General features: G+C 36.8%; 3 protein-coding genes and 1 long non-coding RNA gene across 11 annotated transcripts; 2 read left to right on the forward strand and 2 right to left on the reverse strand.

Annotated features, from left to right (window-relative positions):
• Positions 1-6,397: 6,397 nt before the first annotated feature.
• HTR1A (5-hydroxytryptamine receptor 1A) lies at positions 6,398-11,976 on the reverse strand. Its single transcript, XM_037530157.2, has 4 exons — positions 11,952-11,976; positions 9,828-11,499; positions 9,042-9,165; positions 6,398-6,517 (listed from the first exon to the last, which is right to left on the reverse strand). The coding sequence occupies exon 2, from the start codon at positions 11,112-11,114 to the stop codon at positions 9,846-9,848; it is 1,269 nt and encodes a 422-aa protein (XP_037386054.1). The 5' UTR covers positions 11,115-11,499; positions 11,952-11,976; the 3' UTR covers positions 6,398-6,517; positions 9,042-9,165; positions 9,828-9,845.
• A 75,638-nt stretch (positions 11,977-87,614) lies between these two features.
• Positions 87,615-127,675, reverse strand: LOC119260539 (uncharacterized). 7 transcript variants are annotated; one of them, XR_005128743.2, is made up of 4 exons: positions 127,256-127,675; positions 127,007-127,149; positions 107,398-107,630; positions 101,879-102,019 (listed from the first exon to the last, which is right to left on the reverse strand). It is a non-coding gene; the product is annotated as an uncharacterized LOC119260539 (long non-coding RNA). The 7 variants fall into 7 exon arrangements; XR_005128744.2 differs by having other exon boundaries at positions 127,002-127,149; XR_008549181.1 differs by lacking the exons at positions 101,879-102,019; positions 107,398-107,630 and adding an exon at positions 87,615-87,655 and having other exon boundaries at positions 127,002-127,149.
• LOC119260538 (mitochondrial import inner membrane translocase subunit Tim9-like) lies at positions 103,652-104,531 on the forward strand. The gene has a single exon (XM_037529494.2). It carries the CDS (start codon positions 103,882-103,884, stop codon positions 104,149-104,151), a length of 270 nt encoding a protein of 89 aa, XP_037385391.1. The 5' UTR covers positions 103,652-103,881; the 3' UTR covers positions 104,152-104,531.
• An 11,596-nt stretch (positions 127,676-139,271) lies between the features above and the next one.
• RNF180 (ring finger protein 180) lies at positions 139,272-242,326 on the forward strand. 2 transcript variants are annotated; one of them, XM_037530026.2, is made up of 7 exons: positions 139,272-139,300; positions 152,727-152,861; positions 163,143-163,238; positions 164,787-165,743; positions 223,258-223,483; positions 225,981-226,106; positions 241,284-242,326. In XM_037530026.2, the coding sequence occupies exons 2-7, from the start codon at positions 152,727-152,729 to the stop codon at positions 241,481-241,483; spliced, it is 1,740 nt and encodes a 579-aa protein (XP_037385923.1). In that variant the 5' UTR covers positions 139,272-139,300; the 3' UTR covers positions 241,484-242,326. The 2 variants fall into 2 exon arrangements, with proteins under 2 accessions (XP_037385923.1, XP_037385924.1); XM_037530027.2 differs by lacking the exon at positions 139,272-139,300 and adding an exon at positions 155,618-155,705 and having other exon boundaries at positions 152,822-152,861.
• Positions 242,327-255,731: the final 13,405 nt, after the last annotated feature.

Here is a 255,731-nt window from a genome sequence, read left to right on the forward strand (position 1 = left end):
AATACAAACCACCATACACAAAAATACACTGAAAATGTATCCACTACACACCTATAAATGTAATGTAATATATCCATAAAATAGAATATTACTTGGTAACAAAAAGAAACAAAGTATGGATGAACCTTCTAAATAAACTAAACCAGTTGCAAAAGGCAATTTATATGAAATGTCCAGAATGAGAAAATTTATAAAGGCAGAAAGATTAGTTATCACTGAGGGGCCAGGGTTTATTGGGAAATAGCGAGTACCTGCTAACATGTATAGATTTTGAGATGATGATAATGTTCTAAAATGGGTTGTGGTGATAGCTGCACAATCTGAATTTACTAAATACCTTTTAATTGTATGTTTTAAATAGGTAATGTAAAGAGTGTGAATTATATCTCAATAGACCTACTTTCAAAGCAAAACTATACAGAATAACAAGATGGTAGTACTAGGTGCCATAGTTGAAAGTTAAATTCCAGGGCTTTTTTCCTGCCATGGAGAGCATGTGCCGGAGTGTTGGGAATGTAGCACTATATGAGATTCAGTAAGACCCCATGCAGAGTTTCCCATGACCTGGTTGAGCTCTATCTTGAACCAGCTGACTACTGATACTTAACAACCTAAATGAGTCTGCTGTCAGGAGATGAGAAAAATCCTAGAATTTGAGCCAACAAATCTGCAAATCTACATTTCCTATTGGAAATATATCCTGTAGCTTTCACAGTAAATAGCAAAAGATTTCCAATTAATTTTTTCTAGTGCTCACTTTTACCAAGCCTCAACCTCACACCTCTGGTTCAACCCTGTTTCAAAATCTCGATTCCAATGACACCTTATCAGTATCACCCTCACCCTGGCCCTAACAATCTATAAAAACTAGCAACACATTTTTCCTCAACATCAGCACTCATTATACATTTTACTCCAGTTTTTTTTTTCCTCCATAATACTGATCATCCTCTGATATACTACATAGGTACATGGTTTTGTTGTTATTGTTGTCTCTCTCCTTGCCTAGAATGTGGAGTTTAGATATAGAATGTATAGGTTTGAAACTGTATCATTTAGCCTTCTCAGTATGCCAAACTACCCCCCGCCCCTGCCAAATTTAATATCTAATTAGCTGATATGTTGTGCTTTGACAGTTTGGGATGAATGAAGCTAGCTGAAGTTGGGAGGTTTTTCTGGCGTCAGATGTTGAGTCATTTGAGATCTGGCTGGACTGTGAAGACCTCAGCTGGGATGACACTCCTCTGTTTCCATTGAGCTCTCTGCCTCCATCAAGTGAGCACAGGTATATTCACAAGGCAGGTGAGCAGGAGGCATATGTGAGAGCACAAGGATTCTTGAGTTCCATGGTCAGAACTGGTATCATATCATACCTGCCTCATTTTACTGGTAAAAGCAAATCCCAAAATCAATCCAAATTCAAACTACTATCAGAAAGCTTCCAGATCTTGTTAGAAGCTGGAAATCACATTACAAAATATCCCAACACAAGGAGTATAGACAGAAGTGTGACTATTCTTTAAAAAGCCTACTAAAAAGGGCCTCCCATGGTGGTGCAGTGGTTGAGTGCTGGGCTGGGAAGTTGCCCGCAGCCTCTGCAGTGCCAGTTCAATCCAGGCCACCAGAGAGGGTCCCACATGGCGCAACAGACCTCTCCTGTCGTGCCCGCTGCTCCCCTCAGCAGTGTATTTCAGTCAGTCTGCCTGTTCTGTTTCCCACTCTGGCTCTGGTGAATTCTCTCACCCTCCCGTGCTTCTGACTGTACCCAGTGCTTGTATAAATAAATAAATCTTTAAAAAAAAAAAAAAACTAAAAAAAAAGCCTACTAAAAAGTTTTCATTTGATTAGTTCACTGATGTGTGTGCTAACCACCCAGAGCAACACCTAACCCATGTGTGCTGCAGAAATATTACCTGAGTGAATGATTCACGTGCCCACAGCTCCTGAGTCAGAGGCACACCCATAAATCATGCCTCTTCTGTTGCAAATCCTTACAATGTAAAAACTACATTGTTTGTGAGTATTTGCACTTAAATTCCTGTCTCTACTGTTCTTTTAAAGTTAAAATCACCTTTATCACCTTTCACAGTTTCCTTTCTCTTTGATTCTTTTGTTCTTCAAAGTCAAACTATTTGCTTCCAGAGACCACAAAGCACACCATATTTCATGGAATAGTCTCCCTCCAAGCACTTTTGAGATTTTTCAAAACATTTTCTCCTTAATCTCCACAACTACATCTCCTTTCTCTGGCCCTCCCTTTTCCAGCCAGGTTGTTTCCTTCTTTTTTTTAAAAGATGTAACCATCTGAGACACACAGAATGACCACTTGCCAAATGCAGGAGAGAGCCTTACAACCCTGGCCCAAGGAACTTTCTGAAAGAAGCAACTGTACAGAGTGACAGACAGGTGACATGGAAAAGCCAGGGTCAGATATTGAGATGTTTGCAGACCTGACTCATTTCTTCATCTGTGCGATGGCCACATGAGCAAAGTGAGTTAAAAGATAAAAGGAATTCACTAGATAATTTAGCCTCATGGATCTAGATTTTCTAGATATATATATAGTTTATGAATCAAACAGGTATGGTTCTTGATAGTGGATTGAAGAAGAAGTGGATTACTCCGCTCTCCACTTCAAAGTCTCATGTAGTTCTTGGAACTGAGTTCTTTCCAATAAGCAACTAACATTCTCTACAAAAAAGAATTTTTTAAATCCATCAATAATTAGGGAATTGATTCAACTGTTTCTGTGTGAGGTAGCATTCCTCATATACTCACCCAAATGACAGATTGTTCAAATGCTGTAACATGTGTCATTACCTTTCCAGCAGGCCCCTGCCATCTGGGCTGGAAATTCTTTTTAGAAAAAATAAAATACTTTTATATTTACAGATAAAACTGAAAAAGCAAATATCCATGGGAAAGGAAACTCCCAACTTCCAATTTTCCATCATTTGTCCAAATCACCTTGGCTCAAATCATTTGTCCAAATCACCTTATCAGCATTTTCAATTCCCTCTCTCTTTACATCCAGACACTAAGTCCTGCCAGTTCTTTCTCTGATGTATTTTTCAGCATCTTATTTTACATTTCCTCTGCCAGCATCCTACATTTTGGTTTTTATTGCTTCACACCTGCATCGTTGAAATCATCTACAAATGACACTCTACTTTCATTATTAGTAGTGCCCTCTGACTAAAACCTTAGTTCTGGCTTTAAACCTGGTATTATAACATCTGCACAAATGACCCTGGGTACTTTTTTCTACATTTACCCACTATTATGTAAAACATACTCTTTAACTAATGTGGTCTAATAGAAACCTGAGCCCCGCAGTGTGGACTTCCGGACAAGACTGGCATTTTCCCACTGCTGCCTAAGCACCAGGAGCCAAAACATGGTGGTTTTCCCCACCCATGCCAAAAGTTGCCCTCAGTGTGCAGTCCCTTCCTCAGATGCCAACCATATTAATTAAAATGATCTAATCAGTCACTAGAATTGAAAATGGTCCAATAAGGAAGATACCAACTAGAGGGAAACTCTGAAAAATGACATAAAACAGGGCAGGAGTCATATTGGAATGTCCAGACTCCCAGATGCCCTGACACCCAGACACTGAGGCTCCCATTCTGTTCCTGACCTCTGAGGAAGAAAGAAGAGGCATACAGCAACTGACCTCCAAAGAGAGAAACTGAAGAACTTCATAGTGACTGGGTGGCTGCATATGCCTCAGATCCTGCCAGTGCCTGAAAAGAGCACCCAAGAATCAGGCCTGGTGTATCAAAGAGCTGTTTATCTGACCATGTAGCACTGCTTTTCAATGTTTTTACCTCCATTGCTGTCTGGTCCTGTGTCCAGTGCTGTCTGCTCTGACTGTTGTGGGCTGCTGTGGCGTCATCCCAGCGGCCCCACCTCTGAGAACTTCCAGTTGCGGTGAGTTAGCTGCTTGCTGGCTGCCATGAGCTCCAGGCCTGCATTGGTGGGACAGTGTGGGTCTGCTAGACTTAGATGGCCTGCTCCACCACCATCTCGGTTACATGCAGTTCTGCATTCTAATACAAGGTCAGTCCAGACCAGTCAATTAGTTACAAGGCTCCTTCCAGATTTAACAGGAGCAGGATGCTTGATCATCCTGGAAAAATGGGTATGTATCACGAGGCTTGAGTGAAAACGCCTAAGGGCAGGGGCTGACCATTGACTGATGCATGGCCCTAAAGGCTCCAGACTGATGCATGGCCCAGAAGGCTCCAGTCTCCCTCCCAGAGACTGATCAGTAGAAGCCCCTTGTTCAAAAGATTGGAACCAAGAATAGGGGTAATGTTTCTATCTCAACACCAAGTCAAAGTCATCAAGCAGACACTAGAAGACTAAATTTCCCCTCCCCAAACCCTAGACACATGTGCACATTTGCTCAGTTTCACCTCTCCTTTTTTCTTTATTCTCCTATCCTGCCTAATTGACAATTGATGCTATATTATTATTCCATCAACAAAGGCTAGGAGCTTGCTCTTTCAGCAGAATCCTGCATTGGGTAGCCAGCTCCATGACTCCCCTTGGTCAGTGTGATGTGTCAATGCAACAGGACGGCACCATCTGGAATAGGTGACCTTTTGTTCGGGACTACTGGACATTGTGGACACTATCTGGGGTGAGATAGCCAGCCACTTGTGGCCCTAGAAACTCCTTGTTTCACCTGTTTATTAAATAAACCCCATTGTTGTTCCCTGAGCCTAAGTGGTCTTGAAATTGTGTGCATGAGAACCCATAGTGACCTGCCTTCTGCTGGGCACTGTTCTTGGATGGTTATAGCACCCTCATACCCTTGTTTCATAATTGGTATTTCTAAAAGGATCTATTACCTCAAATTTAAATGGCATATTATATGAAAATTACTTGGCAAAAAACACAAACATATGCATGAATTATCCTGTCTTGTACCTACCTCTGGCCACTCTGTTGTCAGACTGCCATAGCTTAATGATTCCCTCCTTATTTACTGGCACTGCCCCTGACTTAGCTCAAAATGAGTCATAGGGTAAGCTGAGAGAACCTAGGTCAGAATAAAATAGGAAAATCCTCTCAGAGGAACAAGGAAGGCTCCAGAGATAAGGGCAACAAATTCCAAAGGGGTATAATCAAACACCTGAGGACTAGGGGCAACAGGACATTCCTGGATGAGGATGATAAAGATAAAAGACTCTAAGATAAGGGCTGGGATACAGAGACATAATTCTGAGCACAGAGACATTAAGGCAGTGAGACCACAAAGAAAGGCTTTAGAATAATTAGGGAAATAAGGTATATATTCCCTGAGGCACGACTCCACTTGGTTTCCTTGCCCCTCCCTGGCCTTATTTCCACAAGCCTGGAAGTCCCTCTTTATTTCTCTGTAATAAACTTTTTTTTCACCCATTTCTCTAAACAAATCTGCCTCTTTTCGCTTGCTTGCCTGAGCATCTGCGAAGTTCCTACTGTGGCTTTGCGAGACACCAACCCATGGTGGTCTAGTGGCTGCGACTCAGAGCTGCCCCTGCAGCCTGGGATCCATTCCTGGCTGGGAGACTAGGCCTGAAAACCTGAAATTATGGTGTCAAAAACATCCTTTCTCTTACCTAGTTACCCCACTCCCCATTCCTCTGCCTTTAGACTCTTTGCTCTCATTTTCAAGACCCTTTGGGTTGAAACAACTTATGGGAAATTTTCAACCTGCATCTTGCTCTGGGATTACCACCTCCATAATCAGCCCAGGTTGCCAGCATCCAGCAATCCACCCCAGGTCCCTATTTGATAGGGAAAAGGAATCAGATTGGTTTTGGAATAAAGAAGTCTGCCTTTTCTCCCCACTTTCTGGATCCTCTACATGGTTTTTCTACCCAAGTTTCCCTACTTACTTCCCACTCACAGTGACCTTTGTCCTCTGAATGCTTATACAGCCAAGCTGCTTTGATTTGTCCTATTTAGATACTTATATTCTATTGTATTTATTTAGCCTTAGTAATTAATTCTTGTACACCCAGGTAAGTTGAAAATCCCTTCAAGGTGACAACACATATTAATTTGTAGTCCCATATTTCAATGTTATCTGACAGACTCTGACACTTGATAGCTGCTAATTGGTTGTCCAGCTTGTTAGTTACACTGGAAGTGACTGATAACAATTCTTTCTCTTAACTGCAGTCTTGACAGAAGTTCAAGATAAAGGCCTGTAGAAAACAGAAAGCCATTGTCCCCTTGGTAGAAGAAATACCAGAACAAAGGCTAAGGAGGGAGATAGCCAGAATCCAAAATAAGATGTGCCAAATGCATCATTTTATTCAAGGTCAGGGATGCATTTATGTAACACTTTTCAAATAAGAAACTCCAAACAGTTTTGTTCTCTCAATTCCTCTGTCTTTGCTTTTCATGACTGAGAGACTATGTTTGTGCATACATTGCCTGAACTAGACTTCATGTAGCTTCAGAGTGCCTTTTTGTTCACCTTAGGGATTGATCTCAATTCGCCTTACCCTGCAACCATCTGATAACAGAACACAGTGGAATTAACAAATACAACATGTGAAGCAAGAAGTGTTAGTGATGATCTTACTAGGGGAAAACAGCATAAGAATTCATTTTTATATGGTAATAGAACTCATATACAAAATCCCACTATCAAATGAGACTCAGGCAGAAAGAAAAATGCCTCTCCAGCTTAACGGAGTGACAAACCACAAAAGAATGAGTTGTTTCATTTTGTCTAGCTGGAAATTGTGAGGAAGACAAAGGAAGAGCCTGAGCATCATCCATTGCTTTAAAAAGCAGGATGGGCCTCTGTTGCTTTTACTAGAGGTTCCATTTCACTTCTACACACCCCTTAACCCCATCCATATTAATTAGACAGATGTCTAAATCTTATCTGTAGGTGTCAGTCAGAGAAAATGCATGGTTCCATGGCAAAATGATGAGATGTGATCTTCTCTTTCCAGAGACAGGATTTAAAAAAAAAAAAAGAAATCACTCACCTAGAATGAGTTGCAGAGCTAAAAACTATATTTATTTCTTTAAGTGTCAGATCCCAGATCTATATATCAGGATCTTCTGATAACTGTATTTTTTAACTTCAATTTTAAATTTATACAAATAAATACAAGTAGACAGTGATTCTGATTACAATAAAGCTTCATGTGTGTCTGGTGTCAGTTTATTGTAGCATTACCATTATTATTAGTCCTTTATTGTCACAGGGATGATTGGAGTCCAATTTTGATGACTATATACTTTACCTTACTATAAATACTTTATTTTAAAAGAAAAAAGCATAAAGGGCTTTTTTGTGCTACTAAGCAGCTCTTTTAGCTTATTCCTCAAATTTATCTATTGTTTCGAAAATTATACTCCAATTGGATGCCCTTTCTCGTGTAAATCCTCCAAAGCAGGAAGAACAAATGTCCACAAACCATTGCTATACAGTTCTATAAAAGACAGAAATCAATGGTAGTCTTAAAATTTCAGATATAATATGTGCTAGCCAAGGCATAATTTGCAAGAGCAAATTTTGCACTTGAATTATTTTGAGTTTAAAATTTATTCTAAAAAATGTAGGAAGACAGAATTTTTTTTTCATAGAGCTCTACTTAAATTATTGTAAGAAAAAAAAATTGAAATTTCAAATGAACAATTGTTGGAGTGAAGTCTGCCTTACTTTCTCCATCAGAGTGCATTATCAGTATTACATATGCATAGACAAAACATCAGTGAATTCCCAGCGTTCTTATACTCTGTCTGTCTTAACAAACATAATGTTTACTCTCAGTTTAGGTTAGAGAAAAAGATACAAAATAGAGGCTTTTTTTTTCAATCTGACAGACAATAAGATGGCTTCAAGTGATGCAACTGTCTTTTCATCTTAAATTGAAACCCAAGTGAACTTTTCATTAGCAATTTTTGCAATATGATTAGTTCTCAAAACAGCAGATACAAACATTCGAAATGTACAGTTGAAGGAAGAGGTGTAAAAAATCGAAAATAATTGTACAATTATGAAAAAGGACACCATTTTTCATCAGAATGTTAGAGGCTAGGTCTAACAAAACCCAATATCTAGACCCTGGCCAATGGATGGGAATTTACATTCAAATGGAGCACCAAAGTAGCTTGCCTTCTGGGGTCAGAAAAGAATTATCACCGGTTTCTCAGCAAAGCGGCAATACTGAAAGAATAATTTTTGAGGGGGAGAAAGCTTTGAGTGCTCCACAAACTCAAACAGCTAGAAGCCGGCTTCCAGTGGATCTATGGTGTAAGGACAGACAGGCCAGGGTGCAAAAGTAACACTGTATGAGATTCTCAGATCTCCCCAAGGAGAGCAAGCCTAGCTAGCCCCACTATTTAAGGTGACCGACTCTGAGGTCACAGCGCTAAGTCTATCAGAACCCATTCCATTGAAAGCCCAGAATTCCTATTAGGAAACCAAGGTCCAGCTTATTCTGGGTGCTGGCCGTCCTGCAGATCATATCCTGTGTCTGTTAGGAAGTGCTCTCCAAAAAGGGCAAAGGGTGAATTAGGAAGAAAGAGTTTGCATCCTTTGTATAAAAGTGCCCAGTCGGGTTTCACCCGGAGCGCCTGCAGAAGCCTGGACCTGCTCCGAGGCGCGCTTCCTCAGCGGGGCAGAATCACGCCTCCCTTAGGGTGTTCCCACTCTTTCCGGCCCCGAGAGCTAACTTTTTCAAGCGGCGCTCCAAGGAACTAGATGGAAGGACGGATCCAGTCGGTTTTAGTCCTAGGCGCGAGCGCCCCGAGCTAGCGGCGCTGAAGACTGGTGGGGAGCCTCGGGCATCTCAGGCCGCTCGGAGTCCCCAGCGAGCACACAAAGGCCGGCGGGCGCCTCCCGCAGTAAGTAAGTGGCGATGCCAACACGTGCACATTCCAGCAACCGAAACAAACCCAAGTCCGCTCTTCCTACTGCTTGTCAGTTTCTTTGGTGAGTGCTGACTCCAAGGCAAGCACGGATAAAAATTTTCCCCATTCCCCTTTGCTCGCACCAACTGGTTAAATCTGGTACTTACAAGTCCACTCTAAGAGACAGGTTCCGGCCACTTGTCTTGAATCCAAGAGAACAAAGCATGGGGCTGTGCGCGGAAGTTATCTGCGAAGTCTACTGTGGGAGTTTGGGATTCCCTGGGGCATCACCTGCACAGGGAAAAAGCAGATCCACCTACCTTACCTGACTAGCAAATTAGTGCATCTGTCCAGGGCTTAAAGGAAGCTCGGAAAGGAAACTTAGGATAAGTCCCCTTGTTGAGCACCCCCCCCCAAACACACACACACACACACAGAGAGAGAGAGAGAGAGAGAGAGAGAGAGAGAGAGAGAGAGAGAGAGAGAAAGTGAACCTTGCTGGGGCATGGGACATTTGGGGAGGTGTTGGAGCAAAGTCCTGAACCTGAAGTCCAGGTTCTAGCAGTGGGGTGATCAGCTGGGAGCCATTACTGACCGCAAGCCCCTGGGTGTGCACAGCTTATATTTGTGTGGATTTTTTTCCTTGCACAGCTGAGACTTAAACTTCCCAGCAATGAGTTGTAGGGCAGAAGAGCGAGTAGGAATAGCTGGGACCAAAACTGATTCGAGGTCAAAGTCTGAGCCTACAGTCAGCTTACAGACCCGGGGAGTGCCTGACCTCCTTCTCTCTAGCCACAGGGGGCCTCTTTGCTTGAAAGCTCTCCTGGGGGAGGGAGGAGGAAGGCGGGAGTGTAAGTTGAGGTCGGAAGCGAAGGGCAGAGCAGCTGAGAAAATCGGAGGACACCTTGCAAGTTATCATAGATGCTGATGCCCGAGGGCTGGGGGAGGCTTACTGGCTGGCTACTCTTCCCTCACTGGCGACAGAACTTGCACTTGATGATCTTCTTAAACGCATTTTGAAAGTCCTTGTTGAAGTAGGCATAAATGACAGGGTTGAGCAGTGAATTGGAGTAGCCCAGCCAGTTAATTATGGCACCCAATAAGGTGGGCATGTGGCAGCTGCTCTCACAGAAAGGCAGGACTAGGGCCACGATGAAGAAGGGCAGCCAGCAGAGGATGAAGGTGCCCATAATGATACCCAGCGTCTTCACCGTCTTTCTCTCGCGGGCCAGGGCCATCTTGCGCTTGGCCTCTGCGTTGCGCTCATTTTTCTTCTCAAAGGAGGCGGGGGCGCAAAGGACAACACCGGCCTCGCTGGGCAGCGGCAGGTGCTCTTTGGAGTTGCCGACCCGGTGCACCTCGATCACCTCCAGGGCGGCGCCGTAGTCGCCCTGCCTCACTGCACCATTGGCACACAGAGCCCCCCCTGCCTTGTTCTCCATGCCCTGTTTCCAGTCTCTGCTACCTGGCTCACCATTTATGCTCTTCTTGGGCTGCAGAGCGGGAGACGCCCCGAGGCGGGTGTTTGCTCCCTTCTTCTCCACTTTCTTGACTGTTTTACGGATACGGAAGCGCGCGGCTCGGAAGATGCGCCCATAAAGAACCAGCATGAGCAGCAGCGGGATGTAGAAAGCGCCGAAAGTGGAGTAGATAGTGTAGCCGTGGTCCTTGCTAATGGTGCACGCGTCGGGGTCGGAGCGGTCTTCGGGAGTGCGCCAGCCCAGCATTGGCGGGATGGAGATAAGAAAGCCAATGAGCCAAGTGAGCGAGATGAGCGCAGCGGCGCGCCGGGGCGTCCTCTTGTTCACATAGTCGATGGGGTCCGTGATAGCCCAGTACCTGTCCAGGGCAATGGCGCACAGGTGCAGGATGGACGAGGTGCAGCACAGTACGTCGAGGGCGATGAACAGGTCACAGGTGACCTGTCCAAGTGTCCACTTGTTGAGCACCTGGTACAACGCTGCCATCGGCAAAACTAGCACCGACACCATGAGGTCGGTGACAGCCAGCGAGCCGATGAGATAGTTGGCTACATTCTGCAGGGAGCGCTCGAGGGCGATGGCGGCCACTACGCACGCATTGCCCAGCACCGCGCACAAGATAAGGGTGCCCAAGAGCAGAGAAGTGATCACTTGGTAGCTGAAGGTCACGTCGGAGGTCCCCGTCGCGTTGCCAAGTGTCCCGAAGGAGCCCTCGGACGTCGTGGTGTTGTTGCCCAGTCCAGGGCCGGGCACCTCCATCCCTGCGCGCCCCTGGAGGGGGAGGGGGAGGGGAGAAAGAGCGGAGCTGGGGTCCCCTCGCCCCTCCCCCGGGGTCGTCCTCCCCTCGCCTTTGGGGAGTTTCTCGCCGAGGGGATGCAGAGACTCAAGCGGGAAGTTCTTACTGCTCGGGTGAAGGCATCTCCGCGGAGCGGCTTCTAGGCGCTCCCTGGGCTCCTGTGGTCCCGTGTGCTCAGAGACTCGAGCTGGGAAACGGGCTGGCCTGAGAACAGCTCCGGGATCTCTGGGCAGCGGAGAGGTGCCTGAAACGTCTGACTCTCGCTGTCCATTTTACTTTGCTGCTGCCCAACTGGCTGCTGGAGCTGGAATCTCCCCACTAGCAATCAGTTTCTAATCCTAGAAGTATCTGGAATAGAGAAACCCCATCGTCCACGGTCACTCGGCCCCCTCCCTGCCTGTCTCCTTCCTCTCCCCCACGCCTCCTTCCTCTTCTCTTTCTCTTAATCCTCCTCCTTCTCGCCCAGTCTCCCCATTAGCCTTCTCTCTCAGTCTTGATCCCCCTCTACGCTCCCCGCTCTTTTTCCCTCCCTGCGTTGCACCGACAGCCAGTCTCCCTCCCTCCCACGCTAATTCTCCCCTCCTAACACTTCCCCAACCCCAAGTGTCTCTTTCCTCTGGTTCCCCGCCCTCCTCTCCCTCAAGCTCAGCGTCTTTGCTTTCAAGCCCCCCTTTTTTGTCGAAAGAGACTCAGAACTGACTTACACACAGCCCGTCCGCCAGTCAGACCAACATTACAACAAATAACTCCGCCTCCCACTAGCCAAACTCGAGAGGGGGGTGGGTGGAGGTTCTAACTACCTAGTGCTCCATATTGCTGTCAAATTCTTAAGTCGAGTCAGCATCACAGAGTGGCGATAGGAAAAGAGATCAGGACACACACGGAGCCTGGATAGGGAGGTGTACAGCCCCGGATCAGTCCGTAAATTGAAGTGAAGAAGACGGAGTGTGTCTTAGCTTTTTAAAAACTACCCCTGCCTTTCATCATTTCATAATCCAGCCTGACAGCCGTGGGGAGGACATTGCCTGTGATATTTATTTTAACCTTGGGGAGTTGTTAGGGGGAGAAAGGAATTTTAAAGGACTGTAAAAGGACAGGTAAGGAGCTACATCTCAAAGAGACTGAAAAAATCTGGTATTATTCTGCACACGCACACGCACACTCACACACACACACACACACACACGCCCTTCCACTACTATTACCCTTTTAATTTCAGCGAATAGCATCACCTCCCATAGTTGCGTGGTGAATAAACTTAGGGAAGGAAATGTTTCGACGATGTGTTGTAAATGAGGCGGACATTTCATACTGCCGCTTTCGGTTCTTACGGTTCTTACCCAGAGCCTAAAAACCTTTCAGAAGAATTATGTGGAATCCCTGGTCCCTGGTCGTTGAGTTTCCCCTAATCTCCGAGACTGGGTTCAGCACCTGGGACAGCTCTAGGCAATAAGGACTTATGTCGCCATCTTCTGGCTAATGCTTTAGAGGGCCATCTAGACACCCTTGTCGTGAAGAAATTAAGCAGGTATGGAGAAAATTCCTAACTTTAAGAAACTAAAAGAAAAGTAACATTTAGTTTAGTTTTTTTCCTGTTTTTTCAAAAATGTCTTTTAGCTTCCTTTTTGCATTTAATACTGTATATCAAGTCTATTTCATAATATATCATTGATATATTCATAAACAATGAGTAAAATAAAAGAAATTTAAATTTTAAACAGTGAATATGTAAACATCAGGGACACCCTTGAACAGGAGTTATGTCAGATTTAGTACATATAAATAAAGGTCAGTCAGCTATTTTGTATTCATTTATTAGATCCCAAATGGTTTAATAACTGGCAAATGTATTTTTTTCTTTTCAGAAAAGTAAAATTCTATAAATCTGGAGTTAATAGTCATGAGATCTGGCATTGGCCATTCTGCTCTAATATTCTAAAATGAATTCTTATTCCTGTTGAAAAAACGCAAATAGTTCATGTTTTCCTTAGAAATAATGTATGTAATATTTCAATCATTTCATTTCTTAAAATTTACAAGAAGGGTTTTAGGCACTCTTATGAACATTAGGCAGAAGAACAGAAATATTAAAGGATAGAGAACACTGATTATGGTTCCATAACTTTCAAGTCACTAATAGAAAATTAATCTTTTATTAAACTAGTAATACTATGATAGTATTAAAAATGGAATGAAGTTACATTTCTTCTTGTTTGCACTTTGCCAATTATTCTGTGTTTACCCTTAAAGATGAAGATATGCCAGAAGAAAATGATACAAACCAAAGATCCTGGATAAAGGATATGATTTTGTTCTTCAAGATCTCTGAAATTAGTTTAAAGAAAGCAGCTAGCCTTAAAGTGAACATTATTGATGATATCATTTGAAAACAAAACTTCCAGTCATTTCTGCTTTTATTTCTTATTTGAATTTACTACATGCAAGTATAAACTTGCCAGTTATGCATCTGAGGGTATGATACATCATCCATCAAGTGAAATTTTTCTAAAATAGCTTATGGGAGATAAAGATTTTTACCATTTTCACAGGAAATTTGATACAAGTTCAGCATTTCAATGTAGTTCTTCAGTCAGGGACATAAGATAAAAGACAATAAGCTGAAGTTTTATCAGGAACCCTGAATGTCCTATCATTATTGAAGGCTCGATAATGATTGGGATGTCTCAGTAATTGATAGAGTTATCCATACTCTCCAAATTATGGCTGATTTTTCTATTAATAAGAGAAGCTATACAGAGTTGATTTTTTCCTTAAAAGATTACAGACGGTATTTCTAAAAGTGTCTACTAAAAATGCTTTATTTTCACTAACCATACTATATTGACTTTAATTCTCCCCAATTCTTTAAATACTAAAGCAATGTGTCAATGACAGTTTTTCCAGAGCTGTACATTTCTACTGGAATTTATCAGAGGAAAAAACTTGAGAAATTTTTGTTTAGCTAATTTAGAAAATTAGTGGTCATTAACTGGTCTTTTGTAAGAAATGCAACCAAAATTCAGGAAAATAAATTCTCCTTTAAAACTGAGCACACTTTTTCAGTGTGTCTTATCTTCACCATTCACCTGCCTCTAAATAAAGCATTCCATCACTGCTATTCCTGCATAGCAGGCACTTGTTAGGGGCCCAGAAATTGGCTGGATTTATAGTAGTTAAACACAAACAAAGCACAAATCAGTCTCTGCTCCTGAGGACTGTAAGACTGACTAAGTTCATTGTACATACTAAAAAGCAGGCAGGCAGTGAAAAGAAAAGTAGGGCCTCCCCTGGTGGTGCAGCGGTTGAGCGCTGGGCTGTGACTGCCCGCAGCCTCTGCAGCACTGGTTTGATCCCTGGCCACCAGCGAGGGTCCCACATGGCATGACAGACCTCTCCTGCCGCACCTGCTGCTCCCCTCAGCAGTGTATTTCATCAGTCTACCTGTTCTGCTCCCCGCTCTGGCTCTGGTGAATTCTTTCACCCTCTTGAGCTTCTGACTGTACCCAGTGCTTGTATAAATACATACATACATACATACATACATACATACATACATACATACATACATACATAAATCTTTAAAAAAAAAGTAATGTGTTCACTAGATGTGTGACCTCAGTTAAATTAATTAACTCTCTTGTTTCCTCACCAGTAAAATGAGTGCAATAACAGGCTTGTGAAGATTAAATGATTTTAATACAATTCAGGGACTCCTAATAAACATCTGAGCAAGGTTAAAAGATAATAGTAATAGTGATGCAAATTAATAATTTTAATTCTCTCTACTGATAATTACTGAGGAGGGTGAAGAAGGAGAATTAGGTGGGTTTAGTGAAAGAGCAAAAGCTGAAAAACAAATACCTCTTATGTGAGGAGTTATGATGGAAACAATGTGAAGGTGGATGTGTTTTTTATAATACTTGGTAATCTTCCAATTCTCTATGAAATTTGCAGTATAAAAGAAGTGAAAAGGATGTAACCTTTGCATTCAGGAACTACTTGACTTAAATCAGACATTACAGAGAAGAAAAAAGAGCATGTCAACAAAAGTTGACTGAATCCATAACGAATAGAAATTTATCCTTTTTCTGGGAACTCAGTCATTTGTTCCAAAGCATAAAATAAATAAGTGAAATTTATAAATACCAATAAATTGTTAAAAGTGAAGTAAAACCAAAAGACAGCATTTTTGTTATAAGAAATTATGAGATTATAAAGAGAGGAGTTAGTAAATGTTTCCCTGAGCGCAATTTCTGTGCACTGTTTTCTTCCTGACAATCTTTTTATGGCTCTCTTTTGAAAAGATAAGAGTATAGTTGAGATGAGATAAAAAAAAATTTAGAACATTAGTTTAATATTTCCTGTTAATTTAAGTATAACTGAAAATTAAATGTAGTCTAATAATAATCTGAAACTGAATTTAATTACTGTATTTAATCTAAAAATAGTTGGAGGAAAATTCCCACATTTTGCTAAGGCAAACAACCTTTTGTTATAATACTAAAACTGTTTAATGTGTTCTTTTAATCTTGTTTTAAAACATGCTACTTATATAAAAGCAGCAATTATGATTACAAGATCTCAATCTCTAGCTGTGCCATATTGTCTATTGAAGCAGGAATAAATTAGTTGGAAATGGTGGCTCGAGGTTGCAATACTGGATTCAAATGTGAAAATCAAAAGCAAAGGGACAACGGCCTTGAAAATCCCCTGAGCAGACTAAGCCAATTTCATCACATAAAGTTTAATTTACTTCAATTTGTGAGACTAACCTAACCTGGGCATTTCTTATTTATGCCTCAGGAAATCTTAGCAAAACTTAAAACAGTTTCCCGGGGTTGATATGAAGTAATCATTGACCACTTCCCTAACATAGAAGAAGATTCTAACACGCTAACCCGTCACCGTGAGGGATAACTACTGCCTCCTCACTACCTAAGTTGCTTTGTAACAATATACTCTGAAATCTCATTTCATGCTTTGGTTTGAGCGCCCCTGGTTTGCAAATTGTCTTTGTGGTGTGTGCACAATAAACTTTTACCAATTACTTACTTCAGTGACTCATTGGTTTTTATTTCAGCTATTTATGAACTTTTGACACAAATAACTGCTATTCCATTTACAAATCTTAAATTTTTCCTTGACTTTTCCATTTTTAATATATGAGATTTATAAAAATATAAATAATCATGTAAAGAATAATACAGTAAATACCTATGTGCTCAAGAAACACGAACAACAATAAACAATAGCACGATTCTATTAACAGGTGTTTATTCTTGAAGTTGGTGTCTATGACTCCCATGAATGACTTTATGCTTTTACTCCACATGTATGTATCACTAAGCAATATGTAAATTATTTCATTCCCTATGCATTATTCTGCAACTTCCTTTTTTTTGCTCAACATTATTCCTGTGAAATTCATCTGTATTGATCCTAGTACCTCTAGCTCATTCATTTTCACTGCCATATATATTTAAATTGTATGAATAAAGCCACATTATTTATCCATCTCCTGTTTAGTGTATTTTTAATTTTCTTCCAAACTTATCGCTTTTATTAACAATGCTAGCTTGAGTGCTTAGGTATATGTCTTCACTCTACATGTAACTCAGAATAAACTAGATTCATGTTTTCAACCAAAGCTTATTTAAAATATAAATCCTGACACTGCAGGTCTGCAGTGTGGCCTAAGACTGCATCTCTGCTGAGTCCCCAGGTGATACTAATATTGTCAATTCATGGCTCATACTTCATGCCAAGGTTTTAAAGATTGAGAGGTGAAAGTATTGGTAATGATATGCCTAGATTCAACTTTACTAGATACAGTTTACTTCTCTACACTGGCTAATAAAATTTTATAACCAGTGTTGAGGGCTGAAATGTGTCACCCAAAAGGATGGAACATTCAGTGTCTGTGAACTTCTTTAGAAATAGGGTCTTGGCAGATGTAAACAAGTTAATCCCCTGGGATTAGGTAGGCCCTAACTCAATGACAGGTATCCTTATGAAGTTAGGGAAATCAGGCACATGCACAAAAGGAAAACACTATATGAAGACACATGGAGAAGAAAACCATAAAAATACAGAGACAGAAATTGGAATTCTGTTGCTACAAACCAAGTATTTCCAAGGCAATTACTAGAAACTGAGAGAAACACATGGAATGACTCCTCCCCTTGAGTCACCAGGGTTTGTGCTGTGCCAACACTTTCATTTCAGATATCTAGATTTCAGAATTTTGAGAAAATACATTTCTGTTGTATTAAGCCACTAAATTTGTAATACTTTATTATGGAAGTCTGAGAAACTAATTCAACCACTAAAAAATCTTTAAGTTCCCATTGCTTCATAAGGTTGAGTACATTTTCACATTTCTTCACTGTGAATTATTTGATCATACAATTTACTTATTTTTAAATTGGATTCTTATTTTTTAACTTACTGGTTTTTTAAAGTTCATTATCTATTACAGATGTTAATCTGTGGTCACTTGTATGACTGAAATATTTTCTAAATATCCTGAGAACTACTATCATCTAGTCTATTAATTCTCTCTTCAGTTTTAATATGCCAATGAACCATTCCTTTGAACTTTCAATTTCAACTATGTATTTTTCATTATTTCAATTATTGTTTCTTATGTTACTTACTTAACATTGGTTTATACACTGTATATGTTTTAAGGGTATTTGTTCACACTTCTACAAATGTATATTATCACAACATGTCCACAACCAAAGGCCAATAATCCTCTACCATAGTCTATTTGGTCCTCTTCCCTCTTTGCTCTCACTCCTCCCCTCTGTTTTATTTGTTTCGTTTTTCAAATGTACCTAGTTATTTTATCAGAACTTTGTTTCTTGCTTAAGTTTACTTTTTCCTCAAAGATTTATTTTTATTTATTTATGCATACAAGGACTGGAGTGTAGGCCACAGGCATGGGGTTGGGGGGGGGTGAGGGTGAGAAGATTCAGCAGAAACAGAACCAGGAGCATAACAGTGGATCTAGTAAAACACACTGCTGAGGGGAGCAGCGGATGAGACAGGAGGGGTCTGCTGCACCATGCGGGTTAGCTCCCTGGCCAGAGATGGAACTCAGGCCATCAGGGTGATAGCGCTGAAACTTAACCCCTGCACTACCAGGCAGGCCCCTCTTGTTTAAGTTTATAATTATATTACTTTGGTTAACATTTTAAGCATGCTTCGTTTATATTCTGCCTCTGTTTATTGCAAAATCGGTGTCCCTAGGTGTCTAATTCACCTTCCTGCTGAGTCTCACTCATGTTAGCTTGATTATTACTATTCTGTTTGGGGATTTTGTGTTGTGAGCTTATATTTGGCCAATTTTTATTTCTAGAAATCCTGAGAATCATGGTTGGATGAACACTTTTCAATGAACATTTGTTTTTCCTTCTGTTACATATAGCAGTTTGCTTCTAACCTGTGTGAGAACATCATCTATGGCTACATATTATCAAAAGAGTCTTTACCTCTGGGTAAGATTCCAGCTAGAGAGACATTGTTTTCACTAGGATTTGTTTTGGTTCATTAAAAAGACATTAAAACTTCAGGATTTAGATATCTTTGATCAAAAAATTCCCCAAGATATCTGTAACTTCAGTATAGGATTTCAACTCTGGTTTTTATCCCCATTATTTCAAGGCTAATATTATTTACCTTAATTTCTCAGGAGCTCAGCTCTACCTGTTGGTTTTAACTTATCTATCATTCCCTAGTATTTTGAAATTGGAAAGTGTTTAGGGATGTATAGTCTGTAAGATTTATCAGATGCAGGAGATAGAAAAACTTCTATCTTACTAGATTGATCAGGATTAAATGAGAAAATGTGTTAAAGAACTTAACAGGTTTCCTTACATCTTAAAGAATCAATAATGTTAGTAAAATAAAACTCTTAGTTTTCCAAAATATTTCTACATTGGAATTTTTATCTTTTCCGTCTCTGTAAAATACATTTGTACTCCAAAAAGAAATGTGCTTTCATCTGCATAAATAAGAAATAGAATTTTTGCTATCCACAGCCACTGCAGCATGAGTACATCCCCAGCCAGGGAGCTACCCACATGGCGCAGCAGACCTCTCCTGACTTGCCCGCTGCTCCCCTCAGCAGTGTATTTCAGTCAATCTGCCTATTCTATTTCCCACTCTGTCTCTGGTGAATCCTCTCACCCCCCACACCTCGGGTCCATACCCCAGTTCTTGTATGCATAAGTAAATAAATCTTTAAAAAAATAAAGTAAACACAAGAATATTATGCAATAAAATCTTACATGTGTTTGTAATCATTGACTTAAAATTTCTACAGAAAAGAACTTTTTAATATAAAATTAGCCCAAAATTGTTCTTAATGTTTTATTAATGGCAATTACTTATTTGAAATTATTCAAAAAAACAAAATTTTGAAAAGTTGTTTAGAGCTCATCATTAACAGTGTTCATCCATTTTTAAAAGTGAATGGTACCCATCTTCTAAAATTATTTTACTTTTAATTTCCAATTCTACCTGAAAACTAAAAACAAATAATCATTTTTTTAAACATTAGTGATACCTTTCAATAATTTTTCTTATGGATGGGAAAATATTTATCATAGGTCCATCAGTTAATGAGGAACAAATAAAATTATTCTCTAAAGATGTAAATGATCAAAACATTCCTCCTGTCACAGATGAATATGCCATAGTATATGATTATTGGTGAAGTTTTAATTTCCAGCACCATAATGTCACCCTTTTTACTATAAGAAATTAAATTGAAATTTGCCTTCAAATTATATCTTTGTTTTGGTTTATTTATGGATTTTGCAGCTTTTCCAAACTGTTTGGAAAACACAGCTGGGCTTATTAATATACTGAGGCATTCTAATTGAAGAAGATGACTGTCATCAAGCATAGTTCTGGATCTCATCCTCTAGTCTTCAAAGCCAACTGCTCTATCTTCAGTAGAAAGAATTTCAAATGCCAGTATTTGGGATCAAATATTTTGGCTTCTAGCTCATGAATTGCATAATGTAATAACAGTAGCAGCCAGTAAGTTTGCTAATTACGCCTGACACTGTACTAGGCCCCTTTCCATGCACTTCTATTTATCTTCACAATAGCCTGTGCCTGTTTAATTTTTCGCATACATAAATGGAATATAACAAAGCCTTTTTGTTTGTCAGTTTCTTAAATGTTTGAGATCAATAAGGAAATAAATTTTTTTCCAATTTGGTGAACCACATGCAGCTATCTGACCCTAGAAACAGTTGTTGCTCATTCATTCAAGATCACAACTAAGAAGTTGCTTAGCCTTAGGCGTCCAGAGAGAGATTACTATGTAGATGTCCTAGGTAGAAAGCCTAACCTTCCTGAAAACATGCCTCAAGGGCTATCTGGGTCATTCTGCATCATGTTGGTAAAAAGCAGCCACAGGTCCCCCTTACATGGCCTTGCAACTACCCACTTTATAACTTCCTCAGCAGTCCCTTTCTGGCTTTCCAGCAGCTGGTATAGCAGATATTCCAAAATGGAAAGGGACCATGAACTCTTAAACCCAAACTTGATTTATAAAAAAAGAAACCAAGAGCTTAATATCCATGTGATCTACCTGTGTAACTAGAGCACACAATGGGTACCTCATATGAACCTGACTGCAACAATTAAAAGACCCCTCGTATTATTACCCAATTTTCAGACTCAATTACTGCCCACTTCCAGTTGAGAATTCCCACAGAACTTAAAACAGACCAAAGAAGTCAGTTTGTATTCAGTAATCCGTTCATTTGTCCCATTCATTATTCCTTCCTTCCTCATTCCTCTCTTCCATTCATTTATCCAAGCACTCACTGCATGTCTACTATGTGATTCACAGACATTACGTCATCTGCTGAGACCAGAAAGATGGAAAGATAGTTGCCCTTACCTTAACTCATTCACTGAAGCATATTTTCTAGTCACAATAGGGGAAGTCTCATTAGGAATTGGGAATATCGTGGCCCAATTGCTTACTTTTTCCATTAATCTATTCTTCATTGAATACTTGCTATTTTTTTCCCTAGGTTTTTGGTAGGTTCATCATCTAATGATGAACAAGACATAATGATGAACAAGTATTCCTGCACTCAAGAACTTTATAGTGAAACCAGTTGAGACAAACTATGTACAAGTGAATAAATAATTGGAATCATTTCAGAAGCTGATAGAGCTGTGAGGAAGATAAAATTGAATAATAATATAGTGGACTCGCTGAGGTCTACTCTCTTAGGATTGGTGAGGTGAGGCTTTTTTGGACAGGTGACATTTAAGTTAAGACACTAAATAGTATAAAGGAGACTTACACTCAAAGATCTCATTAGTAATATGTTTTAAAAATACTGATCAGGGCCTCCCCTGCTGGCGCAGGCGGTAGAGCGCCATGCCGTGAAGTTGCCCGCAGCCTCAGCAGCGCCAGTTCAATCCCAGCCAGCCAGTGAGGGTCCCACATGGCGCAGCAGACCTCTCCTGTCTCACCCACTGCTCCCCTCAGCAGTGTATTTTGGTCAGTCTGCCTGTTCTGCTCCCCGCTCTGTGTCTGGTAAATCCTCTCACCCTCCTGTGCATCTGGCCTGTACCCCGGTTCTTGCATAAATAAATAAATCTTTAAAAAAATATATTGATCATCTCAGCCTTTGGGTCAGCAGGCAGTAGCCTCTAGTAGTCAATAACCTTTTCTATTTACTCCAAGGTGTTACATAAATCTAACCATTTCCTGTGTTTGCATGGTAGGAAAAGCATTGGGAAGCACTATTCTAGTTGAAGAGAAAATTCACACAGAGGAAAAGCAAATGAAATTGAGCATGGTGACATAACAAATCAGAGTAAACAAAAGTGATAGGTAATGAGGTTATAGAGAGGGCAGAAGGCAGATGAAGGTGGTATGGCTCTAAGGGTGAAAAACGGAAGGAAACAAATGCTTTGTCTATTTCCAAAGAGAAATTAGATGTATTACTATGACAAAGGATATATATAGGCTAATCAAAATGTATAAATATAAATGTTGGAAATAAGGAGAAGGGTGGGTCAGAAAAATATTTATTCTGTAGTGAGCACTAAAATTAACACTGAGTTTCCTACTAGTCTAAGTCCAAAATAAAATATCATGGACCTTGCAATTGTCTTTGCCTGCTTAAAGGAAACATGAAGATGAATTAGGAGATACAGATTTTTTTCTTGATACCCAAACTGAAAGAAATGTATTGCTAGGCAAGTAACTTTAACTTAAGTTCAGAAATATTTTCAAATAACATTTCATGAAAGTTGGATTTTATCTTAGTGAAGGATTTTAATCAGAAAATGGCTATCTGACATATATACATGCACAATCATATAGGTGTATATTGCACATATATCAATTTATCTATCTATACATATATAGATATTATTCTTATGGTTCCCTCAACCTGATATTTCATATTCATCCCCATCTTTTCCACCAAAGAAAGTCTTATCCCAATACAGAACAATGCCCCAAACCAAGCCCTTAATATCTACGTAGTACTTCTCTACCTGACTTAGAAGCTCATCTAGGTAGCTTTTAGAGTAGACAGGTACCACCCCAAACGAATTGATTCAGGAAGTCTGGGGAGGAGGGTCTGTCACTGGTGTGGTTTATACTCTTCAGGTGATTCTAGATTTTTTTTAAGATTTATTTTTTTATGCATACAAGAACTGGGGTACAGGCCAGAGGTGTGGGGCATGAGAGGACTCACCAGAGACAGAGAGGGAAACGACAGGCAGATCTACTGAAATACACCGCTGAGAGGGGCAGTGTGTGAGACAGGGAAGGTCTGCTGTGCCATGGGGGTAGCTCCCTGGCCAGGGATGGAACTGATGCTGTAGTGGCTGCGGACAACTTCCTAAGTTGCGTCTCAACCCCATGTGCCACCAGGGAGGCCCTCTTCAGGTGATTCTAATAAGTAGATAGGGCTAAGAATTGCTGAGCCAGATGATCACATCCTCCTCCTAACAGTGGACTCTAAATAGAAAGCAGGGCTTCACCTTTGCTGTCTGGGTTAGAGGGTCTCCCTCAAGAGAGGGTGGGAAAAAAACAACCAACCAACTACAACACAATGTGCCACGAACAAGGAAGTCTCTGTGGCCATCTACCATGGAAAGCAAATGAGTAATTACTTCCTTGACCTTGTATTTAATGAGAAAAACTGCAGAGCAAATCTGCTTTAGTTCTGGCTTCACTCAAAAGCCATCCAGAAATAGATTTTGCAGTGAGTCCTTTTCACCTTCTCATTGAGAAAAGAAGAGAAGAGAAAACATAGGAAGATTATAGAAAGGAAAAACTGAAAGTGGCTCTCAAACCTGAGTGTGCATAAAATCATTTGAAGAGTTTATTTAAAATACAGACCAACATACCCCTCACCTCTACCCCAGTGCCCATCTACCAATGATGACTGAGCAGTTCTGGGGTAGTTCCCAGGGGTCTTTATAATTAACAAATTCCCTGTATGATATTTGTGATCCACACGTCAATGGGAAATGGGAATTTTCAAAAAGCTGCCCCTTTTTGGTAATGTATGCACATTAAATGCACATTCCTAATTCTCATACAAACCTGTAAGGCCTTTGACTACTTTATTTTTTTTTTTTTTTGTAAGAATTTAAATTAAAGTCCATTTTCTCTGCTCATTTTTTAAATATTGTACTCTTTTTTCTTTGTTCATGGTAGATTTTTTTAAGATATTTATTTATTTATTCATTTATTCATACAAGAACTGGTTGTGGGGAGGGGTGAGTGGATTCATCAGAGACAGAGTGGGGAGGGAACAGGCGGATCCACTGAAATACACTGCTGAGGGGAGCAGCAGGCCATGGAGACAGGAGAGGTGGAGACAGGAGACAGGAGAGCAGCCGGCCGTGGAGACAGGAGAGCACCATGTGGGTTACTCCCTGGTCTGGTAGTGGCTGGTAATAGCCTCATAGTGCTGAGACTTAACCCCTGCCCCACCAGAGAGGCGCTCATGGTAGATTATTCTTTGTGGTTCTTTGCATTTTATTTCATTTTCCTTTTTTTCAATTGAGGCAACATTGGTTTATAACACTTTGTGATTTAGATAGAAGATATCCCCTTCAGGTGCGGTAACCGCATCACAACCACAGTGTTCCCCCAGAGTCCATTGAGCTCCCTTCCTCTTCCCTCTCTGGTAGTCTCTGTTCTACAGTCAGATTTCTAGGGTTACTTTTGGTTTAATTTTGCCTGTGTCTTCTTTTAATTTCTCCATATTCCACATGAGTGAAATCATCTGGTATTTGTCTTTCACATCTTTTGAGGGGAAATAGAATTAAGAAATTCTGAATTTGAAGGCAAATTTCAAAGACCACACCAGAATTGTGCCAGCTGAAATAAAAATATTGTGAAAAGAGGGCCTCTCTGGTGGCACAAGGGGTTGAGCACAGCACTATAAAGCAATCCACATCCCCTGTAGTACGTTTGATCCCCAGCCAGGGAGCAACCCACATGGCACAGCAGACCTCTCCTGACTTGCCCACTGCTCCCCTCAGCAGTGTATTTCAGTCAGTCTGCTGTTCTATTCCTGACTCTGTCTCTGGTGAATCCTCTCACTGCCCCCAACCCCTTCCCCCACACCTCTGGCCTGTACCCCAGCTCTTATATGTATAAAAATAAATAAATCTTTTAAAAATATATATTGGAGAGAAAAGCAGCTCAGGCAGCAACGGGAGACACTGGGGAGTGAGGGAGCTGGTATTAGAAAACTACTCAGATGGGAAGGCCAGACTGGTTTGGAGTAGAGAAATGTGCTGTCAACCAGAGCAAATTCTCTGTAGTGAGCAGGCTGGAAAAGAATGTTCCAGCTGCTCTCCTGGAAGTCAGATGTAATAATCCTTCCCCTTCTTAGATGCTAAATCCTCTCTTCAAGCTGTGAAAAATATACTACCTTTGGTCTGCTATTGTTGGACAAAGGCTAATTTGGTCGTACCCTGGGGCTTTAATTCTCACATGCTGAACAGAAAGAAACTGCTTCAAGTTTAGGAGTTTAGGAAATAAGAGCCTCAGGAAGTTCACTTAGAAACACACAGTGGCCTCTGTGTGACAGAGGAAGAAAAGGAGAGTAACCAGCAGCCTGGCTTCTCTGGAAAAGTCATAAATAGACTGTAGACTTTTAGCACCCATTCTCTCTATTGGAGTCAGCAAAAAGTAACAGAATACAAAGTGTAATAAACCATAGCATGCCAAAAGCATAACTATTTAGTCCTTCATTATTTCATCTGCTTATTCATCATTTATTTTCATTCCAAAAATATTTTCATTGTATTGTTTTTTATTGAGGTAACATTGTTTTAAAATACTGTGTATGGTTCCTCTATATTCCTGTTATTAAGTGAAATCATCCAATTTTTTTTCTTTTTCCTTCTGGCTTATTTCACAGAGCATACTTCCTTCTAGCCCCATCCACGTTGCTGTGAATGGCATGAGTTTATCTTTTTTGATTGATGAATAATATTCCATTGTGTATATATGTCACATCTTCTTGATCCAGTCATCTATTTTGGGGCACTTGGGTTGTTTCCAGGTTTTACCTATTGTAAATAGTGCTGCAATAAACATAGGTGTACAGGTGTTCTTTTGAATCAATATTTTTGTGTTCTTTGGGTAGATCCCTAGTAGTGGAATTGCTGGGTCATATGGTGGCTCCATTTTTAGTAGACCGAGGAACCTCCAGACAGCTTTCCATAGTGGTTGGACTTGTTTGCCCTCCCACCAGCAATGTAAGAGAGTTCCTTTTTCACCACATCCTCACCAGCATTTGTTGTTGCTTGCTTTTTTGATATGTGCCATTCTTACTGGTGTAAGGTGGTATCTCATTGTGGTTTTGATTTGCATATCCCTGATAATAAGGGATGTTGAACATTTTTTCATCAGTATAAAAAATAGTAATAATAGTACAAAGCACAACAAAGCAAAAACAGACAATTATAAATCAGAGACAACTGCAGGGGAGGAGGAGGGAGAGGTATCAGAGGGAGGGAGGGAGGAGCACAGGGGACTGTGGTGATGGTGCACAGGTGCCTTGGGGAAGGAAATTCTATGGGGACTCAACCTGAGAGGTGGGGGAAAGCAAATATTGTTTAAAAATAAATAAATAAATAAATTTTTAAAAATAAACAGTCAAAAAAAATAAATAAAACACATCATATGATCTAGCAGTATAGGTCCAAATCTCTTCAGATGTCTGTTACCACATCATGTCCATCATCAAAGCATCCTTACTTTATGTGTTTTAGCTTAGGTTTCCTTAGCTTCTGTCTTTAGAATCTGAGACAAAGAATTGAGTGTAAGGAGTGTCTTTGGGAAGTGATCCAAAGCAACAAAAGTGAAGACATGAAAAGAGAAGGAGGAAAAGGGACAGAAGAAAAGCCAATGAATGTAAGAGGCTAAATGGAGGACACCCTGTAGGGCAACAGAAGCTGGAGTGCTCCACATCGCCCTATAGTGTATTCTCCTAAAGGAAGAGAGGAAGAAGCAATTACCTAAGGTTCCAGGGGTCACAGGGTAGAAGGTTCTCCTTTGGTCATTAACTTCTACTCTTCTAAACTCCACATTTCCACAGGTTAGTGAAGACATGCCCTCTAACCCCTTCTAATGTCCAAGGTCATGGAGGAATCCAGACCTCTAACAGAGTAGAAAGCAAGGTCAGAGACCGTCAGCTGAAGTGAGACAATATTTCCACAGACTTCTCCACCCTCCCCTATAGAACCTAAATCCAGGGGAGGCTAAGAGAATATTAGTTGGAGCCTAAAGTGTCTAATACAAAATGTCAGACTTCTGAAAATCTACAAAGGTTAGAAAGTCATGCTTTCTGTTTTCTAAGACTTGTCTTGTAAGGAAGAGAAACCTAAAGAAAAACATGCCATTCAATATGAAAACTGAGAGGGAGAGAAGCTTTACAAAATGGTGTAGTCAATACTGATGGGTATTTCAGAGAAGGGGGCTTAGGGAACACATGGAAAGGGCATTTGGGGTACCTGAAGACTTGTGAAGCAATCGGTGGTATCCATTTCCCAAAAGGTAAAGTACTGTGTTGCCTGTTCTGAAGCAACTAAGAAGGCAGTGTGCAATCAATGACCATAGTGTGGAGAATACCAAAGTACCAAGTCAGATGTTTGTGGTCAATTAATACTTTGCTCTCTCCCCTGTCTGCCATGCTCTGCCTCATCATCTCTCCTGGCTGGTTTATTCAGACTTCAGTTTTTAGTTTGATTGCCACTTCTTTCTGGAAGCCTTCCTTGAACACTGGGGTCTTGTAGGTACAAACTAAATGTCCAAACAACTTCACTAATCAATCTGTTCTTAGTTGTCTAAAAAGAAAAATTCATATAAGCAATAAAACTCTTCCAGCCTTCTAACTGTGGAAAGAATGGTAATGTGGATGTCCTATACATGCTGTATAGTATTCTGGTTTTGCCATAATGAATCAGGTGCTAAAAGAGGGAGACAAATGAAATATTATATGGTATTCACAATTTCTTTCTTTCTTTCTCAAGTCTGTCAGAATTCAAAGTAGTTCTTGAGTCAAAGACATGCTCATGATTGCCCAAACATCTTCCTTTTCAGATCTGCTCTTTTGACCACATTTCTTCCTCTCAGGGAGTTGATACGCAAGATCACTTGAAAATTTTCAGGTGTAGTTTGTATTTTTCCGACTCCAATAATGCTATTTTCCCAAGGGAGCAACCTTCCAGACGTCACTACTGGTATTTTGAATCCAGCATAATCAAAGTCATTGTCTTTAACTGAACTGAAATGGCCAAAACATCAGCAATCATTTCATTTCTTTCACCATCATTTAGTTGTTACAGCTAGCTTGTCACAGCTAGGGGCAATGTCAAATTGTTCTCAAACTTCTACATTACCTTTAATGGTAACTACTCCACCTCCTTAATTCTCTTGGCTTCAAACAAAAGTTTCCATTTTGTACATAGTTATGAGAGTTTTCAGAAGTTTTCCAAGAAAAATCTTTGGAAAAGTTTCTCTGCTAACTAGAACTTAACTTCTTTTGAAGGAAAATCAGCCAGTAATTATGACAAAAGTATGTTCCACTTCAAACCTCTGCATACAGAGAGCTGACCAAAAATGACTTCTTTCCTCTCAATAGTAAAAATAACCATCAACATTCACTGAAAGCTTAATATAGGCTAAATGGTTTTCATGCATTATTTTATTTTATAAATGAGGAGATTGAGGCTTTGAGAGGTCGAAAGTGCCTTATTCACTACCATAGCTGGTATTTATTCCAGAGCCTAACCATTAACCAGATTCACGGAAATATATTGATACTAATCTCTGAATTACCTGGTACCAATGGACTGTTAATCTTACTCAATTTGTATTGAATTTGAGAAAATGTTTTTAAAATGAAAAGATAACCATTTTCAAAGAGTTCTTTAAGATTTATTTATACAAGTACTGGGTACAGTCAGAAGTGTGGGAGGGTGAAAGAATTCACCAGAGCCAGAGCAGGGAGTAGAACAGGCAGAAGGAGCAAGATACACTGCTGAGGGGAGCAGCGGGCAATGCAGGAGAGGTCTGTCGCGCCATGTGGGACCCTTGCCAGCGGCAGGGATCGAACCAGCGCTGCAGAGGCTGCAGGCAGCTTTGCAGCCCAGTGCTGAACTGCTGAACCACCAGGGGAGGCCCTTTCATAGAGTTTTTTAAATGTGATCTTAACTGTGGAATTTCACAACTGCATTTCATGGTTATTCCAGTTCCTTGTCAGCCTTGGACTTGTTCTATCAGCTTTGTAGTTTCTTCCAGCAGTGGTAGCAAGGTAAACCACTCTTCTTTTTTAACTTTGGGCTATAAATGATAAATAACTCAAACTAAAATTAAATTTAAAAAAAGAAATATTTATCATTCTTCCTAACAAGAAAAATGTCAGTAGGGTGAACTCCAGGTTCAGATTTTTAAGAGTTAAGTTTACTTCTTTAACCTTGGTTCACTTTTGGGTCCTCTATTAGTATTCTTCAGAATTGCTTCCTGCAGAAACTAGGGCAAATACTTCCTTTTTTCATACCCATCAGGAAAAAGCAAAAATAGAGAACAAATTAAAAGCAAAAATAAAACACTTCCTGAAGTAGGGATGAAAAGTTCTTATCCTTTAGCACAATGGGTCAACCTTAGTCATGTGATCATGCTGGGAGTGGGGTGGGGGAGGGAAGCGCATGTGCTCAATCAATCCATTAAAAAAAACCTCATGATGAAGTAGAACACTCATTTTTTATAAAACAAAATATTAGAATGTTATCAGGAGTACTTCCTTCGCCTGATAAAATGAATGTAGCCATAATTCATAGTAATAACCAATAGCCATTCCTACTGGTGAAACTTTAGGAGCATTCTCAATAAAGTCAATACTATGCTAAAGGCTCTGAGCAGTATAATAAAAGATGAAAAAGATATATATGACACTATAATTGAAAAGTTAAAGACAGAAGTGACATTATTTGCTCAAAAATTATCAACACAGGGCCTTCCCGGTGGCACAGCAGGTTGAGCGCTGCACTGTGAAACTATTCGCATCCTCTGCAGCATGGATTCAATTCCTGGCTGGCCAGGGAGAAACCCACATGGTGTGGCAGACCTTTCCTGTCTTGCCTGCTGCTCCCCTCAACAATGTCTTCAATCTGTCTGCCTGTTCTGCTCCCCGCTCTGTCTCTGGTAAATTCTCTTACTCTCCCGTGCATCTGACCTGCATCCCAGTGCTTGTATCAATAAATAAATCTTTAAAAAAAAATTATCAACACAAAATATGAAAGGACATCTATCAATCATTAGGAATCATAAGAGAATTCCAAGGAGTTATGGATTTATACTTAACACATGATAAAAATATATAAACCAGCAATAATTAAGATATATATTGTGAAATATTCATTAAAAAACAAAAATATAATGTACTTAGGAAGAACTTTGACAAATTATATCAAAAAATAAAGTTAGAGTGTTATGGCAAATACTAGAATAAAACTAGACATGCAAACCAATGCAATAGAAACAAGCCCATGTTTATGTGGACAGTTAATCTACAACAAGGGAGTTAAAAAATGCAATGGAGAAAGTCTCTTCAACAAATGGTGATGGGAAAGCTGGTCAGTCACATGCAGAAAAATGAACCTACACCACTTTCCCACACCATTCACAAAACTTAGCTAAAATGGGCAAAAGTCTTGGAAGTAAGATTGGAAACTATAAAATTTATAGAAGAAAACACAGGCAAAACACTCTATAACATTGGCTTGAGGGATGTGACTGGGGACTTGCCTCCACTAGCAAGGAAAACAAATGGGATACATCAAGCTAAGATACTTCTGCACAGCAAAAGAAACTAACATGAAAACAATTAGACACTCTACTGGATGGGAGAATGTATTTGCACATCAGATAGCTGACAAAGGACTAGTACCCAAGAACTACAGAGAATCCACACAACTCAACAAAAAGAAAACAAAGAACCCAATTAAAAAATGCACAAAAGAGTTTATAGACACTTCTCCTAGGAAGACATACAGATGGCCAACAGGCACATGAAAAAAAAAGCTCATCATCGCTTGTCATTAGGGAAAGGCAAATCAAAACAGTATTTCTACAGTGAAATACTAACAAAAGTGAAATACTAGCAATAACTCACTCCAGTAATAACTCATATATTAACAAACAAAACCAAAACCCAGAAGTAACAAATGTGGGCAAGGGTATAGAGAAAAAGGAATCCTCCTACATTGTTGGTAGGAATGTAGATGAGTCCAACTCCTTTGGAAAATAGTGTGGAGGTTCTGCAAAATACGAACGTAAAGAATATGTATGAAATTCAGGATAACAGTTATTTTGGAAGAAGAATAGAGAAAAATGGAATTTCAAAGGAATGAATGTAATCAAATGTTTACCACTGTTTCTTTTATTAAGCAAATAACTAAGGCAAAAGTAAGAAAAATTTAATATTTACTGGTGTTGATGGTTGGATCCTGTATATCTGTTAAGCTTAGCTTCTGCAGGTATCTGTATCTTTAATCCGTTAGAATGTTTTTGAAGTGCCAAACATTTTAAATGGGATGAGTATAAACTAAATAAATGAAGACAAAATAAAATGTCTGCATCTTTTACATTCTTTTTTTTTAAAAAGATTTATTTATTTTATACAAGCACTGGGTGCAGTCAGAAGCGCGGGAGGGTGAGAGAATTCACCAGAGCCGGAGCGGGGAACAGAACAGGCAGACTGACAAAATACACTGCTGAGGGCAGCAGCAGGAGGCAGGAGAGGTCTGTGCGCCATGTGGGACCCTCGCCCCGGAGGCCAGGGATCAAACCAGCACTACAGAGGCTGCGGGCAGCTTCACAGCCCAGTGCTCAATCACTGCGCCACCAGGGGAGGCCCAACATTCATTTTTTAACTCAACTGAATGAGTGAAGTCACTCAGTTAATATAGTTTGAACTTAATCATATGTTGGATCTACAGGCATCTCAACATATTTTCATCTGTTATATAATGCCCGATTCTTCCCCAAATCAATGAAAAAGAAAGTAGACCTTAGTTTAAGAACCTTTGCTTTATAAACTATTACTTCCAAGAGCCATTATCTCTGCTTTTGTTTAATTTACCATTAAGATTGAGTTCCATGATGTAACAGAAATATACTTGTTAATTTAAAACCCCTAGGATGTCTTCAGATTTTTTTTCATCATTGTTAAACAGGAAAATCAAAATATCAGTTTCTCAAAAATCTTCCCAAATACCCATGTCCAAAGATGCCCTTTATCCTTTGTGTTTCCCTCCCAACTTCCCTTTAGAAAGATTCTTTTCAGGAAAAGCAAAGTCAGTTCAATGAAATTTGAAGGTGCATTTTCTCACTAAGAAAAACACTATTTTGAGCTCATTGGCATTTGCAGCCAGTCACATCCCAATAAGCAGGACAGAGCAAGTCCTAGAAACAGGATTTCCCCAGGAACAATGAAGTTTATGACCCAGCAAAGTCTGCCAAAGACATAGTCCAATCCTTCTAATGGCTGCAAATACTTAACCTAATTATCTGTATCCAGCTTCTAAATATTATTTGTCAGACTATTTTATTTTGAAATAAGTCTAGCCTTACAGAAAATTATAGGACGAGTGCAAAAAAACACTGGACATTTTAACATGATATTATAATTTTTCAGAGTTATTTGGCAGTAAGTTGCAGATATAATGCCTTTTTAACCCTAAATACTTCAATGTACATTTCCTAATATAAATACATCATTTCCATAATTATAGTAAAATATTTATATTAGGAAATTAGCATGACTATAATATTATTACTTAATCTATAAGCTTTGTTGATATTTTGTCTAATACAACAATGCCCTCTGTATCAAATAACAAATATTAATTTCTGCTGCAGAGTCCAATCCAGTATCATTCCATTTAGTTACCATGCCTCTTTAATCACTTTCAGTCTGGATAATTCTTATCTCTCTTTGTTTTCTATTTTCTGGACGTTTTTTGAAGAGTGCAGGTCAATTATTTGGTACCAATTTTTTTTCAGTTTAGGTTTATCTGATGTTTCCTTGTGATTATATTAAATCCATGCATTTGGGGCAGGTATATGTATATATTAACACCTGCTTTCTCTTCGTTTTCCTCCTGCTTTTGCTCATCCCTTTATTTTCAGTGGTGTAGATGTGCCCTTTCATAAAGTGTGCAGTTAGATATTTTTTTGTGTGCAGTTATAATTTTTCTTTTAATAAAATTGTAAATGATTTTTCTTTTCTTTTAATAAATGAAATTGAACTTATCCCTACGTATTGAAATGTTTTGTCTCGATCATTTTATTTTATGGGATAAATATTATCTACATACTATTATCTTAGCATTTGCTCAGAACTCCTTGATTCTCACATATTTATTTTTTTTTATTAAATAATAAATTTTATTTTTATATTCCCCCATACAACTGCACATGCCCCATTCTGACCCCAATCCCTCCCCTCCCGGCCCCCACCCCCCAAAAAGTGTCTCTGGTTCATAGTTTTTGTTGATTTTGATTTTCACTTTCTTATAGTTATTCATTTTCCTGATCCCTTATTTAAGTTTTCTAGATTCCTGCTATGAGTGAGACCATCTGGTATTTTTCTTTTTCTTTTTGGCTTATTTCGCTGAGCATGATCCCTTCCAGCGCCATCCATGTTGCTGCAAATTGCATGTGTTTATCTTTTTTGAATGCTGAGTAATATTCCATGGTATATATGTACCACATCTTCTTGATCCAGTCATCTATTTTTGGACATTTGGGCTGTTTCCAAAGCTTAGCTATTGTAAACAGTGCTGCTATAAACATAGGGTGCAGGTGTTCTTTGGAATTGATGTTTCTGTGTCCTTTGGGTAAAGACTAGATATTTGAGAGATATCTTGCCAGGATATAAAATCATTGGATCACATATTCTCTTCTTTAGTTTCTTGAAAATGCTACTACATTGTTGTTTTTCTCTAAATCTCTTGACTTTTTATAACTTTATGTTTAGAACCATCAGGAAGTTTTGGGACTTTAGAAATCTTATTAGGACATGCCCCATATTTGATCATTCAAAGTCAATTTTTCAGAAACACAGTAGACTTTTTTACCATGTAGGTTCAAGTTTCAGTTTATTTCTGGAAAACAGTCATATTATTGCTTTGAATACTAGTTCTGTTATTTTGTTTTTCTTCTTTGGCAACATCAATTATTCACATATTGAATCTTCATTGCTAATTTTCTATTCTGATCACTTTGTGACCCTTTTGTTTCTTTTATCTCATTTTCATTCTTTTGATTATTCTAATCTCCTTCATTGACACAGTAAGTTTTTATTCAATTTATTCATCATTTAGCAGTTTGTAATTCAGTCTCTTTTATTTCTTTCCTGAATGGATGAAATAAATGCGCATTTTATTGCTTCAAATTTTGTTTCCATTCCTGTTCTTAGAAAAGTGATTCAAAACTTTCCTTTTATTCCTATTGCCAAGTGTTTACTTGAGGAAATTTATTTTGTAGTTATATGACTGTGTTCTTCTGGTTTGTAGTTGGATTTTAGAGATAATTTTTTTTTAATCAGGTGAAATATTTTTATTCCAATTCTCTATTTCCTTCTTAGTATAAATGAAGACTGCATGCATCTGTGCCTTTAGTATCAGGGATAAAAATTTGGAAGGTTTACCAGATATTTAGCTCTAGATCACCCTCTTTTTTTAGTGTAGTATAGCAAAGCAAATGACTTTTTAATGCGAGGGCAAATGGAGAAAAGTATGTCTCAGGTTTTCATTTGAATTTATCTTACAGAACTCTAAAGTTCCCCCTTTGATGATATTGTGATTTATAATAAGAAGTATATATTTGGTCTTCCTCTTCATTTCTGGCACAGGGCTACTAAAACACCTGGAATATCCTAAGTGGGAGTACAATAAAGGTGAGTTTGTTATGTTAATGAAATGAGTTTCAGAACTTACCTAAGGGCGGGGACTGGTTGCGGGAGTTGTCTGTGATGCTATTAGAAATTTGAACTTTCAGTGCTAACCCCCTTACCTTTGAGAAAGGAGGGCTGGAGGCTGGATTGATCACCAATGGCCAGTGTGTTCATCAATCATGTCTATGGTATGAAGGCTCCAAAAGCTCCAAAAGGATGGGTGTGGAGAGTTGCCTGGCTGGTGAACACGTGGGAGCTGAGGGATGTTGTGCCTGAAGAGGGCGCAGAAGCCGGGTGTCACTCCCCCCACCCTGCCTTCTGCATCTCTTCCATCTGGCTGTTAACGAGTAATGTTATTTTATAATAAATAAGCGATCTAAATGGGTAAAGCAATTTCCTGAGTTCTGTGAACCACTCTTGTAAATTAATCAAACCCACAAAGGGGGTTCGAGGAACCTCTGGTTTATAGCCAGTAAGTCAGAGCACACGTAACAATATAGGCTTGAGACTGGCAAGTGAAGTTAGGGGTGGGGGAGCGGAATTATAGGACTGAACCTCAAACTGAGCAATCTAATGCTGTCTCCAAGTGGACAGTGTCAGAAATGAGTGGAACGATAAGACATCCTTATGTCCCTGGTGTCCAGGGAATTGCATAGCTGTATGGGGGCAACAAACCACACCTCTATTGAGAGAGAGAGAGAGAGACACTCTGGTAACTAGCATATCTTTAGTGAGTCAACATTTGCCATTACAGCTTGAAAGTATAAGCTAAGTATAAAATGTCTTTATTTTTAGAACGTGACACTAACAAAATCACACTAGACAAGAAGCAAGTCTAAAAGCAAAAGGAAAACAGATTTCAGTTAGATTGGAATGGGGCTCTCAGTTTGTCCTGGCATCTCGTCATTCTCAAAGCTACTTGGCACAGAGAGCCAACCCCTAACCCGACAGCTCATTGAAGATACCTGCTGGTCACTTGGCCGGTTACATGCAGAGGCATCGCCAATAGAAATGGGAAAATAAAACTAAAAAGGAAAATCAGGACCGAGGTTAAAATCAACTTTCCAATTTATCAGAAAATTTGTTCATAGTTTAAAGGAGACTAAATGGTTAAACTACTCTCTTTAAAAAAAAAAAATATATATATATATATATATATTCAGGCCTTAAAAAAGACAAAAAGAAAAAAAACTAACACTTTCTCTCTCAGACTTATATTTACAGATGAATAATATCAACAAACTTGAACTGAACTCCAGGGCCAACTGGAAACAAAACAGGAAACACACTGAAGGAAGGGGCAACCCCTGGGCGGGAGAGGCACCTTAAAGAAGTTGAATCCTGGCCCTGGTTTGTAAACTTGTATTGTAAAGATTGCTTCTCTAATTAATTTGGATAGATCAATGGACTTATTTGGTCCTATGGCTGCTGTTAGTTGAATATGCTTACTTCTTTTGATCTTTGGCCCTTCTTCTTAAGCTATTTAGTGCTCTCTGCCTCCAAAAGGCTGTATAATTCAAGGGATGTCAAAGCCATAAAACCAGCTTACAGATTGGTGACCTTGACTCCTAACTGACAGGAATCCTAATAGTTACACTCATCTTCCTCATGGGGTTGTCTTGTCTGCCCAAACTCTTGCTGTCAAACTTTACTAAAGGAGTTTCAACATGTGCCGAATCCGGATCCCGATCTCTCTCTCTCTTTCAGGCTGAGACAGAATTTCACTCTTCATATCTGTAGAGAAGAGCTACACACATATTCAACAGGAAATTGCTACAGAAGATTGAGAGCACCATCCTTTTTCCTCTTTAAAAATAAGGAGGATGAAAGATCTCTCAGGGGGAATGAGGTAACAGAAATTTAACGTAGAGGCAATAGCCTCCCCTATCCAGTAACTCTGGAAAAATACCTGTGCACAGTCAGGACAAGGTGACCCAAACCCTACTTGTTTAAGACACCCTCTTCCAGGGTCCTGTTATGACGGAATAATCTTACAAAAGAAGCTAGTCAGAATAAGTTCAGGACCACAGCTGTAAGACCTTACACTAAACATGTACATATCAGCAGCCTCTAGATCTACAGTATGATTCTCTCTTGAGTCAGTCTGCACTCTCTTGAGTATGTACTTATTCCTTACAATAAAAACTTCACTCCTCACTCACTCACTCTGACTCCAGCCAAAGTCAGGGACCTCACACTGGGGCAGACCTTATTGCCCCCAACTCAATAGCTGATGAGAGTCATCTTGGAGTAGTGGCTATAGATTTTTTTTTTAAATAAAACAAATCTAAGTTCAGTTTTTAGCTTGGTCATTTACTAGCCATGTAATTTAGAAAAGTTAATCTAAGTTGCAACTTCTTTTCCACATGTAATGGGTGTAATAACCCTCCCCTTGCAGAGCTTAGTAAGAGAGTGAGTTTTAAGCACCTATATAGCACCTGTATGAGGGGTTCAGTGGTGCCAGTGGTGGTAGCAGGAATCATGTTAATCCACATATTAATGTTGGTAACTATTGTTTTCATTTTGATGATTATGAAGAAGCTATTTTCACATTTTTTCAATGAACTGATCACCTTTTATGGATTTGAAGACTGCTCTGATATTTCCTGTTGTTTTTTTCCCATCTTTGCCTCAGTAGAGAGGTGAAGAAAACTATGATACCTAAAATCAAACATTTCCAGGATTCTCAGAGAATAGTTTTCTTCCTTTGGATTTCTGGATGTTTACTCTAATGTTCTAAGATTGGAAGTGTCTTAAGTCAAATTCAATCTCCATTGCAAATGTATGAAAGATGCTGGAGAGGATATTTGGGTTTTCTTGCTAATGATGTTCATGTAAAAATAAAAAAAAAACCTGATATAAAATTGTATATTGTAGTTTTATTTTAGGAAGAGATCATACTCCAAATTATAATCACTGTGATTATCTTTTAAAAAAAGCTAACTTTTTTCATTTGAGAACAGTGTTAACTTCCATATTAAGTCAAAAATACAGCTGATGGCTTATGGTGGTGAAAAGGAAGCCAGTCACAACATGTTGGGTGGAGAGCAGGAGTAGGTAGAATATTCCTCAAGAGTGGTTGACAAATATGGAACAATCCACAAAAGGATAAAAGCAATTCAAGTTCGATTCTAGGGAGGTAAAAAATCATAATCAAGCAGACCAAAGTGGGAGGGTGGGTTATAGGTAGTTTTGCTCTAAGTTCTTTGCCAAAAACATTTTCTCCATATAATTAATTGGTGCTGAGGCAATTTGGCCATAAAAAAGATAAAATCATAAAAAATAAAAGTCATTATTAAGGATTCAGGATCTAATATTGGATATAAGTTCTTTAAAATGTAAAAAAAAAAATCTTCTGTATCTCAGATTTCCCTGGAAATAAAATGAATGATGGATGAATGCTTTTATTTAGCAGTATATATAATGTATAACTGGCAGTACATATCTGAACTATATTTATTTATTTATTTTTAAAGATTTATTTATCTGTGTACATAAGAACTGGGGTACAGGCCTGAGGTGTGTGTGGGGTAAGAGTATTCACCAGAGACAGAGTGGGGAACAGAACAGGCAGATCGATTGAAATATACTGCTGAGGGGAGCGGCGGGCAAGTCAGGAGAGGTCTGCTGCACATGGGTATCTCCCTGGGCGGGGATCGAACTTGTGCTGCAATGGCTGCGGATAGCTTCATAGGTTGCATCTTAACCCCTTGCACCACCAGGGAGGCCCTGAACTATATTAAAAGATTTCATCATATATCCTATTTTTCTATTTTGCTACATCTTCTAGGCCAGATTCTGTGCCAAATGCCAAAATTCTGTCTGCATCATGTTCTCCACTATCAAATAGTAAAAATATCTCACCATTTTCAAGAAATTTATACTCATGAGGAATTACATAATTACTTCTTTTTTAGCAGGGTAAGTAAGACCTTTATTCTTCTTTGCTGTTATTAGGATAGCAATTCAGAAGACAAGATTCATGAAGTCTTTGAATTGTGTTTGAGCTATCTGGATAGGGTAGAACTTTTATCCACATACAAAAAGCTGGATAGTTATCATGCAGGTCAACCGTATAAATCAGAGGTAGAAGTCCATATAGACCTATTTCGTAGCCCATTACACAAATTAGATTAGAGGTTAGCTGAGTTCTAAGTGGACTAAAAACATGCAAATCAGGTAGAAGGTTAGTTGTACAATAACTGGTTGTGTTTCAGTCCTGGGTGGTCTGTAGTGGAATGGCTTTATTTATTTCAACTTCTTCAGGGTGAATGTGGCTGAGCAGGCCTGGATATACCTGGATATTCCTGAGCCTCTAGCTACAATAACCTCCTGACTATTTTTAGTAACCATGACTCAAATAACCTTAAAATGCTCCATATTTCTTACCATCTTCAACTCTTAATATTTCATGATAAATATGGTAAAGACAGCATTAGTGAACAAGGTGTTTGTTTAAATTTGCTAAGGAATTGCTCTTGAGGGCTGTTGTGAATTATTAGCTGCTTCCTTTATATTTGCCAGAGCTCAGTAAACTTTCAGTTTTGATAGGTGGGAGAGATACTTAATGGTTTGCAAAATGATATGCTATCATTTTATAATATAGTGTGCAGCAGTTGAACCAAACTGTTAACCAATTATTCTGTAACTTTTATGGCAAAGTCTTACAGTAAATGAATTATTTGGTAAAAATGTTTGCAATGAAAATGCTATGGCTAAGAACTTACAGCAAATCTACTGGATACACATGAAATCCTCTTCAGCAATGGAAACAAAGGCAGCATCTGGGTCAGATTGTCCAAAGGATTCATGTGAAAGTAAGAAAGAAGGGAAGAACAGAAACTTAGCCTGATGCCTGGGACACAAGACTGAAAGTCATGAAACTGACAAGCAGTCCTCATTCTGCTAGCGAGAATATAGTGATGAGCTGAAATATCAGAGCCAGAAATTGACAATGTGACAGTTACTCTGTACTTTATTATTCAAGGACACTTGAGAGTATTGCACAGAGAGCTGTGAAAGCACAGAGATCTGCAGTCAGGGAGCAGCTAAAACAAGACACACCATGATTCCCTGTTCATGACTCAAAATTAGGTGGTATAACTCAAAGCTTGTTGAACACTCAACACAAATAGCCAGGATGGAGCTGACCAGGGAAAAGACTGGTATTAAGCTAAACATGATTCTCCTATGCATTGAGGTGCATCTTCTACTTTCTCATTTTGAATGTTCTATAATGATGAGAAAGAACATTATTCTATAATGATATTCTAAAATCTAGAACATTGGGCTGAATAGTTTATGTTGACTTATGTGTCTCTTTGGATGCTACTTGGCTATTCATGGTAGAAAAGAACATTTCAAACCTGCAATGTGTAATGAGGCACAGCTTTCTGTCCTCAAATATACTAAGAAGGGAAATCACCATAGCATAACTGAGGCCTACTCATACCAGTGTTGAACTATTACAAAACTATTTGGGAATTCAATCTACAATGAAAATCCTGCTTACTTTAAAAAAAACATATGGTTCCATCCCCATACCATTTTAGAAGGATATGAGATGTAAGTTGTAAAACTGGATTTTAGAAAAATGTTATAATTTTGATATTGTGAGTATTTTTTCTTTAAAACAGTTACTTTGGGAAACTTTATGCTAACTCTAGCCTGCAAAAGGCTACCTGGACTGAAGATGTCAATCATTTCCTTCCATTTCACAATCTTCTGAATAACTATGCTCTCTATAACCTGGGGAGGGCAATTTTTTTTTTTCTTTTTTTTTTTTTTTTTTTTTTTGAGGTAACATTGGTTCACAACATGGTGCATGATTTAGAGGTATAGGATCACCCTGTTTAGGTGTTTTCACTCCAAAACTATCACCAATACTCATAGTGAAAGGTGCAACTTTACTGACTCTGTGGCTTCACTTAATTCACTGATGCTTAGGACTTAAAATGCAAATCTAGCTGAAGTTAGAGATAAGGCAAGAAAAAGCAATTCCATCTCAGAATACACCTACTGGGGAACTCATCTGTGACATGAGAAGTCAAAAGAAACCTTATTAGATATGACTAAAACATAGCCACATTAATCAAAAGAAATTCTTTGGCAATTTAAAAGTTGTTATTTATTTAGATGAAACGAGTTCATATGACTTTGATTTGCATGATTTTACCACCACAGAAACCCAATAGCACAGCACAATTTTATTGTAAGTGGAAAAAAATCTATACTTTTTCTTATCTTTAAAAATAATGCAAATTTTGCATGTTTAACACATATTTATTTATTGTACTATCACATAACTCTTTCCGTATTGTCACTATTTAATTTCTTAGCTATTCTCAAAAATCTTCCAGTAAAATTAATAACATCCCCATTACTAGGAAACCTTGCTACGTGACATTTGCATAGCTGGGTTTGCCCAGAAAAATTATTTCTCACCACTGTGTACTGGCCAGAAAAATTATTTGAAATTTCTTGGCAATTGTGATTTTGTGATTTATAATAAGAAATACATATTTGGTCTTCCTCCCAGTTTCTGACACAGACCTCCTAAAACCTTTGGAATTTCAAGTGAAGAGAGCTATAAAGATGTCTTTTATGACATGAAAGAGGTGCCTTTTGGAAAGCACTGTAGGATAGGGGCTGGTTGCCAGAAAAGCCAACCATGTGATTAGCAAGTTGGAACTTTCAGTCCTATCCTCTGACTTCTGGAGAGGGAAGAGAGTTAATCAATCATGTCTCCATAAAGAGACACTTTCATTAGAACTCAGAAGGATAAGGTTTGGAGAGTGTTTCTGGCTGATAAATGAACTAGATTTGGGGAGAGTGTAGCACTTGGACAGGGCATGGAAGCTCCACTCTGTTTGCCCCTTTCTTGCTCAATGAATTTTTTCCATCTGGCTGTTTCTGTTATATCCTTTTACACTAAACTAGTGATATAGAAAATAAATAAATTTCTAAAATTCTGTAAGCCACTCTAGTGAATTAACCAAACCTCTGATTTATAGCCAATAGATCAGAAGTATAGGTAATAACCTGGATTGGTGCCTGGTGTCTGAAGTGGGGTTGGGGCTTCGTCTTTCACAACTGAAACTTAAACCTGTGGGATCTAATGCTATCTCCAGATAGACAGTGTCAGAACTGAGCTGTATTGAGTTGATTTTTCAGAGACTGTTCTCAAACTCCAGGAATGTACCGCTTGTCATAAATGCATCAGCCAAGTCGGAGACTTATGGTAAGGAGAATTTTTAATCACTTGAATCAGGTAAGGATGCAGACAGAGAGGTCCTCCCAAAGTTCTGCCTTGTCTTTCTAAACAGAGTTAGGACTTTACAAGATTACTGATATTTGGACTGGGTGGGGTTTGGAGAGGATGGAGGGTGAGATGACTGTAATCTTGGTTCAATAGGTGTAGTATAATTTCATAAACAGATGTGCCTTCTTGGGGAGCACGTGTTCAGAAAACAGCAGGCGAGAACCCCTGTTGGCTGGTAATTTATTATGTAAAGAATGTTAATGAACTTAAAGTATGTTGGGTCCTCTCTACGCATGTTGTTTTTCACCACTTTGGGCCGAATGAGTGTCTGACTCGTAATTAAACAGTGCTAAAATAACTCCAAGAATCTTTCCTAATAGCACAGATTTGCTTTTTAAGACTTCTGGGTAACAAAACCAATGAAATCATGGTTCATGATGGTCATTTTCTATCTCTGCTTATCTTAAAAGAACAGCAGGGGCGGTGGGCTTGCAATCATGGGATAAAAATATCTCTACACATTTCAAAAAAGGAAAAACAGAACTTGATTTTTCATAAGTTGACAAGAGGATTTCAGAGCAGGCCTAGAAGAGTGTGCACTGTCCTCAAGATAACATCTCCTTGCTTACTCCAAAAATATTGAGGGAAGATGAAACTCAGATGCCTGACTTGTGGTTAAAGGGAAACATCCAGGAACAAGGAGTGCTCAGAACCAAAATTCAAGTTACATCACTAGTTAGCAGAGAGCAACCAATCAGTTTCTACCAACTAGTATTGTCTACATATGTTCTTCAACCCCCTGTGCTCAGGGAGACTGATTCAAAATTCTTGCCTCCAGTCTCTTGCCAGGTGACTTCACATTCAACTCTTTCTTTTCGCAAAAGTTGATGGCATGGCTTTTTACATCTATGTCATTGGGTATTGATCTATATTTGACAGTACCCACAGGGTATCTGAGAATAAATTGAGGGATGTTTTGGGAAAACACCCCTGTATACATTGAAAATTGTTCAGAATATCCATCTCAGCAATGATGAAGGGGGTGGGGCAGGGAAAATGAGGGCCTCCCTGGTGGCGCAGGCAGTTGAGCGCAGCACTGTGAAGCTGTCCACAGCCTCTGCAATGCGGGTTCAATCCCGGCCAGCCACAGAAATACCCACATGGTGCAGCAGACCTCTGCTGACTCACCCACTACTCCCCTCAGCAGTGTATTTCAGTCAGACTGCCTGTTCAGTCAGTCTCCACACTGTCTCTGGTGAATCCTCTCACCTTCCCACACATCTGGCCTGTACCCTGGTTCTTGTATAAATAAATAAATCTTTTTTAAAAAAAGAAAATGATAGAAAGATAGTGAACAGTATCACTCACAGAAATCACAAATTTATCTTGTAAGATTGGGCCATATAGTCATTGCTTTCTGATATATTCTAGAATTAAGCTGAAACTACCTAAGCCCTAAACACAATGGTGATGGCCTGTCCTTGTCTTTTGTTTCTTTCATATTCTTTGTAGAAGGAAGGGAACAGAGTTAGTGTTGTCAATTTCAGGAAGGCCTCACTGCAATAATCAAAAAGCTCAGTGTCAGAATCAAGCCAAATCAATCAAAACTATCTTATTCTGTTATTCTTAGTGAGAAGCCTACCCTAGAAGTGAAAGCAACTGAGATAAAATCTATAATGTAAACCAAACAAACAAACAAACAAATAAATAAAAAGTTAAGCATAGACAGAGGTTCATGTCAAGATAAGAAAAACAAAAATGCTCTGCTTTCTCCAAGAACTTAACACAATATCAAAGGATGCTGCAGAGAAAGTGACAGCTCCTAGAGCTATTCTTAAAAATGTATCACTTTAGAAACAATCTGTTAATCAACTAATTCTTAGTTGAAATATTTGAATGATAGCTTTGCTATTTTCCTGCTGTCCAGTGTTGAACTTATCTGTAATGATTTTTTTTTTTAAGATTTATTTATTTATAGGGCCTCCCCGGTGGCACAGCAGTTGAGCGCTGGGTTGCAAAGCTGCCTGCAGCCTCTGCAGCACTGGTTCTATCCCCGGCTGCTCCCTGGCCACCAGAGGAGGATCCCACATGTTGCGCAGACCTCTCCTGCCGCCCGCTGCTCCACTCAGCAGTGTACCTCGGTCCTTCTGCCTGCTCTGGCTCTGGTGAATTCTCTCACCCTCCCGCGCTTCTGACTGTACTGTGTTTGTATGAATAAATAAATAAATAAATCTTTAAAAAAAAAAAAGAGAGAGAAAGTTTTATTATTTATACAAGCACTGGGTAAAGTCAGAAGTGCGGGAGGGTGAGAGAACTCACCAGAGCCAGAGCAGGGAGCAGAACAGGCAGAAGGACCGAGGTACACTGCTGAGGGGAGCAGCGGGCGGCAGGAGGGGTCTGCGCGCCATGTGGGACCCTCGCCTAGCTGCCAGGGATCGAACCGGCGCTGCAGAGGCTGCAAACCCAGTGCTCAACCGCTGTGCCACCAAGGAGGTCCTTATCTGTAATGATTTTGAATACTTATGAAACCCTAAAGCAGCATTGGCTTTCCAGAGTTTCTTTCATAGTCCTTAAAGGAGGCATGAAGAAAGCTCCCCACTACAACTTATAATGAGCAGAGTATTGGGAACAATAATAACATTCTTTGAAAAACTAAAAAAGGACACTGCATTGTTGATAGATGCAGGGTACTTTAATTCTTCTCATTGGTTAAATCATCATCTTTGAAAATATTAGTTTATCTTAGAAATCTTAGAGGTCTTATCTTAGAGGTTTATTTGGCAATTGCATAACCTTGGTCAGGTGCTAATTCCTAAGCTATTTTGGTGCATGAGAAGATAAACAACTCTGAGGAAAGGCTCAGCCCCTTTGATGCCAGAACTCTACTTAGCCTTTTCCAACACAGCTTCTTAGTGCTCCGTGCCATTGACTATCCACAATCTATCACTAATGGAACCCCAGAGAAACTCTCAGATTTGAGAAATAAGCATTTAGGATACATTCCCTATACAAGCTGAGATACTGTCCTTGAAGGACACAGAAAGTTTAAAAAATCAGTGTCCTAGTAGAGGCTCCTCTTCTCCATATCTATGAATCTTCTGTACATAATCATATCTGATATGCTTTTCAACTCTTTCAGTAAAGGAGTCTTAATCAATGATAATTATAATTCTCTAATTAGTTTCTCAATAACATTTTAATAGATGGTTATAAAAGCCTACACACACTTATTAGGAGGTAGAAATATTTTTCCAAATAAACTCAAAATGTCTTTCTTACCTTTATATATTCCCACAGGAAACTTTTAGTATTAATTGAGTCATCAAAATAAGTTTATCTGCATTTCACACTCTCTTTAAATTTAATTTCTTACCTCCATTTAGCATATATTTCTTTGCCAACCTTTTACACCTGATTAGGTTAAATCATTTGTCTCTGAATATCTAACACCTCTTGTCACTTTGCAGCACTCAGTTTTCTTTTTTTAATATTTTTGACCTATTCATGCATGACCATAGCATTCACCGATTTTTAGTCAAATTCTTAGAGTTAATTGTATTAGAAATGCCTGAAGAACATGTTTAATTTCTGCCTTTTTAACTGGAAGTTACCCTTACTCATGACCTCTACTGAGCACTGGGGCTGGGTGGAAATATTTTGCCACAAAAGTCCTCTCTGGGCCATCTCTGATTGGGTTAGGAGTGAACACCACATCGGATGGGAAACAACCCCTTGTCAGTCTATGGCAGATCAAAGTTATGAAGGACAAAACTTACACACTTGTAGAGAAAGCTAGTCTGGAGAAATAAAAATGTTACAGACATACAGACAGAAGTGAAAACTGTGGACCACGTGACCACAATAGGAGAAAGATAGTGCCTAATCACTGCCCTGGCTCCATGAAGCTTGGCTCTACTTCTGGTAGACAGGTACTTTGTGAGTTTTTTCTGTCTTTTCTTTAGTCTTTCCTCATTCTTGATTTGCAGATAATCAGAATGACTATCATCAGTACCAGGAGTATGGTACACTCAACCTGGGTACCAAGAATAGTAGTGTCAAGAATCTAGTTGTGATCACAACAGAAGATCAACTACTAAAAGGAAACAAGTATCTTAAATTAAAGAACAAAAACTGAAGCAGAGAGGAGAATTTAAGGAATCATCATAGATATAAAGGAACAAGTGTGTGAAGGCAGTACAAGCATGCAAGTAATGCCATGAAATATTAAGAAAGGTAGACCCCCCAAGCCAGAAGTTCAAGAAACACAAAAACAATCTTGCAGCAGGGACCTTTCTTTGGTGGAGACTGTGTGAAACCAGCAGAAGGCTCCCTGAGGAGCCAGAGGTAAGCTGGGAGGTTCGCCCACGCCAGGCCCCTTCTGGCCTGCAGTCCCAGCCCAGAGGGGAGTGGCACCCACCACTGAGGCAGACTGGGTGTGCAGGGGAGCGCATCCCCCACATTGCCATCTTGCAGCAGGGACCTTTCTTTTGTGGAGACTGTGTGAAACCAGTAGAAGGCTCCCTGAGGAGCCAGACGTGAGCTGGGAGGCTTGCCCAAGCTAGGCCCCTTCTGGCCTGCAGTCCCAGCCCAGAGGGGAGTGGCACCCACCGCTGGGGCAGACCGTGAGTGCAGGGGAACACGTCCCAGGCACCGGCATTTGGCAGCAGGGACCTTTCTTTGGTGGAGACTGTGTGAAACCAGCAGAAGGCTCCCAGAGGAGCCAGAGGTGAGCTGGGAAGTTCACCCAAGATGCCAGCTAGTACCAGCAACACAGTGTCCCAAGGAATACGGCAAATTAGAAAACAGGCAGTAGGGAGTAGAAAAACCACATGCAACCCGGCAACTCCTCAGGAAAAAAGCACACCACAAAAAGAAAACCACCTACCAGATTGCAAAGACAGTAACTTGGAAGAACTTTTGAGCCTTCCAGAAAGAGAATGTAAAATTGCCGTGATTAAAAAACTAACAGAAGTCATAAAGGAAAACAATGATAAGGGAAAAATAATTAATGACCAGAAGAATGAAATTGAGTCCCTAAAGAGGGAAGTAAAAGAAATGCAGGAGATCAAAGAATTAATGGAGGTGCTAAAGAACTCTGGGAAAATCAACGAAAGCGGAATAGATGAAATAGAAGAACGAATAAGTACACTTGAAGACACAGAAATAAAAAGAACTAAAACAGAAAAGGAAGGAGAAGTACGAAGGAAAAAGACTGAAGAAAGACTTTGGGAACTATCTGACTTCATGAGGAAAGGAAATATAACAATTACAGGAATCCCAGAAGGAGAGGAGAGAGATGTAGGAACACAGAAAATATTCAAGGAAATAATTGAAGAGAACTTCCCAAAAGTGAAGAAGGAGCTGAAAATTGATATACAAGAAGCAAGAAGAACACCAAACTTCCATGACGAAAGGAAAATACAGCAAGACACATAATAGTAAAGCTCCCAAGAATCCAAGACAAGGAAAAAATAATGAAACTGACAAGAGGGAAGAAACAGATAACATTCAAAGGAAAAACAATCAGATTGACATCAGACTTCTCCGAAGAAACACTACGGGCAAGGAGAGAGTGGAGGGACATAGTCAACAGACTCCAAGAAAACAGATGGCAACCAAGAATACTCTATCCTGCAAAGCTCTCCTTCCTCTATGAAGAAAGAATAAAGACCTACCCAGACAAACAGAAACTCTGGAATTTCATTACGACTAAACCCCCACTCCAAAAAATACTACAAGGAGTCCTAAAGCCAGAACCACAGAGTGACAAATAACAAAAGAAGGCAAAAAAAAAAGTTATTAAAAGAATAAATAAAATCAAAGGAAAGACAAACACAATGGCAAATACAGATGCTAACATATCAATACTAACTCTAAATGTAAATGGACTAAACTCTTCAATAAAAAGACACAGAGTCACAGGCTGGATTAAGAAACAAAACCCAACCTTTTGCTGTCTCCAGGAAACACATTTAGCTGCAAAAGATAAAAATAGACTCAAAGTTAAAGGATGGAAAACAATCCTACAAGCAAATGGACCAAAAAAGAAGGCAGGAACAGCTATACCCATATCAGATAAAACAGATTTCAAACTCAAAAAGATAAAAAAAGACCCCAACGGTCACTACATTATGATCAAGGGGAAAATATTTCAAGAAGAAATAACACTTATTAACCTATATTCACCAAACGAAGGAGCAACAAAATATATCAGACAACTATTGTCATCTCTGAAAACAGACATCAGAGAAAACACATACGTAGTAGGAGACTTCAACACACCATTATCAACAATGGATAGATCAACGAGACAAAAAATAAGTAAAGACACTAAAGCTCTAAATAAGGATCTAGAGCACTTGGGCTTAACAGACATCTATAGAACACTAAACCCAAAAAAATCTGAGTACACATTTTTCTCAAGCGCACACGGATCATTCTCCAGTATCGATCACATACTGGGACCCAAGACAAATATCAACAGATACACCAAGATTGAAATCATACCAACCATCTTTTCTGACCATGAAGGCATCAAACTAGAAATAAACCATAAAAAGAAGGCAAGGTACTCTCCTACCTCATGGAGATTGAAACCCACACTACTGGAAGCCCACTGGACTAACGAGATCAAAGAAGAAATTAAAAAATACTTTGAGTTGAATGACAATGAGGACACCAATTTCCTAAACATATGGGATGCAGCAAAAGCAATAATAAGAGGAAAATATATAGTAATAGAGACTCACATCAAGAAACAAGAAAGAACTCAAAGAAACAACCTAATCTCGAAGCTCAAAGATCTAGAAAAAGAACAACAAAAAAAACCCAAAACCAGTAGAAGAAAAGAAATAATAAAAACCAAAGCAGAAATAAATGAAATTGAAACTAAAAAAACAATCCAAAAAATCAATGAAACCAAGAGCTGGTTCTTCAAAAAAATCAATAAAATAGACAAACCCCTAGCCAGGCTCACAAAGGAAAAAAGGGAGAAAGCACAAATAAACAGGATCATAAATGAAAGAGGAGAAATCACAATGGACACAGCAGAAATCAAAAGAATAATCAGTAACTACTATGAACAGTTATATGGAAACAAGTTCAACAATCTAGAGGAGATGGACAAATTCCTACAACTCTACAATCACCCAAAGCTAGATAAAGAAGACATAGAACACCTAAACAGACCAATTACAAGAAGTGAAATTGAAATGGTAATTAAAAACCTCCCCAAAAACAAAAGACCAGGACCTAATGGATTTACAAATGAATTCTACCAAACATTCAGAGATGAATTAGTGCCTATCCTTCACAAACTCTTCCAAAAAATTGAGAAGGAAGGGATAACACCAAACATGTTCTATGAAGCCAACATTTACACTAATACCAAAATCGAACAATGACAACACAAAAAAAGGAAACTACAGGCCAATCTCCCTAATGAACCCTGATGCAAAAATCCTCAATAAAATTTTAGCTATCAGAATCAAACAATGTATCCATAAGATAATTCACCACGACCATGTAGGATTCATTCCAGAGACACAAGAATGGTTCAACATCCGAAAATCAAACAACGTTATCCAACACATCAACAAAAAGAAATATAAAAACCATATGATAATATCAATAGATGCTGAGAAAGCTTTCAACAAAGTGCAACACCCATTCATGATAAAAGCCCTTAAATTCTTGGGATACAAGGAACAAACCTCAACATCATAAAGGCCATATACGACAAGCCAACAGCCAGTATCATTCTCAATGGTGAAAAGCTGAAAACAATTCCATTAAGATCTGGAACAAGACAAGGATGTCCACTCTCACCACTGCTTTTCAATATAATACTGGAAGTCCTAGCCAGAGCAAAAAGACAAGAAAAAGACATACAAGGAATCCAAATAGGAAAAGAAGAAGTCAAACTATCACTATTTGCAGATGATATGATAATCTACATAGAGAACCCCAAAAACTCCATAGAAAAACTAATTAAATTCATCAATCAGTTCAGCAAAGTGGCAGGATACAAAATCAACACGCAAAAGTCAGTAGCCTTCCTATACACAAACAATAAATCTGAAGAAGAAGAAATGAAAAAAACCATCCCTTTTATCATCGAAACAAAAAAAATCAAACACTTGGGAATAAATCTAACAAAAGACGTAAAGGACCTATACAAAGAAAACTATAAAACACTGTTAAAAGAAATAGAAGAAGACACAAAGAAATAGAAAGACATCCCCTGCTCATGGATTGGAAGAATAAACATATTAAAATGGCCATCCTACCAAAAGAAATATACAGATTCAATGCTATTCCAATCAAAATTTCAATGTTATTCTTCAAGGAAATAGAACAATTATCAATTAAATTCATATGGAATCACCAAAATACCCAATAGCCAAAGCTCTCCTGAAAAAAAAAGAAGGGAATGGAGGCATCACACTCCCAGACTTCAAACTATACTGCAAAGCCATAATCATCAAAACTGCATGGTATTGGAACAAGAACAGACACACAGACCAATGGAATCTAATAGAAAATCCAGAAACATACCCACAGATTTATGGTCAACTAATCTTTGACAAAGGAGCAAAGAATATGCATTGGATCAAAGAAAGTTTGTTCAATAAATGGTGCTGGGAAAACTGGGTTGCTACATGCAAAAGAATGAAGCTTGACTACTACCTCACACCATACACAAAAATCAACTCAAAATGGATTAAAGAACTAGACATAAGACCTGAAACCATAAAATACATAGAAGGAAATATAGGTGAAACACTACATGGTATGCACATCAAAGACATCTTTCTGTAAAGATGCACATCACCCAAAGCAGTGATAGTGAAGGCAAAGATGAACAGCTGGGACTACATCAAATTAAAGAGCTTCTGCACAGCAAAAGATACAATAACAAAAACTAAGAGAAACCCCACCAACTGGAAGAACATTTTTGCACACAACACTAATGATAAAGGACTGATCACAAAAATCTGCAAAGAGCTGATGAGACTCAAGAACAAAGAAAATATTCCTGTCAAAAAATGGGCAGAAGAGCTAAAAAGAAACTTCTCTGAAGAGGAAATACAAATGGCCAAGAGGCATATGAAAAAATGTTCAACATCACTTGTAATCATGGAAATGCAAATCAAAACTACCATGAGATACCATCTCACACCAGTGAGAATGGCACATATTAAAAAAACTAGCAACAACAAATGTTGGCTAAGATGTGGAGAAAAAGGAACTCTCCTGCACTGCTGGTGGGAGTGCAAACGGGTCCAACCACTATGGAGAGCTGTATGGAGATTTCTTGACCTACTAAAGATAGAGCTTCCATATGATCCAGCAATTCCACTCCTAGGTATTTACCCAAAGGACACAGAAACATCAACTCCAAAGAGCACCTGCACCCCTATGTTTATAGCAGCACTGTTTACAATAGCTAAGCTTTGGAAACAACCCAAATGCCCAAAAATAGATGACTGGATCAAGAAGATGAGGTACATATACACCATGGAATATTACTCAGCATTCAAAAAAGATAAACACATGCAATTTGCAGCAACATGGATGGCGCTGGAAGGGATCATGCTCAGTGAAATAAGCCAGAAAGAAAAAGAAAAATACCGGATGGTCTCACTCATAGCAGGAATCTAGAAAACTTAAATAAGGGACCAGGAAAATGAATAACTGTAAGAAAGTAAAAATCACAATCAACAAACAACTATGAACCAGAGATACTCTATGAGGGGTAGGGGGCGGGGAGGGGAGGGATTGGGGTCAAAATAAAGGGGTTGCAATTGTATGGGGAATATAAAAACAAAATTTAAAAAAAACCACAAAAGCACTAGAAAATTTTTCCTATACAGCATGCAAGCATTAATAAAAGTTATAGAGGAGGAAGATGGTCCAGGAAGCTAAAATAACAATCATAATGATCTTAGTAATAAGGTTATATCTACCAAGTCCTGGAGAGAGAGCATCTAGAATAATAAAATCAGGTCAGGGGCCACAGGTGGGGTTAGTAGCCATACTTGAGTACAGCAGGTGGAACTGACATGGGGAGAGAGGCAGATCCTGAAATTTGAGGAAATGGTTCGATTTTCTCTCAGTGTTATACATTGGATGACTGAGATTCCAGATTTAATGAATCATTTGGTCACTGAAAATAGAATCACAGTCAGGAAAGTATAACTCAACACAAAATGAAAACTCAGAATAGAGAATTCCTTTCATGGACAGTCAGTTAACAGGTAAGGTACATCAGGAAAAACTATCGGCAGCTGTGGTCAGGAGTAAGCAGTGGAGTGGAAGCTTCTGATTGTATGTTGCACATGGAAAATATTAATTATTGATGGCTGATAACTGATCAAATTAAAGCAGGATCCTATAGCAGCATACAAAAATATAAACTGGCTCAGGGTGGAACTTTCTTAGAATTCAGAAGTAGGGCATTCCAGCAGAGTTAACATTTGGGTTATCAACTCAGCCAGCATCATGAACTTGAACCATACTCCTGAGGTTGGAAGAAGAAAAGGGGTAATGGATCTTAAAGCAGATATGAGAACCGCGTTGGTTCTGTCTGAAGGAACACACACTACTCTGCTTCCAAACAGCTGGCTCCTTACCCCAGTTCCTAAGTTTCCTTCAGATAGAGTCACTTTGATTCCCACATCAGCTCTGAGATTCATCACTCCTTCGTACTTATCCTGCATGGATCCTGCTCACAATGTTGGCTGAGATGTCCCTTAACCTTAGTTCTGACGGATCGTCCTGATTCTAACTCCTAAGATGGCGCCCTGCTCTGTCCAGACACATTTTCATCAGACAGAGGGAGGTAGGCTGTCACAAGCAATTAACATTCATCCTCCTTCTGTCAGGTTTGATCAATGAATAGGTCTGTCACAAACCTGCAAGTTAGAGCCACCAGAGGGTTCAATTTTTAGGAGGTAGAGAAGCCAGAGAAAGTAGAATACAGACAAAAGATGACAGCAAGTCATCTTACATTCCACATTAGACTGGAAGACGATGGATAGGGACCGAAGTTTGGGCAGAAATGGGGGAAGCTGACGAGACTTTTCCTGTGGATTAATAAGCATCAAGAACCACAAGTTAACTGTACTAAGTCTGAGGTAAGAGGTAACCGGACCTGCTTTCTTCAATGATTTTTATTCTCAAGAATATCCTACTTTCCAAAGTATAGAAAACACTGTAAGTTCCAGGAGTAACATTCAGTTTTTCTAGAAGTGACATTCAGTTTTGACCACCTCTTAAGAGGTTTAATGCAAATTAATTCAGTTGGATAGCAGACATGTAGTTATTTATGGTGCTTTCACAACTATGCAAATCGCCCTACTCCACTCCCAGCTGGTAAAGGGAGTTAGTCCCTCAGGGTTTTCATACTTTGTCATCTTCAATTAACATCAAATTCCTCCATGAAATGGTGCCTGTGGTCTCCGTTCCAATTCCTAACCAATGCCACAGACTACACTGTATTCAGCTATTCAGACTATAGTTATATAAACACAGAGAAAGGCTATCTACTTGGGTTTCAGGGGGAATAAGTGAGAATCTATCATTCTTCTATATTTCTTATCTTCTCTTTCATGCCCCCAAACACTCTCTTTCACTTTAGAAACATCTACCTGGAATTACTTCTGCACTTCCTCAGAGTCTGCATTGGTATTCATATGCCGTTGAATAGGACTGGTCCACAAGGGGACATTTTCTGAGTAGTGACTGAGTAGTGACAAAGCCATCTATCTTTACAGAAATACTGCATCTTAACATATCTATTATAAAAGTCACCATTTGTTAAAACTGACAACTGCTTTCATCTATAATTTCTCAATTGTCCCCCCTGAATCAGTGCCCCTTACATAATGTCTTCCATGTTTGGTTTCTCCTATTTTCAAATCCAGAGGACTCTAGATAGAACCCCAAAACCATATTGAACATAGAAGCAAGACTGATCATGCTATGATTTTTCATCTTCAAATTTCTTCTAGCTCAACTTTTGACCTACAGAGTCTTCCAGTCTGCTTGGCTATTGTAAATAGTGCTGCAATAAACATAGGAATGCATATGTCCCTTTTAACTAGTGTTTTTGCATTCCCTGGTAGATACCTAAGAGCAGAATTGCTGGAACATTTGGCAGATATATGTTAAATATGTTGAAAAGCCTCCATACACTTTTCCATAGGGAATGGATCAGTCTATATTCCCACCAAGAAAGTACAACGGTTCCTCTTTCCTTATATCTCACCAACATTTCTTGTTTCTGGTCTTTTTATATGGGTTATTTTCATGGGTATAAGATAGTATCTTATTGTGGTTTTGACTTTCATTTCCCTGATAAGTGTGGATGAGCATTTTTTCATATACTTATTGGCCATCTGTATGTCTTCTTTGAAAAATTTTCTATTTAGCTTTTTTTTTTCCTATTTAGCTCCTTTGTCCACTTTTTTATTGTTTTCTTTTGTTGAGTTGCACAACTTCTGTATATATTTGGATAGAAACCATTTATCAGATTTATAATGTTCAAATATTATATCTTCCATGGAGTAAGGTATCTTCTTGTCTTACACTTAGCTTCTTTCACTATGCAGAAACTTTTCATTTTGATGTAATCCCATTCATTTATATATTTGTTTTTTTTTAATTTTTTTAAAGATTTATTTATTCATACAAGAACTGGGGTACAGACCAGAGGTGTGGTGGAGTGAGAGGATTCACCAGAGACAGAGTGGGGAACAGAACAGGCAGATTGACTGAAATACACTGCTGAAGAGAGCAGCAGGTGAGTCAGTAGAGGTCGGCTGCACCATGTGGGTATGTCCCTGACTGGGGATCAAATTTGTGCTGTAGTGACTGTGGATAGCTTCATAGCTTGTGTCTTAACCCCTTGTGCCACCAGGGAGGACTGTTTATATATTTGTTTTTGCTTCACTTGCCATTGGAGTTAAAACCCCCAAAACATCTCTTAAGTCAATGTTTAAGAGATTTTTTGTTGGTTTTTTCTCCAAGGTATTTCATAGTTTTGGCTCTTATATCTATGTCTTTAATCCATTTTGAGTTAATTTTTGGATAGGTTGTGAGAGTGATCTAATTTCATTCTTTCCTATGTGACTGTACAGTTTTTCCAATACCATTTATTGAAAAGAATGTTCCCTCTAGTGTATATTCTTGGCTTCTTTGTCATAGATTAACTGTCCATGTATATGCAGGTTTATCTCTGTACTCTCAATTCTATTCCATTGGTCTATATCTCTGCTTTTGTTCCAGTGCCATACTGTTTGGATTTCCATAGCTTTGTAGTACTGTTTGAAGTCTGAAAGTGTTGTACCACCAATCTTCCCCTTTTTGTCAGGATTTTTTTTAGCTATTTGGAGTAAGTCTTTTGTGATCCTAAATGAATTTCAGTATTGTTTGTTCTATTTTTTTGAAATAATGATATTGCAGGTTTCCCTGGTGGCACAGGGATTAAGTCTCAGCACAATCAAGCTATCACCAGCCACTGGTGACAGTTCAACCCCTGGCCAGGGAGCTAACCCAGATGGCACAGCAGACCTCTCCTGTCTCATCTGCTGCTCCCCTCAGCAGTGTATTTCAGCAGATCTGCCTGTTCTGTTCCCCAATCTCTCTCTAGTGAATCCTTTCATGCCCCACACCTCTGGCCTACATCCCATTCCTTGTATGTATAAGTAAATAAAAATAAATAAATGTTTTTTAAAAAAGAATGACGTTGGAACCTTGAATCTATATATTGCTTTGGGTAGAGTGGCCATTTTAATAATGTTAATTCTCCCAATCTATGAAATAGCTCTCCATTCCTTTGTGTATTCTTCTATTTCTTTTAATACTATCTTATAGTTTTCATTGTGTAGGCCTTTTATCGCCTTTGTTAAGTTTACTCCTAAGTTTTTAATTCCCTTTGCTGCAGTTATTAATGGGATTATTTTCTTGATTTTTTCCTTCTAACTCATTGTTTGCATATAGAAATGCAGCTGATTTTTGTAAAATGATTTTGTTCCCTGTTTCATTTATTTTAACAATTAGTTTTTATTATGGAATTCATTTATTATTACAATTAGTTTTTTAGTGGAGGAGTTTTCATGTCATCTGCAAATAGTGATAGTTTTACTTCTTCCAATTTGGAGTCCTTTCATATCTTTCTTTCACCTCATTACTCTAGCTTTGACATCTAATACTATGTTGAATGATAGTGGCGATAGTAGACATTTTTGGCTTTTACCAGACCTTAGAGGAAACGCTTTTCACTTTTCACAATTGAGTATGATGTTGGCTGTGGATTTGTCATATATCCCCTTATTATTATTTTGAGGAATGTTTTTATCTATCCCCAGTATTTTGCGGGCTTTTATCATGAATGGATGTTGAATCTTATCAAATGCTTTCTAAGCATCCATTGACAATATCATATAATTTTTATCTTTTCTTTTGATGATATGGTGAATGAGGTTGATTGATTTTCAGATGTTGAAATATCACTGTGTCTTTGGAGTAAGTTCTACTTAGTTCTATGCATGATCCTTGTAATATATTGTTGAATTAAGTTTGCTAAGATTTTCTTGAGGATTTTTGCATCTATGTTCACCAGAGAAATTGGTCTGTAATTCTTTTTGTGCTGTTTTGACAGGATTTGGTATCAGAGTAATGTTGACCTCAAAATGTATTTGGAAACTCTTCCTCTTTTTCAATTTTTGGGAAGAGTTTGAGAAGTATAGGTAGTAGTTCATCTTCGAGGTGAAATTGCCTGAGTTTGGGATTTTATTTTGGGGGAGACTATTGGTTCCTGCTTCAGTTTTCTTGCTTGTAGTTGGTCTGGTCATGTTTTCTATTTCCTCCTGACTCAGGTTTGGAGGGTTGTAGATTACTAAGAATTTCTCATTTCATCTAGGTTCTTCAATGTGCTGGCACATAAATTGTTCATAGTAATATCTTATGACTCTCTGTATTTCTGAAATTTCTATTATAATTTCTCCTCTTTCATTTCTGAGTCTATTAGAGTTTTCTCTTTTTTCTAGGGAGTCTAACTAAAGGTTTGTCTATTTTGTTTAATTTTTTTTTCAAAGTTTCAGCTTTTGGTTATACTGATTCTTTTGACTATCTCTTTCATTTCTATTTTATTTATTTCTGCTTTAATTTTTATTATTACCTTTCTTCTATTATTTTTGGTTTTGTTTGTTCTTCTTTTTCTAATATCTTGAGGTAAGAGGCAATGTTGTTTATTTGAGCTCTTTCTTGTTTCTTCAGGCTATGTACCTGTATTGCTACATATATTCTTCTTAGTACTATTTTGGAACTGCTGATTTTATGACCAAATTTTTCTTAAAAGAGGAAATTTACCTGGATTGAACCATTTTCATCACACGTTTAAGTATGGAAAGCTAACTGATATTTACAACAATGAACTGGCATTTCTTTTGTCCTTCCTTTGCCTTTTTCCTTAACATATGAAGTGAGTTCTTCATTAAAGTGGGTTTCTCTGTTAACAAGCTTCTGGAATGAATATATTAAGGAAATACAGTTTCAAGAATTTTATTTACTAGTTACAGACAATATGTCCCAACAATCTTTCATCTGAGAAATAAGTTGCTTCATAGTTGTATGAGTTCTCTAAAATTTATATTCAATGGGTTTTACCCATGTTTTGACAAAGGTACAAGTATGGAGAGTTTAAATGAATCCCATCCAGTGATAAACTTTGATGCCTACCAACTCTAAGTCCCAATACACAAAATTCTCAAACATTCACTGATTTGGACTATTTTAATGGGTCAACTAAACAATCTGTTTCAGCTATTTCACTTCAGAGGGAGATTCTGTGACTCCTAAACTTCTTAGTCAGTTTCAATAGTTAGATAACATTTCCTAAGTCTTCCACAGCACTCTCACTTTATGGGATGGAGGATATAGGATGTTTCATATCACAAAGTTCAGGGTAAGTGAATTACCAAATTAATTCAAATTGGTTCAGATGTCAACAGAATCTTTAATACTAAAGATTGCCTAAAGCACTTGGGGGAAATTCTGAAATGTATATAATTAAATTACAAAGAGGATTTTAATGTGTGCCACAACAATCTTATTTAACAACTTCATTAAAGAAGCATAAGCAAGAATAAAAATTAAGACCATAAAATCTGTAGACAATAAGGTAAATTTAAAATCACTAAATTTAAAAAAAGAAGCATAATGAGAGAAATTCCAGAAAGGAAAATCTCAGAAGCAGGCATTTAGATTCAACAGTGTATGATATAAACTTGAGTCTAAAAGGAAGCAAGTCTGCAATACATGACAAAAATAGTAACACAGAAATTTAAACAGTCGTAACACAAGAACCAGAAATTAATTTGAAACACTGGTACCCTCATCGACTCTTGTGAGGGTTGTTGAAGAGAAAGATCCTCTCTGTCCAGTTTCAAAAAAAGAAACATTTTTTTCATAGGAATGTCATTACACACATAGGTTAATTGCATAAATCAGCTGTTGTAAATAGTACTGCAATGTTATATATACCTCCTAATTAGTACACATATTACTTATACTCAATGTTTTGTATTTTCTGGGTAGATACCTAGAAGGGAAATTAGTGGATTATATAGTAGATCTATATTTAATATTTTGAGAACCCCCCATACTGTTTTACATAAGGCCTGTACCAAATTTCATTATTTTCCCAGTACCATTTGTGATGAGATTTTTCCACCCTTCATTGTATGCTCTTGGTTTCTTTGCTTTAGAATGACTATACATATGTGTGTGGGTTTATTTCTGGACTCTCAATTCTATTCCCTTGACCTCTGTGTTTATTTGCATTCCGATACCATACTCTCTTGATTACTATATCTTTTTGGTATTGCAGGTCCCCTGAATAAAAAAGAGATGTAAATTAGGAAGGAAGAGACATAAATTTGGTGTTGAAGGGCTCAAGGAGAAGGAATAGGGACGTTTCCCATGACAAGGAGCAAATGATTTCTACTTTTACTTTGAGAATAAAGATGAGATTCTCAAATAGAAAGGCATGTTTAGGGATGAACCTTCACCTGGATGATAATCTCCAAACGACATCCTCCTGTCATTAAGAAGGGAACTGTGTTGCTTCCATTAGGAATGGGCAAAAGCTTAGGGAGTGTCTCTTCTCATATTAGGGAAAGGTAAGGGTCTCAAGAAAGAGCAAAAGCTCTCCTCAGCCTTTTGCAATTTCATTGTCCCCAGCTCAAAATACCCTCCAAACCCTTGTGTAATCTGTTTCAGGCACTTTCAGTGCATATACATGAACGAGGTTAGCTGGACCAAGAAGAGGAAGAGGAGTTGACTATATCCTGGGTCTTGTTGCTTTATCTCTTTCCATTTTTCAGTGTGACTGAAATGAGTGATGGGCTGCAAACTCAGGAGCTTCTCAGATATAATCTGAAACTGTGCACTGTATGCAGAGAGCAGCGAGAGACTGAAGAAAAATGCAGGTCACTCCAGATTTGTAGGTATCAGTTTTAATGGACAGAGGAACTTACTTATGAGACTTTGTCTTGGATAACTGTAACACAAGAGAGTTTTCCATAACTTCTCCACTGCTAAATCTCAAAAATTTATATAGAGGCAGAAAACTATCCCAAAAGGCAAAGCTATAAATTACATTCCAAGGGCACTCCAAGGTCAAAGATGGGTGATCATTTTTTTCTTGTTTGTTTCTCCCAACAATGAAAAACTTAAAGGAATGTATTTAGCCTTTCCTGATCATATTGGGATAGGGATGCGGGGGTGGATTTGAAAATCATAAAAATAAAACCGAACCTTAAGAAGGTTATTTTCAATAACATAATAAAAACATTCTTAGTCTTTTCCCAAGTTTGAAAAAAGTTATGAAGCAAACGAATTCTGAATCCTCATTTCAACAAGAAGGTAAGGGTATTAAGGATAAATATAAAAATGTCAGTAACTTGCAGACTGTTGGAAGGTCAATAGAATGCAAGAGGAAGACTGAAATTATTGTCTCTAAGCACAATAAATAACGCAGATAGACTGCAGGAGGACAGAGCTCCTAGTCTTCATCAGTTTTGTCAGTTCCCAATGAGAAATCAAACATATTATTATAGGATTTAGCATTTAATATCCTTCCAAAACATAAGCAATAACATATTAGCAGCAAGGGAGAGAAGAGGCAGACAATAAAACAATTGCAGGGAAAACAGAGTAGAGCAATTATTTAAAGCAGTGGAACAGCATTGTAGAACTGCATTTTTGACTGGGGCAGTATGAAGTCAAGCATGAAAAAGAATGAAAATGCTCCCTTTTTTTTTTTTTTTTTTCAAATGGCAGCAGACAGTTTTGGCACTGGTGCACATAATTCTTGTCAAGTAAGTGTGCTGTTTGAGATATTTGCAACAGAAATGGTCACAAAGCCCTCATTTCTATCATTTATGCCTTTTCTTTCTGCGGCCTGCATGTGAGTAAAGGCCTACATGTGAGGCTCACCACTGCTTTCACCTCAGTGTAAAATGGAGTAATATAGTGCTGTATCAAGTTTCTGATTGATTTTTGTCAAATCTCATAAACCTAAGGTAAGTTCAACTCCCACTGAAAGGGAAACAACACAAATTTTAGAACTGGCCCAAAACAGGATGACATCACTGAGGACAGGGTCATGCCACCCTTTATATATAGATGATGATTACTAAGTCTGTGGTGTGAAAAGAAGGACCCCAATGAGGCAAATCTGCCTTGCACACCAACATTTCACAGTATCTCAAATTCCTCCAGTTAGAATGACCCATTTCAATTTGTAGACTGCAGCTCCAGCACTGCCGATGAGGCAACACAGTGCAGCTCTCAGATTAGCAATATTGAGGTTACCAAATTGGAGAGTGTCACTCCAGAGATCCCCAGTGAAAGGGGACACAGATCTCGCAGGCTAATCCAGTAAGTTATTTTACCATATCTGTAAGAGTAAATTTTTTACAATCTCTGTGACTCAATTTATTTAGACAGAAAGAAGAGGCCCTTTGAGAATAACATATTTGGCAATATTTGAAACTATTTTCAAACCCAATACTATTAAAAACTAATAAGCAATTGCTTCTCTCCTTTCCTACTTTGATTTTCTCTTCTTAATTCCAATACCCTAAATCAAATTCTCTAGCTGAGAATCACCTGGAGTACTTGTTTAACACAGATTCTTGGGCCCCATTCCACAATTTCTGATGTAGTAGATCTTCAAGGGAGCCAAATAATCTGCATTTCTTGCAAATTCCCAGAAAACATTGATGCAGCTGGTCCAGAGCCCACACTTTCAGAACCACTGCTCTAAAAGATAAGAATGGATTTTCTGGGCCTTACTTCACAGTAAAATGATCATATTCCTGATGATTCCACACATCTGTATTAGTTCCTAATTTACACACAGTTACTCTAGGAAGTTCTAAGTCTACTTTGCATATCAGCAAAGTCAGGATAATGTAACAGCAGAAATGAATCTATCTCCAAGAGCCTGGATCACAGAGCTGACTGCAAGTCATCACCTGTGCTCAGTTTAAATGAATCTTCTTCTAAGCAATGATTACCCCCCAAAAGACTCAAAGATTAATTTATAATCTTCTGAATTTTCCTGTCATTCAAGCAAGAGTTTTATAATAGCCTCCAAAATTGGCTCATTAGTCATTCAGGCATTCATATTTTCCTTCCTCGAAAATTCTTTTCAACACCTACTTTATGCCAAGAATTATGACAGAAACTATGAGAAACTCAAAACCTTTATCTCAGTCTACTATGAGAAAGAGGACAAATAATTATGAAACAAAATAGATATAATAATGTTATTTAGATATTAAAATATTGAATTCATTTTCATATTTCATCTCCTGCAATCCTCAATAGATGCCTGTAAGGAATGTATTTTTCCTAGAATTTAACAAAATTAGGAATTCAGGGTTGTGAAATTCAACTAGTAGTGGTGGAGCTGAGGTGCAGCTTAGGCCTTGAGATTCCAAAGCATATGCCCTTTGTCTAGCTCAGCACTGCAGTTAAGATCATGCAGAATGTGTCCCAAAAGTATCAAAGAACTGACCAGGAGAAGGGCTTCTTTCCAGTAGTCTTAGAGCCTGAGACAGAAATCAAAGTCAGTAATTATGGGCATTGATAGGAGAAAGCTGCCTTTGCTGCAAAACAACAACAGGCTAAACAACACAGGCTAAAATGATCATGCTAAATTGATCATGTTTTTTGATCAAATATTAAATAAAGCTCTTTCTTGAAATTCTCTCTGAGTTTTGATCCATGAAATTCATCCAACTGCTTCACATAAGCTTCTTTTTTTTTTTTGCCAATTATATTATTTTCAGCATAATAGGCAGAAAGGAAACACATTTTAAATCCACTGTCATGGGAGAGTTTTACAAAAGAGCTGTACTTCCCCAAACAACAGAAAGTATGCTGAATAGTGCATCCCTCCTCCTTCTCTTCTCCTCTAATTCTTGTCCTATGAAAGAACTTATTCCATCTAGTTTTCTGCTAAGACTGCATTATCGAATTTCCTCATGAAAGAAAGTAAATATTGGCCTTCTGTGACCCCACACCACTCTTCCTCACATCAGAAGGTAAAGCCTCCTGGAATTCCTAAAAATAATGAACCTGATTCTCTTCCATATAAGTTGCCATCAGATGGTGGTTAGACTGGGGTCCTCAAAGATTTCTTCACTCACATGTTGGGAAGAGTTGAGTAGAGTCCAGAAGACAAGGGAGCTTCGTAGGTTTCACCTGCATCTTTGCTACCCCTCCTTATGGTCTCTCCAAGCTGGTGGCTTCAAGGTAGCCAGAATTCTTACATAGAAGCTCAGGGATCCTGAGACATAACAAGTTATACAAACAAACCTCACAAGTCACACTGTGAATTTTCCTCCATTCTATTATCAAGGCAGAAAAGGGAACTTTCCAAGTTGAAGGGGACTGGTTTTCTTTTAACCTTTTTCCTGGCAGGTAAAGGAACTGCCTACCCTCTCAAAAATGGAATGTTAGCATCATATTAGAAGAACTTGTGAGATTTTTCCAGCTTTGGAAAATATAATCCATATAATGATTATAATGATTATAATCCATATAATCTATATAATGATTGTGGAAGCTCTTAAAGTACTCAGTTGAAGTTAACCAGTCAAGTCACATCTGTAGATTTTAATGGAAATAGGGCCTACAATTCTTAATTACATACATGGTTACCTCCAACAACTTCATCCAAAGTGTTTACTTGGTAAGCTTCTATGCCTAGTCATGATGTGTTCCAGTGAGGAAAGAACTAAGTCATAGTTGATCCTAATCCCTCTCTAACATATTATTATGTAAACAGGTTTAAGCTCCTTGTGTTTTTACTTATTTGTGAAACAATAATCATACTAACTCCCCTTCCTAATGTCCCTTAATTTTTGAGAATAATGCATGTATTCATAAACCAAAAGAATGTGGTTTGTGAATCATAAGAGAAATCTCTTTAGAGTTCTTTAGTTCTCTCTCTCTCTCTGGCTCTCTCTCTCTCTCTCTCAAAAGAGAACTAAAATTGTAGTGGAAACTATTATCTCTGTATGTGATTCCATGTATAGAAGTTCAGAAATTCCAGCCTCAAGTAATTGAAATTACTTTCAATTCATTGAGAAAGTTCTAGGATAAATATTGGCACACCCTATGCTATTTTCTTCTTTCTTATTGGACATATTAGAATGTGTTATTTTCAAGTCATAATATTACTAATCATCTCCATTAGTGCAACTAATAGATAACATCATATAGTTTTCCTTGTGTGTGTGTGTTTTGTTTTTTGTTTTTTTTACAACTCAGCCATGGAACTATGGCAGAGAAATCTGACATGCAAATGTCATCTTGCTTTCAAAAATCACTTTTTACCTTTCACAACAATCCCTACAATATTCTTCTTGTATTTTGACCCTTTTCACTTTTGGAACAACTCCTTTTCAAAGAGCTCTTTACTTTAGGTGAATAGGAACTCATCTGGCCCCCCTCACAGACTCTGAAGCATGGCCAGATGCTCTGAGTTCTCAGATGAGTTAGGCTTTACTGATTTCATCTTTCATGCCAATTCCAATGGATCAAGTATAGCTGAATGAAGTAATCCAGAGGAGAGTCCAGGATTGGATGAAAGAGCGCCTTGATTAGTTAATATTTTCTGCCGAAGGTACAGGAGGAAAGGAAAAGTAACAAGAAATATCCATGATAGTAAAGCTAAGCACAAGCCAAGGGGGAATGGTATACAAGATTCCTAGCCTGTGAGTTAAGATGACAAAGTGAGAGAATTGCCAAGACAGTTTGTATGACAGCAAGGACATGGGTTGGGCTAAGAAGACCAAATTAGAAAACACTGCATGACCCATAAAAATATTAACATGCTTGTGAAATAAATTATTTTTTTCTGGTTAAAAAATCACTGTGTGATTATTCTTTAAAAAAATAGAAGAATGGGAAAATATAAAGAAACATTTAATTACCTACTACTCCATTATCCATTATCAACATTTACATATATTTTCCCAGTCCTTTTCTATGCATATACACATTTTTATGCCTTCATTTTAAATGATAACCAGTATATATATTTTCTTATTATGGCATTATATATTCCTTGAAATAAGAAGCTTTGAATAGTATGTCAAACTGAGATATGCAGCAAGGAAACAAGGTTCTTAGGAAAGAAATTTCTCCAACAGGGCCTCCCCTGGTGGCGCAGCGGTTAAGCACTGGGCTGCGAAGCTGCCAGGGTCCCTGGCGCACCACAGGCCAGGGTCTCACATGGTGCGCAGACCTCTCCTGCTGCCCGCTGCTCCCCTCAGCAGTGTACTTTGTTCCTTCTGCCTGCTCTGCAGCCCGCTCTGGCTCTAGTGAATTCTCTCACCCTCCCGTGCTTCTGACTGTACCCAGTGCTTGTATAAATAAATAAATAAATCTTTAAAAAAAAAAAAAAAGAAATTTCTCCAACAAACTGAACAAACTTGAAAGTAAATCCTTCTTTAGTGTCTCCAGACCAGAACTCAACCTTGATTTCAGCAGTGTTGCAGAAGAGGAAACAGTTCCCAGCTCTGATTGTCAGAAACTTCCATCTAACCCAAGTATCCTGACAATTATGAGTAAATGATTGGCCAAATCAAATATGGAACAAGGTAATATAAAGAATATAATGCAATGCAGAATTGATCTATTTTTTCCCCTAAGCTTATTTATCAAGTGACAAGTTAAGCTAAATAGGAATCCTATTTATAATATTTAAACATATTTTCCTGTTTTGCCACAACTAATTCCAAAGCAGAGCTCGAGATATTCTAGAGATTTACAATTCTCAAGTCCTGCTATGATTTTAATCACTATGATTAAATATGTATACCAACACAAGAAAGGTCTCCCTTCAGCCCCCTGTCCCCTTCAGTGCCTGGTATGTGATCTTAGGAAAAATTAGATACCCTTCCAAGCCTCAATTTTCTATGGCTAAAATGAGGAATGAAACAAAATGGTTTCTAAGTTCCAATCCAGTTATAGCCATTCATAAATCTATTCATTGAGATTGTGAACAAATGGTTCAGTTACAACGCTAAGGAGGAGGTGAGGCAGGATGAGTGGAATATAAGACTAACAAAGGACAGATCAAACATCAGAGTTTCTGACCTCAAGAAGTCTATGATGTAGTTTATAATGTGCTATAAAAGAGATGCAACACCATTCTAACAAGTCTTTCAAAGATTTCATGAGGGAATGGACAAATGAGTTGAAGAATCTCCAAAGAGAGAGGATTTTGACGGACAGAAATAGAATCTGGGAAAAACTATGTTTATTAAGCATATGCAGACCAAAGGTAAATACATACAACAAAGCAATATGGTTCCTTCCCATACCACCACTGACCTTTTCTTGGAAATCTGAATATATTTAACTATTTTATATGTTAATTTGGTTATAGATTTACTCAGGGAACAAAATTTACCAAGGCCATTTGAGAATGTCTTAATACTAAAAAAAAGAAAGAAGGAACAGAGAATGTCATGGCCTTAGACATCTTTACATCACTTTATTAATGTATTGATTTTTCCTCTTTTCCCTCTTGAGACTGTCACAGACAAGAGCTAGAGCTGCCAATAGCTCTTGGCAGACAATGACTTGAGAAAAAAGGGGGAAGGGAGATAAGGAGTTGCTAGCATTTTATATAAAGATCAGCACATGTTACTCAAAAAGGAAAAACTAAGAAATACTTACCTTTTTCTGATTTATAAGACTGTCTCTCTGGAACATCAACATGTACTATACTGTGTTATGGGTAAGAAAGGTGGAATGCCATGGGCTATCTCTGCATGTGTGACACTGAATCCAAGACAGGTTCATTTTATTTTTTTTTAAAGATTTATTTACTTATGCATTCAAGAACTGGAGTACAGGCCAGAGTTGTTGGGGGGTAGTGAGAAAATTCACCAGAGACAGAGTGGGGAACAGAACAGGCGGATTGACTGAAATACACTGCTGAGGGGAGCAGCAGGCAAGTCAGGAGAGGTCTGTTGCGCCATGTGGGTAGCTCCTTAGCCAGGGATTGAACTAGTGCTACAGTGGCTGCAGATAGCTTCATAGTGCTGTGTCTTAACCCCTTGTGCCACCAGGGAGGCTCCAAGACAGCTTCATTTTAAATAAAACTTTGTTAGATTGCTCCCTGTAGAGATACACACACACACACACACACACACACACAAGCACACAGTAGATATATGCATATACACTATTTTTACTACTTTAAATGTACTAACTCCTTTAATTCTCCTTAAATTTCTCAAGGTAATGATTATTATCACCTCCATTTTACTGATGAGAAAATTACTGCACAATAGGGTTAAATAATTTGCCCAATGTTATTACTAGTGAATGGCAGATCCCAGTTTCAAATTCATGGCTGTCAAGTTCTAGAATATGTTCTCAGTTGCTCTGCACCAAATTGCTCATTGTACTTCCCTAATAAACCAAGACAGATGTTGAGTTTCGCATCTGTTCTGCCATCTGTATATAAACAGTGTCAAGCAAACCAAGAATGAGAGAGCCTCATAATAGTTTCTTCCACTGAGATCCAGTACCCCTGGTGTAGATTATAACAGCAAGAAGACTTCAATAAAATGTGAATGGCAACTGCAGATATATAGCAGGTAAAACCTGAGCTGTATAGGTATCATATAAGTATTTCTAAACCTAAAGATGTTAGCACTAATAAAGAGATGAAGACAACTAATATAGAAATTTAAACATACACCAGGGAGATAAACTTAAGAAAAAAAATAGAAAAAGTACACTTAGTGAAAAATTTTAAAAGTCTGAGACTATTAAACATTTTTTAAATTAAATCTTTACTAAACAATGAAATAACAGGATTTGGACAGTCAGGGAGTAATAAAAATATCAAAAGTGCCTGAGAAGTGAAATGGTACTGGTTGTGAAATCTTCCAAGAATTCAATCATGAAGCAAAACTGATAAAGAAGAGATGGTATATTGGAAACTGTCAGAATTAATAAAATTTTCTGACTATAAATTATAAAACCAGAAGAGTTGGTGAAGATATTTACTAATTCTTTCAAGTCATCCATAAAAGAAAACTGATCTTGATACTCAAATACCCAGATACAAAGATTGAAATTATGTGTAAGTAATTTGTAATAAGATTTCTGATTCTATGTGAAAATTATTTCCTGTGGTAAATAAAAATCAATGTGAATACAAAGTGCATTCTCAAGGTAAATTAATTCTATTTCTATTAATAGAAGCATCACTGTAATATGTGAGAAAAAAGTAATTATGAGAGTAATAATTATGTGTATTATAATAGGCACAATGCACAAAGGACAAAAGAAATTTTATCAAGACTTTTAGGCAATTGATTGATTATAATAGTATTGTACAATTATCACTCAATCTGAAATTATAAACCTAAACCTAATGTCTACATTCTCTGTTATAGTCATGTGCTTTTCAGCTAATTAAAATGCCAAACCTCATTATAACTAGAAATCAAAGAAGACATAAATTCTGTTTACCTGGGACACTTCAAGGAGGAGGAAGACCCTGAGAAGAGTCCTTATACACAGGCAGGTTTAGAGAAGAAGATGGGTAGGAGGAGCCTTTTCAAACCAATAAGATCTGGAAATTGACCCTATAGCTTCGGGGGACAAGGAGTAATCAGTCCAGCCAACCTGAAGCTTAGCTAGAGGGAGTAACAATATCTGATACTATATGTACATACTCTCCTTCAGAAGGCTCTCATCTCATTCAGCCACCAAATTCCTCTCCCCAACACATTTGTCAGCCAGATTCCTCCCACTCTCTATAACTGTTTCCTGCCCTGATGAAATGTATGAACACATGCATCAAAATCAATTATTCTGAATTAAAAGATTGAGCTGTATCATAATCCCTGTGGGACAGGACAGCATGTAAGGAAAATTTTGCGTATGGGGTTCAGAGCCCCTGCATCAAATTTGAGAACACCTGGCATAAATTAATACTAAAATAATCAATAAGAGCACACTAAAATAATCAATACTAAATACTAAAATAATCAAGACACTAATAGAAACCAGACATAAAAACAGATCTGGAGATAGAACATGCAGAAAAGCTGCATCCAGTGCTATGTGGTCATCACAAAGAGCTGGAGAAAATCTCAAACCAAAGAGATCTATGTATGATATTAAATAATTGATACAGGAACCAGAATACCGAGAAATTGTTCAGGTTTTTCTGCAAAAAGTGACCTATATGGCTGAAGTGATCACATTTCTCTTTCCAAATAAAAAGAGGGTTGCATTCACTCTGTTCACTTGCTAAAACAGGAATATAAATGGCAACAACCAACCTCAAAAAATCATGATTTCAGTTACATAAAGATCAGTCCTATGCACAATGTGAAAATGTCAGTTAGTTCCATATTTGAGATTTTAGTCACAGCTACACAGGTTTTCAGAAAGGTGTGCCTTTCTGATCGTGGCAGGTACGTGTTTATGAAAGCCCCTCCCTTTGCAGCACTGTGCAGCAGCACACAGAGGAGAAGAGCGATGTTATGCAGAGCTCCGGTTCACTGCTGTACATGCCCAGGGGAATGTTTCGGTTCTAAAATGAATGTGAATTTCTCTGGGTATTTTTTAGACTAAAAATAGATATTTAAAAAATATGGTAATGGATGTGATTTCTTTCATCCCTAAACACTGCTGCTGACCCAGCATCAGTAGGCCATGCACTTGAGGCCAGTTCTCCAAGTGACAATGACGGATTTGCAAGCTGTCCTATCTGTGACCAATTACTTAACTGGCCAGAAACAGGACAAAATAAATCAACATAAGCAGAAATGAAATGTAAGCCTTTATTGGTACTTAGGGATCATGGCGAGACTCTACCAATTTCTTCATTCGTGACTTCACCCTTTCTTTTACCACCCCATTTGAAAGTAAGTAAAATAACATTACCCTTTGAAATTTCAGCTCCATATGAATATATAGTAGCACTGAGAAGAGAGAGGCTAAGTTAATTTTGAGATAGAATTGTAACTGTTATCTGCATAGAAAGGGGAGGTTCCATGTTCTGTACCCCACCCAATGCAGGATGGAGCCGAGCAGCAGGAGGAAGCTAGAAAGAATGGAAAGAAAGCTTGGAGAGAAAGATGGAGCAGAAGCCATGCTTGGAGAGAAAGATGTGAAGAAGCCATGCTAGCTTCTCAGCCTTGGACTTGCGCCAGTGACTTAGGGGACATGAAAGAAAGAAGACACTTGAAAGAGACAGAGACGTGCGTGAGAAACCCATGGGGAGGCTGACAATGGCAGCCTTCATTTTGACTTGTACTTTGGGTTTGCTCTTTTCCTCCCAGATTTGCCTGCCTTGTTCTTCTGGTTCCCTGCCAGAAGGTGCCTTGGACTTTTGGCAAGCTGTAGGCCTCAGAGGCTGTGCTTTGGGCCAACCCTGTTTGGCTGGGCATTTAGCCATGAGGGGATTGGGAATTTTGGCTATATAATTGGGAACTATTATTCTTTCTTTTCTTCTCTTTATCGCACACTAATTCTATTGAAGTTATTTTCTATTGATAGTCTTACACACTAAGAATATGTTTTGTCTTTATATGGTAGATGGCAGAACCCATTCAGAGTGTGCAGATTTGGGGATCCCAGAGTGTCCCTCAGTCTGCCCACAGATTGACCTCTGTGTCTGTGGGCTATGGTGGATGGAATCAAAATGTATTGTCTTGGGAATATTCTCAGCCTTCCAAACAAAAAAAAATTTAGTTTGTTGGCTCAACTTCCCCTTAGATTTCCCCACATACCCACCATCTGAGGAAGCTCTTGTCTTAGGCAAACCAATTCCAGACTTTTGGAATCACGGAAAAGGTAGAAACAGAATAGAGAGTCAGGTCTGAAAGGCAAGAGGAAGGGATTTTCACTTGCAAGGTGAGTGTTCAGGCTACCAGGCACCCTTCTTGTGGAAAATGTGGAATGGAATAAAATATTGGAAAACTTAGAAGGGAAAGAGAGGGAGAGGAAGAGAGAGAGAAAGAGAGAGAGAGAGAGAGAGAGAGAGATCTAAAGTCTGAAGATGGGGTAAAAGTCAGATGGGAAAAAGGGGGATTTCACATGAGAGTCTGGATGAGATGCAAAATACTAGAGAACTCAGCAGGAAAGAATGTTTTAAAAAGTGTATCTGAGTTTGACTGGGTTACATTTACTGTTCTGTGAGAGAAAAGAACTCAGTTTAAAATTACTTATGCTTATTAGACAGTGCATTTTTAGAGTTGACTATATATGTAGTGTCACCTGAAGCCAAGGGAAACGTTCATCTTATAGTAATTATCTTTACTTTGAAATTCAGAAAAATGGGTTAATTTTTTTATTATTATTATTATTTTAAGATTTATTTATTTATTTATGTATTTATTTATTTATACAAGCACTGGGTACAGTCAGAAGCGCAGGAGGGTGAGAGAATTCACCAGAGCCAGAGCGGGGAACAGAGCAGTCAGAAGGACCTAAGTACACTGCTGAGGGGAGCAGCAGGCGGCAGGAGAGGTCTGCGCGCCATGTGGGACCCTCCTCCAGTGGCCGGGGAGCAGCCGGGGATTGAACCGGCGCTGCAGAGGCCACAGGCAGCTTCGCAACCAAGCGCTCAACCGCTGCGCCACTGGGGAGGCCCAAAATGGGTAAATTTTACTGCCTAAGGTCAACTAAACCAAAAACTGGATTAGTTTTTTTAACTAAATCTCTAGGCATATAATTATTAGATCAGTGGTTATGCACATGTTTAAAGATTTAAAAACATATGCCAGATTTCAAAATGAATAGTTTATTAGATGCATTGCCAGTTAATATTCATATCAATAACAACCCAAAAATTTCTATATTTTATATGCATTTTTTGGGCAAAAATCAAAGTTGCATATAGAATGGATATCAAAAATTGTGTTGTATGGCATTAAGTTAAATTGAAACTTGAACTTTTTAATAAATTGTTTCAAAATATTAATTCAAACCAAACTACATCTACTACCACCTTCAAAATGAAAGCCTACAATATTTACTTAATTTCTGGGCTGTCAGGTAAAATTGTTTCATTGCTCTCCCTAGATGTAGCTTACCTAAAAACCTATTGCAAAAAGTCTATCTTTCGTGAACAAGGGTTTTTAGGGTAACAGACTTAATGAATACTTGAGGCGAAAAATCAAAGCCAACTCCAAATGACTGTAATTAGAAGACTTCAGAAGGAATTGTGTTTTCTGGGGGAAAAAAACAAAATTTTTTACTGACAGAATGACATAGTTAAACTGACTAATGTTAAAATATATAAAGTATAATCATGTCTTCTGAAGTTAGAATAGCCAGCAATCATAATTATTAATCTCTGTGTGACATAATGTTTTAAAATGAACTTTGTTTATTTTCAATGTTTTAAAATGAATTTTGTTTAAATGAAGAATGTTCACATTTTCTGTCCCATTTGAATGTCATAAGACACTTACAAGATAGATTTTTATTATTTTCACTTCATGTATGAGAAAACTAAAGCTCAAAAAATTAGTTGACTCACTTGAAAACATACATGCAGTTCAGATGAAAACATAGCCAGAAGTCAAACTGTATTTTAATTTCAAGTTCATAAATATTCTCCCACGCCACTCTGCCTCTTGTTTGATGCTTTAATCCTTACTGAACATCAATAGCAGCCAGGAAATATTCTAAACTTGTACTGGACTGGAAAAGATATGCAAAATATCATATATTATAAGCATTGGGGTGATGGGGAATGGCAGGAAGGGGAAACAGACAAGAATTAAAAATTAATTTATAATACCTCAGAGTGAGCTGTGAGAGATGAATCAGGGCTAGAGGAGAGAGAGTAATGAGAGATGGTATTTCAGATCACGTTATCAAGGACGTTTCCTCTGACGAGGTTAAGTTGTGAGCAGAGTTCTGACCAAGTGAGAACTCCAGCCATGCAAACATGAAGCCTAGGAGGACGCCAAAGGGACTTAGGGACATGCTATTATCATTAGTTGTTCCAGGTCTCTTCCTGTTAGCTTGACAATTGACTCCAGAGACAGAAAAAAATGCATTTTCTTTAACTGAGTAACACTCATATGAAAGGAGGCAGAGACGCAATAGTATATCCACCACACAGAAGCAAAGAACGAAAGCTTTTGGGATTTCCACTTTGACATGACTTTTCAATATTCATAGCTTTCTTCACAAGACAGTGTGGGGAACCATAGCTTTTCATTGCATCCTTATTAAATAGAATCTTGTATATCCACCATAGATTCAGATCAAATAAATTTCATTCACAATTTTTGAGTGTCTTTTAAAGATATTTACTAGAGATAGAGGACTTAGATTATTTTTTCTTGTGCTTAACAGTTTTTAATGAACATATTAAAAAAGGCTTTTAACAATTTTCTACCAAATGTCTCAAAAACCCTAAACATCAAGCAATGAGGTATAATATTAGTCACTTGCATCTTTAGTAGGATATATTAGAGAGGGTGATCATCTTATTATTTAGAGAAATAAAGTAAACAAAGGAATAATTTAATAGCTTAGGGGAATCTTACAGAAATAACCATTGCAGATACTAAGTAAAAGAATTGTCAAGAGATTCCAAAGCCTTAATTTTGTTATACATGTGAACTGCTGATGTAGACTCTTATAACTGCTGAAATACCCCACCATAATTACTGCTATCATTTGTTGAGTCCTCTCTGTGGGTCAGGTTAAGGCTAAGCATTTCATATGCATTGTGGCAAAGCCCTGTAGAGGTCTTGCTATATAACTATTATAATTCACATTGAACTGATGAGTAGGTTAAAGTAACCTACACAACTCCTATAACTAGTAAATGGCACAGTCATGATTTCAACTAACTGCAAAAGCCGAGGCTCTCAGTGAATCTCCTAAACAGAGTCTCTACCAGAACTCAGAGCTGTCATCCTGGCCTCTTTGGTGGCGTTACAATGTGAGGGTTAACTAAAAGCAGCATGAGATTTAATAACCACACATGCTCCATTCCCCTCAAGAAGATTCAAAATACAAAGACATCTCAAGCATTTCAAGAAATTCAGTGCACGAGAACTGGAGGGACTAATGAGATTTGCTGAACTCCTTTTAGGTAGGAGCTGTAGACCAGAGCAGATTTATTAAAAAAAAATCTACTTGACTGTAAAGTATGTGACAATAGACTGTCCTTCAGCACACCCTATGACTGTGACATACTCACACTCATCTACTGATACAGGAAGCTCCTATAGAGAAGAGAAAGCCCACACAGAGGATGAGACTTTGAATCACTTGTAGCAAAAGCTACAGAGTAGGCACAGCTGTATCAACCATTCTCAGGAGCTTGAATAGATCTCAGAGGCAGGAAGTAGCACCAGCAGACTTTCTCTGGCTGTTGAGAAACAACCTAGAGCAGGCTTGGGACAGTTCTGGCAGCTTCTACTTCCCTATCAATGCTTTGGCCTGACATTGTCTCCTCTAGGCTCTGGGGAGGTGTTCTGACAAGTTTTTAATCATCTATTAATTATTGCCTTTCCCTGAAGAGAAATATCTTTCTGACGGTTGAAAAACCTTTCTCAGCAATGAAAATGCCTTTGGCCTTTATGAGCCATCTCTATATTTCAAGACGATCTTCTGGAACGATGCTGCAGTGGAATTTTCAAGTCATTTGCCAGACTGGTATCTGTCCATCAGCCAGATGCTGCAGTTAGTACTTAATGCTGAAAGTGGGAGATAAGTGTGACCCTTGGCGACCACGGTGGGAGGGAGGGGTAGTACTCAGTGTCCCCAGTCCTGGCTGGATAATGCACATTGCAGGAGAGAAACTTCAGAGGAGAGAAGGATCTCCTGTGTATGTGTATGTGTTTGTGTTGGTGTGCCTACATCCAAACTTTTTCTTCTGTCTCACATTTTCTTTGGAGAGTGACAAGTATAATATAAAGTTTGTACAGCCAATTTCCATGTACTAGAATTGGGGTTCAGAGAGGTGTGGATGATGAATGACAATGAAGAGGAAAGGGGAGCAACAGAAACTGAAGAAAAGAAAGGAGCAGAAGGGCAGGATGTGGTCTGTTTACTGGAGATACTGAGCTTCAAAGAGGATCAGTAGAAAATGAATGTTAAAAAAACCCAACAAATGTGAGTGTGTGTGTAAGCATAGGGCTATCACAACTAAATACAATGGGTCAAATTCTAGTGGATCTTAGAACAAAAGAATCTTAAAACACATTTTGGAGACTATTAAGAAAGTTGAATTTTTGAGCATATTCCATAGTATTAGTAATCCAAAGAAAAATTTACATTAAAAATCCAACATAATTGTTTATTTAGGGAAAAAATGAAAGTGCTTTAGGAATTCAGCTTAGCTTTAATGTCTATTTTGCTCCTAGACATCACTTCTTAGAAAGGCCTGGACCTGTCTTGCCCACCCCATCCCATTTAAATCACAGCTCACCTGAACTTTCCCTGGAGATAGTATCAGGAGCTGTCACCTTGTTTGTTGGGGGGTAAGGGGAGAGCAGACTGGCAATCTGTCAAACTGAGAATGAAGGATAAAGACTAAGTGAGAAAGAGCTAATAGCCTAGATGTTCAATTAAAAAGTCATCAAGAGAGGCCCAGGGGGAGTGAAACAATGATCTGGCTGCCATCAGTACAATACCAGGAACCATGGGCTTCTGGACAAGCCACGAGTTGTATTTTCAGAGATAGCTGAGACTATAAGTAGTGTTTAATACAAGTTAAAAAAAAAATCCTTGGCTTATAGTGAAGAGAGAAAAGGAAAGGGTGATTTGTTTTAAGGAAAAAAATAAATATTGATCTAGAAACCTTTCCCTGTTCCACCCAGTGTGATCTGGCTAGGCTGACCCTGGTTGGGTGAGTAAGAAATTGGGGGACATTTGTGTGGAGAGAAAGAAAATGAGGGCAGGGTATCTGGTAAGACATGAGTTATCTGAGAATCATCATCTTTTTCTCTGTCCCTTTCCTTCCAATAGTTACTAAATGTTTTATAAAATTTGTGGGTATTGTTAGCAGGTGGATAAGAGTCCTGGCCTTCGTTTCATCCTCCATATGTACTTAGAAGTTTGCACAGTGAAAATCTCCCACCCCAAAAAAATACTATATGCAAATAGATAAAAATTCTACAATCAAGCATACTGGAGATTCTGTCACCTGGAAGTTGGAAAAACAAAACATTTTCTTTCTATAGAGTTCTATGTATAGCACTAATTACCATGGTGTTAATGTTGCACACATAAACATCATTAAAATCAGCAGGAGGGAGGTTTCTTCATAAGCCAGTGGGGAGAGATCAGCAACAAAGATTTCATTTTACACTGAGATTGGTATATTGGCAGACTTGGTCCATGCTAGAGATTTCTACCAATTGTAGAAAAGTAGGAAAGGCATATATTAGAACAAAGCTATGACCTTATCAGCCAGCAAAGGACACAGATGTCTACATGATTCTATAATTCCCCAATGACTTAAAGCAAAAGAATAATAAAATGAAAATTGCTCACATTTTCTCATACAAAGCGGTTTTAAAATGTTTGCTTTTGTTATTTGTGCTGTCATCTCTACCCTTCTATGGTTATATCAGAGCATCTTCCCAACATCTAGGTAGCTCTTATATTTCCCTTTGTAAGAGGACTTCTACTGTCAGCTGCTGAGAATATAATTTTCATTATATATAGAAAGATAAATGCTAAGGTGTGCTTCTTCAGGAAACAGGAAGGGCAGAGAACCTTTCTGCTACCTTCAGCCCTAAGACCTACCCTCACACTGACCGCCTGCAGCTACTGAGAAAACTCAGCATAATCAGTCCTGGGTAAGCCATCAAATTAAGCCTCTGTCATCCAGAAGAGAACAGATTACTAAGGGATTGAGGCACTGAAGATGGGACAAGGATCTAAAAGTGAACAAGCTGTTGTAAAGCAAGAGAAAGATGGGGCTGCTGGAGGAGGCAGAAAACCTCGAGTGTCAAGTGGACTCTTGGTGAAGTGTGAGAACAGAAAAGGGAATCCAGAACTTGCCTGGTGCTGGCTCCACTGCCTAGTACTATGCAAAAAAACTGAAAGAAAAAAAAAAGTCTCGATCTTAGCCTCAAGGCATTCTCATTGTGCAACCAAACAGCACTCTTAATAGTGACTGTACAGCAAAACAATTCAGACTGTAATGCAGGATGCAGTGGGAAAACAGTTGATGATACACCAGATATTTGTGCAAATATGTACAAGATATTTCTGTAATATTTATAGTTTATGTATTCTACTTCATTATAATAAAACAATGAGAATATAAATGGAATAAAAGAATACATTGGAAGAGGCCAGATGGTTCTAATTTCATTAGAAGAGTTTTGTTTGTTTTTGTATTTGCATTTTTTTCCAGCATTAATCATAACCTAAGATGTAATTAGGTTCTTTAATGGTCTCCCCCTCCTCAGAGTCTCATTTGAATGTACAGACTGTATTACTATACTCACATAAACTATTAAAATTTTAATTTATTCCACAAACATCTGGAAGCAGCCTAAAATAGTAGAGACAACACAGTGTATTGGCTGGGAGAATGATTATAGAACAAGACAACCTGGCTTGATTTCCAACTCTGCTACTTACATTTTACTTGGACAAGTTACTTAGTTTTTCTGTACCTTAATTTTCTCTTTTGTACAATGAAGATAATTCCTACCTTGATAGATTACATTGATAATTAAATGATTTCATATTTGTAAAGTGCTGAGATCAAGGTCCAGCTCAGCATAAATTGTACATTAGTGTGTATGTGCAGGTTGTTATGTTGACCGGTGTAACACAGAGCTGGCACACTAATGGCATCCAAAGGGTTACAAGTAATTCATTATAGAAGAGTTCATTTTCCCAGGATGATCAGTACCAGCAAAAAGTTCCTCCATGCAGGGAATGAAAGTTTATAGTATGTTAGTACAGGTTAAAATAAGTTTTGGCCTGGGGGTCTCCCTGGTGGCACAAGGGGTTAAGCACCACACTATGAAGCAATCCACAGCCTCTGCAGCACTAGTTCGATCCCTGGCACGAGTTTGATCCCCAGGCGACCAGGGAGCAACCCACATGGTGCAGCAGACCTCTCCTGACTCTCCCGCTGCTCCCTTCAGCAGAGTATTTCAGTCAGTCTGCCTGTTCTGTTCCCCACTTTGTCTCTGGTGTATCCTCTCATTCCCTACAACTCTGGCCTCTACCCCAGCTCTTGTATGAATAAATAAATAAATCTTTAAAAAAAAGTTTTGGCCCAGATTGAATCTTAAAAAAATGAAACTCAAAGTCATAAAAAGATTTATCTTATATATAAAATATAAGATATAACTTTAAGAGCAAATATATTATATCTTGGATTTTGTATGTAATTTTTTTCTGTACAGTGTATGGTATAACAACCTTCACTTCCCATTTGAATTAATTATAATGCTGTCATTAAAAAGAGCTCCTTTGTAGATAAACAGCTGGGACTACATCAAATTAAAGAGCTTCTGCACATCAAAAGAGACAATAACCAAAACAAAGAGAAACCCCACCAACTGGGAGAATATTTTTGCACACAACACTAATGATAAAGGACTGATCACAAAAATCTACAAAGAGCTGATGAGACTCAACAAAAACAAAGAAAATAATCCAGTCCAAAAATGGGCACAAGAGCTAAAAAGAAACTTCTCTGAAGAAGAAATGCAAATGGCCAACAGGCATATGAAAAAAATGTTCAACATCACTTGTAATCAGGGAAATGCAAATCAAAACTACCATGAGATACCATCTCACACCAGTGAGAACAGCACACATTAAAAAATCTAGCAACAAGAAATGTTGGCGAGGGTGTGGAGAAAAAGGAACTCTCCTGCACTGTTGGTGAGAGTGCAAACTGGTCCAACCACTATGAAGAGCTGTGTGGAGATTTCTTGAACTACTAAACACAGAGCTTCCATAGGATCCAGCAATTCCACTCCTAGGTATTTACCCAAATGACACAGATACAGTAATTCCAAAGGGCACCTGCACCCCTACGTTTATAGCAGCACTATTTACAATAGCTAAGCTTTGGAAGCAACCCAAATGCCCAAAAATAGATGACTGAATCAGGAAGATGTTGTACATATACACAATGGAATATTACTCAGCAATCAAAAAAGATAAACACATGCAGTTTGCAGCAACATGGATGGAGCTAGAAGGGATAATGCTCAGCGCAATAAGTCAGAAAGAAAAAGAAAAATACTGATGGTCTCACTCATAGCAGGAATTTAGAAAACCTAAATAAGAGACCAGGAAAAAGACTAATCAATACAAAGTAAAAATCAAAATCAACAAGCAACTATAAACCAGAGACACACTGGGGGGTCAGGGGGGGTGGGGAAAGGAAGGACTAGAGTCAAAATAAGGGGGGGGTGCAATTGTATGGGGAATATAACCAAAATGAAAATGCATACATTGTGCAAAGATGAAAAAAGACATAAGAATTATATAAAATAAAATATTTAAACAAAAAAATAGAGCTTCCTTTGTAAAAATATTAACCAACTTCATCAATTTTCCTAATGTTTCAGTAGGCAAATTATTTCCATTTGATGCTCTGGCATCATTCTTGTTGATTTTCTGTTTTTCATCTTGTCAATAATTTTGTAAGTGCTTTTAGCATTTACTTGAACCTCCTGATATCCTATATTTTTGTAGTTCTTGAAATTTCACTACAATCTTTCACATCATATTTGAATTGTGTTTTGGAATGTTTATAGCATCCAACAAACAGCACAAATGTCAAAGATATTAGGACAGTGCGTTGGTGTCACTTGTGATAAATGGAGAAAAGAGTTAGAAGAGTTACAAATGTTTAGCTAAAATAGTGACTGACTCCATGTTTATTAAAGTAGTGACTGTCTCTGTTTCTTCATACAGACTCATAACTTTACAGATTAATATTTTAATAGGCACACTTCCTATATTAATAAAGGAATAAATGTAGTAACCACATAACAGACTAAGTTTTACAGGAGTAAGCAAAAAAGAGCAATTTATTCTGTCTGGAAAAATTAAGCCTGTTTTATGAAACTTGTATCTTGAGCTAAGACTGAAAGACCGAATAGAGCTTCAACAATGACATTTGACAACAAAGACAATGACATTTTCAAATTGATAAAGGAAACAATGTTCATGGTATTTTTACGGAATAGTGAGCAATCCAGAAAAGTTAGCAAGCATGGGGAATGTGAAAGGGATGAAAATATGGATTTGGAGAAGGTGTGAGAAGTAGAAACTAATAGAAACCAATGAAGAAAATAACTAAAGTTGCAGTGTGAAGACTGAACTAGAAAGATAAAATATTAGTGCAATTAGTCATATTCAGAAGTTATTTAAATTATCCTATCATATTTGAACCATGACTTACCGAAGAATTCTGCACTTTATTTTTTCTCTTGTCTTTGCTTTTCTTTCCTTCATCTTTCTTTCTTCATTTCACCCCATCGCCATATCTCACCTTACTTCTATATATAATAACTCTGAACCTTTCAATTCAAAACATCTAATTGGTACACAGACCCAGGGAATGGTAGGATAAAGGACCAAAGGACACTAATCACCTCTGTGTTGAGACAGTGTTTTCAAGAAGGCTTTAAATGCCAAACTCTAAAATGGACACGTATTATCACTTAGTTCACTTCATCTTAATAAGCCAATGAATTAGGGATTCTTAATCTCATATTTATAGGTAAATAAACTGTAGTTTAGTTTATGAAACAGGAATTCACATTCAATTCCACATGACAGCAGTCCATACTATTTCTATCACACCGTACTAAGCAATGAAGTATGAAGGAACAAAAGGGGACCTCTGATGTTAGAATAAATGTTTGGAAAGAGATTCAGGTATTAAAAAATATCTCAATATTCAAAATCACAAATCCTTACTAGTTTTATTATTATTATTATTGTTGCTATCTATTCCTGGTGTTTGAATTTTTTTCAAGCTCCATGATTAGAGATTAGTCTGGGTCAAGTGTAATTCAACCAATTTTCCTAAGAAACTATACCCAAATTTCATATGGCATTACAGCTTGCCAATTCCTTACTTATACCAGCCTGACACTATTTTTAAGAGTTAATTAATTTCTTCAAGAAATGAATTGGATTCCCAGGGTAAAAATTTTGGAGGGATTATCAGCAGAATAAAGAGTATACATTCTATTTAAATACATTAATTCATTCATTCAATAAATATTTTAAGTATCTAAAGCAGACCTGGCACAATATTAACTATTGGGGAATGATTATAAAACATTCCTTTCTGTGCAGTGTTATGCTTTAATAGAAACACCACAGCCCTAGAAATAATAGTAATTAACTGATTAGCAGGAAGGAGTCTGGAGAAACAGTTTGCCATCCTAAAGCATTAACAGGTAGAATCGACTTCCCTCACCGCCAGCTTTCCACTTCAGAAACATCCTCCCCTAACATTCATACATGATACCTGCTTGAAAATCAACCATGTATTTTGTTTTCAAGTTAAATGAAGTAGTAGGTCAGAGAGAATCAGGTCATCTATACTCAGGATTGAATTAATTCCATTCACTTTATCAAATGCTCACTTTGTGAATGATCTCAAATATGGAACTAAGATTATGCTAGTCAATACCATAATTCTTTTTTTTTTAAATAATAAATTTTATTGTTATATTCCCCATACAATTGCAGCCCCCCCATTCTGACCCCAATCCCTCCCCTCCCGCCCCCGCCCCCCTAAAAGTGTCTCTGGTTCATAGTTTTTTGTTGATTTTGATTTTCACTTTCTTAAAGTTATTCATTTTCCTGGTCCCTTATTTAAGTTTTCTAGATTCCTGTTATGAGTGAGACCATCCGGTATTTTTCTTTTTCTTTTTGGCTTATTTCGCTGAGCATGATCCCTTCCAGCGCCATCCATGTTGCTGCAAATTGCATGTGTTTATCTTTTTTGAATGCTGAGTAATATTCCATGGTATATATGTACCACATCTTCTTGATCCAGTCATCTATTTTTGGGCATTTGGGCTGTTTCCAAAGCTTAGCTATTGTAAACAGTGCTGCTATAAACATAGGGGTGCAGGTGCTCTTTGGAAGTCAATACCATAATTCTTGAATCTCAAACAGTTATTTAACATTTCTACCGTATTAAAAAAGAGATAATTTCTATAGGTATAGCAACAACTACTATTTGCATAGTAATTCCAAGGAGGCAGGGAGAATTCTGTTGTGTAGACATGAAAGAAGGAGCAGTGAAGCAAGAACTTATAATTGTTTAAGAATTAATCTCTATTAGGAAATTTAGAGGCAACACTTAGCAAACATTAGTCTTTTTTTTTTCCATTAAGAAAAGCAAAGCAAGTTATCCTACAGTGCTAGTGGAAAGAAGTATATCTAGGCTCCTGATACCCAGGAGCATCTTTTGAAAATGACAAATTCCTTATTTGCCCTACATAATGTTTCTCTTGAAATGAAAAGAGAGGTTGAACTATAACCTTTAAGGTCCTACATAACCTGTTCTAGTCTCCTCAGTACCTCGCCCCTACTTTTGTTTCTCTTGTTTACTTAGTTTCAGTACCTTTAGTCTCACCTTCACTGTTCCTCAAATATACCAGTTCATTCTCCTGCCTCACTGTTTCACTTGCTGTTCCCTCTCCAGGATTAATACCTCCCCCCCCACCACTGCACCCTGACTACCTACCTGGCTTATTTCTCATTTTCAGCATATATTTGTACAAAAGTGACCTTGGTAATGCCATTTCTGTTCCCGTTATAGAAATTGCAACTCTCTACCAATACTTCTTAACTTTGTTTTTCTCTAGAGCACTTGATCAGTATTGAACATATTTGGCTTGTTTATAAGCCACATTCTTGCTAAAAATAGGCTCCAAAAAAGGCTTGGACTTGGCCTGTTTTGTTCACTGTTATAGCCTCAGGAGCCAGAATAGAGTTTGGCATGTAGCATGCACTCAGTAAATGTTTGCTGGATGAATGAATAAATAAATACCATGGCCAGCTACAACCAGAGAGGACACAGTGCAAGCACATCCAGCTTGATGTAAAACCATCTGGAAATGATGGTTTCCAGGATTCTGAACATTTTTTATTTTAAAAAGTACTGCTGGCTTCCGAACCATACTTAAAACATATCAGGAGGTAAATTTTTTAGCCTGAGATGTCAATATGTTCATGTTCAACTTGCTCCACTAAAAAAAAAGTCATCACAGAAAGAAACCCAGTGTGAAAACATGAATATTTGTCCAACCAGTTCAAAATAAAACTCTACTTGAAATTTTGACTGGCATGAAATACAAACCACTCAACTAGTTTAACACTCCCAAAATCCCAGTAACTTGCAGACTCTGGGGTTAATATTCTTGAGCAATGTCAGGTGTAAATGCAATGTTTAAAGTGAAGTATTAAATTTGCCATAAAGCACAAACAAAGGCAAAGGCAATGATGCCACCTCTCCCTAAAATAATCATGAGCACAGCCATACTTAGAAACATTTGATTTACATTGTTCAGAGGCAACACAACAATGAAAAGTAAAAATACATATGACTTAAGAATTGACCCAGGGCCTCCCCTGGTGGCGCAGTGGTTGAGCTCTGGGCTGCGAAGCTGCCAGCAGCCTCTGCAGCACTGGTTCGATCCCCGGCGGGCGAGGGTCCCACATGGCACAAAAGACCTCTCCTGCTGCCCAATGTGCCCCTCAGCAGTGTACTTCGGTCCTTCTGCCTGTTCTGTTCCCCACTCTGGCTCTGGTGAATTCTCTCACCCTCCCACACTTCTGACTGTACCCAGTGCTTGTATAAATAAATAAATACATCTTTAAAAAAAAAAAAAAAGGAATTGACCCATATGTCTAATAAAAAAGATCATGTCTTTCAGTATTCACTGTGGTTCATCAGTCCATTCAAATCCAATGTCTATGTTTTTTTCCATAGATAGTTTAATCATCATGGCAGGGGTTACAAGGACTTTACACCTAAGGAAGCACACACATGCATTAATAATGCAAACCATCAATTATCTTTCATCCGGGTTAGTTTAAGTAGGGCAGAATACAGTCAATTCACTAGCTGTTCCCCAAAATAACTGCTCTACTTATTGACTTCTAAAACCATTTACTGGGTACAAATTCCATTAGAAGAGACAAATCCTTTCTTTGACTATCAAGCATATAGATTCTCTGCAAGCAACTTTGAGAAAGTTAACATGTTCACTTAAATTCACAAAAGTAAGAACTAATATTAAACTCCTCAAAACATGCTATGATAGTGAAGAGAGTATAAGGAGTTCTTCATTTTCTCTTCTTAATTTAAACTTTCTTCAATGTCTGTTGTCATCATCGAAATAAAAATGCAGGTTATTTTGTAGCCAAGAAAAATGTGGAATCAACTACTGTGAACCTTATAGATGTGTGAACCTGGCTATTAGTGGAAGTTAATTGATAAAAGAAAAGAGACAGCAAAAAAGTCAAACAAGATAATGATGTAAGCACACTTAACGAGGAACAAATACAAATTTAAGGAAGTGTTTTTTAAACATTAAAGGGGAGATTTGAGAAGCTATAGATAAACTTCATGAAATTCACTCATTCTTTTTTAAAAGATTTATTTTATTTATTTAGGCATACAATAACTGGGGTCTAGGCCAGAGGTGCAGGTGGAGGGGAGGATTCACCAGAGACAGAAAGGGAACAGAACAGGCAGATGTACTGAAATACACTGCTGAGGGGCGCAGCAGGTGAGACAGGAGTGGTCAGCTGTGCTATGTGGGTAGCTCCCTGGCAGGGAATAGAACTCATGTCACAGTGGCTGGCAATAGCTTGATAGTGCTGAGACTTAACCCTTGCACCACCAGGGAGTCCCAAATTTACTATTCTTAATAGATATGATTTCTCTTTTATCCAGGTACTTTAAAACTTTTTAGTTCCTATATAGGGAGTAGATGTTATTTGAATTGATAAATTGGCCTTTTCAGACATACTTTCAACTGTGAGAGCGCTTAAGATTCCATTTTCTGAAAAGATATACAAACAAAACAGTCACATATAAGAAACACCAAATTCTTCCAAATGCCTACCACCAGTGCCCATGTCAGAGTGGAGAACTTGGTCATCTATGATATTATTAAAATGGGGCATTTTTATCAATCCTTCCTTTCACCTCTCTTTCAGTCTCTCCCTCTCTTACTGTGTCTGCCCCTAATCATTTCACTGTTCCATGTGGTTGTAGAAAAAGAACAGCATTTGAGTCTGGGTCCCAGTTTTCCCCCTGCCTCTCACCAATGCCCAAAATCATATGAAAGACAACACCTCTCCTGCCCTTCTTTGAATAGCGTGAAACTGTGCCATGGACATCCCTTCTCAGTAACCACTTTTCACATTTCATTGGCCTTAATTCCATTATAAACCTACGCCTTAGGAATAGAACTATAGGAGGAATAGGATAATCAAACATTTGACTTGAATTAATCAACATTCACTCCCCAGGGATGGAAAAAGGTCCATCCCAAATGAAAGCCCTCTTCTCAAAATAAATTATTACTGAGTTTAGGATGTACCAAGCTGTCCTCTAAGAGCTTGTAGTCTAGTAGAAGATTTAGCAAAATTTTTCTTTAAAGGGCTAGATGATAAACATTTTAAGCTGTGAGAGTCACTTGGTCTCTCACACAGCTACTCAGTTCTGTCACTACTGCTTAAAAGTAGCAATAAACAGTATGTAAACAAATGGTTGTAGCTATGTGCCAGTGACTTTATTTATAAAAAACAGATGGCATGCCAGATTTAATCCAAGGGCTGTAGTCTGTGAACTGTTGGTCTGATGGAAAGATAAGTATGTAAACTAAGATATCACACTGGCCTGCAGGTATGTTTCATTGGATAAATACAGAGTTCAAACAAAACATACATTTCCTGATCCAACACAGTCCCCAATATTCCCTATTGTCTTATACCATGCCACTTTTCATATTTTGTTATGATTGTGGGTAAAACTAAATGTTGTTTGACACAGAGCTCCAGAAAACATCCACTTGGAAGGGAGGGTAGAAGGGAAGGGAGAAGTTAGATTAATTATAGTTACATTCATACAGTGGAATACAACCTAGCAGTGAAAATGAGTGAACAAGAATTGGGTCAGTAGAAAAATAGCTGCAGAATGATTTGTACAGAAAAGTATGTGTATAACATCTTAAAATATCTAAAGCAAGTCCGTATGTTTGATTACATAAATGTATGTATGAGCATTTTAAACACCAACTTCAGGGTAGTGAGTACCTCTTGGGAGAAGGTGATTCTCCCAATACATAAGTGATTACAGTTGAAGGTATTTTTATTTTTTTTAAGCTAGGTAGTTTCTACATTAAAGATTATTCTCAATTGTTCTCAATGTTTTATTTTCAACTATACCAATTTCATTTATGAAGTTTAATGCAATTGTTACTATTTTTCCCCCTAATGATACAAAACAAAACAAGACAAAAACAAATAGACAATTATAAATCAGAGACACCCTGAAGGGGAGGAGGAGGGAGAGGGTTCAGAGGGAGGGAGGGAGGAGCATAGGGGACTGTGGTGATGGTGCACGGGTGCCTTGGTGAAGGAAAATCTATGGGGACTACACCTGGAGTGGGGGAAGCAAACATTGTTTAAAAATGAACAATGATGTAAAATATATATATATATATAATAAAATATGTTAAGAAAGAAAATAAAGTTTAATGCAAAAATTCAAAATAAAAAACCAACAAACGAGCATAGAAAATAACATACCATGAAAAAGGGTTTATCACATCCATCAATATAATTCATTACATCAACATATCACTGTATACTAAAAGAAAACCAAGCCATCCATGACCAAAGAGAGTTCATTCCCATAATGTAAGGTTGAATTAACATCAGAACATCTAGTAACATAATTCATTACATCAAAAAAGGTAGAAACACCATAATTATATATTTTAAATGCATAGGCAATATTCAAATATTAGAGAGGAATTGAAGCAAAACTATTTAAATACATTTCATGAAGAAATTACTTACTCCTTAAAAAAAGTTAAAAAAAACATTTATTTAACAAAACCAATAGTTAACATCGTACTGAAAACAAAATATTAAAATTAGAAAAAAGACAGGAATAACATCTTTGCCATGATTTCTTTGTTATAGTTTTGGATGTTCCAAGCTAAGCAATAAGACCAAAACAGAAATAATTAATTCATATAAGAAAGGAAGAGATATATGCATATTTATCAGCATATTTCATTGTAGGTACTAAGAAACACAAGTGGTTCCTATAAACACCACAGTAAATCCTTACTCATCAATTTGTTCTGCTCCTTTAAGGGAAAACAAAACAGGTCTTCCAATTGGCATGGATTATTTTTTGTTCTCATCAATATTAGACTTGCTATTCTAGAATTTTGAGATTAATTTGTTAAAGTGGTTGCTTTGGTATAAATTTAATAATTCAACAAAAATTAGTAGGTCTATTTATACTACTAACAAGCACTTTAAATTTAATACAGTGGGTGATGGGCTCAGTCTTGACCTTCTCAGACCCTATTTGTAGATGCAGAGGATAAGATTCTACATCACCAGGGCTGTTCTCTCTGTCATATCTCCTAGGATCTCACTAATGAAACAGCTGCAAATGACTAACCAAGAGATTCCTAGCTTCGCAGACAGCTCTACCACAGAGAACCTAGTGGCCAATCGCTACCACCAACCCAATCTCAAGTTGTGAGATTTGATTCTCACAATCAGACAACATATGCCCAAGTCACTTAAATTCCAAAACACAGACTTTTTGGAATTGATATCATTTTGAAGTGCTATGAAAACAAACTTTCTGAAAATAGTCAAGAAATTTAAGAAACAGAATAGTGAGGGAGATATTTGCTTTTCCAGAAATAGAAACTTAAAAGTGTTTCAACACCATTGATCTACATACTTGGAAATGGTTAAGATGGTAAGGAGTATGTTATATATAATTTTTACGACAATAAAAGAAAATATTCCAACATGATAATTTTCTATTATCGGTTGTGTCAGCCAATTATAATGAATTGATTTAGAGTTCTGGATACTTACCTGAAAGAATTCCAGAGTCAGTAATCCAAAGCTCAGGCAGTACCTCCATGACATACTGATGTTCCACGCCAACAAAAAAGATGGGAAATAAAGGGTTAATCCTGAGTTATCTGTCCCCACTTAAAGAAATCTATAAAAATTCCATCCAATAATTTCACATTGCATTTCACTGCCCTGATATTAGTCACTTGGCCACATCAATCCAAAAAAAGAGGATGGAAAATATAATTGTCTAGCAGGGTCAACTCAGGTAAAACTGGTGAGGAAGGACAAGGTGTTGGGTAGGCAGCTACGAGTCTGCCCCCGCCACTGAAATGAATATAGCATGGTATTAGCATAGCAACAGAGAAATAGATGGATAGGACAGAGTAGGAGTCCAGAAATAGATACAAATATAATGGAAATTCAAATACAATATATGAAATTTAGTGGAGAAATGTATTTTATTTAATACTTGTATATGGTGCTAACATAATTGGCCTTTCCCTCAGGAGGAAAAACAAATCTTATATGCTTACATAGCATATAAGAATAAATGATTAGGGCCTCCCTGGTGGCACAGTGTGTTGAGCGCAGCACTGTGAAGCTGTCCACAGCCTCTGCAGCGTGGGTTTGATTTCCAGCCAGCCAGGGAGATTCCCACATGGTGCGGCAGACCTCTCCTGTCTTGCCCACTGCCCCCCTCAGCAGTGTGTTTTAGTCAGTCTGCCTGTTCTGCTCCCTGCTCTGTCTCAATGAATCCTCTCACCCTCCTGCACCTCTGGCCTATACTCCAGCTCTTGTATAAAAATAAATAAATCTTTTTTAAAAAAAGAATAAGTGATTAATACATTTAAGATTTGAATGGAAGAAATAAACTAAAAGGAAATTTAGAAAATAAATAACTTTAAGGGGGGAGTGTCCCTAAGTAGGACAGGAAATTTCAGTGTACCCTTTAGTTTGTGTGAAAATGGGAAGTTTCATATGCAAAAATACCATAAACAAACTCTAAAGATAAACAGTAGACCTGAAAAAAATATCTGGAGCACATGTGAGGAATGGACAGTTAATATTCTCAAAATTCCTGCAAAAGTATTAGAAAATCACAAACAACCCCATATAAAAATAACCAAGGTTTAAAAATAGGCAGTTCATGGAAGAGGAAATTAAAGTGTCCAGTAAGCATGTGAAGATGGAGGCAGGGGTTAGAGATAAGCATCTAAAAGCAAGGAATGCCAAGGATCATTGGCCACCATCAGAAGCTAGGCAAGGACATGGAACTAATTCTCCCTCTCAGAACCCTCAGAAGGAACTAACCCTGCCAAAACCTTGATTTCAAATTTCCAGCTTCCAGAATTAAAAGAGAAAAATCTTCTGATATTTTAAGCCACACAATGTATGGTACTGAGTACAGGAAAAAACTTCAAAGACTCTTATACATGGCAGTGAAATTGTCATATTTTTCTTCTAGAACATGACCCAATCAACAATGTTGGGATGGAATAGAGAGAATAAGGCTGTAAAGAGTAATCAAGCAAGAAATGGATGATCCTGGAAGGAGAAACTTGTCATGGAGACAGAAAATACTGGGTGGCCTAGAGACAGGTTTGGAAAACAAAACTGGTTTGATAACTGATTGAATAGGGAGTATGAGACAAGCTGGAGTTGAAGGTCAGGTTTTTGGCTTGACATCAGGATGGAGCGTGAAATAGTTCAATGAGATGGAACATACAGAAGACAGTTTGGACAGGAGATAATCCATTTTGATTGTAGAGAATTTGATTTGTCTATGACACATATAAGCAAAAATGTTTATAACTCCAAAGGAAAACTGGGCAAGATATTCAGTATACATAGGTATGGTAATAAATGCTATTTTCCAGGAAAAATATATAAAGTGCTGGGATAACCGGATGAGGTCAGAAAGGCTAGCAAATACCCCTAAGGAAGGGAAGGAGACTTAGACACAAAGATGAGAGTGCCAAGTAGGTCTGAGGAAAATCAGAAGACTACTGAACCATGAAAACCAGAGATGTGTGTTCCAGAAATGAGGGAGGAGCTCACAACTTAAAATGTTTCCAAAAGGTCACATTACATAAGAATTGAATAGTGTTTGTTGGGTTAACAAGAAGGTGTTGACTAGTCACAGTGGCCAGATCAGGTTTAGTGGAACAGTGGAGAGAGAAATCAGATTGCTGAGGTAGTGTCAAAGGGAGGGGAAAACCAAGAAACAGAAAGTTGTTAGTTCAAGCGAGGTAGAGGAGAGGCAAGGTAGTAGAAAAGCTAGGTAAGTCTGCAGTTCTGTTGGTAGATTCAGTTGATGGTTACCTCTTTATATGCAGAAGCCAGTCACAGAGAATTGATAGGAAATATTCAGCTCTAAAGAGGTATATTAATTTATTATGTTGTATCGAAGCTTCAGTGTTCCCAAATGTTATTCAAAATATTAATAATTGGAGTAGAGTCAGCCAAGGTTATTTGCAAAGTATAAGGAAAAGTGAATTTTTTTTTTTTCAGGGAGTTTCAAGTTTAAGGAAAGACAGGGAGCTAACCCACATGGTGCAGCAGACCTCTCCTGTCTTGCCCACTGCTCCCCTCAGCAGTGTATTTCAGGGGATCTGCCTGCTCTGCTCCCCATTCTGTCTCTGGTGAATCCTCTCACCTCTGCGCCTCTGGCCTGTACCCCAGCTTTAGTATGCATAAATAAATCTTTTAAAAAAGAGAGAGAGAAGACAAAATGACAAAAGCAGATCAACAGTCTTTGTGCAGGGAAGATTACAAGATACTACACAGTGCAGACAATGAAACGAATGATGACTAATAGGATTCCATCCTGTATGGCATGAGCGTGTTGCCTGGAATCAAGTAGGGACAATCTACAATGATTTAAACTACTAGTTGTGAAAAAATAACATGGTGCTTCCTGCCCAGAGGCTTTTGGGGTCAATAAGTCAAAGTGCCAGCAGGTGGGGATACTATTCCAAAAGAAGATGTTGGTCAGAACACTGGTTTGTCCTCATCCCTACCACATGGAGGGAAGTATGAAAAGTTCAGCTATATGGTGTCACAGAGCCCAGAGAAAAGGTGACCATCCTCACTTTCCTGGCAGAAAAGGTTTTTTCCTTTCTTTGTTTTAAAAAAGATTTATTAATTTATGCTTACAAGAGCTGGGGTGCAGGCCAGAGGTGCAAGGGATGACAAGATTCACCAGAGATAGAGTGGGGAGCAGAACAGGCAGATGTACTGAAATACACTGCTGAGGAGAGCAGAGGGCGAGTCAGGAGCGGTCTGCTGCACCAATGGGTCACCTTCCTGGTCAGGGATCGAACTCGTGCTACAGTGGCTGTCAATAGCTTCATAGTGCTGTGTCTTAACCCTTGCACCACAGGGAGGCCCTAGGTTTTTTTCTTTCTATTTTTTTAAATCACAACACTGATTGTGTTGAACTGAATCATTATGATGTATTTTGTTTTTTCCTACCTCTTCCAAATTGTTGCAATGTGACTATACTGTTTTATGATTAATAATAAACACATGAGTGAAAAGGAGTATCTTCTAGAAATTAGCTAAAATTTAACTAAAAATTAAAATATATTTTAAGGTAAATGTGGACATGTGGTATTTCTAGTCTGTGGTATTAAAATGTCTATAGATCTATGGGATTTATAAATTGTTAAGATATTTATATATGGCAACAATGAGAAACTTTCTCTACTACTAGAACACAGAAGACACATTCACACTTAAAGCAGTTTTATGCGTAAAATTCAGTTACATGTTAAAAAAAATTTTTCTTTGATTTTTGGAAAAAAAAAAACAATAGGAACAAACTTCCTTAGGAGTTTCCTATCAGTTTGAGCTAATCTAGAGATGTTAGCAGCTAGGAATGCCTGAGGCACTCACACAATGCTCCACCTACCTGTGGCAACCTGCCACAGATACTTCCTAACCATAGCCAGTGTTGTGACTGGACTGGATCTTATTTCTGATTCAAAGACACATCTCGGGCCTCCCCAGTGGCGCAGCGGTTGAGCGCTTGGTTGCGAAGCTGCCCGCAGCCTCTGCGGCGCCGGTTCAATCCCCGGCTGCTCCCCGGCCACCGGAGGAGGGTCCCACATGGCGCGCAGACCTCTCCTGCCGCCCGCTGCTCCCCTCAGCAGTGTACTTCGGTCCTTCTGCCTGCTCTGCTCCCCGCTCTGGCTCTGGTGAATTCTCTCACCCTCCCGCGCTTCTGACTGTACCCAGTGCATGTATAAACAAAATGAACAAACAAATAAATAAAATAAAATAAAGCATGCCTCTATAAAAAAAAAAAAGACACATCTCAGCAACAACCATCAGGGAACTTTAAGAAAAAAAAGATTTTATTATTCACAGATCCTGCTATTACATGTGAGGTTGCATGTAGAGTGGGGGAGAGTGCAGACCTTTATTGGGGTAAGAGTGTGGGGTAGCTTGGATTTGGATGTTTACTTTTTATTGGCAAATTTCAAACCTAAGAGCATGAATTAGGCTGTGGGATGGGCCAGAGCAAAGCAAGATCACTCTGGAAGGCTATTATCTGGGTTATCTTGAGCTTTTTTAAAGGGAAACTTTTAGAGAAGACAGCCTGGTCTCTTACCTAGTTGTTTTTCTAGTAACTGTGTTACACAGTCAGCAATGTGTATATGTGACATGGGTATCTTTGAAATGGATGCCCTGGTAATCATATGCTTAATGTCAAGCACTTACATTATAAGTTCTTTATTTAAGAGGGATTTTTTATTTGTTTCATGATTTGTGTTTGCTTGATGACTTGTATAAAGTCTTACACAACTTTAGTGTTAGGCATAGCTGGTACTGGCCTTACAAAAGTTTGAAAGATTGATGATAAACATTGCTGTATTAATCTGTTGGCTGACTAGCAGTGTTGGTGTTTGGGAATTGGTAGAGTGATTGTTCCTAAACCCAGTCTGAGTTTGCAGGGATCCTCCAGATGAACCAATTTTGTGTAGGATTTTGAGGGAAGAATTTCTAGAAACACTTTAATTGAATGATTAAAAGGGATTTAGTACCTGAAATGATTTTATGTGTGAAAAAGCAATTTACCAGCAAAAGCATTCCAAAAGCAAGCCAAAAAAAGCAAACAAAAAAGCTAACTTTTCAAAGTGAACAAAAAATTTCAGATACAACTTTTTAAAATAAAATTACTTTTATGGATGAATTTTCTAGTATTCCCCTTCATTTGGGTGAAGCAATAAACATTCCTATTTATAAACCTGTTTTTTTTTTAATTGGATCTTTATAACCACATTGATTTCAGACCTTCTCATTGGGAGTTTTACCATGAGAAGTAATTCTCTGGAAATTATAGGAAGCTTTCATTCAGCCATTGGGATCTATTGGCAGAGGGGTGGGAGAGAGGAGGTAATTTAAAAAACTCAACCTCTTCTTTAAGAAGAGCAATTCCAAATGCTGAAAGGTAAGATTATGCGGAAGACTTTGCTAATTTTGTCTCTTAGCAAAGTTTTGATAGCGTGACGTCTTATCTAATATGGTCACTACCTTCCAAAGTTCTTTGCCCACTGTAGGATTTAGAGTTCCCAAATTCTAGGCAACAAAGGAAAGGAAAAAGGAATGTTTGTGCATCCTGAAAATTTCATCTAAAGGGGAGCACAGACCATTATCTGGGCCAGCCGATGTTCGGCTTTGCTTGATCAAACAGCAATTATGTGCAAATGGGGTAATGAGCCTACTGCCAGCCAAATGGTGGACATTTTATTACATTTAGTTTGTGAAGAAAGTGGAACTACACCAAAAGCAAGTTAGAGTTAGAATATGGATGTATTTTTGTCTATTTAGTAAATTACCTTGGTCTTTACCACTCATGTTTTCAACTTTGAAATCTTTGTGAAAGCAGGTAAGGCCCAAGAAATGATGGTTAAGTTATCTCCCTCTGTCAATGATAATGTTGAAAATCTCTTCACTCTTCAGCATTTGTCAGTGAGTGTTATCTTCCTAAGCTAGAGGGCTGAAAAATGAAATTCTTCTAAAAAAAAAATAAATTACCAGTGGTGTTCAGGATCCTCACCACTGTAAAATTTGGTTTCTGTCCCTTGAAGAAAGAAATGCTCCGGTGTTTTCACCCTACCATTTAGCAGAAACAGTGCTACTTCTGCACTGTGTGTATGAGGCAATTCCCTCTAAAGAATTCAGGCAAAAGATCATTTTTGTTTTATTTCATCAGACTTAAGCTTTGGGCTATGGATTTTAAGGGTGTCACAACAAAGCACCTTATTTTCTCTTAAATGTGCTTTAAATGTTCTATTCTGTGGAAGCTTACAATCTTTTGGGAGGAAGGAATAATCAAAGCAGTATAATTCTATACCATTTGATCAAGGGATTAATTATGTGTATTTAAAATTCTAGATAATTGAATGGAAAAGAAAACTTGCAGCCATTTAAAGTCAGCTGGCAGGGAAACCAAAGATGGGGAATTTGCAGAGTGTCAAGAGGTTTCATGAGTTGAAACAGCTGCAATGTCTTTTAAACAGCAGAATGGAATAATACGAGATATTTCATGCTATACAACATGCAATATTATATTCTAACATTCTGAAATATAATCCATAGCTTGGATATTTTTGCAGAATCACATAGTAGTGCATTAAATGAATGGAGCATTAGAAATTATGACATGAATAATTATCAGCACTATTATAGTTTACATGTTAGCTCATATAATTCCTGTAACATTTCCATAAAATGCTTACTATTGATACCTCAATTTCTTTTCTTTTTAAAATTGAAGTATAATGCACATACAGAAAAATGAGTTTGGGCAAATGCATATAAAATATAGAACAGCCCATCGCCCTTCAAAATTCCCTAGGCCCCTTCTTAGAAAGTTTCCTTCCATGGAACATCTCCAGAGACAACCATTATTCTGATTTCTATCACTGCATTAGCTGACCCTGTTCTAGAACTACATATAATCAAACTCATACAGTCTGTACTCCTTTTTTCCCTGACTTATTTTGCTAGGACTAATGTTTTCTAAATCCATCCATTTTGTAACATTCATCAATAACAAACTAATGTGTGATAACATAATTTGTTTTCCATTTTCCCATTGATGGTTGTAGGGGCACGAAGGGCATAGAGCAGGTTTTCTGTGATTCTATGCAGACGGGGTAAAGGAGGAGTCCTGGAGACCTCGGTGGGTTTTTGCAGGTCTTTATTGGGATTTACTGGGTACATGGCAGGTAGGGGTGCTGGGGGCCAGGGAGGCTGGCAGGCCTCCTAGCTCCCAGCAAGTCTTCACTCTATCTGGGCTCTCTGGCCTCTTGTGTTCTTTCAGCTTCTCTCATGGTTCTGCTTCTGCTTCTCTGTTTCTGCTGGCGTCCTGTGACGCCGCCCTTAAAAGTTCAGTCTTATCCCAGGTGAATCCCATCTACATATGCCCACACCCTATTCCAGGTGGCCACCATCAGGCATGCATTCAGGACCGCAGGGTTCTGTCATCTATCCTAATGGCTGGAGGGCAGAAAAGCTGAATACTTTTACCTTACCCTACAATGGTCATTTATGTTATTTCCAATTTTGAGCTGTTATGAATAAAGTACTGTCGGCAGCTTCCACAAATCTTTCAGCGGGCAAACAATTTCATTTCTCTTGGGCTAGGATTAGAACTATTGGACCATATATTAGGTATATATTTCCCTTAGAGAAAACTTTGCAGAAATTTCTCCAAAATGTTACATCACTTAACATTCCCACCAACAATGAATGAAAATTCCCATTCACATCCTCACCAACATTAGGTGTCACCTTATTAAATTTATACTTTCTTATGGATGTTGTAGGGTAAAGAAAATATCAGGCTTTTCTGCCCTTCCGCCATCAGGATAGATGATGGATCCTTGTCCTGAATGCATGCCTGATGGCGGGCACCTGGAATAGGGTGTGGGCATAGGTAGATGGGATTCAGCTGAGCTAAGACTGTGCTTTTTTAAGGGCGGCATCACGGGGACGCCAGCAGCAGCAGCAGCAGCAGCAGTAGTAGTAGTAGCAGCAGCAGTAGAAGCCGAAGCAGAAGCCGAGAAGCAGCAGAACGAACGCTAGAGAGCCCAGATAGAGTGAAGACTTGCTGGGGGCTGGGAGGCCTGCCAGCCTCCCAGCCAGCACCCCTGCCTGCCATATGCCTGGTGAACCCCAAATAAAAAACCTGCAAAACTACTGAGGACTCTGACTCCTCCTTTACCCAGTCTGCATGGGATCAGAAAACCTGCACTGTGCCCAGTCCTGCCCCTACAGATGTGTAATATTACCTCATTTTGTTTTATTGTTGTTGTGGTTGTTGTTTTAGTTGTTAAGTAACTTTGCAGTAGGGTTTATCTGTCAGAATGTGGGTTATTCTAGATGTTCTATAAAAGCCTAAAACCAAGTCTCTATAGGATTAAGTTGAGTCATCCATACATAAGCAACATGACAGAGTAAAACTCAGCACTCTTTAAAGTTACATGACAAATTCCAACCCTCAAATATATTCAAAATGTTTTGTACACAGTAAAAACTAGAAATAGGTAATCTATAGCCAGAGGATGAAAAATCTATAGCAATAGATCCAGAAATGACACAGTTGTTGAAATTAACTTACAACTTTAAAATATCATAAAAATATATCTGAGAATGTAAAAGAAAATGAGTATAATGAATGGATGCAGAATCTCATTAGACAAATGGAAATTATAAGAAACCAATGGACATTATTGAAAGAAAAAAATATACTATAGGAAATGAAAATTTTCCTAAACGTAGTTTTAATTGCATATTAGATACTATAGAAGTAGGATCAGAAACTTGCAGACAACTTAATTGAAATTACTCAAACTGAATGACAAAACAACACAAAACAAAAAAGACAAGAAATGAAAAGAGATTCAGTGCCTCAGTGCCTCTGATATTAAGGGAAGTCCAGGGTTTTCAGTGATGTCTCTACTTTGATGACAACCCCAGCATGTCACAGAACAATATGATACTTAGAATCTATGTTCAGCTTACAATTTCCTAATAGCTGCTTTTCTCTAAGGTCTCATGGAGTCTTTTTCTGACCTTACACATTTGAATATTTGCCACATATTCAAGGGTATCCTTATGCATATTATTGTAACTTCTTGTTTGCACAGTTTCTTCTTTTCTTATCTCCTATTCTACAAATTATACTCTTACAGCAATCCTAAACACTGTCTGTTACTTTTTCCCTACTAGACATTTGTCTTGGTTTGGATTCCATGTACAAGTACCCCAGTTTGGAAAGTGACCAAGATGGAAACCTGAGTTTTCTTTCACTCAGGGTCCAAAGAAGTGTACTGTCTGTTGTTCAATGTCCAACACAGATGCTTCATAGATTTTTCCAGAGTGTATGGTCCAATGCAGAGCCAATAATAGTGTTTGGGATTTTTTTTTCATGGACTGAATTGTCTGAAGTTAAAATGAAAGCAAGTGAGTGCAATGTGATAAGTGCTGGCTAGGTAAACGTTATTACTAGTAACAAAGAAATAGAACATGGTGTTACATAACCATGGTGATAGTAAGCTGTCTTATTTTAGTTCCTTCCCCAGCAAAAAAAAATTTCAAAAGACAATATATAGTTTCTTTGTTTTCTGACCTTATTGATTGCTTAGTCCATGAATACTATGATGAGCACTAAACATGAGCCACCTCCATAGAAAACTATGTCATAAATATTGTTAAAAGCAATAAAATGCATCAACTCAATCATACATAGCCTTGACGTCACTTATCGTGTGTACTTATCTAAGACTTAACCATAATGGAAGAAACTTTAGGTGTGTTTATGTTGTTATTTTGGTCACTCTTCATTCCTGGACCAGTATTTTAAGTTCTTGCCTAATACATGCAGTTTCAAAATTATATCACTAAATCCTTTTGTAATCAATTTCTCCACAAACTTCAAATTAGTTAGAATTCTACAACTTAAAGAGCCTCAGAGATAATTTCCAGAGCTCATAAAAATTTCTAGCTGCACTGCTCACAATAATATTTATGTTCCTTTTAGTGAAACACCACAGGTAAAATAACTTGATGTCTCCCCAGATTGGGGAATTCAGATTTTTTTATTTTGACATTGCATTTTTTAGACTCCATGAACCTAGACTTTTATTGTTAAATTTCATGTCCATTACTTACTTTATTAGTTATAAATTAACACATATTTGAAGAAGATATTATGTGTCCCAGATGCTTCCCTCAAAAACCAGAAAAATACTTACATATAGTCTTCAAAATAGGCCATAACATTACATATTATATCAGCCGTTTCTTAAGAAAAACCAAATAAGCCAACTAAACAAATAATATGAACAATGAACACATATTATTGCTAACTTAATGAGAATAGCTGTAGAAAGATTATAATAAAAGCATTTTATTGCTTTTAATAATATTTATAACATGTATGTTGGAGATAAGATATTATACTTTATTAGCTAAAAGTGAAAGGAAGCAATATATAATGCATTGAAGTTAATTGTGAAAAACCTTCGGTGACAGGCATATAACTAATAGGAAACTGACACATTTTCCAGTGCAAGGAGGTAAAGTTTTAGGTGTGACTAAACATAAGAGTCATATATCTTGAGGTGCTTGCCTCCCCTCAGCACTCTTCTCTAGGAGCTTGTAAAGGCAGGAAGGACACAGTGCAGGTCCTCCAATCCCATGCAGACTGGGTAAAGGAGGAGTCAGAGTCCCCAGTGGCTTTCTGCAGGTCTTTCATTGGGGTTCACCAGGCATATGGCAAGAAGGGGTGCTGGGGGCCGGGAGGCTGGCATGCCTCCCAGTCCCCAGCAGGTCTTCACTCTGTGGGCTCTCCAGTGATCTCTGCTTCTTCTTCTCTGCTTCTCTGCTTCTCTCTCGGCTTCTCTTTTGGCTGCTGCTGGCATCCCTGTGACACCGCCCCCACAGTCTTAGCCCAGGTGAATCCCATCTACCTATGCCCACACCCTACTCCAGGTGCCCGCCATCAGGCATGCACTCAGGACCTCAAGGATCCATCATCTATCCTGATGGCAGGAGGGCAGAAAAGCCCGACATTTTCTTTACCCTACAGAGCTATATGTTAGAAGTTGGAGAACTTTGCAGTCAGGTTTTAATCATGTGACCTCAACACGATTCATTGAACTAGGAGTATGCATTAGATTTGAAGTATCCAATCCTCTAACCAAATAGTGACCAATCATATTCTCTAATTTAAAGTTAGAGGCACAGCTAGGGGGGCGAGGGTGATACACGTAATTAAATTCAGTGTATTAATACACAGGGCTGGTCTGAGATAGTCATTTTTAGTTATCTGCATGCTGACAACGAAGTAGATAAAAGGAGATCTGTGTGAGAACTAGGAAGTGAAGCTTGCAAGTAGGAACTAGCAGAAAAAAAAACCCAAGAGTACCATTTAAAAAGTGGGCAAAGAAGCCATTGTTTCTAGTTTCCTAATTCCTGATTTCACAACTCTCTCCTTTACTTCAGTTTTTACACCCTTGAAGTTACTTGTTGAATCCTCAAAGCTAATATCCCTTCAGAGGAACTTACTTTAATAACTTTACAATAAGTATTCCCCACTAAGATGCTCAACCACCTCAATGTGATTGTCTTTTAAAAAATTAGAACAAACTGACCTAAATTGTTTTATGTTTTTTTAATTATTTTTTTATTTTTTACATCATTGTTCATTTTTAAACAATATTTGCTTCCCCCCACCCCCCTCAGGTGTAGTCCCATAGATTTTTCTTCACCAATGCACCTGTGTACCATCACCTCAGTCCCCTGTGCTCCTCCCTCCCCTCTTCCAATCCCTCTCCCTCCTCCTCCCCTGCAGGATGTCTCTGATTTATAATTGTCTGTTTTTGCTTTGTAAACTGGCCTAAATTTTTAAAGTTTCTTTGGAATTTATTATCCCCAAAAGCAAAAAGGTGGCCCACCCACCTACCTAATTGAGCTCTGCGATCCAAAATAAATGAGACAACATAATAAACCATGTAGACGAAATAAGCAGCTATCTAACATTCCTTTGCTGATTAAGAAATCAGGGCCAAGTAGCTATTGGTGCTTGAGAATCAGTAAAATCAAATCAAACTCAATAAACTTAAATGGAGCTGGAATCTGCTATTTTGTTTTTGGGTAGCACATGCTAATTAACTTTTCATTCTGTCAGACTGAGAATTGTGTTAAAAAATCAGTGATTCTGTTTTCTGTCTTTTATTCCTGTTGTGACATGTAGATAGTCTCTACTAACAGGGTTTTCTATGTTTACTCTTGTGACCTCATTAGCTTAGATATTGTCAAATGTTAATGTACCAAAACAAAATTTGAAATAATTTATTTCCTTAATGTTATATTTTCAAGCATTAACAACAGTCACTATAATTGGCTATTTGGACCAACAAGACCTCCTGTGAGAGTACCACCGCAACTGGTTCTAGAGCTAATTATATCTGTTGTTGGCACAGCATTTTAAAGTTTTCCAAGCACTCTCTCATGTGGCATCTCATTTGCCCTTAGTAGAAGAGGAATATCTTACCCCTGTTTTGTAATGAAGATGAAAGAGGGCTGCAGCAGTGCTATAGACAGTCAAAAAACAGTGCCAAGGTAGAGGACAGGTCATTGTTTGTGGGTTCTCACCCACACGTTCAATGCAAGACCACTCAGGCTCAGGGAAAATGACAATTGGGTTTACTTAACAAACAGGGAAACACAGTGTCTAAGGCCACAAGTGGCCAGCTACCTCATCCCACATAGTGTCACAGTGTTCAGAAGTCCAAACAAAAGAGCGCTTGTGAGGGTGGCGCTGTCCCATCAATGAGGGCCTGCAGTTGTGGCTCACTGGCAAGCAGCAGGCCAGGATCCAACTCACGATGACAGCTGGAGGTGTACACAGAGGGGACTGCTGATATGAAACAGAATACATGAAGTATAATTCTTTATCCAATGACCTCATTTTTAAGAACTTTTCCTAATATAAGCAACTCCCCAAAACTGCAAGTACTGAGCAGTTCTAAATGGAGAGGGAAACAAGGCAAACCTAACATGTACAACTGGGTTCATCTGCCAAGTAAAGCCAAAGCCTTAAGCTAAAGCAGTGGCTCTCAAACTTGTTCCCAACATCACCTGGGAACTTGTTAGAAATGCAAATTCAGGGCCTCTCTGGTAGCACAAGGGGTTGAGTATCAGCACTATGAAGCTATCTTCAGCCACTGCAGCAAGAGCTCGATCCTGGCCAGGAAGCTGATGCACATATGGCACAGCAGACCTCTTCTGTCTCACCTGCTGCTCCCCTCAGCAGTGTATTTCAGTCAATCTGCCTGTTCTTCTCCCCACTCTGTCTCTGGTGAATCCTCTCACCCCCTGCATCTCTACTCTGTACCCCAGTTCTTGTATGCATAAATAATCTTTTTAAAAAAGAAATGCAAATTCAGGAACTCTGGGGTAAAGGCCCACCACCCCTGGTATCACCAGCCTCCCCAATGATTCTGATGTACACTCAAGAAAGATCCACAGAGCTAAATGCATGCTCCTATAGGGACGCAACCTCAGCCTTAGCACAGGAAAGGAAGGCTCATTACATCCCTCATTCTATTCATTTACCCCCTATCATAGAAAAGTTGTAGGTAGACAAGTTGCATCCATGAACAGCCTCATGCTCTGTATACTTTCCATGAGAGGCTTAAGTGGGGGAAAGGCCTTCATAGTTGGCGCTTTTATAATTAAGATAACACAACTCTCTGCTTCTGTATGGTAAAATGCTTGAGGCTAGTGTTCTATATTCAGAGTCTATAGAACAGGAAATAATTCTGAATTTTTACCTAACAGATTTCTGTGGGAAAGTGCAGCCCAGCATGACACCTGCTGGTACAACAGACCTAACACAATGTGACAAAGAAACAGAAACGACAGCCAAATAGTTGTGCCTAAGCTCTCTGCTCAATCGCCCTAGATTTGCTAAGATTCATGGCCAGGTGCATCTGGGGAGTTCACAAAGTGCTGATTAGTTTCCTCCCTGGGAAGGCAAGGCTTCCAATCAAGTTGCAAAGCAAAAACCTAGTGATCAGGAGATAAATTCACTGAAAGGCCAGACTCAAAAAATTCATCAACACAGTGAGGAGGCCCAAAATACATTAAATACTGAGCGTCCCTACCTTCAAAGAACTTTCATTTGATTATACCTTTATACACTTAAAAATTAATTAGTAGAATGTATTTTGTTTATAATAAATAGGACAGAATCATGATACTATCTAGATATTGAATTTAATTAGTATAATGGTAATTCCTGTCCTCACAGTTGCCATTTGTTGCTATTTTGCTCCAATTCGAATCCATTGTGAAACTCCAATCCAATCCAATGTTATTGCAAACATTTTCAGATGTTTCTTCTCGATATTTACTGAAATATTAAATAGGTAATATAATATTCAAATACTGTCACACACATATTAGCAGGGTTATCCTTTGTGAGGCCCCTAAACAGTACAGTGGTTTACCCAAACACTTATGAATAATGCTTGCCCCATGCACTGTAACTTGTTGGATACTTTTCAAAAAACTGGAATGTACTAAAATGTAATTTAAAAGTTATAAAGAAGAAGAAAGATGTGTACATGTATATATGCAAGAGAGAGAGAGAGAGAGAAAGAGAGCGCATTTTAGGTTCCAGGTGTTATGTTGAATTATAGTCATGTCCATAGCTTGTGATTACACTGTTCATGTGAGGTATTGCCTATTAGGGATTATATCAGGATAGATCAAAATCCCACTGCTTCCATTTACCATTTTCAAGGCCCTGGGAAAATCATTTAACTCTGAGCTCATTTTTTTTCCTTTGTGACGTAGGAATAATAATGGTACCCACTTTTGTGAAACAGCTTAAACAGTATCTGACACCAGCAAACACGAAATAAAAATGCTAAATATTAATAAAATGCCATAACATATAATATACTATATATTTTTTTCCAAAGAGATGTATAGGCAAATTTGAAACCAATTATTTTATAGTATCTGAAGATATCCTCTTGGATGACATGGAAAAATAAGATTAAATGACAGTTCACTGAAAAGAAATCTCTAAAGAACTGAATAATACATATTTTGGATTAGTGATTTGATATCAGGGATAAGAGAAATCACTACAGCAAATTTCAGAATTCTCTGTCTGCCTTGGACTGTTCAATATATTATCAATGACCTAAATAGAGATGTAAAAACATTTCAAATTTTCAAGTTAAACTGAAAGAGTATAAATACAACTTCTATGTATAATAGAATCAATAATAGCAATTACATCTACTGAATCTAGTGTGGTGGGCAAATTATATGCATTATCAGTAACTCATGGGACAATCCTTTGAGTTTGGTATCATTAGCTCCCACAGCAGGGCATTCATGATTGCCTGCTTCCTTCCTTAATATCAAAGCCCTGAAGGAAACCACCTGTCCCTTAAGAACCTCAGTCCAGGCACTTCAGCATCCTATTTATCTAAACTAGAGACCAAGTGTTCATCTCAACCAATACCCTCGGTATCATTTGGGAACTTAGGAAACCAAGTTGCTTGGTCCCACTCAAATTTACTATATCAGAAACTCTAGTAATGGACAAAAAAACTGTGTTTTAACTAGTCCTCAGGTGATTCTGATGCAAAGCTAGTTTGAGACCATTAGTCTAGACCAATTATCCCAAATCCCTTACCAGGGACTGATTTAAATATAGTCACATGATTTAAACATAGTCTTATGACAATGAGATGTGAGGGGGACACCCAAAGGACTTTAGGGAGCATTTTTTCTTGAGAAAAAAAACTTTTGGAAAGAAAAGTCCGTCTCTTGCTTGAATTTTCATGTCTGTCTATGATACACAGAACTGTGGCAGCCATCTTTATGGCATCACTTAGCCACCAAATTTACCAAAACTAAATTTTCTTACCTCCAGACTTCTTGTTGTGGATACTTATTTCCTCTTATGGAAAAACTGTTTTAATTAGGATTTTCTTTTATCTGCAAACAAAGGCATGCTCTCTAGTCCCATCCAGCGGCTGCGGCGCCCGCCCTGACCCCAGCCCTTCACCCCTAGACTCGACTGGCAGCCTAGCCCCCCCAGCCTCGTACTGGTGTCGGATGCGAGAGCCTGTGCTGAAATAAGAAATCAGGCCTTACTGGAGACATTCAAGCAAAGGTTGGACAACTACTTTTCCAGAACAGAAAAGAAACTCATGCATCAGAAAAGGTGACTAATAAACATACCAAAAGAATATGGCTGCACAAGTACGAGAATCTGATCAGATAAAACAGTTTAGGGAATTTCTTGGAACCTACAATAAACTTACAGAAACCTGCTTTTTGGACTGTGTGAAGGACTTCACAACAAGAGAAGTAAAACCTGAAGAGACCACCTGTTCGGAACACTGCTTACAGAAATATTTAAAAATAACGCAAAGAATATCTATGAGATTTCAGGAATATCATATTCAGCAGAATGAAGCTTTGGCAGCCAAAGCAGGACTCCTTGGCCAACCACGATAGAGAAGTCCTGATCAATGGACTTTAAAGGAGAGATTGCCAACAGCTATTGCACTGGAAATGAGGATTCACCTGACAGAATCCCCTGAAAGCAGTAGCCACCATGTTAAACCATCTGTCATGACTGTCACATGGAAACCAGTGGAGAAACAAAATAGCTATGTACCAGGAATAATCAAAATAGAAGGTCTTGTTCATTGAAAATAATATGCAACATTTGTTGAGGCCTTAAGATTCAGCAGCTTGGTCACTTGATTCGAAAAATAAACCATTGTTTCTTCAATTGTGACTGTTAATTTTAAAGCAAAATATGTGTTCAATAATGTATGAGATAGAAACAAATTTTTTATTACTAAAAGTAAAATAAATGGAAATATCGCTGAGCAGTTGTTTATAAAAAAAAAAAAACAAAAACAAAGGCATGCTCTCTAATACACACACTTTTACAATAAAGAGGAAATGGAAGTTTTTGTGTTTTTTAAGATTAATTTATTTAATCAAAGAATTGGGGTATAGGCCAGATGTGCGAGAGGGTGAGAGGATTCACCAGAGACAGAGCAGGGAACAGAACAAGCAGACTGACTGAAATACACTGCTGAGGGGAGCAGCGGGTGAGACAGGAGAGGTCTGCCTCACCATGTGGGTTGCTCCCTGGCCAGCAGGGATCAAACCGGCACTGCCGAGGCTGTGGACAGCTTCACAACACTGCGCTCAACCACCTGCGCCACCAGGGAGGCCCGAAACTGAAGTTTTGAGAGACTAAATTACTTTTATATACTCAAAATTAAAAACTATTTCAATAGACCAGACATGTTGGTATGTGCCTATATAATTTGGGAAAGAGCTTGAGGTACAGGTGAAGAGGTGCAGAGATAAGATAAAAGGTAAGGTAAGAGATGGATCGCCTATGTTTGTGTAATAAAGACCTTAGAAATTAAGATGTATAAACCAACAGATGGCAGCTATAAAGGGGCTGGTGGGTAGTAAGGCAATCTAGGCCTTTTTAGTAAAAATATAGGACTTTTTCATTAAAAATATAGGCATTATCAGGGAAGGAATGTGTTCAACAATCTTCCAAAAATGTACATTCTATGCTACCTAGAGCTCAATGTTCAGTTCTGGGTACTCCAATTGACATTTGAGGACACATATAGTGTCACATAGCTCAGAGATGAAAAAGTTGAAAATAATGTCACAGACTTTCAGGTAAGAAAAGATAAGACTCACACAAGTATAACTGCATTATTCCAAACATTTTAGGGATAATAACAGAACTCCACTTGAGCTGATTTAAGCATTCTTTATACTTTTTTTCTTCAGTTATCTAAAAAATTAAGAAGTAACATTATTTGAGGTAGGACTGGCTCCAGGTGCTCTAACAATGTGGTCAGGGTGTGATTTCTCCCTGTCTCAAGGCTCTGCTTTTTGGAGTTACCTTTATTTTTGTACAGGCACTCCCCTACATGCTCCATGCTCATAAACTGGCATCTTAGCAACCCCAAAGATGGAGAGTTTCTCTTCAGTATTTTCCATAAATGTCTTGGTATAAAATTCCACTGGACCAGATTGAATCACCAGCCAAGGAATGAAATAATCTCTATGGCTAGGGGAATGGAATATGTTGAATAAGAGAGTCTTTGCTATGCATTCATCCTAGGAAGTGGAGGAAAGGAAGATTTTACTCCATGATAACCCACATCAGTGGAAAATAGGGTGAAGCTACTTTTCCACTGGAATTTTTTTTTTTTTAGATTGTATCTTGAACATTTGTTCTTCAAATGCAGAAATTAGACCGGTCAGGGAATTTACTAATTAAAGAGAGTTGTCTTCATCTAGAAAAAGTAGAACCAAAGTCAAGTTGGATGATTGTCTCAAATACAAAAGGTAACCTAAAGGGAAAGAACTGTATATAGTGGTAAAGTAAATAACAATAAAATAAATGCTCAAAGTAAAAAGAATAAAAAAATATAAATAGATCCAGCTTATTTTGTGAAGTCTTACTCAATGTAACAAGAATTGTTGTAGAGAAGTTGCTAGGACATATATTTTGAATCAATACAAGAGAGAACACTGCAATCTTTAAGTCTACCAACAAAGTATAGGCTACATCAAAATGGGATGTTGTCCCATTATGGGAAATTTCCAGGCCACGGATTAGTTGGTCACCTGTAAATTATGCAATTCAGGAGATTTGCCTGAATAGAGTAGGAAAGACCAGATGAAATCACATGCCCTTGTCAACCCTGTCTATGATATATTCTATAAAGTTCTAGCTGAAAAGCATGTTTTTGTCCCTTTAAATGACTCTCTTAAAAAGTACTGATATTTCTGAGAGTCCTCTATTTGGCTTATAAGGAGGATGGATAATGAATTTTTGACCAACTCTTCTGTTGTTATGGCAACTAAAGAAAGGGACATTACAAAAAGGATTGCTAGTGATTAGGAGTTATTAAATAGCAATTGTTGCAAATGAGAGCTGATAGCATGTAATAACAATGCCAAAAAAGCAATGTGGTTGATCCATCACTGGGAAAAGGAAAATCAGATGAGATATACAACCACAAAGTATGACAGAAATTCCAAATATAATAGCTCACCCAAACAAAAGGAAGGAAGATATAAGAACTATGAATAGGTACTGGTGCAAGATTAGAGTTAGGGGTCCAAAGAGAAGTGGCTTTGAATCAATAAACTTGGTATTTTTTCAAGTTTTGATTCTCAAATGGTATTTATTTCCAATTAGATGAAAATGTAGATGGGTTGAGTGTAACTTCTGGAGCCATTTGGGAATACAACTATGATGGCTTGGATGGTGCTGCATGAACAGAAGCTGAATACCTCCTAGCAGCCCAATCTCCCCCTCCATCTGTGGAAGGAGGAGAGTGTGGTCAGTCTGTCACCATCAAACACACATATGACCAAGGCAAAATACAGTTAAGTCTAATCAACTCACCCAATGGGTCAAAAGTTTTCTGTATGAAAGAAATAAAAATACTAATTTAACAGAAACTGAAATGAAACTTACTTCAACATAATCATTAAGCCCTCCTTTGAATAAACCTTTTTACCTCTGTTTAACTTTTCTAAAAGCGAAATAGGTAACAGGATTAGATTTGAAACTTTTCCATGACTGGGCAGAGTGATTTCTGAACTTTCAAAAGTTATATAGAAAACTGTTATCTATATATATAAACTCAGGGAAGATGACCCATCGTTCTCAACGAATTTTTAAAGGGAACTGTAACTCACCAAGAGCGCTGAGTCATCTTGTGACTTGATTAACTGCATTTTTCCTTGGACATTTATGTGCTTGATGGAGGCAGAACGACCACACTCCCCTTCTCCTTCCACAGATGGAGGGGGAGATTGGGCTGGTGGGAGGTATTCAGCTTCTGTTCATGCAGCACCATCCAAGCCATCAGAGTTGTATTTCCAAATGGCTCCCATAGTTACAACCAAATCCTATGTGAACTTCAATATTTCTGGGAAACATACCAGAAAAAGAAAAAGATAATTAAAGCTAACTGTTACTATGACTTCCAGGAGCAATCCATGATTATCACAAAAAGTCTTCACCAGACATAAACCAATTAAAGCAATCTTCCTTCTTAGATGACAGAGGAGGCTCAAACCATTACTGGACCACCATCCACCATTAGGGGCCACTTCCAACTATTTTAAAGTTTGAAAGCACAATTCCAAATGAACTCGATAAGGCACAAGAGGAAAGTAAATGTATTTTCATTATACAAATTAATAGTAACAGGGTAGGATATACCTCTGACTTAGCTATTTTTGATCAACAGGTTTATGCAACCCACAGGATTTTAGAAGAGTGGGTAGATTCATTGCAATTAGAGACAGGATTATCTATAATACTGGAAGTCAGCAACCATGAAAAAAAGCTATTACAGCATCTGCAAATTTGTAGACATTTTGCTAAGTTCTCCAAAGCTATAGTTACCTTTTTTAAAAAAAATAGGTAATTAATGTTTCTATTTAGGAAAATGGCTAGGAATGAAAATAAATCTTTGCCTCATTAAGCAAGATATTAAAAATATCACAGGAAAATATGTTGTTCCTGATGCATTCACACTGAGCACAAGTGCTTCTGACAATGAGGTGTCCATTCTACATGGCTCAGCAGCACACAGGCCTGTACATACGAGCAATCCATGAGCACAGCTATGTCCTATATGTCATGAGATTGTCTCCACCAAGACAATATTTTCCAGTGAATTACAGGATATGAATTGCTATCAGCCATGACTGAACCTAATGCCATTCTAGATATGTATGATATTTTTTCCCTAAAATCCCAACTTCTATTCCCCCACATTTAAGACTTTTTCTTCCTTGCTGCCTTTTTGTTCACTTCCTCTCTCCAACCCCTAAAGTTCTGGCTTTCTCTAGCTGCTTAGAACTCTCTGCATCCCCACAATGCCCCCAGCCAATTATTGCTGTTGCTATTTGTGGACCTTCAGCAACCATGAAAAAATACAATTACAGCATCTGCAAATTTGTAGACATTATTTTTTTGCTAAGTTCTCCAAAGCTATAGTTATCTTTTTAAAAAATTACATTAATGTTTCTATTTAGGAAACATTAGGTTAAAAATATATTAAATTGTATTAAAACCAAAGGGAGGGCAAGGCTGTGCTTTTTCTCCCTTTCCACTATGAGACCTTCTTCCCAGTCCAGATTTCCCAGGTACAATGCGAATTCTGCCTGTCTCCACTCCAGAACTCTTATGTGGTTACTCAGCTTATGTTGAACTTTGCATTCTCTCTGGACTAAATATTTCCAACTACTTTCATATTTTATTATCGTTTCTTTCTACTTTTAACAAAATATTCTAAAATGTTAAATAAGCTCGGACTGATGAATAAAAAGATTATGATAGGGTATGTTTTCATAGCCTTAAATCTATACTATTTCTGACATGTTTGATTTAGTAATAAAATACTAAAATGCCTATTATTATCCAAGGCCATCAGTCCTTTTATGCCATTATTAGTCCCACCAATTATTTCCCAACTTGTAGCTGAGTATGCTATTCAGTTTTTGTTTTTACTTTAATTTTAAACATTGGTTTTTCCTGAGGAATGCTTACTTAACTTTTTTATTTAGCTTAGAAATTTCAAGGGAGAAAAAATAGAAAGTAATGTTTTCTTGTCATATTTCTTATTGTGTCTACTTCTCTTTGTATCTCTATATTTTCTTCCCTTCTTCTATTTCCATTTTATAATCATTGTATATTTAAGAACTGGATAGTGAGAATACTAGGATAGAAAATCATATAAAGGTGAGAAATATTATTTGGCCTTCACAATTGCTATGAGGACAGGAGCAGTGGAGGGAGTCCCTGATACCCTTAAGTTAGAGGTTAGGTTTTTGCATGGTTTCTAAAGTAAATGGTAATTACTGCTGCAGTATGAGTTCTTGCCATAAGATTGATGACCAAGTATAGAATACTCTTTGTGTCCACCTTCTGTTCAGTTGTTTTGATCACTGGTTGCCTCTGTAGTGAGAGGAATGTAGGCTGAATGAATATTTGAAAATGTATTAAAACTAAGCCCAATTGAGGATTACAGGAATATTAACAAGGTTAATTTTGTCATATGCTAAAGGAAGATGTTTTGTTATATCCTTTAGAATTGCCCCGGCCAACACCTTACAATGACCACATATTAGTTGGTATTTAGCCACTCATTGATTTTTGAACATCCTCCTCTATAATTACCATAAATGTATTGCTTATTCCTTCACTTGATTTTTTTTTCTGCACTATATTTTTACTTAAAACAATCTAAGCTTCTTACCCTACAGTCTCTAAAAGAGAAATTCTTGCAGGAAAACTGTGGCTCATATTCTCATACTGAGAATTAGAAGAACTAATTAAATGAGATGCCAACTAATTATGCCAACAGTATTGACAGGTGGTATGATATCCCCTAGTAAATGCACTGAAACAGCCAAGCCAGTTAATGTTGACAATTAAGTTGCTATCACATGTTTATGCCTTATAAATTCAATCACCATTGATTGAAATTGTGCAATATCTGAGCCAAGAATAAACAGATAATTAACTTCCTCTGCTGAGCCATCTACATAATCCATTAAATACTTCCAGTGGTCAAAAACTTTTTATTTTAAAATATAAACAGAGAGAGAAATGTTTAAATAGCAGAATTCTCTTTTGGCCAATGAAAGTATTTAGTGGAATATGTAGATGACTCAGCAGAGAGAGTTAATTATCTGTTTATTCTTGGCTCAGATATTTCAATCAATGATGATTGAATTTATAGGGCATAAACATCTAACAACAATGATTTGCCAGCATTAACTGTTTTGGATGTTGCATTTCATTTTCCAGCAAACATCATCATGGATAGTTGACTAGTACCTGCCCCTCCCTCCCCAACACACAGAGAGAGAGAAAGGGAGAGAGAGAGAAAGAATACCCATTACTTGATCTTTGAAAAAAGCAACATAAAAAATAAGAATTGTCAGAATTTAGCAAATCCTTAGCTGGAATGGAAATATGGGTAATATTTATCATACTATCTTCCTGTCTTAGCCCATAAATCCGATTGCTGTAGACTATATTGTGAGTTAAAAACTAAGCAGATATTAAAAATGCTAATGCCATAACATTAAGCCACCAATTATAGAACAGCATACTTAATATTACTGACACGTGTAGACATTTGTCATATAGAGGGCCTTCATTGTATATGTATAGCCAGTCTATTAAACAATCCGAATAAGAGAGTTTTATCTTCTACTAACTACTGCTTTCAAACATGATCTGTGATAGCTACCTTCTGTGCTCCCTAAGGACATCACAAAGGTATTTTAGTGAGGACAGCTCAATTTTTAGTATTTAAAAAATCAATCAGAATCAAAACCAACTTTATACTCTTTTATTTCATGTACACCAACAAGTCCTGGAGCATAAGATAATCAGTTTCACATTCTTATAGTCATTCCTAACTCCTATAGAAAGTTTTCAAAGGACGCCTACTTAATTGTAAAACCCTCTATATTGTTTTTCCAGGGCTGTGTAACAAAATACCACACACTATGTAGCTTAAACAATATAAATTTATTTTTTTCATAGTTCTAAAGACTGAAGCTCAAGGGCCTCCCCGGTGGCACAGCAGTTGAGCTCTGGGCTGCGAAGCTGCCCGCAGCCTCTGCAGCACCAGTTCGATCCCCAGCTGCCAGCGAGGGTCCCACATGGCACGCAGACCTCTCCTGCCACATTTCGTCAGTCTGCCTGCTCTGTTCCCCGCCCTGGCTCTGGTGAATTCTCTCACCCTCCTGCGCTTCTGACTGTACCCAGTGCTTGTGTAAAAAAAAAAAAAAATAGACTGAAGCTCAAAACCAAGGTATTAGGAGTGTTGGTTTTTCCTCAGGTTTCTCTCTTTGATTTTTTATTTGTATTTATGCCTGTCTTCTCACATAGTGAGAAGTCTTCTCACATAGTGGCATTCTCACATGGCATTTCTTCTATGCACACACATACCTGGTATCTAATTCTCTCCCTATAATGACACCCATCCTATTTGTTAGGGTCTCCTCTCTATGATCTTATTTAACCTTAATTATCTCCTTAAAGACTCTGTCCCCAAATACAGTCACTTAAGGGATCAGAGTTTAAATTTTGAAAAGATAAGATACAATTCAGTCCATAACACTCTCCTTTCCCTTACTTTCAGCAAGTAAAGAGGAATCCCACAACACCCCTCATCACTAATGGAGTGGAGGTGATGAGAATCTCAACTCTTCTCTAGCTAACTCTGTAAGCCCTAGAGTCCAGTAGCTCCTCTTTGTGTCTATTTCTACTTAGGGTTTTAGTTGAAATTCGGAAAGAAAAGTCCAATCTAACATCGAGTTACTAAGTAAAATTCTCTATTTTCTTCAAGATCTTACCCTGCCGGTAAATGCACTTCCTTCCACCCCCTGGGTTGCCATAGCATTTGGTTGATGCCTCATATCTGATACATACCAAGTATCATCTGAGAAACCATTTGGCACTCAGTTTCTTGAGTGCATAAACCATATTACATATGCTATATATACTAGATATATAGATACATGGATACATACCCCTCACAAAGTGTTTGAGACAACATCCAGCATAGTGGCCACCGAAGATACATGTAATTAACTGACAGTTTGAGATAAAAGAAAAATTATGGAGCCAAAGACACAAGTTGAATCAGGAGGCAGCTTGTAGCTCACACAAAAAAAAAGGAGGTCATGTTTCTTTATTTTTGCTTTTAAAGTTCATCTCAGTAATAATCTCTGTCACTTCCAGAAGCAGTCACCATAGTGTAAAACTCACTCTCCCAGCAAGCCTCAAGGCTTTCCATGATACATGTCCAGATCAGTTGCCACAGTGACTTTCTCTCGTTGCCAACATTCCCAGCAGGAGGAGAACAGAGACAGCAGCATCAACCTCCTCTCTCCCTTGCCCTTTCCAGACACCTTACTGTTAGCAAAGACTTTACTTCCAGTCTTAGTGCCTTGATTATCCCAACTCCTTCCTTTTCTAGATCACTGCACAGCGTCAAGATGCAAACAGTTCATTTTACTAAAATTTCAGGACCTTCACCCAAATCAAATTTGAAGTTAACACTATCTCATTCTATTTTATGTGCAAGAAAAAAGAAGCTCATCTTTGATGAGTTAGACATTAAATACTAATAAGTTTAAATGGGAAAACCAAGTTTGAGGTTAATAATCTCTGGGATAACTCGCATTGCCTCAGCACAGTCAGTACATTACTGCCCAGATGATGGTGCTTTTCTTTACTGGTTCCATTTAGTTTCCAAAGCACTTTTAAACTATCTTCCCATTGATTAAAGCCCCAAATAGCAAAACTTATATAATATTACTATATGTATCTCTGTCATGTGCACCTGTTTTAAAATTGATACATCCGGGTAGTTGTCTACATTGTCCTTTAAGTTAGCATTGGGATGGAACACTGGCTTACATGAAATGTAGTACTAAGTCCACTATCTGACAGTTTCTGTGGCAGTCCTTGGGACTGATATTCTAGTCACTCACATGCACTTGAGTCACAACTTGTAGACTAGCTCTAGATATAGACTAGCCTTCCTTTGGGTCATTTTCTGAAACAGAAATTGATTGCTGAGAAGGGAAAATAAAATGATGAGAAAGTGAGCTCTCCACCCAATGACTCAGTAAAAAGTAAGACCTTGGAAGTATAAAGAACAGAGATTAAATTCACTTAATATAAAGCGGTGAAAGGAAATTAATCTCATATCCCCACTTAATTGTTCAAATACCTGAAAACAAAATAAATGCATTGCCATTTTGTTTTTTATTAATGAATTTCCATTACTGACTTAGGCAAAACAAAGGGCCCTTATAAATCGCTGAGCTGAGTGCCTAGGAAGCAAGTATGAAAATATTTCCTCCTCAATTGTTTAAAAGTCAAGCACTTTTATCCAAAACAAACAAACTGGAAAGGCACAGAAGAAGGAAGAAGTTACCACCAGTCAAAAATGGCATGTGTTTTGTTTGATTTAATGAAGGAAATTTCTCTGAAGGGTGACCTCAGAAAGGAGAATCACACAAGAGGAAAAGCTAAATTATCTTTCTGTGTTCTCTATGTGAAAAAGTCGTTGTCATAGGATGAAGTAATCATAAAGTAAGAAAATAGAAAAAGAATTATTATAGAGATTTTTGGCAGTCCATTAATAATAAACATTTATTTTTCTACACTTTGTGGCATTTATAGCATTAATCAGAGGTTAAAAATTTGTACTTAATTGCAGTTTATATTTCATTGTAGATTAGTATTCTTCATGCCTAAGAATGTCATTTTCAAACAGTTCATTTATTGAATGACATAGATTTTTATATGTTATCTTACAACTTAACAATGAAAACCTTAACCTTGAAGAGCCCCAGACAGAAGCAGTTACTACTGCTTAGTTATCTGAAAAAAAAAATATTTCTTCCAATAATAAGTAAAAGTAAAACAGCAAAGAGAAAGCAAAGGTCAAGTAATGGCGTGATTTATTCCTCTTTCTAAAAGGATGCAGTCTGAATATGAACAAGCCACTCAAATATTTAACAAAGTTTTCAGGAGGAAATAAAGATATCCCTCACTGACAGCAAGCTTTGCATTTTTATATTTTACATCAGATTTCTTCTTACATTCAATGAGTCATTACTGAGCCTTTTTAGAGACAGGACATTATGCTAATGTAGTACTATTATTTATGTAAGCTATTGTATTTTCTTTACTATATTTATCAGGGTTCCTTTGGTTGCCAGTGACAGAAACCCAATCCAAACTAATCAATATTCAAAAAAAATAAACAAAAAACCTTGGCTCACATACCTGAAAAATCATGCAACTTTAGTACAGATCCAGATGCTTAACATTGTCTGGAATCTTCTCTCTCCATTGCTTGGTTCTTCATTTCTCTTTGTTAATCTTATTCTTAAATGTTTCTACCATTGCATTTGCTAAATGGCCACAAGCAGTTGCAATCTAATGTCTATCAACTTAGAACCTTGGTGAAAAACTATGTTTTTGCAGTAATTTCAACTAAAATAACTGGTGTTCATTGCCTTGAATTAACTCAGTTTGTGTCATGTGTCTATTCTTGAACCAGTATTGTTTCTAGAGAGAACCAATACACTGATTTGTCAAGTCCATGTCTGGCCCTGAAAACAAGAAAGAATGAAGCCCCACCCAAATGACCACGAATTAAATAAGGAACCATTGGTTCCTCAATTTAACAAGGGGAGTGGGTATTCAGGAATAAAAATTATACCTATTTTACATATATATCAAAAAAACTATAGACTAAAATAAGACAAATACATGAACAGTTATTACCACTCTCTCTCTCTCTCAGTATCTATCTAACTTCAAAGACACATGCACATAGCAGTATGATGGCAATTTAAACTGATTCTTTAGGAGAATAAAATGTAGTTATTCCCAATTTCAATGGTGTAAGTGCTCCCACAATAGCCAATTTTTAGTCTAGTAAAATATGTCACTGAAAGTGAAATTGTGAAAAGATGCATCCTCACATTCAGTTCTTTTGAGCCCATATGAACTATATCAAGCATATACTGTAATAATTAAAAATAAGACAAATTGGGCCTCCCTGGTGGTGCAGGCAGTTGAGCACCTCATTGTGAAGATGTCTGCAGCCTCTGCAGCGTGAGTTCAATCCTGGCTGGCGGGGGAGAAACCCACATGGCACAGCAGACCTCTCCTGTCTCGCCTGCTTCGCCCCTCAGCAGTGTATTTTGTCAGTCTGCCTGTTTTGTTCCCCATTCTGTCTCTGGTGAAACCTCTCACCCTCCTGCACATCTGGCCTGTACCCTGGTTCTTGTATAAATAAATAAATCTTTAAAAAAAAATAAGAGAAATTGCTTCCACTTGAGGTGATCAGAGGAGGCTTAATACAGAATGTGGCATATGATCTGACCTTTAAAGGACTGATAGATTTTCAAGTTTACTTTATTAGTGGTAAGAAAAAAGTAAATAGAAGCAGATCAAAGAACCAGAGTTGGAAAAATTATACATTTCAGGAAACTAAATATAGTTTGGTTTTGAATAATCAGGTTATATCACCTTTATCACTTTATCGAGGTAGTCTTGACACAACATTTCATAAGGAAATGAGTGTTGGGCCGAAGTTTTCTATATTCTGAGGGTCCCATAGATAGAATTTAGAAGCTGTCCTAATGTTCTGTCTTCTAAAGTCATCTCATTACTTCAACCCCTCTATATCAAAGTTGATTTATGTATAAATGTAAATATAACAACTCCAGTCATTTCAATTTAAAATACTAGTCGCATTGCCTCAAGAGAAGCACAGCGAGAGAAGTAATAGAAAATAACATTTGCATAAAGGAGGAATATAGGCTTTGAATTTCAGTTCTGACATATAAAATTCTTAAGAGCATTACGCCTGTCTTTACAATAAGAAAAAGTTGAACAAACTGAAAACTAATAACTTTTCTTGGACATCCCATCCAGAGAACTGAAGTTAGTGGGCAAACCACCACCCCAAAATTTGTATTATAAAATGAATCCAGAAAGTTATAGGCAAGATGTGGTCATCTTGGACAGAAGCTGCTAGACACATAAACTGATAGGGAAGCTTAAGCGGTAATTGTAATGATTTGTTAGAAATTGAATGTGAGCTAGTATGAGAATGAAAATTCCCGGAGGTCACAGTCTTAGAGCAGACCCACACTTTCAAGGGTTTTCTGCCAAGTAAAACCAACATGTTCCACAGAAACAGTCTGTGAAAACATTCAAAATGAAATAGTCCCCAAGTGTTCTGTATGACAAAGTCCTGCTCAACGGAAAAAGACTTTACCAGAGCCTTGTCCTGGCTAGGAGGACATTTTCTACCCTCCAACTCACTGTAGCTTTCCTGTGTGAAGGAAATAATTGTGAAGGTCATAGACTTGAGACACAGAACCACTGAACATATTAGAGAATGATTTATCTACCCTACATTTACCACCACACCAATGAGACTCCTGTTTCACAACAGTGGATTATCACTCAAAAAGGGGCAAGACACAAACTCTCTCTGAGGCATATGTAGGGAAGCCCAAGGTAAAGAGGTCAGACAAAACAAGCCTGTTAGATGAATTTCAATACACTGCCACTGCAGCAGACATTAAATGCAGTTCAATTCCTAACTGCATTATCACAAATCCTCACATTAAGACCTCTGCAGGGCCTCCCCTGGTGGCGCAGCCGTTGAGCGCTGGGCTGCGAAGCTGCCCGCAGCCTCTGCAGCGCTGGTTCGATCCCCGGCCACCAGGGAGGGTCCCACATAGTGTGACAGACCTCTCCTGCCGCCCGCTGCTCCCCTCAGAAGTGTATTTCGTCAGTCTGCCTGTTCTGGCTCTGGTGAATTCTCTCACCCTCCACATTTCTGACTGTATCCAGTGCCTGTATAAATAAATAAATCTTTAGAAAAAAATAAAGACCTATGCACAGCAATTCCTATGACTCATTACTCCAAACACATATTCAGCTTTCAGCAAAAAAGTTACATGGCATGCCAAAAGGCATAGGAAAAACAAAATCAGAAAAGACAATACAACTGTTATAGCCAGATTCAGATATGACACTGATGTAGGAATGAACAGAAAGTAACTCAAACAACTATGAATAATATGTCAAAGTTTCTAATGAAAAAAGCAGTGAGCATGCAAGAACAGATGAGGCATCTAAGCAGAAATGGACACTAAGAAAAAAATCAAAAGGAAATGCTAGAAACTTAAGAAAAAAATAAAGAATGGAGAACAAAAGTGAAGAATGCCTTTGATAAAATGGTTAGTGGACTGAATGTGATCAAGGAAAGTATCAGTGAGTTTGAAGATGTGTTAAGAAGTAGTTCCTCTGGGGTGGGGTTTGATCATTGATAGTTCAAATTGTGTTGAGAGCCCAAGAGAGCACGTCTCACTACCTAGCACTTTCAGGGACCACTGCCACTTCTTATCAAAAGTAATAGTGGAACGGTGTTAGTAAAGTTAAGGTTGACACTTGCCCTAACTTTGCTATACTCTACAAGGTTCTTCATGATCCGTGCCCTTCCAACCTTTGTATGGCATGATCTCTGGGTCTTATATTATGCATTTACAATTTCATACACATGAAGTTAAGTTCCTGTATTATCTGTCTTGAAATGTATTTACATTACAAATTTTATATAATTATGAATTTTAGACACTGCCTTTGTGGAAGGAAGAACAGACTCCAGGGAGGAAATAGAGGGTGGAGGCCCATCTTGTTAATCCTGAAATCATATCTCTGCCACTACTCAAAAGGGCAACCCTGCCAGGGATTTTTATTACCCTGCTCTTCTGGCACAGGTGAGGACAGAGATCTGAGTACAGCAGTGTCAGAACGGTAAACAGTGGGGGATTGCAGGGTAAAGGGCAGGCTGAGGTTAGGGGACTAAAGAGCTATGGCGCCTGTGGTATCAGGACAACCTCATTAAATTGTTACATCCAAGGACAGGAAGAACATGGAGAGAGTTTCAGGGAGATCATTAGAGTGAATCCAGGGTCTAGGAAATCAAATTCTGTGTGAAAAGGTTACATAAATTTGGATTGTTCAGCACAGAAAAGAGATGGCAATAAAGATTTTTAACATCAAGCAATAAAAAGAAAATGGTGAGTAGACAGTCCTTTTGCAGAAAACAGAATTCAGAACATAACTTTAGAACATAATGGGGTAAATTCAGAACATCTAGTGTTTTATGTTTAAGTGTGTTATCTGAAAGAAGGTGGAAACTGAATCAAGTCTTATCAGCTACGGCTAGTTTCATCCTATTTTGAAGACCAGAAGTGATAACTATATTCCATACCTATATTCCAGCTAAGAAGATCTATCTTAGCTTGCATTCTGTTAACTATTTGCTTTCATCAAGGAATTCTGACAACTAATTTATCTATGAAATGTGAATAGAGTAAAATCTCTTTCCAAAATCATTCACTACTAGGTCACTTTGATATAGAAGTCAGTCTGTCATATACCCTATCCAAAGAGTGCTTGATTATTGACAAATCAAAGTATCATACTATAAAAGGTTCTTATCTATAAAGCAATCCCACAGTACAAAACTCAAGGACAATGCTGTTATTCAGAAATCAAGGGTAGTGGTTATCTTCCACAGCAAATATTCTACTGGTGCAAATGGGATCACTATGAAGAAGTGCACGTTAGTTCTATGAAAAGAAAATGGCTCTCACCAGATAACCCGAGGCTGCATAAAAGCATTCCACTGACTTACTGTCTTAACAAGCTCCAACTGTACTAGCTCCCTAGTGCTTCAGAGGACCATCCAGCAACTCTTGAGGGTAATTCTGGTTCTTACATTAATGTGTGTGTGCGCACTCATCTTCTAAAATTGTTGAAATTAGAGTCCACTTTAGTTAACTAAATGACTTTCATACAGAATCCAAGAATTTTTTTAATTTAAAGGTATTTTACTTTTGTTTCTTACCCAAACAAAGATGTTATTCACCTCAAATCAGTATCTGTCTCATAAATTCATCTTTTTCAAGATGCCTAGTAAGATTCTTTTATCACAAATTCTGATAAAATGGAAAACCTTATATGTTTTAGAAATCTTTGACTTATTTCAAAGAATCTATTCGACCCTTACCCTTTCACTCTAATGAGAATAATATATCAAAGGGACAGTAAAGGAGAAAGAGGATCATTAAATCAAAATATGCTGCAAAAGATATGAAGTGTGCAATATTCATAAGAACACTAAGGAACATTGACTGGTGGGAACAAAAGATGAGGGATGATATCTGAAACAACTGCAGCACAAACAATTCAGGAGAATGAATAGAATAATTGTTCTCCATTGATATCAGTGGATGTAGAGTAGAAAGGGAAGGAGCTTAACAGTAAATCTGGTTTTATTTATCATCTTCTGGAAGGTAGTTTTAAAGCGGTAATAGAACTAATCATGACTTTGAGAGCCATACAGGGGGACTAAGATACATGTAACTTTGATTTTAAAGTATCTAAATAGGAATGTTTCCCTTATTTGAGATCTCAAATATTTTATTCATTCCTAACCTCCAAGTTTGACTGCTAACCTTGACATTGTATCAAACTCCTGATAAATTTTCTTCTGAAAACCGGGTCTTCTTCAAGTATCCCTAAATAAAATGACTGAATACAGTAGTTATGCAAACCAAAATCCTTTGCATCATCCTCCTTCTCACTCACCCCTTCTACCCACCCATATTCGAAATCTCATGAATAGGGCCTCCCCTGTGGTGCAGCGGGGTGAGCGCTGGGTTGCGAAGCTGCCCACAGCCTCTGCAGCGCTGGTTGGATCCCTGGCTGCTCCCCAGCCACCGGGCGAGGGTCGCACATGGCGCAGCAGACCTCTCCTGCCGCCCGCTGCTCCCGTCAGCAGTGTATTTCATTGGTCTGCCTCTTCTGCTCCCCGCTCTGGCTCTGGTGAATTCTCTCACCCTCCCGTGCTTCTGACTGTACCCAGTGATTGTATAAATAAATAAATGAATAAATAAATCTTTAAAAACAAAAACAAAAACAAATCTCATGAATCCATCACCTTCTTTCCATTTCTGCTATCAACAATAAGAAAAGTCCTAGCTACCACGGTCTCTTCCTTGTACTAACCTAAGTGGTTATGCTACATCTGCTCTTGCTATCCTCACATGTCAGTCAAAGTGATCTTAAAATGCAATTGTATTACAGTCACTCTTTTCTTGAAGCCTAGCCATATATGCCATTTGCTCTTGGGATGAAAACAAATCTCCCATTTTTTGCCTCCAATGCTCTATATGATTTGGCCCCTTCCCCTTCCCATCTCTCCAATATTTCTTTGCACCATTTTTTCCTTTCACTCATTCTCTGCATTCCAGCCAATCTGACCCTTTCTGCACATTGTTTACACCACGCTCACTCCCCAGGACAGGATATTCAACAAGCCATTCTCTTATACCTGAAAGTTCTGTTATCCTTATTCAATTAATTAATATCTATACATTTTCATCTCTCAGTGATATCATGTGCATAGACTATTTTGAGAACATCAGAGGAGGCACAGAACATATTCTGGGAGAAAGCCAAAGAAGACTTCCTGAAAGTCTGGGGGTTCTAATCTGATTCATGAAAGAGTTGAATCAACTGAAGAAGGGGGAAAAAGTATTGCTGGCAAGGGAACAACAGGGACAGTGCAACAGAGTGATTGGTACAGTTGGACCCAAAGGTTGAGGGAGCAGCTGGAAAGAGATGAAGTGATAGAAGTACAAGAGATCACTGTACATAAGGTAGATATCCTGTGGGGGAGCATTAGATATTTTAGGATAGGGACAAAGAATAATAGATTCATTTTAAATTAAATGAGTTGCCCATTGTCACCATTTAATTAAAACACTTCAACTAAGACCTAAGTTTCCTAACACTCAGACTGTATGTCCTACTACAAGCCTAGCAACCGGAATAAGCTAGGGACTTTTTGAAACACAGATTGCTGGACCCCAACACCAGAGTTTCTGATTTGCTAGCTCTGAGACGTGCCCAGGAATTTGTATTCTGTTAAGTTTCCCAGTGGTACTGATGCTTCTGGTCCAGGGAATGCACTTAAAGTGAGATGCACAAGACCAAGTCACTCAATTAGTTAAACAAAGAGTCAGTCAAAGAAATTTGGTTCTAGAAAAAATAAGAAAGGAAACCTGAGGCACAGAAACACCAGAACGATAATGGGCAACATAAGAATCGTTTGTGTTTAGTTTAGGAGCATTTTCTTTTCTTAGTAGCAAACATAACCTTAGGCTGAAAATTAATCAATCCCCTGTGTCTCATTTCCTTACCTGTAAAATAAGGTCATTAAATCAGATGGGTTCTAACATACCCTCCAGTTCTAAATGTTTACAATCTTACAATGTACTTTCTTCTATTTTGCTAAAGTTTTTATTTAATTATTTTTCACTCCATAAATATATAGCTCACATCTAATAGGAAGAGGAGGAACAGCCCAGAGGTTCCTGGGAAGTGGGTAAGAATTAAGACAGGCATCCTTTTTATGGCCAACACCAACAAAAAAGGCTAGGCCATCACATTAAACACATATGCCTAGATGGATGGTCATAAATCAAACACCAAGATAAAATTATGTAGTTTGCTAAAATTCTCAACTTTTACACAGTTAACAACTCAAGTTTTTGAGATAGTCTTCTAAATAATTGTCTTTGAAACATCCTAATGTTATTATCTCTTTACCTAACATCCCAACTTCACCTTCTTTACCAAAAATGCCACCTTCTTAGCTAAGGTCCCCATGGTGAGACAAATTTTAAAGCACCATGAAAACAATGACCAGAGTCTATGTAATATTCATAAGTAGGTCATGTTCTTTCCACAACAACATCGAAAAAGTGTTTTAATAAGATTTTATATAATTCCAACTTTACTACTTTTGTTTGTCACACTCTTACTTAAATTGGTCCCTTAAGACCACCTGATTGTCACATTTTTATTTCCCAATGATTAGGTATTGGAATTAATGTATCCAACGTTTTCCTGTATTGACTTTCTGTCCAATTAATATCCTCTGAATAATAACTTATTCATGTTAAATTGACAGATTTTTTTTAAAGATTTATTTACTTATACAAGAACTGGGGTACAGGCCAGAGGTGTGGGAGGGTGAGAGAATTTAGAGACAGAGCGGGGAACAGAATAGGCAGAGGGACCAAAGACAGTGCTGAAGGGAGCAGTGGGCAAGGCAGGACGGTCTGCTGTGCCATGTGGATATCTCCCTGGCCAGCCGGGAATCGAACATGCGCTGCAGAGGCTGTGGACAGCTTCAGAGTGCTGCGCTCAACCCGCTGCACCACCAGGGAGGCCCTAAATTGACAGATTTTAAATAAATGATATAAATTTGTCACAGACTTAATATTGGGGGAAATAATAATGGACTGCAGATAGAGTTGAGGCGAGGCCAAAAGATGAGAAGCAGTGATTCAGTAAATACATTATACTGGGGACAAATAATGCACGTCAGGAGGAATCTAATTTTCCATCAGTGAAATAGACTCATTGATAGATCTCTTCTGTCTTTGGTGTGCTTTCTTTAATTTGACCTCTATGCTTAGCAAAAATAAATCCTTTCTATTTTTAAATGCTTTCCCTCAAAGTACTCTTGTTATTTTCCTTTTGACCCACCTTTTTTTTTTAAATCACACACTTTTGAGTGTCTCTGATGCCCAGGGTGAAAATCAAATTCTTTGTGGAGGCTCTAATAGATTAAAAGTAACAAAATCCAAGCTCAAATTAGGTTACGCAAAAATAGAATAATTTACTGAAAGGATACCAGATTAGTTCTCATAAATGACGAGATGCAGGTCCAGGGAAACTCAGATGAACTTGGTGACTGAAATCAGAGGCCTATGCAAAATCAGTTCTCTCTCCCTTAGGCAATTGTGAGAGAGAGAGAGAGAGAATGAGAGAGAGAGAGAGTGAGAGAGAGAGAGAGAGAGAGAGAGAGAGAGAGAGAACATTGACTTACAACACCATATATGATTTAGGGGTATAGGTTCACATTTCTATGATGAATGTATGTAATCACACCTCACTTAGGTTCTTTATGTAGGTTCACTCTCCCATACCAAAGGAACTTTCTGTACACTTGGAAACATAGTCACATGCTACTTGCTAACCTAATAAGCAAAAGGGTTTTTTCCCTTTATTTTTAAGTAAATTTACAGGAATAGACCCAGATTCTTCCTGGTCAGGTCACGTGCCATCACTTGTTCTAACCACTTTAGCAAAGGGTCATGGTATTATGTCGGGCCCACTCTGGATGGCATCCCACCGGTAAGCTGGTTAAGGTGTCAAAAGACAAGTGTCTTGATTGGTAGCTTCCTGCTTGTATGGAGAGAGGTATTTTTCCAAACAGACCCTGAATTCTCTACTATTGAAATATAACATTTCACCTCAAGGATATCTAGACAATCAGAACAAATCATAGCTGTGAACGATTAGTCTTACTTTATTTAGTTTGCACAGACAAAACGACAGCCTTACTCCCTAGCAAGAACATCCTATGGAAACTCCATAGCAAGCCCTTGGCAGCAGCTCCTGAAGGGACAACCTCCTCTGTGGTGGCAGCTGTGAGGAGCAGCAGTTTTCAGCAGCAACTCCTGCCAACAGCACTGACACTCTTCTCTTCCAGAATAGCTTCCAGTTACCTCGAGAGATGCATGACCTGGGGAAATGCTCCCAGTACCACATCCAGAGGAAGTTCCCAGAGAGCTGTGCTGTGCTGGCAGCATCCATGCTGCATTATTCTTTCAAGGAACTTGCTCCAAGTGCCCAGAAATGCATAGGAATACTAGTCAATGAGATGCACCTGGTGTCAAACCTCAGCTGCTTCTTCAGTAGCCTCTTACTCGCCCCGAGTCAGGAGACAGGTCAGGCCCCTTAGGGAGCACTTTCATAACACCAAATTGAACCCCAAGGGCTAAAGTGTTGAAAGGCCTCCTCCTGCAGAAAGAATGCTGTTCATATCCACGTTTCCAGTAGATTCTCTAAGAGCTTTTTTTTTTATTTGTCTCTACATAGGCAACTTGATTATATTTTTTCCTGCCCAAGATTAACATCCATGATGTATTTCTGGAAGAGCATGTTAGAAATAAACACTATTCTGCAAAAGCTAAATTGACACATCTCCGAAGTAGACAGACAGATGGTCACAGGCACAGAAAAAATGCCCACCATCACTTATCATCAGGGAAATGCATCTCAAAACTACAGTGTGATGCCATCTCACACCTGAGGCTCTATCTAAAAGACTAGAAACAAATGTTGGCAAGGGTGTGGAGAAAAAGTCACCCTCATATGCTGCTAGTGGAAATGTAAACTGGTCCAGCAGCTCCTTATGGAAAACAGAATGGAGGTTTCTCAAAATATTAAGAATAGATCTACCATAAGACAAGACAATCCCTCCCTTAGGTATTGACCCAAAGAATGCAAATCTGAAGGGGTATGTGCTCTCTGATGTTCATTGTAGCACCTTTTACAATAGACAAGTTATGGAAACAACCTCAGTGCCCAACAACAGAGAAGTGGATTAAGATGTAGTACATGTACACAGAGAAATACTAGTCAGCATCCTTATTCAGATAAGAAAGATAAACTCTTGCCATTCATAATAAAATGGATGGAATTAGAGGGGATTATGCCATATCAAATAAGACAGAAAGAAAAAGATAAATACTAGTGGTTTCACTCATACATGGAATATAGAGAAACAAAAGAAAGGGTCAGACAAAACCAAACCAAAAACAAACCCTAGAAATCTGACTGTAAAATTGAGAATACAAAGGTGAGGGTGGAGAATAGAAAGGGGAGGGGCATCAATGGGCTATGATAGAGAACTGTGGGTGTCTTGGTGGTGGAAGTGGTGGGGTAAAAAACATCTGAAGAGTTGCTATCCATTTCATTTGTATCTAGCTCTGGTCATTTCTGCCAGAAGATAAGAAGTAAAAATGAACAGAAACTTCAAGAACTAAAATACATTTAGACAGTCTGCGTATAATAGAGAAGCGATTGATGACACCATGTGGAATGCGCACTGAAGCACATACGATGGAATTGCACCAGACCATTATTTTATTCTCTTGTCAACATTAGCCCCTCTCTTGCCTTTCCTCTTGTTTCCCTCCTCTTATCCTTTTTGGAGAAGACAAGCGGAATGGTGTATCCATAGTCTTGGCTGCTTATGAATTTTATGGTCAAAGTTTTGTTCCACTGAATGACACAGAAAAGTGATCATGTTAGTCTTGCTTGGGGTAGCCAAGGACCTACTGATGAACCTGTAAGTTGGGAAGAGATCACAATGGTTTCCAATTTGTCACTATCCAACAGGATCTCAAACTAGACCTCTCCAAATAACAGCTCTTGCTTTCCTCTGTACGTTCACCCCTCCAACCATTTTTTTTCCCAAACTTCTCCATCCTAACAAATGGTGGCTCTTATTGCCTGTTTGTTCAATCATCCAGTCACCCTTTAATCTGATCTTTCATATCCCTCATTTAACATATCAGCAACTCCCTACCTTCAAAATATACTCAGAACTTCACCTTATTTCACTACCTTCATTCTATCATGATGGTACAAGTTGTAATTATTCCCTGTCTCCTGCAAACTATCCCCTCTTGTCCCTTGCCATTCCTCTAGTCTATTCATGGTATAAACCCTCAGAGTTTTGACTTATTGAACTATGTTGTTTCAGGTATCTGCTCTATTCAAAATTCCCCATCAGTTTCCAGAGTTATATAAACATACATACATATTTATATAAACCTACTTGTGTGCACATATGTGTGTTGTATGTATATATATGTATATAGCTACATACACGGCCCTGTACAATCTGTTCCCTCCTGCCCGACCACACTTAGCTCTCTGACCTATGTTCTACCACTCCCCTTCCATCACTCTTATCCCATGTTTCAGCCACACTGGTTCCCTTGAAAATCCTTAAATATGCAAAACGGCCTCCTGCCTCAGTATTTATCATTCTCTTTGCTTCTTCTCTCCTGTCCTTTAGATATCACAGCAACCTGACCTGACATTATCTAAATGTAGGTGCCACACTCCTAATCTCTCTTCCCGGATTTTTTTGCACACTACATATTTTACTCATTTATATATTTCTTGTCTGTCTTACCCTAACTCATGCACACAAGATGTTGATCTGTTTCATTCTCTCCTGAATATCCAGTGTCCAATATCTCTGGCACATAGAAGTTTCTCAGTAAATATTATTTTTTTTTTAAAGAAAGTATACAGCTTTTGTACTACACTCCAGCATTTGGTCAGACATTATTATAACACAGTTCCAGAAGACACTGAACACATATTTTTGAGCATCTTCACCAGAAGGGGGCAGCAAAGCTTCACCAGCTCAGCAAGTAGCCACCATTCTGGGTCAGCAATTTAGAGGAGACAACTGACGGAAGATTAGGCAAACCAGGCTTGCCTCGGAAGCTGGGCTGAAAAGAGACCAAAGAGCTGGCTGGCTAGGACTATGCCCTTACCAAAAAGCAAGGAGAGACACAGGAAGAGAGGAAGACAAGTCTTGTCCAGAGTGACACCCACACTGGGGATTCATAGGAAGAACAGAGTATTACAGAACTAGTTGCAGAGAATTAGGCAAATTATCTCATCACAGTGAGGCAAACCTATCAGTCATGGCCACAGAGGTACACTTCTCAAATACAAGTCTATTTATCTTTATAAAGTAGTGAAAATGTACCTAACTCTAAAGAAGACAGGTTGCTAATTGTGCAGGTCCCAACAAGTGTGATACCTCTTCTTTGAGGGTCATGTTTCTTTTAATCATTGAAATGCTCCACATACAAGTCAATTAAAAACAAAGATGGCAAGTGCTCGTGTCCAGGTTACTGCAAAAGAAAACCAGATGTTGTTGTCTTTGAATTATCAAAATAAGTTAAAATAATTCTAGCCATAAATGATCAGAAAAATTCTATTTTCTATAACCTTACATACCTAGGTTCTGTCAGGTCCTTCCGCATTGCCATTGAGGATGTTCAAGTGTGTTACATTGTAGAGGCTCTATTTGCTCTAGTACATTACAGAAAATTACCTCAAATAGGAATCTATCCTGCCAAAGAAAGCTTTTTGGGAGACCTTCACATTACCTAATTTTACAACAAATGCTTAGGAAAATGCTAGGATTGTCTTGTATCTGTTAACAGCACTTTAGGGGAACACAGAAACAGAACAATGGGAAGCAAAAGAAAGCCTCCATGGTACAGGGATTCTTACACTCCGCCAGGGGCGTCATCCGCAGCTGAAATCTCAGTGGGGAACTCGGGGCACGTGGGAAGATATGCCATCTGGGAGGCTCTGACTTAGCTCATTTCTCTATGTCCTATGCCACTAAAGAAAAAGTACATCCTCTAGATACACCCATTTTCTTTGTACCAGTCATATCACTAACCCATTATGATGCCCTGCTTGCATGCTCCCTGGTAATGAGCTGAATAGTGAGCTGTTAAAAAACAAGGGACAGTTGGAAGTGCTTACCACGTGGTAATGCTTAATAAATAAATATGGTACTTTTCCTTTCATCAGGGAAAAGCGTTAACCTTTTCTAATACTAGGAAATAACTGAAATCATTTATATTTTCAAAATTGTAACCTTTTAATACTTTGAAGCAAGATATAGACATTGCAGTGGGCACAAATTTATTTCATCTGTCTGATCGTAATCATTTCTTTTTATCCAGTTCCTATCATGTTTGGCTCTTATGGGCAAGATTTTCCATTTTATTTCTTTTAATTACATCTCCTTTTCCTCTTGACTACTCCTTGGACCCTTTCTTTCTTTCTTTCTTTTTTAAGATTTATTTATATACGGGCCTCCCCTGGTGGCGCAGGCGGTTGAGCGCTGGGTTGCGAAGCTGCCCGCAGCCTATGCAGCGCCGGTTCGATCCCCGGCCGCCAGCTAGGGTCTCACAGGGCTCGCACACAGACCTCTCCTGCAGCACCCACTGCTCCCCTGAGCAGTGTATTTCATTAGTCTGCCTGTTCTGTTTCCCGCTCTGACTCTGGTGAATTCTCTCACCCTCCCTCGCTTCTGACTGTACCCAGTGCTTGCATAAATAAATAAATAAAAAGCTTAAGATTTATTTATTTATGCATACAAGAACTGGGTACAGGCCAGAGATGGGGGGGCAGGTAAGAAGATTCACCAGAGACAGAGTGGGGAGCAGAGCAGGTGGATCTACTGAAATACACTGCTTAGGGGAGCAGCAAGTAAGACAGGAGAGATCTGCTCTGCCATGTGGGTCATCTCCCTGCCCCTAGCATCGAACTGTGCTGCAGTGGCAGCGGAGAGCTTCATAGTGTTGCGACTTAATTCCTTGTGCCACCAGGGAGGCCCTGGACCCTTTTCAGTACCCCTTGGCTTAACTATGAAAACACCATCAAAAATCAATTTGAAATCCCCAAAATCCTTTCTAGTCAGAATTGCAAAAGACTGAATACAAAGTCTGACTCCATTTAGAAATCAAAAGTAAAGCTCTAGAGTTATTTAGATTTACTGTATTTGATAAAAATCCTTCAATTGAATGATTAAAGCCAATAATAATTTAATGGGATTTTTAATGCTGAAATTTTTTTTTTAAAGATTTATTTGTTTATTTATTTATACCAGCACTGGGCACAGTCAGAAGCGCGGGAGGGTGAGAGAATCCACCAGAGCCAGAGCGGGGAGCAGAGCAGGCAGAAGGACCAAAGTACAGTGCTGAGGGGAGCAGCGGGCGGCAGGAGAGGTCTGCACGCCATGTGGGACCCTCCTCCGGTGGCCGGGGAGCAGCCGGGGATCGAACCGGCGCCGCAGAGGCTGAGGTCAGCTTCGCAACCCAGCGCTCAACCGCTGCGCCACCGGGGAGGCCCTTAATGCTGAAATTTTAAATTAAATTACTTCTTTAAATTAAAATAACCCATCACTAAATATGACTATATTTTTTTCTCAAATTTTATTTATAATCTTGAGATTTAATAAATAAGCATTAAAGATGTTAATGAAGATTATAAACTAAATGTTTGAAAACTCATTTAAGCCAGCTTAATCATTTCTAATAATCAGATAAATTTTAGTATATAACAATAGCCTGGTTCAAAAGTGATATATCAGAACTATAGGTCCCCCCCCCTCAATATCTTGCTCCCAGATAGAATATTACATTACAAATAAATCTCAGGTCAAAATTTGCCACAGCTATAAATACTAGAGGACCAGTAGGGAAAAATATTGACAAGGTGTATTTTTCATCCTTAAAAGGAAAGAAAATTCTGACAAATGCTACAATATGAATGAGACTTGAGGACATTATGCTAAATGAAATGAACCAGTCACCCAAGGCAAATACTGTATAATTTTGCTTAAATGAGTGAGTAGTCAAAATCATAGAAACAAAAACTAGAAAGGTAATTGCAAGGGGCTGAGGGAAGGGAGAACAGGAGTTATTGTTAAAGGGACAGAGTTTCAGTTTTATAAGATGAAAAGTGTTCTGGAGATCTATGGTGAGGATGATAACCAAAATTTGAATGTATTTAATACCGCTCAATGGTAAGCTTTAAAATGGTGAAGGTGGAAAAGTGTATGTTATCTGTATTTTACCAAATTTTAAAAATTAAGGAGGAAAATGGTAATTAACCTATTCATAAGCTCAATTATGTCCTTTTAGGTGCTTTTCAAGAAAGATTCTCAGGGCAGATACAGCAATATTCTAGTAGAAAGATTCTGGCAGCCTTTTGGTAAAATAGAGGCCTCCAAAAATATCTAGACACTTGACCCACCACAGTCCTTAGGTGTAGGATTAGGGTACTCTCAAGAAATTGCTAGATCCTTGTTATCTGTGCATATTAAATGTGAACTTAACTGAGCAGTTCTTTTTGCCAATTTGTATAACATAAACCCTTATCAGGGTGAAAAGAGTTCTACACTGGATACTTTGAGAAACTTCTACTGAGCTCTTTGGAGAGAACCACACCCACAAACTCATCAATGAATTCTCATTGCTTTGGAGATTAAGATTAAAATATTTACCATTATCAGTGAACATAGAAAACAAAGCATCTACGATAGCCAGTGAAATCCTGTATGATTTAACCTTTTTTAAAATCTTGCCAGTCTCATTTTACATTATATTCCCAAAGACTTTTTTTTCTAGTTTCTTGAACTGAAATTCATCATTCAGTCTCAGAGCATAGGCTCTGTGACTACAATGTGACTACAATACTTAGAATTTCCCATTTCATCCCATTGCCCATTATCTTTTCTTCATATTGATCTCAAGCAGCACTTCTTCAGTCTGAGCTCCTAGACTTAGAAAAACCCTTTAGGTGTAGTGTTCATCATACTACCTGTACCTCTTTTATGCAGCACTTATCATTTTAATTTTTTTTTATGTATCATTTCACTGTCTCCTATACTAGGCTGAAACTTCCAGAAATGCTGAAACATCTTTGTTTTATTTATCATAGAATTCCAAGTATGTGATATATAGTAGTTGCCTATTAAATATTTGTTTCATAACAAAAATGATAAAACTTAATAGAGATAAGTGTAAGCTCTGTATTTTGCTCAAAATCTGAATGAATAAGAGGAACTGGATTTCAGTTTATGATAAGTTCAATATAAATGAAGGGCAGTACTACCACGAGAAAGCTACTGTAATCTCTGACTACACTGAGGCACATGAATGTAAGGGGCAAGGAAAAACACAACTCTGCTGTCCTCTGCGCTGCCAGACTGTCCTTGGCAAGGTGCTTTTGTGCTTGCTGCTCCTGGAATGCTCAGTCCTTGTGTATCCACATGGCTTACCTTCATCTCTTTCAGATCTTTGCTCAAATATCACAGCATCAATGAGGGTCCCAATAGGAAACAATGCATTTGAAATAGGATACTTCAAGCAAACCTTATGAAGAAAAGGACTATTTTCCAAATTTTGGGTGCAAGGAAAGCATAAAAGTTGGTGGAACCCACACACCCTTCACCCCCGCCCCACCTCCCTTCCAAGGTCTCAAGGGACAAGGGAAGAGGATAGTTACAGGAACCAGAAGGGAAGAGAGTCTTGCGGAGCTAGTAGCCTTGGGGGGAACTGTAACTGTCAATTTTACAGACACCACCGAGGATCTTCACTCAGTGACAGCTCCCTCTCCCCCTTTCCTCCAGTGTCTTACTAGGGAATCCAGGAATTACCCCAAACAGGAAATCAGATGTCACTGGAAACATTGATCAAGTCTGTAGTCCAGCCTCCTAAGATGGAGAATAGGAAGGTTAAGAGAATGGACTAGATCTAGAGAGGCAGATAGAATATAACTGGCACAGTCATGTTTTCAGTGAGGTCCTTGCTTACCACTATTTTAAATCATAACAACAATTTGTTGTTGTGAAGGAAATGTCCTATTTTCCTTCAATATTTAATTTTTCTCCATAGCACATTTTACTTTTTAACCTTTTGTCCTACTTTTTTAATTTAACATACTATATTGTTTACTTATCATTTGCTGTCTTTTCCCCCTTAGAATGTAAACTCCACGGGGCAAGGGATTTTTTTTCTGTTTGGTTCACTGCTGTATCTTTCCACTATAGATATACCACTTGACATATGTGCAATAAAAAGCTCTTGCATGAATGGATGCAATAGGTCTTCAGCTCTACATTTTCAAGGAGGGGCGTCAAATATTAGAGGCGTGCACTAGGACAGTGAAGGGTCTGGCCTACATATGCCATAAATGGTTAAGGGTCTGATCTCATTTAGCCAAGGAAAGGAATGCAAAAGGACTACCTTCAAAATCATATAGGGCTAGTAGTTGGAGGCTAGTCCCATAAAATAAATTTATTCTATTAATGTTTTCAATCAGAAGATAGAATTAAGGGCAGTGAATAAAATGTTATTCAGGGCAAAGGTTTCAGATAAATATAATAAAGAACTGTTGCTTAATTAGAGTTGTATACTAACAAGACAAAGAAAATCTGCCTTATTCAGAAGTAAATTGCCCACCACACCATTGGAGATTCCTAACAGAAGTGAGTGGCTCTCTTCTAGGATATCATGGAAGCAATTGCTGAATTGGATGGAAAGTTGAACTAAATTCCCTATAGAAATGCATCAAATATATATTTTGACTGAATGCTTATATCAGAATGAATGTTTATATCTGTTTATAACAGAATGTTTATATCAGTATTTGCCCAACTTTAAGGTCAAAACTGAATATCACTGTCATAGCATAAATTCTTGTATATCAAAATGAAGCTGGAATTTTATCTTAAAATGTTTATTAAATGTTATTAAATGATAAGTTATTTTTTAAAGTGTAGCTTTATGATACGATCATTAATCATCACGTAGCAACAAAGCTAGGTGGATTTCTAGGTGGCCACTGCACTGAACATTTATGATATTAAATGCTCACCCTCACCAGTGGTTGGTGAAGATGCAAGAGATGCTTTTGCTGGACTTCCAGGATAGGATATCTCCATTACGTTATTATGATTCCCTTCTCTCTGATAATAACCAACCAAAATTTTTCCCTTTTAACTTTCTTAACATCCCCTGTTATCTTTCTCAACCCAAAGATTCTAATTTTGCTGATGGCTGTAACTTTGACGATAACCCCATACATTGAAGCCCGTGTCCTACTTGAACAAAATGCTCCCTGAAGCAGACTTAATTTAGTGGCACTTACTCTTTTTTTTTTTTCTTTCAGTTATTTGTTGCCTCACAGACTCACTTGAGATTTTCTTTTTTGAGCCTTAGCTCTAATAACATAACGAAATGGTAGTATAATTGGTTTTCAAAACAATAAATGTATATTTATTGTTAAGATATTTCTGTATTATCAGATACGCTCCTCTACTCAGCAATGTGACTGTTTGACCCGCCAAAGAATGAGAAATTAAAGATGAATTCCATCTCAAGACTGTAGACACTGATTGGAAAAGCAAGGCCAAATTTCTGTGCATCCCTAATTTTCAGTCCTAAATGAAATTCTGTTATTCAGAATTCTGTTATTCAGAATTCAGTCTGTAATTCTGTTATTTTGCAGATAAGGAAACTGAGTTCACACAGGTTCAGTGGTTTGAACAGAAGTAGCACAGGTAGTTAATGAAACAACCAGTCTTTGATCTTCCGTCATAATGCATTGATTCTGTCCCACTGTGCATATTCCTGGGAAAAACTATTAAATATATAATTAAACTGTCCAATTTCATGGCTGCAGTGTGTCTAGAACTTTCTCCCATAATTAATACCCTGTCAGAACAAATCTCAAACCATAATGTTTTTTTAATTAAGAAAAGAATTACTGATATGGACTCCTTTACTTACTGGGTAGCTACAGTAATATTAGCAAATGAAAAGAACTGACTGGGAACTCATGATCCCTTCAGTAAAGTGCAGAAATGACAGCCACTCTGAACATTAAAGGATACTGGACAGAAATACGCGAAATATTCACCAGTATGAATGATGCTACTTTGGTGAATTTGTGAATTGCATGTCCACAATGCCTAAGGTCTTCAACTTAAATGTCAGGACACACTTCAAGTTTGGCTTTTTGCAGGAAAGCAATAGGCCGCTCCAGACCTTGCTGCTGCCGGAGAATGAGCTAGAGTGAGGAGTCACAATGTGTAACGGGTTCTATTAGGTTAGATTACTGTGGGAAGACAACGCATATAAATCAGACCTGTTTTCTTTTTCTCCGCTCTCCCTCTTTCTTGTTCTCTGATAAGTGGCAATTGCTTTCACAAACCATTTCATCTAAATTTTGAAGCCAAATAACTATCTTTTGTAATGAATCGGTAACATAACATTTGAAGACAGAATTTTTGAAACCAGCAATATTGGCAACATTAAAAAAATGAAGCAGCGGTTGAGAATTCGATTGCTGTCCCACAAGACAGCAGTGTAGCTCTGGTGAATTCTCTCATGACTGTTGCATGCACATGCCTCATTAAAAAAATGAATTGGTTATGAAAGATTTCTTTGAATTATTAACTCAGAAAAGACAGCTCTTAAGATAAGGGCAGTAGACTGAAAGTGATTGGAAAGTTACTTCAATTATATGGGAAGAACTGTTTAAATGAAAATTTAGTGATAAAAATGTTTATCCTTTACAAGAAATGAATGTCATTAATTCTACCCTATGGTTTTTGTAGTAGCTTCCCAAATTGTAAAAGAGTTACTATTAAAAAACAAAATATTAAAATTATTTCTTTCTATAAGATAGTCACATATTATTCTCATTTGATAATCATGACGATGGACTAAAATTTACCATGTAAGACAAGCCATTTTTATAAGTGAGGTAACTCAGAGTTATGTGATTTGCTGAGGCTCAAGTAGCTGAAAATCATAGTCTTCTTTGATATTCTCACAATATCATGCTTTTCTTTGAAAGAAGTTTTTTCCTTTATGTATTTTAAGGGCTGGGGAATAACAATACCTAGTACAAAAAATTTCGACTTTTTAATGTTTAATATTAGTTTTAAAACTACATTAATTATTTTGGTCAATATTTATTATAAAATATATTACGCATTCTATTGTAATATATAACTATATTATATAGAATTATAATTTTAATATAACCAACATGGTATTAATTATAAACTTAGGATATTTACTGTTACTAGAATATATTAAATGGAATTTCATTTCATTTCAGTAGTAATAAAATACAAATTAGCAGTTACTGGTTAGCTGAAAATAAGAAGTAAGATTTTTTCCCAGCTTTATATGCTCACTTAGTCTTACATATCCTGAAGAGAGTTAAAACAAAAATAAGTGATCTTTTCCTGAGGTTTCTTCCCAACTCCACTTCTGTTTCCCACAAATCTCCAGGAGTGTTGCTTTCCATTCTTAATAACTTTAGCACTAGCTTCATAATTTTACTACTGCAGGAACATTCATATATGTAGGGATTACTTTGCCAGTATCTTTCTGGCCTCATTGCACCCCTGCCCAGTCTGAGTCCCTTGAATCACTGTCTCAACAGAGCTTTTATAAAACCTTCATTCCTTTGATCCTTGTCCTTTGACCATGTTCACTTTTCCAGTCCTGAGCACAATATAAATCAGCTCATGGTGCTGTCTTTGTTTTCTTCCTGGGATAGTGAACATTTTCAAGTCTCAAAGTCTACATAGAGATTTTTCAAACCTCTGATAAGCGCTAAGATTCAGTAATCTTTTATTCTGTGTTTGATTGTCTATACATTCACCAGGAAAAATGGATATATTTTACTTTTATTGATATTTCATTGGTTTACAATATTTTATATGAAATAGAAGTATAGGATCACCCACTTCAGGTGATGTTACCCCACCACACCACTACCAAGACTCCCATAGTCCTCCACCAGAGTCGATTGTGCCTCTTCCCCACTTTGTTCTATCCCTTCCCTATCTTTTGCCTGCCCTACCCTACTTCAATTATACAGTCAGACTTCTAGGGTGTGTTATTGGCTTGGTGCTATCTAACCATTTGTTTTCTTTCTCTATTTTCCACATATAAATGACAACATCCAATATTTGTCTTTCTCCTTCTAACATATTTTGTTTAGAATAAACCCCTCCAAATGGCCAGAATTTACCTTTTTTATAGCTGAGTAGTATTTCATTGCGTATATGTATGTATGTGTGTGTCGGTGTATGTATCGCATCAACCTGATCCATTCATCAATCTTTAGGCATAAAGGTTGTTTCCATAGCTCTGCTATTGCAAATAAAGCTACAATGAGCATAAAAGAGCATAGCTTCAATTACAGTTTTTGCATTCTGTGGGTAGATAACTTGGAGTGGAACTGCTCTGTCATATGGTTGATCCATTTTGATATTTTGAGAAATCTTTATACTGTCTTCCATGGGGTCTGGATCAGTCTACATTCCCAGCAGCAGTGTTTGAGGGTTTCTTAACTCCACATCCTCACCAAACTCCACATCCTCACCAATACTTGTTTCTGGTCTTTTTGATATGGGTCATTTTCACAGGTATGATGTTATATCTCCTTATGCTTTTGACTAGCATTTCCCTGATGACTAATGATGAGTGGTTTTTCATATGCCTATTATCCATCTCTATGTCATCTTTGAAGAAGTGCCTAAATAGCTCTTCTGCCCATTTTTCAACTAGATTATCAGCTTTCTATTTGTTGAGCAGTATAAGTTTTTTTGTAGATCTTGAATACAAGCCCCTTGTTGAATCTATGGTGTGGATTTTTTTCCTCCCACTCAGTTGGGTTTCATTTTGTTTCAGTGACAGTTTCTTTTTCTGTGTTGGCAAAGTTGAGAACAACTGCTCTGAAAACTCATTTTTCAAATAGCTATGTAAACATGGGATAGCAAATTCAATTTTACTTTCTCACAACAAAACATTTATAAGTATTCTATACTGAAGTTTTATCTGAAATTCAATAGTTACTGAGTGTCCTGTGTTTTATTTACTAAATTTGTCAACTGTGACTTTTTAAATGTGTCATTTCTGTGACTTCATTCTTTCACTTTATATGAAATAAGAGACTAAATTACATTTCTTAATCAGAATATCTTATGACTTTTTGTCTTTTTTCCTTTCTCAAGACTGAAATAAATTTTGTGCCACTAAAGCTATATTTATTTTTAAAAAAATCAAAAAAGCATTGCCAGTTTAGCCAAGTCTTTGTTTCTAGAAACTACCTATATTCTCCCTGGTGTTTTCCATGTGGTTCCCTTCAGCAATGGAAGGTATAATTTCTCTAACATCAGGTCCTCCCTCTGACCTAGAGGTTAAGCCTCAGTGCTATCGCCGCTACTGCCTGAGTTCAATCCAGGCCAGAGAGCTAACTCACATATGGTACAACAGACCTCTTCTGTCTCCCCTTAGCAGTATATTTCAGTAAATCTGCCTGTTCTGCTCCCCACTCTGTCTCTGGTGAATCCTCTCCTGCCCTCACCCTGGCACCTCTGGCCTACACCCCAATTCTTCTACACATAAATAAATTCCAAAAAATTTCTCTGACTTCTTCTGCCACACCTTTCTGACTCTAGTTGGAGAGAGTTTTCTGTTTCTAAAGAATCATGTCATCAGATTGGGCCTACCTGGGTAATCTAGGGTAATCTTCCTATTTGAGTCCATAACTTAAATTACATCAGTGTAATATAACATATTCACTGGTTCCAGTGATAACGTGGACATCTTTTGAGGGCTACTCTGCCTACCAAACTGTCTTTGGTATAATCTTCATTGCAATTTGAGAACTGTAAGACCCCCGTCTAGTGAAGCAGATCCTCGAATTGTTTCCCGAGAAAGGATGGTGAAAAGAATATGTAAAACTTTGCATATCTGACTTTAAAATCAGATTTTTTTAAAATATCTCGTATCTTATTAATTTCTACATTGGAAATCATTTTCCCTCAAAATTTGTCTTCTTTGGGTTATGTTTCTGTCAAAAAGTCCAATGCCATTTTATTTTCTGAATCTTCAGAAATGATCAACACTGTCTTCCCTGGAAGCTAAGATATTCTCTTTAACCAATGTGCTTTGAGATGTCACAATAACATGCTTTAACATAATTTCTAATCATTGAGAGCATGTGTCCTATTGTCTGCCTTTAATTCTGAACACTGTTTTATTATGTTTGCTTTCCTTGCTTGATTGCCTTGGTTAGAACCTGCAGTACAATATTAAATACACCAGGAAGAGTGGACATTCTTATCTTCGATGGTAGGTGAAAATGTTCTTCCTTTACTGTTTAGTATATTAGTTATGGGTTTTTCACAGATGTCCCTTATTGGGTTAAAGAAATCCCTTTAGATTCCTAGTTTGTCGAATGTTTTATAATGAAAACAAGTCATCAAATAATGTTTCTTCATCCACTGAGAAAACCCAGTGGGTTTTGAGCCTTATTTTAAGATAAAAATAAAAAGTTATTCTATTATCAAGGCATTACATTGATAAATTTTGTATATTAAACCAACCCTGCATTCCTGAGATGGATTGATGGATTTAGTTGATGGATTTAGTTTGCTAGTTTTTATTACGTATTTTTGTGTTAGCACTCACAAGTTACATTGGTGTGTATTTTTCTTTTCCTGTGATGTGCTTGGTTTTGTTATAGACCAGCTTTGCAGGTAGGAAATCACTGTATATGGACACTGTAAACAGGTGGAAAATTTTCTATCTGTCAAGGAAAGCTATATTGTCTTTTGAGTTACCCTTCTAGCTCACTGGTCAAGTAATAAAACTTGTTTTTATATTCCAAAGCTTATTTACAGCCTTTTGATCACTTCTTTTCATTGTTGTGAATCCAGTTTATGAAGCACTGTCAACAGTTACTACAAGTGGCCCCCTCCCCTCACTCCTTGAATAAACACCGGTGATTTACCTCTGGCATCAACACACCTACCAACTGAAATTTATCGAGAGTCCAGTGGCGTCCACTCACTTCAGGGGTTAATCCCTGTTGCACACAGGTGGAACCCTAGGCACAAGCAGGTAAGCAACAAAGAGTGCCATCAGCAGGGAGAGCTACAGCCAGGTAGTGCTGCTGCCTCGGGAAGAGGCTTAGGTATGAAGATGGGTCGCTGGGACGCCTGTGAATGTCAGCAGCGAATAGCGCCAGGAGGAGGAACTCCAGGAGGGGTTGGGTGCGGTAGGGGAGAAGGCACAGGCAAGTTCTGCTGCGTAGGTAAGAAGACCGGGGACAGCAACTTTCCCACGGTTCCGCCCGCGCCGCGGCGGCCGCGTGCGCCGGGTCAGAGCCGGGCGCCGCCCACACGCCTCCGGGGCCGGAACCCGCAGAGGTGGGTGCGCGGGGCCGCCGGCGACGCGGGGCGCTCGGGTGCTGAGGCCACAGCCGAGGGCTCCGGGCGGCCGGCGCCGCTCGAGCGCTTTCCGCGGGGTTTGGCTCCTGTCGCTTCCCGTCTCCCGAACTGGCACCGCCGCCGCCGGGGCCGCGCGAGTCCTCGGAGCCGGACTGCTGGCGGCGGGGCGCGCCGGGAGGGGGCGCGGAGCCGGTGGCTCCGGGACGCGGACGCAGGTGAGGGCCGGCGGCTGGACGCGGCCCGGGCGCCTGCGGGAGCCGTGTGGCCTCGGTCGGCCCGGCCGCGGCGGCTCGGGGCCCCCAGCTCGCCCCGGCGAGGACGCGCGGAGGGCAGGGCAGGGCAGGGCAGGGCAGGGCTGGGCTGGGCTGGCCCCGTCGCCTCCAGCCCGGCCTCAGGTGACACGGCGGCGGCTTAACTTTCACACCTGAGGTTCTCCCGGAGGCCCCAGGTCCCCCGCGCGCGAGTGGAATTACGCGGGGTCTGGATACCTGAGCCCTAGCGGGGAGGCTCGGGGGCGTGGTGGGGGAGGGCAGGGCGCCAGCCCCGGGCCGGGATCCGGCCGCGGGCTCCGGGGTCGCGAGTGGGGCGGCCTCCGGGTTGGGGGACTGCGTGATGTTTCATCTCACAGATGGTGGGGAGAGTCGGCACACACCCCCTGCCAAGGCCGGTTCCCTCGGCTCAGATCCACTTTCTTTTGTCTGGTGTGGGCTTCTCAGCTGTTTTTGTTGCAGCCTTGGGTCCGGAGTGCAGACTTTCTGCTAAGGCAGAAGTCCTAAGTCAGCTCTAAAATGCAGCGAGGAGGGGGTGGGAGAGGGTCCTTTGTGTGTGTGTGTGTGTGTGTGTGTGTGTGTGTGTGTGTGTGTGTGTGAGTGTGTGTGCTGGGTGGGTGGGTGGGGGGTGGTATTAGCCTTAATTCCCACTAACACGTAGATATTACCGTGTTCTTTCCGAGATAGTGCTCAATATTACTGTAGCATCACATAGTTTTAAGTGCACCGGGAGAGCATTAATTAGTTAACTTCAAAGGAACATTGTGTGGGCAGGTGACTATTAAATTGCTCCATTTTATAGACCAGCCGGCTGAGGCACCCTCAAGGAAAAATGATTATATCAAAACTAAGTAGTCAGCCCTTGTGGGAGCTGGGACTAGAACTTGTCTGAGAGTTGTCTTCGTTTAAGTCCCTCAATCTCAAACAAAATATTTGAGGTTCAAAGAGTGACAGTCTAATACTCATTAGACTTTTATTTACTCATTAATTACCAAAATCTTTCTTAAAAATAAGGTTGAGTCCTTTCAGACGCCTGGGATATACCCCTAAAAGTGATACTTATAAAAAATCACAATTATTTCAGTTCTTAAATCGGATCACTAGAGTAGTGGTAAAGAGTAAATTCTTGTGCCTTTCACCTGTTAAATCGCTGATCGCTATATAAATGTGATTATCATATATTTAGTGATTATCATAGCAGAGACCCTCCATATTTTTTTTTTTTGATGAATAAATAGTACAGAGGCCGGCTTTTAGGTATCTCTGAATATTGAGCAACAAACTTACTTTTCTTATGCAGCATAATTAAAAATTTATAGTAGTTATTTAAATAATTTCAGCGAAATTAACCGGTAATTGTGTATATTAGGTTGTTGTGCTTTCTTATCTCCCCAGAGCTGTCAACAATTTAAAAGTTCCCCTAGAGATTGCTCTTAAATGATTTTGCTAATAGATCTTTTATTGTCCCACTTTGCCTCTTTCATTTATATATTTGGCTTTTCAAAGTGACTTTTTTTTTCTTATAAAATTCAAGGAAGAGCATTGTGAAAAAAAGCTTGTTTTCTTGGTAAAATAGACTTATCCAGGACTTTTATGAGTTTGTCTGAAGATAGACACCAGTCTTTAATAAGTAACTCTCATACATCAAACAAGAATTCTTCCAGTTAAGTATGCAGTGAATCAATACTTTATTATTTTAATAGATCTCTGTAATATTTTACAACACACTACCTCTTTTAATGCCTTTTTCAAGCAACATAAAGCTAAAAATTTTTTACTAAAATTTGCTAACTACATGGCACACATTTTGGTGCATAATATGCCTGAACTTATTGATCATAGAATAAACACAATTCTCTTTCACCATGCCATCATCAAAAAATAAAAAAAAATGATAATATGTTTCCTCTGGTGAATTAATGAAGTAACGTCTGGGAAATATTTTAAATTCCATGGAAGTTGCTTTGTGACTTCAAAGGGTGACTATAGAATCTTGACCATCCCCCTCCCCCCCAAGACTCCCCACCCCACTGCTGCCATTTATGTTTTTAAGCAATGATTATTCCAGGTAGACTCTTTAGGGAGATATTGTTATTCAGTTATTTTGACTCTTTTGAACTTTCTAGTCATTTAACAAGCAACAATAAAAAATTATTTTAGAATCATTTTTTCCTCTTTATAAACACTTATTTTTTGCTTTTTTTTTTTTCTTAATTAGTAAACTATACAACTCAGTTTAAGCACCTAAGCTTGGCAGAATGACTTCTGCATGGTATTGAAACTTAAGTTCTACCTTTAAGATTTTCTCACTCTTAAGAATATTTGAAAGGTTATATTGAAGACTATGAAGGGAATTTCAAAAGTGCAGACTAAAAAACAGTTTTAAATAATAGCAACATTGTTACAATAAGTTCGCAAGTTTCCCAGAGTGTCTGCTCTGAAGGGGGTAATGCTTACTTATAGGCAGAAGTTTTATATTTTTGTGTACTTTTGCACTTACTTAAACATTTTGGAACTAATGATTTATATTGTAACCTACTAATAAGTAGAATGCAATCAGTAAATAATATATAGTTCTGGAACAGCAATAAATTGGGGGTGTTTTATATAGAGGTTTGAACTTCACATAAATGCAAGTTTACACCTTTATAAAAATTTAGAATAATACAGTTTGGCTGTACATATATACTTTGAGAGAAATATAGCTTGAGTGAAAATGATATCAACAAAATAGAAAACTGCAGTTTTCAAAAAAATCAGCAGCAAGTTTTTATGTATATATGCAACAAACTTTCCTGGGTATACGAATACCAGATATATTTATTTTTCATTATTTTGCTGTTGAAAAATTTGGAACTATATCCTCTTTATTGTGGACCATATACTATAATGTCAGAAGTCTGTTATAACTATACTAGCAATTAAGGAGGTAGTGGTCTGGTCCCCTAAACTCATAATTAAATGTAAACATATGAAATTGTTTTCTGTAGGATCAGTTAGAAAGAAGGAATTTTCTGTGCAGCCTGTAGCTTGAGAACAGAGGCAATACTGTTTCTGCAAATATGTGCCATTCTACTACATAATATGCATAATCATGAGTGTATAAAAAGGGGTGATACTCAGATGGAAAAAAAAGTTGTATTATTTAGCTTTCAAATCTGTCATCTTAACTAGTAACTTACATGGTAACTTTGAGAGAAATCAGATTTTGAGGTACAGACTGTTGAAGTGACTTGTACATTACCAGCAGACAAGCAGATGGCTCCTCCTAGAACGGCCCATTTTAAGATGAGCAAATATGATGGTAAACATTATCTCCTAGCTATCTACATCATGGTATGTCTCCCAGATAATGGGCCATACCCATCTCATCCCATCCATGAATTCCACCTTGCCTCTGGCCCTCAATTTTAATTGCTACCTTTGGGCAAAGGGTTGTTTCCTCTGCAAGGAAGGAGATGCAGGGAAGAGATGAGGATATATGTTTTATGTATAACATGATGGTTTTTGTTAGTGTAGAAACAAATAGTTCATTTTTAAGGTATAGTCACAACTTCCCCTCATCAAAATAACCCCAATGAAATAGGGATATAAAAATGCTCTCACACTAAAAGATTTTGACCCTAGTATATAAGAAAGTGTACAAAAATAGAATAAAAAAGGTCCAAAATTAAATATCCATGATATGATAGATATTAACTTAATTGACAAGGTGTTTGCTTGCTTTCTCACATTTTAGGACAATATTGAGGGAATGACTTGAGGAAATTGAGGAAACTGGAGCTGTTGCCTTTTAAAATCTTGAAAAATTTCTCCATAGCAGGCAAAACTGTTAAAGATTATTTTTTTATAAAAGAACTGCCCTCAAGTTCTGTAATCACTTTACCTAGTTATTTCACTGATAGATTGATAGCTAGAAAACTTTAGAAGCAACCAATCAATCATTAGCACAGATTTTAAAAACATCTTCAGAATATCCATCATAAAATTGCTGAGATAAGCATGAGAATTATTCTGAATTAGAATTGCTTGGCCTTTGCAAAAAAAAAAAAAATTATTTGGAATTGAAGTAGGAACACCCATTTAAGCAACATGGAATGAGCAGCCTCCAGGGTAACCTTTTGAAGATGGAGAATGAAATGAAAACTCACATAAAGCCAAAAAACAAGAGTACTCCTAAAAAACGCACACAAAATGGGGGAAGTACCCTTAATTAAGAAGCATATGGGGCCTCCCCGGTGGCGCAGCGGTTGAGCACTGGGTTGCGAAGCTTCTGCAACGCCGGTTCGATCCCCGGCTGCTCCCCAGCCACCGGAGGAGGGTCCCACATGGCGCGCAGACCTCTCCTGCCGCCCACTGCTCCCCTCAGCAGTGTACTTCGGTCCTTCTGCCTGTTCTGCTCCCAGCTCTGGCTCTGGTGAATTCTCTCACCCTCCTGCGCTTCTGACTGTACCCAGTGCATGTATAAACAAAAAAAATAAATAAATAAATAAACAAATAAAACATGCCTCTATTAAAAAAAAAAAAAAGAAGCATATGGTCCTCAATTGGGAGGAATTTCTCTTTATCAACACCTGCATATCCCCATCCTATCCTCCCTCTTGGCACAGACTGCTTGATAAATATAGGCTAAGACTTCATTCTGCCCTTTGAGTCAGTTGGCTCAGATACTTAGGTTCTCTATCAACCAGAAAATTGGTAAGGCATCCCTCTCTACCTTTCACACACTGCTCTATGAGGCAGGAACTGCTGAATTTTTCTTCACATCTGTGTTCCCAACAAATTCCAGGAAGCCACTAAGAAAAGTGTATGGGATTTGTAGTGGGTGCCACAGAGCAGGTGGAGTCCTGGGACACAACATACCTACCAGGATTGGCAATTAGTTTTTTGTTGTTGTTTTGTTTTTTTTTAATGGGTCATGTAGGTTCCTCGCCTATGGAAACATAATAAAGGATAGTACAATATGCCCCTCTGAAGCATAGAGTAGAGAAGTAGGTGGCGAAGGCCTGTTAGAGACAGTGAAACCAGATCAAATGCTTTGTGCTTCAACAAGCTCTTCTACTGTAAATCTAAGCAGGCGGGTGTGGAGGGTAGGGGGAGTGACCAGGGGTGATTTCCTTGCCTTGTCTGCTTCACACTATGGGCAGATCTCCTCATGACTGAAATGTATAGTGAGAAAAAGAAATATAGCGACCTGAAATGAAACCTCTGAAATGCTGTGGAACAAAGGAAGATGTATTATTGAAAGGAATTGTAACATAGCGTTAATTTCAAAGACTTGAAAGGTGGTAGTTGCACAAATACTGTGTTTTATATCCACAGTGCTCAATCTGTACTTCATAGGCTCTGTAAGTAGTGAAATCTTTAATCCTGTCATTGTTCTTTTCAGGATGATATTTTGAGATTTCTTTTAATTTTTTGTATGAGGGGAAAAGTACAACTGCTGCTTTCTGGAATTAGGTGATTCTTAAAATATAAATGTTAAAGAAGTTTTACAAGTTGCATCTGATTTTGCTGGGGTTTTCAGTAATCACCATTAAAAGTTTTACTGTAAATATGGATGCTGGAATTATTGAGACTCATAAATGATTGTTCACGTTGTGTGGCAGAAGTCTGGGAACATTTAAAGGCTAGCTTAGCCCTATTCAGTAGCCTCGAAGGACCTCACTGACTGGGAAGACAGAAGAAACCCCAAGTGCGGTGTGGTTGTTTTAGGATTATGTGCCACATATTCATCTTAGTACATGGTCTAACAGCATTATCCATCCTGCAGGACTATCTAGAACAGCTGGTTGTCATGGTGTTTACTGCCAGACAATAGTAAACATAAGAACAGGAGAATGGGCCTCCCTGGTGTCACAGCGGTTGAGCACTGGGTTGCAAAGCTGCCCAGAACCTCTGCAGCAAGGTTCGGTCGCAGGCTGCTCCCCAGCCACCGGAGGAGGGTCCCACATGGCGTGCAGACCTCTCCTGCCGCCCGCTATTCCCCTCAGCAGTGTACTTCGGTCCTTCTGCCTGCTCTGCTCCCCGCTCTGGCTCTGGTGAGTTCTCTCACCCTCCTGAGCTTCTGACTGTACCCAGTGCTTATATAAATAAATAAATCAATCTTAAAAAAAAAAAAAAAAACCACAGGAGAATAAATGACAACAAACTATGTATGTCATGTTGTGGCGTCCATACCTCCAAAGAAAGGAGGGCAAGCACACAGTGGCAAAGCAAATGTTGAAAGTAAAAATCTACCAATATCCATATGTTAAGATAGGCATGTGTGCACAGTTTATGTGAACTCTTAAGTTATTGTGCCCTGTTTTATTTTAGAATGGCTTAACGAATAGTACTTCTGATATCACCCAAAAATAGATCCAGAATGAGTATAGATCTTGCAACCTGGAACCTAGTTACTGCTTCCATGCTTTACTTGTCTACTTTTCTTAGTCAGTTAAGATAGGAGCATATAGGCAAGGCAGCCAATGACTTTTGTTCCTCTTCTATTCTATTAAGTGACTTAAAAATCACTTTCTCCACATCTCAACTTAGGACTATCTGAAAGTGCTTCAGTGTACTCATTCCTCTTGTCCTTAGACACCTGAAATGTCTAAGGACAAATTCTCAAAAACATGAGAATGTTCTCCTTACAAAATGGTGGAAATAGTTTGGGAACTTCTCATAGGCCTCAGTTTTGTCATCTGTAACATGGAATTAACAATCCCTACCTCACAGGAGTGTCCTGATAATTAAAGGAACTAATGCTACTTAATAAGTACTGTACTGATAAAAAGTAGCTAGTATTTAAAATAATACCAACCCTTTGACTTCATGTTTACATGTAGAGATTTTAGTTTAAAAATAGGAAATATACCATGTTTTGGACCATTATTAATTTTCAAAAAGAATTACTTTCTGATGGATAATTTCATATAAAGGATTATACATAAATTAAATAGATGCAGTAACATATAGACACCCAACCATCTTTGTTATTATGAAATTAAACTGTTTTACAGCAGTCTCTAAAAAGTCAATCTTTATAATAGCTTTATGAGGCTAGTGAGACTGGATTTATTTGGTGGTGTTGCTAAATTTATCCTGGTGATGCTTATTACCAGTATCCTTGCTTTAAGCAGAGTAAGGAAAGACTTTTTGATCTATGCTTGCTTGCTTGCTTATTCCCTTATTCATTTGACTAACACAGTGCTAGCTCCACAGCAGATTAAACTGCCAAGGAGTTTGCACTCAGCAAGGAAAAGAGACACGGAACAAGTAAGTAAATGTGTGATAAATGTTCTGAAGGAGAACAACAAAGGCCTTGGGTGGGAAATAGGTTAAAGATGACACTCTTTTCTCCCCCGGGAAGGAGCATTTAAGCTGAGACTTGAAGGAGATGGTGTTGCTCCCTAGAGACTAGAGGCAAACTTTCCAGAGATGCAGGGAGAAGAACAGGAGAAAGAGGCCAGAGAAACTTAAAGAACCCTGGACTGCTGGGCTGTGTAGCAGACTAGAACTGAATGTAAGCAGCAGCCAGCTCAGTAGAGCACTGGGAAGTTCCTGAAGGAAGAAGGAAAATAACAATTTGTGTTTCATTTTCCACAAGGACTCTACCTTCAATGTGGAGAGTAAAATGGTTCATATTTTCAGAAAATAAAACCTTGGTGACTAGAACAAGAATTTTGGGCATTTTTTATGTTGTCACATTGAAGATAAATATTATTTTATAAGAACATTCAAATGTCTAAAGCACTTTTCCCTACTAACAACACTTATTATCCACTCTCATCCTTCTCCCTCACACATCCCCTTCAGCTTAGATGTCTCACTTCATTTATTAATGTCTGGTAGCTTTTTTTTAAGAATTTTACTTTGTGGAATCATCTGCTCTGTCCATTATTTGTCTTTGTCATTCTGATTTGCTTTACAGTAACTACAGTAGTTCTTTTGAACTGCTGCCATTTTGTTGTAAATTGCAACATTTCATCTTTCCTTATGGCTCAAGAGTATTCTATAGTGTGGCTAGACCACATCTTATTGATCCAGTATTCTATCAATGGGCTTTTGGGCTGCTTCCATGTTGGAGCTTTTGTAAATAGTGCTGCAATAAACATTATAGACCATATAGGTTTCATTTTGTTTGTTTTTGCTTTGATTTAGGTTCTTTGGGTAGATGGCCAGGAGTAGGATTACTGGATCATATGGTATTTTCATTTTTATTTTTCAAAGGTGAATCCAGATCCCTTTCCAAAATGTCCACACCAGTTTACATTCCCATCAACAGGGTAGTAAGTTTCCTCTTTTTACATCTTCTCTAGCAGTTGTTAGGGTTTTGTTGTTTTGTTTCTAATATGTGCCATTCAGATCAGCCCATTTTCTCAGTAATTTACTATATTAATATTTTTCCTTAATAATACAAAGCAATAGTAAGTAAAATTTGAAGCAAAACTTGATTCCCTTAGCAGAATCAAGGCAGTGGAACAAACTATACTAGTAGTCATTTTATTTCTCACCGCCGTATATATGCAATTTAAAAACTACTTATTGAAACAGTAAATATTATTGACTTTGTTAAATGTTAAGTGAAATATATATCTTTGAAATATTCTTTCTGGGAAAAATAAATGAGAAGAATGCATAAAATACACTGAAGGCCAATGACAATCTTGAGGAAAAGTCCTTGTTCAGTTATTTTAGTTGAAAACTCAACTATCTACCCTTCCATGGCGCACCATTTTTACTTGAATAATTGATAAACTATGGTCATACAGGCATGGATTTCTGGAAGTATTTGTTGCAAGTGGCAGGATTTGGCCTTTAAACAAAAAATTATGTTGGAAAACTTGTATCTACTACTAGGAGTTTTCTGGCCAAAAATTAAACTTTTTTGCTGACTAACAAATACTAGTTTTTGGAATTTTTTTTTAATTTTAACAGTTTGTTTTTTTAATATTTTTTTTTATTTTTATATTCCCCATACAATTGTGACCCCCTTATTGACCCCAATCCCTCCCCTCCCCGCCCCCCACCCCCCATAGAGTGTTTCTGGTTCATAGTTGTTTGTTGATTTTGATTTTTACTTTCTTATAGTTATTCTTTTTCCTGGTCCCTTATTTAAGTTTTCTAGATTCCTGTTAGGAGTGAGACCATCCGGTATTTTTCTTTTTCTTTCTGGAATATTATTTAAAGAAATGTTTCCATTTTGGGGAAATATGCACAACTCAGTCAACCATTATTTTCTAAATACCCAGTATATTGTGGAAGTACCAGAAAGCCACAGGTATATCAAGATAGGTAGTGACATACAGCAAGAGGATTTATGAGCAGGTAATCAAGAGAAAATCAAGCAGATATAGGTAGCTAGCTTGGCTCAAGTCAGAAGGGATAGGTGATCAGAAGGTTACTGTGACAAGGAATATGACATAGGTCTGAAGAATTAGGTTCCAAGGGGAATACTCCATCTTTAGAAAACATATGTAGCTGGATCTGATCAGACAGAAGTGGAGTAACAGAAAAGGAACAGGATCTGATCAGACAGAAGTGGAGTAACAGAAAAGGAACAGGATCTGGGAAAAAAGCGAAAGACTACTATTCCTGGATTTTTAGGGCTTATCAACCTGTAAGTTCCACTGCAGTCATATGAACACTAATGTCAGGATTCTGTCATTTGTTAGCATCTGTTGACTCAGACATCAGCCCCCTGGTAAAGTCCCTTCAAGTATTTTTGAGCATTTTGACACATCCGTAGTTACTCAGCAAGTTCATTTCTATATTATGTCGTGCTGTTTGACAGGATCAGCCTGTCTGTGCTTCTCTGCTTGCTTTAGTAGTTCTCTAGATGCTGACCACAAGTCCTCAGAGTAGTAAAGCCATATGATATATACTAACCAAAATTGTTTAAACCCTAATGTTTTACAGAGCTGAGTTCAGAAAACAGTTTCCAGTTGTTTACTTATATTGCTCTTCTCTTCTAAAACCCATGTAATGTCTAGGATTGTGAGTATGAGATGGATGTGAGTTAGTTGCCAACAAGATAGTATATTCATATCTGTTCAAAGATTAATATTTAGTTAATATGTTTGTTTTCCATGGTTGACTCTTTATTTTAATAAATTTCCTTCATAGAAGCCTCCTCAGCTTTCCTATAAATATAGCACTGTTGGGTAACCTCTGGTTCTCAAGTTCAGTATGTAAACACAGGCTTATTTTTTCCCATGGATTCCTTATGTCCCTTTACAAAAGGGCTTGTATTTGGTTTTGGAATTGGAATCGGAATACTTTGAATTGGAAAAAACCTTTTTGTAAGCTGAGATCTCTACCAGATCTTGTTCATTTGATCTTAACAGATATTTGTTGAAGGTCTTTTTTGATTATAAAAATAGAGAACTGAATATAGTGCTTTTTTAAAACTCACAGTTAAATTTTAAGACACATACAGATAGTGTAATACTACATGACTAGTGCTATTATATAGGTGTGTGCAAATTGATATGGCAACACAGAAAAGAGTAATAGTATTTTTCTGGGGCATGCCTGTAAATGGAAACTTTAAACTCAACCTCAAAGGATGAAAGGATAGCTTTAAATGAAGTCAGGGGCAGGGGAAAGAGAAAATGACATCACAGGAAGAAAGAATAGTAAATTTGAAAGTGGGAAAGCAGAAAATAGGTATTTATAGGGAATCACCTACTATGCTTGTTTAATATGCATATTCCTACCTTAGAAACATTGAATTAGAATCTCTGGGGGATTTGGACCTACATTTAAATAAACTTTCCAGGTGATTTTTATATCATAGCTTTGAGAATATGACTTTGAGCTGGGATCTCAATGATGAGAGGACATCCAGCCATGCAAAGATCTGGGGTTTGGAGGTCTAGACAAGTGCTATCCAATAGGACTATTATGTAATTCATATATGTAATTTAAAAATTCTAGTAGCCACACTAAAGACTGAGTGAAGTTAATTTTTACAAAATATGTTAACAGTATATTAAAATTACTACTTCAGAATGAAAGTAATTTAAAATATATTAATAACATTAATATAAAAACTTACCATTCTTATATTTATACTAAGTATCCATAATCCAATGTGTATTTTGCACTTACTACATATGTCAGGGTCAGATTTGCCACATTTCAAGTGCTCAGTAACACATCTAATCAGGAGCTATTACATAGAGTAGCACAGATCTAGACAGGGAATAGTACAAAGGCCCTGGAAGAGATTCATGCAGAGTTGTACATTTGACATCTGTAAATTGAAAATATTGGTCTAGAGCTTTGGAATAAGATCAAAACCAGATACACAGGTTTAAAAATCATTGCTACAGGAGAGTTGTCACACAATAATTTTCAGTGACGATTTATTAGAATCACTTATCAGACTTTTGGTAACTAATGATATATGACTTGCACCACCAGGAGAGCTTGGGAAAATCTTGGTGGCATTGGGGGGTGGAGAGGAGTGTGTGCCTATCAGGCTGTGGGAGAACAGATAAGGAGTTTTTGAATAGTTGATTCTGATAATGTCCTTCACTGCAGTCTCCACTCCTGCCTGACAACCTCTGGTGGTTAAAAGGGAAATGATGATAAAAGATGCTAAGAAACACATTGGAAAGGTGAAAGGAGTGCCGTAGAAGTTAAGTAATAGAGGCGGGGGGGGGAGGAGGACCTGTTAAGCAAGAGGAGGCAGGACATTTGCAAGTTTAAGGTTATTTATGATCATTTAGGACAAATAGAGTGGTTTATTGGCTAAGATGCTTCTGAAGATGAGTCCATGAAATACAACTGCTGCCTAGCGACCTGAAGGTAAAAGCTAGATTGACTACAAGAGGGCTTGCTGGGTTCTCCCCACCAGAGTTCTTGTGTGTGTGTGTGTGTGTGTGTGTGTGTGTGTGTGGTGGTCTATTTTTTCCCTGATTTTTTTTTAATTTTATATATTTTTATATCATTTTTCATTTTTGTACAATGTATGCATTTTCATCTTGGTTATAGTCCCTGTAAAATTCCTGCCACCCTGTTCTGATCCTACTCTCTTCTCCCCCCTTGTAGTGTGTCTCTGGTTTATAGTTGCCTGTTGATTTTGATTTTTACTTTATTATAATTAGTCTTTTTCCAAAAAAGAAAACAAAAAATACCGGATGGTCTGATTCATAGCAGGAATTTAGCAAACTGCCAGAGTTCTTTAAATCCTTCCTTTATATTTGGTTAGGATACATCTACATTCCCCCTCCTACAGACCATTCAGCTGTTGCAATTTAGTCACTTGTTTATACACATACATTTCTGTCCTCACCCTCCCCACCTATAGGATCACTTGGGAAACTTTTATTTTAATAAAATTTATTTTTTTAAATACCCATATCTGATTCCATCCCCATCTCAGAATAAGTCGAAATTTCTGGAAATAGGACACAGGCATCACTGTTTCTTGAAGCTTGCCAAACAATTCTAATTAGCTGGGGTAGAAAAGTATTGCTTTATAACATAGTGTGTACCTCTGTGACAAAAACAAGTTTTACTCATCTTTGTAACTCCAGAGTTTGACTCATTGTGTAGCATATGGTTGGTTACCTCTCAGAAAATGTTTGTTAAATGTATGAAAATGGAATAACTAACAAATGAGGAAATATGGCCAAGGAAGTAGATGGTCCTTGTGGATGACCAAAAATATTAACATACCTTTCTTATAATGAACAGTCATCAAGCAAATTAAGTGTACCTATTTTGGAATCCTTACTCATGTTAAAACTATTACTCCAAATAGGTCCAATTGAAAGTATTAACATAAAATCTGAGGTATAAAAATTGACTATGAAATTGGTAGGGCTATTCTCAAAGTATTAATGTTTGACTACCAGACAACAAGATGTAGCATAGATAACTGTTCCACTGTACAATATACAAGAGGAATTATTTTATTTAGAATAAAAGATTTTCCTATCAGTTTAAAGTTTTCACAGAATTCACTAAAACTCAGTAACTCCTGCTATATTTAAAACAATGTCATGACTATTCAGAATATCCTATTTACAAGAACATTTATAGCTCACTTTGTCACTCTGTTAAAGCCATTGCAGTAACTTATTTGACTCTTGAATAGTTGTCTCTTGCTACTTTTTAGTGAGAGATAGATGGAAAGAAATAGACATAAAGTGTTCTCCAAAAAATAGCATGTTGGTTGTTACTAACATAATGTCACCATCCTAGTTAAATGGCATTTTCAATACTAGCGATAGTTTATAGAGTGCCTCTAACCTAAGATCTGGTAACTAGTGATTACCTCAATAAGTGATAATTCTATTTCTTCTGCTTCCAAAATAGCTAATACTTTGCAAAGGGTTTACTTTAATATTCTAAAAATGCATTAATTTTCCCACAGATGCAAAGAAGTGAAGAATTAATAACTAAAAATGATAATCAAGAAGAAACAAGTATTCTTCGTTGTTGGAAATGTAGAAAATGTGTAGCAAGTTCTGGTTGTTTCATGAAATGTCTTGGGAATGAAGTGCTTACAGTGAGTATTGCCAACTACAATCATTTTCCTAGTAAAGAATGCTTTGTGCACACCCACACTTATGCCAATATGACCTTCCACACCCGATCTACTTATACATTATTTCACAAGACCCATTGAAAACACTTCAGAGTGGTTTCCATTTGGAAATGTTTTTATTTCAAAAGCCACTCCCACTTCCACAGTCACAGTTAGTGTTACTGTTAGCTGCTAACAATAACATAATCTTAAAAGTTTTAAGTTCAATATTCTAGACCTAAGCTGTAGATTACAGTCATGTTTTTTAAGCTCCGCCATAATGGGCATTAATCATCACCAATTAGATTCAAGATCCTATTAAGAAATGAAAAGCCTGTAATATATTTATTTTTAAAGTATTCATATGGGCCTAGGAAGAGAAAGTTCCTGTATAATTTAGAAGTCACTATAGGAAAACCTGAGTAATATTTTAAAATATTTAATTGGTCATCCTAGTAAAAATAAATGTTCTTAAAAAATAAAACCAAGGGCCTCCCTGGTGGCGCAGCGGTTGAGCGCTGGGTTGCAAGGCTGCCCACAGCCTCTGTAGCGCCGGTTCGATCCCCGGCCGCTGGGGAGGGTCCCACATGGCACGCAGACCTCTCCTGCCGCCCACTGCTCCCCTCAGCAGTGTATTTCGTCGGCCTGCCTGTTCTGTTCCCCACTCTGGCTCTGGTGAATTCTCTTACCCTCCCGCGCTTCTGACTGTACCCAGGGCTTGTATAAATAAATAAATAAAATCTTTTAAAAATAAATAATAAACCCAAAATCCCTCAGCTTCTCTATGAGCAGCATGAAAGAGGCAGTTAGAATTAGTTGCAAACTAGATAGTAATCCATGGACTTCACAGGGAATTCTCATTTAACAGAGAATAACTGAATCTCCTGTCGTTGTGTTCTTCCCTTCTTTGAGAGATACTCAGTTGTTTTGTTTTGTTTTGTTTTTTCGGTTGTTTGCTAATTTTGTTTTGTGCATCATCTACTTTTTTTTTTGAAAGATCCATCCATTTATACATACAAGAACTGGGGTACAGGCCAGAATTTTGGGGGGTGAGAGGATTCACCAGAGATAGAGTGGGGAACAGAACAGGCAGATCAACTGAAACACACTGCTGAGGGGAGCAGCGGGCAAGCCAGGAGAGGTCTGCTACACCATGTGGGTCACCTCCCTGGCCGGGGATTGAACTTGCGCTATAGTAAGCTGCGGTAAGCTGCAGTAAGCTTCATAGGTTGCATCTCAACTCCTTGCACCACCAGGGAGGCCCCATGCATCATCTACTTTCAATCCTGATTGTTTCCCCCCATTCTAACAAAGTAGCCAACTTGAACTGATAATAGTGGATAACTCTGGTTGCATACTTGTCACTACATGCCAAATACTTTTTAAAAAGTGACAGAATATTTTAATTGGAAAAATCATTCTCTGGGCCTCCCAGGTGTCTCAGCGGTTGCGCGCTGGGTTGTGAAGCTGCCCGCAGCCTCTGCAGCACTGGTTCGATACCCGGCTGCTCCCTGGCCACTGGAGGAGGGTCCCACATGGTGCGCAGACCTCTCCTGCCGCCCCCTGCTCCCCTCAGCAGTGTACTTCAGTCCTTCTGCCTGCTCTGCTCCCCGCTCTGGCTCTGGTGAATTCTCTCCCTCCCGTGCTTCTGACTGTACCCAGTGCTTGTATAAATCAATCAATCAATCAATCTTGTATAAATAAATCTTTAAAAAAAAATCATTCTCTGCCATAAACACTTTATTAGGTGTAATTTATACAGAATAAAAATATTATGTATATTGTTGATAAATTTTTTCAGCTCTGCCATGAATCAGCTCTGCTATTTCCATTACTTCTGAAAGTTGCCTTCCCCTTTTCCAGGCAATTCTATGTCTCACAAGACATCTACTGTACTGATGATGTCTGTCACCATAGACTAGTTTTGCCTATTCTTGGCCTTCATTCAAATGGTATCAAATAACATATACTCTTTTGTGGCTGACTTATTTTGCTTAATGTAATATTTTAGGGATTATTTTTTTTAAAAGATTCATTTATTTATACAAGCACTGGGTACAATCAGAAGTGCGAGAGGGTGAGAGAATTCACCAGAGCTAGAGCGGGGAACAGAACAGGCAGACCTAGAAGTGCACTGCTTAGGGGAGCAGCGGGCGGCAGGAGAGGTCTGCGTACCATGTGGAACCCTCGCCGGTGGCCGGGGATCGAACTGGCGCTGCAGAGGCTGCAGGCAGCTTTGCAACCCAGCGTTCAACCACTGTGCCACCGGGGAGGCCCTAGGGATTAATTTATGATTTGTACCTATTAGTGGTTTGCTCCCTTTTTTACTGGGTGATATGTCATTTATAAATTTACTACAACTTGTTTTTTTTCTGCTGATGGACATTTGAGTCTCCAGTTTAGGGTTATGAATAAAACTACTATTGATAATCTTGTAAAGGACTTTGTGTGTTTTGTTGTTGTTGTTGGTATATACATAGGAATGAATTTTGGGTGACACAGTTTTTTCCAAAATGAATACCTATAATAGCAATGATGAGAATTCATTTTCTTTACACCTTTGCCAACACATGATATTTTCAGATTTGGTATTTCAGTCATTTTTATATATAGATATATATATATAGACATATAGTGGTATATCACTATAATTTTAATTTGCATTTCCTTAGTGACTAATGATAAGTGCCTTTTTATATGCCTATTAATTAAGCATTGTTTTAAATTATTCCTTACAGCAACTTTTTGAGCAAGATAATATATCGTCTTCATTTTACAGAAGATTAAATAATTCGACTCAGAGAATACTTCTATGTCCTATATCCTGTAAGCACTGAGGCCTGTGAGTCAGGGCTCTTAATTGCCACACTTTTTGTGCCTTTACTTCTTCCTTAAAATATAATGCAATTTTACACCATTCTAGTAGAGTGACTGATTCTTTTATTTACCTGGAGAACTCCCAGTCATTAATTCGTTAAACAAATATTTACTGAGCAAGAATATTTAAACATTAGTATAGGATACATTAAGATGACCTGTGGAAGAGAGTGATACATAATCGAAAAAGCATTCTGATCCTCTAGACGTTTTAAACTCTAGTTGAAAATAGACCAACCAGTGTAGCCTGATTTAATAAGTACTATACAGAGGAATGCAAACAAACTACTGCTTGGACTTGTCACAGAAGACCTCCCAGGAGAGGTAACATAGTTTATATATAGAGATAGATAGTTATCTATGATGTGTGTATGTATTTATATATATATATCCATTTACAACTTTTATAGTTTGTAAACCAGGAAGTTCACCCATTATTAAAACAATAATTTGAGGATTTTCAGTAAATTTTTGAATTGTACAACTACCACTATAACATAGTTTTAAAAACTTTCCATTACCCCAAAAGTTTCCTCATGCCCATTTGTATGTATATACATAATTAAAAATACTGAAATTATACCATAAAATAAAAATGTTTACCTTACTATAATATGTATGGTATACATATACATTGCACATACTAAATATTTATAATTATATAAAAATTATGTATTAAAATATATATATAATTAAGACATACATATTTAAAACTTACTAACTACCATGCTAAGGAATAATTCAATATCATTGTTAAATCCAGAGGGAAGAATGAGTATATAATCAGAGAGGGATGTTGAGAAGACTTTAAGTATTGGTAATATATTTATGAAGCTGAGTAGTGAATATATTGGTATTTGCTTCTATTTAAGTCTTTCTTGAAACTATACAAACATGTTTTACACTTTACAAATGTATACATTTCATAAAAAGAGTAGAGATGAACATAAAAGGATCTGTTTTGGTTAAAGGAAACTGCAAAACAAAGTATTTAGTCTAAAAGTAATTTTGTTAGCTACCATGCCACTACTAAAATTATCACCTGCCAGGTTACCTAGATTTATTATCTATCTATACAATTTAAAATGAGTATCTATGAAATGGTTGTTTTTGAAAACATTTGCTCTCTTTAAATGAAACCACACTATCGGTAGATACTTATCTGGAAATTTTCTGGAAATTCAATATCACCATGTTTAGTATAGGTCCAGTTTATTTTCTCTTTTGTATAGTGTTCCAGTGTATTCATATATCACAATTTATAATTCATTCTACCATTGATAGACACTTGAGTTATACAGAGTTGTTTTGTTCATACAGACAGCGCTGCTATGAGCTTTCTTGTACCGATCTTGGCATATGGGGGCAGGACTCTGTTACTACAAGTGTGTATATGCATGTTCAGCCTTACTAGATGATGCTAAGCTGCTTTCCAAGGACAGTTCCAAGAGCAATGGTTGAGCATTGCTGTGATTTCACATCTTCACCAATGTTTAATATCTTCTCATTCTAAGTCCATTTGTACTTTCTGTGAACTGTTTTCTTTCTTGCCTGTTTTTCTATAAAGTGGTTTTGTTTTGAATTTTGAAAGTTCTTTATGTATTCGAAATACTAATCCTTTATTGGTTATTGTACTGCTAATATCTTTTGCCAGTTTACATACTACCAGTGGTAACTTTTTATGAGCAAAAGTTGATAATATGATGCAGATGAATTCATTAACCACTTCCTCTATGTTTTATACATTTTGTGTAAGAAATCTTTCTATACCCTAATAGGAAGATCTTTTTCTTTCCTTCTTCTGAAAACCAAAGTTGACACAGGCAAGTTTATTGTGGGTCCCTCTGAGCAACAGGTTTATTTCTCATTCACTCTTATACTGAGATTGTAACCATGTTTATGTAGTGGGTTCCCCCTCAGGAGCTCTCCCAGTGAGCAAATTCTGGACTTTGTCTTTTGTTTTCCATACCCCATGCAGACATAAAATAGCCCTAAAAACGACATAGAGGATCAAGAAACTGGGAAACAGTATGTATAGCTGTTGGCTCCAGATCCATACTTCTGTAGCCCTCACTAAAGCCAGGAAATAGAATCCTCACTCTGCCTTTCAACCCCCATAATACTAGGAACTAAGCTCTGAAATCAGTGTAATTTCTACTGCAGAATATCCAAGTACCTCCCAAACCAAGTTTACCAGAAGAAACAGTGCAGCAAAGTAACAAGAAAAACCCTAGAAATAAATCAAACAAACAAAATAATAGAAAGGTCCTTCATGTATGAAGTCTGACTGTGAGGGTGATTAGTTTCCAGTTTTACTTTTATAGTTCATTTTTATACAGTTTTGGACATGTCAAGTTTATGGGACAGTAGAGATTTCTAGAATGTGACTGGTTGTATTGATAAGGGTCTCTGAACAGAGGTCTGGACTAAAAGCATGGATTTGGGAATCACAGGCATATATGTGGTGAGTGAAGATGTTAGAATAAATGAGATAACCATGTAGAGTGTGAATGGAGTGAGAAAGAGGAGGACCTGGGAACATTGAAAGAGAAGACAGAAGAGTTCACAAAGAAAAAAAAAAAAAGACTAGTGAGAAAAACAGGACTGAAAAATCAGGATAGTGTTATGAAAGTCAAGAGATGGACATCTTCCAGGAGGAATTGGTTAATAATTTGAATGCTGTAAGGAGATGAAAAAGACCAGAGTCTTCAATGTGCAGGTTGGGCACTGCACAGCTTTAGAGGATGCTAGTCTTTGAAAGATGCCAGATTGATGCAAAGTTGGCATTCAAGCTATATGACCATATTAATAGATCCTGAAAGTTAAAAGTGCATTTTGTTTTAGTGAAGAGATCATTGGTCAATATTCACTATCTTTATGAGAGTACTAGGTGAAGTTACGAGATTCCAGTGAATTGAGGAAAATGGGAACTGAGGTATAATCTACACTATAAAGTATTATAATTAGTTGGTATGTCTCTTTTTTTCTGTCTTTATAGTACAACCACCCATACAGTTGTGGCCGTGAGTGTTGAATTGATTATTGCATTATATACCTCCTCCTTCACCTTTTTTGTTTAGAAATTTTGCTCATTTTCTCTGAGGCTTTATTATCTTGGTGTGGTCTCTTCTGTCAATGAAATAAATCATTTTTTCATCTTTTTACACTTAATATTTTTAATTTTCTCTTTTCTAAGTGTTGGCACAGATTTCTTCCATATTGAATCTTACCACATGATATGGACTGAATTCTGGGCCACCACAAATTCATATGTGAAGTCCTAACCACCAATGTGACTATAGTGCAGATAGATCTTTAAGGAGGTATTTACCATTAATTGAGGTTGTGGGACAAAATATTCATGTAATATGTAACTGATAAGGGCTACATGCATGCCTCTGTTCATTTCACTGCTATTTCCTATAGCCAAGTTATGGAGACAACCTAATTGCCCAGTGACACTTGAGTGGATAAAGAAGATGTGGTATATAAACAAAATGGAATGCCACTCAGCTATTTTTTAAAAAGGTGAAATCTTGCTATATGCCTTTTGGAACTGCAGAGGATTATGCTAAGAGAGAGATAAATACAAATAGATTTCATTCACATGTGAAATATATGAATATAACTCATATGTAAAATATAAAAAACAAAACAAAGAAATAGAAAAAAATGCATTGGAATTCAGCTTCAGAATTGAGACTATGAGGGGAGGGTTGGGAGAAGGGATCTCTGTGGACTATGGTTGAGAAATATGGGTGTGTCAGTGATGAGCATTTTGTGGAAATCCACATCTGAAGAAGTATGTACATAGATGTCTAAATCATATACCATGTTGTAAACCAACCTCATCTCAATTAAAAATAGTACAACTTTAAAAAATGAGATTTATCTCTTTTTCCTACCTTGTGGAAACAGCATAGATATCATCTGCAAGCTAAGAATAAAGCTCTTCCTCATTTCTGAACATATGGGCACTCTGATCTCAGATTTCTAACCTCCAGAATAATAAGGAATAAATGCCTATTGCTTAGGCTACCCAGTTTATGGTATTTTGTTATTGCAGTTCAAGCAGACAGATACAACAACAGGTCCTATAGTAGGTACTGACAATTCAAAGAAAAGCTGAGAAGAGTTTTCCTATCTTTGTAAAGCTTTTAGGTCAGCTCAGCTGTCAATCATGTAAATATTAAATTACTAGCGGTATGATTGACAAAAGGAAAAAGTAGAGAAACCAAAATAGGCTTGGACTTAGTTGTAAGGGAAAGGATTTTCTGAGGAAATGACTTGCATGGAGATATAGTGGATGAATAAGTGAGGGCAGTACAGGAGAGAACATTCCAAGTTTTGGGAACAGCATATTCAAAGGACCTGTGTTGGAGAGAATATGATGTCTCTATGGAACTAGAAGATTTCAAATGATTGGAGTTCAGATTCAATAGGAACTTTGGCAAGATTTGAGACTAGAAAGATAGGTATTGATTAGATAATTTATGGTTTTATAAGCCAATTTAAGGACCTTGATCATTCTCCTAAGGCCTGGGAGTGACACTGACCATTGAATTTTAAAAAGATCATTTTTGCTATTGCGTGAAGAGTGAATCAGAAGATAGCAACAGTAGATGCATAGGATTGACCTTAAGTGAAGCTTTCAATTTTTTCTCATTCTGACTTTTTGAGAAAAAAAGAGTTATTATCCTTGAGGTACCCTTCAAAATACAAAAAGCCAGGCAGTCTAATATTATTTGATTCCTTTACATCTCTAAAACTTTAAATATTTAATTAGTAATGTTACTCTAAATGACATTTTTTGTTAGCTGATATCTTTACCTGTAGTGTTTACAGTTGCAGTAAATGATATAGTTGACTCATTTTTAATGAATTAGCTAAGTGAATTTTATTGTTAACATTGGAAATTCCAAGTGTTAGACATCTTGCAAAGTGTTACATAAATACTAAATTGTTTATGTCAATTTTTTACATTTAATATGTTCAACTTAATTAAAAATCTTAAAGATAATTAAGTGATAAATAAGATAATGCATAAAATTTGTAATTTTAAATTAAAAGATCCCACCAACTAAATGGCACAGCAACTGGAAACATTTCCTACTCTTAAAATAATGCATTAGCTCCCCCTGCTGCTGGAACAGATTATTTCATTTACAAATTATTTTAGTATTTTACTGACAGCATTAAGTAAAATAGTCTCTTAATTACTTTCTCCCCCTTCCTTTCCATATTGTGATAAATCTGACACTTGAAAAAATATGACCAGTAATATATTTTTTTAAATTCTAATAAAAGGTTTTCAAATTCTCAGTTCAGTTCAATCCCAAGTAGAATGTTAACACTATTTTAAAGTCTTTAAATTTCTCAAGTTGCTTCCTATTTAATCACTCATCTTAAATTAGATTCACTGAAACTTTTTATTACAGATATTTGTGTGCTCTTATAAAATTAAATTACGGTAGACTTATAAACTTAATTTCATAGTTTATATCAAATATCAGTAAAATTACATGAACTTAAATATCATATATTTTCTAAGATTGTAAATACAGGTGAAGTGGTTGGCAGTCTCATTTATAATTAAGGACTCTTTGTTTCACTTTGTCTTCATTTGACATATCTCAGTTTTCACACAAAGAAAAAGAATACTCTTCACTCTTAAGCCAGCATTTTATGCTTTTCCCACCAGTATCAATCCTGTAATTGATTTTCCCTCTTTCAGTGGGTATTAAAATATGCTTTAACACTACACCCAAGATGATAAAGCATACATTGTATAAAAATGAAGAATGATGTAAAAATATATAAAATTAAAAAAATAAAATATGCTTTAACTTTTAACTATTTAGAGAAAAATGTCTACTTGCTTTATATTTACAGATGTCAAATGAAAGAGATCAGGTTGGGCATTGCATATCAGAATTAGCTGTGGAGTTTCAACATATAAGTTAATATCTTTTTTGGTTAATTAAATTCCTCCTGTTTTTTGTTTGGTTTGTAAGCCTCAGGAAGAATAGCAGTTTGGCACCTTAAAACAAAACATGCTCAGGTAAAGATGAACAACAATTTCAAACAATATGTATCAGAGATTTATTTCATTAGTACAAATTATAACACTCTATTTGTATTTTGTACTATTTCAATGAAAATAGGGATTGGCTCTCCATGGTTCATCTTCTAGTCTTGCTGGTATTGATTTCCATTTTTATTAGGCTTTTTCAGACACCCTGAAAATTGCCTGATATTTCTCTGCTCCAAGTATTCTTGTTTGGAAACAGGGATCTTTTTGCTTTTCATTTCTACCACTTTGGCATGGGCTATTCTTTGTGGTGTTATCTGTTACAAACTTAGATACAGGATACTGTTGTTTCTCTCATTAATCTCTCAGAGGTTTGAATAAATTTCTGGTCCACTGAAATCTCCCCTCCTGTACTTTCTAGTTGAGCTATTGATTTTTTTTAAAAAAAAAAATATTTTTTATAGGTTTTGTGGTTTGAAAGGGTGCACAGATTCACTATATATGCTCACTTTGCCACCTTAAAATCAATAATTCCTTTCTCTCTGAATTTTACCTGTGTCATTTTATCAGAATCTACAGTCAAATAAACCTCTGTCTGTTTGCCTGACACTCTTATGAGAACTGATTTACTAGGGAGCAGTAATATGATCACTAATATCTCCTCTTCTGTTCCTAACTTTTCTTCCATTACATAATATATTCATACTGCCATGCACTTGCCTCGCCCTCTCTCATAGGTAATTTCAAGGCACACATCTCCACCCTGGCCTGCCATGCTTTTTTTTTTTTTTTTTTTGACATGTTGGGAGAACATACTGTCTCTACTATATATCACATTTATTTCTACAGTTCTACCTCAGTTATGAGCTGAAATGTCTTTTTGAAATTTTTGTTGATCTTAATTCTTAAACAGCTGACATTTAAGCAGGGCTTTTTTTTTTTCTATCGACACAATTGCTCCTCTCCCCTCCCCTCTTGTACTTTCCTTGCATATCTTGCTAGAGAATATAGCTCCTTTATTCTGTCACTAGAAGAATGCGGACAGAGTCAGAGATTGAAGGCTGTGGAAAGTTGTCCTGAATGGCACTATTTTTTTCTCAACAGAAAAAAAGTATAGGGCGTTGGATTTGTCTATTCAATAATTACAGCTAAATTTTAGTGAAATGGGAGTTTTCTTCTTAAAATCACAGATAGTTATTCCCTGAAAAAAGAACATATTTTTTGTGAATTTGTTTTGGAGGGTGAGTGAGATGAGCTATGATTGCATTTACATTTTTGTGTTTTACTCAAATGTGAAATTCATAAAACAAATCCTGAGCTGGTCATGAATAATATTTTTTATTTTGATAAAACAGGATAGACATGATGCAACTGATGAACAAAATATGTGTCATGTGTGGCACTTGAATGTAGACGCCCTTCCAGAATGGATAAATTGCCTGATACAAAACGTAAGTCCCCTAGTTTTATAATGAAATTAGGAATATGATATCTTCAGAATATTATGTCCTTGTGTTAGAACTATTTCTGAGTTGCATTATTTCAGGAGATATGGAAGGGTGTGTAACCCTTGATTACACTTATTAGTGTCTTCATTATGACTGGAGCACTCTAACTTTTTTACCTCAGATTTTGCACTGGTATTTATCCTTCCTCAATTATTCTTCGCACAATTAATCACTTGTTCCCTCATTTCCATAGATTTTCACTTTCAGTGAGACACTGCTGGGCCAGTCTATCTGCTGCCCTTCCCTTCTGCTATCACTCTTCATGTGTGCTTTCTCCCTTCTCTGCTTTATATACCTGTTTGTATTTGCACACAAATAATGAGAATATTATATAGTATATATAAATGTAATACTTGTAAATATGCATAAGTGTATATATATGGCATACCTCGTTATGTAGACACTTATCCACACACACTTAATGGATTACTTATTTTGTTAATTGCCTTGCTTCCCTACTAGAATATAAATGCCATGAAGTTAGGGGTTTTTATGTTTTGTCATTGCTGAATCCCTAGCACCAAGAACAATATTGAATAAGTGAAATATCCTATATATATCATTCATGTATACACATATATAAAATAAATTTGATAATAAATGACTTATTGCACAGTCCAAATCAAAATGCCCCACTTGTAAGGTTTCTTAATGAAATATTATAAAAGCAAGACGCACATGTCTTAGAAAGGTATAAGAAATATGATTTTTTTAGAAAAATATAGTTGCTTTAATCTACTGACTAGCTTACATTTTTGTTAAAAAAATACATTTGATAGATATGCCTTGCATCTGTTCTTTCATTGTATGATTTCTTGGGAAAATGCCAGTGTACTGCTATGTAAGTCCTGAACTTCACAAAATGTTTTAAGGCACTGCAGATGTTCTACTATCTCCACTGAAAAGATAATTTTAAACCAGTTCACTATTAATTTCCAATTGTGTATAGAAAATGCACTATCTGATGATGCAACTAATATCTGCTGCTTGTATGTAAAAAAAGGCAGGAAGAGCTTTATTCTTTGGTTGGATAAAGTTCTGTCCCACAGTGCTTGGTATGCAAGAAGTGTATCAAAACAGACACTTTTCTGTGAGATTTTACTTGCAAATTAAGCTCTGTAGACTGATCTGCTTCCTGGTTCCATAGTGCATTTTTCCTTTCATTAGTTCACACTGTATCCATATTCAACCTATTGTTTAATAGGCTCTTTTAGAATTCTTAGGAGTATTGTTTAGGTGGGCATAATGTGCAATATGTTATCATTCTAGAACTTCATAACTGCTTATCTATATTTATTAGAAGACTTGTTTCTATTTGCTGTTTTTTTCTACTAGTGAAAAACAGAAAGCTAGCTTTTTCTATGGCATAGAAAACTTTCCTGTGATCAGATTTAAAAAAACACACACACACAAAAAAAAAAAAAAAACCCTCATTCTTTTTGATTACTTTACAATGAAAGTATTGCCTTCATTTTCGTTTATTACCTGTAGGCCCAGTGGACAGTTGGAAAACTGAATTGCCCTTTCTGTGGGGCCCGTTTAGGGGGCTTTAATTTTGTCAGCACTCCAGAATGTTCCTGTGGCCAGCTTGCAGCTGTACATCTCTCCAAGAGCCGTACCGATTATCAGCTAACACGGACAGGCCAACAAATGAAACCATCTCTGAAGTACTTGTCACATCCTAGAGTTCAGGGTTCTGACAAGGAAACTCTGCTGACAGGTGGCAATTCCAAAAGCAGAAACCACGGACTTTTAAACATGGCCCAAAATAATAATGGCCCTGGAAGATTAACAGAAGCACTCTGCCTGGAGGTACGATCAACGTATTTTGAGATGAAGAAGGAAAAACTGCTGTTCAAAGCTTCAGATCCAAAATACCAGCTTTTTGTTCCCCAGCTTGTGACTGGCAAATGCACTCCAAGAGCTTTTCATAGAAAATCACATAGTTTGGATTTGAACATCAGTGAGAAACTGACTTTATTACCCACTTTATATGAAATACATAGTAAGACCACTGCCTATCCCAGGCTAAATGAAACACAGCCTATTGACCTTTCAGCCTTGCCTTTAGAAGCTAGTAAAAATAGCTGTTCCTTTCAGATTTCATCAAGTTTTGATCCTAATATGCTGCTGCAAAGATTTTCAGTGGCTCCCTGTGAGACTCAGACACAAAGAGGAGGAGAATTTCAGTGTGGTCTAGAAGCTTCTGCAGTGTACTCTGACCATACTAGTTCTAACAACCTGACTTTCCTGATGGACCTACCCTCAACTGGCAGGAGCATGCTGGAGGCCTCGGACCAGGAAGAGCACCTGTCCCCCTTGGACTTTCTGCACCCAGGCAGTTTTTCATTGGGTGCCATTAATCAGAGGCTCAGTAAGAGAGACAGGAGCAAACTGAAAAATTTGAGAAGGAAACAGCGAAGGCATGAAAGATGGCTGCAGAAGCAGGTAATTTTTTAGAGTTTACTAAAAAACTTTTATTATAAATGTTGAGGTCTGGGAGAGGAATTAGCTTTTGAATACTTGTGTAAAGAAAACTTAGTCTTAATAATTTTTGAAATGACATTTCTTTCTAGGTGGACTTAATAATCATGTAGCTCTGTTAGAATGTATATGTCTAACCCTTTTTCTGTGCTAACACATGTGTAGGCCTTTTTAAAGTTTTTCCCAATTCTACGAATATCATAAAGGAACATTAATCTCTGATTACTGAAACTAGATCATCATATGCATTTTTAGTTAGGATTGTTTGCAGTGATTGTATTTCACTAAGCAAATACAATCAAGTAACAAATTCATTCACTTTCACATTACATTTAGGTTAAATATTTTCAAAGTGCCTTATTAATTTATGTGCCTATATGATCCAGATATGGCTAAATTTTGAAAATGATCTAAAGGATAATTGGCCTCATGGTAACTTTGTAGGAGAGTGTGATTCTTCATGGTAGAAACTGCTCCTCTACCCATAATGATATGTTCAAGGATGCAGTGTGTGAAAGAACTGGGGAAAACCAATTAAAGCCAATAGATGAGGTATTCATGAAAAGTTGGAAACTCGAGGACTAGTAATTTCTATATAATACTATTTCACAAACTGCCTGTATCATTTATTTGTTCATAATAGATAATAATCTTTATTAATCAGTGGACTGTAAACTAATAGTATCCACAGAGCTAACATACAGAATGCTATAACTTTATATTATTTTAAAAAATTAAGTAAATTCATTATTGCTTAGATCCTAATCACAGACTGCATAAAATAAAATTACTACATTACTTTACATCTTGTAGTTAGTGTAATAATTATAGGTAACTGTCTATATTTTTGAATGGTTGCTGAAAAGAGCATCCAATTTGGTTTATTTATAAGTATTGAAGTACTGTGGCTTCAAACTCTATAATGTAGAATATAACAAATGCATATATTTATGCATCATCATAGTATATACTTTAATTTAGTGAATCTATAAAATTCAAAAATGTTATAGAAAATCTTACTTGAATTTAGATAAATTGGGGATGATCATATGTTAAGTGAATATTCCCTAACAACTGGGAATTTAAAAGAAGAATGAAGTTATATTTGCTCTGTACTGTAAACACATGCAAATAGCATCTTTGCAGTTTCAAAAATGTGTTTCATTCTTGGATTGGGTATTTCTGAAAACCTGAGGTATATGATTATTCATTTCCCAACATAGAAACACTTTTTTACAGAGTCTAGAACAGAGCAAGACCAAAGTTAATGTCTATTTTTTATGAAATTACTTTTATTCATTAACACCAAGTGATTTAACCAATCTGCTTAGCTAATTGATCAAGCCAGGAGATAAATTCCAGAAAGAGTTAATGCCTAAGATGAATGGCTTTGCTATTCAGCTTACTCCATTTTTAATAAAAATTAGTTAATTCTATAAACATTGATCAAATATCTGTTTGAGATACCATGCCTCTGGGAAATTATGACTTTGGGTAAAAATGACTTCAATACAGTTCCTATTCTTTTTTAAAATGAGAAAGATAAGCATGCAAAATATAAAGAAAATTTACCTATTAATAATGTCTAGGTTTAAAATAATTGGTTGGGAAATCTGTATTTCTAATTTTCATTTGGCATTTTTGATGATTTTTTATGAAAGCTAAATAGCTTTCTATGATAGTGCCATGATAGAAAATGTTAATGATACTGAAAAATTAAATTTTTGAAGCTTATAGATATTGAGATTGATATTGAAGTAGAAAATACATCCAGTTTTCAGTATTTTTGTTTAGCAGTTGTTGAATGAGCATCTATTTTGGGAAAAGACAATGTTGAGCTAAATTCAGTCAAAAAAACACCCCCTTTTTATTTAGCAAAAAAAAACCCCTTTTTATTTTGTAATTATCATGCAACAAAAATGATTTATTCTTGGTACACAATTCAGTAGTCTAAATATGTTTATAGATTCATGTAACCACCATCACAATGAGGATATAAAACAGTTCCATCATACTAAAAGCCTTCTTGTGCCTTTGTAATTGTGCCATGATTGTATTTTTATAATCATACCCTCATACCAACTCTGATCCCCTGAAAACTAATAATCTGTTCTCCATTCCTTCTGTCTTTTTGATAATGCTATAAAATAATGTTATAAAACTGGAATCATGTTATAAAATATGTATCTTTTGACACTGACATTTTTTACTCAGCATAATTACCTGTGAAATTTATTACAGTTGTTGCACATATTATTGTTCAGTGGTATTCCATTATATGAATGAACTAGTTTATGCATTTTTCTGTTGAAAGACAGGTGAGTTTGTTCCAGGTTTTGGCAATTATGACTAGAGCTGTATAAACATTTATGTTCAGGTTTTTGTGTGAATCCAAGTTTTCATTTCTTTAGGGTAAGTAGCTAGGAGTGGGACTGCTGAATCATATGGATAGTGAATATTTACCTTTATAAAAACTGTAAATTGTTTTCCAAAATAACTGTTATCATTTTCTTTTTAATCCAAGCAGCAGTAAGTGAAAGCTCCATTTGCTGTGCATCCTTGCATAACCTGGTAGTCTCAATATTTTTTATTTTGTCAGGTACTAGTTATGTGGTAGTATCACAATTATAATTTTAATTTGCATTTTTCTTTTTTTTTTATTTTTTGGTGAACTTTTATTGCTTGATAATTTCCCCTATTTTTTTTTTTTTTAGTTTCTGTATCATTTATTTCTTGCTGATGTCATTCCTCTGTGTTTTTGTTTTTTTTTTTTTAAATAATAAATTTTATTTTTATATTCCCCATACAATTGCAGCCCCCCCATTCTGACCCCAATCCCTCCCCTCCCACCCCCGCCCCCCAAAAAGTGTCTCTGGTTCATAGTTTTTTGTTGATTTTGATTTTCACTTTCTTATAGTTATTCATTTTCCTGGTCCCTTATTTAAGTTTTCTAGATTCTTACTATGAGTGAGACCATCCGGTATTTTTCTTTTTCTTTTTGGCTTATTTCGCTGAGCATGATCCCTTCCAGCACCATCCATGTTGCTGCAAATTGCATGTGTTTATCTTTTTTGAATGCTGAGTAATATTCCATGGTATATATGTACCACATCTTCTTGATCCAGTCATCTATTTTTGGGCATTTGGGCTGTTTCCAAAGCTTAGCTATTGTAAACAGTGCTGCTATAAACATAGGAGTGCAGGTGCTCTTTGGAATTGATGTTTCTGTGTCCTTTGGGTAAATACCTAGGAGTGGAATTGCTGGATCATATGGAAGCTCTATGTTTAGTTAATTTGCATTTTTCTAACACCATTTCTCTAATGATGCCGAACATTTTTCATGTGCTTATTTTTGCCTTTTACAGATATTCTTTAATGAGGTATGTATCAAAATATTTTCGTCATTTTTTTAAATTGGGTTGTGTTCCTCATGTTGAGTTTTGAGAGTTCTTCATGTATTTGGATATGTCCTTTTTGGGTTTGTGATTTGTAAAGATTTTCTCCCAGTCTGTAGCTTGTCTTTATTCTCTGAATATTTTCCCCTATTGAGCAGACATGTTTAATTTTGATGAAGTCCAATTTCTCAAATTTTTTTTGTGGATTATACTTTTCGTGTCATAACTTAGAACTCTTCCTAACCCTAGATTATGAAACTTCATCCTATGGTTTCTTCTAAATGTTTTATAATTTTTAGTTTTACATTGAAAATGATGATTCATTATGAGTTTTTTAAAAATAAGATTGAGGAGATGGAGATGCATCATTTTGCACAGCAATGCTTGGTTGTTCCAGCATCATTTGTTGAAAATACTTTCTCCACTGAAGCAAATGCTTTTGCAACTTTTTCAATAATCAGTTACTGTGTATGACAGGGTGTATTTCTGTACTCTCTATCCTCTATCAATAGCCACTTTTCCTTGGTTATTGTAGCTTTATAATAAGTCATAAAGTAGGGTTTCATGATTCCTTCAATTTGTATTGTAGTTCCTTTACTTTCCACGTAAAATTTAGAATCAGCCTGTTCATATTTTTATACAATTTTTTATGCATGCAAGAACTGGGGTACAGGCCACAGATGCGGGGCGGGGAGTGTTGAGAGGATTCACCAGAGACAGAGTGGGGAAGAGAACAGGCAGACTGACTGAAATACACTGCTGAGAGGAGCAGCTGGTGAGACAGGAGAGGTCTGCTTCGCGTGTGGGTTGCAAGGGATCACAGGGGATCACACTCCTATTGCAGAGGCTGCAGATTGCTTCATAGTGTGGTGCTTAACCCCTTGCACCACCAGAGAGGTCCAGCCTGTTCATATTTTTAAAAAATTCTGTTGGCATTTCATCACATTAAATCTAAAGATCAACTTGGAAAGACTAATGTACTTTCTATGATATTTTTTAATCCATGAATATTGTATGTCTCTCCTTTTTTATGCAGATCCTCTTTGATTTCTTTTATCAGTGTTTTTCAGCTTTCAGCAATCAGAACCTATGCATGTTTTGTTATACCTAAATGTTTACTTTTTGTTGTTATTATTTATTTAAAAAATTTGGTTTACAATTATAAATTGCTGTTATACAAAATATGATTGATTTTTGTTTTGACTTTGTCTTGTGATGTTAGGAATAAGGTCTTTCATATCTTTTGTCAGATTTATCATTAAGTATTTATATTTTTATACTCTTGGTAGATAGTATTGTTTTATTAGATTTCAGTTTCCAATGGTTCATTGATAATATATAGAAATACAATTGAGTTTTGCTTGTATATCCTATAAGCTTTCTAAGCTCACCTATGAGGAATAGTAATATTTTTGTAGATTCCATTGCATTTTCTATTTGGATGATCATGCTATGTGCAAATAGACAACCTTACTTTTTCCAATCTGGATTTATTTTTCTTTTTTGCACTATTGAACTAGTTAGTACATCCAGTAAAATGTTGAGTAGAAGTGTTAAGAACAGACAGCCATGTCTTTTTCTTGTTAGGAGGAAAACATTCAGTTTTTCACCATTAAGTATATGTTAGTTGTAGGTGAATGGCCTTTATCAGGATGAGGTTTCCTATTATTCCTAGTTTGCTGAAAGTTTTATTATGAAAGGATGTTGAATTTTTTGTCACATGCTGTTTCTGTATCAGTTGGTCTGACTGTATGTTTTCAATGTCGATATTGATTATAATTACTGAGCTAGTTTTTCATTCCCATTGTAAATACCATTTTATTACGCTGTACTTTTCTTTCTATATATTGCTAAATACTAGTTGTCAATGTTTTTAAGGGTTTATTATTTTTTGCCTCTGCACATAAAGGATATTGGTCTGAAGGTTTTCTATTTTTATAATGTGTCTTGTTTTGGTATCAAGGTAGTTGGTCTTATAAAATGAGTTAGGCAATGTTCTTTACATTCTTGAAAATACTATAGAAAATAATTTTTTCACTTATTTTTTAATATTTTATTTTATATAATTCTTACATCATTTTTAATTTTTTGCACAATGTATGCATTTTCATTTTGGTTATATTCCCCATACAATTGCACCCCCCCCCTTATTTTGACCCTAATCCTTCCTCTCCCCTGCCTCCCCCCCGATAGTGTGTCTCTGGTTTATAGTTGCTTGTTGATTTTGATTTTTACTTTGTATTAATTAGTCTTTTTCCTGGTCCCTTATTTAGGTTTTCTAAATTCCTGCTATGAGTGAGACCCTCCAGTATTTTTCTTTTTCTCTCTGACTTATTTCGCTGAGCATGATCCCTTCTAGCTCCACCCATGTTGCTGAAAACTGCACATGTTTATCTTTTTTGATTGCTGAGTAATATTCCATTGTATATATGTACCACATCTTCTTTATCCAATCATCTATATTTGGATTGTTTTCATAGCTTAGCTATTGTAAATAGTGCTGCTATAAACATAAGGATGCAGGTGCCCTTTGGAGTTAATGTTTCTGTGTCATTTGGGTAAATACCTAGGAGTGGAATTGCTGGATCATATGGAAGCTCTATCTTTAGTAGGTCAAGAAATCGCCACACAGCTCTCCACAGTGGTTGGACCAGTTTGCACTCCCACTAACAATGCAGGAGAGTTCCTTTTACTCCACAATCTCACCAACATTTGTTGTTGCTTGTTTTTTTAATATGTGCCATTCTCACTGGTGTAAGATGGTATCTCATTGTAGTTTTGATTTGCATTTCCCTGATTACAAGTGATGTTGAACATTTTTTCATATGCCTGTTGGCTATTTACATTTCCTCTTTGGAGAAGTTTCTTTTTAGCTCTTCTGCCCATTTTTTGACTGAATTATTTTCTTTGTTTTTGTTGAGTCTCATCAGCTCTTTGTTGATTTTTGTGATCAGTCCTATATCATTAGTATTGGGTGCAAACATTTTCTCCCAGTCGGTGGGGTTTCTCTTTGTTTTGGTTATTGTCTATTTTGCTGTGCAGAAGCTCTTTAATTTGATGTAGTCCCAGCAGTTTATCTTTGCCTTAGTGAAGGCACTGCTTTGGGTGATGTGTCTGTAAAGATATCTTTGAGGCGCATGTCATGTAGTGTTTCGCCTATATTTCCTTCTATATATTTTGTGGTTTCAGGCCTTATGTCTAATTCTTTAATCCATTTTGAGTTAGTTTTTGTGCATGGTGAGAGGTAGTAGTCAAGCTTCGTTCTTTTGCATGTAGCAACCCAGTTTTCCCAGCACCATTTATTGAACAAACTTTCTTTGCTCCAGTGCATATTCTTTGCTCCTTTGTCAAAGATCAGTTGACCATAAATCTGTGGGTTTATTTCTGGATTTTCTATTTGGTTTCATTGATCGGTGTGTCTGTTCTGGTTCCAATACCGTGCAGTCTTAATGATTATGGCTTTGTAGTATAGTTTGAAGTCTGGGACTGTGATGCCTCCATTCCCTTCTTTTTTTTTCAGGAGAGCTTTGGCTATTCAGCATTTTTGGTGATTCCATATGAATTTCATCAATAATTGTTCTATTTTTTTGAAGAATGTCATTGAAATTTTTATTGGAATAGCACTGAATCTGTAAATTGCTTTTGGTAGGATGGCCATTTTGATAATGTTAATTCTTCCAACCCATGAGCAGGGGATGTGTTTCCATTTCTTTGTGTCTTCTTCTATTTAACAGTGTTTTATAGTTTTCTTTGTATAGGTCCTTTACCTCTTTTGTTAGGTTTATTCCCAAGTATTTGATTTTTTGTTTCAATAATAAAAGGGGTGGTTTTTTTGATTTCTTCTTCTTCAAATTTATTGTTTGTGTATAGGAAGGCTACTGATTTTTGCATGTGGATTTTGTATCCTGCCACTTTTGATTAATTTTGTATCCTGCCACTGATTGATTAATTAGTTTTTCTGTGGAGTTTTTGGGGTTCTCTATGTATATTATCATATCATCTGTGAATAGTGATATTTTTCACTATTTCGTTCCCTATTTGGATTCCTTGTATGTCTTTCTCTTGTCTTATTGCTCTAGCTAGGACTTCCAGTATTAGATTGAAAAGCAGTGGTGAGAGTAGACATCCTTGTCTTGTTCCAAATCTTAATGGAAATGCTTTCAGCTTTTCACCAGTGAGAATGATATTGGCTGTGGGCTCGTCATATAGGGCCTTTATGATGTTGAGGTATGTTCCTTGTATCCCGAGAGTTTCAAGGGCCTTTATCATAAATGAGTGTTGTGCTTTGTTGAAAGCTTTCTCAGCATCTATTGATATTATTGTATGGTTTTTATATTTCTTTTTGTTGATGTGTTAGATACCATTGATTGATTTTCGGATGTTGAACCATTCTTGTGTCCCTAGAATAAATCCTACTTGGTCGTGGTGAATTATCTTATGGATACATTGTTGGATTCTGATAGCTAAAATTTTATTGACGATTTTTGCATCAGTGTTCATTAGAGAGATTGGCCTGTAGTTTTCTTTTTGTGTGTTGTCCTTGTTCGGTTTTGGTATTAGTGTAATATTGGCTTCATAGAATGTGATGGTATAATCCCTTCCTTCTCAATTTTTTGAAAGAGGTTGTGAAGGATAGGCACTAATTCGTTTCTGAATGTTTGGTAGAATTCATTTGTAAATCCATCAGGTCATGGGCTTTTGTTTTTGGGGAGGTTTTTGATTATCATTTCAATTTTGCTGCTTGTAATTGGTCTGTTTAGCTATTCTATTTCTTCTTTAGCTTTGGGTTATTGTAGAGCTGTAGGAATTTGTCTATCTCTTCTAGATTGTCGAACTTGTTTGCATATGACTGTTCATAGTAGTTTCTGATTATTCTTTTGATTTCTCCTCTTTCATTTGTGATCCTATTTATTTGTGCTTTCTCCCTTTTCCTTTGTGAGCCTGGCTAGGGGTTTGTCTATTTTATTTATTTTTTCGAAGAACCAGCTCTTGGTTTCATTGATCTTTTGGATTCTTTTTTTAGTTTTGATTTCATTTATTTCTGCTTTGATTTTTATTATTTCTTTTCTTCTTCTGGTTTTGGGGGTTTTTTGTTGTTCTTTTTCTAGTTCTTTGAGCTTTGAGATTAGATTGTTTCTTTGAATTCTTTCTTGTTTCTTGATGTGAGCCTCTATTACTATATATTTTCCTCTTATTACTGCTTTTGCTGCATCCCATATGTTTAGGAAATTGGTGTCCTTGTTGTCATTCAACTCAAAGTATTTTTTAATTTCTTCTTTGATCTCCTCGTTAGTCCAGTGGTCTTCCAGTAGTGTGGGTTTCAATCTCCATGAGGTAGGAGAGTTCCTTGCCTTCTTTTTATGGTTTATTTCTAGTTTGATGCCTTCATGGTCAGAGAAGATGGTTGGTATGATTTCATTCTTGGTGTACCTGTTGATGTTTGTCTTGTGTCCCAGTATGTGATCGATCCTGGAGAATGATCCATGTGCACTTGAGAAAAATGTGTACTCAGATTTTTTGGGTTTAGTGTTCTGTAGATGTCTGTTAAGCCCATGAGCTCTAGATCCTTATTTAGAGCTTTGGTGTCCTTACTTATTTTTTGTCTCATTGATCTATCCATTGTTGATAGTGGTGTGTTGAAGTCTCCAACAACATATGTGTTTTCTCTGATGTCTGTTTTCAGAGATGATAATAGCTGTCTGATATATTTTGGTGCTTCTTCATTTGGTGAGTATATGTTAATGAGTGTTATTTCTTCTTGAAGTATTGTCCCCTTGATCATAATGTAGTGACCGTTGGGGTCTCTTTTTACCTTTTTGAGTTTGAAATGTTTTATCTCATGTAAGTATAGCTGTTCCTGCCTCTTTTTTTGGTCCATTTGCTTGTAGGATTGTTTTCCACCCTTTCACTTTGAGTCTGTTTTTATCTTTTGTAGTTAAATGTGTTTCCTGGAGACAGCAAAAGTTTGGGTTTGGTTTCTTAATCCAGACTGAGACTCTGTGTCTTTTTATTGAAGAGTTTAGTCCATTTACATTTAGAGTTAATATTGATATGTTAGTGTCTGTATTTGCCATTGTGTTTTTCTTTCCTCTGATTTTATTTATTTATTCTTTTAATAAATTTTCTTTTTTTGGCCTTGTTTTGTTGTTATTCATCCCTCTGTTGGTTCTGGCCAGAAGTCCAGTGAGGCAGTGGTACTTTGAGTATGTTAATGGTCACTATCACAGAATATCTCCTCCTTTTGTGTTTGTTTAATTCCAAAGGTGTGTTTTGAAGTCCCCCAGACTTCTCTGGAGGTGAGGTGGCTGGATTGCACTATGGGCTCCAAATCGCTGGATCCCCCTCTGGGCTCCATATCCCTGCCCAGTGGGACCAGGCTTGTGGGGGCCTTCAGCTCACCTCTGACTGCGCAAGGAGTCTGCTTCTGGTTTCAAGCAGTCTTTATTGAAGAAAGGTCCCTATTCTAAAATGGCGAGTCGGAGACACACTTTACTGCACGTGCGGTCTCTACTTAATTATTTTGTAATAAAAGTTTTTGCTCCTGAAGATTTCCTTTTTGGAAGGTTTTTAACTATGAATTCAGTTTCTTTAATAACTATAGGGAAATTCATGTTACCAGTTTCATATTGGCCTTGTGTGGTGGTGGCCTAAGTGTGGTGGCTTATAATTTTCAATGAATTACCTATAGAAGGTTCTTGAATAATGTCATTATAATGACATATAATTCATTATAATGTTTATGAGAAAAAAATCCCAGCTAATGCTGAATAAAAAATGACATTATTCAAGGACCTGCATTTCATTGTATGTCTTTCACTTAAAGTAGACTTCAAGAATCTATTAATTACCTTAAGTGAGGACTTAACTGTATTCCTTTATTATTCTTTTAAAGCCTTTTAAATCTTCAGTGATAGTCCCTTTTTAATCTTGACAATGGCAATTTGTGTCTTCTCTACTTTATATATATATATATAGAGAGAGAGAGAGAGAGGTTTACTAATTTTATTCATCTTTTTAAAGAACCAGCATTTGGTTTTGATTATTTTCTCTATTTTCAATTTTCAAAATTACTATTTTCTGCTCTTAGCTTTATTATTTACTTTCTTCTACTTGCTTTGAATTTATTTTGCTTTCAAAGTTTTTATGATAGAAATATATTGATTGGAAATCTTTCTTTTTCCTCATGTAAGCAATTAATGCTATAAATTTCCCTTTAATTTACTGCATTAGCTACATCCTATGACTTTTGTGTTTTATTCTTAATTTAATTCACTTCAAACTGTTTTGTAATTTTCTTTTTTTTTTTTAAGATTTATTTATTTATTTATACAAGCACTGGGTACAGTCAGAAGCACAGGAGGGTAAGAGAATTCACCAGAGCCAGAGCAGGGAGCAGAACAGGCAGACAGACGAAGTACACTGCTGAGCAGGGGAGCAGCAAGTGGCAGGAGAGGTCTACACACCATGTGGGACCCTCGCCCAGAGGCTGGGGATCGAACCTGCGCTGCAAAGGCTGCGGGTAGCTTCGCAACCCAGTGCTCAACCGCTGCGCCACCAGGGAGGCCCTGTTTTGTAATTTTCTTTGAGATTTCCTTTGGACCAGTTTGTCTGAGTGGTTAGTATAATCAAAAAAAAAAGGCTAAAAAATCAGCATTTTAGAAAAGTTAATAAAAAACTTCACTTAAAGTAGACTTTAAGAACCTATTAGCTATGAAATGTTTCCTTCTTTGGACTGAGAGAGGATAAAGCTGCCATTAATATAGTTGCATAGTACTTTTAAATAATTCAATTTTAAAATTAAAGTATTTCTGTGTTTGCATTTCTTACCTTAGGTCAATGTGATATAAATTAAGGAAAGTGTCTCTTTAAAGCCCTTGGAAAACTATTTTGAAAAGACCTTAAATTTCTGTGGTGGATTGTATACAAGAATACAAAATAACTGACCAAATATCATGGTTTGTATTAAATCACTGAACCATCTATTATATCACATTTTTCTCAGTAAATTAAGTGAGTTGCAACTACTTGTATTTTTGAAAAAGTGTGATTTAGGCACTGGGGAGAATACAGAGCAATTCACTGAAGACCTGCTAATATAGGTTTATCTAGGAAAGATAAATACTTTCTTCAAAGGCAGTAAGTTTAATGTTCATGGATTTGTGTATAGGGATCATTTTGAGGAGTATATTTAATCTCTCGTCACTTCATTCATCATCTTCAAATTACACCTAAATTATATTCCAGAAACATATTTGGTTGTCTTTCTAAAGAGGACTTTTTTATGCTTCTGATTTTTATAGTTATCTGCATTTTGAACAGTTATTCCCCATTCATTCTCTTCCTCAAGCAGAAAATTAATATTTTATTGAAGTGAAAAGCCTCAGTAATGAAAATATGACAATTTTAATTAGATGACACAGATTTTGGTGGTTTTAATAAATGGAAAAACATAGCCATGAAATGGCCTTTAGGAAAGGCAATAAATTGGAAAGAACATCATGCATGACCTTTAGTCATGTATGAGACAGATCAATGTTTATTTCTCACTCTACTTTGTTTCAAATTATTATTTAAGTTAAAGCTAGTCATTGTCTTCATTTTATTAATAAAAAATTATTTGGGGCTTTCTCAAGGAGGTTCTTCCTTGACGGGACTTCCAGGAAATCACCATTTAGTAAGATACATAACTAAATATCTTGCTGACTTCCTACCATTTTAATTTCAAAATGTAGATAAATGAATAGGTATGGAGCAAAATTGCACAGAATTATGTAATTTTATGTTACCTTAAATACTTATATTAGTATAAATTTTCAAAAGATTAGCACAAAACTGTACATAATAGGTGATCAAGAATTTTTTTTAATTAAAAAAATACAATTCAGATTGAGTATGTATTATAGAAAAAGATTTAGAGTAGTTTTAGATTTATAGAAAAGTTGTGAATTCAGTAGCGATTCCATATGCCTCATCCCCAGTGTCCTCTATGATTATTATTTTACATTAGAATGGTATATCTGTCACAATAAACCAACATGTAAACATTAACTAAAATTAATATTTTACTCAAATCTCCTTAGTTTTTATCTAATGTTCTTTTTTTGTTTCAAGTTCCCATTCAGGTGAGCACATTACATTTAGTTGTACTTATTCTCATTAGGCATCTCTTGGCTTTGACAGTTTCTTGGACTTTCCCTATTTTTGATACTCTTCAGTTTTGAGGAATATTAGTTGATATTGTGTAGAATGTCCTTCAGTTGAGGTGGTCTGACATTTTTCTCATGATTAAACCTGAGTTATTGGTTGTGTCAAGATCAGCCCACATTCAGTGGTTTGCTTACAGGACTCACAGAACTCAGCCTATATAATCATACTCACAACTGTTTTATCACATTGTAAAAATCAAACAAACAGCAAAGGGAAAAGGTACACAGAGTGAAATCTAGAAGAAACCAGGTGCCACCTTCCAAGAATCCTCTCCAAGAATTCATTGAATAATGAATTTAATTCCCCCAGTAATGCATTGTGACTATACATGTGAAATGTTGTGTACCAGGAAATCTCATTATTGACTCAGTGCCCAGAGTCGTTATTGTGGGCTGGTCACATAGACACCATCTGCCTGGCACAGACCCAAATTCCAGAGTCTAGAGGGAAAGCAGGTGTTCAGTATAAATCATAGTGTTTGTGCAAATATTTTACACACAGTGAGACACCCTTACCAATTAGGATGGTGAAACCTTTCAGAAATTCAAGTTCTGAGATGCCAGTCAACAGCCAACCTTGTATGTGCAGACAGACCTGCTATATTAATTCTTTTTTGTACTTGGATTTTTGAGAGGAAGACCACAAAGGTAAAATGCTATTCTCATCACATTATATGTTCATATCAAAAATATATACCAGCCTGATGTCAACTCAGTGTTTTGAAAGTTTTGGAGCAGAGGGAAACATGTCATGGTCATATATCCTATATGTGTTGGTTTTCTGTTGCCACTGCCATAAATTACCACAAAAATGGTAGCTTAAACCAATGCACAGTTTTTCATCTTATATTTCTGGAGTTCATTGTCTGAGGATGGATGTTATGAGGCTAAAATCAAGCTATTAGCAGGGCTGCATTTCTTCTGCAGATACTAGAGTAGAATCTATTCCTTGTTTTTTCTAGTTTCCAAGATCTGTCCACATTCTTTGGCTTGTGGCCTCTTCAGAATGACATGACTCCAATTTGGTTTCCTTTGTCACCCCTGTTTAAGGGCCCCTGTCTTTACATGGGCCCACCTAGGCAATCCAAAGTAATCTTCCCATTTAAGATCCTTAACTTAATCATAATTGCAAAGTCTCTTTTGGCATGTAAAGTAACCTAATCATAAACTCCAGGGATTAGGACAGAAACATCTTTAGAGAGCCATTATTCTATCACTTCTTACTACATGCTGAATATTTTTCTGAGTTCTTCATTTATTCCTGAACCACTTTATGAGATAATTTATATTATCATATTTTTATGGATGAAAAATCTGAGTAGTTAAATAACTTCCCTATGTTCACAAATCTAGAATGTGGCAAATCAAGGTTCCAAAGTTTATGTTCAGCTTTTTAAAAATCCTCACACATTTTATTCTTTCATGAATCACAAAACATTTTAGTATTGCTTATCTTTCTTCTTCATTCATCCTTTTCCTCATTTAAGTAATTCTCATTAGGTAGCTCACTCCTTGTTAGCAATTATCCTAAATATTGTGTGTATAACAATGAGTGAAATAATGATTTCTCCCCTAAGTAACCTTTGAGTAAATGGATGAGACACATGTGCACATAATCATTTTCTTATGCATTTTAAGAAATGCCATAGCATAGTGAATTTTTAATTCTGATCAATAGTTTACTCAATCCAGGATTGCTTGAGCCAAGACCTTGAGTGGCAACCGAGACCCAAGAGTAGTAAAAAGTAAGCTTGATTGGGAGAGGGAAGGAAGATTGTACAGAAGTGGTTACCTATGAGGCTAATTATGAGGGGGAGGAAGAATGTAATCTGGGGTGCTACATGGGGGGCTCCAAGTCTGTTAGATATAGTTTACTTATTAAGATGGGTGGTACTTCACAGTTGTTATCTTCTGTTTTATTCTATTTTGTATGTCTCCAATATTTAATAATATATTAAAGAATCAGTTATAAATCATACTACTCTGATGCTATGCCCTTTTTATTATTTTTGATATCAAATCTTAAATCATTTACCTTTGTTCTCTTTGTGGCAAAGCTAGAGCATCTAACAGATAATATAGACCAGCATTCTTTCACTTAAGAGGCTCAGTCCTCAATAATGCTTTTCTAATACTGCACAGGAATAAAAATTGAATACTTAATAATACAATAGAAAAAATTTTCACAAAAAATAATTAAATATCTGTGCTGCACTGGAATATGCTACTCAACTCTAAAATCCTATGCTTTTAAGACCCTCTCTGGAGTGCTAGCAATAGCTTGTAAAGGTAATGTGGATTATCTTGTTTTCCAACACCAGAGGGCACCAAATTTCCTCTTGCAGCTAAACGATCAAAATCATTTCTTTGCATCAAAGAATTTCATATTCAGGGGTAGAATATGGAGTGGTATATTTTTAGTCTTTTGACAGATAAGTAGAATCATTGTGATTTGTGAAAAGGAATTTACAGAATAGTAAGGCATTAAATTGTTGACAGATAAGAATCTGTCAGTGCTTTTACAAAGCTACTTTTCAGGGCTAATTATTTTTTGTTTGTTAGAGGAGATAAAAGAGCTACTCTGGGATAATGCTTGAGAGATTGCCTTGAAGCAGTTATGCACACTCCATCTATTCTGGTTTTAAGTTTCAGGTGACATGTGCAATTTTCTGGAAGTAAGCATGTCCCCAAAAGTCAGAAAAAAAAAAATCAGTGGCAAATGTTGCGTGCTCTGTGTAGAGTGGGATGCTGCCAGAGGAAAGAAAAATGACATAAGCCAGTAGATCACAGTGAACACTCCATACCTCAATATTTAACAGAATTTTTTAACTTGCATTTGATAAACCATCCCTCCTCCTTTGTTGCATAAAAGTGTTTGGGATGATTTGATGTTGTATTAGTTTCCTTTCACTGCTATAACAAACTGCCATAAAATCATGTGTTTAAAAAGCACAAATTCATTAGTGTTTCTGGGAATCAAAGTCTGAAATAGTTCCAGTGGGCTAAAATCCAGTTGTTGTTAGGGCTTCATTTATTTCTGGAGGCTCTAGAGGAAATCTGTTTTCTTACCTTTTGTAGTTTGACTAATAATTTGGGGAATGGTAATAGTTGAGATCTGTTAAAGAGTCCCTGCTTTCTCAAAAAAGGAATAACTGAATTCTGCTCTACAAGTCAGCAGTCTGTGCCACCCCTAACTTTCATGCAGGTGGCAGCATCCAACCTAGCCTGGATGATTGTGTTTACTATGCGTGTTAAACCCAGAGAGGAAAGTAAAGAAAATGGATGTCTCACCTCATGCAAAATAGTAAAAAGCCTTTCTTTTTAAGATTTATTTATTTATGCATACAAGAGCTGGAGTACGAGCCAGAGGTATGGGGGGCGAGAGGATTCACCAGAGACAGAGTGGGGAACAGAACACGCAGATTGACCGAAGTACACTGCTGAGGGGAGCAGCAGGTGAGCCAGGAGAGGTCCGCTGTGCCATATGGTAGCTCCCTGGCTAGCCAGGGATCAAACTCGTGCTGCAGAGGCTGGGAACCATTTCATAGTGTGGTGCTTAACCCCTTGCACCACCAGGGAGGCCCAGCAAAAAGCCTTTGTAGTCACTATCAGTATGTGTGAATCAAAGAGTGGTGCTTATTTTAGCACACATACATAGTATGACTAGGCCAGAGTCTGGTAAGACTGTAGGAAAGAACTCAATGATAGATTTATAGGTCATGAAAAGGAGACCTTTGGCAATGGTAATAAATGACAGCAAGTTTGCATTTTAAGAGAGATTACACTTCTGGGCACATTGTGGAGAGTCAGACAAGGTGTCTAGAAACCAGAGATCAGAAAGTGAAATATCAGTCTAGTGAGGACTTTCATAATATGATTAGGAATTGAGAAAAACATTAATGATATGATAGAGGAACTAAATCAAGGTAGAATTTAAGAAATTCTTAAATGTCTAAATGTCCTACCAAAAACATTTCAAACCTGAATTATCCAAAAGTACACTAACAATATACTGGGATGTGAAAATTGATTATCCTTAGCAGTCCATCCTATAGCATATTACCAGGAAAATTATCTCAAACACAGGTTATTATAATTTTTTCTGAGTTTGATATTAATATGTTTGTATTTTCTGATTCGTTACTAGAGAAATTGAGGCATGTGAAATTATAATTTGGAGTGAGGAGATCTGGGGAAGGAATTGTGAAAACAGCTAAAATAAGATGAAACTATGGGTAAAGTAAGTGCACAAAATTTACATAGCCAGTACAAAGAAGGAAATGACTAGATAAAGATCATAGTGCCTACATAGTAAAAATTAGTTGCTTGGGAAACTAATATTTTTGGTAGTACTGAGAAGCAATCTTATTTAAGCCTCTCAAAAAAAATGGCAAACCATGTTCTCAGTAGCTTTCCTTGTAGTAAAAAAAAAAAAAAAATTGGAGAACTGCTTTTATATTGTACATTAATCATAGCCTCATGCAGTTCTGTAAGGAATCAGTGTCATCAAGGCAGATAACTATCATCCATTCCTTTCAGGAAGTGTTTGAGTACCTATGTTACATCGGGCTGTGTGCTAAACACTAGGAATATAAGAGAACAAATTACGTATGTCTTCTGCCCTCACTGGAGTTCATAGTCTATTAGTGAAGATATTAAACAAGTACATACAGTGTTTGTACTGGTATAAAGAGGCATAGGGTACCTGCGTATACTTGGCAGTGAAGTATAGAGGTCACCAATGTAGCCCTTGAGGAAATGATGTTTTACTGAAGCATGTGGTGTTAATCAGTGGAGGAAAAAAAGAATGTTTCAAGCATAGAATTGCAGGGAGTTCAAAACTATATTCTCTTGCTGGTGTTCTAGTCACCAATTAAGGACAAAAAATATATAGTAAAAATGAGATACCATAGTAAAGTAAGTAAAGTTAAAATAAGTAAGATCTTGAGAGTTGAGAGTGAATTCAAATTGGAAAAACTTCTATGGCAGAACTTGCACTGAGTTTTTTATAGTTACTAAGCCATTTAAGTGGATCGGCCTTGGGTCAGATTAACTCAATAGTATTGATGATAGATGCAATAAAAATTAAAATGGCTAGAGGGCTGCTTTACCCTTGAAAGAGTTTATGGTTCAATAATTCATTTTCAACAGATCAAGGCTAGACTTATGGCAATGCAGCCAAGTTTTCCTAACAACTTAATTAGCCAAAAACTATATTAATTTACTTGAATATTTAAACTTTACTTACTTTATCTCTCTGTGGTTCCATATACTTGTTACCTTCCAAGTATGGTAAATCTTTCAGGCCACAATTTATATCTTTCAGATATTAAAGGATGACCTCTAGTTTTTAGGAGTCAGATAAGATAATGGTGATAAGCATGGGCTCTGTTCCTAGACTGGAGGTCTTAATCCTAGTCTTAGTATCTATTATTTAAGTAATTTTAAATACATTTAAAATCTGTCAGTTTCTTTGCTAAAATGAGCTAATAATTCCCCCTACCACATATAATGTCTGTGAGGATTTCATGAGCTAATAAAGTATTTACATGATGATATGGTATCCACAAGAAACCATTTAATCATTAAAAAAAAAGAAAACCGGCCAATTCTTATATTCACTTACTATAAGCCAAGTTCTGTTTTAAGTACCTTATGACTATTAGTGCATATAATTTTTTGGAACCATCCTAGAAAGTTTTTACTCATTCCCTCTTTACAGATCAGGAAACTGATTTACATATAAAGAGGTTTAAATATCTAATGCAAAGTCTGAATTTGGGGGGTATGACTCTAAAACCAATATATTTTTTATATCTTTATTAAGCAAAATTATCCTTGTTTTTAAATGCCAAAAATAGAACATTCAAATAAGGAAAAGACCTCTGAAAATTTTTCATTATCTACTCCTGTGTATGCATATATTCAAGTATAATAATTTTGCCAATACTATTTTCTAGCCTTCTTTTTCTTAATAATAGTATTCTGTAAACATTTTCTATAACATTAACTACACATCTATATCAGTATTTTACTGGCTACGTCATACTTCCTTTTCTGGATATGTCATAATTTATTTAACTTTCTCCTTCTTTAGTCATTTTGTCAGTGTATACTTTTTGGCTGATACAATCTATTCTTTTCATATATTTCCATTTCCTCAGGATAAATTTCTAGAAATTACTATTGGTGGGCACATTATCATTTAACTTTATACTGCTTGTTCCTATGCATTCGCTACACTGTCATTATTCCCCCAAAGACTACAGGCCCTTTAGCTGGACTCTCAAGCTTTCAGCCAGGAGACTGACATCTCAGTAAGAGACCCTGGCTTTCTTAATATTCAAATAAGTCTTTTTTTTCTAGTGTCAATTATCAGTTGACAATTTTTTAATTTTGAAGATAAACTTTTTAATAGTGATTTGTGCTTTCTGGGTGTTTTATTTGATTTTGGTTTTGAAGAACTTAATATTGCTTCTCCTACTAAATAGACCTATATTTTTAAAGAAAGCACTGACCCTTATAATATAGGTCTCCCAACAGTATCTCAGGTATTAGGGCTTTTATAAATAGTATAGTTTAGGACATGCTTCTCAAATAGGATCCATGGACAGGTACCATCAGCATCACCTGAGAACTTGTTAGAATTACACCATTCTGAGTCCTTCTCTATCCACTGAATCACAATCAGCATTTTAATAAATCCCCTAGGTAGTTCATGTGCTCTTTAGTGTTTGACAATCATTACTTTAGGCTATTTTGTTCCCAGCTCTCATTGTCATTTAGAAACAGCTCACTTTCCTCCTGGTAGTGATTGTTTTGCTTATATTGCATTTTTCTGTCTGCTAGTAAATACTACAATTTATTTGGGAAAGCTTGCTATTTTGTATGTGTCTGGCTCAAGACAAGAATGGAATATATTTTATAAGGCAACTGTCTTTTAAAGTATTGTTCCTCAGTTGAGTTAGAAGCCATTGTATTGATTGTGGCATTTTAAAGCAAGCTGAATTATTAATTTGACTTCATTTGGCAAATAGAAACATTTTAAAATCAGAGCTCTTAAGAAACATGGTTCGCTCTCTCATGGAGCTATTATCTTTCTCATAAAGGTATACTAGAACTAATGAATATTTTATATTGTATCTGCCTAGATATAAGTAACTATTATCTTAAAATACAAGCATTACCTTCATCTGAAAATGCTTATTTTGAAAATTGTTTCAAGGGTAGCAAATCTGCATTTAAAATGAGTAACATGAGAGAAGTTATACTTCAGATTACAATTCTTTGCTGAACATAACAGATTATATATATTTTTATACATTTATTACATCATTTGTATGGGGACTATAACCAACATGAAAATGCATGCATTGTACAGATTATATTTTGAGATATTACCTTTTCAAATCTTAGATAAAAAACTAAACTACTACTTATCCACCAATTTATATGGGTATCCCTCACTACTTAAGCTCAGGAACCAAACAGATTTGAACACACCTTGGGAAATACACATTTTCTGTGTATTCTTGCTCCTTGTTATTTGAACTCAGGAACCAAATAAATTCAAATAGTAAATTACACTTGTGTCCTTCTTCCATGCTAAACAGCTGTGCAATAAATACACATAAGGCTATAATATATAGTAGCATTTCACTAGTTATCTCTTACACAAAATGTTAATTTGTGTTTCCATGGTATATTATAGATGGAAATTAAGTCTTCTTTTTGGAGACTTGAAATGCCTATCAGTATGATCTAGGGTCTGTGTAAATCCCCTATGAAAAAAAATCAATTACAACTTGCTTAAACCAGCATTTCTAGTACAACTATATGACAAGGACCAGTAGGCCATATGCCAAAATGTTGAGGATCACACATTGTATATATAATAGAGCTTATGAGAGCTTTAACCATATGAGTCTTAGATACCTCATCTGTAAACTGGATTTTAGAGTTAAACAAGCTTCCAAGTATCAGAGTACCTGATACAATGCAAACTTGGTAACAAGGCTACTTCAAATGCCTACACAATAATTACTCACTAAACTTGGGATTTACTATAATGTTCTGCCCTGAGATTCTGTCTTCTCTCTGATGACATCACTGATAATTTGCCCCCTCATTCAGTCTGCTTTAACCAGATTGGTCTCCTCAGTGTCTCTTGAGAATACCAATCACTTATTGTTCCTTCTCCATGGAAAACTGTATCTTTAGGTAGCCACATGAATCTCTGACTTCATTCACATTGCTATACGACTGTCACTTCCTTTTATTGACAAGTCTAAATGACTTGCTTACTACCCCTCACATACATTCTCTATCCTTACACTGTTGATTTTTTTCCATGGCACTTATTAGTACCTACCATATATTTGTTTTATTGTTTCTCTATCCCCCCTAGACTTTAAGTTCCACAAGAATAGGTCTTTCGAGTTCGTATTTACTACTGTACATATACAAATTCAGTAAGAATAAATGGCAAACATTTTATTAAAATATAGAAATTCCATTATTATTTGGGCCTTTCACAGTTGTATTTTAACATTAAATATATAACTTTGAAGCTATAATAAATACAATTGGGGCAGATATTGTTAGTTCACTAATTTAGCACTTATTTCTAGTCTCTACCTTCCCTGCTTTACAATGGAGGACATCCCCACACACACACATAAAAAGCCACAAAACAACCCTAAAAACTAACTGCCAGTCTCCTTAATAGCTAGGACAGACTGTGTAGCATAATTTGGGTCAATGAATAGCAGAAATCTCCCAGGACCTTCTAGAAAAGTTTTTTTTTTTTTTTTTCCTGTGTGCAAAAAGGTCAGATGTGATTAGTTCAGATACCTATTCTTGTTTTAAACAAGAACAAAATGCCTAAAGCTATGGAAACCACCTCACAGTCTATGGCCTCAGACTTATTAGTACATGAGAAAATAAAACTCTTTGTTTATGCCACATATAATAAGTTACTATGTCTATTCTATTTGAAAACTTTATTAACACATAAAAATCTGTGTGAGGGGCCTCCCCGGTGGCGCAGCGGTTGAGCGCTGGGTTGCGAAGCTGCCCGCGGCCTCTTCAGCGCTGGTTCGATCCCCGGCTGCTCCCCGGCCACCGGAGGAGGGTCCCACATAGCGCGCAGACCTCTCCTGCCGCCCGCTGCTCCCCTCAGCAGTGTCCTTCGGTCCTTCTGCCTGCTCTGCTCCCCACTCTGGCTCTGGTGAATTCTCTCACCCTCCCATGCTTCTGACTGTATCCAGTGCTTGTATAAATAAATAAATCTTTTAAAAAAAAAATCTGTGTGAGGATGATAAGCTCAGTGTTTGGCACATAGTAAATGATTCTTATATTGCAACAACTGTTACTATTTCATGCCTTTGAATATTAAGAAGTGAGAAATGGTCATATTCTAAATACTTTTAACCACCCAAACAACCCTAGTGGATTTGATGATGTTAATTTTCAGTATAGGCTGCATTATAAATATAAGAGTGTCCAAAAAAAGTTTGTTTTTTAGACCTGTAGTTAAGTAACTATATAATTGAGAAAGTTCAAAAGTCTCACTGTAGTGTATAATCTTATGAAATATTAATTCAGGCCCCCTTCTTACATGTGACCCTCCTTGCTATTCCTCCACCATTTGTTCTCATCATTCAGTTGGAACACATGCATTGTCCACAAATAGTGGACAAACTTTTCAGGCAAAAGAAGTCAGTGAAGTAGATATTCTGGGATTTTTTATTTGCTTGCTTATTTGTTGTTAATAATAATGGTGTTTTTAATTTTCTGCAAAATCAATAGTCTAGAAAGCAACAGATTTTTATTTGTAAGAACTAAGCTTTTTGACAGAAGAAAAGTTTTAAGAAAGCCCAAAGACAGAGTCCTGAAAAGAGTAAAACATGAACTTTATGACATAAAAAAATTGATGAAAAAAAAAAAGGAAGGATGACTGACATAGAAATTGATTTTCTGGCAATTGTAGTTAAAAAACCAATTTTTACTAGGGGAAGGAGACCTTCATCCATCTTTTTTGCATCCTGCAAAGGTTTGGGAAAAGAAACCAAGTGAAAACCAAGAAAAAAATCAGGGCTCATGGAGATAACTAGTTTTAAAGAAAAGCTATCTAATTTCAGTTGCAGGTGTTAAGCTGGTTGTACATGTATATGGGTGTGAGGACATCTACCCAGAGTTTAGTTGTCCTGAGCATGGAGAAAAGGGACATATCTGAAGGGAGAATAGTGAACCTATAACTTGAGGACATATCTGAAGGGAGAATAGTGAACCTATGATCCATGAGGAAATACAACATTAAAATAATATCTATGGGAGGGGGGAGAGATAAAGAAAAAAACAGAGACCTTAAAGAAATAATAGAGGAAAACTTCCCAAACTTAGAAAAGGAACTAAATATACAAGTCCACGAAGTTCAAAGTATACCAGACTAAACAAAATGAGACCTGCACCAAGACACAGAGTAATGACTTCCAAGTGTTCAAGACAAAAGAGAGAATATTGAAGCTAACTAGGAGAAAGAAGCACATAACACATAAAGGAAACTTGATCAGGCTAACAGTGGAATTCTCTGAAGAAACATGGTGGGCAACGACAGAATGAAATGATTTGATCAAAATACATAAAGATAAGAAAATTTCCAGCCAAGAATACTCTATTTTGCAAGGTCCCCCTTCAGCAATGAGGGAGAAATATATGCCTTCTCAAACAAAGAGAAGCTTAAGGAGTTTGCAAACACTAGTCACCCACTCCAGAAATGTTCAGAGGAGCTCATATCTAAACTAAAAAGAAGAACACACACAAAAAAATTAACAAAGAGATAGGACAACAAAATTAAGGACAAAGCAAGAACAGACTTTCATATATCAATAATTACTGTAAATGTAAATGGAATAAATGGAACTTACCAATTAAAAGGCAGAGAGTGCATAGTTGGATTAGGAAACAATTAAACCTTCTGCTGTCTCCAGGAAACACATGTGAGTTCCAAAGATAAACATAGAATAAAGGGTTGGAAAACAGTACCCCAAGTAAATGATACCCAAAGAGAGGGACAGTCATATTCATATCAGAGAAAATAGATTTCCAGCTATAAAATGAAACAAGAGACAGGGATAGACACTATATAATGATTATGAGAACATTAAGAAGACATAACAATCGTCAGTGAATACTCATGAAATAAAAGCGCATCAAAATATATAAGGCAATTACTGTCATATCTGAAAGCAGACATTGGGCTATTGTGACAGGGGACTTCAATATCCTGCTTTCACTAATGAACAGATGGACCACACAGAAAATAAATGAGGACACAATAACCTCAAACAAAGAATTATACCACATAGGCTTATTAGACACTTATAGGTCACTGGACCCCAAGAAAGGTGAATACACATTTTTCTTAAGTCCAGGTGTGACATTCTCCAGGATTGACCACACATTGGATTACAAGATAAGTATTGACAAACTCAGGAAGACTGAAATCATACCAAGCATTTTCTCTGACTAAAAAGGTACCAAACCAGAAATCAACCACAGAAAGTGAGCAGGAAAAACCTTTAATACATGGAGACTGAACAATACACTATTGAATGGCTATTGGGTTAATGAAGAAACAGAAAATACAAATGACAGTGAGGACACAGCATTCAAGAAAAAGCAGTACTAAGCAAAAGTAGTACTAAGAAGGAATATATACAGCAGTATAGTCCACATCAAGAAACAAGAAAGAGCTCGAATATTGATAATTAACCTTATCTCTTACCTCAAGGAATTAGAAAAAAGAACAAATAAAACTAAAAGCCTTTAGAAGAAATAAATGAAATAGAAGTTAAAAAAACAGTCCAAAAGATTAATGAAACCAAAAGCTGGTTCTATTTAAAGTAAATGAAAGACAAACCTCTACCTAGGCTCACAAAAAAAATAAAGGGGAAAATTCAAATAAATAGAAAAAAAAAGAGAATTTACAACAGCCATTGCCAAAATTCAGAGAATAATAAGAAATGACTATGACATTATATGCTATTAAGTTCAGTAACCTAAAAGAAAAGGACAAATTCTTAGAATTATACAATTATACAATTATTATATCATATGCTTTTCTTATAACTTTTTTAGTTTATTTCTATATTTCATGTATTTAAAATACTTTATTTTTAAAAGAAACTGTTCATAGAAATTACAAGTTTGTCAAGAAATCTATGGCACCCAAAAAAAGGGGGAGACTGAATAGGGAAAAAATTGAAAACCAGAACAGAGCAGTGACAAAAAAAGGAAATTGAAACAGTAGTAAAACTTTATTGCCTTGGGCCTCCCCCATGGCGCAGCGGTTGAGTGCTAGGTTGCGAGGCTGCCCACAGCCTCTGCAGCACCAGTTTGATTTCCGGCCACCGGGTGAGGGTCCCACATAGCCCGCAGACCTCTCCTGCCGCCCGCTGCTCTCCTCAGCAGTGTGTTTCGTTGGTCTGCCTGTTCTGTTCCCAGCTCCAGCTCTGGTGAATTCTCTCACCCTCCTGCGCTTCTGACTGTACCCAGTGCTTGTATAAATGTATAAATAAATAAATAAATCTTTAAAAAAAAACTTTATTGCCTTATAATGACACATTTCCTTGAGTTTTCAAGGTGCCATGTCTTTATTTTTCTATCTGCCCATTTTAATATTTTAGATTTCCCTCTTTTTTAAGTATTTGTAGCAGTAACTTAGAGATTTGCAGTAATTCTACTTTTCCAGAAGGTATTTTTTGCTATAGGGTATTTTTTAAGCACTTCCCTCTTTCTGTGATTTTAAATGTTTGGCCTTTCCAAGTTTCTGTATTTACAAAAACTTGATCTTGGGGCTGCTAAGTCAGAGGGACCTGAAAGAGCCCAATTTGCTGATGTAAGTGTGAGGTGAGGGGCTAACTGATATTTGTGGTACCGCCAATCCTTCCCTGCAGTTCGAGACCCATGTCTGCACTCTGCATACTTCTCCCTTTAGTTCAAAAATTATAAAATTGTACATATTTTATACCTTTTTATATAAAATGTGTGCTTTTACCCCTTCTCCCCCTTTTTTTTGGGTGCCATAGACTTCTTGACAAACTTGTAAATTCTGTGGACCATTTCTTTTAAAAATAAAGTATTGTAAATATATGAAATACAGAAATAAACTTAAAACGTTATAATAAGAAAAGTATATGATATAATAATACATGTACTACTTTATTACAGCATTAAAAGGGATCTAGCAATGGGTCTAACTGCTATTATAAAGTCATCCCAGTATAAATGATATTTGGAAGTTACCTGCAATAACCGTAATGTCATACAAAACTGTCTTTGATTTCTGTTGGTAATAATCATAGGTATCAATACTGCTGAGATTTGCCTCCTGTAATTATCATTGAAGGAAATGATAAATTTCAAATAGAAGTTAGAAAATACAGATATGTAGTTTATTTCCCCATTCTAGTTCCTGAACCTTCCCTATATTCTATCCATGGATTGAAGTTTAAGAAATCTTAATTACAGATACTATTAACCATAAATTTATTGATGGTCCTTATTGATTTCCCTGTGTATTAATTTAGGTTCACAAGGTGATGAAATGAATTCAAACGATACTTTTACTTTTCACTAGAATTATTTTTAAACAGTCCCTTATCTTATTTTGATTTTATTGGTCAATTAACAAAGCATCTGAGTGTTATTTATAGGTTAAACTCTAACTATAGTACTAATTTTCAGAGTTTATCCTCTTCCAACCACATTATCAATTCAAAAGCAATGAAATATTTGCATTCAAATTTTTGCTGCTTTTTTAAGTGTAATTATATCCCACTCCCTCCACTCTTCTATTATAAATTTCCAAATGTCTTAGGAAAAGAAAGTTTGTGTGGAGGAGACAAAAATCTCTCTGTATATCCCCTGCTGATATTTTAACATCAACATTTCTTATACTACCACCTAAGTGAATTTTTAACTTTTCAAATCAAAATGAATCTTATCCATGAAGCAGAACAGCATACCAAATTAAGGCTGAAATTTTCAACTTTTGGGAACCATCAGATTAATTCCAAAAGAACCAATATATTCTTATTTCTTTCCTAAGAAAAAATTAATATCTGCTCTTGCCCATTTCTCTATAATGTAGGAGCCAAAAACCTGGTCCAGACCCATATCTTCTGTTTGGATTGAAGCAACAGCCTTGAGGAAGGTGTCCTGCCTTCAGTTCCTGTTAACTTCTGTTGGTTTTATGTAGAACTGGGAGATCTTCCTTAAACATTCCTCTTTATTACAAGAACCATTCCCTGAAATATATACTGATTCACAACACAGCATCAATATCCTCTGTCAGGGAACTGCCAATCCACATTTAACTATTATTATTTCCTCTAATGTCTCTGCTATCTGTTACATATCTGCATTTAGATTTCTAATTCTCATGTCCATAGCCTTGCTCAAACCATTCTTACCTCACATGTGCCTTTCTTCAGTAGTTGCTATCTTTCATTTCCTTTAAGCAATGATTTCAAACAACCCATCTAATGACACATTTTTAAATTAACTCCATCCTACTCTAGTCACTTTTTGGACATGACTTTACTATTTTTGTGCTGTCTTCATTTATATATTTCCCCCATTGGAAATTATCACACCTCTCTGTCATAATTTTTAAGAGGAAATGCGTGGCGGTTTTGTTCTCCCTAAAATTTCCCCTGTGATGGGTTGTCATTGCCAGCAGCAGCCCACATGTGGCAAACTTAAGGTACCTCATTTGTGTTTCCTTGTGTCCCCAAGAGCACTATAGTGTCTTTTTAGTATTCCTGCATGCCCAGGTAAAAGCTTGAAAATTATTTGTTTGTTCCTTTCTAAGCAGATATGAAAACGATGTTCAAAAGATCTTACCAAAGGCTCCCTGATGTATTTCCCTGAGATAAGTTGCTCTTCTAGCAAACCACTATTTGTCTAAACTGGGAAAGTAGGGGGGTCATTAGAGGAAATCACATGCCTTTGGAAATTGTGGTTAACACCACAGTTGTTTACCTCTTTATTTTTTAATTGCAAATTTATTTTTGAAATAAAGCTGATTTTCAAATGGAGTACATATAGTTTTGGCATATATGTAAATCAGTGACCTACTTTTTCAACTTTAGTTTGAGACTTAATTTTCAGTTATTTGTGGACTTTCACTGTAAGAAACTATAAGCATTTGCTGTCTGTGGATCAGGTAAACCTTACCCACTATGATTATATGATAAGAGTTTCCTCCTCTCTCCCTTCTCCTTCCTAACGCAGCCACAAAAGTAAGACTTCTTTGGTGCCTTTTAAAAAGAAACTAGTATATTGTGGGCCTCCCCGGTAGCACAGCGGTTGAGCGCTGGGTTGTGAAGCTGCCCTCAGGCTCTGCAGCACCGGTTCAATCCCCAGCTGCTCCCCTGCCACTGGAGGAGGGTCCCGCATGGCGCGCAGACCTCTCCTGCCGCCCGCTGCTCCCCTCAGCAGTGTACTTCGGTCCTTCTGCCTGCTCTGCTCCCCGCTCTGGTGAATTCTCTCACCCTCCTGCGCTTCTGGCTGTACCCAGTGCTTGTATAAATAAATAAATCTTTAAAAAAAAAAAAAAGATTTTTTACCCAAAAAATAAATAAATAAATAAAAAGAAACTAGTATATTTCATAGACAGACATGAGATGTTGTCATTTGAATAAATGGGTAGACCACTGTCTTAGACTTGTCTGTATTTATCACATTTTAGTAGGTAGTCTTGTTGATAACTAGCCCTGTCTATCTGAGAAGTTAAATAGGGGGCCAAGTTTTAGACCAAACCAGTGTAAATGTATATCCTTCCTCTTCAATTTGACAAATCTGGACAAGGAAAGGGGGACTTAATTAAGTGAATGTACTTTCATTTCCCTGCACACTCATCTAAACAGTAAACAAATAATTGCAAAATATTCTTACCTTTCTCCCCTAGGAATTCAAAGTCAGATTCTGGATTATATTTGCAAAATATACCCATAACCTTAAAAAAGGGCATTCATTTAATATACTCTGGTGTCAGCGTCTTTATTGGGCACTTTATATATATGATCTCATTTAATTCTGAGAACAAATCTATGAGGTAAGTAGTATCATTCCCATGTGCAAAGAAGTAAACTGAAACTCAGGTTAAATAATTTGTCTAAGATCACAAAATACTGAGAAAATTGGGAATTTAATGTCTTTCTGAGGCATACACTTTAAGTATTTAAAAATTTATTTATCTTGGGCCTCCCCAGTGGCACAGCGGGTTGAGTGCTGCACTGTGAAGCTGTCTGCAGCCTCTGCAGCGCAGATTCAATTCCAGACTGGCCAGGGAGATTTCCATGTGGCATGGCAGACCTCTCCTGCCTCGCCCACCCACAGCTCCCCTCAGCAGTGTCTTCAGTCGTCTGCCTGTTCTGCTCCCCACTCTCTCTGGTGAATTCTCTCATCCTCCCGCACCTCTGACCTGTACGCCAGTTCTTGTATAAATAAATAAATCTTAAAAAAAATTATTTATCTTAACTGTAATTAAATGTTTAGCTCTTTAATTTGCTTCTCCCAACTAGATTTTGAAATACTGAGAAAAGGATATAATTTAGAAATCTTCGCTCATATTAAAATTACCAACTGGTAAATTCAGCTAATATTGATAAACATAATAGTAAAAGGTATGAGCACAAAATAACTGACATATTCTATTCATACTATGCCATTGACATATTAGCTAGTGGTCTTATAAATACTTTGAATATATTTTTATAAATATATTTATAAAATTTATATTTAAAATATAAATATTTTAATAATTAAATATAAATATTTTATATATAAATTATAAAATATAAATATTTTATATAATATAGATATTTAAATATAATTCATGGTCTTTGGTCTCTAATTGAGTGGAAAGATACGGAACAAGATTAGACAATAATATACTTTATTTGAAGGAGTTAGATATTTCATATGCTTGGTCTTCTATACCAATGTATTAATCTGAAATAAAGTATAAATAGATGAATTAGGGATGTAGAAATTAAACAAAAAAACTTCTACTGCATATGAACCAGATTAAATCACTCATTAAAAAAATCATGAAGTGTAATGTGTATGAATACATGTTATTGGTGTTTGCCACCATTTTAACTATGCTGAATTCTCCTTTTAATGTTGAACATTTGATAAAACATGTATGTTGTTTTGATGTTAATTACAATTAATACATATCACTTTCAATTTATATTTTGTTTGTGACCAAAGTATAAAAATTAATTACTCCATTGTACTAGTTACTGCTGCTATTCATGAATTTAATAAACATTTAAGTGTTTACTGGGTGCAAGGTCTTGTGCTAAGAAACATAACATAGTAGTGGAAAGTGACATACATGATCCTTGCTGTTGTGGGTGTTAAAATTTTGTGGAGACATATAAATAAATTAAATATTACATTGTGATAAATTCAGGGAAGAAGAGATTCAAAATGCTACAATAGTAATATAATGCTGAGCTAAGAATTACATTCAACAAATTTATATTTAGGGAGTATGTGCCAGGATTTTCCCTTGCTTTTTAAAAATTAGCCAATGGGAATAAATCACAAAGAATTTTTAGAATATTAAAAGGTACTTTATGTAACCCTACAGAAAAAAAAAAGTATATGGGGATTTAATAACTTCTGAAATTAATGACATTGAAGTCTGAGATTTGATCATATCTTCCATTGATTACAGCATTTAAAATATACTGTGCACTAAAACAGAGTTTCTTAACCTTATCACTGTTGACATTTTGTACTGGAAGATTTTGTAATGGAAGCTGCCTATGCATTATAGGATGTCAGCAGCATTCCTGGCCTCAACATACTAAATGCAGTAGTTGCACAGGGACTTAGTAGCCCTCTTACACCCCCAGGCATCTAGTCCTAACAATAAGGAATGTTGCAGACATTGCCCAAGGTCTCATTGGGGCATAATCACTCTTGTTACCACTTCTATATAATATTTGGCATCTTTTATGAAGGGTAAAATATAGAGGTTTATAAAATGTTTACAGTGGGAAAATATACTGTGATCTTACTGATATTTTTATAAGACATGCGTACGCACATCAAAAACAAAATTCAAATAGCATAAAATATTAACAATGGTTATCTTGGTTATCAAAATAAAGTGTGATTTGGGGTTTTATTTTCTTTGTATGTTTCCTGCATTTATTGCCTTTTTAATCAGAACCATGTACTCTCATAATATAAGCCAGTTAACTGGAAGCTTCAATGTCTTAATCAGCTCAGATTGCTCTAACAAAAATGCAGCATACAAGTGTATTAAACAAATATTTATTTCTTACATTTCTGGAAACTGGTAGATTTATTGTGTGGTAAGGACCTACCTCCTAGTTCATATGTGTCATGTATCCTTATGTTGTAAGAGGCAAGGGAGCCCTCTAGGGTCTCCTTTATAGAAGCACTAATCCCAATTATGAAGACGCCACTCTTACATTTCAAACAACTCTGAAAGACCACACCTTTGAATGCCATCAAATTGAGAGTTAGAATTTCAAGATATAAATGTGGGAGGAAGAAAAACAAACATATAGGTCATAACATACAATAATACATGCAGATGTCCATGATATTGGGATAAAGCATGTGCCTAATAGTTTGTTGTGTAACTATCAGTGCAAGGAACATAATACCCCCTAAACTTGAAGCACTATTTTGGAGAACTGGATTGTTCTACTTTCTGCCTGTAATAGTTACTTATCAAAAAGACTTGCTTATTCCCAGAATGGAGGTTTAAAAACTAGGACAGCACACACTGGATACAATAGAGTGAATAAATGTGACTTCCCTTAGTAACATGTTGCTGACTAGCCTACAGAAAGGTAATGTGTCTCAAGATTTTTCCTGTTCTTCTTAGAGGTTTTTTTGTTTTTAAAAAATAGGTATTAGTTGGCAATTTGTTCTTCTCAGGGTATTCTTTTGTTGCTGTTTTATTTCTCATTGTGACACAAATGAAGATTTCACACACATACTCAGGATCATCACTAGGTTTATACATAACTTCTAACTCCCCACCTATAACCCTTCTTCCTTTTACCCCCAGTCAAGAAAGAAAATTAGAATGCAAATAGTTTTAGAGTATAGGGATAATATAATAGCTTCAGTATAAGAATTGAAAAACTAAATTATTTGCAAACATCAGTAATTTATTAAATACATTCGTTATTCCATTCAAGTATTGAGTGGCTACTGCATGGCAAGGACTATATTAGGCACAGACTTAAAGTCTAGTGGGAATGGCATACATTAAGTAAACCCTGTAACAAGTATGTCAAATCCAAACTGTAATAAATTCTCTGAAGAAGTACATCTTGTTATGAGAGCATCTAAGTAGGGGACCTATTTCAGGTTAAGGAGACAGAGAATATGTTCCTGAAAGTGTCTTTTTTCGCCAAGGACTAATCAGTGAGTAGGAGTTAACTATGTTAAGTTATGAGAAATCAACATTCCAAATAAACCAACCACATGCTCCAAGATTTTATGATAAAGGAGGATAGTATATTTAAGGAAGTGAAAAAAATAACTCAGAGGGCAATAGTGCAGGTGGTAGATGTGAAGTTGGTGAGATTGGAGTGGGGTAGAAGGGACAATAGTATAAATATTGGTTCTTTAGTCTAAGACCAATAGGACGGAACTGTAATTTTTAAACCATGGAGTAGCATGATAAGAGAGGGCAGTTTGAAAAAATTATTTTGGCAATCTGTACAAAAGTTGATAGATGTGAAAAGAATGTAATGATCTATTAGTAATTCATTGAAGCAATCCAGGCAAAGAGAGAGTAGTAGTTAAGATAGAAAATACAGGAATGGATTCAAGAGAAATTTGAGTACTAGAATAAACAGGATTTACTGACAAATTGGGAAGAAATATCAAGCTCTATTTCTAGCTTGAGGAACAAGATCAATTCAGTAAGCTGAAGAAAATTAGAAGTGCCTTAGTTATGAAGAGAAGACTGTGAGTTCAGTTTGTTACATAATGAATTGAAGTGTCTTTAGGATTGCACAATGGAAATACTAAGTAGATACTTAAACATATAGTTTTAGAGCTCTAAAGAGAGATAAAGGGTTTGAGCTCTAATATTTGTATAAAGGTATTATCAGAAACTATAGGGTTATTGCCTAGGGAAATTGTACAGCTTGAGAAGAAACAAGAAGGCACTCTAGAGCTAAACATTAAGGAGCTCTATAAAACTCCTTATAAACATAAAGCTCTAACTTTATGCAAGTAAAGATAAATATTCACTTGATGAATGAACAAAAAAAAGAAAGAACATTATGTCATAAAATCAAGAGAAGTGACCTATATTTCAAGACAACATTGTCAAATGCAGCCATGAAGTCAAGCAAGATGAAAACTGAAAAGTATCTATTGGGTCTAGTGACAGCTGGAAATGGATTGAAGAAACTTTGCAGAAGTGAAAAAATTTAGTGAGCAAGTAGAAACAATCCTTTTGAGAAGTTTGTGCCAAGAAGGGGAGGGAGGGAAGATGGTAGTTGGAACAATGCAAAAAACTAAGGGAATTTTTTTTTTTAAACGTGAGACATCAGAGAAAGAGAAGTTGTATCCAGGAATATGAAAGTAATGGCCAATGGAAAAGGTTTTAGAAGAGTAGAATACAGTTAATTATTAGAGAAATGTGTAGAGTCTTACTTGAAAGATTTTTAGAGATGCCTTGATTTTAGTTCTGTACTAGATGGTTTCTAAAATTCCTTATAGCCCTATTCCATGCTTGAAAGGACTCAAGGAAGACTTTATCTAAGGTAAGCTGAGAATCCTAAATATTAAATGATCTGTATGTTTTCTAATTTACTAATTCTTCATTAGTCTTTTTCATATTTACAGTCTTTATTTGGGTTCTTTTTAAAAATTTTGTCTTTGTTTTTATTATAATTTGCATTAATATCCTGTTCTTATCTGATTGATTAAAAGCCTCTTTTAAAATCTCATTAAACACACTTTAAAGTTTCTTTTATATTTCTCAATTATACATAGTCATTCAAAAGTGAATTTTCATTCATACAATTACTTAATACATTTTAATTGGAGGTTTGTTTTCTTGTATATTGTGTAAGTTTTGACTGTGAGTTATCTTTAGTGGGAGTTGTTCCCTATGAATCTAATGCCCTAAATTGTAGTAGAAAGCCCCTAGGGCCATTTTTGTGTTTGACTTTGCTATGGTAATATAGCTTTGACTAATGCAAAATTTATCATAATGTTATTTTTCATTATGTTTTCCAAGCGTCTTGGGAAGTGCTCATTCAGACCTCATGCCCACAGTTAGTGCATATTTGGATTGCTGGTTTCCTTCTACTGACTCTTTGTCCAGAGTACCTCACTTCTATATCATGTTCCTTAGAACAGACCTTTTTAGCTCGCTGCTGTACATATTGCCTAGAGCTTTGACGCCCACTTATTTCTTCAACATATATATTAGTTTCTGAACATTTTATCAAGCATTTTAATTTACATGCATATCTCATTTTATTGCACTTTGCTTTATTACTCTTCACAAAAAGACTTCCAGTTGTTTATTTAAATATATGTGTGTGTATTTGTGTGTATATATATATATATATATATATACAAATATATTTAAATTATATTTATTGAGGGACCATTGGGTTGCAACATTACATGTTTTGGAATGTAGGTATATAGGGTCACATTTCTATATATGTATGTTATGATACCACAGCCACCACTAAAGCCTCAATAATCTTCTGCCGTGGTCCATTGGGCCCCATCCTTCCTTTTCTTCCATCTGCATCCTCCCCTTGTGGTAACCTCAGTGCTGTATTCCGATTTCAATGACTTGGGCATTTTTTTAACTATTTCTTTATTTTGATATTTTTATATTCCATATATAGATGAAAAAATTCTGTATTTGTCTTTCTCCTTCAGACATTTTTCCTTTAGCATAATCCCCTCTTTCTCTACCCATGTTGGGAAAGACAAGAGTTCATCTTTTCAATAGACTTCTCAGTGGAATTCCATTGTGTGTATATATACCATATCTTCTTTATTCACTCATCTTCACTGAGCAGTTAAGATGGTTCTACAGTTTGGCTATTGGAAATAGTGCTGCAGTGAACAAGGAGTGTGTATTTCTCTTCTAATTAGTGTTTTTGTGTTTTCAGATAGAAATCTAGTAGATGAGGGAGGGGCGGAGCAACATGGCGGCGAGGAGACGCTGCGAGTAAGATCTCCCATTAAAAAAAGTTAATAGGGAGGAAAAGCGGCAGGTCCCAGTGAGAACTGGGACACGGAAGATAAACGGGTGACGCCAGCAAACTGCCCGAAGAAGAAAGTGGCCATAAAAGAGGACTAGAGGGGAGGAAAGCGCAGAACCCTGCTTCCCTCCCCCGCCCACAGAGGCAGCACTCTCCGACCCGCAGAGAGGAGGAAAACAACAAACCAAAACGGCCCACAAGAACAAACGACGCAGCAAGCGGGACTGTGAGTGGAAAGGAACTATTGCAGCCACCACACCCCGTGAACGGGAGCTGAGGCGAACCCTGCAGGATCCGCCGCGGTGGTGAGCGAACGGCTCCGGGCGCCATTAGAGAAGAACAAAGACCCCGGGAGACACGCACACAGCCCGGGCTGCCGGGTGGGGGGAGGCGAAAAACAGCCCCCCAAGGACAATAGGAGAGATCTCTGGCACCACCTAGCGACCAGGAAAAAAAAGTCACTAACACCCCATAAAACAGGAAATTTCTTAAGACTGCTTGAAAAGGGCAGAAGGCTTCTGGAGGACCCAGTGGCCAGCCAGGAAGTTATTCCACGCCAGGCCCTTCCGACCAGCAGTCTGAGCCCACAGAGGGAGCAGGCACCCACGTCCGGGAAAGACCGGGGGCGCAGAAGAGTGTGCCTGAAACCGGAGGCGCAGGGACTACATCCCGCTTCGCTATTTGAGAACAGGGACATTTCTTCAGTAAAAACTGCCTAAAACCAGCAGAAAGCTCCCCCAGAAGACAGAGATGGCTCCTGGAAGAGCCAGAGGGGAGCGGAGAAGTTCACCCAAGATGTCAGTCAGTCCGAGCAACACAGTGTCCCAACGCATACGACAAATTAGAAAACAGACAGTAGGGAGTAGAAGAACCACACGCAACCTAACAACTCCTCAGGAAAGAAGCACACCACAAAAAGAAAACCACTCCCCAGATTGCAACGACAGCAACTTGGAAGAACTTCTGAGCCTTCCAGAAAGAGAATTTAAAATTGCCATGATTAAAAAAGTGATAGATCAGAAGAAGGAAATTGAGTCCCTAAAGAGGGAAAACAATGGTCAGAAGAATGAAATTGAGTCCCTAAAGAGGGAAGTAAAAGAAATGCAGGAGATCAAAGAGTTAATGGAGGAACTAAAGAACTCCGGGAAAAGCAAGGAAAGCAGAATAGATGAAATGGAAGAACGAATAAGTTCTCTTGGAGACACAGAAATAAAAAGAACCAAAACAGAAAAGGAAAGAGAAGTACGAAGGAAAAAGAATGAAGAAAGACTTCGGAACTATCTGACTCCATGAGGAAAGGAAATATAAGAGTTATAGGAATTCCAGAAGGAGAGGAGAGAGATGTAGGAACAGAGAAAATATTCCAGGAGATAATTGAAGAGAACTTCCCAAATGCGAAGAAGGAGCTGAAAATTGATATACAAGAAGCAAGAAGAACACCAAACTTCCACGACGAAAGGAAAAACACAGCAAGACACATAATAGTAAAGCTCCCAAGAATCCAGGACAAGGAAAAAATAATGAAGCTGACAAGAGGGAAGAAACAGATAACATTCAAAGGAAAACCAATCAGGCTGACATCAGACTTCTCTGAAGAAACACTACGGGCAAGGAGAGAGTGGAGGGACATAGTCAACAGACTCCAAGAAAACAGATGCCAACCAAGAATACTCTATCCCGCAAAGCTCTCTTTCCTCCATGAAGAAAGAATATGGACCTTCCCAGACAAAGAGAAACTCTGGAATTTCATTACGAATAAACCCCCACTCCAAAAAATACTACAAGGAATCCTAAAGCCAGAACCTCAGAGGGACGAATAACAACGAAAGAAGACCAAAAAAAAAAAAAAAGTTATTAAAAGAATAAATAAAATCAAAGGAAAGACAAACATAATGGCAAATACAGATGCTAACATATCAATATTAACTCTAAATGTAAATGGACTAAACTCTTCAATAAAAAGACACAGAGTTGCAGCCTGGATTAAGAAACAAAACCCAACCTTTTGCTGTCTCCAGGAAACACATTTAGCTACAAAAGATAAAAATAGGCTCAAAGTCAAAGGATGGAAAACAATCCTACAAGCAAATGGGTCAAAAAGAAAGCAGGAACAGCTATACTTATATCAGATAAAACAGACTTCAAACTCAAAAAAATAAAAAGAGACCCCAATGGTCACTACATTATGATTAAGGGGACAATACTTCAAGAAGAAATAACACTCATTAACATATACTCACCAAACGAAAGAGCACCAAAATATATCAGACAACTGTTGTCCTCTCTGAAAACAGACATCAGAGAAAACACATACGTAGTGGGAGACTTCAACACACCACTATCAACAATGGATAGATCAACAAGACAAAAAATAAGTAAAGAAACTAAAGCTCTAAATAAGGACCTAGAGCACTTGGGCTTAACAGACATCTATAGAACACTAAACCCAAAAAAAACGGAGTACACATTTTTCTCAAGCACACACGGATCATTCTCCAGGATCGATCACATACTGGGGCACAAGACAAACATCAACAGATACACCAAGATTGAAATCATACCAACCATCTTTTCTGACCATGAAGGCATCAAACTAGAAATAAATCATAAAAAGAAGGCAAGGAACTATCCTACCTCATGGAGATTAAAAGCCACACTACTGGAAGACCACTGGACTAACGAGGAGATCAAAGAAGAAATTAAAAAATTCTTTGAATTGAATGACAAGGAGGACACCAATATCCTAAATGTATGGGATGCAGCAAAAGCAGTAATAAGAGGAAAATATATAGCAATAGAAGCTCACATCAAAAAACAAGAAAGAACTCAAAGAAACAACCTAATCTTGAAGCTCAAAGATCTAGAAAAGAACAACAAAAAACCCAAAACCAGTAGAAGAAAAGAAATAATAAAAACCAAAGCAGAAATAAATGAAATTGAAACTAAAAAACAATCCAAAAGATCAATGAAACCAAGAGCTGGTTCTTTGAAAAAAATCAATAAAATAGACAAACCCCTAGCCAGGCTCACAAAGGAAAAAAGGGAGAAAGCAAAATACACAGGATCATCAATGAAAGAGGAGAAATCACAACGGACACAGCAGAAATCAAAAGAATAATCAGTAACTACTATGAACAGTTATATGGAAACAAGTTCAACAATCTAGAGGAGATGGACAAATTCCTACAACTCTACAATCACCCAAAGCTAGTTAAAGAAGAAATAGAACACCTAAACAGACCAATTACAAGCAGTGAAATTGAAATGGTAATCAAAAACCTCCCCAAAAACAAAAGCCCAGGACCTGATGGATTTACAAATGAATTCTACCAAACATTCAGAGACGAATTAGTGCCTATCCTTCACAAACTCTTCCAAAAAATTGAGAAGGAAGGGACAATACCAAACACGTTCTATGAAGCCAATATTACACTAATACCAAAACCGAATAAGGACAACACAAAAAAGGAAAACTATAGGCCAATCTCCCTAATGAACACTGATGCAAAAATCCTCAATAAAATTTTAGCTATCAGAATCCAACAATGTATCCATAAGATAATTCACCACGACCAAGTAGGATTCATTCCAGGGGCACAAGGATGGTTTAACATCCGAAAATCAATCAACGTTATCCAACACATCAACAAAAAGAAATATAAAAACCATATGATAATATCAATAGATGCTGAGAAAGCTTTCGACAAAGTGCAACACCCATTCATGATAAAAGCCCTTGAAATTCTTGGGATACAAGGAACATACCTCAACATCATAAAGGCCATCTATGACAAGCCAACAGCCAGTATCATTCTCAATGGTGAAAAGCTGAAAGCAATTCCATTAAGATCTGGAACAAGACAAGGATGTCCACTCTCACCACTGCTTTTCAATATAATACTGGAAGTCCTAGCCAGGGCAATAAGACAAGAGAAAGACATCCAAGGAATCCAAATAGGAAAAGAAGAAGTCAAACTATCACTATTTGCAGATGATATGATAATATACATAGAGAACCCCAAAATCTCCACAGAAATACTAATTCAACTCATCAATCAATTCAGTAAAGTGGCAGGATACAAAATCAACACGCAAAAGTCAGTAGCCTTCCTATACACAAACAATAAATCTGAAGAAGAAGAAATCAAAAAAACCACCCCTTTTATTATCGAAACAAAAAAAATCAAATATTTGGGAATAAATCTAACAAAAGAGGTAAAGGACCTATACAAAGAAAACTAAAAACACTGTTAAAAGAAATAGAAGAAGACACAAAGAAATGGAAAGACATCCCCTGCTCATGGATTGGAAGAATAAACATTATTAAAATGGCCATCCTACCAAAAGCAATATACAGATTCAATGCTATTCCAATCAAAATCTCAATGGCATTCTTCAAAGAAATAGAACAATTATTGATGAAATTCATATGGAATCACCAAAAACCCCGAATAGCCAAAGCTCTACTGAAAAAAAAAGAAGGGAATGGAGGCATCACACTCCCAGACTTCAAACTATACTACAAAGCCATAATCATCAAAACTGCATGGTATTGGAACAAGAACAGACATACAGACCAATGGAATTGAATAGAAAATCCAGAAATAAACCCACAGATTTATGGTCAACTAATCTTTGACAAAGGAGCAAAGACTATGCATTGGAGCAAAGAAAGTTTGTTCAATAAATGGTGCTGGGAAAACTGGGTCGCTACATGCAAAAGAATGAAGCTTGACCACTACCTCACACCATACACAAAAATCAACTCAAAATGGATTAAAGAACTAGACATAAGACCTGAAACCATAAAATACATAGAAGGAAATATAGGCGAAACACTACGGGATTTGCACATCAAAGACATCTTTACAGACACATCACCCAAAGCAGTGATAGTGAAGACAAAGATAAACAGCTGGGACTACATCAAATTAAAGAGCTTCTGCACAGCAAAAGAGACAATAACAAAAACAAAGAGAACCCCACCAACTGGGAGAACATTTTTGCACCCAACACTAATGATAAAGGACTGATCACAAAAATCTGCAAAGAGCTGATGAGACTCAGCAACAACAAAGAAAATAATCCAGTCAAAAAATGGGCAGAAGAGCTAAAAAGAAACTTCTCTGAAGAGGAAATGCAAATGGCCAACAGACACATGAAAAAATGTTCAACATCACTTGTAATCAGGGAAATGCAAATCAAAACCACCATGAGATACCATCTCACACCAGTGAGAATGGCACATATTAAAAAAACTAGCAACAACAAATGTTGGCGAGGATGTGGAGAAAAAGGAACTCTTCTGCACTGTTGGTGGGAGTGCAAACTGGTCCAACCACTGTGGAGAGCTGTGTGGAGATTTCTGGACCTACTAAACATAGAGCTTCCATATGATCCAGCAATTCCACTCCTAGGTATTTACCCAAAGGACACAGAAACTTCAATTCCAAAGAGCACCTGCACCCCTATGTTTATAGCAGCACTGTTTACAATAGCTAAGCTTTGGAAACAACCCAAATGCCCAAAAGTAGATGACTGGATCAAGAAGATGTGGTACATATATACCATGGAATATTACTCAGCATTCAAAAAAGATAAACACATGCAATTTGCAGCAACATGGATGGCGCTGGAAGGGATCATGCTCAGCGAAATAAGCCAAAAAGAAAAAGAAAAATACCGGATGGTCTCACTCATAGCAGGAATCTAGAAAACTTAAATAAGGGACCAGGAAAATGAATATAAGAAAGTGAAAATCAAAATCAACAAAAAACTATGAACCAGAGACACTTTTAGGGGGGTGGGGGGCGGGAGGGGAAGGATTGGGGTCAGAATGGGGCGTTTGCAATTGTATGGGGGAATATAAAAATAAAATTTAATATTAAAAAAAAAAAAGAAATCTAGTAGATGAGGCTTGCAGGATCATATGGTAAATCTGTTTTTACTATTTCCTACGTCTCCATACTGTTTTACATTGAAGCTGGACTAGTCTACATTCCCACCAACAGTACATGAGGGTTCCTTTTTCTCCACATCCTTGGAAACACTTGTTTTTGTTGTTTGTTTGTTTGTTTGATATGGGCCATTCTCACATATATTGTTCTGATTACATTCCCTGGTGATAAGTGATGATATTTTTTAATGTGTCTTTCAGCCATCTGTATGTCCTCTATGGAGAAGTGTCTATTTAGATATTCTTCCATTTTTTTTTTTGATTGGGTTATCTTGTTCTTTTTGAATTGTGTAAATTCTTTGTAGACTTTGTATACTAGCCCCTTGTTGGATGTATGGTGTGCAAATAATTTCTCCAGGGATTCATTTTCTTTTTTTTTTTTTAATAAGGCAACCTATATTCTTTTTTTTTTTTTAAGATTTATTTATTTATTTATACAAGCACTGGGTACAGTCAGAAGCATGGGAGGGTGAGAGAATTCACCAGAGCCAGAGCAGGGAACAGAACAGGCAGACCAACGAAACACACTGCTGAGGGGAGCAGCAGGCGGCAGGAGAGGTCTGCATGCCATGTGGGACCCTCGCCTGGTGGCTGGGGATCGAACCGGCGCTACAGAGGCTGCGGGCAGCCTCGCAGCCCAGCGCTCAACCGCTGCGCCACTGGGGAGGCCCGGGAATCATTTTCTTTTAATAATGTTTTAGTTTGCTATGCAGAAGTTTCTTAATTTGATGTATTCCCCATTTGTTTATTTTTGCTTTTGTTTCACTTGCCATTGGAATCATGTCCCTCAAAGACATCAGTGAGGCCAGTGGCACACAGTGTTTTGCTTGTTTTCTTTCACGTGTTTTAGAATTTCAGATTCTACATCTAATTCATTTTGAGTTAATTTATTGTGTATGGTATCAGACAGTAGCCTAATTTCACTATTTCACATGTAGTTGTTCAATTTTCCCAGTAAATTTGTTGAAGATACTTTCCTTTTCTCCATTTTATTGTCTTGGTTTCTCTGTCATAAATTAACTGTTCATATAAGTAAATGTTTTGTTTTGTTTTGTTTTTCTAGGCTCCTAGTTCTGTTCCATTGGTCTGTGTGACTATTTTTATTCCAATATACTTTTGTGGTTACTTTTGCTTTGTACTATAAAGTCTTTTTTTTTTTTTTTTTTTTTGCTTTTGGTCATAGTTTCTTGGGACGGGGCCTCCCTGGTGTGCAGGGGTTAAAGTCTCAATGCTATGAAGTTATCACCAGCCACTGCAGTATGAGTTCTATCCCCAGCCAGGGAGCTGACCCACGTGATGCAGCAGACTTCTGTCTTGCCCGCTGCTCCCTTCAGCAGTGTATTTCAGTAGATCTGCCTGTTCTGCTCCCCACTTTGCCTATGGTGAATCTTCTCACCCCCTGCACCTCTGGCCTACACCCCAGTCCTTGTATGCATAAATAAAAATAAATCTTAAAAAAATAGTTGCTTGGGCTATTCCAGGTCTTCTGTGTTTCCATATAAATGTCAGTGTACTGCACACGCTATTTCCTAGAAGAAAGGTATTGGAATTTTGATAGGGATTGCAGTGAATCTGTAGGTTGCATTGGGTAAGATGGCCTTTTTAACAATGTTAATTCTTTCAGGTCATGAGTATAGAATATCTTTCCATGTCCTTATTTCTTCTTTCATTTCTTTTAACAATGTCTTACAATTTTTGTTGTACAGGTTAATTCAGTTTCCCCTCCTTTGTTAATTCAATTTCCAGATACTTAATTCTTTTTGACACAATTGTAAATGAGTTTGCATTCTTGATTTCTTTCTGTTTTAGTTTTTTGTTTGCACATAGGAATGCAACAGATTTTTATATATTGAGGTTATAGTCTGCTGATTGTTTCTAATACTCGTTTTAGAGGATTATTTAGGGTTTTCTATATATTAGGTTGTCTGCAAATAGTGATACTTTTTCTTCTTCTTTTCTAATTTGGATTTTTTTATTCTTTCCTCTTCCCTAATAGCTCTAGCTAGGACTTCCAGTACTATGTTGAATAATAGTAATAACAGTGAGTAGCCATGTCTTGTGTCTCAGAGGAAAAACTCAATGGTTAAAATATATTTTTATGACTAATATGGAAGCTAGCATATGTTAGAAATCCAAAGCTGTCAGATTTGGAATATGTACTTATGTAAATCTGAAGTCATATTTGAGGCTAGAAATATAGATTTTTATGACACAACAATGACATTTATGAAAATTTACATTTCCTTAAGAATCAGGAATGAAAAGAATTCTGGACATATATGTCTGTATATTTACAGTAACTTCCATCTGCTGTTTCTTAATCACTGCTATTTTTTGATAACCTTAATATCTAAATTTTCAATGATATAACATGTATTTTGTAGCAGATATATGAAAAATGCAATAGAAGAAGATTTAGAGGTAGGCCTATTCAAGTTATATGAAGAGATTAAATGATATAATGAAAAAGCACAAGAGGGAAGACTTTTTTCTAGGAATAAATCATAGTCCATAAAGTTAGATTTTTAGGAACTATAATCATTATTTTTAATTAAAGTTATTTGAACATTAAAAGCATATGATGGATATTTATTGAATGAGTGATTGAGTTTAGTTTCTATTTTTTTACCCTCATTCTATTGAAGGCTATAATCCAAGACTTAATCAGTACAGGACCTTCTCCCCTCCTTTCTCCTTAGGTCTGTGTTCTAAGCTTCTAGGGCCTGCCAGGTATCAGCATATTGGCAGATGGGGTAGATATTTGGCCTGGTTGATACCTCCTGATCAGTTTTACCTGGCTACTTTTTTACTTGTACTGACGGAAAGATCTTTACTGTCTATTCAGTGCCAAATCAGTGTAGTCCTCTGCTTCTCTTTTACCATGCCAAGCATGAGAGAATTCTGAGATGTTACGTTCTCCTTAGATTATATTCTGGGGACTGATGGTTATGGGCTTCTCTGCTGTCAAAACCCCTAATCTGATGAGATTTTTTCTGTCCTGTCCATCATTCTCCCAGAGGTTTTACGCTGAGGTAAAATATGTTGTACTCTCTTAGAAGTCCGCTACAGCCTTTCCCCAAACCCAAAGAATTTTCATCTACTATGTATTAAGTATAAGGAAAGAGGGCTAAGAAGAGCAGGAAAGAGGTCTTCCAAATCTATCATTTATGTAGATTTTGAAAATCTACAGCCCAAACTTTAATGATTTAATGTTTATATTATCTGCTTATTGCTTTGTCATTTATTCCTTGAGACAGTAAAATATGTGCTCCTGTCTGAATGGTGATGAAGAGTCATGGTAATCAGAATACAAAACAAAACACACAATGGTTACTATGTAAATTTTTTTTTGCTACAAAGAAACAAAGAAAATAAAGGGAAAAGGCTGGAAAAGATGCCTGGGAAGTTTATTAAATGAGAAGAAAGATGACTACAAGATCTCTTTATCTCTAAAGTAATATGTGACATGCGGTGGCTTAGGAGTATCTAGATTTAGTGGTTCTGAAACTGACTGTCAGGGGTAAGGACTGTCACTGGAGGCAGAAAAATGACTTTTGTTATAGAAGTGTTCTCTTTCAGTGATATCCCAATGGGACTTCTCACTTGTCTAGTAGTTAGAAACTAAGATCTTTTTTTAAATCTTTAAAAAAAAATAGGGGAATACAATTAAAATAAAACTGAATTCAAGGCATATGATATTTTAAGGCTTTTGGGGAAAAAAATAAAGTGATTGATAGTAATGTCAATGTAGCCTACTCCATTCAAATGAAAATTAGCTCCTGCTGGTTTTGCTTTCCAGATGTTTTGAATTCCCAGGGCAACCACTCTGATTAGGGCCCTTGAACCTTGGTGCATGACCTAATTACTACTTTTCTCTGCCACTTACCACTCATAGTCTTTAAAATATCTTTTTTCTTCTCTTTTTAAAGGATTAGTTCATAGGTTTTACTTGTTTGATCTGTTCACCACAGCATCCCCAGTAAATATGTACTCTGACTATGTACTGAATTGTGCCCCCTCCCAATTCAAATGTTGATTGTGTCCTTGTCCACAATGTGATTATACTTGGACATAGGGTTTTTAAGAGGTAATTAATTAACTGAGGTCTAAGGTAAAGTCCTACCTAATCTGATAGGATTGTTGGCCTGATAAGACAGACATCTCTCTGTACATACAGAGGAAAGGTCATGTGAGCACATAGCCAGAAGGTAACTGTCTGCAAGTCAGGAAGAGAGCTCTTAACAGAATCCAAACATACTGGCATCCTGATCTTGTCACCCCCAGATCTGTGAGAAATAAATTTCTTCTGGCTAAGTCAACCACCTGAAATCATGTTTAAGTTAGTCATAAATATTTGTTGATTGTATTGGAAATTAGCAGTATTATATTACTTTCAGAAAATGGTGAGATTTCTCAAGCTAGCAGAATGACTTTTCTAACCATTCAGTCTCTATCACACCTACATAGTTCTGCCATTGCCCAGCCCAAAACAACCATATGCAGTACACAAGTACATACAAACATGACTGCATTCTAATGGAATAGTATTTTCAACAACAGGCAGTTTACCCGTTCCTGGCTAATAGCAACTAACCCATCTTAGCTCCCCATGAAATATTCCTACTCCTTATTGTAAAAACTGGCATTCGTTTAGAGTGATAGGTACCTCCTCTATTATTTCTCCATCTTGTCCCCTTGCCTCAAATCTCCTTTCTACTTCTCTCCTTAATTCCAACTTCTTTTCTTCCTGCCAAGCCCATTAATTAAGATTTAAGAAAATATTAAGTAATCAAGAAAAAAAAGTCTGTATTCACAGTGGTCTTATAATAAAGAGGGGCATATTTAGACAGTCAATATAGATATTGTGAAAGATATAAAAAGGGATAGTGGGTGTATAATGGAGGAGGTAAACATTTTGCAAAATGTAGAATAGTAAAAGAGTGATCAGGCCTCAAAGATGAAATAAGTTAGAACACTAAGAAATGAGACTGGGGAGACTGCAAGATCAAGAAGAGGGAAGACAAGAAAGAAAGAAAAGAAATTAAATCTGAAATAGAGAAAGCAGATATGAGATCATCCTATTTCTACAAAATATGTTATCTAGGTTTTTAAATAGAGGGATCAACATCTACTAGCTTACAGAGATACTCATGATATGCTGGTAAGTAAAAAAAAAAGTCAGCATGCACTTATGTATACATATGCTTTTATATTTTGTGTAAATCAAGAGAAGATATGAAAGGATTCATTGTACTGCCTCTGAGATTGTTATATATGGAAGATCCAGAGTGGGGTAGAGATGGTATATTGTGATTTTAGTTGTAAATAACAGAAACATGACTGATAAGAACTTGAGTTGGTATTACTTTTTCATGTAGAAAGTCTAGAGATACTTTCTGTAATCAAGAATGAAGGCTCTGTCTCCACTTTCCTTCTGTTCTCATGCATATTGCCTCATGTAGCAAAATGACAAAGATCAAAATATCATCATGTTCAAGAAAGGAAAAGGGATGTTAACTATTTCTTCCCCTTTCAAATTGGAAACGCAAAACTTACCAGACACTTTTAGCATACATTTCCTCATATCTCATTGGCTAAAGTTGAGCTAACTAGAGACATTAGAAAGCCTCAGTATTTCTGGGTTTACAACAGAGAATGCTTGTTAAAAAAGAGGAGTTGCTTAGAAAAGTGTTGCTTATCCAACCTATAGTGTCTGCACAGTTTTCTTTGCTTTTATAAGTTACTGTATTGTATTGTTTCATTTGTTACTGTTACTCTATATTTAGAAAATAAAGCTCCAAATTCAAACTTGGCCATCAGCCAACCAGCTGGGCTTTTAGCAGAAAAGGGTCATATTTCTGCCCTTCAGTGTGTCATGTGAAGAAACACACAAAAAAGATGCTGAATTTTTAACATAGTGACCTCCTCCACTAGTTAGTAATCATGGTTTGGTCAGTTACCTGTAAACTAATTTGCCTGATTTTTAAGTCCTTTATCTGAGGTTGGATGGAGGTTTCTCTGGACTGAAAAAAGAGCATGAAAATTTCCTCCCTTCTGAGAGACACAAGCAGAAATGTATTCCATATTCTATTCAAAAAGAGCTATCAGGTAGCAGTGTACAGCATGAACTCAGAGATCTTGAAAGAGGAAACTCTTAAGTTCAGACAAGAAATAATGAAGAATGAACTGAGGCAGTAATAATGATAAGAAAAAAAGATGTAAACTAGAATAAGCAAGTGGAGTGTATATGAACTTATTGATAGTGAGATGTAAAAAGTAAAGAAAAAATGTAAACAATTGCTAAATTTCTTTCTTGAACAAATAATGATTCACATGTGGTAAGTCACTAAGATTTTGAATAAGGTGCAGATTTAAGGGAAAAGTTAACTTATCTCTGAATATGGCATGCTTTTCTATGCCTGAGTTAAAAATCCACAGAGAAAGAGTATCTACTAAACTAAAAGATATCCATAGATTAATGGATTCTTTTAGGGTTTAGCAGAGTGATCTGGGTTAAAAAAATAGAGATTATTGAGTAATCAGCATAACAAGTAATGGCAAAAACATTGGAACTAAAGGTAAAATTGCTCAAGGAGTACATGTACTGTTAGAAAAGAAAATATGGAACTACAGGATGCCAGCATTTAAATAGGTGGCTAAAGGAAGAAAGGCCAGAAGTATGAAACTGGCTTAGAAATTAAAAGAAACTCCATTCAAGTAGCATTCTTGAAAAGGACAATTTTAAGAGAAGAACCTTGCCGACAATGTTAAATACCACAGAACTGTCAAATACAATGATTACTAAAAATAGTCTACTGGATGTGGCAATTGGGTCATGGATGACTTTTGGCTACAGCAGATTTATTTTTAATTGTGAATAGTGGAAAAGAACAGACAGAAATAATCTTTTCTTTCTAGGAACTTTATTCTGAAAGGAAGGAGAGACATGATTGTAGATAGATGTAAATGTATCATACAAGAAGTTGTTTTCCATTGGCTTTTAATAGAAGAGATCTGTACATGTGTATCTCCTTCAGGGAGAACATGTTGAGAGAGAGGGTAATCATTCATTTTGTTTAAAAAAATGAAAGACATGTTCATACATAGGAAAAAAACTAGGAAGATGTATATTTAAATATTACTAGTGACTATCTGGTTAATGTGTGAATTTTTCACTGGGTTCTTCTATTTTCAGCTTCTCACCTTAAATACAGCTTGATTTTTAGTGACAAATAATCTATCCTTTACTGGGAAGCCTTAGTGTGTTATATTCACCTTCCTCCTATGGCTGTCATTAGTATTATATTTTTTTATCCTTGGCTTTTAATAACAACAGTAATGTGTTTTGGTGTGGGTCTTTTTGCACTTAGAAATTTGGGTGTTCTATCGGCTTTCCTGATAGTTCTGTCCTAAGGTGTGCGAAATTCTCAGCTATTTTTTTCTTTAAGTTCTGAGTTTCTTTTTCTTCTGCGATACCCAATAACCTCTCTTATAGTGGAGGTCTGATGATCTCATAGAGTTTCTTCATTCTTCCTAATTCTTCTTGCTCTTTCCTCTTCCAACTGAGTTATTACAGGAATTTTATCTTCAATTTCACTGATTCTCCCTTTTACAAAACTGGGCCTACTTATTATACTTTCCATGGAATTTTTCATTTAATTCATTGAGGTTGTTTATTTGCAGCATTTCTATTTTAGAATGTTTTTATATGACTTCAGTCTGCTTGAACAACTCCTTCTGCTGCTCTGTTTGCTTTTTTTATTGCTGTTTCATTCTTTGTTCAGTTTATATGCTAAATCTCGTTTGTCTTCATAATAATTATTTTAAATTTACTGTCCATTAGACTTCCCATGTCTCTGTCATTAAGAGTGCATTCTGAAGATTTATGCTTCTCATTTATTCTGCACAGGGCATTTACTGTTTTATCGGTAGGTGGTGCTGTGATTCTAGTGTTGGAGTTCTGTTTTGTTTTTTAGGACCACAATTGTGTTGGTGAGATGGGTCATTCATGCATTGTCTTGGTTGGAGTGGGGAAGGAGAGGTAGAGGCAGCCCGACCCCAAATCCCATGCCATATTCTGTCTCTTTCTGATTCTGTTCTCAATTTGTGCTCAATTTGAGCACAAAAATTGTGCTGTTCCAGGCCTAGCCACAGATATCTGCAGCCAGTGACAACTAGCTCCAAGTATTGACTTCCCTGGGTCTACATGGAGCAAGGGGAGGACAGTAAGCCTTTTATGTCCAGTGCTGCTGAAATTGCTGAGTTTTAGTGTTGCTCAAACTTGGCAGAAAATGTGGCTTTTCCATTCCTCTGAAAAAGGAGCTCATGGGGTCCTAGTGATGTGTTTCCCCAAAGCTTTGAAATTTCCCCAGTAATTCCATACCACAGCCAGACAACCTGCTAGGCAGAGATACCGGGCATATTTTATAGCTCGCATATGCTAAGTCTTGTTGTATGGGAGATAAACTTCCCTGCTTCTTCTAGGGGGACGGGGAGGGACCTCCACTTGCCATAGTAGTCTGTGAAAATTCACAAAAATTTTAAAGTCCAATCACAGCTTCCAGCTTTGGGAGGGGATGCTGTGTTTTCCCCACTTCTGTGTAGGATTCTAAAAACTTTGTCACTAAAGTATTGGAATTGCCCCTGAGTTCCATGCTGCAGCAGATAAGGTACCTTCCTGGGTGGGTGGTAGCACAGTTTTTCTGGCTGGCAAAGACTGAGACTTGGTACAAACTTCCTTGCTTCTCCTGGAACTGGAAGAGGATCTCAGCCCGCCATACTACTCTGTGAGAATTCACAGGGATTCAGTGTCTGAACATGGCCTCTAGCTTGGGGGTGAGGATCCTTCCCTGCAGTAGTTCTAGAGGCCTGTACCCTAAGTAATTCAGATCCTTCACCCATTTCTTCACTCCAGCCCTACCAGTGGCAGCAGCATTGCCTGAACTCCAGCAGTAACTTTGTATTCTGCACTGCTCTTTGTTGTCTCCCCCACCCTCCCCAGACTCTGCTAAAGGGTTTTAAGCCACTCAGCTTTAAAAATGCAAGTGCATGGGAAATCAGATATACCCAGGTGATAAGTTGAAGTTGATGCAAGGTGTATGAGATATTCAGTTGTTCTCTGTATATCCTTAAGGGTACATTTTCCTGACATAGCTTACTCTATCCTGTTTTCTGGGCATGTCCTGACATTCATATTAGTTTGAAATGGCAGAAAGTTACAAGCCTGAAACTCCTTTCACACAGCTTCTGCTTTTTCTTTATTTCCCACAAGAATATTTTTTGGAGTTAATCATTTTGATTATCTATTACATTTTAGGAACCTTACCATTATGCAAATCAGGAAGTAGGTGTAGTTGACTTTTATAGTACGTTCTAGAAATCACATGAAAATTTAATTTTATATATTAATAAATTATTGGGGTATGATATTCCCACTAAAAATTAAATTATCAAACTATTGAGTACATGGAGATAAAGCCTGTACCAAACTGTTGGCCTCATATTGTCTCTGTTCTAAATATACTATCCTTTAATAATGGAAGCTCATGCTGTTTTGATTGTGGGGAACAAGAATTTACGGAGTGAAACTAAAGGAAATAAAGAACAAACAAACCTGGGTTAGGGTGTTCTTGTCCTTAGAATGGATAGACAAAAAATTAAATGGTGTATGTGTATGTGTGTGGCCTGCTATCAAAATCCTTAATAACATGCTATACTGATATAATGATTTTAGGGCACCAAACCTTTTCACATTTTACATATGATGGTATGATAACAATGGGTATACAAAGAAGTAGATTAGGGGAAAATCTGTTATTTAAATACAGGAAGGATGAATCTCAAAAATATCACGTGATTTGCCCATTGTTTTGAAAGAGTTGCATGTGGGCTATAGAGAATGGTAAGGATATCTGCTTTCATTTAGATAATGTCTTCTGAGAAGGACGAAGTAATATTTTAGGTGAGGCCTAATGGAATGAGAAAAGTGACAGCTGTTTATAAAGATAAGGGAAAATATTTGAGGCAAAGGAAATAGCAAGCGTAAAGTTATGTGGAATAGTTAAAAAGAGAAAAGGCAAGTATGCTAAATAGCAGAAAGTATAACTTGTTGAAGCAAACTATAATTTAATCTACATTTGGAGACAGATTTTTTTTGTATACCACATGAGAAAAAATATATAGTTTTCAAATCCTGCTTTCCTTGATACTTGTATTTTCATCAGATTGTTCTGGGAAATACAATTTTCTTAACAGAGGAAAAGGAACCAAGAAAGAAGTAAGTGCTAACCTATAATGCTTATGCTTAAGATAGCATGTATTATTTCCACTTATATTCTATTGGCCAGAATAAGTCACATGACCAACCTGAGGAAGATGAAACAGCAAAGTATATGTTTTCTTAAAAGAGGGAATCTAAACAAATAATTGGATATAGCAATATAATTTACAAAGATATAATCTATATATATGATACTCTTAGCCAAAAATATTTTTCTCTCTTACACATGCAAAATAATTACCCACTCCATAAAATGGTAAGTGATAAATCCTTTCCTAGACTCAAATGCAAAATTTTGTAATAATTTTGTATCAAGTCTGGATCTAACCCTTCTGAGCCTTCTCTCAATCCTATGAATGCTAGAATTTCTGAATTCTGTTATTCTCCTTTCATTGATGTTTATGAACCTAAAAATAGCTATTTTGAAAAAGTGTTATGCTGATTATGATATCACAGTGGAAATGCAGATTCAATAGAAAATCAGGAATTTTGAGAAAGTATAGGTTCTAATTTTTAAATACAAGATAATTTTTCTAAAAGTACTATAGAAACTATAAAAATATGAATTTAAATATTATTTTTGAGTGAAAAGAAAAATAGAGTAACAAGTATAGCAGTAAAGACATTTTTGAAAGGGAGATATGCTTACTGCAGATAAGAAGAAAACAGAAAGATCATGTCATCTATATGTAAGAAGGAAACTTGTATAACATTACATATAATGAGGATACCAAAGAAAGAAAGGAACAGAATATTTGAAACAATAATGACTGAGAATTTCCCCCAAATTAATGTAATATACCAAACCACAGATCCTGAAGCTCAGAGAAATTCAGATACTTATCTAGTTCTAGTCAATTTTGTGTACCTCTAACTGCATCAAAGTTCTTCCCTTAACTACAATTTTCACAAATTTTTTACCCCATATCACTGTGCTGTGCCTTTCCCTCTCAAATTAGACTTTCTGAAACAAAGGTTAGGTAATAAACCAAAAACCTGAAACAAAGTTTTGTTGTAAGAGATGAGTCTTAATGGACCTTCATCTTTTAAAGTCTTTATGACTTTGGATTTTCTTAATATTTGAGACTGCAAATTTGTTGCTTTTCTCTATTCTTTATCTCCTTCTGTTAATCCATTAATAAAAGCATAAAGTATTAGATTGAACTGTATAATATCATCATTACTGTGAGACTAAAATGTCAGATATCAGCAATTTCATATGATTTAAACTAATAAAAATCCTATTACCAACCACTTCCCCCAGAGCAATATACTCATAAGCACATAGTCTGCCCTTCATATTATTTCAGATGACAGTTTACCAAATGTTTAGTCACTGCATAATCTGATTCTCCATCTTTCAGTTTCTGATTACCAGTTAGTTTCCTCACTCTCTGCAAACAAGTGCCTCATATTTTAGATTTTGTTTGGACAGCATAATACTCTGAGTTGACAACTTATCTATTGGGAACACTAGCTCCCATCACTGACAAACATCATATCAGAGTGATTTTATGTAATTGTACTCATGTAAATTTCTACTCAGCACATAGTTCTTTTCTCAGTAATAATCCAGGGATCCAGATTCATATTTCTATCATCTTCTATCGTAACTCATTTGCATCAATCTGGATGGTAAAAGCAGGTAGGATCGATCACCAGTGAGACGTTTATCATGGGGCTAAGCCTTGAATCACCCTATTTTACATAGAATTTAGTCAGATCAGTCAGTCACTTCTTGCCATACCTAATTGACAGGAAGCCTGGATATGTGGTCTGGCTGTGGAACAGCAAGAATAAGAAATGGGCTTATTAAACAATTGTAAGTGAGCAAATGAATTTCAATGGGCTTTAATAACATTTTAATTTAAAAATATCAAGAAGTAGATATAACATATACTTTAATCTGAACACTGCTAAATATTAGCCTGACTCTTGAGGATAGGAAACATTCTTTCTGTCCTTAAGTTATGATCATTGCAGATCAAACTAAATACTAACCAATTGCAAAAGGTAACTGGGATAAGATACTCTAAGCTAGCATTGGTGACACAGAGACACGAATATGATGGTAGGTTACAGAAGTAAATATTGGGAAATTCACACTCAAGCTTTTTCATTGTATGGCTCCAGACTTCAGTTGAGGCCCCACTAATTCTGTTTTTCCTATGGTTTGCGTCTTTGTAGTTAGCAAATACTAACTTACATTTTAAATCTTAGGGTATTAGTTCAGATTTTTAGTAAAGCAAGAACATAAGCTAGGGAAAATAGATGTTTTTGAAACATTCAGAGACATGACTCTATAACTGTATTTATGCCTAGCAAAGTGATTGATGTAAAACACAATTAAGATGTAATAATTTTTAATATATCCATAATTGCCTATTAATGATATGTTTTGATAAGTTGAATATTTGTATTAAGTGACCCACTATGAACCACCAGCTTTAAAATAATTACAAGGTTAAAAATAGAACTAAAACCTTACCCCATATCACTGCAAATTTGAGACTGCAAATTTGTTGCTTTTCTCTATTCTTTATCTCCTTCTGTTAATCCATTAATAAAAGCATAAAGTATTAAATTGAACTGCATAATAACATCATTACTGTGGGACTAAAATGTCAGATATCAGCAATTTCATATGATTTAAACTAATAAAATCCTATTACCAACCACTTCCCCCAGAAGGTCCTTACCCTTTCCTTGGTGCTTTAGAGGCCACTCCAGGGTCTTATAGATCTTGTTTAATTATTTTAATTGTATTTATCATCTAATAGAACTATAAATATAATGCTGACAGGTCTACTGATGTTATGATATATCTAGGAATAACTATTTTGGTTTTTGTTACCTGGGTTCATATTCTAGAGCTACCATTTACTATCTATGTAAATTCAATTAATTTATTTAATCTTTACTTTTTAATGTATACCTTTAATCTATGCTTCAATTATTTAGAAGTAATAATATGCTGAACCCATGGGTATATTAGGTAGTATTAGGTAGGGTGTCTGTGTGTGTGTGTGTGTGTGTGTGTGTGCATTAACTAAGTGTGTTAGAACCAAGATTTTTTTCCCCAGCCACCATCCTTTATATCCCATGTCCTTTTCCTCCCCAACCCTCTTAACCTCAGAGCCCTCACTACATTTATTGATGTCCACTGGTTTTTTAAAGTTTCATGTTATCTTACTGTCCACCATGTAAATGTCCAGTATTTGTTTTTATCATTCTGACTTGTTTTGTAACACATAAGTCTCTCAAATTCCCAGCATTTCATCCTTTCTTATCTAAATATAAGAAGACATTAAGTTGGTGGCAAGAAAGAAGTCATGGTTACTTAGGAAATGCTGCTGAGAGACTTGGGAAGATTATTCAAGAAAGCATGCTAGAATTGATTGATAGTGACTTACCAAGCATTTTCAGCAAGTATTTAGAGAAAGTCAAGTTAGACTGAATAGAAATATACTCAGGCAATGAGGAAATGTACACGCAATGAGGAAATATACAGGCAGTGAGGAAAAAGAAATCACATGTAACAGGATCAAGTCTCTTAAGAGAATAAAGGATGTAGCATGAGCTGGAGAGGTCTGGTTTTTTTTTTTTTTTTACATGTTTACTTTTGTATGAGAGATACTAGAGCTGTATTATTTATGCTCAACCTTATATTATTATGTATCTTATATATTCAATCTTATATTATTAAGATTGAACTAGTTGAGAAAGGTAGTGAAGTAGTAACTTGGAGATAAAATAGTGGCTTAAATATGTAAACTATCAAGATAATTTTTGAAAATTTTTAATAAATGAATGGCTAAACCAGGTTTATATATTTCAAAACTTAAGCAAAGATTTCTCACTCTTCCTAAATTTATCTGTAGGCTCAATGCAGTTCCAATAAAAATTCCAACTTTTTAAAAAGAACTTGACAAGGTTATTCCAAATTTAATATGGTCCTAGACAAGGACAAGAATAGTCCAGATACTCTTGAAGAATCACAAAAAGATGAAAAGATTTTATCAGATATTGAGGCTTATTATAAAGCTACAATAAGAGACTGCGATAATGGCATAGGAATAGACAGTAAGCTAATAGAAGCCTTAAAAACCAACCCATGCTTATGTGGTCTCTAAGTAAATAGCAAAATGGCATTTCAGAGAGAGGAGGAAAGTTCTTGCAATAAATGAACTGTACTAGTTAATAACTACATAAATATAAAAATAAAATTAACACCTAATGCATATCATATATTTAAAATCTATTATGAAATGCTAAATAATACTATCTTGATGACCATGGGAAAGGATAAGAGTTCTAAAATAAGATAAAAATTCTAAAATAAGATTGTTATTGTAAAGGAAAATTTTTCTTTAAAATTAAGAACTTCGGGCCTCCCCTGGTGGCGCAGCAGTTGAGCTCTGGGCTATGAAGCTGCCCACAGCCTCTGCAGTGCTGATTTGATCCCCGGCCACCGGGGAGGGTCCCACATGGTGCAACAGACCTCTCCTGCCATGCCCGCTGCTCCCCTTAGCAGTGTATTTCGTCAGTCTGCCTGTTCTGTTCCCTGCTCTGGCTCTGGTGAATTCTCTCACCCTTCCGCACTTCTGACTGTACCCAGTGCTTGTATAAATAAATAAATAAATCTTTAAATAAAATAAAATTAAGAACTTCATTCCATCATAGGATACCATGAAAAGAATGAAGAGACATACCAAAGAAAGGAAAAAAATATTTGCAACATATCTAACCAGTAACCACAAATAATTAAACTAAGCAAAATTGCCTACAAGTCTATAAGAAAGTCAGACAACTCAATTAAAAATAAATATGCTAAATACTCAAATAAAAGAAAATTACCAACAAGTGGCAGAAAAGCTGGCAGAAGAGAAGCAAAGTCATCTAGATAAATTAACTATTAGTTTAGGGCCTCCCTGGTGGCGCAGCGGTTGAGCGCTGGGTTGCGAAGCTGCCCGCGGGCGCCGCAGGTTCCATCCCTGGCTGCTCCCCGGCCACCAGAGGAGGGTCCCACATGGTGCGCAGACCTCTCCTGCCGCACGCTGCTCCCCTCAGCAGTGTACTTTGTCATTCTGCGTGTTCTGTTCCCCACTCTGTCTCTGGTAAATTCTCACCCTCCCAAGCTTCTAACTGTACCCAGTGCATGTATAAACAAACAAATAAACAAATAAATAAATAAAACATGCCTCTATAAAAAAAAATCTTTAAAAAAAAATTAAATATTAGTTTATACAATAGAAAGGTTTTTCTGCATTCTTAATTTCTGTATGCTTCACTTACACTTTTACATTTCATGTAACATAAAAATTGCCTGCAGTCAAAGGTCCACTCAAGTAATTAATCATTAATTTCCATTTTTTCACAAACATCAATGTGAGGAAAAGAGAAAAGATTAAACTGTGTAGGTTCCCATTGTGATTCAGTGGACTGAGTCTAGACTTAGTTTAAGGAAATGTTTCTTAGGCTCCAGCAAAAACTAGAGGACCTGGAAAATAGGATAGGCAGAACAGGATGGCAGGAGCAGGGAGGAAGATGGCCTAAACTGGTATTTATCATGTGCTAAGCTCTGTGTTAAATGCTTTAAGTGGTTTTACTTTATTTAATCCTAACAGCCTCCTGTAGGAGACAGATGTGAGGTTAATAGGAATTGGGCTACCAGATCTTATGCTGCTAACCTCTGATCTGCCTCTTTCCTAAAAACCTTTTAAGTAGCTTCCTTCTTAATTATTCCATTGGGGTGGAGGGTGATTATTATATTTTCTATCTGCAAGACTGATCTCAGAATTAGTGCAGTGTCTTTGACTTGTCTACCTCGTAACATACTTTAGATTTTGACCTTTTCTTGGCCTTGAGGTTCATAAAGTTTAGAAAAGAGAGTATTCCCTTGTATTGTAGGAGCATGAAATATGATATATTCTTGCCCTCCTTTTCATCATGTGTCAATGTCCATATAGGGCTGCATAACCTTGTTACTATCCACTTATGCTGTGTTGGCAATGGGATACATGTGAAATGTGTAATCCTGAAACTGTATACATCTAACACCTAACTAGTGCTTGTTAAATATAGGTATACTTAATGTATTTAGGTATATTTAGCATTAAATAAAAATACTGAAACGAATAAATTAAGACTTCTGGGTGTTTCATATATGTTTTCAGTTTCTTCTTATTCTGTAAAGTAGAATTTCTATATTATATTTCTAATAAACATTTTCATTGTTTTTAATAAAATAAAATCAGTCTCTCATTCTTAAGGAATCGAGTCTCATTGACTAAGAAAAAATTGTTCTTGCTTATGTTTTGCAGAGTTTGAATACTGAGATGAGTACAGATGATGACAATGAATATGCAGAGGAAAAGGAAAGCTATATCTGTGCAGTCTGCCTAGATGTTTATTTCAACCCCTACATGTGTTATCCTTGCCACCATATCTTCTGTGAGCCCTGCTTACGGACTCTAGCCAAAGACAATCCTGCAAACACTCCATGCCCACTGTGTCGGACAATTATTTCTAGAGTCTTTTTCCAAAAAGGTAACTGTTCTCGTTCATTAACATGATTGCCTGATTATTCTGAATACCTTTATGGTTTGATGAAGCCCCATTTGTTTGTTCTTGCTTTTGTTTCTCTTGCTGAGTTGAATCCCAAAGGGCATCACTGAAGCCAGTGTCATGTCATACTTGTGAGAATAGCCCATATCAAAAAGACTAAAAACAAGTGTTGGTGAGGACATTGAAAAAAAGGAACCCTTATAAACTGTTGGTGGGAATGTAGATTGGTCCAGTCACTGTGAAAAATGGAATGGAGGTTTCTCAAAATATTAAAAATATATCTACTATATAACCTGGCAATAGTCCTCCTAGATATCTAAATGCAATTGCAAAACACTATTCTAAAGGATATATGCACTCCTATTGCAGCACTATTTACAATTGAGTGAATTAAAAATATTTGATATATATACACAAAGGACTACTATTGAGCTCCCTTTTAACAAATACCCACTGATGCAATCTAATCTTTTCTATGCACTAGAATTCAGTAACACTTCCAAATAAGTTTTCAATATAAAAGAGGGTAGAGCAATGGCTACAGTATACTTTCTGGAAGAGGACAATGTGGAAGAAGAGGAGAAAGATAAAGAGAGAGGAATCAGAATTCTTAAGTTATAAACTCTTCACTTTGGTTTATATTCTCTCCCACGATGAAATCATCATTTACTCAGTGTCCTGTTTATCTCATTTACTAGGGCATTTACAGAGCTGCAAGTCAATTTGCCAAGAGTTCATTGTTAACTCAATACCATTCATCTCACATAATTTTTAATTTCTCAGAAAATACCCTGAATTACAGTCATTGTTACTTAAGTCCTACAAGAATTACTTCTGTTGATGAATGATTTTTCTTAAAGATTTATTTGTTTGTTTGTTTGTTTGTTTGTTTGTTTGTTTGTTTATACAAGCACTGGGTACAGTCAGAAGCACAGGAGGATGAGAGAATTCACCAGAGCCAGAGCAGGGAGCAGAACAGGCAGAAGGACCCAAGTACACTGCTGAGGGGAGCAGTGGGCACGGCAGGAGAGGTCTGCACGCCATGTGGGACCCTCGCCGGTGGCGGGGGATCTAAACGGCGCTGCCACCAGGGAGGCCCTGTTGATGAATGATTTATAAGCCCTTAGATAACGCCTCCATTCTCTTCACCCATATGAATGGCACTGAGGAGTTTTTAACTAGGTGATGGTGCTGTTCACACACAGTGGGCAAAGTAGACTTGAATAAATAGCTGTGCGTTGCTACAGAAAATACAATGAAACTATCCAACCTCAAATTATTTGACCATTGAACACATGAGGATAAAAATTCACTAGCCATAACCACCCCAACATACACAACGAGTATACAGACTATGAAAACACTTTTTCATCAGTGTGTGCTTGAATAACTGGTTCTTGGATATGGAATGGGAAAAGTAGTTAAAGGGAATTGCAGGTTTAATACATAAACTCACTTGCCTATAGTAGTCTATTTTTTATTTTGTTTCTTTTTTGTTTACATGTAAACTTTGTGACAATCTGTTTTCCTTGTGAATTACTTAAGTAAGAATTAATCCAAGATAGTAATTAAGAGAAATAGAAAATTTAGGTTTAAGCAGAAGCACGAAGCCTGAAATAGGAAACTGAGGAAATGCTACAGGTAATAATTACGGGATGAAAGTAAAAGGGAACACTGATGGATGCTTAATATACTTCTCAGATTAGTAACCAACTCTGCACTGTTCCCTCTAAGAAGAATTTCTCCATTAAACAACTCAGATCATGCCCTACTTTCCATGGCTTATATAGACACCATACAGACACCATACATATGTATTAAAGAGACTGATGATAGTCTATATATAGATTATATATGTTATACACTATAGAGAGAGACTTCATACATAGTCTTTTTTTCTTTCTCTTTCTCATTAGCAAGCATTTTAAGAGACTGAAAATTTAGTTTTACATTTTAAAAGTTTTACATTTTAAAGCTTCTTCAAATCATAGCATTAGACTCAGTAAATGCTCTACTTATCACATATAGAATTAAAAAGGTTATGAAGTAAACATGTCTAAAGTGTGTTTTTCCTTTTCATTATCACTCCTGAACCCTGACCACACTCTGACTTTCCTGTTACTATGCTTATACATAATTCCTCTTTTTTTGCCTATATGCTTTTTTCATCTTTTAATCCTCAGTCTTCTTGAGGGCAAGGATTATGGCTTTTTCATCACTGTGTCCTCCATATCTGGTATCGTGTCTGTCATAGAAGCTATTCAGTAGATGTCTGTTCTATGTGTATGTACATCAAGTTACTTCAAATGTGAATATGAGGGAATTATGTTTGCTTGAGTTAAAAAAACGATTGAATCTCCTTTTGTCGTCAGCCTTAAAGAGATCTGAATTTATTCTCAGAACACTGTGATAATCATTTTTCATTTTCTTACCATTTTATTCAATTGAATACATTAAAATACTATTTTCTTTTCTTTAGAACTTAACAATGCCACAAAAACATTCTTTGCTAAAGAATATTTGAAAATAAAACAAAGCTTTCAGAAATCCAACTCTGCAAAATGGCCTCTACCAAGCTGCAGAAAAGCATTCCATCTTTTTGGAGGTAAGGCAACAAATGCAAAAAAGAATAAAAAAGAAGTCTGGTAACTTTCACCAAAGTCTCTCCTTAAAGCTCTTTTCTCTGTGTCTTAAAAATGGAAATAGATTTCTGTATTGATCAATTTTAAGTAAGGATTTTACTAAGTATCCTTGTTGAAAACTTCAGGTATGCATATGAAAAAAAATGAGACCGGGGCCTCCCTGGTGGCACAAGGGGTTTAGACGCCGCGATATAAAGCTATCCGCAGGCACTGCAGCACAAGTTTGATCCCTGTCCAGGGAGGAATCCACATGGTGCAGCAGACCTCTTCTGTCTTGCCTGCTGTTCCCCTTAGCAGTACATTTCAGTCAATCCTCCTGTTTGGTTCTCTACTCTGTCTCTGGTGAATCCCCTCACCCCCTGCACCTCTGGCCTGTACCCCAGTTCTTGTATGCAAAAATAAATAAATATTTTTAAAAAGAGAGAAAGAAATGAGACTATGATAAAAGCAAATTTGAGAGAAACGCATGATTAAGTTTACTTTGTTTTGCTTTTTGTAATTTTTAATATGTAGATAATTCAATTCATCTCAAAAGTAACAGATTTGATTTAAAAAACACTGGTATTTATAAAGATTCTAATACAATATCATAACTAAGTTAATATTTTACAGTTGTACAACAAGTTTAGGGCAAGTAGAAAGTGGAAGAACCTTGGTATAGAGAGTATCGCATATGTCTAATAAAATAGGAAAACCAGTTTTTGGGTCTAAGGTTGAACCTGTTATCTGACTGCAGGGACATCATGGAAAAAACTTCTGTTTCTCTTTTCTGAATTGTAAAATGGGAACAGTTGTATCTATGAATGTCATTGTTATGAGGATCAAATGAGCTAATGTGAAGTCACATTTTAAATAACTAATTGTGCTAATAGATATAAAGAATTATCAAAGTATGGAAAGTCAAGGTTATCTCTAATAACTTTTTCACCTTTGAGAGTTTGTTACTGTATAATGATTATCTTACAATATAAATATAAAATGTAATTTAGAATATATATACTAAATGTCATTTTAAATCTTTTTAAAGACGATAGTCTATCAGAACATGAACTACTGTGCAGTTTTAGTATTTACTCCTTATGTTATTATGAGCTTTGGTTGTAAAGGTTCAGATATGAGATCTTCAGGGATTACTGATCTCCCAGGAACAGAAAAAACACCTACATAAGATGACCAGTAAGATCAATACAGCAAAACCCATTATCCATAGATTTGGCATAGAAACATTTAAATTTTATTTATGTCACAAAATATAGTATGAAATCAAAATAAGAATACCTTAAAGGATTTCATGTCAAAGAAGAGAAAATTTATAATATGAATTATATGCTTTAAAATGTTCCTTTGTATCCTATCTTCTTCTCTACACCCAACTTTTTAAAAGAATGAAGCACCTTTCTGCTAACCCTGCAATTTCCTTTGTCTTTTTATATTCTCTCTCACTGAAGCTATAATTTAAACAGTTATTTCTATGTGATTTCCTTATTTGTCCTCCCCATAGAAGTTCCACAGATCTTAACTTTTTATAAGTATTTATGGAGGAGGTTCAAAGTAGTTTTATTATACAATCTAACTTAAGAAATGTATTACTATAAGGAGCTTAACAGTGCTGAGCTGTCAGGCTCAGCCAAAATGGAAAGAGTTAAGTCTTTAGTCTCTTGGTGAAGTGGTAGAAGCAAGAGTCTAAAACCAAAGGAACTGTTGGCTTCCCCTATTCCATTTTTCCTCATGCACCAGCACAGCTGTGGCTGTCTCTTACTGCTGAGGGAGCTCCAGATAAGAATCTGGCAATTCAGTGGTCCCTGGAGCATGTATGTTTGGGGAGAAAAGGGTGGGTGGAGACTAGGAATGGGAAGAGTTAGGAGTGGAAAAGTACTAGATATTAATTCAGAGTGGGGTCTCCCCTTTGTGCATGCAGTAGAGGTCTTGGTAAAGGCACCGATACAAGCCCTCAAAGCCTCAAATAAAGGACCTGGAACTACAGGTGCTGGGACTAGGAATGCAAATATACAAAAGAACTTCACTGTCCACAGGGACGGAGACCTTGGCCGCAACTCCTTTAGGGACTGTAATGTACTGACTATACATCAAGTTGGGTGTGAGGAGGGCAGCTCTCCCCTCAAGGCTTACAAGTAAGACTTATGTAATTGTCTATGATTAGGCCTGAAAAGTCATTCAGGATTTTAATCACAAACCAGATTTATTAATAACCAATATTATTAAGTACAGAAGCATCTTCTGTACTTCTTTTTGTTTACTTCTTGCTTCCATGAGGTTTGTATTTTTCATATCTTTATACTAGCTACTTATATATACTAAATGTTATTTAATCTTGCTTGTTTTGAACTTTTGCAGCAGTAACTGTTCTTCTGCATGTATATGTGTCCTTCTGCAGTTGCTTTGTCATTCTGTGTTTTTTCTTGAGTTCATTCATTTCAAGAAATGTAACCACATTCATTTTTATTTCTATACTATTGTACATTATGTGAATATGGCACAATTTATCCTATGCAAACAACTGAGTTGCTGCTTTTGTTATTATAAACAATGCTGTTGTAAATGTTCTTTTCATATCTCCTGGAGCTTAAGAATTCCTATAGGATAAGTGTCAGTGGAAAACTAGTGGGTCATAGGAAAAGCACATCTTTACCTTGATAACCTAAGCCAGATCATTTCCTTAAATGACTGTACTGATTAACCCCAGCATGTCATCACATTTGATATTTTCTGTCCTTTATATTTTTCCAGTCTAATAGGTATAAAATCATATTCCCTTAGAGTTTAATTTCCCTCACTCGAATTACTAACTTTACATATTGGCCATCGCATTTCTTCTTCAATGAAATGACTGCTTATAAGTTTTGTTCATTTTCCTATTTGGTTGTATTATTCTTGTTTATTTTTGAGAGTCTTAAAGTGTTTTCTGGTGACTGCTTTTTCTGTTGACTATGTGAATGGCATCTATCCTCTCCTAGTTATGGTGTTTCTCTTTATGATATCTTAAGTTCTGGCTGTTCATTTTCTTCATCATCTTTCCATCTATATGCCTTCAGAAATTTTTCTCTAATCCAGGGGCACACAGATATTTTCCTGTGCATTTTTCAATAGTTGTAAAGATTTCTGGGATTGATTCATGTTATTGTTTCCTATATTTTGGAAGGGGGGTGGTGGTTTTGGTGTGTTGTTTTGCTGTGTTGTAAGTAGGGATCCAATTACTTTGGGATTATTTCCTATTTAATTATTATTTTTTATTGAAAATAATTAGTTATTTCCCAAATGCTCCATAGTACTCATCTGGTATATTTTAAATTTTTATGTATGTGAGTCTATTTCTGAGAACTTTATTTGGTTCTATTGGTTTATTTGCTTATTCTTTTGTCAATTCCATACTGTGTTAATTACTACAGCTTTATACTAAATCTTGATACCCTCTTCCTTCAAACTTGTTTTAATGCAAGAGTGTCTTAGCTAAAAGCAAATTTTGGCTCTTTGCTCTTCCATGTAAATTTTAGCATTCTGCTGTGAAATTTTATGAAAAATGCCATGGGCTTGAGGAAGGGAGGTCCTACTCAATGTATGAGTCAGTTTGGAGACACCTGACACCTTACTCTGATAACATTCTCTATCTACAAACTGGTTTTTCTTTGATTTAGGTTTTCTAAATTTTTAGTATCTTATGATAAAGTTTTATAATTTTCTTTACAAATATATTATACATATTTTGGTTAGATTTATTCCTTTGTATTTGCTAAGTTTTTGTCCTCTTCTCAAATGCAGAGTTTTGCCAGTCCTACTTTCTGATTTATGGCATATCATCATTAGTAATTCAAACAGTCATTTTCTTTTTCCCCATATCCTACTTTCTATTATATTGGATTTATTTTATGTGTATCTCTTTTTTTTGGTATCCTTATATAATGTGTACTGTTGTTTTCTGCATTTTTTAATTTATGAAAATGATGTTTTATATTGTATTCTATTTTTTATTTCTTTCACCTAGCACTATACTTTTAGATTCATCTAGTTGATATATGTACCTCCACTCTTTGGTTCTCCTTAAAGCTTATTACAGTATGCATCTACCACCTTCCATCTGTACACAGACTAGAATACAGAATACCTTTAAATCTCTAAGTTAATTCTTAACTTTAATTAGTACTACTACTACTTGTACTACTTGTAGTAGTACTAATGAGTATCCTAGTTGCACCTAGTTGCACAGCGTGTAGACTCAGGAGCAGAACATCTAGGTCACAGAATATCAATATACTTAGCTTCACTAAATAATGCCAGCAGTTCTTGCAAATGGCCAGTATACATACTTATCAATAGTGCTTGAAAGTTGGAAAAACATACAACAATGGGAGAAGACCCAGTGTTGACAAAGAATAGGAATTAGGAACCCTTGTTATATCATGCCTGTATATCTGATGTCTAATAATTTGATATCACTTCAAATACTTTTTAGCCTTTAGAATACCAATTTTGTGACTGTTTTCTTCATTATTTTAAGAGGTTTCTATTTTCTAGGTTATCAGTTTTCCAGACTTTCTTACGTTTTCTAGATATTAACCCCTTAAGCCTTACAAATTTTTATTCCATTTTATCATCTGAATATTAAATTTTCCCATGGTATCCCTCATTGAAAGAAATTCTTAACTTTCACGTAATTAAATCTTTTTAAATTTTATTTGTGTTTTGAAGTTTTGTTTAAGAAATTCTTCCCCAACCCCAGGTCAGAAAGGTTTCCTTAGCTTCCATTATGCTAACTTTACAGTTTTACTTTTCTCATTGAGAGATTTAATCCAGAGTCTATCTCTTATGTTATAGAAAGTTATCTTTCTTCAAATAGCCCACTTTTTTGAAATTTATTTTAAATGATGCTTGGTCTTTTAAAGTATTTCCTAACTATTGTTGCACAGAAATGTTACTGGTTGAGATTTTGACCTGATACTTAGCAGCCTTCCTAAATGATCTTACTAAGTCCATTTATAGGGATTGGGGAGCATTCAGTGAAGACAATTATATCTGTATTATCTTCAAATAAGTACAACATATCTTTCTATCTAATATGTATGTTTTTTTTCCCTTGCTGTACTTCCTGAGTTAGGATATCTATTTGATGTTGAAGAGCAAAAGTGCAGCATCCCTGATTTTAAAAGGAATATTTGTAATATTTGCATTGAATAGAATGTGTTTTTGGTAGATACCCTTCATCAGGCTTTAAGGATTCCATTTGTTCCCAGTTTGCTGACATCTTTTTCTTACATGAATTATTAATTTTGTGAATTTTTTCCAGTATTTTTGAGGTGATCATAATGACTTTACTCTGTTAATGTATAATATTCGTAGATTGTGATAGATTTTCTAATGTTAACCTGCTGTTACACTTCTGCTTCTTTCGTACACTGCCAAATTTGGTTTGCCAATTCTTTGAATTCATTCAGCCATGAAGTTATTTTGTACTTACTAGAATAGACCCATTCTTTTTCATTCTACTAGGCATTGTCTTGGAGATAATGATGAGTGAGCAGATATGTTTTAATTTTCGTTCTTCTTACAAATATATACTTTGAATAATGGAAAGAGTTAACACTCCAGAGAAATGTGAGCTATCACTTTACATCTCTCATCAGGTGCTAATTCTTAGTTCCCTGAAATATCTACCATTTCCAGGTGTTGCATCCTCTGTTTATTAGTATCCAACTGACATGATTATCAATCATGATATTTCAGTTGATTCCCTAAAAAAACAATTTTACCTATTATGCAAACTAGCTTAGAAGTTATTTTTGACAAAAAAAAATTTTTTGACAAAAAATAAAAAGTTCTATATTGCTGATTATTTTTTCTAAATATAGTCAAGTCAAAAAATGGGAAAAAAACATTTAATGATTTAAATGACTTAAAATGCTGTATCTCCAAATATTGACTATTGTAAATAGTGCTGTAACAAACATAGGGTTATAGGTTTCCTTTCTTGTTTTTCTGACTGTAATAGAAATATGAAGCAGAAAGGCAAGTGTTTGAGACTTATTTATGACAAACCCCTTCATTTCTTGTGCATGATTTAGAAATTGCTTTATTTGGTCTGAAGGTGTTAGATTGATTCTGCATGTCTGAACATGCTCAGTATAAATAAAAGAATATCCACATGGAAAAGAGTGTTTTTCACTAATAGAAAACAAAACAGTACATGTTCCAACAACAGGAATTTGAATATAACCTAGAAATCTGCCTTCTCAGAAAGTTGGAGGTAAGTCAGAGATTTGAAATGTTCTGTAGGTGCTGCCTTTTAGAAGAACTTTTACATTTCCCCCAAAACTAGAATAATTTAGTTCACAAGACAGTATCTTTGAAAGGGCCTACAAATTCTAAAGTGTCTTTTTCTTTTCCAGTTACAGAATTAAGCCCTATTTTTGCTACAGGATTTACTCGTGAGTTTAAATTTTATTTCAGAGGATGACCCAGTAATAAGCCCTACATTAACATAAACTACTTTAAAAACAAGTAGTTATATACAATCCCACTAAATTGTAAAATCATAGATTCAGAAGAGTCAGAGAAGATACATAATTAACTTCTCCAACCAACACAGAATAGGCTCAACAATCACACCCAGAAATGAACTTGTACACTCTGCCTGTAACATGCAATGACAGGGAATTCACTACCTGAAAAAGTAAGCTTGTCCATTTTAACTACTCTATCAGAAAATTTCTATGCTGAATAAAATCTTACTTCTCACAGGTTTCTGTTATTGGTTCATTTTTACTCCATATGACCATTCTTCGAATATACAAGGATATGTTTGATTTTTTTTTTTTTGCAAATCTTCATTCCATATACTAAATTTCCACATTCCTTCAGCTATTTCTCATGAAAACTAGTTTCAGTGTCTTGATTGATCCAGAAATGCTGACAACAGAGTTACCCAAATCATGTCAATTACATTCTGATAAAATAATCTAAGGGTACAATGCCTAGAAAAAGAAAGAACTAAGATTGATAGACTTATCAGTGCAACTAGTACCTGTAACAGATTTGTAAAGTGCTAGATCTTGTTTCTGTAGATTGTTTGCATTCCTTTTATTGTTACCCAGGATGATTCTCATGTTGGGTCACTGAATCCATAGGCTGTTTAGAGCTGAATAGTTCAATTGGGCAGTAAACTCAAAATTAAGTTTATGGTCCAGATAAATTATAGAAATTGTAAATTTGGTCAAATATCTTCATTTCATAACTGGCATTTTTAAAATTACAAGTAGTGTTTTAGTCCCTCTCTCTTCCCCCCACCACACACATAGACACACACCCAAATCAATCCCCCTCATTATTTTTTTTCTATCTAGAACTTGTTTATTCCATATGAAGTTGGATATTGAAAATGCTATCTTGATTTAAAAATGTGTATATATGACAAGTGCATACATACACACATACTTTTAAAGTCCACCCTACCACAAGATCACTGAAATTTACAAATACAAATTCTCCAAATTCTCATGGTGGGAGAGGGAACACCATGTTGTCCTCACCTTGGCCCTGAGTTCACAGTTCTAATACTGTGCTTTCTCACCTAACCTAAAGAATAGATGGCACAAAATTAAAATGTTGGAACATGAAATAAGATAAGCAGGTACATGACACTAGATTTTTTTGAAGCTTCGGTTAAGAACGGCTAGGAAGGCAGTAAAGGAACTCAGGACAGCCAAACTCAAACTGAACTATCAGTGTCTAATAAATGGTATAAGTTAATTTTTAAAAATGCTTCAGAAATGTTCTGATGTTATACTGTTTAACCAATTTGTGACTCCTTGTTGGGGCAATGAGCAATATATGTACTCACTGTGAATCTTGCTGGGAAACTGGTCAATCTTGGGATAAAAATTCTAGATTAAGGATGTGGACCTTAAGAGAGGTAAAGGAAAACTTAACTCTATTTCTGAGACTTTGTCATCATGTTATCCCAGTTTTGTAATCACGCTGATGTTGTTCTCTTGTGGGTGATGAAGGATACTCATCCCTAGCACACTGAAGTGTGCAAGGGGTATAAAAATATACTAAGACTGAATCTGGGTCTGTGCAGTGGCTGCAGGTTATTATTTGTGATGTGTTGTCCTTTTATTCCAAATCATCAGAAAATGTGGAAAATTATAGATATCCACTATTCTGAGATATAGTGGCAAAAGAGGATGCAGAACTGTCCTCTCCTGGTTCAGCAGTGAAGAACAGCAATCTTGTTTGATCATCAGCTACAATCTTGTTTCATCATTGGCATTAGTATATGAGGAGGCCAAATTGGAGGGATGCATATGCCCTGATTCTGAGGACAATGAGGAAGAAAACCACAGAATCCTGGGGAATCCCAGGGGTAGACATTGGTCAAACTTATTTCTGACAATAACAGCAGTGGGGATTTCCTCTTCTGAGCAAAATATAAGTGATAGCAAGTGATGATTCTCAATGGCAGCATCTTGGGGGGGGGGTAACAATTATAAAATTCATACTTATAAATAAATCAGAGAGAGTTTTGTAAAATTAAAGAAGACTAAATGAGTTGAAATTCCAATATGGGGAATTTCCCCCAGGAAGTCTAATACTGCCAGCTATTTGCTTCACGAGAAGAATTTCCTGAGTCTGAGAATTATCAGGGGATTAATGTTGCCATAGGCTAAGAACTCAAGTAGGCATAAAGAAATCAGCAAGGTTTTGATAACTATATGGAGTGACATGTGAGATTGGAAAAAGAGTGCAAACCTATAGCCAAGTTTCCCCATATGACATATGCTGATACCAGTGCAATACAATAGGCTATGTAGTTAGCCCAAAAAGCAGAATGAAATCCCCTACAGCCTCATAGAATTTAGGCAGAAGTTCATAATATTGGGGGGGGGGTCTTAACACATTTCCCATATTGAAATATGAAGAGGATGGAGGGTAGTTGTCTGTGTGAAGGGTGCTCTCCGGGATCCTACAGTGCACAACAAGTGAACTCCTAAGTTCTTAACAACCCAAGTGCCCTGGTCCTGGCTCATTTTCCTGTGCAGGCAGTGAGCTTGCTCAATAGCCTCTTAGCTTGAAAGTAGCTCACTTACACAAATCTAGGCATTATTATCAGCCCTTCCTCTCAAAGACCTCCTATCAAAAAATCCAAATGAAATAAGCCAAATGAAATAACTGGTGAATTGTACCAAATATTTATAGAAACAACACCAATCTTTCTGTAAATCTTCAAAAAAACTGAAGAGAAGGGAACACTTCCTAATTCAGTATGAAAAGCTAAAGACATAAGAAAATTATAAACCAATATCCCTTATGAATATAGATGCACAAACCCTCAAAAAGTTCTATTAAAATGATTTCAATAGCATATTAAAAGAATTATACACTATGGTATTTTTGCAAGGAATACAGGGGTGGGTTAAGAGAAGAAAACCAATCTAATATACCATATTAATAAAATGAAGGGGAAAATCATCTTGATTGATGCGTAAAAGACATTTGACAAAATCAAGCACCCTTTCATGATAAACTTAGGATTAGATGGGAACATCCTCAACATGATAAATGGAATTTATGAAAAACTCATAACTAATATCAAACTCAGTTTGAAAGTCTGAAAGCTTTTCCCCTAAGATTATGAATATGACAAAGATGTCCTCTTTCACCACTGCTATTCAACATTGTGCTAGAAATTTTACCAGCGCAATTAGATAATAAACACAAATAAAAGGCATCCAAATTGGAAAGATGTAAATTAATCTCTGTTTACAAACAGCATATCTGATACATAGAAAATCCCAAAGAATCTATGAAAATTTTTACACCTAATAAACACATTAAGCAAAGTTATAGGTCATGAGATTAACACAAAAAATCATTGTGTTTATCACATTGGAATATTAAGAAAGTATAACTTCATCTGTAAGAATAAATAACTAGGACAACTTTTAACTAAGGATGTGAAAGACTTGCACTAAAAACAACATTGCTGAAAAAAAATTTTAAAGAACTAAAGTAGAAGGATAGCTCATTTTCATGAACTAGGAGACAATAGTGTTAAGATAGCAGTACAAACCAAAGCTAAGCTATCTATAGATTCAACAGAATTCCTATGAAAATTATAATAGCCATTTTTCATAGAAATGAAAAGCTTATCCTCATATTTGCATGGAACTTCAAGGGGGTCCTGAATAACCAAGACAATTTAAAAAAAAAGGACAACATTGTAGGATTCACACTTCCCATTTCAATACTACAAAGCTATCAAAACTTTGTGGTACTGATATAAGGAGAGACATATAAATCAACTGAATAAAGAGTCAGTATGTCTGTGATCAACTGGTTTTTTGACAAGGGTGTTAAATTCATTCAATCAGGAAAAAAAATTGACTCTTCAACAGATAGTCATGAAACAATTCAATTTCTACATGCAAAAGAATAAAGTTGAACTCTTCTCTCATACCATCTGCATTGAGTCCTCACTTAACATAATTGATAGACTATTAGAAACTGTGACATTAAGTGAAACAATTTATATGCTGAAAGCAGGTCCCAGAATAATACCATTTTGTTCAATGTCAGCCAGGGTGGTAGTGTTTTTTTTTTTCCTCATTAATATCATAACAAAACAACTTTGAATGAAACAGTGTTATTTAAGGACTTGCCATACAAAAATTAACTGCAAATTAATAGACTAATAACCTAAATATAAGGGTGAAAACTGTAAAACTCTTAGAAATAGAGGTCAGTCTCCTAATCAGTGGATTCTTAGGTATTATACCAAAAGCATGAGCAATACAATTTAACTTAATCAAAATGTAAAATTTTGTTATCAAAACAGTATCATGAAGGTGACAAGGCAACCTACATAAAAGGTGAAAATATTTGCAAAACATAACATCTGATAAGATTTAAATAGCCAGAATATATAAAGAACTCAGCAAGAAAACAAACATCTCAATTTAAAAATTGGCAACTGACTTGAATAGACATTGCTCAAAAAAAGATTACCAATAGGCACTAAGTACATATAAAGATGTTCAACATCATTAGGTAAATGAATGCAAGTCAAACCCACAGTGAAATTCACACCTACCAGGGTAACTATAATAAAAAAGAAAAAGAAATTGGCAAGAATGTGGAAAATTGTAATCCTTATATTTCGTTGATAGCAATGGAAAATGATGCATCCCACTATGAAACAAGTTTAGCGTTTCCTCCTCAGAAAGCTAAACACAGAATTATCATATGACTCAACAATTCTACTGGGAATATACCCAAAAGAATTAAAAACAGGGGCTAAAACAGATACTTGTGTGCTAATATTCATTGCGGCATTACTTACTACAGCCAAAAGATGAAAACAACCCAAATATCTATAAACAAATTAATGGATAAACAAACTGTAGTATATACATACAATGGAACATTATTTGGTCATAAAATGAAGTTCTGGTGCATGCTACCATATAAGTGAACACTGAAAACATTATATTAAGCAAAATAAGCAAGACAAAAATGGATGGATTTATATGATCCCATTTACATAAGGTGTCTAAAATGGGCAAAGTTACAGAGAAAGAAATTAGATTAGAGATAACCAAGGGCTGTAGAGAGTAGGAAAGTGAATTACTCTTTAATGACTGCAGAGTTCCTCCTTGTGGTGTGGTAATGAAAAAAATTTTGGGAGACAGGGTTTTGATTATATAACTTTGTTAATGTAATAAATGTCACTGAATTAAATACTAAGAGTGGTGAAAATGGCAACTTTCATGGTATATGTTTTACAACAATGAAAGTTTTCAAAGAAGGCAAAGCATTTAAAAATGTTTTCATTTTGCCTTATAACTTTATAAACTATACTGGAAATAAAGCAGGTATATAGAATGATAAATAATCTGTAAAATATTTAACTTACTCAATATAAAAAGTTAATGTTGTAGGATTAGTACATTTGACTCTGGAATCAAAGATATAGGAAAGATAAAATTTTAAATTCATTTTGCATTCACTTTTCAAGTATATTTAACAGAATAACTCTATACCTACTTGTGCCTATAAAAATATCACTCCACCTCTGCTAAGGCCTACTTATATCAATCAACTTTTGACACAACAAAATTATTATGTAATATGAAGAATACAGAGCAGTAAAACACTGTGCTTCAACCTTTTGTCTGTCCCATCACACATGAGGAATAGGATAAATTCCTTTGAAATACTGATCTCAGGGCTCTCTAAATTAACCTCTAAAGAATATTTTTCATAAGAACTGCAAAATATATCTCAAATATATTCATAATAACATTTACTGCTGAAAATACATTTAAGAGGCCTAATTTGGGATATTCTCAAAAAAATATGCTCATTATTCTAGTCTCTAAAGTCTATCCTTGTTTATAAGCACTTGTACATCCTGTTAACAAGCACATTTTGAGTACCCTATAAGCACTGTTCAAATTGCTTACTGCAAAAATTAATAATTGTTGACAGTCCTTCTGACTCTGAAAGAATCTTCAAAATAACAGAGCCTATTCCATGGTGTTTAATGCTGAACATAAATTTAAGCCATATTCTGTAGGGAAAAAAATAGCCTTTTCTAGGAGACGAGAGAAATACTTCAGAGCTAAAACTTTTTCCAAAACAGAATTTAAGAGGAGGCAGAAGTACCTGTTTAAGATTCTGGAATGCTGGTTTTCTTTCTATTCTTTCTAAATCTGATGACTTGAAGATTTTCTTCACAGTTCCTTCTCACTCTTTGATATCACACAATGAATTTCTTCAAGAAGTTTTTATCTTTTCTTCTATTTCATTAGGGAAAATAAGTCATAGTCAACTTTCATGATTATCACCCTTTAACAGTTTTGTAAGTTACTTCATCTATCAGAATTCATAGTAACACTAATGAAAGAATTTCTCCCTGAACCCCCAAGTGCTCTCCATCATCCAAAACTCTGGGACCTTGGAAACAGATTAACGTCTGCCTAGTACATTGCTAGGTTTTATGAAGGAAGAAGAAAGATTGCTCAGCATCTCAAACCATTATGTTCTACCCAGAAGTAACACACTCACAGATTTAAAAAAAAAAAAGAAAACCATGTGAACATCTCAGTAAATACACAAAACTATTTTGATTTGACCAAATAATCAGTTTCATATTGGCACAAAAAATCAAATTTTATGAGTTCTTGAAGGGTATGATTTTCACCTCACTATGCTTTTTTCCCCACAATAATATATGGCCAAAAATGTATGAACTATGTGTCTGTATTGTGTTCTTTAAAATAACATAGTTATCAACATTACCTTGATTTTTAAAAATGCACTACAAATAAAATAGCATAATTAAAAATGTACTAATAGTATTGGATACTCTTTAAACCATATATTAATTCCAAACTAATTCTCAGTTTATCGTGAATAAGAGGTTGTGATTAGGTGTGAATAAAATTTAGTTCCTGGTACAGAATCTTCTCACTCAACAGAGTTGAAAAGTCCTTTCAGAGTTGAGAAATCCTTCACATTTTTTGGAACCAAAAAAACCCTAATAACCAAAACAATTTTGAGGAAGAACAGAGACTCATCATAGGTCCTGGTTTCAAATTGTATTGCAAAACTACAGTAATCAAAACTGATGGTACTGCCATAAAAACAGATACATAGAACAGTGAGACAAAACAGAGAGCTCAACAATAAATTCACAAATATACAATTAATCAATTTTGAATAAGGATGCTTAAATGGGGAAAGGATAGTTTCTTCAGTAAATGGTACTGAAGAAATGGACTGCCACATGCAGAAGAATAAAATCAGACTCCTATCTTTAAAAATTAAAAAATATGTATTTAAAATGGAAAATCAAAAAATCAATGCAAAGTGTATATGCAAGACTTAAACATAAAACCTGAAGCCATAAAACTCTAGGATAAAATGCAGGGGGTTGAGTCTTTGACATGGACCTTTGCAATGATTTTTTTTTTTTTTTTGGATATTACTGCAAAAACTCAGGTAACAAAAGCAAAAATAAACAAATGGGACTATATCAAACTCAGAAGCTCTGACTAGCAAATAATCAACAAAATAAAAAGGCAACCCACAGGAAAATGTTTGCAAATTATATATTAGATAAGAGGTTAATATCAAAATAGATTAGGAATTCCTATAACTCAGTAGCAAAAAAATCAAATAATTTTAAATTGGTTAATTGATTTTACAATGGGCAAAGGACATAAAGACATTCCCATAGAATTTCATTTCACTATACCAAATCATCATGTTTTATACCTTAAGTATATAAAATTTGTATTTAAAAAAATACATAACATACATAAACAGTAACTTAGGATCATTCATATTGATCAAGTAAGTCTGACATTAAATAGCCAATACTTGTGCCCAGTTGTGACCACAAGCAGAATAAGCAGCCTGAGCTACAACATGATACTAAATATTACTCAATTGTTAAAATGTGTTAACCAGATTCTCTTTCAAGCTTGAGCTTCACAGAACCTTTATCACTGGAGTTAATGGCAAATATCAGAATTAGATCTTTTCTACTCAGTTTAATGTAGTGACCTGTCTCACTAACATTAATCAGCATAGAAATACCTAAAGTAGGAAAAAATACCTAAAATAGGTAAAAGATTAAGTAAAAAGCTAAAAATTGAAAAAGCAGGAGAGATTTTTCTTATAGAATTTCTCTGAAATAACAGCAAATTTCTCAGTATTTAAGGTACAGGGAGTGATAGAAACTACAAATTTATAGTAACTGTTACAACAGTTCTAAAAATAAAATGAATAAATTTAGAAAATGTTGTGTGAAACACAATTCTTTTGAGTGATCAGATGGTATAGATGAGAAATCTGGGACCCAAAGAAATCAAGTAACTTGCCCCCCAAAGTTAGAGAACATGGATAGTATCCTTACTCCATAGTCCAGGCTTTTTGCTGTTTTTACTGCCTGGACCCTTTAAACCCTTAACTGAGAGACTTCTGATAATTGCTTATCATTGAAAAGTCTGGAACCCAATATATGAATCAGTGAAGTCAAAATATGGCGCCTGTGTTCAAAATATGGTTTTATGAGCACTTACCTGAATTTAATGAGCTTTAACATAATGTGTTCATACATCTAGGTTTCCACAGACGAGCAGCTCCAGTTACAAGAAGACAATTCCCACATGGTGCACACAGAATGGATTATCTACACTTTGAGGATGATAGCCGTGGATGGTGGTTTGACATGGATATGGTGATCATTTATATTTATTCAGTGAACTGGGTCATTGGATTCATTGTTTTCTGCTTTCTTTGCTACTTTTTCTTTCCGTTTTAGGAATTTTCATACCTTGCTACAGTGGAATAATCATAATGATGTAGATAGCATTTACTGAAACATTTATTAAATATCCTTTGAAGTTTTTATAATGTTGCATTATATAAATTGTTGGTGTTTATAGAAAGTCTAAGGATCATGGGCTTATTTATTAATGTCTTTCGTGTAACAAACTAATTATTCAAGAACTTTGTTCTGTCTAGCACTTAGCAGCAATGCACTATTAATTTCTAATTTCTTGGTTTATGATTTGTGGACTCTAATTTTGCAAATGTCACTTTTATATTTACCCTGACTGTAAAGACTGAGGTTTTCCTCTCTATTTAAAAATAGTAAAAATGCAAAATGAAGTGATAATCTAGATAGATAGAATCTTTATTGATAAACTATTTAGCCAATCACTACTTATTCTCAGGCAAATTATATGCATTAAAGATAGTCCATGTTCTCTGGGAACTAATCTGGCAGGGTATATTCAGTTTGTAATTATGTCTTGTTCTATTACCAAGAAAGTTTACTATCATTTTTTAACAGATCTGTAATAGCTATAGTGCAGCATTTTTAATTATTACAAGAACAGTGTATCAAATACAAAAATAACTGAAACTAATAACCACCAGTACACATTTAGAGAAATGTATTAACACTTTCAAATTGCAGGATTACTCACCCAAAGAAATGAAACATTTACTGATTTTGTAATCTAAAAGAGCAGTGCATGTTCAAAATGTAATTCATTGATTTAACTAGGAGAGTGTCAAATATATTGTAAATGTGCAATAAAGAATGGCTTTTAAATTTTTTCACTGTTATTAAATGATTTAATTACATGTGGAATGAAGAATTACTGGAAGTAAATTTATGGATTATAGAAAGAAAATCCGACATATATTTTCATTATTATAGTAATCCTTGGCATTAGTTTTTCCCTTATTAAAAAAAAAAAGAAAGAAAATCCGAATTATCCTAGGGAGGAGAGGAAATGGAGCAAATACCCTAATTTTAAAAGTGAGAAAACTAAAGTCCAAAGAAATAAGCTTATTTATTTCAGTCACTTAAATGGTCTTTGTGTAACACTAAAACAGGTTTAGATTTTAAACTACTCATTCAACATTCCTGTGATGCAATAAGCATATTTTTACATAAGGAGGTAAAATTCTCATGGCACTAAAAATACTACCACCATCCAAACAAATTAGGATGGAACAGGCTTCAGCATTCATTGTTGAATTCTGTTTGCTAAGATCTTATTGAAAATTTTTGCATCTATGTTCATCAGGGATCTAAGTCTGTAGTTTTATGGTCAATGAAATAAATATTTGTTATCAATTTTGGCATTGATTAGTTTTCTTAACACTTAAAATGATACAGACGATACCTACTTAAGAAATTTGAATCACAGTGTAATTTCTTGTATTATTTTATAAAAGTAATTGTTTTATCAGTAAATCAGCCCTAAAATAGTGCTCTTAATCATTTTTCCAGTTATACTTTTTAGATACAGCATGCCTTTTCATATCAACAAGGGGGAAAAGTAGCCTCATTTTATTTAGTTATGATTTTGTATAATAGTACCATAAATAGATTAATCTAGCCAATAAATCATAATGTTTAGCCGGAGTACCACTGAGCTATATCTCTGATCATAGCCCTTAGAATATCACACCAAAGTATCCTTAAGCCCATCAAAAGGCTCTTTAATAGATTTACTTCAAAAAAAATTTTTTAACTTTTATGTGTATGATATGGTACACACATTAATGGTCTTACAGATTAATTATAGACTTTTCAACTACAATTTAATAAAATAATGTTTACATAGGGCTATTTTTGATGTGATATAAACTTTTTTTTTAATATTTTGAAGTCTTTTCAATGCTTACAGTACAGGCACTAAAATACAGCAAATGCTACCATGTTTTTCTTTCCAAATATATTAACAGGTAGTCTGTGCCTAAGCTGTTTTAAGAAAATCTACCTTTTAAATTTTTAATTCAAATATATTTTCTCACAGAAAAAAAGGTATTTGGATTCTCAAATTAATCCACAAAATTCTTTATAAATCGCTATACTGTATTAAAGGCACATCACTAATGTATTGGGGTGTCAGAAAAGTCATGATGCATTTTTTTTCTTTGAAAAACACATCAAAAAAATGTATCATGACTTTTCCGACAAACCAATAATTTTTCAACCACACTTAACTCCCATCTAGAGCATGAGTTTTCCAATTTATAGCTCCAGTCACCTGGAATACATTTATATCACTCAGCAGTCACACTCTGTATATAATAGCATGGTGGACAGAGGAACATTCTCCTTGTAGCCACCTGAATGTGAAAAAATACACTTATATAACAGAAAGAGGCTTAGAATAGCACAGTAAAAGAGATGTGTATAATATGAACCACATACACAATTTTATATATCCTAATAGTCACATATAAAAGCAAAAAGAAACCAGTTAATTTAAATTTTAACCCAGTATATTAAAAAATGTTGCCATTTTAACATATAATCAATATAAAATCAATTTTAGAATTAGTAATGAGATATTTACTGTCTTATCTCATATCACTCCTTCAAATCCAGTGTTTATTGCGCACAGCACATCTCAGTTTGAAGTAGACACATTTCAAGTGCTCAGCAGGCACATGTGGTTAGTATCTGTCACTGTATTTGGACAGCGCAGGCTTTTATCAATGGGTTTGATAAAAGAAGGAAAATCACTACATGTAAAATATTATAAAGAATTTATTGTAGGAATTGAACCATATACAATTGAAGAGCTGGGGAAGTTTAGGTCTAAAAAGAATGAGAATCAGAGAAAATAAGTTTTCCTAAAACATTAGAACAGGGAGGTTTCAAGGATATGGAATCTAAGCTAATTTACCCATTTAAGTGGAACCACAAAGATGAGCTGGTGTCTATAAAGCTATTGCTTCAATGCAGATACTGTTAACCCATAGCCAAAGGCTAAGTGGGAGGCTTCAGGATGTTCTTGTTCAGAAGCCCAGCTGTCAGGAAGAGCAGAATGCAAATCAGGGAAGAATACAGGCAAACTGGAACTTGCTTTCTCCTTATATCAATTTCTTATTTTCTCTAGCTGTTTTGTTTCTGCCTTTCAAATATCATGTACATTTCTCCTTTGGCCACTCTTCCTAGCATCATATAAGAAAGGAAATACTGAGAAAAGTATTTCCAATTTAACTAAATAGGTACAGTCAGAGTCACTACAATGAAACCACATAGGAAAAGGAGTCTGGGAACATGTTCCAACTTTGCCAAAGCACCAAAGTCAACTATGTCTAACCAATGACAGAGGCAGCTGTAAACTGAATCACCTATTAAGTCAGCCATTTGTGCAGTGGTTATACATGATATAAGAAGGAATTAACATCTATTCAGTGCTAAATATATACCAAATAATTATCAAGGTGCTATGCATACAGCATATTTTTTTCTCAAAGACTTCTATTACCACATCCATTTGATAGGCAAGAAATTTTGTTGGACCTCCCTGGTGGCATGAGGGGTTAAGAACCGCACTAGGAAGCAATCCGCAGCCTCTGCAACACAAGTTCAATCCCCGACCAGGGAGCAACCCACATGGCAAAGCAGACCTCTCCTGACTCACCTACTGCTCCCCTCAGCAGTGTATTTCAGTCAGTCTGCCTGTTCTGTTCCCCACTGTGGCTCTGGTGAATCCTCTCACCTCCCTGCATCTCTGGCCTGTACCTCAGCTCTTGTATGCAGAAATAAAAATAAATCTTAAAAAACAAACAAACAAACAAAAAAACTAAAAAAAAGGAAGTCTTTGATCTAAAAGAAGTTAAGTAACTTTCCTAAAGTCACATACCTACAAAGTGGTATCACCAGTAGTCAAACCCAGATATGCACAGTTCTTAGGTTAGACTACCATACAGTCTAAGAATTCCATTTCCTAATTAAGGATTTTGCTAACAGCAACTGAATATAAAAAAATAATAATAATTCACAGGCATTCATCCTTAGTTAAATTTCTAGTAATACTTTGTTCTGTCGCATGTCAAGGCAGCCCTTCCAAGGTGAAGGATAAGTATTGCATCTGACCTTCCTACCACTAAACAAGGATATGATGTTTGGGTCCTCTCTGAATTTTGGAGGTAACAAATACCACATTGGATGTGCTACTCCAACACATTTACCAAGTGACTCAAAAAACTGCCAGGCCAAGAGAAGGCTCTTTAACAGTTATACACTGCTATGCAAACTAATGTCACTTGGACCACAAGATCTGGCACATCCTTTAACAGTCAATGGTAGATGGTGTTGCTGGCTTGAAGCTTTGCAAACTTCAACAGGTAAATTACAACACAGACCCTTACTAGAGACTGAACATTTGACCATGAGCCACTAAGTTACCATGATACCCAAGCTGCCCATTATGAGCTGGGTGTTTTGTGACCCACCACGCCATAATGTATCTCGATACATATATATGAAATAAATGTGCCCATTATATATACACATAACAAAGTTGAAATGGCTTACACAATTCTGGAAGCTGGTTAAGCAAATACAGATTACACAGGAAGATTGTCAGAAATGAAAATCACTGGAAGGCTGACATTCCGCAGACACTGACTAAAGCTGCTACACAGACATAGACTTTGTTTCTTGCTTTAGGAAGGTCTGAGCCCACTTTTAAAACCTTTAACTGATCAAGTCAGGTCCAGCCAGGATAATCTCCCTACTGACTGATTAGGGACTTTATACCTGAAACATACAGCTTATGCTCTTGAACGTAATTAATCACTCAATGATAAAAAATAATTTAAAAGCTCTGAATGCTTAGAAATTAGGCAATGCAAATCTAAATGAGTGTGTGTTAAAGAAAAAACCACCATGGAATTTTGAAGTGAATAATTATAAAATTACACTAGAACCTAAAGACTTTAGCTAAAGCAGTACTTAGTGGGCAGTACATATCTTAAAATACATGTAACAGAAAAACAACTATTGAAAAGTGTGTGGTCAAGTTTCCACCTCAGGAAGAGCTACAGAACAAACAGTGAAGTAAGCTGAAAGAAATAACTAATAAAGCAGTGAAATAAAGAGCAAGCACGAGGGTGGTAACATGCATTGAGAGCTGTGTGAACGTGTACTCCTCAAACAGACATACAATAGTGGAAACCAGCAACTTTTGTTTAAACAAAAGTTTTCATTTCTCTTTCCAGCTCTCCATAGACCCTGGTTCCAGGTTTCCCCCTCAGAAGTCCTCTCTCTAACATCTGGCCCAGAAAACCACACGACCCACTACCTAGAGCCTGGAGGGGGCTGCAACAGCGCTCAAGGTCTGTGTGCGAGAAATTCCCAGTTTCCAAGCCCCTTTTCCAAGTTTACTGAGATAGCACCCCCCATTTCCTCTTGGCTACCGGGCAGGGAAGATGACTGCTCACACATGGCAGCATCTCCTACAGGTGCTGCGGCCTCAGTTCCATCCTGTAAACATCATTGAAATAAAGGATGATCAATTCTTAGGGTCGACATCTCCTTACCTGTCCTCCCAGATCACTCATCTCTGAGGATTGAGGTGCTAATGCAGCAGGAGCCTCCAACGGGGCCTCCATAGCTCCGAAAATGACTCAGCCGCAGCCTCAGGGACTCTGGCCTGCACAGAGGCCTGGTTGCCAGCCCCAGTGCACATGGCTCGTGGCGCCGCCTCCTTTCCAGTCCGTGGCTTCCAGGTGCTGCCTCCTCACCAGGCGCTGGGCCCATCAGAAACCCTGGCGCACCTGGTTTCTTCTCTTTTTACAACACCTGAAAATGTTCTCAAGCTATGGGGAAAGAAGCTCTTGTTTCTGGGAGTGCAGAACTCATTGGTTTAAAATTGTGCTGGTCTTAAGCTCAGTGAAATAAGTCAGAAGGTGTAGGGTAGGGTAAAAAGTATCAGGCTTTTCTGCCCTCCCGCCATTAGGCTAGATGACAGAACCCTGCGGTCCTGAATGCATGCCTGATGGCGGGCACCTGGAGTAGGGTGTGGGCATAGGTAGATGGGATTCACCTGGGCTGAGACTGGGCTTTTAGGGATGGTGTCACGGGGGCACCAGCAGAAGCCCAGAGAAGAGAAGCAGTAGAAGCAGAGAAGCAGAAACAGAAAACAGAACCACAAGAAGCAGAACCACGAGAGGAGGCCAGAGAGCCCAGACAGAGTGAAGACTTGCTGGGGGCTAGGACGCCTGCCAGCTTCCCGGCCCCCCAGTGCCCCTGCCTGCTGTGTACCTGATAAACCCCAATAAAAGCCTGCAAAAGCCACTGAGGACTCCTGGACTCTTTCCTCCTTTACCCGGTCTGCTGGGATCATAGAAAACCTGCTCAGTGGCCCATCCTGCCCTTACAGAAGGAAAAAGAAAAATATCCAAAGGTTTCATGTATAGGGGAATAGAGGGGAACCAAATAAGGGATCAGGAAAAAAATAACAATACTAAATAAAAAAACAAAAGTAACTGGCAACTATAAATCAGAGACATTCTGCAGGAGGGGAAGGGAGAGGAGGCAAAATAAGGGTGGGAAGAGCACGAGCACAAGGGACTATGGCGATGGTTCACAGGTGAATGGGTGGTGGGAATTTTATGGGGCCTACACCTGAGAGGAAAGCAAACATTGTACAAAAATGAACAATTATGTAAAAAATATATTCATGCATTCGTTAATAAAAAATAAAATTGTGCTGGACAAATGATTTTTGACTGTGAACTTCACAGATCTTCTCAGTAGGGATTTTCCCCTCTTCACAGGAAGTTAGTTAATATGCCCCTCTCCTTTGTCCTCTCCTCCACCCCGCTTTCCACCCACCCCCCACTTCCCTTCCCTGCCCCCCTCTCCTTTTATTAATATGAACAGAATAAACAGAGCCCTTGCCCTTAGGGAGACCACATTGGATTGTCTTAAAATCCCCTTGATCTCTTTCTTGCCTGTCTTTTCCACAGTACTCGAGGCCCTTTTCTGCCTCTACCATAATCTTGCTGTGCCTTATTCTTTCACTAAGCACTCCAAGTTTTCTGATTTACTACATGATTTCTCAGCTGTACTTACTATCACATCTAATACAGCACACTGAAATACCACACTGAGATACTGTCTTCAGTAGTGTGGGCTCTGGCATTCCTCCTGAGAACAGAGTAAGGGAAAACTGATATTTATATTGAATTATATCTTATAGTAGTTATGAAATGATGGAATCCCAGCTGATCTGTAAGGTACCCCAGACTGCTGCAATCCACTGGCATGTCGCCAGATGTTCAATTGTTTAATTGAACCTGTATTAAATTGGTACATCTAGAAGAATACAAAGTGCCAGATTTGATACTATGAGAAAAATAAAGCTTAAAAAGTGAACATTTTAAAAATTGAGATGGTGGCCAAAGATCTGTCCTTCCAATCAGCTATAAGCCACGTATATTCAACAGATAGTTGTACAGACTCTTTAGCTTAGTGTATGAGGTTAGGGTATGAATGTGGGTATAAAATTGCTTTTTTGAAAATAACTAAATCCAATGTACATTTCAAAATTACACTGTTTAGAGTTTATTCCCAGAATGTGTATATGGTTTAACATCAGAAAAACCATTAATTTTACTCATCATGTTAATATATTGAAAAATAAAACTGAAGTGATTGTGGGTAATGATGTAAAAAAAAGTACTTGCTAAGCTAAGTAGTATTTATTATTAAAAAAATCATAAAAATCTAGAGAATTAGGGAACTTTAACTTGATGAAACAACAGCAAATTTTACATAGTAAACAACGTATAAATATGTTTCCTATAAAATCATAAATAAGACTGACCACTGTTACCACCACTGTTTAACAGAGAGACCCCACAAAGCTTTGTAAGAAAAAGAAAAGCAGTTGGGCCTCCGTAGTGGCACAGGGGTTAAAGACAGTGATATCAAGCAATGGACAGCCACTGCAGCATGAGTTTGATCCCCGTTGGCTAGGGAGCTGACACACATGGCGCAGCAGAGCCCTCCTGTCTCATTCGCTACTCCCCATCAGCAGTGTTTTTCAGTAGATTTTCCTGTTCTGCTCCCCACTCTCTCTGGTGACTCCTCTCACCCCCTGCACCTCTGGCTTACACCCCAGTTCTTGTATGCATAAATAAATAAATCTTTAGAAAAAGAAAAAGGAAGAAATGAGGCAAGGAAGACAGAATGCAAGAATAATACAGTGAGCATGTGAATAAGTGACAAAACCCACACGATCACATCAACAGACAGAGAAAAATCACAAAATCCAGTTATTGTTATCAAAAAATTACAAATAGGAATCAACTTCCTTGACTTGACAAAGGGCATCTCTGTAAAACCTACATTTCATATCGCAATGAATGTTAAGAGTCTGAATGCTTTCTCCTACAATTAGGAGATTCTATCCTGTATTAAATTGGATGTTCCATTCAGTGCAATCAGACAAGAAAAAGAAATATAAGACATCCAGAATATAAAGAAAGAAGTAAAACTCTATTTATATATGATATGTTCTTGTATGTAGAAAATTCTAAGGAATTCACATAAATGAAAACTTTTGAACTAAAAAATCAGTCTTACTTCAATATACTATGAATAATCAACCTGAAAATGAGATAAAGAAGATGATTTCATTTATTATAGAATCAAAACAAACAAAATTTAACCAAAAAAAAAAAAATGGGAGACTTATTTACCAAAAGTCAACAAAAATTTTTGAGAAAAAGTAAAAAATATCTAAATAAAGAGAAAGGGGCATTCCATGTTCATAGATCTGAAGGCCCAATAGTATTAAGATGTTAATGCTTCCTAATTGATCTATAGTTCAATTTATTTCTTATCAAATCCATAGAGATTCTTGTGCAGACATTGACAAGCTGATTCTAAAATTTCTGTGAAACTGGAAAGGACCAAAACTACCAAATATTTTTGACCAAGAAGAATATTGATTTTTAGTTCATATTTTCCTTTAATTCTATGACTACGCTGATAGTATTTGCTATGAAATCTTAGTCTCTAATTTACCATCTGTGCCCATTTGGAATCACTTTTACTGACTCATATATTCCCCAAGTATGGGCTCACATTTTCCTGTTTCTTTGCATGTCCAGTAATACTGATTTGGAAACTAGACTTTAAATAATGGCATATCTTAGTGACTCAGAATCCTGTTGTGTTCATCTGCAGATTTTTGTCTTTTCGTTCTATTGGGTAATTCACGTACCTGGACAAATTAAAAACTGTCTTCAATGAATTATACAGCTGCTGATAAATATCTTTTCTAATCTTAAGACTTAAAGTTACTGTTAGGTTATTAAACTAGAGTATATCCTATGCCTGTATAATTTCAAAGTCATCCTAGGATTTGGACAGACATTAAACTCATATTTGAGAACTTACCTCTCTGTCTCTTTGCTGTATTCCTCAGCCTCCTCCACACATGGACACCTTCGCCATCAGTCAGGACTTCAGGCAGAGTTTATACTCAAAGTTGAAGTTCTTACTCTTTGTTAGGCCCATGCAAAATTTCCCCTTATATTTACAGCTGAAAACAGCAACTTGGTAAAGCTGTGGGTTACATCTGCGGTTTTCTAGCCATGTAGTCTTGGGGATTAAGGAGAACCTTCAGGTCAACCCTTTCTCAGGCCAAATGACAACTTTACAATTTTACTCCTCAGTTGCAGTTTTTCAAGGGAAAACTTTCCTCTCTATTTGAGATGCTTCCAGTACCTTTAAGTTGTTGCATTTTTAAATACTTTAGTCAGTTATTATAACTATTATCTATGATGTGATTCACATAATTACTTCATAGTCAGTTTCCCCTCATCTTTAAATATTTTGAAAATTATTTTAAATTCTATTAGAAGTCAGCTTTAAAGGTCTTATTTAAATTATATGGTTTTCTAATTGTTGAAGTCAATAAACAGCAGTATTTTTAAATTCTCCCTGTTTGAGACCAATGGCACAAGAGGAGAGGACAGTGAAAGCAATCTGAATGGGTTCAGGAGAATTAAATGGAACAGAGAATTTAAAAATAAGAATAAAATTAACTTGAAGTTGGTCTGTTTTTATTACCATGCACTAGCAATTCTAAACAATCTGATTGATTAAATACTACATCCCTCTCTCTTGGTATGCCATTGTTGTAACATATTGCAACACTACATCCTCCTACCAGCTGTTCTCACTTTTTCATAACAATGGCTGACAGTTGAGGTCTGTATTGTTGTTACTATATTTATAGCATGTAAATTCTTTTTCAAGAAAGTTAACATCAAGATATATCCCAGTTGCTTACTTCTAGTTTGGTTTCAATGCTCAAGCCAGACTATTATTTCTACATCATAGTTCTCAACTTTAGGTCACGAAGTTTGAGACTTGAGGTCTAGATTATTGCTATTGTGTTATATTTATTTTCGTATTCCATCTTTAAAGACTAGTTGCAGTCTTGAAATTATTTTAAATTTAACCAGATCAACTGCTGTTAATCATATTTAGCCTTATTTTTCTATATCTTCCATTCTTGAGCTCTTCATTCTCCTTTATCTGTGAATAGTTTTATCAAGAAAAAAATAGATCATTATGTATAAGAAAATGTCTTTTTTTTTAAGATTTATTTATTTATACAAGAACAGGGGTACAGGTCAGATGCGCAGGAGGGTGAGACGATTCACCAGAGACAGAGCGGGGAACAGAACAGGCAGACTGACTGAAATACACTGCTGAGGGGAGCAACGGGCACCACAGGAGAGGTCTGCTTCGCCATGTGGGAATCTCGCCGGCTGGCTGGGGTCAAACCCGCACTGCAGAGGCTGCGGATAGCTTCAGAGTGCGGCGCTCAATTGCCTGCGCCACCAGGGAGGTCCAATGTCTTTCTTTTACATCCAAAACACATATACCTATGCATAACAGCTAAGCTGGGTGTAAAATTTGGGATATATGATCTTTCTCATTTATGACTCTATACATCTTACTTATTATCCTCTGGTATTTAATGTTGCAAAGGAAATCTGAAGTCAATCTGAATTTTGTTACTTTATAATTAATCTATTTTTCTATATTTGTGTTTGTGGGGTTTTTTATCCTAATATTTGAAATATTTTGCAAGTGTATGTGTGGGTGTATGTCTGTTTACATTTATTTTACCTGGGATGCAAGGAACATTTACAATCTTTATACAAGAAGAAACGTTAATGTGTTTTAGGGCATTAGGGAAACTACTGAAGTTGCGAGGCAGAATAAGAACTAAAGGGGGATTTACTTAGAGAGGGAATTGACGTTTCCCCCAAAGGAATTTGATAATAGAAGAGGGATTCATATTTCTAAATTTTAAGTTTCAGGAATTTACATTGTTGATTCTGTGTTATTTATACTATATTATATGGTGATAGTCAAGTAATAATAAAATAAAGCACTTTCCTTTTGAAATTTCTGGATAAGCCAACTTCTATTTTTTTCTTGTTTTATATCTTCTTTTAGACATAATCTAAAAGCATGTTGTTATATCTTTTTTCCTACTAGTATTGTCATATCTCATACTTTCATTTAGAGCACAAAGTCAACATAGATTATTAAATCAGTCATTTAATTTTAAAATTAATAGAACCTCAATGTTTTAGTTAGCTATAACATTCAGGTATAATGTAGCTCTTTTTACTTCAATCAGATTATAATTAGAGACCTTAGTATAGAGTTTAAGTTCAATTACCTTGAAATAACAAAATAATTGTGTACATCCTTGAGCAAAGAGTGAAGGAAATAGATTACTCTTTGGCCTGAAAGGGAAAAACCTCAGTGGTGACATATTATATGAGTCTTTAAGATGCAAAGGTTTCTGTAAGGAGGATAGTGGCCTCATTTTACCCAAGCCATGCTGACTCCCACCCCCCACAAACAAAAATCAGTAGAACTGGTGATGGACTCTATACTGCCACTTTGAAAAAGACAACGGTACTGCTAAAATGGAAGTCAGACACATTCTCCTCCTGCCAGATTACCAGTGCAGAAACATCAGGTAAATCCTTCCAATTTCCGCAGAAATGGAGAGAAGACAGAATAAGCCAAGCAGAAGGGGCTGGAATCCATCCGAGTTTGATGTTGAAATCTTCATCTCACTGTCCTCTGGCAAGTTCCTCCTATTCCCCAATTTCTTCACGATGGAAAAGCCCTAGATCATCTATATCTTGAATAAGTTAGTTTTCCAAGCTAATTCTCTCCCCAGTTCTGTCAGATTTTTAATAGATTTAGGCACACCATCATTTTGAAAAAAGTTTTTATTTTAACTCATCTATCTTCAAGTTTGGCAACACATGCTATTTATTTTCTATATTCACTAAGGAAATTGAATTAAATTGCTCCAGAGAGAAATTTAGAATATACATAAAGAACAATGTCTGGATTGCAACATTTTTTGGATGCTAGAAGCAGTTGTTAGAGGAATCGTGTATCTTCTAGAACCAGCCTTGGAGAAAAAACACAAGCCAGGTTCTGGACTGGCCTCCTTACTGGAAGATTGAATGTCCCTTACCACCTTCTGATGCATCAAGATTTCAGTAATCAACAGCTCAAATGTCTCAAAGTCAGTGAACAGTGTAATTTTGCAGTCTTTTCTTATTTTATTAAATTGATTATTTTATTAAACATATTCTAAGGTCCTAGATACTTTAAACCTGGATTTTATTTTCAGTATTGAACTGAGATTAACAATACTGAATTATAATTAAAGACTCTTGGAAAGACTGTAAAGACTCTTCTTAGTTGCCAAAATATCAGTAGATTTCCATTCATTTGCATATCAGACCACGTTCTTCCTTCTTTCCCTTGGTGCCTTTTTTAGAATAATTGTGCATTTTTATTAAAGCAACATTTATCTTTCTTATCCAGTGGTTCTTCCCTTCTTTTTCAAACATGTCCTTTAAAAAGCAAATGCCAACACCTGTCATTCTTTAACAACTACCCCATCTGTCTTTGCTCTCAAACTTGCGGCGCCTGCCTGCCTGCTTCTTCTACTTAACCTCTTTGCTCGCTTACACTTTGGGTTTTCTCCCTTCCACTCATGAGCTATCCACAACTTTCCATAATAACCTCTTTGCACCAAAAGGTATTTTATTCTTCTAAGTCCTTTTCCTCTGATATCTCTGGGACAACATGCAACTCACTCCTTGGAAGGGCTCCACCCTTTGCCCTGGGTCAATGCATTTGGTGGCCAGTCCCCTGGACAGTCAGTCCCCTTCCCCTCCCTCTCAGACGCTTCCTGTCATTCCACTCATACCCATCACTATGTCTTCGAACTTAATCATCCCTCTGCCTCTTTTCCCTGCTCCACTTACTCCTTCTTGGAAGCACATCCATTCTCAAGGTTTCATTGACCACATTTTGCTGCTGACTTATAAATTTACATTTCCAACCAAACCTGTCACCTGCTCAAGTATTTCTGGTTGTCTAATTCTACTGAGCAAAGTTTTGTTGTTTGACTTTTAGGACTAGGAAATTAAAATTCATCTTTTTTCTCTCCTCCCTCCTCCAGCCTCAGTTCTGCAATAGCAAGAAACTTGCAAGTCCACTCTTTGGAGATGGGCTGCAGACACCCAGAGCTGCACGTGTGAGTGGGAGTACTGAGGTCACAGTGGGTGAGAGGGTAGCATGTGAGTGTGTGGAGGGATCACTGCTGATCTCAAGTGATTCTTTGCTAGTAGGAACTAAATCGGTAGCAGCCTTGAAAAAGAAGCTGGAAGGGTGAGGGGTAAGAATATAGCATCAAGATAAAGAGTCAAATTGGCACAAATGTAAAAGGCTAATGATATTGAACTGGCCAGAATGTGGAAAAATAAGCTCTTTCATAAATAGCCAGCACATAAATAATTTGTACATAATTTGTTACAGCCAGTTTGGAAAGAAATTTCAAAGTGTCTCTTACAAATGTTTATGCATATACTCTCTGACTCAGCAATTTTACTTCTTATATATATATATTGATGAAATATATACCTCATATGAAGGAGATAGGTTTAATAATTTCATTGCAGCATTGTTAATGTTAAAATAATGGAAATAATCTGCATGTCTCAAGTAGGGAATAGCTAGTAGGTTGTGATAGATCTATTATTGTAGAATATTAGACATAAGTACAAGATTGAGGTGGATGTACAATAATACAGAAGTCTCTCCAAAGACATAGTGTTGAGTAGAAAGAAAAAGGCATATTACAGAATGATACATACTATATATCCTTTCTGAA

Source organism: Talpa occidentalis, unplaced genomic scaffold, assembly GCF_014898055.3.
Source record: "Talpa occidentalis isolate TD23 unplaced genomic scaffold, MPIMG_talOcc4v2.1 talOcc4.6, whole genome shotgun sequence".
NCBI classification, from domain to species: Eukaryota; Metazoa; Chordata; class Mammalia; order Eulipotyphla; family Talpidae; genus Talpa; species Talpa occidentalis.

Bases quoted from the DNA above. Each gene is read 5' to 3' on its own strand.
- HTR1A (XM_037530157.2), bottom strand. From the start codon at position 11,114: ATGGAGGTGCCCGGCCCTGGACTGGGCAACAACACCACGACGTCCGAG.
- LOC119260538 (XM_037529494.2), top strand. From the start codon at position 103,882: ATGGCTGCACAAGTACGAGAATCTGATCAGATAAAACAGTTTAGGGAA.
- RNF180 (XM_037530026.2), top strand. From the start codon at position 152,727: ATGCAAAGAAGTGAAGAATTAATAACTAAAAATGATAATCAAGAAGAA. The intron at 163,239-164,786 runs GTAAGTCCCCTA...TATTACCTGTAG, and splicing joins TAAATTGCCTGATACAAAAC to GCCCAGTGGACAGTTGGAAA. The intron at 226,107-241,283 runs GTAAGGCAACAA...TCATACATCTAG, and splicing joins AGCATTCCATCTTTTTGGAG to GTTTCCACAGACGAGCAGCT.